We start from the raw sequence: 244823 nt of genomic DNA, 5'->3' as shown, positions 1-244823 counted from the left end.
GATGTCATCTCCAGATATATGGAGGATAAGAGGGTGATCAGGAGTAGTCATCTTGGACTCATCACGGGGAAATCCTGCTTAACCAATCTGATAATGTTCTGTGATGGAATGACTGGCTGGGTAGATGAGGGGAGAGCAGTGGACGTTGTGTACCTTGACTTCTGCAAGGCTTTGGACACTGTCTCCCATAACATCCTCCTACATAAGCTCAGGAAGTGTGGATTGGACGAGTGGACAGTGAGGTAGATTGAGGACTGGCTGAAAGGCAGAGCTCAGAGGGTTGCCATCAGTGGCATGGAGTCTAGCTGGAGGCCCGTGGCTAGTGGCGTCCCCCAGGGCTCAATACTGCGTCCCATCCTGTTCAACTTCTTTATCAGTGACGTGGAAAAAGGGACAGAGTGCCTCCTCAGCAAGTTTGCTGATGATACCAAGCTGGGAGGAGTGGCTGACACATGTGAGGGCTGTGCTGCCATTCAGAGAGACCTGGACAGGCTGGAGAGTTGGGTGGAGAGGAAAATCATGAGGTTCAACAAGGGCAAGTACGGAGTCCTACACCTAGGGAAAAATAACCCGAGGCACAAGTACAAGCTGGGGGCTGACCTTCTGGAGAGTAGCTCTGCAGAGAAAGACTTGGAAGTTATGGTGGATGACAGGTTGACCATGAGGCAGCAATGTGCCCTTGTGGCCAGGAAGGCCAATGATATCCTGGGGTACATTGGGAAGAGTGTTGCCAGCAGGTTGAGGGAGGTGATCCTGCCCCTCTACTAAGCCCTGGGGAGGCCTCATCTCGAGTCCTGCATCCAGTTCTGGGCTCCGCAGTCCAAGAGAGACATGGAGCTACTGGAGAGAGTCCAGCGTAGGGCTACAAAGACGATCAGAGGGCTTGGAGCATCTGCCCTCTGAGGAACTGCTGCAAGAACTGGGCCTGTTTAGCCTGGAGAAGAGAGAACTCAGGAGGGGATCTTATCAATGTGTATAAGTAACTGAAGGGAGGGTATCAAGGGGACAGGGACAAACTCTTTTGAGTTCTCCCATCTGACAGGACAAGAAGCAATAGGCAGGAAATAGAAGAAAGAGGAAGTACCTGTGAATCCGGTCTTGGAAACTAGAGTGCACAGAAGCGAGACCATTGATCTCATCGAAGAAAATAATCGAAGGCCGCATCTCATAGGCCTGGAAGGGAAGTACAGGTGCAGGCGTATTGCCGTATGTGAAACACGGCACTAATCAGCGAGAACAGGCTGCGTAAACATTATGGCTGCAAAGGCACAGACACTGTGCTGGACCCAGCACCTGCAAGATTTCCTGCCCCTCAGGCAAAGCAGGACAGCAAGGGAAAAGGAAACACTGATGTTCCCTTTTCAACAGGAGACCCTGCCAAACTGCCCAAGAGGCCAAGTTCTCCTGGAAGACATCCTCCGCGGAAAAGTAGAGGTCCAACTCTGACCCAGCCTGTTGCGCATTGCTTCCATACCTGCTGAAATAATGAGCGCAGCTGTCGCTCGGATTCTCCTACCCATTGACTGAGGCAGTCGGCACCTTTTCTCATGAAGAACGCTATTTGCTTGTCTCCCTGCCTACATTCGTTTGCGAGCGCTCGAGCCACCAGTGTCTTTCCAGTGCCTGGTGGGCCATAGAACAGACAGCCTCTGCAACATGAAGAAGAGAGATTTATGTAGCCCCAACAGAAACATGGAAAAGTGCCTGTGACAACCGCCGTAGCGGAAGCAAAGCAGCCTTCCCTCCTAAGCAAAACGCTTCCCATGTTCGACAGCAGCAAGAGCTGCAGTGCGAGGAAAGTCCAAAGAGGTGCAAGTGTTCCTAAGAGGCAAGATTTGAGAGGAAAGCCTGTCTTTCTCCTTGCAAAAGCTTGAAGCTCTTAGACTGTGCCTCCCAGAACCTGTGGGCAACTGCTGCGGAGGAAGCCTGAAGCTGGGAGACCAGAAAAGGTCTTCTGTGTCTCCACACCCTGCTGAAAACATCAGCTGGAAAAGAGAATTCCTATGAACAAAGAAGCCAAACATCTGAAGATCTGCAATGCCTTTAAAGGTGTGGAAGGGGAAGGATTAAAAGTCACGTTTCAGCATCCTGCGAGTTAAGCTTTGTTGGCCAAGAACACATAAAGCTAACTATTACGTCGTGAGATACTGCCCCTCCGAAAGAAAGCCCCCCCAAAACAAAAACAAAAGAGAAAGAAGAAGAATACTTTTTATGTTAGAAAGCATATCGTAACAGTTAGCTCTGCAGTTGCAGTGCACTCTCTGTTACCTGGGGGGCCGGATTTGGAATCTCTCAAAGAATTCTGGGTAAAGCAGTGGAAACAGGACCATCTCCTTCAAGGCTGAAATGTGGTGAGAGAGACCACCCACACCATCAAAGCGTACCTAAAGAGACAGGCAAAAGAAGACATGTCAGAGGTGAGAGAAAGCTGTGTGCTAGGACAAAAGGCTTCCTTTTGAATTTATCCTATGCCAGCAAAAAGGAAAGGTTGAGGACGATCTGGAAGTTCCCTGAGAGAAGACCGTAAAGCCCAGGAGCTGTCGACAGCACAGGAGGGGAGCTTTTTCCTGACCCCTGGAAAAGTCCCCACCGGCACCATGAGTTACCACTCCTTACCGAACTCTCAGTGTGCACTGGATCAGCTTCCGGCGGGGTGGTTCCAGTCTTCCTTCCATCCACGTGCTTTCCCTTGAATTCATCTTTCCCAGAGTTTAGGGGAAGACACCTGATGTGAACGGAGGAGAAACAGAAAGGGGCTTTCCACCTGAACATGCAGTTAGCAGGACTGCTGTGGTTTTCATATTGGCAAGTGAGTGTGGAAGCACTTAGACACTGGCATAAGCTTCCCAAACTGTCAAATATTGGCGTTCACTATCCAAGCATGAAGAAGGGCAGGTGGACAGTTTTGTACTTCACGATGAAACTGTCTAATGACAGTTTGTGGAAGGGGATTCTGGCTTCAAGTGTAGAACAGAGGAATTGCAGATACCCAATCGCAGCCGGGACATCCTCAATCATCTCATCGCTGGCCCCCAAATCCTGCCTTTTTAAAAGCTGTTGGCTCATGAAAGTTATCTTTCCTCCCAAAGGAAAAGCCTTGCTCCCTCTAGACTCTCCAGCTGTCACAGCTACAGTGCTGCGATTTTCTCTTCATGACCATGAATCAGAAAATCTTTTGGGGCATTACTCAGTGATGGGAGTGGCACCACTATGGATCCCTGAGAACTGTCACTATCCATACACCAACCGGTTTGTTCTTTTGCAGCACAGGCTTCGTGACCAAGCACGGTAGATGCAGCCCTTTGCTTGACAGGAGAAGATGGGCCTGAAGAAATGAAAAGCAGCAGTGAGCACGCACACCGGCCAAGAACTGCAAGGTGCACAGGCTACAGGCATCTCAATCACAAAGGGAGAGTTTTCCCTGCAGAATGAAGGCAAGGAATTTAAATGAAAGTGCGCTCTCTCTCTCTCTCTCTCTCTGTGTGTGTGTGTGTGTGCGCGCGCGCTGGGGCAGGGGGATATGTCTTTTCGTTCAGCAGCTTCTAGCCCACTATACACAAGAAATCAGCTCTTCCGAAAAACTGTGCATGGAACCTACTTCCCAGTGGATCCTGGAAGTATACGACAGTCTTCCTGCGTCGAAGGTTATACCTCTTGCAGGGATCTTTGCCATCTTCCCCTTCTCGGCCTTCACCTTCTTGTGTTGCCCCTATAATTAAAGGACCTAGATAGAACTTCTTATTTGTCTGTGTGCGTACAGCTTTTCATTCCACAACCTCTATCCCACTTGCACACAAGAAATTAGCCCTTCAGAGAGGCTCCGCATATAGCCTACCTTCCAGTGGGGCTTGAGTGTCTTCAGCTGTTTGCCTGAGGTCAGATGGCTTTGGAGTATCCTTGCCATCATCCTCTTCTGGCTCTTCATCGTCTTCTGAGGACACTAGAATTATAGTACCAAGGCATAATTTCTTGTTTGTCTCTGCGTATGCACATCTCATTCAAGAGCATGTACCCCCCCCCCCCCCGAAGCACAAGGAATCAGCCCTTCTGACAAACGGTGCACGTAACCCACGTTGCAAAGGCTCTTGATACTGAACAGCAGTGTTCCTGGGCCGAAGGTCATACTCCCGGTGAGCATCTTGGCCAGCTTCCCCTTCTTGGTGTCCACTGGCCTGTGATGGCCCTACAATTACAGAACCGAGATACAAATTCTGATTGCGCTGTGCGTACCTACATTTTCCTTTAACATCTTCTATCCCCATTGTGCACGAGCAACTAGCAACTAGAAGAACTAGGAAGTTCTTTGAGCTGAGTGAAAAGTGCAATGGCATCATCGTGCTGTGTGGAATACATTACTTACTGAAAAAGAGTACGGTAAAGACGTTTTGACTTCTTGTGCAAGCATTCCCTTAGCCTGCCTGAAGTCCCTTCTTCCGCGGGACCTGAGATCAAACAGCAATATGAAGCCCGTGTCAACTTCTGTAAGCATGCAAGAGAAGTTCTTTGCTTGAGAAGACATTTCTCAGGCAAAGAAAACTGCTGAAGAGGAGAAGGGAAACCTCCTGAAATTGAAGCAGGCATTCGGGTCGCAAGACAATACGGAAATTACTGAACCCATAGGCAGGCTGGGCAGTAGTTAGAAGGTCTAGTTGGAATTAGAATCCAAAACCGAAGACTGCAGGAACAGGGAATTACACAGGAGCTGTCTGCAAGTTCTTTAGACATGAAGCACCTTTACAATTCCTCCTCTTCTCAGTCCTCAAAGACTTCCATAGCCGTGGCTGTCTACCTCCAAAACACTCCTGTCAGACCAGGTTGACTCTGCAACACCAAAGAGCACATATCTCCAGGCACTGCCAAGTTTGGCCTTGCAAGGGGAAGCGGTACTGCCTCGGGCACTTAAGGGAGCTGCTCCCACCTGACTGCCAACTGTCCAGGAACATCAGGGTGCATTGGGAGCTGCAGGACAGGTTACTCAGGCTGCGGCTCACCTCAGGTATGCCACTTTCGTGATGTCCCCAAATTGAGGTTGCGAGGCTACAGCTGCTGGCAAACAGAGGCTCTGCTGAGGAAGGAAAGCCTAAATAATGAACTAAATGAATAAAGAGTAGGCCTGGGATTGCACTCACTCAGCCTCTAGGGAGGAAGGGCTGAGACTTAGCTGTTGGTTGCTTCACTAGGCCACAGGCATGAAGACGGCCGGGCCTAATGAAGAAGCAGAAGGGTTTGCGCTCTCACTCTGAAAACTGTGTTAATGCAAATCCACCATGAATGTCTCCAAATGGTGTCAAAGCCTGGCGGAATAAAAAAATCTTTTCAGACACACCATTTTTTTCCTTTGGCACTAAATTTTCTCTGCCTTAGAGACAAACTTTGGTAATCCTGGTCTTGGGATGGGTTCCAATTTGGGAGTTTTTAAAGATGTGATTCTAATAGGGCAGAACAAAATTAAGGGTGGCACCAGGCTGAGATTATCGCTGGATATCTTTAACATGCCAAGAAGGCAGTCCCCTAACTGATAGCCACAGCTTGTCTCAAGAGCTCTGCTACCCATGCCAGGGGCAAGAGGTGCCTGAGGCCTTCTCTCTGAATTTCCTCCAGCACAGTCTGCACTCAGGAAACTCTGTCTGCTTCCCTGCAAAGTACAATTATGGTCAGTCATGGGGCAAGGCCTCTTCCTCACTCTCAGGCCTGCCATCATCTGTGTGCCAGTGCCCAGTCAGCCTTGATCCCTTCCTCAGACCTACTGAGCGTCTCCTTACCTGAGTCATCTCTGCCAGCTCACATTTGCAGCAACAAGCCAGCTCTCACACCATGGAATGAGTGCTGGTGGCTCTGCAGAGGGTGCATATGGAGGCTCCTGTCCTTGCCCAGCAGTGCTCACTCACCTCTCTGCCACAGCTGGGGCACACACACTTTATAGGGCTTCAGTTGGAAGCTGCACTCCTGAGAGGCTCCATCCTCCTCCTTCTAGGCCACCCTGGTGTGGCTGGGTGCTCTCTCACCATTCTGAGAAATGGAGGACCCCACAGCCAGGCCTCACCCCATTTCTGCATTGTCAGAGCAAGAAGCAAGGCGGGCTTAGGTAGCACGTGCAACAACACAGGGGAACAAACATGGGCAGTGGCTTTCCCAAGAGCAAAAAAAACCCTGGAAACAGCAGTTTCATGGCAGCCTAGAAACATTCATAACATCCAGCAAAGAATCATACTGGAGAAATCAGAGTTGTGCTTTCTCAAAAAAAAAAAAAAAAAAAAAAAAAAAAAAGGAGAGGTTCATTTGGGAAACACGCAAATATTTTGCCAGAACAGTTCTGAAGGAAAATCTGTGAAAATTCTGCTGCTAGAGAGTCCTGGCAAGCAGTGCTGGCATTACACTGCCCACCTTAGCCATGCTGGCTCCTGGTGTCAGTTCAACCTGGGTTTCCTGCTGGCAGTGCCCAGCACTGCTGGCAGTGGGGTTCCCAGCCACTTCTAGCACATTTTGCAGTATATCACACATTCTTCAGTACACTGTAGCATGTTACCTTTACAATGCCTCCTCCCTTTCGAAGTGCATGAGCAATGCTGCCTGTCAAAGCAGAGTAGCCATCACTGGAGTAGAATGCAATGCCTCCCCTGCACTTTTCCAGCCACATCACAGAAATGTTCTAGATTGCTTCGCAGCTTTCAACTTCATTCCCTAAACCACTTGGCACTAAGGCTGAGATCTCATTACAAGAGGCTGACACCTTGCAAAGGGTCAGCAAATATCTTAACTACAGGCCTCTACAAATAAATTTTATTATGCTTTGGAAGTTCTCATTACACAGGTGATCAAGTTCTAGACAGTTTCCTTAGAGCAAGGTGCTTTATTGCCTGTTAAGCCATCATATAAGTTGTTAGCAAAAGCAGAAAGTTAGTTATCAGTCACCTAGTACCACTTTAAACAGGTATCCTTACTGCTACCTACTGCCTATATTCAAAGGCTCATAGCTGTCTCCTCAAATCAAGTCCTCATTTATCCCAAGCATGCACTGCAAGCTGAGCACTGCTTTAGCTGTGTTAATGAGGGGAAAAGCTCACGTGCCCTCCAGATCTCTCAGATTACCCTCTAATTGTTCAGGACACCACCTGTTTTGGCTGAAAGTTCACTAGGATTCTTCCTACCTGGCAAACTACTTCTATTTTTCCATTTTCTTTGCTACTCATGAGGGATGTGATCATTTCTACTTGCAGGGAAGATGATGGCGTAAGGTATGGTACTCTTTCAGGCCAAACATATCATGGCTTTCCCTGAAAAGTAAACAAGTACTATAGTCAATGGTAAATACCCAAGGGTACCCACCCTTAGCTATCACACAAGATGTCCCTCAGCACCTTCTACCAGAAACCCACCCCAAGGGCTATCTGCAAGGACCCTGCTGTCTACCATGTCACTGAGATATTTGCTTGCAGTAGAAGCCTGCAAAATGCTTTGTGGAGTACCTGTTCCACCAGAAAGCTCTGCTCATCCTTGACTTCTGGATTTGGAAAACGGCAATAGGACAGTATGTCTGTCTTAAGAGAGATTCACACAACTGGTGAATCTTCAGCACCATGGCTGAAACTTCCAGGTCCATTAGCAACTCCAGTAACAGCAGCTGGAATTACAGTCTGCTCTATACATCTCTGAAAGCTGTGTGCAGTGACTAACATGTGGCTAGAATGCAGTGTATTGGAAGTTGTCTTATGCATGCTCAGAAGAGGGTGGAGCTGAGTAAGAAATAGGTTTTGTCTGTAGCATACAATTGAGCTGCTCAATCACCTGCCAAGCTGCTCCTTCTGCTTTTCCTAATGCTTTTTGAGTGAGCTGGTTACTTTTTGCCTTAAAAAAAAAAAAAAAAAAAAAAAAAAAAAAAAGAATAAAGAAGTGGCATTGCCACTGATTTGTTTCCTTATCATTTTAATATGTTCTTGCCCACTCAGAAAGTGAGAAAGTGCTTTCTGCCCAGGCAGAAAGTGAGAGAATACACTGACAGGCATCTCTTGCTTTCTCAAACAGATCTTTAGCACTCTGCTGTCTAAATGTCATCCAACACTAACCTGACAACCCAGCCAACTCCAATGCTTTTGTAAGAAGCATGACAAAAGGAAGCCTCATTAGAACCTGCATCAAAATAGCTTTGTATTCAAGGAAATCCACTTCCCATACTAGATATATATAACTTTTTGTCTGAAATCAAGTTTCAGGTGTCAGAACTAGGATTGTGGTCACAACAAGGCCTGACTGAGGGGACAAGACTCTTCCATGAGCATTTCAGCAATTAGACATTTGCATGTGGTTTAAAACCACACGGTCTCATACTTGGAAAAGCCTGATGATTCTCCTGTGAGAATACAGTCTGTATTATTCATCAATGTCCTTAACAAGCCACAGGAATTGCAGAACAACAGCCTCATTCATCCCAGCCCACACAATATAGCACATCAGCTGCTCCAGAGGACACTCAAACAATGTGCCCACATATGCACTGCAGCAGCACAGAAATATTTATTCCAGATGTTTCTGCCTAGCACTAGTTCAGTCCCTGGAAGTCTCAGATAAATACTGATATTTATTAATTCTTTTTTCCTCAATTTCCTCAGTCTTTCCTCCTGCCGTCTGTTCTTCGGCACAACAGGAAGGCCCTCTCCTCTCCCCTTTGGCAATCAGGCTTCCTTGTGCATCACCTCTCAGATGAAAAGGGGTTGTGGGAGACACCAAAGGCAGCGCTGGCAGTAGAAGTCCCTGTTGCAGCCATGGCAGCACAAATTGCCATCTTCATTACACATAGAGCAATCAGGGTAGCTGCTTCTCATCACTGTCATCTGCCTTGGCAATAACTGTGGTAGTTGCAATCTGGCTTTAATTAAAGACGAAAACAGAGACATACAGCCCAGTTAGGAGCAGAGATATGCAGGACTTTTACTGTGATCCATGCTGACACCAGTAACATTGCACTGTCCAAAGGTATTCACTTGATTGGTTCTAAAGTCTGTGTGATGAAATTGCCTGGAGCCCAAGGGTAGGTTGCATATTTATGTATCTAGATTGCTCAAGAAGAACCTAAGGCACCCACTTGCTGTTGTTCATGAATCAGTACTGTCTGAAAGGTATCCTACTTGTCCAGTATTTTCAGCGATACCCACCAAAACTGTCTGTACTGTGACAAGAGCTGGAGCCCAACCTCTCCTTCTGGCAGACAGTACAGCAATATCCAGTGGTAGGAAGTAAAGGGATGCAAGCCAAGCAGTTTTACTGCAAGAGGTTGTGTATGCAAGAAAAGGAAGAGGAGGAGAATATCACTTTCTCCATATTATAAAAAGGAAACTGAGGTACAAAGGAACTGATTTGTCATAGGCCCCTATGACTGATTTACACCTGAGATTGGGCTTCAAAAGCTCTTCCAAAGTCATGGACTATCCTTAAAGCCATCCATTTCTGCTTTACAGGTCCTTTACAGAAATAAAACAGCCATATGCATGCTAGGCAACAGTGCCAGAACAGTTTTGTGGTACTAGTACTCATAACAGTGATCCCAAAACACAAGGGGAATACCTTCAAGATGGATTTTTAATAATACTTCCAATTAAATGATTTCTTCCATTGAAGACAGGCCTGTTAGCTATCTTTGAATCACAGATCCATTTAATTTGCATGATACACATTAGAGAAGGTGTACACATCTCCATAATAAGCTGGAATCCATTCTGAATGTACTCTATCTTGTTACTAATTCCCTTCACTGATGTTACAAGAAAACCCAGGCACCCAATTACTACCTAGAGATTCTACTCTCACCCACTCAAAGCACTGGCAAACCTCTCACTTATCCTGGATTAGACTCTGTGGTACTAGACCATGGCTTCTTTGGTCTAATTTCACTGCTGGGTTAGAAATCCCATCTCTAACATCTACCTTGCTAGATTTTCATTCATCAGCTTCTTTGGGCTTAGAGGACATGAAACGATCTAGCAGAAAACCAGTCTGTAAGGAGCTAGGTTCCAAACAGAGAAAGAGTACATTTTTTTGCATGCTTACCAGGTTAAAAAACAAAAAACAAAAACCAGAATTTTGGAAATAATCCAGAGGAAGGTAAATAAGGCCTCAGTCAAAGCTGTCTTTTAAACACCTGAACAGTGAATAAATCCTCAAAACACATTGCATAGTCTGTATATTTTCACAAACTTCTACACACTCTTGTCACACCTTGTGCCCATGTATGCTCTAGGGGACAATACTCTGCAGGGTGAGCTCGTTCAGACAGTGTCTAAGTCCCTCCCCAGTGCTGGCTCTGGGCGCAGATGGGATAAAACACATGAAGACAGCTCCTTTTCACATTGGAACTCTTAGAAAAGAGCTATACATTTAGAAAGCCTCACTGACACTGTCAGAGCACACTAGAATTATCTGAAGGGAACATACAACAGCTTGCCCTAACAGCTCCAGTCTTGAGCACCAACTAAGATCTATCAGCTTGACTTCATGCCGGACCATCCCGTACCGCTTTACAGATGAAACCCAAATCCCTGTCTGTTTCTTGCAGAACCTGAAGGAATTACATGAACAAAGTGAAGAGAAGAGCCACCACTCTGTCACAAAAAGATAGTCCCTCTGTTGGTGCTGTATTATTCTTGCAAATTCTAGGACCTTTTCCTTCCTTGTGTTCTTTTCCTGCAGTTCAGCGGCAACCCCTTCCAGAAGTTTATTCTCCTCTCCCTCTATCTGTTTTGAGTCCAGGCAATCTCTACCTTTGTTCTTCTGATTGAGCTCATTCAAGGTCTGGCAAAAAACAAACACAACATGCTGGTGACTCAGTGGCAGCCTTCCTGGGGCACAGCCAACATCAATAATGCAATGGTGCAGAAACAGCTTGTGGCTCTCCATTAATTGGCATAATAAAAAGAGAAGGCATGCCACAACAGGATTTGAACTGTATATGGACAGAAGCAAGTGTACTAGTCTGTACTTTCCAGTGAGATAGCAGTACAATGGTATCCCAGGTCCTACTATGTAATAACAGACCACAGAACAGCAAGGAGTAGCAAAAGCTGCCTGGGGAAGGAACACCTTTCAGAACTGGTGAGGAGCAATCCAAACAATTTAAACTTGAAAGGAAGGAATCACCTCCCAAGCAGAGATAACAACACCCAATCTGGAGTTCAGTGGCTCTCTTGTTCAATTTGAGAGCCATAAGGTGAAGAGAAAGACAAACAGGACACCTAGCCCTTCTATTAGCTAGACAGGGAAGTATAAGCTCCCTTCCGCTATAACACATACCCACCAGTAGACACAAATAGATCTTTGGAAGCCAGAACAGGTACCTTGAGGCTGAACTCCCAGATTGTAACACTCCTCAATGGCAATGCCCTCAGCCAGCTGAGTTAACAGGACACCCATTTGCCAGCATTCCGTTATCAAGAGATTGGTGTACCTAGGAAACAGGAAGAGGGCATAGGAGGAATGCAATGAGAAGAAAGGGGAAAAATTAACTCAAAGCAAAATTTGGGTAACTAAGACTGTCTTAGTGGGAACTAATATATAAAGATGCATCTACTCATCTTGGAAATCTTGACTTCCGAGTAGCTACTATGAGACTTCCAGGGCTTGATTCTCAGAGATGTCAAATGCCAACAACTCCAACTGCAGTTGCAAAGAGGGGGAAAGAGATGCTGAAAGTAGAGGACTGGGCATTGCTCAGGCCCAACCACAGATCTGTCACTGTCTCCAATGTGAATAAACAGTCATTTTCACAGAATCAGACTGCTCTTCCCACTGCTCTTCCCTCATCTAGCAGTCATGCTATCATAGAAGGCTATCGGACTGGTTAAGCATATCTTAAAATTGCTACCACATCCTTGGACAGAATTCTGTTAATTATTCTAGAAATGGAAACGAAGATAGCTTAAGTGGACAGCCTGAGACTGCAAAAGAAGGAGCTGCATCTGTGCCTTCAAAGCCATGGTGGATGACCTAACCCCTGAGAAATTCTCTCCTCATTCTCCTTTTCCAGCAGTGCTGCATACCCAGCTGTTTCCATAGACTTTGGTGGGAGCTGCTGGCTGGTGCTTCTTCAGCTCTTCAGAGAAGGACCTGGGAGTGCTGGTGGATGACAAGTTGACCATGAGGCAGCAATGTGCCCTTGTGGCCAGGAAGGCCAATGGTATCCTGGGCTGCATTGGGAAGAGTGTTGCCAGCAGGTCGAGGGAGGTGATCCTGCCCCTCTACTCAGCCCTGGGGAGGCCTCATCTCGAGTCCTGTGTCCAGTTCTGGGCTCCCCAGTACAAGGGAGACATGGAACTACTGCAGAGAGTCCAGCGTAGTGGGACAAAGACGATCAGAGGGCTGGAGCATCTGCCCTCTGAGGAATGGCTGTGAGAGCTGGGCCTGTTTAGCCTGGGGAAGAGAAGACTGAGGGGGGATCTTATCAATGTCGGTAAGTATCTGAAGGGGGGGTGTCAAGGGGACAGGGACAAACTCTTTTCGGTTCTCCCATGCAATAGGACTAGAGGCAACGGGCACGAACCGAACCACAGGAAGTTCCGCCTGAACGTGAGGAGGAATTTCTTCACTGTGAGAGTGACGGAGCATTGGAACAGGTTGCCCAGAGAGGTTGTGGAGTCTCCTTCTCTGGAGATATTCAAAACTCGTGTGGACGCAACCCTGTCTAAAATGCTCTAGGTGACCCTGCTTGATCAGGGAGGTTGGACTAGATGATCTCCAGAGGTCCCTTCCAACCTTACCCATTCTGTGACTCTGTGATACGACTAGAAGCCAAGGCTATATTTGCCCCAAATATAAATGAACAGCTTTGAAAAATACCAAGCCCTTTAAGTATACAAATGCATCGAGGACAATAAACTTAGCATCAATTGTAACAAACAAATCACCATAGACATAAAACATAAAGCAACCCACTACATTCACATTCAAGCAGCTTGAGTGGCTAAGGCTGCTTATTTGCTTCCGAAGAACACTGACATGAAGAGGAAGCCGAGAGATTTCTGAAGGAAGCCACATGAACACACACACACACACACACAAAAAGATGAAGAACGGAAGACCGAAACACTTCAGAAAACTCTGCCTACTCCACAGCTACTTTTTGGCTCATAACACATTGCTGGCCAAAGGGCCAGCAGGGCTCATTAATTTGGGAACCTGGGAAGGAGGGTCTCTCCCCTGCAGGATAGCCAGGCATTCATTCATTTCCTGGGTGAATGCAGTAGGTGCCTGGCAGTCTTCCTTTAGCACAGGCAGCCTTGCTCTGATCTCAGCCTGAGAAGGGATAGACTCTGCAATTCAGTCCAATCCACAAGAGGGGTTTATTCTTATATTATTGAATTTTATAATGACATACATTAATTATTTATTAGTTATATATATTAATTTTATATATTGAATTATATGGTTATTGGATACAAAAGGGTTCGTGTTTTAATTTTCTTAAATTGCACTTCTCTTCCTGGAATCAGAGCCCTGAACACCTGAGAAGAAACCTCCCTCAGCCCCTTATCTGAGCGTCGTGCTGCAGCGATGAATAGATTATGGCACTAACAGCCACCATTTTCTTCTGAGTCACCACCTCTTCCACCACCTCCTCTACAGGAGCACTGGGGTAGCCTCATTTGGCAGTCACCTTACTGGAGATATTAGAGACAGAGAGTGAAATACATGTGCCATTTAAGTAGCAGAATCCATTGCTCCCACTCTGCATCCTAGACATATTGGCCTGAGAAAGGCCTGCTAGGGCAGAGTCCAGTCCCCTACACTCTCAGGTAAATGCATCACTTAGTATTTTTCTCTTTCAGGGATCAAATGCCATTTTTAAGAGTTTGTTCTCCCACAGGCACCACAAGGTTCTCCCAGAACCTGAGAACTGCTGACTGAAATCAAGAGTCCTTTTTCTCTCATGAGGCAAGACTGGCTAGGGCAGAATCCCACAGAGACCACCATTGCCGTGGCCCAGCATGCCAGTCACAGTGACATAATAGACACCTTCTGCACAATAGTTGGGCCAAAGTCCCTCATTTTGCCCTGTTCCTGCTCTGCTTGACACTGGCTTTTATCCAAGGCAATGGAAAAACAGGACTCAATTTCATGGGTAAAACACTGCTCCAAAATGGAGAGGTAGTTTAAAGAGAAATCAGGAGGAGCACAAAGACAATAGAATGTTAATCTTAAATCACTCTAGAATCTACTCCAGGACCTGGCTGCTCTAACCAATTCATCCCTCCAGTTCCCCTGAAAAGTCCAGCTCCAAAAGTCCACCACTCCCCTTCTTTCCTCGAGTTCTGTTGTCTCACAAGTAGCAGTATTGTCTCACAAGTACCCACATAGGGTGCCTCTGCTGTCCTCTGAAACATAAGGGTCTCTATTCTTCCCTGTGATCTCCAGTCTCTCTGAAAGTGCTCTCTCCTCTTCTGAGAGCCCCTGATATCTGGACCTGCTTAACCTTGGGGTTTCACAGATGCTTGCTACTGCGCAGTTTGAGGCTTTGCATAGCCTCAAAAGCTGCTACGTACCTGTGACAAGAATGGAAAAAGACACAGTGCAACTGAGAAAAGTAGTTAAAATCATAAAATATGAAAATCCTCTCTGAAACCCTCACATTATTTGAAGAAACAGTGTGACAGAGAACAGGGACAACCTGCACCAAACTCTGGTATACAGCAGTACAAAGTACTCCTGAGGAGTAAGGATTAAGGCCCTCAAAAGCAGCATAGCTGATACAGCTTCAGAGGAGATGCAGAGTGTTTCACCACAACACCTCTGGCTCCAAGCCAGTCATAGTCAGTCAGAGCCAAATATAATCATATGGCTTATTCAGATAACTTATGTTTGCAAAAGTTTAAAAAAAATCCAAACAACAAATCTAATTCCGAAGAAGAGCTCTGCTGTGGTATACCTATTGCAGAGGTAACATCAGGAACATCCGGTTGCCAGGCTGTACTATATTACACAAAACACTGACAGTGTTTTTAATTAACACTATGGAGCTTAACTTTTCCAGTAATGATACACACAGGCATCCAGGGGTCCATCTATGAAGTTTTAAACCTGGCTTTCTCAAAATGCAGTATGGTGTAAGAGAACAGCGTCACAAGCCCTGATTCGTATCTTCTCTCTGAATGTTCTATGAAGCAGGAGTTCAGCAAGGGCTTAGCTGGAAACTAAGTGTGCCTCCACCGGTGCAAAGCACAGTTCTCATGAAGAAAACCACACTGCAGTACTGGGATACAAAGAGAAGAGCTAAAGCAGGACACAGTCTTTAGGTGAATATATACATATATATACAAAGTTGTAGAAAAAATGAACGTATCTTCAAAGAGCAGTAAACAAATACAGAGAAGGAGATTAGTGCCCCAGGCACTGCGTCTTGCCTAAGGCACACAGAGCAGCCCAACTACAGAACACAGACAGCTTCGGCGCTTTCCGGCACTGTTTACAGCACCCTATATGCTGACTGTACTTCTGGCCTCACCCGCCTGCGGCGCAAGGCACAAAGGGAGTTGTAGTCCTTCGGCCGCCCAGCCCTATTTCCCGGCGCCATGCACTGTTCCACGAACAAACTACACCGCTCAGCACACCGCGCGAACCTCTCCCGACCGCCCGATGCCTGCCGGGAGCGACCACTGCGCATTGGCGCCGAGGGCTTCCCGGCCTGCCGCAGGCCGTGCGGTGCATTGTGGGACTTGTGGTCGAGCTACACACCCTTTCGTCCGCCACCTCGTGCCACTACTGCAGCAACTTGGGGGGGGGGGACCGGAAAGACTCAATTTCCCATCAGGCAGCGCGCGGAGCGGGCCGCGGTGCTCGGCAGCAGCAGGGAGAGAAGGCAGTCAGCGTGGAGATGGCGGTCGATAAGGATGTGCTGGAGCTGGACCTGTACGGCCTGCTGGGGGTCGGGGAGAAGGCGTCGGAAAAGGAGGTCAGGACCAGGGGTTTTGCGGTCCGGGACTCCTAACAGGGCCGCAGGAGGCTCGGCACGGAACCCCTCTCTTCCCCGTGCTCCCCTCTCCTCGGCGGCTCCGGCTTTTCCGTTTTTCGCGCAGTAACGGAAGTTGCTGCCGCTTTAGTAAGAGAAGGAGAGTGGGATGTGGCGCTGTATGCTTGCACTGCGCTGCTGGTATCCGCCTAGCCAGTTCAGCGGTTGCCTCGAGAGCTGTTTTAATACAGTGTCTCTGCCGTGGACATTGCTGCCTGTGTAGCAGGGCTGCGTTGTCGCCCGATAGCTGCTGGCGACTGTGTTTGTTAATAAGACGAAAAGCTCATTTTTCTAATGTTGACTTGGCTGCACTCAACTTATCCTTCTGTTTTCTTGCCTTAAACCTGTGGAGTGAGACCTTGTTTTGGAACAGGATGAAATCAGTTGAAATGAGCTGCAAAATTTCAGTTAACCTCAGCCAATATTTCTCCCGTGTTGTTTGCTTATATGCATTTAGAAGGAAGTCTCTTCTGATGTTTACCAAAAAAGAAAAAAAATAGTTACTAGATATCATTTTTAGGTACTGTAGGTTCCCATGATATCTTCTGTCTCTCTCTCAGCAGTAAAAGAAACTCAATTGATAATTGAGTAAAACTTGAGTAAAACAGTCTGGGCATGTCCAGCAATTGTATTAGAGGCTGCCTGGAAATTCCAGGTACCATAAGAATGAAATGGGGAAACAAGCCAAATATAAAACACAGGATTGAATGAGGTGAAAGATTTTAGTTGACTTCAGTTTCACTGCTGAGCTGCTCAGTGAGGAAAAAAGAAATTACAATTTGAATGTTACAGTACAACTTAAAAATGGCAAGTGTAGTTTAGAGTTCTTCTCCTTGATATAAAATACTTTAAATAACCTAGAGAACATTTATATTCAGAAAAGCATTACCAAAAGAGCTGAACAAAGCAGAGCAAAGCTTACTAAGTTTTACCTAAAGAAATCTAACTTAACTGATCAGAGAAATGTTAGCTAAACTTGTTCTATAGAACAGTTATTCAGGTAGTTAGGAATGATGCATACTTTGCAAAGACTTCCTTCTCTCTCTCTACTGGAGCTTTGCTTGTGGAGGAGACAGAATTAAGCCTATAGTGGCCTAATTCAGCTGCACATCTACTTTCCCTCAGTTTTGTCCACCAGGTGGTTTCCAGCCATCACGTATTTCTTCTAGTCGAATTAAGACAGCTTGGCAGTTGAACAGAGCAGCTTTTTTTCCTTTTCCTTTCTTGCATGGAGATGTCCCCCCTGATAAATAGAAATTATTAAAAACATCTGTAGTGGCTTAGCCTGTAAAGTTGTTAATTTTTCTTTGAAGTGTAGGGGTGATTAAGTAGTCTTTGGCAAAATTTCTTCATCTGACAAATTAAGTTGTTGTGCACTAAATTGTACATACTCTGTCCCAAATAGCCATAGCTGTAAAGAACACTATCCCTCCAACCAGATAGAAGACTGTGCTTCAGTGTATTAGACTTGGCCTCGATGATTGTGATTGCTGTAACGCAATGCAGCTAAAAGTAGAACTTCTGTCCTTGAAAAGTTTAAATTGATTCAAAATGTAGCTCTCTGCCTTATAAATGTCTTGGGCTGAAATAGTTATCCTTTCAGTACAGCGTGATAAAAAAGGTAGGTCACTGCGCTGAGGTTGAAAATTGAGTTTCAGTAGTCTCTTGCTATTACAGTAGGCTGCTCCTTTTTTTATATTTAAGGGACCGATGGCGCTCCAGAAATGGCTTTTATTTTCTGTCAGGCCCAAGGGACTTCTAGTCAAGCAAATGAATGTTGGCTCAACTACAGTCTTCAACTGACAGATCGCTGTTCTGGCTCTTACAGGTTAAAAAAGCATACCGACAGAAGGCCTTGACTTGTCACCCAGATAAGAACCTGGACAATCCCAAAGCAGGTAAGATTGGAGTGTATGGACACAAACCACTGTTTTTGTCTGATCCATGTGTGCAGACTCCTGGAGGTGGCTGTGTTAAACCTCAGGTCTGTCTTTGCATGCAATTAAGAGAATATCACATGACACAAAACCAAATATATACACATGCAGGATTAAGAGTTATTTTCATTGCTGGCTTCCTCTGGCTTTTAGGATTAAATGCATACATACTGGCTTTCAAAACCCTAAGCATTAAGTGAATGCTGAATTTTTATTTGCACCTCCCAAAATCTTCTTGTCTGGTACTTGAATCTTGGACCTTCGGCTATATTGTCACTGATGATAATTGGCTAGTTGTTCTTTTAATTCATACTTCTCAGAATTGAAATTTTAATAGTACGTTTATAAATCGTTATTCTATATGGGTAATGCGCATTATTGTCTGTTAGACAGTAGACCCTGACTTTGTGCTGCTGAGTACACATTAACTGTTGTCAAGGTCTGTGGATTCTACAGTTTCTCAATTTGTTTTGCAACTACCTGTGGGTGAAAATAAACAGCAACAGTAACTGGAAGGATGCCATTCATCAAAACACCTCAAAATAAACATAGCTTGGTATTTTGCATTTGCAAGTTTGGTAGACCACAGATTTATAGACTGATAATGTGGAGACTTCCAGCAGGAGGCCAAAGATTTTACAGTAATGAGTGGAAAGCTGGGAGTTTTGAGTATCTGCAGAAAGTTTGGAGGTGGTTTGAAGTCAGTGGCCTCCAGCTAATAAGCATATCCTTTCAGGAAAGGGGTCAGCAATACTGAATGTAAAACAGAATGTTTGGATCTTGGGCTGAAAAGTTATCAATATGAAAAGGAGAATATATTTGTAACACACTGTTTCAGTCTGACTGCAGGTTCAGGAATGCATTTCTATATGGATTCTGTTGAATTCATGTTTTTGAGATACTTTGTAATGCAATGGTCCCAGTTTTTATTTCTTGATTTACACTGAAGTTTAGATAACAATGTTCTTTGAATTGGGGAGATCCTGGCTATGGCTTAAAGTTAAGTTAAATACTTTTGAAAGGTTATTCTTCTTCCTGACATTCTGCGGGTCCCTTCCATAAGAGATTATCTTTTCTGTTTTATCTCCAGACCACTAGCATGCTTTTCTGCATCTTACACTTTTTTTCTTCCAATTCCCAGCGGAAGTCTTCCACCAACTATCTCAGGCCTTAGCAGTGCTAACAGATGCAGCAGCAAGGGTAAGGATGCCTATCTTTTGTCCATGGTGGGAGTGTGTGGTGTTACTCTTTGCAAACCTGATGAGGAAGTAGTGAAAACTCTCCTCTTGTCATATTCCCTATTCTCTTCTCCGTTTAAGCCTTCATGAATGCAGGTCTCATTTGTTATGCCCTGTAGTTCACTGTGAGATCAAATCACAGAGTCACAGAATGAGTAATGTTGGAAGGGACCTCTGGAGATCATCTAGTCCAACCTCCCTGATCAAGCAGGGTCACCTAGAGCATTTTAGACAGGGTTGCGTCCACACGAGTTTTGAATATCTCCAGAGAAGGAGACTCCACAACCTCTCTGGGCAACCTGTTCCAATGCTCCGTCACTCTCACAGTGAAGAAATTCCTCCTCACGTTCAGGCGGAACTTCCTGTGGTTCGGTTCGTGCCCGTTGCCTCTAGTCCTATTGCATGGGAGAACCGAAAAGAGTTTGTCCCTGTCCCCTTGACACCCCCCCTTCAGATACTTACCAACATTGATAAGATCCCCCCTCAGTCTTCTCTTCCCCAGGCTAAACAGGCCCAGCTCTCACGGCCGTTCCTCAGAGGGCAGATGCTCCAGCCCTCTGATCGTCTTTGTAGCACTACGCTGGACTCTCTGCAGTAGTTCCATGTCTCCCTTGTACTGGGGAGCCCAGAACTGGACACAGGACTCGAGATGAGGCCTCCCCAGGGCTGAGTAGAGGGGCAGGATCACCTCCCTCGACCTGCTGGCAACACTCTTCCCAATGCAGCCCAGGATACCATTGGCCTTCCTGGCCACAAGGGCACATTGCTCCCTCATAGTCAACTTGTTGTCCACCAGTAGTATGTACCAGGTAAAAATTTAGACAAAATGTTTTTAGTCCAATCCAACATTCTCTGTGTGGTTCTGTCCATTTACTGAGTGAGATATTGTGTTTAATAATGTGTTAAACTGAGACTTGTCCCACTTTTAAAATAAAGAAATAAAATAATCACCACTGATTGATTCAGAGACATATTAAATTCCTGTGGTATTGTTGCATTTACAGTTCCCTTGAAGTCAGTTTAAAAAAAAAATAATATCTAGGCTTATGATCATTAGGGCTCGAAGTCTTTCTTTCCATGAGGCACAGAGACTTTTAAACAGAAAGGCCAAATCATAATCTTAATCTCTATCCTCTTCTTCAAGAACTTTGTAGCTGCAACTTGTATTTTGGACTCTGTTCTTGCTGAAATAGTGGTTGAGTGCCTACTACTCAAGCCCTGAAAGTAGTTCAGATATGTGAAGGGAAAGAGTAAAAACAAAAAGTTCAGCATGAGCAGATAATTGTGTCTAGATAAACTCATGAGAGAATGCATGTTAAAATTCCAGATGGTAAGATTTAAAAACATGATACAACTCTCCTCTTTCAAAGCACTGGCAAAAATTGTAATCTCACTTCCAATGCGCGATGAAGCTCTTTGCTTCCAAAAACGTATTGACTTCTATATTTAAAAGGGAAAAGAGTATTTAGCAAACCTTTCACATGCAGAAAGGAAAAAACATCAACTTCTCTAGCTTATAAAATGAGAAGAGTGCTTGCATGTGTGACTATTTAAAAGTAATGTTTAAGCACTTGAGAAGGTCTGTGCTTTACCTACTATGGAAGGATTTTGTGAAGGTTGGTGAACAGATTATCAGCTATGTTAAACAAATGTCAGTGAAACCAAGAGTTTACTCCAGCTCTTGAGTCTGTATGGCGCAAAATGAACAATGATGTGCTATTACTACTGAAGAGTTCTGGTGTTCTTTGATCTGGTACTTTTTTCCCCCATCAAATTAAACATGCAGTTTATGAATAAACCTTGCATGTAAAGTAAACCTTGTTTATTTAAAAACTTTGCTCTAAGCCAGAACTGACCCATCATGAACAAGTAAAAAAGAAATAATTATTCCATGCCTTTCAGAATATGACATTTCTTTGCCAATATTACGAGTACCCCCTATTCACAAGCCTATTCAAGAACCCAAAATGTTCTTCCTACCTGTAAAAATGGGTTAGGCTTTCTCTCAAATATACTTTGTGATTTTTCCTGGACTTTTTGATTTTCCTTTCAGGTTCAGTCTGGAGAGCCTTGGACCTGTTTTAGTGTTTTTAGGATGTTTGTGTTAATTGCCAACATTTTCAGGAGGAATGCTAAAAAGAGACAGAAAATGCTTCACCTCTGGTTTCAATATCTGATTTCTCCTTTATTCATCGCTTTGCATTTTATCGCTTTTGCTTTATATGGTTTCACACTATTCTGTTGGTTCTTTGACAGGCAGCATATGACAAAGTGAGAAAAGCCAAGAAGCAAGCAGCAGAAAGGACACAAAAGCTTGATGAGAGACGAAAGAAAGTAAAGCTTGGTAATGAAATCAAAACTTCATTTTGACTTGAAGTGTTCCTTAGCTGGATATTTGCATTTCTTCTACCACTGGAACATACTACTGGTCAGTAGTCTCTACTGCTATGTTCTTTTATGCCCAGTACAATGTAGTAGCTGAAATATTTTCCCGTAATCATACCTGGGGATGATCCTACTCTGGGAAGATTTTGAGGTTTTTGAGGACCACTAGGATTGCTAGTACATTGCTGTCTCTGGACAGAAGAGAGGTGGCATAGCTATCAGGACTCTTGCTTTGAATTTCAGTCTAGCTCTGTAGACAACAATGGCAACAGTGAAAATTCTGTTGATTGTAATTTTTTTTTTCTCTGCAGATCTTGAAGCCAGAGAACGGGAAGCCCAGACCCATGAGAGTGAAGAGGAGGAGATCCGGATGACAAGAACACTAGAACAAGAAGTAATGATGAATTCTTGGATATGTTGCTTTTGAGAAAAATTGTTGGAAGTCTTCATGTTCATCATGAGAACCATGTCATGAGATGCAGCAAACCTAAGTGTAGCGGTTCTTCAGCCTTTCAGAACATGGGTTCTGTGAGCCAGAGAGAGAGGCTTCTCTGTGGAGGGGTCTTGTAGCAGTCTGGCAAATATGTCACTCAGATTTTTTTTTTTAATTTAATTTAATTTAATTTATTTTTTTAATTTATTTTTTAAGCATGCCCTTTCTTTCTGCAAAGCAGAAATAGCAACAGCTAATTGCTTGTATGCTAGCTGGTAGGGACTCTGTCCATAGGCAACATGAGCGGTCCAATCAGTATATGAGCAGTGGGCTGGCACAGGGAAAGTAGCAGGAATTTGCCTCAGGAGATGAATGTAAGTCAAGCTCTTTGTGTAAGTAGAGCGGTTTTAGGCTAGTGTGAGCCAACCGTGCCCTGAGATATTCATGCTGTCTTACCTGTCCTGTAGATAATACGCCTGCGTGAAGAAGGCTCCCGTCAGCTTGAGGAGCAGCAGAGGCTCATTCGAGAACAGATCCGACTTGAGAGAGAGCAGTGCATTCAAGGTGAGGACAGATGAGACTGAAGCCCTTATACAAACTGCATGCCTCTTGGACTCAACTCACCTGCAGGCAGAGCCCGCTTGTGGATGCAGCTTCTGACCTAGTCACATTGCTGCATATAAGACTCCTACTTAGCACGTTATTTTTAGGGACAAGTCAAAAGTCTAGTATTTCTGGTAAGTTTCTTCTTATATGTGGCATGTTGCTTTTTTACATGTTGCCTGTGGCTGCTGCACTGCAATGAATATAGGTGGTCATCTTCTAAAGCATTGAACCTAGATAGTGTGATGTAGAGCCCTGCAGTTGTGCTGGGAAAGAAGCCTGAAGTCATACTCATGTGGTTGTCATAATCACAGCAGTCAGCCTTGCATACTTAAAATAAGGATGAGTTCAAGTTTGCAAATTGTGACAGTTGTCATTGGGCTTACTACTTCTGCATTCTCTTGAAAGACATTAGTCTCTATCATTCAAAGGAGGCTCAGTAAGGAGAATAAAGTTTTGTACAATCTATGGTTGTTGAGTCTTACTTCTGGAACTTGTTTCTCATGTTTTTTGAGCATACATAGTTATCCTTCCAAGTTTGTACAGGGACCAACATCAAATTCTTCAGGAAATGAACCATGTTTTGAACTGGAAAACATCTGCATTCTGTGCTGTGATGTGAAAATAGAAAGTTACTATGTGTGCGGTTGTCTCTCTCTAATTCTCGTGGGCTCTTTGGGAGCTCTTATTAGTCCTCTTCATACAAGAGGGAATGAGCTTTTCCAAAATCCCTGCATTTCATCCTTTGGTATTCCTGAACCTCACTCCCACCCCCAGATTTCTGTAGTGACCTGCCTTTTTTCCTATTGTGTCTATAGCCTTAAAATAATTGTATGCGTCGTAAAAATTCTGTTCTACTTTTCAAAACAAGTTAGAGTCCTTGTTGCAGGAGTTCAGCTTAATGGGAAGACTTACTGTCTTTTGCTTCCTATACCTTTCATTCTGGCAGAGGTCATACCATAAAATTTCCCGCTTTCCCACAAGGAAGAATGTTGATCTAATGGATAAAGAAGTAAATAAAATAACACCAGAGGTCAAGATGTGGAACCTCTCTTTTGGGGTCACCATGAATTTCCTGTGTGATTGTACAGAAATCATTCAGCCCACCCTAGCCTTTCTTAACTTGATTTCACATATGAGGAATTGGGAAGGATGTTGAGCATTTACTTACTGTAAAACTCCTAGATCTTTGGATGAAGAAAAAGTCATTATAATGTATTTATGTTATAGGTCCAGATTAAATTCTCAGCTTATGCTAGCCTTATTTTTGTCTTTGCTTAATTTTTCCGTGTTTGTTCCTAGCAGTGCAGCCCCCCCTTGCAGGGAGAAGTGATACAGAACCTAACATACACAGGGCTCCCACCTGTATTTTTGCTTATGCATTTTCTGTGCTTGATTACAGTGAGTCTGGACATCAAAGAAAGGAGAAGTGTTGGCATCCAATCTTCTGTCTATATTGGGGCTTCTGATGTATTGTGCAAGACTCTTGGGGCTGAAATAGTCTAGTACAAAAGTAATTCAGAAGTGCAGTTGCTATTGTCATATGTACATTCTCACGGTAAATTTTGTGCTAATGTTCTTTAGGTGAGAAAGCTTTTACTTATGTCATTTTTATCTTTTTTTTCTTTCATTCTCTTTAGGCAAACATGAAGGCAATAGAGCAGAAGGCAAAGTAACCCCCAAACTCAAAGTAAGGTACCCTGTAAAGCTGGGTTTTGGTGAAAACTGACAGAATATTTACTGCTTCAGAAACCAGAAGGGGCATCTTAACTCTGTTGCTGAGCTGGCATGGCTCTTTGTACAGTGGAGATTCCTATCTAGACTCTAGCACTCATCATGCATGCCAGCAGCTCCTGTCACTGCCTATAAAATATTCTTCCTCCTTCCCCCTTCTTTCTTCCTTTACTGTTCAATCTAGACTTTTGAGCCTGAATTTGAATTGTCTCTGCTTTAGGCCCTGGGGAACTTACTGCCTCAACTTACTACCTTAATATAGCCATTAATATGCTTTCAGGTATAAGCTTTTTTTATTCCAATGAGCAGTGTTTCTCCTTGTTGCCCAGATAGTGTATTCCCTTTGCATGTTTTAATGGTGAAAACATTGTCTTTGCAATATTGGGATTGTAAGCTGTAAACAGCCAACTTGATTATTCTGCAGGTGGCAGGAGCTGCATTCAGCATGGCAACATGTATTGGAGTAGACAAAATTAAGTTGTCACATTTATTTCCCAGCTAAAATGGAAATGCAGGAAAGAAGATGAGACAAAAGGGGGATACTCAAAAGATGTTCTGCTACAGATCCTACAAAAGGTCCTGTCTGTCCCTCTTCTTTATTACTTGATCTGTCTCTGCTCTTATGCTGTAAGAAGGGATAGTAAATCCTAGTAAACTGTATAGAAACCAGAGTAACTCATATTCTTCGTTGTTGTCCGGCTTTCTCACTCATGCCATTTTCAGAGATCAGCTGTGAACTGTTCCGCAGTTGGCATCCCTGTCTCGCCCCCAGCAGCAATTCCTGCTGTGGAAACAGAGCTGTCACAAACTCTCTTTCCCATGAATTGTTCATGCCCTGCATAAAGATTAGACTGGCTGCATGGTTATGATGCATTTTCACCCTCACTTAAAGCACTGTACATTAGCTGCTGTGAAGAGATAGGAGACAGGAATAGATGAGAGCCTATTCTCTGATTAATCTCAGCATATGTTTTTTATTTTCCTTTTATGAGAGTATCTGCTGTAGCTAGGACTCTGAGCAGAGCAGCCATTCTGCACTATAGCATGCCAGAAACCAGGTGTGTAGCCACATACCTCCCCAAAATCATTTCCTTGAGGGGCAGAAATTAGGTCAGGTCAGAATCTGTGGAAGCATTATGTAATACAGAAAGGATGGCAGCTTCCACAGCTTAGGTCTGTGGAAACTGTTTTCTCCATGTGTTCCATAGATATACTTTGCTTCTCATCTTTATGTGTAATTGACTTTTCTTTCTTGTTTTGTTCTTACAGTATGGCGATGTGCTCAATTTGTTGATCTCAAGTAGGAAGACAGGGAGCGCGGTTGTAGAATTTGCTACGGTTAAGGCTGCTGTAAGTCTGGTGCAGACCACAAATATGCTCGGTGGAGAGTGGAGAAAAGGTGTAGCACAAGGGAGTGGTTAGCAGACTGGCAGCCTAGAGCCACTGCTTTGTCATTAAGGCAATGGAGAAGAGTAATGAAAGTCCAAAGGTACAGATGCATGAAAAGTTACAAGTGGCTCAAGACATAAACCAAGAGCAGATCATGCACGTAAACAAACAGGCTGCACATGCAAATGGCTGAGGAAAGCTGCTGCTTTAAAGAGCAGGCACTGAGCTATTGAACCAGCTCTGACTGAGGGTTAATTACCCTTTGGGGGGGGTGGACTTAATGAGTTCTAGAGGTTATATCAGGCATCTGCAGATTTGAGAGGGAGGAAAAAAACAAACCCCAAAATATCTTGACTCACTGTAAGTTATAGTCATTCATGTAGCAGTGGAAACAATCATCAGTTCCCTTAATTTTGCTAGTTCCATCAACTTAAAATTATACAATGCAAGAGTCTTTCTATTTCTTGTCACCTGCTCTTTCATTTGTATACCCACATAATCAAAGTATATAAAAATAAGTATCTGTGTTCTTTTTATTAAAAGTACTGGCAGTGATATGTCCGTTCTGTGCTTGATGCAGGTATGGGCCTTAAGAAAAGAATCCTTTCTATGTAGGGCAGCTGTGAAACTTGTATTGCTTGTGCCCTGCTTGGCCTTGACTTAGGGCTGAGATGGATAAACTCTTATAATTGTTAGTGAGCTGCAACATAGTATGTTCCAAAATTCAGATGGTAATGAAAGAATATTTTCATTGGTAGGAAATGGCTGTGAAGAATGAAGTTGGCCTGATAAATAATCCTCTAAAGATTTCCTGGCTGGAGGGCCAGCCCCAGAATAATCTGAGCAGCGTCTCTTCTGACAGCACTAGTCAGCCGAGGACTTCACAGGTAAGGGGAACATAGACTGCTGTTACTTAAATCTATTTCTGTAGCAACCTAAATTTAACAGTGTGCTGTGTACTTTAGGTGAAATATATTGATTCCCAGCAGAGCTGGAAAAGAAGCTGTTAGTGAAGGGCCTGGCTTTCTGATAAGCCTTTTCTATGCTGAACCAGCAGCCTTTTTTAGTGACCTTTTGCTTGAGTAGCAGCATGCTGAGACACAAGCTACCTGGATGAGTGGTTCTTTCCACAATCTCTATTCCAAGTGAAAAAAATGTTCCTTGCTCAGCCTGAAGCCTCTAGTACCCCTTTTCTGTGGGTTTACTTTAACACCCTTTGACTGTGGAAATCTTCTGGCTGATAGCTAGTTGGAATGAGTCTCTTAGAAGGCTTGTTTAAAGAGGTTGGTTTACTCACTGAGGATGAGATTTTAATGCTGAAAGAAGTAAATGTGTATTCTTAGGGTCTGTGGAAGGGAAAAGAAAATAGTAATCAAACTAAATGTCCTAGTAAAGAGATCTTACTGTCCATTTTAGGTAGCTTTTGACAATGTTATTAACAAGTTTGGTAGACACTTTGAGTGCAAGGTGATTGTTAATTTGCCTGGAGCTGTTGCTCTCAGATAGCAAAATGTATTCCAAACAACAGAGATGAAAGGAAATAACATCTCTAGTGGTTAAAACATAGAAAACAGGTTTCTCCAGGCTCTGAGGCCATGCTGGAACAAATTGCTGGCTCTCAGTTGCAATCTGCTCCCATTCACCCTTTGGAGTGGAAATTGTATTCACTTACTTGAAGCATGTTAAATTCAGTGCTGTAGAACAAAGTGTGATGTATTTTGTGTTCTGCATGCTTTCTGACCTATTTAGTGATAACTTGGCTGTCTACGAGGAAAGGTGTGAAGGAGCCTGAGTTCCTCTGCTGGTCTTTTTGGTTCTAGTTCAAACTTTATGTGACAATCCTTCCCCTCCCCTTCTTTTCCTGTGATATAAAGATCAACTCAGATCTGATTGTTGCTGAGAGGAATCTTGCCTCTTGCTCCGCAGGTGTCCTTTGTGTGTATACACACACATTTAGCTCAGCATTCTGTGTTCAATACCTAAATATTTTTGGCAGCCTCTGAGGTTGTTTGATAAATTTGATGTCTCACCTTTTTGCTAAGTGCTTTAGATGCCTTTACACATCAGGATTCCGTGTTGCTGTCCCAGTTTTGTTTGCGGCTGGTATGTTTTCACTTAGGATGCACATTCTCTGAAGAGCCTGGTCTTGAACAGCATTGTTTCCTCGAAATACCAGGCAAAAGCAGTATTAACAGCATAGCCCAGTAGCCACAAGAAGCAATGCTGAGTCAATCTTTATGCACAGTGTAGAACCAATGAGAGCCCTGCAGACTCTCCAGATTCACTGAGGTGGCCAGAGTGTTAGAAAACAAATTGTAAAAATAATAATAAAAAGCAGAATTCAGTCCAATGAGCCTCACTAGTAGAGAACAAGAACTGGCTCTGATGAGCTCATTCATACCTAAGGGGGTTGCTGGTGCAGTTGGAGCTTCATTGTGGATTCTTGCCTCTGAAGGTTTGACTGAAAACCCTGGCTTGTGACTGAGTTTATCTTGGCTTGTTTCTGTGACCAAAGCTTGTTTGTGTGAAACTGCAGCATCTGCCTGCTGTGATGGATTAGCTTGATGGAGCAGCAAGGGAGAGCAGGCTAAAGTTACCAATGGTGTTCGTGCTGTGTGGAGGTGGAGAGTCACTTCTGTCCAGCACAGCTCCATAATTCTCATGTTGGCTCTTACAATGGTGAGAACTTACAACCACAGATTTATATCCTTTCCCAGGAATCACACTTCTGTCCTTTCTACTGCTTTTATGTTTATCATGTAATCAAAGAAACAGCAGCTGCTTAGTCTTGCTGTCCAGGCTAAAATCTCCAGGCTACTCTGATTCCATCCTTCCTTACTCCTTTCCTACCCACAGCCTCTTCCTCTTCCTGCTTCCCCTAGGATGTTTCCAGAATTGCTTCTCTTAAGAATCGCTTAATTTGGTAATCGCTTTTCTTGGCTATACTTCTAACTAACCCTCTGTCCTCAGCTCTTCACTTCCATACTATCCAAAATGAAGTCTTTCAGAGATCTTCCTTTTGCCACTGCCCTGATTCACTCCCCACCTTCTCCTTTCATATCCAGTCTGGCTTCCCATCTATCAAGGCCACATTCTCACTTTTAAGTTCTCCTTCAGCTCTGCACATATCTCATTCTCTTTTAAGCTGCCCTTACTTCCTATTTGCCGCTTCCTCTGGATATCTCCTATTTCTGTCTGATTCCACCTGCTGTTTGTTCCCACTCTGTGCAAATGCAGCTCCTTCCCCACTTCCCTTCAAAAAACAGCAGTAGCGCTGCAGTGTTCTCATGGCAACACAGTCACTACTTGTCCATTTCAGAGCTGCATGTACTCCCTGCCTGGGGTAGTCAGCAAGGAGCTGTGCTCCACAGTCCTCAGATAACTGAGAGCTACACACACACTCAAGCCAGGCAAGCTTTGGAAGCAGTTCCCAGGTGAAATTAAGGCTGACTCCTGAAGAGCCCCGCTGTGAGAAGACAATGTTTGCCCCCACAGCCTTTACTGGCTTGTTTCATCACAAAACCAAGTATATACACTGTCCAACAGCTCCTGGGGAGCTGCCAGAGCTCAACAGGGGAGTTACGTTTGAACTATGAGACCTGTGGATTGGCCATGGTAACTCTAGGCTATCTGACAGCAATGATTGTTTGAGTGCCATGCTGCAGCTTTAGATGGTTCAGGGCACACCACTGCTGTATAATGCTGCGAAGAGCATAGTTTGCCACTACAACAGCATGAAGTACTCATTCTTAAGAAGGTCATCCTTGCATTTTTAGTATTGGTATCTCCATACCAGTGCTCCCCCCTCATTTTGAGCTATCTGTTCTGCCATGTTGAAGCGGTGAGAAAAGCTTTTGGTCTGGCACTATCTTGTATCTTTTCTAAGCTCCTTTGCAGCTGCAGCAAGCTCGGTTCATATTATCTGTCTTTACGATCTGGTGTGAATTTGGCAGGTTAAGGGCTGTCTGTACCTTCTTGGAATGTCTCTGTACACATTGCTGTTACTTCTTTCCAAAGCTTATAATTATCTGTCGGTTTTTGTTTTTTTTGGGGGGGAGGGCTTTGGTGGGAGAGAGAGGAATGTGGGAACTGTTTTTTTTTTTTTTTTTTTTTAATGGCCCTGGTATCTAATTCAGTTGTGTGAAAAGGTAAGACCTGGTGACCCAGTAGCTTCTGCAGTTTCATTTTAATAGCTAACCTCAACACCATCTGAAGTGTTCTCAGCCTGTCAGAGCTCTTTTTGCTGTCCTGCTTACAGGTGAAGAACTGTGTTCAATTCAGTACTAGGTCTTTATTCTGAGCTGTGTGTGTTCCTTCCTCCTCAGGAGAGGACAGCAGCATGCCAGCAGCACTAGCCTTCTCCCAGTCCAGAAAAACAGAGCTGCACCCCCTCATAAAAACCTGAGGGACCAGAGAGGACAGGCTTTGGTCATTACAGATCAAGGGATCTCTGATCTTGATGCCAGGCTTTTTTCTTTGGCTTGCTACCAATGAAATGAGGCAACAAGACATTTCCAGTCACAAATACATTTATTTATTTATATCTGTACAGCTGATAGATCAGCGCATGCTTCAAGCAGCAGTATCTAGAGAAATTTCTTCTCTGGATTGTAGATAGATAAAGTGCTGTTGCTGTTTTTTGAGCTTTTATGGCTTAACCTGCTTACCTGTTTCCAGGCTGGGAGTGCCTACTGCACTTGAATTAGGGGAAGAGAAAGCCACAAGGGAAAAAGGGAGGAGTATCTTTGACCTTTGCATCCAAATGTGATGAGAGGAAAAAAACACCAATTTCTGTCTCTTGACCCTTGCTATAGCTGTGGCTTTGAGATAGCAGTACTGCTGTCTCCTTCCAGGCTGCCTGGTTATCCAGAAATAATGTACACCATATCCATTTCTGTCCATGCTCCATACAGTCACCGCCACATTCCCAAAATAAGTCCTTTGCCAAACAAAGCCATTCTTCTGTGAGGAGAAAGGAATTCCCCAGTCTTGACTGTGCACTATTGCGGAGAATGGAAACTCGCTTGTGAGGTTCCAGCAGACAGTGCTCTCATCTAGGCATGCAGCCTGACAGCTCTGTTCCAAAGAACTCCTTAGCAAGGACAAGAACAGTCTGTGATGGGTTGGGCAAGAGCAACAAAACAGGCCACTCAGAACAGGGATACTGCAGTATCCTTCCTCGTGTCAGGACTAGAGAAACTGACAATGTCAGTAGGTAAATGTGATACATTAAATGGTAAATACCTTCAAATGGCATAATCTCTTGGATTCTGTTTTCTGAGGGTCTGCAGAACATCCTCAAGAAGTGATAGCCCCAAATCCACTTTGAAGGACAGGAAGGGATCAGACAGATCAGAAAGAGGTGTGCCATTCTGGGAACCTGTTTCTGAGGTCCTGTAGTCTGTAGCCTGGTCCTTGTGGAAGTGAGTTTGAGTGGCTTTATGATATTGATGAGTAGCACCAGAAAAGGAGACGTCAGAGTGAGAATCTGTGTGATCAATGATGTTAGGGCAGCTAGAACTGTCCAGGTACAGCCGGGGAGGCTTGGGAGGTGCTTGTGCCTTGGCTAGGTTTTGCTCACTCTGACATGACAGGTAATCAGACTTGTCCTTCAGATCCCTTAAGCATTCCCTCTTCTGGCACTGTCCATCACTGTCAAGTGTGTGGCTGTTCTGATTCAAGATGATGACTTGATTGCCCAGTTTTTTGTGTCTCCTGAGTGAGAAACGCCTGAAGAACGTTGTGGATTTAATGGACCCTCTCCGCCAGGTATCCATGCTGAAGAAAGGCAATGAAAAGAAGGGAACTGCTGACTGCTCAGCAGTCAGATGCTGAACTTCAGTCGCAGGATCAGCAACAAGTCACACCGAACAGGAACAACCTCTTCCTTCCTTATTCCTGTAGTTGGAAGGAAAACAAAGAGGCTCGTATTGCAGGAAATGCAAACTTCTTCATACTGCATCCCTGTGTTAGGGAGCAATTGCCATGTCAAGTCTTTCTATTCAGTAGAGAAGGAATGGCGATTTCTGAGCTTACTGAATCTGCAGTGCAGAAATGAGCTGAAGAATAGCAATAGCACACAGTCACCATGAGAACAGATTTAAACTAGCATCTAGAACAGAAGGGTACTTTCGTACCATGGTAACCAGCCACCTTCATGATGAACTACATAGTATAAAAATCTCAGTAGGTGGTTAGGAAGGAAGGAAGGTTAGGAATGACTCAAGTCACACTGAAAGAAACCAAAGAAATACAGACAAATGGAAATTCAAAAACCAACATAATGAACATGTAACTAGCGTTAGGAGAATCAAATGCAAAATAAAGACTTACTCTATGTGGAAGCAGCACCTGAGTCCAACAGAGGAGAAACTGCTGAAGTACTTGGAGAGAGCTGTGGCCACCACGTTCACCAATACAAAGAGATGTTGGGAGAAGCAAGTTGAGGGACAGTTCAGCTGGGTTGGACCCAGAATACTAAAAATTCCATGATGCCTCTTTCTCTTCATTTGCCTCCTGTCACTGCTTCCCAGGCTGCAGTTCCTTGTGTGTATGCATTTGTTTTGAGCCAAGCCCTTGCTGCGTCAGCCACGTCAGAAACTGGGTTTTACACTATTGGTAATTGCCAGGATTGCAGGAAGTAGGTGTGTAGAGTGGCAAAGCATCAGCCCACGCTCTGCCTGAGGAGAAGGCAAGCTCCATCAGAGACATACAGACTGCTTGAACACGAATATCAGTTTGTAGCCAATTTTGAATCAGATTGTGATTCTTCCCTTGGTACTCTTCCTACTGTCACTTCTGATGGTTTATTGTATCAGCAGGGCTCACAAAAGACACAGGAGGTGATCTCTTGTCTGTTTTAAATTTAAATCCAGAGTGTGAAGTAGTGATTCAGGTTTGTATGGGTGACTCATCTGCATGAATCTCATGTAGACTAATTCATTCAGCCAGGCAGATGACAGTAAATATCTGTGGTTAATGGATGGGAACTCTGAAGAAACCTAGTTGTGCCACGAATACAATCTGGCTTTTTCTCAGACACGATGAAAATCCATGCTGCATAATACCTAAAGGTTATTTCATTCATGCAGGTGCTAAGATATCAGTTATGGTGCAATAGTCTTAGTTTCTCAGCCTGAGCCTTCAATTTATTGTGGGCTTCTACTTTGTCCTCGCAACTAGTCTCTCTGCAGCTGGAGGAACTGCTTTGCTGGGATATAATAGCGATTTTGCACTTGCCCCACTTTCCTGCAGGATCTTATTTTGCTATTCTATTGGCTTTTCATCTCTTATATTTTCTATTTAAGAGGTCCTTAGATCACTATTAAACTAGTTCCTAGAAAAATGAATGTGAAATTTTTGTTTATCTTTTTGTCAAGATGCTTTTATTTCTACCTTGAAGTGTCAAACAAATGAGACTGATGTTTTCAAGCACTGCAGTGCTTTGAGTACTTCCGAAATTGGTAAGGCCACCTACTAATGCTAAATTGTTTTTGAGAGCAGAATGCCAAAACCACCACTTTGCTCTGAGATAGCAGCTGTCATCTGCAGCCTACATTTATTGGATAGTCTACAATCACCACTTAGCTGACGTGACAGTTGCTACTGCACACAGCAGTAAGCTGCAAAAGCTTTTGAGAGCTAAAACATTCTTGCCTTAATAAGGCTTGGGAATGTACTTGGTGGTCTTTGTACAGTAACTTCCATGACTACACTGGGGAAAGGTTTGATTTTTGTGGTGTTAGCCTTTATAATGGATTAGTTTTAAACTGAATTTGTGCACTAGTGTTGTACTCGCAAAGCAAGCTTGTTGTCCAAAGTAACCAACCACAGCAAGGCAAGCCATGCTTCCTCATCCAACTTTATTGACTGCTAGTGGGAGTAGCTCCAGCAATGAAATGGTAATTCAGGCTTCCTGTCTATCCCATTCTCTGTCTCATTGCTGACACTGTAAAAGGGTCAATAATACAGTTCATTAGGATGCTGGCTGCTTCCTGCAGAGTAGGCATCTTTCACACCTTATTGATTTCCCTGGGATCATATTGCTATGAACCACCTCCCTGAATGGAACATGCATGTTGTCAGTGTGATTAATGAAGTGGGAAACTGTAGCAAGTCAGGGCCTGGGCTATGTACTGTCCTTTACAGGTCATATTTGTTTTCTGCTCCTAGAGATCAGTGGTCTCAGAGCGAGACTATGAGAGCTTGGTGATGATGCGGATGCGCCAAGCGGCAGAAAGACAGCAGCTGATTGAACAGCTCAAGCGGGAAGATGAGGAAGAGTCTCACACTTAGGATAAGAGAGTACGGATTTCCCCCACCCCATCATTCTTCATTTAAAAAGCTATTTTCTTAAATTAAGTCAATAAACCTGCTTTTTAAAAACTGTTTTAGGACTGCAGACTGCCATCGACTGCAGCCTGTATCTGTTTCCCTCAAGGGAAAAAATGATTGCACAGGCTTCTGAGCAAGCACGCTACTTCGTCAGCCTGTGTACTTAAGAGTAACAGCCCAGTCACATGATTTGAGAGGTGCAGTCAGAATGAACTCCAGACTCTTCAAAAGTTGAAGCTTCTTTGTTCCTGAAAGCTTGTTCAGGAGCTGTGGATTCAGAAGGTTTCAGCAACAATGGTTCAGAACACCCCACAGAAAGATGTCAGTCTCTTTAGATAAATGTTTTATTAGTATTACCCCTACAGCAGGATCAATACACACAGTCCAAAACAATCCAGCATTGCAACTGCTGCTGTTAAGATTATGCAGCCCAAACCCTGAAATGTTCACTACACCTTTCTGTGCTGCTCTAAGGCTATTTCAGGAACCAGGTGTTATGCTTGAATGGCAGTCTTGGGACTAAAGGTCTGACACTGCTAATCACAATTCCATTTGGGAGAGAAATTGGCTTTGCTGCCAAGTGAAGGGATTCTCAAAAGGGCAACATGCAGGTTTAGCCGCCACCACTTCAGTTTCAAGAGATTAGAGTATATGCCATTTGTGCTTGGCCTCCCCTCCCCGTCACCCTCTCTGTTCTCCCTCCCATGGACTGGATGGTGGTATGCTCTGAACTCTCAGCTCAGCACATACCTCTCTGGGGCAGCCCTAAGGAAGAGACAGATAAATCTGTTTGAGTTCTCTCTCCATGCTAAATAGAGGATGATTAAAATGTAAATGGATAGTATTTGCCAGACTATCATTTGGATGAATGCATAGTTAGACCCCTCTGCTCTCTGTTTATGATTTACCTTTAGTCTGGACTGGGCATGTGTTCCTCCCCTAAGGCCTTGTACAATGGCAGAGATGGCAAGCTTCCATTAAGTGAAGTTTTGTCTCCATGGCACTCCCCCCTGACTCACCCACACGAGTGCCTGGAATCTGGGACAGAAAGGAACTACTCAAGAGGAGAAGTTTGCTGTCAGTCCTGTGTGAGATGATACACAGCAGGGTCTTGTCCAGGTAGAATGCAGAAGTCTTCCTTGCTATTCCTTGTGGAGGCACCACACCAACGTCTGGCCCACGCCTGTCATGCTGACCACTCGGTAACCACAGCTCTCTAGCTTGTCCAAGACTATCCGGGGTGCATCATTCACATAGTACTCCCAGCTGCAAGCAGGCAAGAGGGGAAGAAGTAAGATGAGGTGGAAAAGAAAGAGACAAGGATTTCCTTGTGGAAGTGACCCTGTCTCGGGCATCACTAATAAACCAGTATAAGATATTGCAGTGAACACACCCGGCATACAGCCTGCATGATGCAATGTCTTGGTTGACTAGGTGGTGGAGGCCAAAATCCACAGCTTCCAAACCAAGGGGGAGAAAGGCTGTCAAGAATAAAGTAGTCACCTAAAATTCAAGGGTGGTTTGGGAACTGGTTGACCAAAGCCACGTGCTGACTGGTTAACTGGACTGAAACTGCAACTGAGGGAGTTTACAAGTATGTGGTAGGGAATCCATGGAAAAAGAGGATACTCTCTGCAAACCAAGGAGGAAGACAGGGCAGAGGCTTCAAAAACAGCACCTTTGGCAACTGCAGCACAGGAACAGCCTGAGCTTTTCCTTGAGTTTTGCTGTAACTGGGAAGTCGCAGATCTGAGAGCTCACAGGGCCTCATAGCTCCCTGTTATCACACTACGTTGTTACTGCTTACACCTAGGCCCTAGTTTACCTGGCTGGACTATTTTGGAAATGAAAAAAAAAATCCAACAATTCAAATGTTTCTAAGGAATTAAAAAAAAAGTTTGCCTACATCAGAGCATGTGTGCGAGTCAAGTGGTGTTTTTCTGAGCCTGTGCTTGAAATCTGGGAGTTGGGAAAAAAATGCTGCCTTCAGCCAAGTACTAAGCCTTTGAAAAACCAGAAGTCATCTGTGCTCAACAAACAGCTACCAAATAAGCACCGGCTCATCTCTACCCAGGCATTTCAGAGCAGTCGCACACTGTGAACATCTAAGAATTGACAGGTGGGGTTTCTGTTCAGCTTTTATTTCTCTAAAGTTTCTGACAAGCTCTGTGAATGTTCGAGCAAAAACTTTTCCTTTCTTCCATCTGATCCTGGAGGTTGTTTCTCCACTGAAGACCTGAGGGCTGCAAGACTGCTTCCACTGTAAAGAAAATAGCTGGTGATTGTAGAATGGAAGATTTGCACAATGCAGACACAAAATAGGCTGAATTAGATTGGGAAACAGCGGACCCAAAATGGCAAGCATATCCCTGAGTGCTGGATTTGGCAGCCTTATTGTTCTTTTAACACAGTCTTTTTGGATACAACATTTATTCAAACAGATGGGATAGGCTTCATAATTGTTGAGCTCTTAGATGACTCACAGCACCAGATAAGCTGATAATGATGGGATACAGGATCATTAGTGATGTTTGGGCATCATAACAATGACTCTTCTGATTTTGATATGAATAACACGAAAAAAGGACCCCAAAACATTTCCAGACAAAGTTGCTATCTAAGATTGCAAAATATTCATGTATTGGTGAGTACTTTTAAAGCATGAAATAATGCTAAGATGTAAAAGCTTTTTTTTTTGTTTCTTAAGACAGACTATACTTTGCTATAATTATAGATGTGGTGTAAAGATAATACGTATTATTACAAGTGACTTTGAACTTAATGCTTTCTTAAGAGGCTTTTCACATGCGCTTCAGATTCACGTGTTGAAATTGGTAAATATTATTCCCATTATGCAGAGAAAGGAACTGAGGCAGGGATTATTTGTTACTTGTGGGAACCTAAAAAAACTGAGTGGCTGAGCTAAAATCAGAAGGAAGGTTGGTTTGCCCAGGGCCTTAAACACAACTCCATATTCAGCTAAACAAAAGATTACATACACGTATCAAATACACCACCATCTCTGCAACCAGTCTGAAACAATATGGTGTGGCCATGAAAATTTGCAAAGTCTTTCCTCCCAGCTAAAAGCCAACAGGAACATAAAAGTCACCTGAGATTAGACTGTGCACCTGCACATCGTAAGGTGGCCCCAACTGCCCTGCCTTCCAGATACACAAGAACCAGAGGGCCCAAATAAAAGAGCTCATGCTGTGCATGGGGAGGGGACTGAATTAGAATAGGAGTATTTTCCAAATGCAGCTATTTTTAGTGATGAGCCAGTTTCCTCATAATCTGCACAGCTGCTCTTTCAGCTTCCTTAGTATGCAGTTTGGCTGTGTTCTGGGGAATAGCTAAATTAAAGTATTGGCAGGTGCCTTGGACCTCAACTCCCAGAATGAGATAAAGAGGCAGCATCCATTTTCATTTAAAATCAATCAGTTTTGATAGACTTCATAATAACAAGAGATGCCTGGGACAGGGCCCAACAGTCATCCATCCATCCATCCATCCATCCATGTCTACCCAAGTGTACAGACTGCCCCTAGAAGAGTTTCCTTTTCTGCAGCAGGACAGCAGCCAAGAATCAGGTTTGCAATCTTTACCACCACGCCGGCTCCTGGAAAAGAGCAGGCTAGTGCAGAACCTGGCTCTTTCCTTCTTAAAACTCCCATGCCTCTGGGGTTCTACTTCTATACGTCAGATAAGGGGGCAACAATGCATTTCTGCATGCCAGCAGTTGATTGAATTTAATGAAGTGACATTTGCAGTAGCTAGTGCACAGCTGCATAACAGGATTGTGTCTCTCCTTTATTACAGGGGATTAAGTAGTTCTTTTGCATATTATAGTGCCCCAGCTGGTTCACATTACTTAGACCTTTTCTTTCAGGCTCCCTCAGAGCTTAAGTTTTTCAGACCCACAATGCTATGGGAGGGGCGATATTTGTGGCATCACATAGCTGAGTTTACTGTTGCTAATAAAGCCTTGCTTCCAGTTAGATGGAGGGAAACCCTGCTAGGCAGTTGTGCAAATAGAGGACCACTCATTCCTCTTGGGGAAAAGCTTTGGGTTTCTGGCGGTGAGGCTGTGCTGTGCCAGGAAAGGTGACTCAGGGCTCACCCCTGGCATGCAACACTGCCTCTCCGGGCGTGAGTGGCCACATCCCTCTGAAATTATTTTCTCCACCTCCTGTTGCTCAAGTGAAAATGGGGAAGACATGCCACAGAGATACAGGAGAATTACCCTAGATATAATACAAGCCATATTAAGAAATAGGTGGGCCCAAACCAAGCTGAAAATATTTGTCAGGCACTTAGCCACAGACTAGTGAGGGAGTGCAGAAAGGTGGTGAATCCATGAGCCAGGCTCTAGCAGCAGATCCTATAGAAAAAGCTCAGATCCCTTCTCCCAATCAGAAGTAAAATCTGGCACTTTGATACTTTACAACTCTGCACCTCCTCCCTGACTATTGGGACAGAGAATATGGAGGCATTTTATTTATCTTTTCATTGCCTTCTCTTTCCTCCTGAATCCTAGAGTTCCCTCAGGAGCCAGCCACACTTTTTTCTTCCTCAAGCCTCCTCTTCCCCCCTCCCGCCCCCAGGTCTCTTTTCTGTCATTGCATAACTCCCTGCCTGCTTCTGGGCTCGGCTTTACAAGCAGCTGCCTTAAGCTGACACTCCTGCCAATCTCATTGCCGCCCACAGAGTTCGAAATAGCAGCGCGGAGACTGCTCTGCTGGCAAATCCACCCTCGTGCTGCTAGGCAGAGAACTGAGCGAGAGAAGGGGTACGAGATCAGTTTTCCTGCAGATGCAGGTGATGGCCTGAGTTTGCACTTGGAAGGGTTTCTCTTCATCAGGGGCCTAAAACTTTTTTTTCCTCTTCTTCCCTTACTCTCCCACCTTATTCAGTTTATTAATTCACCAAGAATTGAGGACTTAGACCTTGATGTTTGCCAGACTGGTACTGTTTAGGTGGGTTTTCCTGGCCGAGCTGATAGAAATTGCAGAACAGAGTGGGAAGGAGAGATCCCCTTCTGTTTAATGCCTGGTTTTCCTCCTACTCCTCCTCTGTGCCATAGGGCAAGTGGGCAAGATTCAGCAGAAGTCTGTCTGCTCCCCTCTGTTGTTTCAATATACATTTGGGGTTTTGTTCTGCTTTGTTTTTCCTACAGAAAAGTAAGAATCTGAAATACCAAGTGGTAAAAAAAAAGTGGAACAAGATGTAAAGAACATGTCGGTAACATTTACAAGTTGCGCTGTGATGAAGGATGCTGTCAAACTCTGAGCAGAGAGATGCACAGAGACATGGAGAAGTGTAAAATATATACGACTTGGAGACAAACAGACTAACGAGTTGCTGACAGAGAGGGGAACAGGGGGTAGCTGTGATTCTGCATCCCAAGGAGAGGCTTGCAGCAGCTTTGAGTGGGGCTGGCTCAGGCACTCAGTAAAAGGGAGAAACCTCAGCTGAACCGCAATAGAGAGTATGATGTGGTTGGACAGGCTGGAGATCAGCTTGTCAGGTTGCATGACAGCAAATGAGGCTACAGCTAGACCAAGGCTGCGAGAGGAGGGATGCATGCCCTTGACCAGAAGGTATTGGCTTCTCAGTGTTTCAGGACTGGAAATGGTAACAAGAGGGAGGCAGTTTGGCTACAAGGAGTAAGGACAGGATAAAGGCAGCAAGTGATGAAGAAAGATTGAAAGGCTCATAGTGCCTATTCTGGTTCAGCTAAGGCATGCATCAGGTAACAGCTAGGAGATATTCCAAACATGTAAAAGGGAAGAGGAAGATCTGGTGCTAAAATGGAGTCAAAACAAGAAAAAGAAAAAACTAACTGAAATATCAGGAAATGTTTCCTGCAGGTGAGCATTAGCAGGTGAGGTAAAGGACACTTGGATACCCCTTCAATGTCTTGATTTACACCACCTAGAATCATAGAATTGGTAAGGTTGGAAGGGACCTCTGGAGATCATCTAGTCCAACCCCCCTGATCAAGCAGGGTCATCTAGAGCATGTTAGGGTTGCATCCAAGCGGGCTTTGAATATCTCCAGGGAAGGAGACTCCACAACCTCTCTGGGCAACCTGTTCCAGGGCTCTGTCACTCTCACAGTGAAGAAATTCCCACTCATGTTCAGGCGGAACTTCCTGTGGTTCAGCTTTTGCCCATTGCCTCTTGTCCTGTCGCATGGGACAACTGAAAAAAGAGTTTAGTCCCATCCCCTTGACACTCTCCCTTCAGGTACTTATACACATTCATAAGATTCCACCCTCCTCAGTCTTCTCCTCTCGAGGCTGAACAGGCCCAGCTCTCACAGTTGTTGCTCATAGGAGAGATGCTCCAGCCCTCTGATCATCTTTGTAGCCCTACGCTGGACTCTCTGCAGTAGCTCCATGTCTCTCTTGGACTGGGGAGCCCAGAACTGGACACAGGACTCGAGATGAGGCCTCCCCAAGGGCTGAATAGAGGAGCAGGATCACCTCCCTCGACCTGCTGGCAACAGTCTTCCCAATGCACCCCAGGATACCGCTGGCCTTCCTGGCCACAAGGGCACATTGCTGCCTCATGGTCAACTTGTCATCCACCAGCACTCCCAGGTCCTTCTCTGCAGAGCTACTCTCCAGAAGGTCAGCCCCCAGCTTGTACTGGTGCATGGAGTTACTCCTTCCTCAGTGCAGGACTCTGCACTTGCCTTTATTGTACCTCATGATGTTCCTCTCCACCCAACTCTCCAGCCTGTCCAGGTCTCTCTGAATGGCAGCACAGCCCTCACGTGTGTCAGCCACTCCTCCCAGCTTGGTATCATCAGCAAACTTGCTGAGGAGGCACTCCGTCCCCTCATCCAGGTCACTGATGAAGAAGTTGAACAGGATGGGACGCAGTACTGAGCCCTGGGGGATGCCACTAGCCACAGGCCTCCAACTAGACTCCACACCACTGATGACGACCCTCTGAGCTCCCCCTTTCAGCCAGTTCTCAATCCACCTCACTGTCCACTCATCTAACCCACACTTCCGGAGCTTATCTAGGAGGATGTTATGGGAGACAGTGTCCAAAGCCTTGCAGAAGTCAAGGTACACAACGTCCACTGCTCTCCCCTCATCTACCCAGCCAGTCATGCCATCACAGAAGGCTAGCAGATTGGTTAAGTGGGATTTCCCCTTCGTGAATCCATCCTGACTACTCCTGATCACCGTCTTATCCTCCATATGCCTGGAGATGACATCCAGAATGAGTGGTTCCATCACCTTTCCAGGGATGAAGGGGAGGCTGACTGGCCTATAGTTACCTGGGTCCTCCCTCTTGCCCTTTTTGAAGACTGGAGTGATATTGGCTTTCTTCCAGTCCTCAGGCACCTCTCCAGTTCTCCAGGACCTTTCAAAGATGATGGAGAGCGGCTTGGCGACAACATCCACCAGCTCCCTCCGTACCCGTGGGTACATCCCATCAGGGCCCATGGATTTGTGAATATGAGGCTTGCCCAGAAGGTCTCTAATCCTATTCTCCTCAACCAAAGGAAAGGCTTCCTTTCTCCAGACTTTTCCTCTCATCTCCATGCTCTGGGATTCCTGAGGGCTGCCCTTAGCAGTGAAGACTGAAGCAAAGAAGGCATTCAGTAATTCTGCCTTCTCTGTATCCTTTGTCACCAGGGCCCCTGCCCCATTCAGCAGCAGGCCCACATTCTCCCCAGTCTTTTTCTTGCTACTGATGTGTTTGAAGAAGCCCTTCTTGTTGTCCTTAACATCCCTTGTCAGACTCAATTCCAACTGGGCCTTAGCCTTCCTCACTGCATCTCTACATACTCTGACTGCATTCCTATAATTCTCCCAAGTAGCCTTGTGGAATGAGGTGGCTTTCAGAAAGCACTGTGAACCACAGGAGTTGTTTTAAAAGGCAAACTGAACATTCACTGCATGTTCAATTTAAGGAGCAGCTGCTGAATGTACAAAACCCACATCACTTTTTAAGGGCACTACTGGTATACCAGCTTCCTGCACTCCAGGGTATGAGGATGAATCTATAGTTTGAGACTGGTTTGTACAGACACCTCAAAAGGGTCACTCCTCCATGCAGTTTGTGTTTATTTGTGAAGAACATTTCAACTCAGATTATATGAAATGCTTTGAAAATTGCAAACAAAGTCTATTAAAAGGATCATCAACATAACCCATTCCCAGAGGAGGCATGTGGACAAAGGGCTGTTCTCCATCTCTGTTGCAAGGATGCAAGACACAGCTGAGAAAACTAACCAGGTATTTCAGGCCTATCAAGGTGTTACCTAGGTTTTTTTCACTAGCAACCTAATCCTGAGCTTAAAGGTGGACATGCAGTTGGAATCTGCTATGATGGGCATGAGGGAAGGTCTGGGGACAATGAGGAAAGGCAAAAGCATGAGTCATAATACAGGAACACTTACAAGTGGTTACCCAACATGTTCCTCTTTGTGGCCCCCAGGTAGTTCATCAAGTTGGGATCCGAATGTTCATCTCCCACCATGGTTGGGCCGACTTCCTGCAGGAAAATGCAGCAGAGCAGCTGAGTGATGTACTGTATCATGTCCACCACCTCCCCTTCCCCAGGATGGCTTTGGTAAAAGGTTGTTCCTGTACCACAGGGACCAGGTTTGCTTCATGCCCACCTCTGTCCAGGAAACAAACAGTGGAGTATGAGGGACATTTGCAGCTCTCGAAAGTCCCAGTCCTAAAGCCATGCACTGGCCTCAGGCACAACCAAGAAAAAATGCCTTAGGAAGGGAAGGTTTCCAGTGCTATACTTCAGCTCCCACTGCTATTTGATGCAGGTTACTTTGCTTGGCACTGGGGAGCAGCATTGATGTGTCCAGCTCAGGACAGAGTCACCTACGTGGTCCCCAGAGAAGATCTTTGTGGTTTGCTCCCAGAGGGCCACCTGCTGGCTGAGCCCATGTTCTCCCTGTCCTGGGGTCGACCACAGGGGATCTCTGCAGGACAGCATTGAGGAAGTGACAGCCTCCTCACCCAAAACTGACGAGTCTGTAAGTTTTACCACGTAATGATGTTTCCTGTGACCATTCACCTTGGCCTGGCAGAACCCAGCTTTGGGAATGGCTGCACTAGCAGGGAAAAGTTGGAAGAAAGGGGAGAGAAGGCATAGGGAATGATTAGGTAGAGGAACATCAGTGGGGTGACAAGGGACCACCACTGTCCCTTGAAACTGAAAGGACAGCAGAAAAGCTGAGGCTAGATAACCAGAAACATGGGTCATCTTGCCATCTAAACCATCAGACAGACTTCCCACATGTCATATGGAGTGTATATGTGCAAAAACACTTTTGCAGAGTGCTCAAAAAGTGCTATTTTGGGGGACTTTCCTGATCTGAAGGAAGTCCAAAACTAAGAATCAGGGCTTATCAGATAATCATAGCTCAAATATGATCTCCTTTCAACTGAGCCACAACAACCACCTGCAGGACAGTTGTCAACCCTGCCAGCAGGCAGCACACAGCCTCCCTGGGACAGTAAAGCTGAAAGATCAGGAAAACACTGGATCTGACTGCTGGTTTTTACAAGAGGAACATTGCACCCCCAAAATAACATGTAAGTTAGGACTGCAAAAACAGAGAAAGAAGGCCCTGAAGTGTTGACACAAGTGTCTCACCTTGAAGTGGGGGGAATAATTCCAGAATCTCTGAATATGGGCCATGAACGCAAGAGCTGGCTGCATTGGTGAGCAGGATGGAGACAAGCACATAAGATCACATGTGCCTGCATCTTGGGACACACAACTCGCCCTCCTTTCTTGGTGTTGATCTGAGTGCTAGGATCTTCAACCCTCCAATCCCACTCCTGCAGACTCCAGACTATTCCTCTGTTGAAGACAACAGCAAGTGTCTAATTTATTTTAAGTCCTATCTACGCTACACAAAGAAAGTCTGTGAGCGAAAGCCGTTTCTCTAGGGGATGTCAGCTATCCACTGACACCAGCAAACCTACCATTAACAACACTATAACATGAAAAAAATTGCTTGACCCTAAGTAATGGCATACCTTTTTGAGCATACCCCAGATCCTCTATTCTCTATCACCTCTTAAAGAAACCGAAGTCAGGAAACAGACCAAGGGCCTTGCAGCTTTGAGCAGTGATTGCAAAACCCAGTCTGTTTGTGCTCTGCACACTCCATGCAGTGGTCCACCCTTATGCAACAGAGTGACCCTTTCAGTTCCAGAAGCAAACACAGCAGAACAGGAAGTTGTACACTTTAACTTCATGGTTAGTTTAGCAGTGAAACAGATGAGGGAGAGACAACAATGTGGCTCAGTTCTGTGACTGCACAGCACAGAGAGCAGAGAGTTTGCACTGGCCTAGAAAAGCCATGGTATGCATGTTTTCAGGAAAGCAGAAGAGCAAGAACTGAATTTAGCAAAGAGGGCAAAATCCTTTTCTCACTGCACTGATTAGCCAACAGACTCTGACAAACTGCAGGTAAATCAAAGTCTTAGGAAGAGCCCAGATCAAAGCGCAACAAACAGCTCAACTAATCAAATGTGTTTTAGTTAGCTGTATAAGAGTCAGGTACATTCCTACAATTAGCTATCTGGAGAGCTGGAAAAGATATAAATGACATAAAGGAACAGCCTTTTCCATTAGAGTTTTTCCCCCTGCAGCATTCACACCTGCAGCCTGTCTCAAGTCTGAGCCACTCATTCTAGCTAGACACACACCATGCAAAAGAAAACAATCTGTCCAACTCACAACCTTCCTCTGCCTCAGTTGTTGCCTGGAAAAAGCAGGAATTTCAATCATTCCCTGCTAGGATGGGCTGTTCTCAGCTGTGGCTCAACACCAAGTTTAAGGTCAGAAGTGTTTGCTCTGCCCCAGAGAGTCCAAAGTCTTTGGGGACCTGTCAGGGAGCCATGTTCCCACCAGGGCTTCCTGTCCATACGAGGGGCTTCTGCATCTCTCGTAAGTCCCAGTCCTAAAGCCATGCACAGGCTTCAGGCACAACCAGGGGAAAAACACACTGGGCACATCCCTGCCCCTCCAGGGCTCATCCCACAGAGGGTTGAGGGACATGCTGGAAACGCACCTGCATCATGGCAAAGCCATCTAGCTTTGATCTAGCAGCAACATTATATACTTCAGACTTACTAGCTGCTTAATGAAATGCTTTTCTCCACCCGACACCACCATGGTCTCCCTGTGTCATTAACTCTGCTAGCCAAATAAAAGCTAACCTGCATTGCCTGCTTATTCTCTCATTGGATAATTTCAAGCTGTTCACCAGGTCAGTGCAGTGGTTTGCCCACACAGACCTAATTTCAACCAATATTTTGAAGTAGCACTGTGGATAGGAGATATTAAACTAGAATATTTAAGTACCCTGTAGGTCCCCACTGGGTTCCAGAAGTGTGTAATGGAAGACGTTCTTCAACTATGGTAGGCTGCATCTTTCACCAAAGTCCTGCCAGCTTGTTGATTTTTTTTTTATATATATAACCACATTCTTCCTATTGCAAAACTACATCTTCATATTTTGGCCTTCACACAGATTTTGGCCCCCTTGGGAGGGAGAAAAAACAAACAAATACATATCTATCTGCCTTGAAGTCCCGGCACTGCAAGGCAGCAGCAACTGGAATGGCAATAACTGTACTGAAATACTGCAGGCTGCAGATTCCCCAGTCGATAAGAACTAACGTTTCCTTTATCTCATTATATCAGAGCAAGAGGCTACAGCTCTCAGTGTGGTACTCTGAGAGAGATCCCTGCCACTGACCAGGGGCTGCATGGTAACCTTAGCACCAATAATGCACTTCCTTTCAAACGCAGCTCAGTTTTCAACGGGCACAGCACAGCCTGCAGAACCACAAGCAGGGCTATCCAGGGATGAGAGACAACCTACAGTGAGGATGCATGGTCAGACATTAATTTCCCCGACGTACCCAGGAGCCTATGACTACTTTTTACAGGTTATGTTACTCACTATTTGAGACTTGCAGGTTTTACTGTTTGGATGGAGTGGCCAATAATGGGCACTAGAAGCCCTCTTCTCCTCCCAAGCTGATGTTGCACCAGACGGCACTAAGGGGATGGGGTGAAGGAAGGCTGTGATCACAGCAGTGCAAAGCCCTGTTTGTCGTCCCTGTATGTCTTGTCTGCTTCTGACACCTGTGGCTGACTGAAGCGACCTGGCACGTTGTCTGGCCATGCTGGGGCTGGTGCTGCCGTGCACGGCCACAGAGGTGGGCCCTGGTCCGGGCAGCAGTGCCACCGACCTCCAGCACACCCGGAGATGAAGCACGGGCGGCGGAGGCAGGGGGGGCCCGCGGCAGCCGGCAACCCATCTGTGCGGTGCAGAGCTGGGCGGGCCGCGTCGCAGCCCCGGGGCCGGCTTCGCTCGCCTCGGACCCTAGGCAACGGCCCCTCCGCGGCACCGGCGGCGGAATGGACTCACCATGCGGATCTGCGTGCTGATGAGCAGGTAGGGCATGGTCCCGGCGCCGCCGCCGCCCCAGTGCAACCTCCACCGCCGCGGGGCAGCGCCCGCTCCGGCCCCACGCCTCCTCCACGCCCGCCCCGTCTGCGCGGGCTCCGCGGGCTCCCCCGCAGCGGCGCGTCCGCCCCGGTTGGGCGGGATCTGTCCCCGCCCCGCCTTGGGCACCGCGGCGGCCGCCAAAGCCCCAAGCGGCAGCAGGGTCTTCCCCATGGCCGGGTGTCAGGTTGTTTGGAGTCACCAGCCCATCCTTTCCTACGGGTTTTTACCCTGCAGTGTGGGGGGTTATCTCTCTTCAAAAACTGGGGGCGAGTGGGGTTCTTTTTGAAAGTAGGATACAAAGTATCTGTCAATCAAAAGGAAATATATATATATATATATATATATATTGTGTGTGTGTGTGTGTGTGTGTGTGTGTGTGTGAAATAGGCATAGCGTAAGCCATTACTACCAATAGAAGTTTGCCCTTAGAGACCAAGGTAAAAACCTGGAAGAGCTGGTCAATAAAAATCTAGAAACCCTTAAGTAAAGACACAGTATGTTTTATATGTCCAAATGTACAAAATACTTTCTCTGCTTGGCACCAATTACTGCTTCATTTACCACTTACACAAGGAACTGTGATAGCTGAAGGAGAAAAGCCACTTTTCTGTCATTTCCCTGTACCTTCCACACGTCTTTTTGTAACTTCAGATGAGACCAGACTTAATCTGTTTGCAAAGTAATGCACAGGAACAAATCCCAGCAGAGCTCCCAGGAGTGCCCACGTGCTACTGCTGTACAACACAAGGGAGAGCAGACATTTTCTTCTCCTTTGCTTAGAAAGCTACTCAGAGCTTCACAACTGAGCTAATTTCTCCATTTCTCCACTGCTCAGAGCTGCTAGCTTTCCTAGGACTTTGCCTGGTCCAATCTTATACCCACATTTTTTTCTGTTATTGGAAATTTAAATGAAAATATTTACAAGTGAAAAGAAAAAGCTGTGTATGTCTTTATTTTAGAGGTGATTCTCTGTTAAAAAGAAATGGCACTCTTTGATACAAGCCCCAAAAGCTGTGCAGGTTTTCATTTTAGAGGTGATTCTCTGTTAAAAAGTGATGGTATTCTTTGATACAAGCCGATTTGCCAACTGGGTGTTACGGCACCAACCTTAAAATGTGTTAGTGGTAGTCTGGATCTGAGGAGAGAATGAAGGTGATGAGAAAACTGCTTGAAAACCAGCTCACCTATGCTTTGGCCATTGTGCTTGGACATTTACACCAGAGGGCTGTGCTGCCATTCAGAGAGACCTGGACGGGCTGGAGAGTTGGGTGGAGAGGAACCTCATGAGGTTCAACAAGGGCAAATACAGGGTCCTACACCTAGGGAAAAATAACCATAGGTACCAGTACAAGCTGGGGGCAGTACAACTGGAGAGCAGCTCTGCAGAGAAGGACCTGGGAGTGCTGGTGGATGACAAGTTGACCATGAGGCAGCAATGTGCCCTTGTGGCCAGGAAGGCCAGCGGTATCCTGGGGTGCATTGGGAAGAGTGTTGCCAGCAGGTCGAGGGAGGTGATCCTGCTCCTCTACTCAGCCCTTGGGGAGGCCTCATCTCGAGTCCTGTGTCCAGTTCTGGGCTCCCCAGTCCAAGAGAGACATGGGGCTACTGGAGAGAGTCCAACGTAGGGCTACAAAGATGATCAGAGGGCTGGAGCATCTCTCCTATGAGCAACAGCTGTGAGAGCTGGGCCTGTTCAGCCTCGAGAGGAGAAGACTAAGGGGGGATCTTGTCAATGTCTGTAAGTACCTGAAGGGAGGATGTCAGAGGGACAGGGACAAACTCTTTTTTCAGTTGTCCCATGCGACAGGACGAAAGGCAATGGGCACAAATTGAACCACAGGAAGTTCTGCCTGAACATGAGGGGGAATTTCTTCACTGTGAGAGTGACGGAGCACTGGAACAGGTTGCCCAGAGAAGTTATGGAGTCTCCTTCCCTGGAGATATTCAAAGCCTGCCTGGATGCAACCCTGTTTAACATGCTCTAGGTGACCCTGCTGAGCAGGCAGGTTGGACTAGATGATTTCCAGAGGTCCCTTCCAACCTCACTGATTCTATGATTCTGTGATTTCATATCACTTCAGATAACTTCTGTCACTTCTCCATCCTTCTGATCTTTTCAGAAAATTAATTAAGTCAGTAAAATTTACTAACTTCAGAAGAATAACATGGAGTTTTGTGCTTCATAAAGTAGTTTGTAACATTCAGAGGAAATAAACTGATGAAATCGCTAAATGCCTACCACAAAGTCATTACTTTGATCTGTTGGAGAGACTCAAGTATCTGAGTTCCCAAAACAATGGAAATGGCATGTAGTTTTTACACGTTTCCTGAACTAGGAGGAGCACACAAGTAGTGCCCCAGCTGCTGGCAAAGGGACATTGCATGCAATTTAAAAGCAGGCTTCAGTCACTTGCAGCCATTGGCAGCTTCTCTGCCTGGCTCACCAGACACAGGTTGAAAGCTGTAATCAGTTTCTAGCTTTGTTAATAATATTCAGAAATAAAGGACTCAAGTTGAAACCAGAAGAAGGATGTTCCTATGACAGCCTAGGCTGGGCTGTGTTATATTACATTCTTCCTATTTGACCTGGGGGTTGGTTTCTCTATCCTGCCCCCCAAAGTTACTGATTAACACCAACAGGGGTCAAGAGAGATCATTAACATTCCTTCTTAGTAATCTCAAGGAAACACTCTGACAAAACAAAACCATGCTAGCCATTTACTATTCCTAGCATGTTTGTTGTCTTTAGCCTGAAAAAGAAAATAATCACCAGATGTTGATGTTCCTGAAATATGCTCTTATAAAGCCACAAATATCCCCCTGAATATATTCATTTCAAGCTGTATGTGGGGTACAGTATCCCATGGGTTAAACATTCACTTGTTTAGATTATTTCCACACTAAGGACAATCTTCACCAAACTCCTGGTGTTAGAACAGCTCAACCTGGCAAATGTCTGTTCAAAACACACTTATTGTCCAGCCTAAACACACATTTGGCTTCTAGTCGTACAAGTTAACGCATGCTATTGCCTTTATTACCCCATTAATGAAAAGCAAATGCTGTCTTCCATGTTAGAGGCAAGTCATTGCATGTATCACAGTAATTGCAAAAAAAAAAAAAAAAAAAAAAAAAAAAGCCCTTAATGCAGTCAAGGACTCATGTCAGTACTGAAGGACAGATCCTGATTTCCTGACTGCAGCTGAAGGAGAGAGGCTGAGCAGCAGCTGTGTGAAGGGGAAAGCAGGAGGGAGAGATTGCGTATGCCAGCTGGATCCGTGTCCATAGAGATCTATTGAGAGATGTTCTCCTCAGATGAAACCCTGCACTACAGCCCATGACCAATTATTTAACCTGCAGTGTCTGGGCATGTGGCAGGAAAGGCTCCTGTTTCATGTCCAATATATGTCTTGCACAGAGGTAAAAGACATTTGGTAAGCTTTCCTCGTATGCATCATTTGTTCAAAGTTCTGGGATCCCTTTGCAAACAAAATGGTTCATAAATGTGAATTTCACCTCTGTTGTGTTTGATTGCTATAGGAGTGCCAAAATTCATATAATCTTTGACCTCGGTTAGGCAGTCTCTGCAGTTACCTTACCTCCATCTCTCAGTCACAGAAAGTAATACAGACATGAAATCCAACTTCCAACATTAGATCCTTTTGCAAATAAAAGGAATCAAGGATTCTTACTGTGCAGCAGCCTGCCAAGCCCTCACTAGTAGGTTGAGCTCTTTTGTGGGGGAGAGAAAAAAAAAAGAGAGCAAAAAGAAAACAGAACCTGCACATAATGTTTTGCTATTGAATTTCCTGTTCAGATACCAGCTTGAGACAGCTTAAGCTATCTGCACAAAAGTAGCATGAGAGTGAGCTGTAAAATTCAGTGCAGTATATCTCAGAGGTACCATTCATCATCAGAAAGCAACTTATTACCATTTGGCACTGGCTCCAACAAGTCTACTTGAAGTCATTGTCAGACATGGCTTCACCTGCTTAGGACACAAATGGAGCCCAGTGGGGGCTGTTTGCTTTGAATCTGTTCATGTAATTCACATAAAAAAAAGATGAAGAGTTATTTGGCTCCATAACAGACCATAGCCTTATTACTCACAATACAAGACGCAAGTGGTATATGAGTAGCTTTATTTTTCTTCTTCCAACAGCAGCAGCTTTTTCTAATTAATGCTTTCATCTTTCTGTAGCATCCAATTAAATTTCTTGCGCAGAATATTACTAATTGGATGGAAGGCAGCACCTTACAATAAGCATCTCCTGAATCTAGGTTATGTTTTTGCTTCTTAAAAGTAAACTGCACAGATCAAAATTCTAATCATGATGTCTGATTGCAAAGAGCCATCCCAAAAAGCTTGTATCGTAAAACTTATTAAAAAGCATATATATAAATAAAAGATAACTTAGCAAAACAGTGTACTGCTGTATGACAAAATGCAGAAGAATTTCAAGGAGACAGGCGATGGAAGCTAGCCAGACCATTCTGTGGGAAAAGGAGCATCAATAGGGCATGTTGACCCATAGCCATGGTCACATGACTGGGCCTATGCCAGGGTGGTGCTACACCTGGGCTTTGAATTGAAATTAGTGACAAGCTCAATACGAGTAATATACATGTGTATAGTACATAAAAACCTCTTATAGTGCCCCCCCCAGTGTTCCTCACCATGGACCAATGCTCAGCCGTGCCTTGGATTCTCCCCCGCCTTTATTGCCTTGATCAGTAAACTTCTGGGGAACCCTCAGTTAGATGCAGAGGTAACAAACGCTCAGTATCAACCACAGTGTGCCTTGTATTTGCATATCCGTTCTTGCTGAGGGGCCAGGTGGTGTCCCCACCTCACCCTTACAACTGCCAACTATGGAAACGCTGGAGGTACATGGGAGGCACAGGTCTCTGACTGTATGGAAAATGGGAAAGAGTTCATATGCTAGTTCAGCAGTCTGTAAGTTAGCAGTAATGCAGGGTCCTTTACCTCTCTACTAGATAAGAGTAATGTTCACTTTCTCGATCGTCAGATGAGGCTGTTACTGAGAGGCTGTGTACTTGGAACGCAATAAAGAACATGTTTAATTTGTCTTTTTAGCTAGTAATCAATACACTCTGTAAGCTATTAGAGGAATTACTAGTTTTCCTTTTGCTGTCCCAGGAAAATACATCTCTAGTTTCAAGCTTGGCATATGCAACTGATTACAGACCACTGCTTTTTAGGATCTCACCAGAAATTAAACTGATCCACAAGTTCACTGCATTTACTGTAGAATGAAAAGCCACAAACCAAAAATACTCTGGCTCATTATTTTTCCATTAATCATTTTTGCCTTACACAGAGTCGATTTTAACTCAAAATACCACAGTCTAAACACAGCAGCCAGCTGCTCTTTACATTCACTACACAAGGTCCTTGACCAATGACAAGTAGGTCATTATGAATGGCAGGCTCTCTAAAATAACCAGTGCCTACTCACATTAGAAGGCTAATTGATGGGATGTGGGAGATCTTGTGGCCTCTCCTGAGCTAGCTCGGACACATCAGGTCAGCGGGGAAGTCTGCATCTGCTAGGCAGGCTCTGACACAAGCCCTGTTTTAGCGCTGTCCTATTGGTGCCTGTTGAGCACTGTACCATGCCACAGGGCATGTTTCTTGCCCCAGAGGTTCCAGCAGAGGTAATGGAAATAACTTTTGGGGGGCAGCAGCCCAAGCCATCTGTAACAAGCCATTTGTAAGCACCTCTGCTTGAGGGGATAATTTGCCTTTCCCACATTAAAAGGTTTTATATTTCAAAAGCATCACACTTTGTGAAAACTTGATGTATGTTAAAGTAATTGCACTTCTTTTTAATAGTATTCCTAATTACTAAAGAAGTCTTTCACCAACAACATTAGGTCTTTGCAACCTATCCTCTCTGATCCCACTCCAGGTAATGAAGCCTGGAAGCACTGTTTTGATGATGAAGCAGTGATTTTCATACATGCACATTTTCATAACATTCATAGCATGTCACATGTGCGAAATGAAAGACATTGCCCCATGGAGCTGAAGATAAAACTGTCTGGGGAGCTAAGTTAGCATTAATAACGCTTGCATTATAAATACCATTTATAAACAATAATGTAGTTATCTTTGCAGTACTTTTGTGAATCAGATACTACTATCCATATTTTCACAGACAGGAAGATTGAACTACACAAAGTTAAAGTGATTTGCCCAAAACTACATGGTGAATCAGCAGGAGGGTGATTTTTTTTCTTTCCAGAATCAGAGTTCCTTATGTCTCAGTCAAGAGGAAAGGACAAATGTGCATCCATCAAGTTGTGATACCATCAGGCTGTGATGACTATGCAGGAAGAAGCCAAAGAGAACAGAGACACAAGTGGCCTTGGTGCTTGTTGATTATCTTTGATCAGTGTATCAGACGTCATGCCACATGTCACTCACTGCTCTCAGTATCAGCATTCATACCCAGCAAGTCCATCTTCAGTAGTGAGCAGGCCCCAAGAGTCATTGTAAAACCAAATTACAAGATTATTTTAAAAGTAAAGCACTTAGAGAGAAAAAAAATCTTAAACTGGTCTACATCTCTGTTTGTTTTACCCAGGGCCTCACCATGCTCCAATAATATACTAGGCAGGCCTGAGAGTAGATGCTCTGAGAAGTATAAAGCTTCCCCTCCAGCGCTGGTAACTTACGCAGCTACCTCCAAACTGATCAAAAAGTTGGTCACAGAACCCTTAAAGATTCTGCTTACTATACAGAAAGAGAGGCTGTAACTATAAAGTGTCAGTATTTGATAGTGAGTCAGTGAATTAAGAGAAATGGAGTGCTCACTCATTTTTTGAGGACAGGAAATGAAAGAAGATGTAAATGTTTCTTACTTGCATGAAGGCTGCTCTCAGCAGTCCGAACAGGAACACTCGCTAAGTGTGTGAACAACCCAGTCCTTACTCCAACTAGCAATTTCATCTATGGTTTATAATTTAAATCCTCACATACAATCTTAGAAGAAGAATTAATGATTAAATGAGAATGGACATTGTTCTCTCTTTATCCCCGGTAGTCATTCCTTCAGGACACAGTGCTTCAGAACAGTTTGACAACGATGACAAAAAAGCCAGTGCAATTCTGGGGTTTACTTCTGAGGTATATATGTAACAGAGCAAAGAGATAACTGTGTCTAGCACGGCTCTGGCAAGGTAGCATGTGAAAGATTATGTGAGAATCTGAAACCCAATGAGTAGTGGATAAATTGAAAGGAGCTCACAAAACCCAAAAGGAACTAATTTATCTGGGAAGAATGAAAGAAGGAATATATGTATGTTTCCCACCAAACTACGTTTGTTTGTATTTACCATCTCCTAAATGTTCCTTCTTTCTAGCCGCTTTAGGGTGACTAAGAGGTACACAGATTATCTACGCCTTTATCAGTCACAGGTATATAACACGGACTAATAAAGCAAAAGAACAGTTTAAGCTTAACATCAGGAAAATTGCCAAGAGTAAAAGCTGCTGAAATACATAATAGAGTTACAAGAGAAATGGTGGAGGTTTATCTGCTAAGATCTTTTAAACAGGTTTGACAGACAACAGCACAGCATAAGACAAGAGCACATTCTGCAGTGACAAAAAAGAAGGAAAATGAAATCCAGTGGGACTTTTAAATCTTTAGGACACTACACCTACCTACCAAAATGCAGTTGTTTTCTGTTAATATAAGGGATTTAACGGGAAAGAACAAAGGGGTGCTGAACAAAGGTGCTGTTGAAACAGCACCTATCATTTTTTGAAATTATTTCTTTCAAAAAGACTCTTTTTATTACTTTCACAAGACTGCTATCTGCAATGCAAGACAAGGAAAGAGTACAATAAGGCTTCGGTGTGCTATTACTCAGATATCATCTTTAATATCCATGGGGCTACAAATTCTTGCTGCCATGAGCTGCTGTCATTGTTCTACTGAGGTCCATAGGGTTGGAAGTAATATATCAAGGTTTTATCACAGTAAATATGTTCCAGTGGCTTTCACCGAAAGCATCTATGTCAGCGAAGCAATCTGAAAGGCCAGGAGTAGATTCTTAGTGCACAATAATGGGAGGCCAACAGCCAGAGGCAGCTATGTCTTTTTTCCCCAATATCACCAGAATAAAGCTTAACACCCAACACAGTTTTCAGCGATCCAAGACAAGAGCCCCGAGACTCCTCGCCTCTGCAGTGTGCTGGGGAAGCAGCTGTGCTGGCACAGCAGCTGTGTTGGTGCAGAAGCTGTGTGGAGGCAGTAGCTGTAGCAGTGTGACAGTTACAGCTATAAGGGGTGTGCTGGTGTAGTGGTGCTGCTATAGCTGGAATGCTGGCGGGGTGAGGTGGTTGTGTAGCTGCAAGAGCTGTGCTGATACAGTGATGGTGGAGCTCTAGTGATTGTGTGGTAGTGTAGCAGTAGTAGCTGTGCTGCTGTTGTGGGAGTGTAGCTGTAGTGCTTCTGGTGGTGACATAGCTGTACTACCCATGCTGGTGTGATGCAGTTCTGGTGGTTGTGTTGTGACACTGGTGTAACTGGTGTAGCAGTGGTACAGGTACAGCAGTGGTGTAGATGTTGCAGCTGCAGCCATGTGGTGGTGGTGTAGCTGTAGCTGCTCAGCTTGTGTGTCAGTAGTGCACCTGTATTGGTCATGCTGGTGGAGTGGTGGTGGTGGTATAGCTGCAGTGACTGTGATGTGTTAGGGTTGTGTTAGCTGTATTAGCTGTGGTGCTGTGATGGTGCTGTAGCAGTTGTGGTGTAGCAGTGATGCAGCTGTAGTGGCTGTGGTGTTTGTGGTGATGGTGCAGTGGTGCACCTGTACTGTTTGTAGTGGTGTGGCATTTGTGGTGGTGTGGCTGTGGCACAGCTGAACTAGTTGAGGTGGTGTGGCATTTGTGGCAGTGGTACAGCTGCACTGGTTGTGGTGGAGTGGTAGTATGGTGGTGGTATGGCTGTAGCAGCTGTTCTGTGGAGGTGGTGCAGCTCTAGTAACTGCGGAAATGTGGCAGTTGTGGTGAGGCTATGGTATAGCTGTACTGGTTGTGGTGGCGTGATTGTACTGTGTGGTAATGTGGTTGTGGTGATGGGACTGTACTGGTTGTGACAATGTAGCAGCTGTGTTATGGCAGTGATGGTTGTGTGGCAGTTGTGGTCGTGTGGTGATGGGGTGGCTGCAGTGGCTGTGATGGTTGTGTTGGTGTGGCAGTGGTGTGGCTGTAGCAGCTGTGGTTGTGTGGCTGTGGTGGTGTGGCTATATTGGTTGTAGGGTTGCAGCAGTTGCAGTGGTGTGGTGGTACTGCTGTATTGGTTGTGGCAGAATGCAGGTGGGGGCGATGTGTCAGTGGTGCAGCTGTAGTTTGTGATGGTGTGGTGCCTGCAGTGGTGCAGCTGTACTGGTTGTGGCAGTGTGCCAGTGCTGCAACTGTCCTGGTTGTGGAGGTGTGACAGTGGTGCAGCTGTTTGGTTGCAGCAGTGTGGTGATTGTGGCAGTGTGGCAGTGGTGCAGCTGTACTGATTGTGGTTGTGTAGCAGTTGCAGTGGTGTGGGAGTAGTGCAGCTGCACCAGTTGTGGTGGTGTGGTGGTTGCAGTGGTGCAGCTGTACTGGTCGCGGTGGTGTGGTGGTTGCAGCAGCGTGGCAGTGGTGCAGCTGTATCGGTGGTGGCAGTGTGGTGGCGACAGTGGCTGTGAGGGGGCGGCAGTGACAACAACAGGCCCCTGGCGGACCCCTCCCGCTCACGTGCCCCACCACGCCGAGCCTACTCCTGCTGCGCGGGCGCTTTTGATCACGTCATCCGACTCCTTCGCGCCGGAACGGGGGCGGCGAAAGGAGAAAGCGTACGCCACTCGCCATCTCTGTGCGCCACCCGGAAGGGAAGGGAAGTGGGTGTGGCGGAGCACGTGAACGGTGGCCGCGCAGGGACAGGCCAAGCAGGAGGTGCCGGGTCCGCGGCGTGAGTAGCGCGCGGCTCCCTCCCTCCCCGCCGCCGCCGCCGCCGCGCGCTCCGCCCCCTCCGGCACCAACGGCTTCTGAGAGCGGCGCGCGGTTGCCCCGGCAACTAGGCCGCACGCCGTGGGGGGCGGCGGGCGCTGACGCTTGTTGCCCATGGCCCGGCTGGGCGCCGGCCGCCTCGCGCTCGGACTGGCGCTGGGAGCGGTGGCGGCGGGCGGCGGCCTGCTCTGGGTGCTGCGGTGGCGGCGAGGCGGGCGGCCCTGGCGGCGGGGGAACGGCCAGGACTCGGCGAGTGAAGGCGCCCCCAACGCCGCGGCTGCGGCGGAGGCCCCACGGCACCGGAGCCAGGGTAGGGTACTGCGAAGGCGGAGCCCTGCCACGCCCCCCACCCGCTGCATCGGGCCAGGGCGGGGCCCGCCCTTCCCGAGGTCGAGGCGGGGCGGCGGCGTGCGGGAGCCGCGGCTCCGCTCTCCCGTGAGCGTCCTGTGCCTGGTTTTAACAGCCTCGGGGCCGCTACATTAAAATTTGCCGCGAGGCTATGTGTGCGTTTATGTGTATCCATGTTTTATCAGCTGACTTGGCCTGGTTATGTACATCTTTTTTTGCCTTTGTGCTGGTCATCCCACCAATACGCTTCCGCTAGCCCCCTCCAAACAAAAAGAAGTGTCCTAACATGTTAGGAAAAGTTAGGTGCATGTGGCAATTGTGAACCTTTAAAAATACTAAAATGGACGTTTGAGCTCTTATCTTCTCGTTTCTGAGCCCATTCAAAACTGAAGTATCAGAAAGTGAAACTGCATTTGTTAATAGTGATTAATTCCGGTTTTGAAATGATGCCTGTAGCACCAATGACTATGCAAGTGGGAGTTTTAAGTGTTTCATTTTATCTAGGCTACTCAGATCTACATGTTAATAAAAAGATTTCTTCCAGTTGCAAGTTTTTACTTGAATATCTTTATAGAGATGTATGAAGCTTTGTCACTGTTACTATGTCATGTGGAGGGAAGCAATTTGTAAATAGAATCCTTCCATTTGCCATGTTTCAGAAGCAGGTATTATGTACGTATTGCTTCATGTGCTGCATGTAGCATATTCTGTACAAGAACTATAATGGTTAGTGATAACAGGAGAGTGGGGACTTACCTATATAACTTTAAATGACTTTAGTGGATGAGAACTGACAAATATTGCTGCAAAAAATGTCTGCCTGGTTCATCTGCCACTGGTTACTGACCATATGTCTTAGAAGAAATCCTTTCAACCAGTTTCATGTGACTTCACTCAGTCCGTGAAATGGCTAAGACAGAAGTATCTGCCTTTGCTGGTAATGAGAGTGGTGACGGCTGGCACAAGGGTAGGGTAGATGCTTAGAGGCAGTCTGCTTTAAAATAGCACATCAAGATTGTCTACTGCCCCTTCCTGAGTAACAGCAAAGACAACAGCATGCATTATATGAAGAAGAGTAAGAATGAATAAGATGTTATAATATGTAATTTCCTATTTAATAAAATTTAGATTTTAGAGTGGAATTTAGATATTTTAACACAATGTACTTGGGAAGATAATCCCTTTGTTTCTGAGAATCTGACAGCCTTTGTGAGTGTGATTTAATGGTGTTTAAAAAATACTTGAGTGCTCTTAAATTGTCTTAAGTGGTAGTAACTTGTGTTCTTTTAATAATGAAATTTAGTATGAGCTTTAAGAAAACATAATTAAAGTCCACTCATCTAAACTTATTCTTCTGTGCTGGATGATGATGCGAAATCTTTAAGAAATAATGATCAGAGAGATCAACGAAGGTCTTAGATGTTCAATACAAAGCAATGACATATTTTGATGCCTAAACTGCTGGTTTTTTTCCTAAAAAAAAAATAAAGCCTTTTTTTGGTCTTTTTTGGCCAAAGGTGGCTTGCATTATCTTGGTTCATTGTCACACGTTATCCTGTAAACTAATTGCTTTCCTGAGTAATGGCCTCCAGAGTTGATTGTAAAGTGAAGTAGATTGTAGTATTTAAGTGTGACGTTAATACAGTCACCCGTAGAATAGAATTCATGTACAGTGCAGGCTTCAAAAAAAAGCTGTTTCCTCATCTGCAGTGGTTTTGTCATATTCGGTAACATTTTTGGATTTTTTTACATTGGGACCTTTATAGTAAGGTTGTTGAAAGAACTCTATTTGCCCCTAATAAACATTGAAAGTATGTTCAGTGTGGCTGTGTGTTGACATCAGAGAATGGAATGGTAAAACAATTGAAGAAACAAAAGCCTTACGACAGGTCCATTCTCCTTCATTTTCTGGAAACAAAAATTTCACAGGATATCCTATTTTGAATCCTTTCCCATTTGTGCTTTTTTTTCTTCTTCTTTTTTATTTTTTTAAGCCCTTCCCAGAAAGCAGCTTCCTGTAGAGGCAGGAGATGGTGCTATGTACACATCTCTTCTAACACATGAAGAGCAGGTGGATGTGCTGAATCGCCTTGACTTTGTGTTGAGGAACATTACAGAGCTACGACAAGAAGTGGAAGAGCTGCGAAACAGCTTGCAGCACTTAGCTGCAGAAATTGTTTTTGAAGTCAAGTTAGTATCATTCCTTCCCCTTTCAATGTTTTTCTACTGTTGCATATTTTTACACATAGAAAATGTTTATACACACAGAAACACAACTACTATTGATCAAGAGTGTATTAAATCTGGAACTAAAAAGTAGAAAAACATTTTTTTTAATTTCCACTGGCATTACATCTTGATCCCCAGTGAAATTAATATAAAAGATTGTATATTTAGATAGGCTTGCATCTTTTCTTTTGAAATATTAAGTGCTGACACTTGTTTCGGATATATTCTATACCAGAAAGGTTATTTGTTCTGTAAATTTTTGTCTCTTTTTACTGCTGTTTTCGCTCATGTTGCTGCCAACTGTAGACAACTTTTGGTAGAGACTGAAAGGTCCTGTACACTGCAAGATGTGTCAGGATTCCTTTGTCTTTCTCTTTTGAGGAAATCATAGGAATGCATACAATGTGATTGTCAGTTTTTATATGGATTGCTGTGGTCATTCTTGTTTTAACTGTAGGATACATCATTTGTTGTCTGGTAATGAGATATCTCTGTAAGCAAGAGCAACTAACCTTGTGAATTCCTTTGGTATTGAAAAAATTGGATAGAATGTACTAGAGAGGAGATAGGACAATAGCAGACGTTTCACTATCAAATGTTTGTTTCTTTTCTTTTCTTTTTTTTTTTTTTTTTTTTTTTTGCCTTTCTTAAAGATCTCATCTGGAAGAAACCCAGAAAGTAACTCGGCGAAGGCGGTTCCCATTTGCCAGAGAAAGAAGTGATTCCACGGGATCGAGTTCAATTTATTTCACGGCCAGCTCAGGAACAGCCAATACAGATGATGGTGAAAGTGAAGGAGGGTAAGCACAACATGAGGTTAGAAGTTGCTTTTATGGGCTCTGATGACCAATTACTTACGTATGAGCCATATATAACATAAAGGAAGGTTCATTTGCTTTTCTTGTAGTAAGTCTACTTGTTGTACCTCGTAAGGAAAAGTCTATTTTCTCTCTGAAGCCCTTGAGATAAAGCCTACTCTTTAAAAATGAAAGTTGAAGCCTTACAGTGGCATTTCATCAGCAGTCTGGGTGCCATGTGACAGTTTCTACTACTGTGTGCACCCTGACAAGAAAGTTAACAGTTCAGCAGAGGGAAATCAGCAATGCTTTAGTCAACCTAACTGATACCTGTGGGATACAGATGTTCTCTTGAATTACAGCTTGGAGATAGTTTTAAAGTAGGTATGGTTCCCTGAGAATCTGAGCAACTGGGCGTAGTTCAAAACGAACGCTCATAAAAAGCTGCCAAAGGTTAGGACCAAAACAAGATTTGGAAGTTGGGAGCATCAGGAATCTGTTGCTAATCACAGAATGGGTAAGGTTGGAAGGGGCCTCTGGAGATCATCTAGTCCAACCGCCCTGCTCAAGCAGGGTCACCTAGAGCATGTTAGACAGGGTTGCATCCGGGCGGCTTTTGAATATCTCCAGAGAAGGAGACTCCACAGCCTCTCTGGGCAACCTGTTCCAGTACTATGTCAGTCTCCCAGGAAAGAAATTCCTCCTCATATTCAGGCGGAACTTCCTGTGGTCAGTTTGTGCCTGTTGCCTCTAGTCCTGTTGCATGGGACTATTATAATATACTATGGGTGTTGTGGAGCTTTTGCTGGGGCTAGATATGCAGAGATAAATGCTGTGTTTCCAAACATGACTTTTAGAGAGAGGGAAAAAGACTGTTTTTTTTTTTTAAACAATAATTTGATTAGGGCACCTTGTTGGAAAAAGTGTAGAAGAAGCCCAGCCTGGGATTCATGTGAGAGAGCAATCATATTTTGAATAAAATGTATATACAGTAATATATTTTAGAGCTTCTGGAAAATTTGAGAAAGTTGAAGTATATTCTGACCAAACAAAAATTTCTTTCATTAGGGTATTTCCTGTGGATTTTTCAGTATGTCACAGCAATAATTGCATTCTTTAGGTTATCTGTAGAATTTGCATGTGTTAAACTATCCAGGTGAGATCTACAGTATAGAAGCAAGTATCTTGTGGTATTTGATGGAGAGCAAGAAGTCTGCTGGGTATATGTATCTGCCTGCCAGCTTCTCTTCTGTGCCTTAATCCAGTTGAGTTCTCTACCTTCTGAAGTATGTAAATATCCTCAAAAGCATGCAGTGCTGGCAATAAGCATTTTTTTTCCTAAGGAAGTTGAAATGAAATATAATTTAAAGAGAGAAATAAATGATATCATTGAGAGCAAGGCAGGCAGAATTCTGATGTAACATTCTGCTGGTCAGCAGCTAGATGACTAGACCGCTGGTGCGAACTGACACCCTGTAACAGGGGTTAGCAATCACAGGACAAAGCTGCAGTTATTGTAGCAGGCTTCCGGAACAAAGGGCACAGATCTACCAGAATGCAGTCTTTGCGAGTTCCGTAAAAACATGTCATTTTAGAGTTCTATCTCCAGTAACTGGAATAGGAGTAGGAAGGAGTTGATAGAGTCTCATCTAGGTTATCGAGCTGCTTCATTGCTTTGAAGTACATAGGCTTTAGAAATGTTCATATGACAGGAAATTTAGAGAGCAAGTGATTCACGATGGAGTGTTATGCAAGATTATCAGAATAACAATGTGCAGAGTGAAGGTGTATTTTAAAAATGTAATCTGTAGTTGGTTCTGAAGACAAGACCTGTGCTGTTTAGGTAATAACAGGTCTATTGACTTGTCAGGGTGCCAGCAGATATTTTGTGAAGCATGCCAAAAAGGATGATATTTTTCAACAGATACCAGACCCAAGTATCATCTGATCATAAAAAAATAATGCATTTTAAGTCATGATACAGGCCAACAAGCATCTTGGTATTTACTCAGTCTATCTCCTCAGATGACCTCAGTGAACTGTGGAGCAGGGATATATTTTACAGCAAACTTTGTTGTGAACCTGGTGATAGTTGGTGGAGTTCTCACCTTTTATTTAACATCTGTAGATAGCTTTAAGAACTAGTGTGGAGAATTAGTGAATAAGCAGCTCTCACCTGCTTTCAAAAAATATTTGAATAGTAATCATTTCTGACTCTGGTATTCATCCTATACAAATAGATATAACATTAGTCTGTTCAGGAACAACTGCCTTTAGCATGCAGTGTTGCCTTTTAGACATTAAAAGCTAAACTTTTTAAATAGAAAATCAGGGTAGGAAATGCACTTTTTGGAAAAGACTACTTAAGTTTCTTAAGTTTCTTAGCAGCAGCTGAGAGGAAGAATAAAACTATCCTCACTAGATAAATTTCAGCAATGCATTCATTTCTGGCAATTGCCTTATTTTAATTAGTTTTAGGAAAATGAAGTCCTGTTTCAGCAATCTCCCTGTATTGCTTTGGCACTGCATTGGTCTTTTGGGCTTCTTTGTCTCCTCTTTCCATGTGCTTTTTAATTCCAGGTAGTGTGTTTTCATTTTCATTCAGGATGTGTGCTAGCCACAGGCCTTAAAATACTAAAACATTTAAGAACTTTCTATCATCACAAGCTTGAGAAAACAGGCTGACAACATCCAAATCCCTTAATCTTTCTGGAAATTTTGCATTTATGAAGTTATGTTCATTATTACTGCTCTTTTTAAACTGATAGCATCTTGTATGAACTGTCTTGGAGAAAATGCATTTTTGTGGTAGAGAAAAAAGTGTATAGGACTCATTCATTGCTGCTTGTTTTTAAAAGACCACATTATGTTTCAGGATTATTCAATGTGGCAATTTTTTTTCAACTGAAGTGCTAAAAATCTTTGCAGCCACCACTAAAATGCTGTAATGAAACAGTATTGCAACTGTGTAGTCCACAACTACACTGTGCAGCGGTGGAAAATAGTAAATCATATTTAATTTGAACTGCAGTGAGAATTTTAAGAGATGATGTTTAAATATAGAAAAAGAAGTAGCCAAAGGAGCTGACACTAGTGTCATCTAGCCCCATGTGGTTATGTTATCCATTAAATGCAGTGCTGCTTACATAGTCTTCAGCATATTTTCTTATAATGGTTAGTTTCCTGTCTTTGCAGTGATAAGACTGACTGTTGCTTTATTTCTTGTCTTAAAATTTTATACTATTAAAAGGTGTGTGTTTTAAATTACAGATAAGGTCTGGAGGTTGTGGTGAGTGAGGATATTTGTTTACTCTGTAGCAGAGAGGGTAAATGGTTTATCATAATTAATGGTTCTTGGAAAACTGAAGCTAGGCCAAATGTGTCGTTATCTGTGTGCGGCCAAACTGCTGTTACTGCTTTCTATAGATACGGACCTTGGTCACATATCTTTGTCTCCAGATGAAGACTGCTTTGCACACAGAGCACTAGAATTTCCCTTAGAGAACAGTGAGAAATTTGGACAGTACAAATGAGATGATCTAGCATTTTCTCTAGCTACCTGAATGGAGTACAGCATCCAATGTCCTCTCTCTGTCCAGATTGCAATGACTTCAAATGGTAACAGAGAACCTTTAAAGTTCAACATGAGGCTTGGGCACATCTTACTGAGATGGCAACTACAAAGAGCATCTAGAATTAAACATTTATGGGGTTCAAGTAATCTACTTCAGGAAGAGAGACTTCTATTTAGATAGTCCAACAAAAACTGAATATAGATTTGCATATTATTAGATTATTGGCTAATGTTGGCTTCTTTAGTTAAGGTAAACAGATAAATGTGAGGAGGCAAAATAGATCATGAATGTTTTTCAAAAAAAAAAAAAAAAGTAGTTGTTTGAAGCAATATTTTTAAACCCAGGCCTAGTTCTGTAAATAGACACTTCATTGCAACAGCGTCAGTCAATATAGAAGGCTTTTCAAATTTCCAACCTAAGTGGAAAGTGCCTTCTGAAGTGCCTATATATGATTTGGGAAATCCCAATTTTAACCATTTTCAGAAAGTTTGATCTAAATTCTGTTTTATTTGACTTAGCAGCTAGTCATTGTCTGGATTTTTGTGCTTGTGGTGTCTTTGTGTGGCTCTACTGTCTCCTTGCTAGACTTTTCATGTGAAATAGTTTTGATCACTCTCTTACTGTTTTATACCTTTTCATATGTTGGTATGAACAAGCTCTTTCATACTTAATGCTCAGATGGAGGTGCTAGATTTTGCCAAAACAGCTATTGTGTCTGAAATTTCCAGGATCAGATTAAAACCCTCAAGTTACATCTTCCACATGGGTGAGTGAGTGTGTTAGATCTTCTGCTGAAATTCTTTTCTATAATCCATAAGTTGATATGTCCTAGGTCAATTTTTAGTATTTTTCATTCTTATATTAGAACTAAAAGGCCTAAGAGAAGCTGTTACAATTTGTAACTATATAGTATTTGAAAAAGATATGGGCACTTGTCACTGAGTGACAAGTTCCTTTCTTCAATTTTCTGTGATTGTCTATGCTACATGAGAGGTATTGAAAAGTGTGTCATTTGAGAGATTTGGATTTTATAGAATTCTCTGGGATAAACTCCAAGGTATATTCCTCTTCCTCTATTAGGAGGATTTGGTTTTTGCATACCATATGTACACAACTGTGTCATAGATAGCCAGTATCTGCCTCAGGCTAATTTTGCATTTTGTGTTTCTGAAAGGTACACCACAGCCAATGCTGAGTCTGATTATGACCAGGGGTCAGAGCGAGAGAGTGAGGAAGGGGAAGATGAAGTGAGCTGTGAAACAGTGAGGACTGCACGAAAGGATTCCTTGGACCTAGTCAATGAGGATGAAACGCATTTAATCTTAGATTCCTCAGTAGAGGATGGACTGGGTCAGCTACTGCAGCAGGCTGACCAGTTGCATAATGGAGATGATCAGGAGAAGAGAGAAGGATTCCAGCTGCTACTGAATAACAAACTGGCGGTAAAGGTTGACTTTTTATATTTCCAGCAATGATTTTTTTTTTCTTTCAACTAAATGGCCAGGAGAGAGGGAGTTGCATATTTTAGCAGGATCTAGATCCTGCACAACAACTAGGCCTGCTTCCAGTTCCCCCTTTCTCAGGAGCAGCTTGGGAGTGGGCTGCAGGCCAGAGCTGTTTAGGCTACAGCCGCAACCAATTCCCTACCACTCTCTGTCTTGAAGCGGCATGTCTTACAATGTCATTGCTTTCCCTGAATGAATACACTGCACTTATGCAGGATAGCAGTACTATGCCTCTGCAATAAACTCTGCAAACTTTTTGAGAATGTGTTTACCTCATTGCATATGCCCAATACAGTTGTGTCATTTATATTCAGGAATTTTTTATAGTATTCCATTTACATTCAGGCAACATTCTTTCCAAGGACTGTCCATTGCACATGCCTGATAGGTTCATGAGGGCAATAATGAGGAGGCCTTGCTATGCAATGCTATTATGGTTAGATCTATACAGATAATGTAGCATTGTATCTTTCCTATTTGTTATTATGTGGTTCTGCTCAGTTTTTATAGATTTGGAACCTTTTAATGTTTCAAAATATGTCTGTGACTTCTGTTGTAAATACCATCACTTGAGTTTTCTTTTTCATGTCCTTTGTTAATGGTGGAATGGGTCTCCCACACAACTGATAAATTACATTTATGCTTTTACTGCAGTATGCAGACCAGAAAGATTTTCTTTGGCGCCTGGCCCGGGCACATAGCGATATGTATGAAATCACAGAAGACATAGAGGAGAAGAAATCGTATGCATCTGATGGTAAGTAAATGTGTATTTAGGGTGGGGGGCTGGTCGTGTTTGAAGCTGACTTTATACTTCAGATTTATAATTCTGCTTTGTAAACAGTGTTTTAGTTTTTTTTTTCCCCTGTTTTTTGTTTGTTTGTTTTTAAGGGGAATGACTAACAGTAGTATTGTGGTATGTGTTGAAATTTTGCTTTCTGAAAGACAGTGTAGGTAGACCCAGGGCTGTCTACCCTGTAAAGGTCTGTATTCTCACATTTATCACATCTGTATTCTGTGTGGTATTAAGATAAAAAAAATAAATAGGTTATAGCAAAAATTTATTTGTTACTAACACATTCAGATATAAAAAAGAATTAAGTTTTGAAATATGTCTGTTTACTTAGTGAAGTCTGTTCAATTTCATTTCCTGGTTCTCCTTCAGTGTCTCAAATGTGTGTATTTGCAACACTGTAGGTGATGCAGAATAAAAAAAATCAACTTTGTTACACTTAACATACACAACAAAGACTATTATGAATAACTTGTTGCCCCTTTTATTATCCAAGTAATTAAACATGATTATATAAATTGTCCTTTTCTAGAAACCAGTATAACCATTTAAAACACGAAATTTAAGTTCTATTTTGATAACAATTTAATTAAATTTTATTTTGATAGTCCTTGCCTTTAATACACGCTTAATTTCAGCTCTTGAGATTGTAGGTTCTTGGGGGAGGGAGGGGAAATAGGGCAAACCCTAGATATAAGGATGTGAAATGAATCAGAGCAAAGCCACTGCAAATTCTCATTAACTTTTGGCATATTTGTGAAGATCTTTTTGTTATGCATAACTGTTCTTCCAAATATGGTGAAAACACATTGTCAGTCAAGACAGTTTGCTACTGTGCGTAAAATTGCATGATATCTTCTGAGTGGTCTTTACTGCAATTATATGGAACATCTACTGTGAAATTGTTCACAGAACACCTTCAAGCCAAATGCATTACAAAATTAACAAATGTACACAATGTTATGCCATTTTATTATTGTACTCTAACACTCTAGAGAAAGGAGGTAAGAGAGGTGATAACTGAATTTCTTACCTTTTGACAATTTATCTGCAGGAAAACAAGAAATAGAAGCTGCCTTACAGAAATGGGATCAAAGTGCTGAATGTCATCAGTGGTATGTAACTTCCTGTTCTTGTTCTTAAGAAGCATAGGAAAAGCCATAACAAATTATTGTGAGCTGAGCTGCATTAAAAATTTAAAAAGATTATTTGGTCTTACTTGAAGTACACTATACTGATGCTGTTTTCCTTAAAAAGACATTATAAACAGCTTTTCTTAATTAGCGTAAGTAATTGTTTGACAGGCAGTAGACAGTTACAAGGATAAACATTATTTTGCTTTGATCATACCAATTATGTTATAACAGCTCACTGAGAGCAGATGGCCAGAAGAGTTCTTGAATATAGATAACCAGAATTATCTGGTTAATAGATATTAACTAGAATAATGAATTTTTGTGGGTACTGAGGATAGATAGAGTCAAGGGTTTTGTGAGTCTGCACCTAACAATTCAATGTACCTTGCTGGTGGCAGTGAAAGGTCAGCTTTTTTTTCTCTCTTTAGTCTTCTTGCTTTCGCTTTCATCAAACACACATCTAGATAAATATAATTAACCATTTCTCTCATGGTGGTCAGGTGTCTTAAGGTTTCTCTATACTGTGTAGCAGACTGCAGTGCAAATATTTCCATCTGTACACCACAGTGCTGTGCAGGGATACTTGCTTTATGTCAAGAGGCAGTATATTTGCCTCATTCAGTTAGGCCTGTTACCTCAGGCTTAGTGCTATGCTGCTATTCTTATGTTTATCTCAGTTCTGCTGTATTCTGATCATGTATGATATTTGTCATTCTGCAAAGCGCCATGGCTTAGAAATGAATTGAGACAATAGTAGTGGCAGAATATGGCTTTCTATGTATGAAGACTTGTTTTTTTTCTACATGATAAAACAGTCCGTGATTTAAACAAGCAAGGTGTATGGGAAAGTGCAGAAGAATTTCAAGAAGATAAGTGATGGAAGCTAGCCAGATTGTTGATGCTCCTCTTCTCACGGAACAGGGCATGTTGACCCATAGCCATGGTCACCCGGCTTGGCCCGTGCCAGGGTGGCACTACATCTGGGCTTTGAATTGGGATTAGTGATGAGCTCAATACATGTACTGCGTATGTGTACAGTACATAAAAACCTCTTGTTAGTGCCCCTCCCTGACGTTCTCAACTGTTGACCAATGCTCAGTGGTGCCTTGGATTCCACCATGCCTTTATTGCCTCAGTCAGAAAACTTCTGGGGAACCCCTGCTTAGATGCAGAGGTAATAAATGCTCAGTATCGACCATAGCGTACATTGTGTTTGTGTATCTGTCCCTGCTGGGGGTCGAGGCGATGTCCTCAAGTGAACAGGCTTTTGTTGAAACTTGTATGTGAATTGTTGAACAGATTGTTTGTCCTACTGCAAAAATATACCACAAGAAAGTTTCTGTGGTGGTACAGAAGAAGCAGTGACAGGCGCTATGCTTTTCTGGTGTTTGGATACAGTGTTGATCAGCAGTTATAGTGAATGAGTGATCATCTGTAAAACAGAATAAAAGAGAACAGGGATTTTAGTGGAAATTATTATTATTTTTTTTTAATTATCAGAAAAATCAGAGTGCTGAATGTCTCTACCAAAGGAGACCAGTGCTCTTCTGAAGTCAGTAGTTGTGCTTGCAAGATCTATTTGGATTGCTGACTTCTGAATTAATGTATTTATGGTCTTGAAAAGACTGTATTTTAGCTTTTAGTAATGAATAGCATCTGTCAATTTAAATACTGATATGAAGCAAGGATACTGGGGGTCATTGACTAGTCTGTTTGGCAGAATCAAGTGTTTGGCTCTTTCTGCTGCTTTAACTTCTTGAAAAAATGTTTTTTAGTCACTATGTTGATTGTTAAAGTTTTAAGCCACTTTAGTTTTTGATACTTTCAGAGCAAAATTCCACTTCAGAGTATAATATTGATGGATTAACTTCATAATCCAGAGTGTTATTATGTACAGAAGTAGCTGACCCAAGGATTTCTGAAGAGCCCTGGAATCTGAAGTTGGGCTGAAATCTGAGTAGGTTTAGATTATTTGCGTGAACCTTTCAGTACTGTGGCTACATGTTATTAAAACTGATACCGCTTTTTTCTTTCTTCTGTATTTTGTGTTAGAATCTTGGTATGATTCCTTTATATGCATGTTTTCTAAAAGATATCTTGGCTGCAGTAGCTTTAATGTGATACTTAGTCATGCCATCAACAGCGAATGTTGAACCTTTTGAGCTGAGTGTTCTCCTATGACTCCATGTTATAGGAGGAGACAGGCTACTTGGGAAGATTATAAGAATGCTGTCAGAGTATGTAGAGATGCAGTGAGGAAGGCTAAGGCCCATTTAGAATTAAATCTGGCAAGGGAGGACAAGAAAGGCTTCTTCAAATACATCAGTAGCGAGAGGAGGACTGGGGAAAATGTGGGCCCGCTTCTGAATGGGGCAGGGGCCCTGGTGACAAGGGATACAGAGAAGGCAGAATTACTGAATGCCTCCTTTGCCTCAGTCTTCACTGCTAAAGGCAGCCCTCAGGAATCCCAGAGCATGGAGATGAGAGAGAAAGTCTGGAGAAAGGAAGCCTTTTCTTTGGTTGAGGAGGATAGGATTAGAGATCTTCTGGGCAAGCCTCACATTCACAAATCCATGGGCCCTGATGGGATGTACCCACGGATACTGAGGGAGCTGGTGGATGTTGTCGCCAAGCCGCTCTCCATCATCTTTGAAAGGTCCTGGAGAACTGGAGAGGTGCCCGAGGAGTGCAAGAAAGCCAATGTCACTCCAGTCTGGGCAAGAAGGAGGACCCAGGCAACTATAGGCTGGTCAGCCTCCCCTCCATCCCTGGAAAGGTGATGGAACCACTCATTCTGGATGTCATCTCCAAGCATATGGAGGATAAGAAGGTGATCAGGAGTAGTCAGGATGGATTCACGAAAGGGAAATCCTGCTTAACCAATCTGCTAGCCTTCTGTGATGGCATGACTGGCTGGGTAGATGAGGGGAGAGCAGTGGACGTTGTGTACCTTGACTTCAGCAAGGCTTTGGACACTGTCTCCCATAACATCCTCCTAGATAAGCTCCGGAAGTGTGGGTTAGATGAGTGGACAGTGAGGTGGATTGAGAACTGGCTGAAAGGGGGAGCTCAGAGGGTCGTCATCAGTGGTGTGTAGTCTAGTTGGAGGCCTGTGGCTAGTGGCACCCCTCAGGGCTCAGTACTGAGTCCCATCCTGTTCAACTTCTTCATCAGTGACCTGGATGAGGGGACGGAGTGCCCCCTCACCAAGTTTGCTGATGATACCAAGCTAGGGGGAGTGGCTGACACACGTGAGGGCTGTGCTGCCATTCAGAGAGACCTGGACAGGCTGGAGAGTTGGGTGGAGAGGAACGTCATGAGGTACAATAAAGGCAAGTGCAGAGTCCTGCACTGAGGAAGGAGTAACTCCATGCACCAGTACAAGCTGGGGGCTGACCTTCTGGAGAGCATCTCTGCAGAGAAGGACCTGGGAGTGCTGGTGGATGACAAATTGTCCGTGACCCAGCAATGTGCCCTTGTGGCCAGGAAGGCCAATGATATCCTGGGGTGCATTGGGAAGACTGTTGCCAGCAGGTCAAGGGAGGTGATCCTGCGCCTCATCTCGAGTCCTGTGTCCAGTTCTGGGCTCCCCAGTCCAAGAGAGACATGGAGCTACTGCAGAGAGTCCAGTGTAGTGCTACAGAGATGATCAGAGGGCTGGGAGGCCCTCTGAGGAACGGCTAGGAGAGCTGGGCCTCTTTAGCCTTGAGAAGAAAAGAGTTGGGGGGGGCAGTGGAATCTTATGAATGTGTATAAGTACCTGAAGCGGGGTGTCAAGGGGAAGGGGAGAAACTCTTTTCAGTAGTGCCACGCAAGAGGACAAGAGGCAATGGGCAGAAATTGAACCACAGGAAGTTCCACCTGAACGTGAGTGGGAATTTCTTCACTGTGAGAGTGACAGAGCACTGGAACAGGTTGCCCAGAGAGGCTGTGGAGTCTTCTTCCCTGGAGATATTCAAGGCCCACCTGGATACAACTCTGTCTAACATGCATTAGGTGACCCTGCTTGAGTGGGGGGGGGGGGCAGGGGAGGGGTGGACTAGATGATCTCCAGAGGTCCTTTCCAACCTTACCCATTCTATGATTATGTGATTCATACAAGTGTCTGGGTGTTTGGGAATTCTATGATTTGGCAATAGTGTAAAGTTTGTATTCCTGTAACTACGACGACTATGATAGAACTGTGCTTCTAAGAGGATCCTAATGAGTCAGGCTACCATGACAAGACTAGTGAGTCAGACTACCATGAGGTCTCCTGCAGTTGTGTAAATAGCACTGAATTAGTTCCCAAACTATCATCCAGAATAATCACAAAAATCCTACTGAGAGCAGTTGGTATACCTTTGCTTCCAGTTGCCATATCGCTTCAGACAAAATACCACATTCCATTACCTTTTCCACCAGTTTGTGGAACTGTGTGATAGAGGAGACCTGCTTCAAGATAAAAGATTCAGAGGAGGTCTGTGGGAATTTGAAAAGTTAAATTTCTTTTACCTCTCCAATGTACATGCATATGTACATACCTGCATACATGCTTTTCCAGTTAACAAAATGCTGATGTAGGACTAAAGTCACTAAAATTGTTCTACTTTAATTGTATGGCACAATAGCCTGCTGTGTGCTTTAATTATGTGACACTATAGCCTGCTTGTACTCTCTGGTGTGAGTGCATTTTATATTAAAAATAAAGTTTTGGTTATATGTTTGTGTGTACATACACTTAGGTTATACATGTATATACTTGGATGTGGCAATGCCTCTTCTGTAGTCAAATATACCGGTCTCTAGTATGGAGATGCACAGTTTTATTATTGCGTCTTGAGGAAAAAAACACACAGGCTTGTGGCTTAGGAAAGTGTATGTGCATGTATCTTTTTAAAGTAATATATTAGTTAATTTATGATGCAGTTTTAAAACTTGGTAAGAAGGATTAACATGCACAAAACAGCTGTCAGATTAGTTGCTCACAAAAGCTGATGGCCAGCAACTAAAATAAGTGTTTAAATAGTCTCAGCGTCATGTTTGAGTGATTAAAAACTTACTTAGATAACCATCACTTTAGTCTTTGCACCTAAAACTTAGGGTAGAAAGTGATAAACAGTTTTTCATTTAAAATCAGAGGAGAGTTATAGTCCTGTGTGAGGTGAATATGAAGTACTTCTATCTTGAAAACTGTGTGCAGCTGTATTACTCTAAAAAGTAAAACAGTTCTTGTAAATGGAATTACTGAATAAATTAAGACTTGTCAGACTGGAAGAAAGATAACTGAGAGGGATATAAAATATGTATGCGTTGAGTGGCATGGAACTGGACAGCATTAAATAAGGCTGTTAGGCATCATGCTCAAACCAAAATAAGACATGGGATATCTTTTTCAAAATCTATAATCTGACACCCTTCATCCTAAATTAATCCTGCAACATTTAACTGGAGAGAATAAGAATTGTCATTTTAATTTCTTTAAGTTGTTTTGACCTGCTGTAACTACATTGCTGGAGTAGACTGAAAGAACTACAGGTCAAGATTAAAGGAGACCTTGGATTTGTCTTATGTTAACACTGTTTGGAGCATGGTGGCCGAGGAAAGAAAGCCATGTTCCTTTTATATGCATGTTATACTTCAAACTAGATTGTTGCTAAAGCATGGAATTTGTTTGGGCCTACAGACAACTAATCCTACTACTGTTTTCATCTCTGTTTAAGTACCGAAGTGCAGCTCTGTTGCTTCAGTGATGCTTTTTCTTGCCTCTCTGCTGATGCCTTGGTAAAAGCACTAATCCATTTTGATGGATGAGCAGAAGGGTTTTTTTTTCTCTCTCTGTGTGTGTGTGTGTGTGTATGTGTGTGTGTGTGTGTGTTGCTTTTTTTTTTTTTTTTTTTTTTTATCTCAAGGATTAGAATGAGCTTAATTGCCACTAGTGAAATTCTTACCACTGAGGATAAAGTACATGATTGCCAGTTGTGAACCTGGGTCCAGGAAAAACATTTCAGATAAGATAAACAATGGTAGATTGTTCTGATGAAATGTAGATTCTTTTGATTATCTGGGCCCTTAAGGGATTTATCTACGAGCCAAAACTTATGCCATGTTTCTGATTGTTTCCATTTCTCCAAATGCCCATACACCTGCATGCATACCTTACCTGGAATAACCCTCTGGGTTTCCTCAGTTAGGGTAGAGGTAGGTTGATAGAGAAGTTTGAGAAAAGTTGTATGATGATCAAACCGTACTGATGACTGTCAGCCTGAAAGACAAGATCTTATACTGTGTAACTACTGCCAGACACCTAGAATTTACTTGTAGAAAAATGTGAATATCTTTTGGTTAAAACAGAAGAAACACAATGCCACAATGTTATTTTAACTTTTTCCATTTTATATGATTTTTTTTCATGGTTTGTTTTAACTTTATGAGATATTCCATGCCAGAAGATTCTTGGTAACCCATGGTAACCTTTTATGCCTCCTTTCCTGGAAAAGTGAACAGGAAAGCTCTGAATGTCAGCATTCAGTAATATAAGGAATACACTTCAATATAAGGAATAGACTTCAACTATATTGTTTCTGGTTGCAATTTTTGTAAATGGGCAACAAATCTGAAATTCATTGATGTCTTCCCAGTTCTAGGCTGAATATAATCCTTTACTTCAGAGCAGCACCCTTGCTGTACAATTTGAGCTGTCATTCTCTTCAGCCTTCATCTTGTGATACAGCTATACGGTATATTCTGGCAGCAGGCGGCAGTCTAGTCTACAAGAGGAAAGATACATTAACCTGACCATTGATAGTTTTTTTTTTTTTTTTTTTGTATTCTATTTCTCACCCCTTAGCTGGTTGATTCATTTTCCTGCCTTTAGTGATTCCCACTGTGCCTAGAGGAGCATGTGAACTTCCACTAAGTTGACACTGTTCCTATTCTAAGTCTAGTTTTACCTGACCAGTGCAGCAGCTAGAGAAGGAAAGAAAGAATATTCTCTTAACTGGAGCCAACTGGGATTGTAACCACTAATTACTAGTTATTTAAATTTTTTATTTGTGTTTTGGAGTATATCCAAATGGGGAATTAATGTATAGAATAGCTGGTGCTTTGTGAATATGCATCTCAATGTCCTCAATGAGTTCTCTGTACAGATAAGTCTTGAAGAGCACTGTGGCTTTCCTACGTAGCAAGTATTCATTTTTTTTTTAATTTATAATTAATTTTTTCTTGAATCTAGTCTCCCCTTCTTTTGAGCATAGAGAAGTTAAACTCTGACTACTTTTTTTTGAGCTCTTTATGACCAGCTGCTCATTAATTTCATGTTAAGTCATTGGGACTTCTGTTATCTCTCCCAAGGTATGGCTTCTCAGAATTATTTAGTTGATTGGAAAGGTATTTTTTCCTTTCTAGTGTTCATCTGACTCTGGTAACTGAAAATTGAGTTATGACTAGGATTTTTTTCTCTTTGTCAGTGTATGATAAAACCTCTCTCTTGATCTATGCTACTTATTACCAACGCTGCTTGAATAGCATTCAGTCGTTTTACAGGCTAACACTGATATTTTCAGTTTACAGATCATGCTGATTGAATACAAGTATGATCAATCTCATTAATTTTTGTGAAATTAAAATATAAAATTAGTTGACTGAGTATTTGAAGCTAATCTTTATTCCAATAAAATGAAAAGACTTTCACGTCTTCATGCCGTAGTCCGACGTTCCTATTTATTCATCTTTGACGATATAAAACGCATTTTTATTTTATCGATATGCTGGAATATAGCTAATTCTAAGCATTTCTTTCCCCTTCTCTTCCTCCCATTTTCCTGATCATTTCTTTTTAATTTAACATTTGTCTTATGCAGAAAGGAATATCAACAGACTTACTGTTTCAAAAACTCACTAATGGAAAGAGATAAGTGTATTTGGGTTGGCAAGCCACCCAAATCATGAAGTTGGAAGTTTTGGACTGGGAACAGCTGTATATTTTCTGTTTGGATGCCAGATGTTCTGCTCAAATGGGTGTCAGCGAGAGTGCAGCCTTGAAAACGAAGTTTCTTCAAAGCTGCATGTACTGAGCTCTGGGATTTAAGCAGGAAGAACAGTCAGTCTCTCATCTGATAGTGTCTGTGCTCTTGTTCTACAGAGTTCATTTTCTAATAAACAGGGAAATCCTTGTTGAGCTGAGATTCCAGTTGGAACTTGTGATTTGATCAAGGTCAGCAGCTTAATGAATAGTTCTGGTTAATAATTAATCCAGCAAATAGCATAATACAGGATTTCAGTAATTCGCTTAGACATATATCTGAATAGTGTCTCAAAGGTTACGTAATGTTTACGGAAGAATAAAGTCCCCTTTCCTACCTCATTACTTCTAGTCCATCCTATTATTGTTAGTTAATCTTCCTGCAACTCAGTAATGCCTCCCATGAAATCCATTCCAAGGCATTTCACAAAATGAATGGGAATAGATAGCTCAAATATTGAGGAGCAAGCCAAGCTAAACAAGTAGAATAGATAAATGCAGACACCATGTTGGTATGGCAAACAGCATGAGGGAAGGAATTCAGGATCTGAACACATCGACAGCCAGAAAGCTCAGAACTTCAGAGTCTTGCCTATAGGAACGACCAACAGGCCAGTGGCTCTGGGCCACAAGGCACCCATTGAAAAGGAAGGTTCATGCAAAGGGCTGAGACGAAACAGATCTGATCTGAGTTACTGTCTTTTACCCTGGGACTACAGTGAAAAAACTGTTCAGGAATCTCATACTGTTTTTTTGTTGTTTTTGTAAGTTTGTTTGGTGTCACAAACATAGGGTCACTATTTACTACCTAACATTTCACAGAGCTGTTAAAAATACATAAAAAGTATCTCCTATGATAATAATCTTAATAGCTGAATATTGCCCCAGCTGATATTTGTATGACTGTTGTAGCCATAGGCATGTCGTATAGAGGGATCAGATTGAGCTGGCTTGGTGTGCTTTTGGATGTATCGTTTGTTTGAAGGGGGTTGTGAGACATTTTTGGGGGAGGACAGGTGATACAAAGGGAGGCTATTCAATTTAAGTTGTCATTTTAGAAAGGAATATTGTTTCCAGAATTTACATTTTGGACCGTTACGTACGTTTTGTAAATGTATTTCATGCCTGCCCACATATTCAGAAATCTAAACAATATGATAATGGGAGCCATGTTCTGACAATTTACTATGCAATAACCAGGGTTACGGACTACAAGGTTTATTTTAAAAGAATATTTTATCTTGTGACCTTAGAAAATAGATCCTCTATACTTGTCTTATATTTATAAATCTCAGTCATGTTCTGCTTAAGTGTGTTTAGCATAGGCTGGTGCATGTTTGTTGTGAAATGAATGTGGAAAGAGCATAAAACCAATTATTTGATCGTTGGCAAATGAGATTATGGCAGTGCAGATGTGAGTTTTTTTCAATTCGGGGAAAAGGATCTATGCAATTAAGACATTGATCTGTTAATATTTTTTCCATTGATGTGGAAATAAGAATTTTAGAATTGAACCAAACTTTTTCAAAAGAAAATTAACATACTTTAGGAAAAAAATACAGTGATAAAACAGAAAATATTCAGGGAACAAAGCTTGGCCTTTTAAAGGAACCTTTGTGTAGTATATTGTCTGCTGTAGGAGGTAAAAGATCATGTGTAGTCTTTTTTTCTGCTTATTCTGCTGATATCCCTACAATAGTCTGTCTTACTGAGCTAGCAACAACATCACTGCTATGCTCTGGTTTTACTATTGCAGGAGAGAGTTTGAGAAAGAAAACTTCCTGTATTGTAACTTAACACCTTGAAAAGTTAGCTCAGGCATTATGAAGGCAAGACTAGTAAGGTATGAAGTGCTTTGTGGTGTTTGTTTGCTTGTTTCGTGTTCTATCAAAAAAGGGGTTCTGAATAATTTTTATGAAATTATGAAATGGAATTGTTGTGGTGCAGGGAGGTAAGATGAGTGTAAATCAACAGGTAATTAAGCTTAATTATGTTCATTGCTAGTGAAATAACTAGTTTTACTAGGTACTGTACCTCTCTTATGATCTCTTACTAGACAAAACTAAAGTGGTTTGACCTGCAACACTGAAAAAAAAAATATTATTTTGTTTCCTAAGTTTGGTGACAGTTTTGGGCTGCAGGGTATAGGTAGGTTTTAACAATATTTTCCCTCAAAGTAGACATTCAATGTGCTATAGGTTTGATATTGTGAGTGGATGATTGTTGTGTACATTAGTTAATTATAGCTTTTAGCAGTTATGGCTCTTGCTACAGTAGAATTTACTTTTCAGTGCTCTGTGTTTTGATACAGTTTCATTGCTGAGTAAAAAAAAACAGATTATAGAAGTGTGCCATGCTGTTCCTGTTTTATATTGAAATGAGGCTTTCTAGTGATTCATGAGCTTGACTTTCATATCAGGTCAAATGACTGCTTTTTGATTTGTTGATCTTCTTTGAGCTAATATCTTTTTGTGCACTGAATTTTTCCTAAGTATGTCTTTCCTATAAAAGATGTATGATATTCCCTGTTTTCCCCAGTAAGTTATGGAACTTATATGCAGTTTGATATATTCAGAGGGACGATACCTACAGAATGTAAAATGTGTTTTGAAACTGCTCACAGTATGCGATTTCTTAAAAATGTTTTGTGCGTAGGTATGCTATTCTTTGTGGACAGTTATCAGAACATGAGAGCATTCAGAAGCGCATTCAAGTTGGGTATGTTTTTAAGGTGAGTAAAAAAGGACACGCTGTTCTTGTGTTTAACAATATTTTTTTTCTGTAGCAGTAAGCTAAGAAAATAGATTTAAGCTCTGATTAGAGAAGTGATAGATAGGTCTCAAAGGGAGAGAGTGCTTGGTGGGTGATGTAGGCTGAGGAAGGTGATTCCAGTGATGCAATCAGCAGCTGTGGTGGGTCTGACTGGGTCTGACTGTGCGCTCGTGCACACTATAATCTCAGAAAAAGAAGAGGAACAAAGTTCTTGCAAATAAAATATAGGTATACCCATGGGAAAACTGAGAACTTTGAACATGAAATTAACACGTGCTAATTAGATAGTGCACCAACTTTTGCTTAATAATTGCCTATGAGGGTGCTTGTACCCTTTAGTAAATGCAAAGTAGTTAATCTTTCACAGAGTGCTAAGCTGCCTCAAATTCCTTTATTTACCTTTCATCCTCAACAAGGATATTATAGGATGAGAGGATGCACCTGAAACAGTTATTATCTGGTCAACTATTCACATGACATTTGGTTGTGTCAAAGCTCTGAAAAGGTAGTAGAGTAAAATGAAGCTTTTTTTTGGTATTAATTCTTGTTTCTAAGGCTGATAATGCTGATTTTCTATGATCTCTGAAACCACTTTTAGAATTTTTAATCCCTTTATAGCTGTGATTTTATTGATCACTGACATGTAAATTGTGGACTTTCTCCTTCCTTTCCTCCTCCACGTAAATTCATCTGTTCTTGTGGACTTTGTGTTTGCCTGTAACAAGTATTTAATATATGTTGGTCATGATTTTCCATAGGAACACATTGATAAAGCAATTTCACTGAAACCGGATGATCCAAAATCTTACTATCTTTTGGGCAGGTGGTGTTACCAGGTAAAATAGTCTGTTACTATTTTCTTACTGTTTTCTTCCTTCGAATTTGATGTTTGGATGAAAGATATGTGAATTCAAGCCACCAGCCATAAGCCTTGGGCATGTTCTGTGCAGTTACTGAATTCAGATATTGTATCAACAAGTATGGGTAGAATTGTGTGGAAATGTCTTGGTAGCTGGAAGAAATAGTTTAAAAGTTACACTTGCATGGAGTCTGGAAACTCTTCATTTCAGTCCTGAAACAATGCCAAGAAGAACACCTCAGTGATTATATGAATGCTGTAAGTATATTGCATTCAGAGATCTCTAACACTGTAAAGGCTAATGTTCACTATTATGAAGGTACTATGAAACATCTACCAGGACACAGTGTCTCATTCAGAATCTCTCTCATCTTCCATCTTGTTTAACTGTAATTGAGAAGTCTTAAGCAGTCCGTCTCCTTATCATCCTCCTGGTCAGCCTAAAATTAATACTTTCATACTGGGTTAACACTTAAAGTTCTAAGTTTGTAGAGGATTTTAATTAGAATTTATGTGAGCTCAGGTCCCACAGTATTAAGAGAGACTACTATAGAAATGCTTGGTTGATAATCAGAACAAATGCTTGATGAGTGCATTTTCCATGTGTTGTTCTGTGCTGATGATCAAAAGCTAGAAGGTAGAGAAAGGTTTGTGATACTGAAACCCTGCTGAAATGTTTTTAAGCTGTAGCATGAAGAGTACTTTTTCTTATTGGCAAGGTCCTTTGATCTTGCTGTTATAATACTTTTCTCCTTGAATCAACAAAAGACTTTTAAAGTATTTGCTGAACCTCAGTTGAACAGATTGAAAGTTACTGGGTTTTTTTTTGCTGTTTCATTTATTTATTTCCACCATTCTGCTCCTCATCTTCTCTTTTCTCCCCCCCCCCCCCCCCCCATTGCATTCCCAGGTGGCAGCAGTTTGCTAAAACTATTATTTCTGAAATTCCAGAAAAGTGGAGTTCTAGAGGGTTTGGGTCTCCCGACTTTGCTTGTTAGTCATTGCAGGGAACAAGGGAGGTGGAACAGCAAAAAATGATACAGGAAAAGCACTAGCTTCACACTAACTCATGTTTTTTACTGTTTCCCGTGCTTTGCTCAGTAGAAACAAACTACCTTCAGTCCTTTAAGCACATATGGATGTGATCAAGGATAAATCAGGGCTGGCAAGAGCTTCTGCATAAACTGTATCTGTATAATCCTTTGCATGTTTCCTCTGCCCTTGCTACAGAAAGTATTGGAGGTATTAGAAAAAGTATGCCAGCTGGTTTATAATTCTTGGCATTCTTGACAAGGAAAAGCTTGGAGTCAAATACCATAAATCAAGATTTAGTGCCTATAAAGAGAAATAAGAGTTTATAGTAACCATCTACTTTTCAGTTAATAAAATTTGAAAGTGTTTTGATGCTGTCAAAAATGAAGTCACATCGCAGAGACTGTGGCTGAGATAATTGACACAGATAATTAGTAGATAATCTAGTCAAAACTCCTGGCTCCTTATTCTATTGTTAACTTCCTGCTCAGCATTACTACTCTTATAGCTGCAGAAGGTATAATACTAAGGCAGATATTTGTAGAAATATGTTAGTACTTCTGGTGTTCTGCATATTATGAGAGTTATACAGTACTAAGTGAAGAAGGTATTATCAGAGGTTAAAATTGCATGCTTCCTTTCCTCCACTAGAATCTCAGAGGTTTTTTTTATGAGAGAAAAGCTGGTAACAGGACAGTAAGATTTTATGGAATGATTATAATAGCTGCCTACACAAAGTATGAATATGTGTTGGTAGGAAAGCCTGTCCCTCTTGAGGGATCTTTGGTGAGGACATGTTCTTGTGCAGGATTTAATCTGGGAGACAGGACGACTACATGTATGGATTTGCTCTGATGCATAGGTAAGAACTGCCAAGAATTTGCATGATTGCAATAAGGTGGGTTTGGATTTTAGACCACCCTCACTGTTGCACTGCGGCAACATCCAGCTGTAAAGACAAATCATATTTGGAGTGTTCTGCGTGGGGCTGCTGCTGTGTGCAAAATGTGCTTGTAGTATAAGCTAGGGACAAGAACAAGAAAATCAAGTTTAATTCTGTAGCTGCACTTGTATACTTGATCAGACGCTGCTGACCCTATTGTGATATTTTGCTTTCTCGTCCCCGTGAGACAGCTGTGTAAAACTGAATAGTTCATTGTCTTTATATCCTTTTGCATATGCTTTATGTGTATGGTAGGTTTGATAGTGTTGTCTCTTTTTTTGCAGATTTCCCATCTAGGATGGCTTGAAAAAAAGACTGCTGCTGCTTTGTTTGAAGCCCCTCCTACAGCCACTATACAAGATGCACTGCAAAACTTTTTAAGGGTACTGAAATCTGATAAGCAAGGGAACCAGTCAACTGACAAATATGATCACAAGGGTGGAATCTGAGTACCTATGTTCTATGAAAATGCAACAGTCTCCAAATGCCCCAGGATTTATCTCCATTGACTATAATCTGAGGAGGAAAAGCTGATGAAAGAAAAAATTTTGGATCCTATGTTTTAGAATAGGCTGATAGAAAAAAACATTTTATAGACCTCAGAACTGGATCCAAAATGTTCAGAGGATTTTGTCTTTCTATTTAAAAACTGCAAAAAGGAATGATACAGTGCTTAATATTAAATGCCTATGGTCTAGACTCCTTTCATGGTCTGTAAGAGCTGTTTGAACTCATCCATACCAAAACTGGCATAGATATTTTTAGCATTCTCCCTTTTTTATTTTTCTTAGAGTATTTTATAAGAAGACTGTCGTCTCAAGGTCAAGCTTCTTGTTTGGAACTTTTGAACCAGACTTCTTTAAACTTTCAGAGACATGTTGTTTATGTACTTCTACACAGTATTTCCTAAGATGTAGGAATCCTAATCCTATCCTCTAGATACTTTTTTTTTTTTCTTGTTGATGAAAATATATTTAAGACATGGCCTGAGTCACATTTGTGAGCATATAGCTCTTGTTGCTAGAGTCTACACAATGTGAATGAGTTAGAGTTAAACAGATAGTCTTTGGCTGTGTTTGTGAGAACTACTCTCGAGTACCTCTAATGAATTGTTACAGAAATAAATTACCCTATCCCTCTATAGATTGTAGATTGGGCCAACAGTTCTTCTAAGTGTCACTTCTGAGTGACACTTCTAAGTGTCAGTGTTCTCAATTGTTTATAATCTGCCAAAAATGTAATTGTTTGAGATGAAAGTTTGTGATAGATGTCTGCCTGAGGCTATATCCTTTTGAAAATTTCAGTCAAAATGATTAAATTGTTTCAGAGTAGGTTTCAGGCAGTGTTCCATTTCCGTCCATTGGAATAAAAAATAACGTGTCATTTTTGTTGATAAGTTATAGTGGTACTGTAATTTGAAATAGGAACTGGAATTTTTCTGAGATTTTGCTCTGGTCAAATATGGAGAGAATTTTAAAAATATACAAAAGCATCCCTCTAGAAGTTAGTTACACCCTTGAAAAGTGCAGTTCCCATATGCTCAGCAGAGTCCATCTAGGGTTTCACCCAGTCAGTGTGCTTAAGAGGAACAGAGATTTTCCTGAAAATTGCAGCTCTGGAGTGGTCACAGGCTGAACTAGATCTAAGTCCAGAAAACAGCACTCAAGAAAGGGACATTGTCTCTCTTGTGTTCTCAGTGCCCCTTCTGATGGGCTCAGGCCTCTTGGTAGAGGACGTTTAATTTGAATGCAGATGGGATAAGGTCAAGCCAAGGAGTGATAGTAGTAACGTACTGGAAAAGAGGTACTTGGAGAATGATGACTAAAACCGAGAAGAAGGAGAGAAAGCAGAAGGGTGTTAGTGATTAGAAACTGGTAAGTGAGAAGTAGAAAATAGAAAATTTGGGAAAGATTCCTGAGCTTTGGCACCAGTATGTTCAGGAGAAGGCAAAATGCATTAGACTGATTTGGCAAGGATATATACACACATGCTGGAGGAGGTAATGAAGGTTGCACAGGTGATCATGGTTCTGAGTTTCTGTTAGCCTCTGAATATTTGGCTTCATAACCTTGACATTCTGTTATGAATGTTGCTCAGTGAATCACAGACACTTTATGAGAATCTGAGGACTTTACTAATCAAGTCAGGCTCATCTATGTGCAATTCTTAAGTTGATTTGTACATTTAAATTGGATTTGCTGATCTAATTTAACAATTTTTGTTTTTTCTAAAGAGATGCAAAAAACTCAATATAGTCATTAAATGTTTAAACTGTTCTTTGTTTATCCTCATGTCTGCTTTTCTCTGTTCTGTCCCATCCTGCTCTCTGTTAATTGTAGGTTGAGGAGTTGAGCCCCGGATTTTCCAAAACAGGAAGAGTATACATTGCCAAGGTAACCACTCACCTCTCTCACTAGACTTGTTGCTTTATTTACTTCAGTCGTATGCTTCCAGGATAAGAAATACTTGTATTCAAATTTTATATATACAAGATTTTACATGTGTGTAGCACTTCTCATCTAAATACCTTAAATTACTCCATTCAGAAGCAACGTTTTGTATGTTAACAACATGCATATATTTAAAAAGAGCAAATCATCTCAGGCAGATATATTAAAAATCACTTTTGGGGAGGATTTTGCCATTAAGTAATCCTGTGGAGCGTCCTTCTTGTTTTTTTAACATAAAATTCTCTATTAAGTGGCAACAGAGACTTCTAAGCAACAAGTTAGAGGTTTAATCCCATCACCACCTTGAATTTCTAAGCTGTGTCCTAGAAGAGGATCATAGGAAAAAGTGAATTATGTCTCTATTTTGCCACCTCAGATGACAACCTTAAGAGGTGATTAAATTAACAGTGACTGTACTGGTCTGAAGCTGGAGCTCTGAAGATCTTTTTCTTTGCTTTGAGGGAATATGTAATATTTTAATGGTAATTACAAGCATGACTATCTTTTACTGCTGATCTTTTCTTAGCAACCATTTCCTGTTAATACGCTTATTTCACAGTCCCACAATGCCTCCATGACTCGCTAAGCAACAAAAACCATGGAGCTTTCCTGTAATAGAAGGATGACTGTTTCTGTACTGTTGGAGAAGAGTTCAAGCCAAAAAAGTGTTTCACATCTATTGTGAAACCTCAGACATCTGTAAATGATGTATGATACACTGCTTGCAATTGGACCTTGTTTTCAAAGGCCTATGGAAGAAAAGAGCATCGTTAAATGATGTGCTGATTGTATTGAGGTTTCATGATGAAAATGATGTAAGAAGTAATGACTGTATAATTGGAAATAAAAATGGACTAGGGGAAATGATGAAAAGCAGAGCAAGACCTTAAATTGTCCCACCAAAAAAGCAACCCCCTCACGCCAAAGAAAACTTAAAAAGAAAAAAAAAATCTAGCATTCCATGATATGATGGTGTTTATAGTGCTCTGTGAATGAAGATACTGCAAGAAATGTCAGAAGCCTGAAGCTGTGTAGTATGAATGCATAAAAGGTAGAAATAGCCCTTTTAATCAGTTGCTAGGTGCCTTCTACAATTGCTCAGTTACTACTTCTTGCCTGCTGTCTCCTGTTTAACTCCTCTCACATTGTCATTTTTTCTTTACAGTGTTACAGGGACCTGGGGAATAACTCTGCAGCTTTTCTGTGGATGAATCTTGCTTCAGAGCTCCCAGTTAGTACGAAAGAGGTAGCAATCATTACTGTTTATTTTACTGACACTAGAATTTGATTATTTACTGAGAAAATAAACTAAAGTTAATTGCATGTTGTATGCATTTGACCCATCCCATCAAATGAGATTATGTAAAATCTTCCATGTATGTGCTAAAGCAACAAAAATAATCATGAGGACATCTTAGAAATTTCAGATGAATAATTTGAAGTTGAGCATTTTCCTAGATATCTAATTATGAATGTGGGTTCTCTAGGCCATTCAACACAGTATGATCAATTTGAATTAAAATAGTATGTTAACTAATAAAAGTAAGCTGAATGATAGTCACTTTAAGACTTTCTCAGACTACCTTAGATACCCTGAATTAGGTTTAAACAATATAAAGATGTAGACTTCTCAAAACCCCAGTCTTTTAGCGGTTCTTATGTATCACTTTGAGTTGAAGCTAAAATTTCCTCCATTTATACTTCCTCTCTGCTCTTGGAAAATAGGAAGAGAATTCCCTTACAAATTTAAAAGTTAGTCAAATTATATTCTAAATTTATTTCACCAAAAGTAGAATGAGTCCAGAAATTTAAGGTATTTCTTTTGGAAAAAGTGCAGTAATTACAGGCTGATGATGAGCTGCTTTTGGTTTCAGAGAGAAAGAAGTTCTCTAAGAGAAGTTCCAGGCTGCAAGCCCAGGCTTTATTGGAATTTATTCCTTAGCATGGACTCTTTCCTTTGGATTTACTATCAGAATACCTAAAGTCAGTCAGCAAAATAATGAAAAATATTAAGTAGTTGAGAATATGTCCAATATGGATAGCTTAGCAGCTATAGCAAACTCAAAAGTAGAACGAAAGTTGGCCAAAAGCATACTAAAATACAGTGTAGTCACTTTATGTAAGGTATTATTTGCTAGCATTATAAAATTTAGAAAATGTTTTTTCTCAAACATAGTAAGACATTTTTCCCTTTCTACATGATTATTTTTCCTATTTGAAGTGTCACTACACTCTAAAATGCAACTATGCAAGAATGGTGTGATGACTTGACTTAGTTCATAAGCTTAAATGACCTCCTCTTTCCTCTACATGACTTTCAAATTCAACTTGGAATTTAAAGGCAAGTTATGGACTCTGTCTCACATTAACATGATAGCTGATCAGAAAATTTCCAATAAATAACTTCATAGAAATATGGGGAGCTTAAATTTTCTCTTACATTGAAATTCCCTGGTATCTTTTCCAATATAAACTATTGGAAAGTTCTGCTTTTTGAGTCTTTGACCCTAGACCACTCTATGATGTGATGTGCTCTACTTTAGGATTCCAGACTCCTTACTGTCACATCCTCACATCCATATTAGATCCCAATATTACAAAAGGAAGCCTGAAAACCCTGAAGTAGTCATGAGGCACTGCTGTGGATTTGGAAGTGCTGATTTAAGCTGAGGTTCAAAATTTAATTTCCTAATTTTGCCAAGCAGAAAGTGAAGAATACCCGGAATGGGCTTATGCCTCACAGATAGTTTGCTATTAGTCTATCCTGACATTGCGGATTCCAGGGCTTCTGAATTCATAAATAAGTTGTCCTGTGAATGACATGTCTGACAATGCAAGTTAACTGAGGCTATAGTAGTTGTTAGGATTCTCTTCAAAGGAGGCAGCAATGTTGCCTGTCCTGGCAACTGGCAGATAAATTTGATGCTGTTCTAAACTATGTCACTATTTCTCATTGCTGAATGGCCATGATGAAGCCAGCTCACTGCTGCTGCTCAGAATAGACACTGATAAAAATGTGTGAAGAATCATGTTGCTTTCACTCATTAGCTCCTGGAATTTCCAAAAAAATATATTTCACTGATGGCAGAGGGTTGATGAGTAGGGTGGTTTATCCGGGTTTCCAGACATGTAAACAGAGCCAGACTGACTTCCTCCAAACCAGATAGACTCTAACAGAGCTTAGAAGTCCAGCATAACACCGTGCAAGTACTCTGGTGCTTTTAGCGTCAGGTTGTAGACCTGACCTGAAGAAGGCTTATTAGTTCAGGTACTGTTGTGTGTAGCCAGCTTAATTCAGTTGGGTGTACTTAAGTTATGTGATTGTGTGATTGCCTTAGGACTGGAGTGGTGTGTTACTTGTTCTAATTACCTGAGTGGCTTTGGAGAAGCAATCTAGATTTAACTGTGCTGGTGCCAAGTCAGCTTTTCAGCTCCTTTAGGCTGGAACTGATGGTGTGGATGTTTCTGTGTGCTACCCACCATCTGTGGGTTTTTTTTTTTTTTTTTTTTTTTTTTTTTTTTTTTTTTTTTTTTTTTTTACCTAGGATATTCCAGCTCTTGCATTACTTTTACAGGGTTATGGAGAGTAAACAGTATTGTGTTTTGGAAAGTACTGTGTGACAGAATTTTTCACCTGGGAGTTCGTTTGCACTTTATATTTCCTGTTAGGCAAAAACTGTATAGAAGGTGCCATCAAATTACTGCCAGTTAGAAACTGACTAAAAACATGGCAGCTTTTGGTTTTAATCAGATGCTCTTTGCATTATGAAAAATGTAAGTGATGTAAACAGGTCCTCCAGAATTTACTCCTTCATCCTTAGTCTGATGGAACAGAACATTTTGGATCTAAGGCCACATTATAAATACATGCAGCATTTTCATGATACTCAGTTTTTAAGGCCATAATTAATCTTTGTGTTGCTACAGTGGAAGTATTGTGTTGAGATTCAAACCACAAGCATGCAGATCTTAGCCAGCCACCCGGCAGCATGCTGACTTGCCTGTGCTACCACCTTCAGGCTGCTACTCAGTACTACATAAATTACTTGGCTGCTGCATGCCGCCAAGTCTAGGGAAGCGAAGGTATCATCAAGCAGAATTCCATCTTTCCAGAAGGAAATATCCTAGCTCTGCCAAATAAGTAGCTTCCTCATCATAGACTGATTGGAGATCTCTCTAGACAGAGTTAGAATGGTATATCTGATAAATAGAAAAAGGACCCTTTTCCAAAAGAACAAGAGATACCTATATTGGAGGTATAAGTCTAGTAAGGAAGCCAATACTTAAGTGACTTTAATGGCTTAAGTTTTGCAAATGTTAGTTCTGTTCATTTCAAAGAGGCAGTCTAATAACATAAAGGAAAAATAAGAAAATCTCTCTTTAGTATTTGGGAGAATTTAAATAGATGTCAAAGACAGTAATGTTCAAAATACACAATAATGTTCAGTAACGTGCAGAAAAAGAACCATTCAGAAGAAACTGAGGGTGAAAGTTATTTAAAACCTGTTATGGAGTTGGAGAAGAAAAGGGAAATTGAGTAATCTTTTCTAATTAAGTTAGGCTGCATACTTATCACTTCTTTTATTGCATTTCCAGGATGCAGAAAGCAAGAGGGAACTTGAGGAGATGCAGTTAATCTGGGAAGAATAAGTGTTTAAGAGCTCGTTCCATTTGATACTACACAGACAGTAAAATTCCAGTTAAAGAGGTTTCGTGATTCTGACAAAGTTGATTGCACTTCATGGATAAGCCACAAGAATTTACAAAAATGCATGGCAGTCTCATCAGCAGTTCCAGGAAAACATCATGCTGGGATTTAATCAGATAAAAATTTTGATTATTTGTTTCCCTCCTTACAGCACTGGATATTTTTTATTTAAAAGTTAGATCCATTAATTATGTTCATCAGCTTCTGGTTATCTCCTTCATGATTCTGATTTTCACAATCACTTAATGTAAACTTCAAAAAAAAATTTATTGTAGAAGTTCTGCCTATGTAACAAACTTTCACAAGGATGTCATTTGGGAAATGCAATTGTTTTTTATAGAACAAGCTGAACTTCAGGTCTACTTACTGGTGAGCTCTATTTAACTGACTCCTGAGGGAGTCTTCAGCCAAAAATCTTTTCTGCTTAACTATTTTGACTTTTCCTTAATACATTATATTAATGTGATCAGTAGAAATAACTGATTACATGTTGTTTGCATAGATGTTTTGGTGAGATTAAATTCAGAGCCATGGTGATTAGATGGGACTATTGCTGTTTTTTTTTGTTTGTTTGTTTGTTTGTTTGTTTGTTTTTAATCAGTCTGATGTGCTGAAGGCAGTAGGATGTTCTTACTTCCCTCAGCATATTGACTCAGATGGACAGGGACACTATGATACTAGATAAAGGTAACTACAAAAAAAGACTACAATGCCTTAGAAAAGTGAATTGTCAGCTCTTCCTCCCTTGCTGTGAAAATGTTGACGATGATATCGAAAACACTCTTGTTTTTCATTTCAAAATATGCCTAACTGTCATCTTGTATTCCACCGAGCAGAAACCGGCACTGCTTATTGTAGTGAGTTACTATCAAGGGACCAATGAGATTTTCTTAACAATATGAAATCTATTTTTAAGAGAATCATTACTTTCAACAGAGAAATGAGTAATAAAATTTTAACTTTAGGACTTCCAGTGATGTTCCTTTTTCACTCAAATGAAAGTGGAAGCTTTGTGTGTTTCTCTGAATCATGCTGCTATGATTTAGATATAATAACTTCGATAAATAACTCCTTTTCAAACTATGACACATTTGCTACAGGAAAAGGAATATTCTATGACAGAACTGATAGTTTAATGTAATATTCTTCCACTGGTTCTTCCTGACTAACACAATGACACTGGTAAAAATAAAGCGGACAACTGACAGGTCTTCTGACAGGTTTGACGTACCAAAAGCTAAACTATGCTGTACACTGAAAACAATGTTGAAGTAAAAACTGTGTTCAGTAATTTCTCAAAGAATCTAACAAGGCTTTTTTTTATAGCCTTTTAAATTTCAGCTGGCAGGCAACTGGATGGTTATTTTTTAAGATTTCTTGCTTTTTGCAGTATTGTATCATGTTTAACTTTGCTGTAAAGTGTGATTGCAAGAGTAAAACATTTCTCAATTTCCTTTTAGGTTGGTTATATGTATGTATTAAGATGATAATTTTCTTTACTTCATGCAAATAAAATTGAAGGGAAATTGTGTAGCAAAGTCAAACTCAAAACTTCTCGTTTTCTAGATTTGGCAGTTTTAGTTAGGTTTTTGTCCAAACTAAACTCTTTAAAATTTTGAGGCTGAATTGTCTTATGAGATCCAAGCAAACTCAGAATTAGTTTTTTATTTGAAACTTTATTTGAAACGATGAAAATTGATACCTTAAATGGAGTGCTGAATTCTAAGAGACTCAACTTGATCACTGTTTTTTTGTGTGTGAGCAAAGCTCTCCTGATCAGCAGACACTGGATTTTTAATTGTGGATTAATTGTGAAATTAATTAATAACTTAATTTGAATACTTAATGTGTGCTGTTTTTTTCAGTTCATTCAATGGAATGATCAGGTGGTCTTTTTTTGCTTCATATGAGCACATTATATGAATCTGTCTTGTTTTGAGTATGAATGACGATAAAACACTAAACACCCAATCTTAAATACTTGCACAAAGTTTTAATTTTTTATTTCTCTTTGATTGATTTAAGCAATCTGTGAAATCTAGATTCTTAACACTGATTTCCAAAAGATGATGATCAGCTACTTGATCCTGTCATGGAAGGTTTGCAGGTGTTTATCTGGATGGAGTTAATAACAGCCCGCAGCAAAGCAATTGTTGAATGAGGGGTACTTGTGGGACTCCTAAAGGTATCAGGGCACCCAGATACCCTTCTGCAAGTTCTAGAGTGCTATTAATAAATCATGTTTGCTATTGTGTATTCTTTAAACATTGCCTTCTTCTAAAAGTTAATAGTTTCAGTATATGTAATAGAAAGAGTGGCAAAAAGAAATATTTCTAATACCAAGAGTTGGTAGCCTTACTTATTTTCAAACAAGTACAAGCCCTCAGCTGTTCTTTAACTTGTCAAAACATTAAACTGTTTTGAGAGTCTTTCAATTACATATTTTTCTGGAGGTAGTTTTCTCTCTATTTCCAAAAGCATATATTTTAGTTTGGCTTTCAGATACTTTATTTGATATCTATTTCAAAACAACTAAAATCGGAGACCATAAATCAGTGTTGATATAATAGGTTTGAGAAGAGTTGCTGATTTATTCTTCCTTTTGCTTATTGCTTTGGATTTTGTATTGGGTTAGGTTTGAATTTTTCATGTGGATGGATTCCATTTATGTTGGTTAGGATGATGGCACTACTCCCATTAACTTTAAAAGGAGTATGAATGAGGAGAGAATGTTATTAATCAATCTCTTGCCAAGGTGGCTTATCTTTCTGAAGCACCTCTCCAAACAAGCAGCCTTTGGCAAAAGTTCACAAGAAGAATGCTTTGGGTTACAGGCTAAGCAAAGCATATCCTGAAATTAGACCAAAATCTTGTTTTATTACTGACAGACAAGGCATTTTCTTCATGGGGAGAGAAAATATTTGGTGAAACATCTTAAAATATGTATGTAAGGCATATTAGACTATGACTAGAATTCTTTCTATCTTTGAGTAAAAGGTATGCTTCTGTAGAGGATAGGGTGATAGATAAATTGTGTTAATTCTTCTCAGTTGGTGCTACTTTTAACTCTCATTTATTCTTCTATTTCTGTCCTCCTGTGAATACTTAAAGGTTTATGCATTTGATTGCCTGATTCACTTTGTATTTTTCTAAAAAGAGACTTCAATTTTGGGTTAAAAGAATAAGGTCTGACATTCCACTCCAATTTGTCCTTAGTGTGTATGGTCTTTTCCTTAGGGAATCTGAAGTTTTGAGGTCTGTTATTCTCATGTTCATACAGGAGAGACTTCCTCTGGAGGCACAGCATCTGCCTAAATAGCTAGGGTGGAGATTCGCATTTAACAGATATTTTTCTGTTCTGATATATCTGCTGAAGCCTAATTCACAGATCTCTAAAAACATGAAAGGAGATGACAAAACTCCCAGACACTTTCAAGTATAGATAAAAGCTGTATTTTGTTGTTTTTATTCTGATCTCCAGGAAGTTACAACATAACGATCAAATGAACCTTTTTAGTTTCCTCTTTTCCTTGCTTGCTATGAATAAGAATATTGATTAATTAACGTAATTCTGATAGTATAGCTTTCAGGTTGCTGTGGAGGTAAGGCAAGGATGTATAATTAAATGCTTTCTGATCAACAATACTATTTTTCTTTTCTTTCTTTCTTTTTTTTCCCAAGCAATAAAATTTGAAGCCTCCTCTTGTTAAGCTCTTGGTGTGCAGTCTTTTAATGCATGTTAGGAAGGATGGCAACAAGGGAAGTCACTCCTGTTTGCAAGAGGAATGCACTTTGATAGCTTTCAGAGAACACAGAAATCAAGACTTCTTTTTAAATTTGCACATAATTTACAGTCCCAGAGTACAATGTGAATTACACAAAGATATATGTACTGTATACATTCTAGGGCCACAAGAAGTTATAAATTTGTATAGTACAATTTTGGTAGGAAGGCTCTTTGCTCTGCTTACTTTAGAAGCCATTCTTCAAGTCTTACTGGGGGATGAGAGATGATAGTTTTCTGGAGCTAGTCTTGTCTAATTTTTAAAATATACCTACCTGTGGTTAAATTATTATATTAAAGAGTAATTGAAGCTGCCTAAGTAACTTATTCTTACTGTGCTGTTCTGTTTGAAATAAAGTATTTATAATCTAAGGAGAAAGTGGGCCCATTTAAAGTTACTTTTGTTGATATCTTGCTCTTTATGTCAATGCATATGTAGATGATGAAATCCAACTACCAGGAGAAAATCTATCTATACTATGTCATTGTATTTGTATGCATGTATGGTATGACAAATACAATAGGAAATTATGGGGAAATAACTTACAACATTATTGTTTACATAACAGTGTTTTATATATAATAATGTGGGTTACACCTGTAGCAGATTTTGTATATAAATATATTGATTAGTACTTACAATTTTTAAAAGCACCAAAGTAATACAGCCACACTCACTGGTAAATGATGTACTGCAAGGGAAGTTGTTTTTAAATAAATGGGTAAATCAGTTGTGACTGGGTGTGAGTACTGTGTTCTGCCTTCATTATCCAAAAGGCCATATTTGTCTTCCCCAGACAGAAGACACGGAAAGGGAAATTCTCCCCCCGGAAGACAGCCTTCTGAGCATTATGCCTTAATGGCTTCATCTTTCTATGATGTATGATTAGGGCTGTATGTAGCCTTTAACTTGTTTGTAATTACTTTCCTTTTATTTCCTTCTAGAGCTGAAATTCTAGTAAGTCGATGTAGGGCTAGCAGTTGAGCGTGGTTAAAGCATGACAGCTGTCTTAGAGAGATGAAACTGGCCAGCCTGGGTGCCAGTTGCACTGGATCACCCTATAGAAAATTGTGATTTATCTAACAACAGGAACTGTAACTTATAAGGGTGGGCTTCCTCTCATCTGCTTTGGAGAGAGGAAGAGGACCCCAGAAGCAGAAGACAAAGCTAGACAGAATGAACCTTATGGCACAGACAGTTTGGTTTAGCCCCAAGAAAGGTGTGACCTACTGAGGACACCTGAGTCAGGAAAGTATGTGAGCTACCTATCCTTATCCTGGCCTGTTGTTTAACATAGATCTGTTTGTTTCTTGAACCATCAGGTGGTTTTGACTGGTGAAGGACTTCTAAATGTAACATTTTTGTAATGCTTGAGTGTTAAGAGCTTAGTGATCAAATGAATGACAGCATAAAGCATGCACAAGATAATAAGTCTGAGAAAGTGTTCTTCAGCAACTTAGACATCTTAGAGAAAAGAGAGGACATGAATAATGGCCCCCTGGCTTAGTACAATATAGCCTAGAAAGGAATTTGAAAGCAGATAAGTTCAGTAGTGTAGCTGGTTTCCAATAAAAAGAGCATACCACTGTTGTGACTATCTGATGTGCTGGGAAAGTTATTACTCAGTATTGGAATAAAAATGTCAGCATCACTTTCTACTAAGAAATGGGACAGTCGCCATTCTCACGCCCACCCAGGCTTTGAGATTTTCTTCTAAATCAAGATTTCTTTTGTTCAATGACATGTGCAGTTTCCTGATGTGCCTTAGAAATGCCCTAGCAAAAACTAACCTGATCAGATCCTGCTTGATTGGAGAGAGAACCTGAAGAAGAAAGATTGCATGCAATATCTGTATTCTTATGCTTTTACAGTAATTGTTGCTCCTATGTGACTATCTTTTCCTTTAGGCTGATGTGATGTGAGTGAACAGTCACTGCTTTATTCTGAGTTACTTTAGCATAAGCCTGTTTTGAAATCTCCTGAATATTACAATAAACTTTTTTTCCAGCTGAAAACACTGGTAAAACTAAAACGTACATAAGTTGACTTTGACATTATCCTTCATGCAAAGCACATTCTTAAAATCAGAAAAAGCTGACCTTAGGGAAACACTTTCACCATAGGGGGAAATTGATGCCAAAACTGGGGGAAGAAAGAGAAGGGGACAAGTCTGACAAAATCACTGTTTGCTATAGACTTGTGTTGGTCTGGACTTAGGAATTAGATTCAGGTTTTTGCACATACAGGCAGACATTGCAGTTTGACATGAAAACATGACCTTAATGGCTTATGTAGCTAGAGATTTAGTTTTCCTAATAAGATGTATTTAATTTTTACTTCCCAAAAGTAAAAATGAGAGTGGCTGCAGACCCTGAAGGAGGATGAGATAATACAGGATCCTTCACTGTTTAGGGAGAGTTCTCATCATTAGAATGTATAATACAAAGAAAGCTAGTTTCTTAATTACTGGGTTCATGTCAACTTGACTGTGAAAAGTTGCATACCTTTTGGATGAAGTTTTAATAATTTAATTGTTTCTAGAAAGCAAAAAACCTAAATTTCTGCAAATTTCATGTCTCAGTTGTTTGCATATCTACAGTGAATTTTCAGACGGAAAGATTAAAAATGGATTAATTGCTTTTCTTTTTAGTAAAAGTCTAGTTTTACAGCCAATTCTTTTGTGTGCCTTTTGCTAAAAAACAGAGAACATACTCTGGAGCTTCAGTGACTAAAACAGCTACAATGGAAGCTGTGCAATACCTGCCTGTTTGCAGAGACAACTGTAATCTTAGATGAAGAGCGGGAATGAGTTTGGACACAGGGGACTGTAAATACACAATGTTATTTCCCAGCATCGCGCTTCTACTGGAGGGGGAAAAAATCATATTTCCTGGCAGTGTCTCTTTCCATAAACTTGAAAAATGAGGTGGTCAAAGCATTGCACAATCGTCCAAGTAGTTACCGTAAGCAGATTTTCCCCTGCGGAAATAAAAACTGCAATCCTACGGTTTGCAAGGAAGGCATTGCTGTAAGCTAGTGTAATGGAATGATTTTTGTTACATATAAAGCACGTACATCTAAATCTTCAAGATTCAAGTTCGGAAAGCCTCAACTTTAAATGGCTTAGGATGGACTCAGAGTGATTTTTTTTCACTCCTCATTCAGGCTAGACTCTGGAGCTAAAAAGAAAACCCAGATGGAGAAGTACAGCTTTACAAGCAAGGGTGGGATAATCCTGTGGCCATTGACCTGTGCTGTGCGTGTGGTCCCAGCTTACACTGGGTATGTCTGTAGATGGCATGAAGGTCTCTGCAGCAGTTAAGGGTGATGCATGAAAGCGAGTAACTGTGCTCTCAACTTCAGCCAAGAGCGTTTTCCTCCTTGTTGGTATTCGTTATGTAAAGAGTATGAGAATGTTTAGATTTAATAATGCGAGGGCCTGCACAAGGGGGTGAATATAAGAGCAGCCTTATTGTTTCAGCCATCTTGGTATTCTGCTGCCAGCAGTGGCCAGCTGCACGTGTGTAGGGAAGAATATAGATGCGGTGCACAGAGCGATACTTTATCAGCATCTCCTCAGTCTCCAATGTCTTATGCTTTTAGTATTCTCAATGGGTGGTGGCATCTTTGTGTTTAATAAGCCTAGGTGGATTTTATTCCAAAATTTAGTTTAAATGCAGTCTTCCAGCAACTGGAGCATCAGCAACCAGAGAAACTTCTGGCAAGAAGTTTCATCATCTGCATCATACTTTGTGTGAGGAAGCATCTCCTTTGCACTGACCTTTTAACATGCTACAGGTTTTTTGGTGCCCCTAATTCTGATGCTGAAAGAGATGATTGCCTGCTTTCATTTTGCATTTGCCTCTCAGGATTTTACAGAGCAGTATTCCCCTATCGCTCTATCTTCCAGCATGATGAATGCTGATCTGTGCAGGCACTGCTTGTAAAGGACTATTCCACCCCTTTGGTTGTCTTCACCTTTTTGCAGAAGAGAAACAGGGAGCGAAACTGCACATAGTGTTCAACATGCAGGTGAACTACGGGTTAACAGTGTCATGGCATGAATCTCGCGTTGTAACTCAGACTCAAATTACTGCTGGTTTCTTTACATTGTAACAGTTCCCATTAGGTTACCGTAGCCACATTGGTTCTGTCAAGCTTGCAACCCTTGCAACTCTTATGAAATTCATTCCTTCAGTTTAGCTTAATTATAAAGTAAGCTTGCATAAATAACTAGCCTGCAGTCCTCATCTGTGCTCAGAGATTTTATCAGCCCATAGAGACTGCTGTCAGAAAGGCAGAGAAGTTTTGGAATTTTTATCCTTGGGAACAGTCAAAGCTGGGCTTGCACAGCCCTGAGCAAACAGCTTTACCTGTCCTTGCTTTGCACAAGAGAATGAATTAGAGACCTCCAGAGGTTCCCAGCCACCTACATCTGTGTGTAATTTCGACAGACAGAAAATTATTTCCTTCCCCCTCCTCCCCTCGCCCCCAAATAAAACAAAAAAAACCTCTAACCTTACCAATTGTGAATATCTCTGCAGGAAGTTTTCACTACTGGTAAATTATTGCCATTAGGAAATTATTTGTACCGTCCTCTGAAACTTCTGCTGGGTGGTCACAGTCTGGCTGCACTGAGATATGCATAGTTGTAGCTTCCTGTGGCTATTTCTGTCCTCTTTTTTGGAGACCATATAAATATGAAGATAATCTGGTGTAAAGCCATCTCTATTAACTTAGGTTAGATGTGTTTATCTGTGCTAGCAGTTCAACAATGCATTTTAAAGTGGTGGTAAGAAAGTGCAATAAAGTCAGTGGCATACAAGGTGGTAATAGTTACTGGGGAGTGATTATTTACTTAGTGGGTACTATGAGATATTTCAGTTCTTTGTGCCAAATGAAGGATGATTTCTTTACAATTTCAGTTTGTACCACCAGCTGTAATTCAAGAATTAAATTTGGGGGCAAGAACAAGATTTTGGAGACATACCATGTTCTGTTTCATCAAAGCAGCTCTATGTAAGCTATTGGCTGTCCAAAGCCTTTTCTCACTTCAAGCTGAGGCTTTCTTTGTCTGTTGTTTGTCCCCTGCATTGCTCTGGGAGAAATGGTAGAGGGACCTCAAAGGGCAGCTGCACCCTGGCCAGGGGTTTGAGGAACAGAGGCTAAAAGCTTTGGTTGCAGACTCTGGGCAGGGCCCATCTGTGTGTCCTGCATTTGACAGAATAGGCCAAGGCTAAGGCAGGTATACCTGAGCATGGTGATAAAACTGGTGCCAGATTGTGGAGGGGGTGTCTGTAGGTGCAAAATGCCACAGACCCCTCTTCTGCAGTGTGTGTCTTTTAGGCAGGTGAGATGAGCTTTTCTAGCTTACACATGGCCATTTCTCTATTCTAGAGAATGGGTAGGAAGCTGTTTAAGGACTCTGAATACTTTCGCAAGCCTCCTCCTGCACCTGGACAAGAAAAGGGAGATTTGTGCACTGCATGGGTTAAAAATGCTGAAATTGTGAGATTGGGAGAGGCCATGGGGCTGTCACCCCCACTCTAAAGCAAGATTAAGTCTACCTAGACTGTCCCTGGTAGCTGTTTTTTAAACTCCTCTTAAGCTTCAGTGACAAGACCTCTCCCCAGCCTCCCTTAGCTTTTACTTGGCTTCTCTGGACATTAATTAGCAAATGCATTTCCTCTGCATGTCCTTCCCCAGCCTTCTGTAGCAACAGATAAAGCAAATTACTCCTTGCTCCAGCCTGGGGCAACAGGAGAAGCCATTTAATAACCCTCCTGTGCATCCTGGGAGTGCTCCTGTCATGTTCCCCCATCTTTTCTAAACAAATGAGTCCCAGCTTCTCGTTGGCTCCCGTTTCACAATCCCCTGCTCTCCTGAGACTGACTGGCCCATCTCCCTGGGTGCCCTGGTCAAAACAGGGCTCAGTCCTAAGATGAGAACTCCCTTCCCCTGCCCTGCAGGCAGCACTCCCATTAGCACATCATGAGCAGGACATGGTTTGGTTTAGCACCACAGTACTGATTCAGCCAGAGGTCCTGGCCAGCTGGAAATGCCACTTTTTCAGTAGAGAGACCAGCAGCACAGAGTGAGCAGTACTGATACCTGGGGCAGCCGTGGCACTGGGAAACACCAGGAAAGCTGTGCTTGTCCCCATAGAAGGAGGGAAGCCGCAGGCCCCACGTGAATGATGCTTCCAGCTTCTACCTGAAGAAAACAAGCAGAGCCAGCTCCCATGTCAAAGGCTTTTATTGGTGAAGGGCTACAGGGAGTTGCTGATATCGCTGTGTGCCTTACAAATAGGCATGGGGAAGCATTACAGAAAAATGCACCTGAGTGCAAAGCAGGCTCTAGTGCAGACCTTGGGGCTGCCTGCTGCCAAGGGGATGCCCCCTCAGAGCCAAGGGAGCAGGCACCCACTGCCTCCTGCCCGCACCTTCCCCAGGGCACCCCATTGTGGGTGCATGTTGCTTGCGGCGGGAAGGGCAAGTGCTTGGCTGAGCTCTGCAGGAACCAGGCACGGGGAGTTCATGGCTCAGTCAGAGAGGGGTGCCTCTGCTTCACAGTGACAGTGAAGGGCAGTGGCTTGAGCGTGAGCCCATGGATACAGTCCATCGTGAGGTGCTCGGCTGGGTTGGCATAGAAGGAGCATTGGTGGAGAAGGATTGCGGTGAAGAGGAAGATCTGGAGTTTGGAGAGCTGGTCACCAATGCATCACCGTTGGCTGGCTGAGAAGATCATAACACTACAGGCGCGGTCATGGTCCAGGTGCTGCTGTGCATCCAGGAAGCATGAGGGGTCAAAGTGCTGGGGGTCATGCCACTTGTGACAGTTGTGGTTCATTGACCATTGGTTGATGAAGATCACAGTGTCTTTGGGGATGTGGAAGCCATCCAGCTCCACATCAGATGTGGTGGCATGTGGGATGGTGATGGGCACGAAGCTGCTGTAGCGCAGTGTCTCTTAGATAAAGGCCTCCAAGCAGGGCAGTCTGGGTCAGTCCTCAGCCGTAGGCAGCCAGGTGCGCCCCACCACACGGTCCAGCTCAGCCTGGAGGTCGTGTTGGAGCTGTGGATGCTTCAGCAGGAGCAGGAGGACCCAGGAGACTGCTGTGGATGTGGTGTCTTGCCCAGCACCGAAGATGTCGGTCATGACACCCTCCACATCGTCGGGGCCAAGGCTACTGAGGTGGCCATCGCCATGCTCCACTGCAGCGATCACGGCATCACTGATGTCACGGATGATGCCAGGCTTGAAGGTGTGGTGGTGCTGCATGACCTTCTCATGCACAAAACTGTGCAGCTCCTGGCTGAGGGCCTGGAAGTCACAGAAGATGCTGCGCATGGGGTTGGGGAAGCACTGGAGCCACGGCAGTATGTCCACCAGGCTGCCCGCACCCACCGTCTGCCCAAAGCGGTCGTTGCGGCCCAGCAGCGCCAGGAACTCACTGTCATCATGGCTGTAGCGGTTGCCAAAGCACAACGCGCAGATCACATTGGCATTGGCCACCACAAAGAGGGGGCAGGGCTGGAAGTAGGTGCCGCCTCGGCTGAGCTGCAGGAAGAGTCGGATGAGGTCCTGCGCCTCACCTGTAATGTGCTGCTCAACCGCTTGCTGGCCCTGGTCACCTGCTATGGAGCAGGCCCGCAGGGCAGCATGGGCCAGGCACCGGCGGGCCCGCCAGCGGGCTGTGACCTGCCCGAAGGCCACACTGCACCCGCCTGACACCAGCCTGAAGGAAGGGAAGTTGGGCCGCCCAGCGAAGCGAGCGCCCTGCCCCACCGGCAGATTGCCACCTCGCTGTTGAGTACCACCACATGCCGGTGGCCAAGGTGGAGCTGGAAGATGTCACCGTAGCGGCGGGCCATGCGGCCAAAGGCTAGGTGGGGCAGGCGGCCCAGCTGCAGAATGTTGCCTACCAGGGGCCAGGTGAAGGGGCCTGGGGGGCTGCGGCTGCCCGCCACAGCCCTCCGGGTGGTCCGGGCTCGGCGGAGGGCCTCGGCACACAGCAGCACGGCACACGACACCAGCAGCGCTGGCTGCACAGCTGCCCGCAGCACTGCCAGCATGGCTGCTGCCGCCCCGGGGCCGCTGGGGGCCTCCGGGGTGCTCATGGCTCGCGCTGTGCACCACTCTGCCTTGGGGGAAGGTGCATGTGCCGGGTGGGCTTTATAGCCACCTCCGAAGGGGCCGAGCCGCTCTCCTCCCCCCGCTGTGGTGGACCACAGTCCCCCGACAGCTCTGCGCCAAGCTGCGCCGTGTGTGTGTCCTGGGGAGGGAGGGACAGAGGAGGGAGGCTGCGTCGCCCCGAGCTCGCCCCGGCCCCGGGGGCACCGGCTGTCAGATCCCCACCTCGAGGGGCACACAGAGCCCCTCACACAGCTGGGCGGCAACGGGGCACCTTAAGCTGACCTGGAAAAGAAGGTAGAACATGAGGCACCCCGGGCTTGCTGCTGCGCTCAGGAGACCTGTGAGAGATCCAAAGCGTTAACAGAGCTGAAGCTGCCTGCTGGGATTGCAGCTGCTACCAACAGGGATGGCCCCGCGGGCAGCAGGCACATGGAGACCTGCCCCAGGCACCCCTGCCACCTGGGGCTGTCCCCCTGCAAGAAAGAGCGAGAAAGGTGGGGGGCTGCTTCCCAATGCACCTTTTCCCTCACAAGCTCTGTCCTTTTTTTATTTTTATTTTTTTATTTTTTTCCCCTCAGGACAGCAGGGGGCCCCACATTGCTCACATTTTTGGGAGCTCAGCTGCAGATTTTTGGAGGAGGATGGTCTCCAGGTGGTTCTGAGGATTTGGGAGCTGAAGGCGAGGCTACATGTGTGGACCAGGATGGGAGGCAGTGATAATGCCTGCTGTGATAAAATAGTTTGATACACATTCCTGAGAAGTGTTGTAATTACCTCACAATCCAGGTTATCTTGGGAAAATTGAGATATTCAGTAAGTTGCATGAGAACTTTTCTGTGCTGGAGAATAGGGCATTGTTAGGGTTATTTATCTATAAAGAGTGATTTTTTTTCCCCTAGGGCATTGCAATTAATTTGTTCTACAAAGTATAGCACCCAGGGTGCTAAATAAGAAGGTGCTTAAGGTACATTAGCCAAATAGGGGGGGGTAAACAGAATACCACAAGGATTTCTGTGATGACTACTAAACTAGGGACAAATTGCCTTCTTTTTTCCTGCAAAATATCTGTCTCTTGCCTCCCATCTCCAGAAGTCATTCTAATTCCTGCTCAGTTGTGTACTGACTGGGAGCAGCAGTTCCTGGTGCAGTGTCCTATTACATCTCCTCTGACCTGCTCAGCCGAGTAGGATGGGGTGAAGCTGAGTGCTAATGATGCCCCCAAAAGGAAAACAGGGTTTCTTCTTCTGAAAAAAAGAGACTCCGAAAGAACTTTGGTACTGAGTTATACAAGCTAGTGAGGAAAAAAGGAAGTTCTGCTGCAGCAGTAGGTCAGTGTCACAGATGAGGATACTTTTCTCAGTCTCAGTGACTGTACATTATTTTGGAGTGTGGCTGTAGTGGTATAAGCATTATTATTATGTGCTTGTTTTACCAGGGCACCTGTGGAGTGTAAACCAGGAAGTTGTTGAGTTCAGAGATGTGCAGAGAATAAAGAAAGATTGCCTACCCAAGCCAAGCAACCCCAGTTCTTGATGCTTGGGTCTTCTTGTGATTGGGTCCTTTCTACAGAGTAATGATTTATTGTTGCAACATTAGGTAGTAGCACACTTTTGTAGTTCCCAGAGGGGATTTTGTAATTACCTCACAATCCAGGTTATCTTGGGAAAACTGAGATATTCAGTAAGTTGCATGAGAACTTTGCTGTGCTGGAAAATAGGGCACCATGCACATTGCATAGGGGAGGGGTTTTTCCCTGGCAGATCCAAAGGATGTGCTAAGACAAAATCAAATCTCACATGCCTGCAAGCTGGACATTTTTGTGTGCTGGCAGTCTCATATACTGGAGAGGCCAGAAAATGTGTTGAGAGAAAATTACAGGTTATGGTGCCATGAACTGATTGCTAAGATGGTGATGGAGATCGCAGCAGAAATGACTGCTCATTCTTCTAATGACTGCTCTGGCAGAAGAGAGGGTATCACCACAGCAATGAATGTGCTCAATGGCCATTCTGATCACTGAAGCCAAGATTCAGAAATAAATGACTCTTCAGCAGCTCTAGGAAAACCGGACATTTATCAGAGCTCTTTTGGGGAAGGTCTTCCCCACCATAGAAGAAAGGCTGGGAATTAATGCATTTCATAAGCAGCGCAGATGGTCTGTATATGTCAGGTAAAGAGTGCTCTGGCTCATCGCATGCCAAACTTTTGCTTCAGTGTGCCCCTATTGTGAACAATAAATTCTTTGAGGTGAGACAACATTCAGAGCCAAAAAATCATGTATATATGGATTTCAAATGTCAGCGTTAGCCGTGGTGTGAAGCCAGTGGTTCCCACTGAGTAGCTCTTGTGCTTAACTCTTATGTGCAAAGACATGGAAATGCGTAGGTCTTTGGTTGAGGCATGAATGTGATCACTGTACTTAATAGTGCCGTTAAGTGGACTGCTCCAAGCAGCCAGTTAGTGGCCAGCAGAGTGAAAGGCCTATGCACTGTTCTTAGCTCTGGCTGCTTTTATACAGCCCTGAGACTGATGGTTCTGTCTTGGAAATCATGTGCAGTTTTACCTGTAACATTATAATGTTACAACCATCAGCACTTGTATTATCAATCCTAATTTTTCAGGAATTAAATTTCATTTCATATAAGGTTTCTGCTGGACTAACAGAGCCCAGTGCCAGCTTGTATACATGCTTAAGAAAAACCTTCTCAAGGAAAAAAAACTCATTTATTTTCTCGTATTTATATGAGTGCAAAATAATATTGCTATATTAGATTAAGCTGCATTTTTGGGGCTCCAGTAACACAAAACTAACTTTGTTTTCCAGCGTACAATGTTGCATGAATTTAGTCTGTAATTCCTGTTGGCATTTATTATTAAAAACATTTATTATTAAAAACACTGAAGTTACTAATTTTTGAGGACTGCCTGCTACACATGTGTAGTAACTTTTGAGATGTTTCTTAGTAGTTCTAGCTAGATGCTTTAGCTGAGATGTCTTGTTTTGTTCTAAGTAAAGTTGCTGGGTGTTGGCATTGCAAAGTCTAATTTAAAGGTGTGTTGGTTAAAGCAGAATACCAACTCCTATATGCCTGGGCTATAGAAAATAAATTCTGCACAAATGCTCTAGAGTGAAATGGGGTGTGTTCTATTCTTTATCATGGAACCTTTAAGTCCCTCTTCTTACTAAAAAAACCTCAGCTTAACCTTGAGGGCAGCAAACAGTGCTTCCATACTATTGTACACTGTGTTGCTTCAGATAGGTAGTTTGTAACCACATAGGGACAGCAGAGAAACAGAGCCATCACTGGAACCTCCTCTTTCCCGACTCAGTAGTCCCTGAGGCTGTGTCCATCCCAGCTTACCTAGAAAGACCCAAGAAGTGCTATGTTTTCTTCACCCATCCTCAGGTACAAAGCATAGCCACAACAGGTTCAGAGGGTCAGGTGCAGGGTGCCAGCAGAGAAGGAGTAGCCCTGCAATCTGCCTGCCTGTGGGGAGCAGCACCCTATGCATTTCCAACCCACCCCTGCTTGCGGGCAACTGAGCCTGACTCTCTGCAGCCAAGGGTATCAGGGCAGTGGAGTGAAATGCAATGCCTAGGCCAAAGTTAGCATGAAACTTGAAGTAATTTGGGGTTGATGGACAAGTTTAAGTGGAAATCCTATTTTCTTTCTACCCTCTTACAAGATGGCTCTTTTTGCTTCCTAACTTAGTTGCTCATGCAGTCTCATGCTTTGCCAGGCAGTGGCCACTGCTCTTGAGTGTCTGGGAGGCCATTATCAGGGCACAGAGCATGTTGGGGACTATTTGCGTGTGTAAACTTCGGTATAAATATATCCTTAAAAAGGAGGTTCTTGTTTCTACAGCCAGGCACAGGGTGCAGGTGTTCTTGTGAAGGCAGATGGTCTGGGCAAGGCATTGCTCCAGTATGGCTCTTGCAGGGCTGGTTTCACAGTCTGTTACCTGTCTTCAGTGAACAATTCAGTAAAGCAGTTTCTGCATATGAACAGTGATACTCCATTTATTGTGAGCTAGACGGTCCTGAGTTCTTCCATTGCTTCAAAACAGGGAAACAAAGCTATAATAGCAAACCTCTGGTACAAGCAAGGATGTTCTGGGGAGAGAACATGCACTGAGCTGCTCTGGAGTTTCACCAAGTACCCTTTTCGGACAGGTTTTCAAATCAATAAGCAGTGCTGGGCCAGCTATGAAAACGAAGGCAAAAGGACTGAGGCTTTTCACTGTATGTTCACTGTGGCTTATGGGGTGTATAGAGTTACACCATAATCTTTTTCAGAATAACATCAGTGATGATTCTGGTCTGTGTTACATTTCCACCGAAAACCTCATTCAGGAGAGTTCAGCAGTTTCTTTAGTTCTTTATTTTTCTAAGAGTTCTTGAGAAAAAAAGTCACGGTGGCCCAAATTCTTTGTGTTGCTTGGCCAGGACACTTGCAAACTTTGGAGGAAGTTTTGCTGAAAGAGGACATATGTTCACTGTTTTGGGGTCTCAAGGAGACTGAACAGCATGATGCCATGGTATTGGGCAAGTTCGTTCGTTATCTGCTTTGCCACGGAGGAGCTTTAATAAGTTAAAGCATGCTAAAAGATGGATGCAGTGTTTATTATGTAGACAAAGAAACCAGAAAGGCTGCAGAGTGTTCAGAGAAAGAGTATATTTGAGATGTTTACACCTGGTGGCTCAAGCTGATATTCCCGCTCAAAGGGGCACCCAAAATTGGGGAAATCTACATCATTCATCCTTGAAGAAAGCAGACAGCAGCATTCATTGGTCAGCACGAATGCACAAGAGCAGTATTAATATGACTGCTTCTTGTGTCTTAGTGATCAGAGAGGAGATTTTTAAGCTTTAGAGAAACATAATGCTTATCCACTCAGTACATCTGATGGCAAGTTCTTGGTTCCCTCTATACCCTACTGTCCCTCTGTGCCATAATATGAGGAGGGAGGGTGGTTAATTCCCAAATAATTGCCATGTAGCCCTGTTGCACAACATTAGCAATGTGAGCTTACTCATTCTGCCTTTCTGAAATAGGATTCTGGGGAGACTTTCCCAAACTGAGTTGTAAGGCTTTAGTTACCCTTTTTGTGCTCTTGTTCAGCCTTGAAAAAACCCAGGATCAGAGGCTTATAAGGACATCTCTGCAGTGAGTCCAGGCACCAGCAGCAATAACCCCCTTGCAGCCAGAAGCCACATCACCTTTCGGTGACCACAACCTTCGTGGCTAAGATGTAGTTTGAATGAACACTGCAAAACACAAGCTGTGCCCTGGCATGAAAGGAACCAACTCAAACAACTGCATTCCCACCAGCACAAGGGTGGAGGATGAAGGCTTATCATCTTGTTCCCTATATTCTATTACCCTTTTTGGGGCTGGCTGCCAGCTTTACTGGTGAAATTTTCCAAGGAATCAGCCTCACCGTTGCAGCTTTATGCAGTCAGTCCTCTGCCATTAGTATGAGCCTAGGTATTCTTGCTCTCTCCAATCCTCATGGCTTTATACTAGGCTATTTGGTCTCAGCTTTCAAAGACCTGGCCATTATGGTTGCTGGTAGAATCCCGTACAGAATCACCCTGAATTTAAGGACTCGTAAGAGTAACCCAAAACATCTAATCCTCAGTGAAGATAATTTCCCAGGGAGTAAAATGGAAATTAGTATTTAAATTCTATACAACTTGGCGAGGATTACTCTTTGGTTCCAGACTGTTCTTTAAGATTGTCCAGAGGCTGAGATAAATTAATCAAGTTTCCAAACTTAGGATTTTGGTAAGCATCTGATCTTGAGAATTTAAATACGTAATTGAGCTATTACAAAAGACAAAAATTTCTAGATAGTCTTTTATTAAATACTAAATTCATACGCCTCAGGTACATTTTAAGGTACATTTAAAGCAAGTATCCAGGTTGCCAAATCAACATTTGGGGTTGATAGATCCAGGCTGAGCATGAATGCTTTCCCATGCTCCTTGAAATCTATGCCATTTGGTAGGTTTTCCTAGATGTAGTCTGAAGAAGAAAATGCACACAGATGTCCAATATAATGTGGAAAATCATAGACTTAGAGAGAATGAGCCTGAGGAGCATTGACAAAGGAATGGGGAAAGTAGGTTTGGGGGAAGGATGGACTCTGGGGCTTTGGGGTTCTCAAAGCATGCCATTAAATGACAGACATGAACAGAGGCTGGTATCAGAGTGGGAGAAAGCCTCTGACCCAGTCAATGCTGGAAAGGCCCAGCAGGATCTGTGCTGTACCCAGACAGAAAAGTGGATTGGTCTTCTTCTTTTATTTTTCCCATTTGGCATTTGGTGAAGACTCTGTCCAGCTGGCAAAAACCTATCTCGTGATCCTGCTGAGATGCGTCGCACAGCATGTCTGCTCAGACTGGTGAAGGTTGTGTTGGCAGGGCAGGGACTAGTGCTGGGGCACGGGTGCCAGGTGGGCTCAGCCCTGAGGCTGGCTGGCTGGCTGACAGATGCATGGAGGATGGATGGGGAGATGGATGGACAGACAGGATGGATAGACAGAGGCATGTGCTGCTCCATCTCCCAGTGCCTTTCTGTTGCTTGCTTTCTGTGGACAGGGAGAGAGCCACCAAAACCTGTCAAAGCAAGTTAAGTGGAAGTGCCAGAAGACAAATGAGCAAGAGGGACAAACAGGGAAAACATAAGTGAGAAATAGGGGAGAAAGGTAGATCTTTTTTGGGAGAGGAGGTAAAGCAGGTTTTTGTGAGGGCAAAATCTCTTCCAGCCAAGCAACTTGCTGGCATATTGGAGCAAGAGGTGTTCTGGATTGCTGGTTTTTGTCCACTTTGTAGGTGTGGATTGGCGCTGCAGGACATGAGGCCCACACAGCAGGACCAAGCAGCACTGAGCACCTGCAAGCCTTCCTGCAGCCTTTGCAGTCTTTCTGGGAACAGCCAGAAACTGGTCTTAAACCACGTGGCAGAAAGGAGCTGGAAGCTTCAAGACAGCCTCAGTGAGTGAGTTGGGGCCACGTGAGCTGTTAGCCAGGTGGAAATGTCATGCCACAATCAAAGATAAATGCAGTTCACTTTTGCACCTTTTGTACCCTTGCTGTCATCACAAAATGAGGCAAATGACAGAGATCTTGAAGGACAGAGAACAGCTCATCTGTATCAATATTTTCCTCTCCTGCTCTTCTTCCCTTGAAGCCATTAAATTGAAGGAACCCACATGGGCCTGGTCAGGTTTGAACTAAACAGCTGGTTTGAGGAAGAAGAGCAAAACTGTCCTCTGGGTTTTTAGCGTCTTTTTACCAGTTGAGCTTGAGGCCCACAGACCAGGCAAAATCCTCTTCGCCAAGCCTTTTGTAAAGGCAGTTGTCAACCTGTGCGCATCAGATGTTCTTTTCTTTTCAGAGATGGTCTTGTGGCTTTATTGTTTTCACTGACCATGGAGGCATTTGTGATTAAAAAGAAATCTGAGGGTGCTTTGATATGGAGGAGACGGCAACATTGTTAAGTTGGGCTGCCACTCCATTGGGAAAGGTCTGTTGTGCAGTGTGTTGTAAAAACAATTTATCTTTGCTGTAACATCTAGGTGAGCCTAAGTTTTTCTTTTGTTCTACCCTAGTTAACTCTGCTTTGTAAAAAGTAGTCAAAAGGCTGAACAAAGGTTTGGCAAAATTTAAACCAGAGTGGTCTGGGGGTTCAGCATGGCAGCATATGCATGTTGCTCTGAAATTTAAACAAAGCTGTAGAAGCACAGTGTTTTCATTTAAGCAAAGCTAAACACAAAGGAATTGTACTAAATCTATAGGGAGTGAGAATGAAAAGAAACTAGTCTTAGTTCTATCACGCAGAGGAAACTGAAAACAAGGAACCAGAAAGGCAGATTAAATCGAAACTGGTTTTTTTTTCACTTTGAATGATCTATGGGATTATAAGGAAGACAGTAAGGATTGTTTTCCTTTGTCTATCCTTCTAATAATTTCAATGCTCTGGTTAAAATTTTCAATTGACTTCAAATCACAAATTCATCTTAAATTACCAAGACTTCTATATCACCTTGGAAATATTTGAAATATTCATTCCTGCATATTCAGGGGAATTTCTTTTTGCAAAAATAAAACATGAAATTTAAAGAAAACATTAAAATGATCAGAAGGACTGATCACTGATGTTTAAAGCTTAGGGTACGATGACTTCTGAAAGCCAGTTCAGGCCTGTGTAAGTGTTTTAAATGGTTTCAAGGAGACTAAATCGGGGCTTCCACCACTTGAAAATCTTATCTGGAGGAATAAAAAAAAGCGTGCAAGATACTGAAAAAGTATCAGTGAAGCAAGAGTTCTTGCCTGTGTCCTTTTTGAGCTGGATTGTGTTACGTCTGGCTTTAACGAGCCCCTTCCAAATCTTCAGGCAGGATTTGGGGAGGCTGAGAGTGTCAACTGGGTTCAAAAAAGGGATTAGTCATACTCCGTAAGCATCAGTCCAATAGTGGGCTGAGCAATGGCTGATTTGGGATGTGAAGAGAAGTTGGCTGAGCCACATCTGGCAATAACAGAAGAGCATTCAGGGCCTTCGGGCAACCAGAACCCTTTCCCGGCGAGTTTGTTGCTCTTGATGGTTTGCTGAATCTTGGCCACCTTCGGAGCACATTATTTACGTGTGTAGCAAGACATTTGGCTGGGTGTATATATATGCAAATGATGTGGGATTTTTCAGGTTGCAATGACAGGCAATGGATGAATATGGGAGCAGGTCACTGAAGTATTTTGGAGGGGAACGCTGAGATTATTTTAACTAAAAGGAAAGAGTCTGCTAGATGGGACATTTGGAAGCAAGATCTGAGCTGAAAGGCATCAGCAGTGGTACTTCAGACAGCTACAGATTTTGCATATCAGATCAGTTTTTGAACATCTCTTGTGGTATTTGTTATGTTTGGATCTGATCTAGTTCTTAAAAAATGAATTACTACAATTAATTGCATCTTAAGTCTGAGCTCTAACTCAGCCAGCTTTTTGTACAATAGCAAAAGCAAAGTGCAAATCTTGCTGTAAAGTACTATTTAAATCTGAAATCACAGGAATGTTACCATAGTTTCTTGTTATGACAGTCCATCAAATCAGATTTCTGAGGCTGTCCTGGAGATTTTTCTCCAAAGCAGAGTATTTTTTCTCCCTCTGCTCTAAATTTCCTTGGAAGAATTCCTGAAAAAGCATTTGGCCAAAAAGCATGCTACTAGCACTGAGGCATCACATATCTTCCAAAGATACTGTATCCTTTCCTGTTCTGTGAAGGCATAATCAAAAAGCCATAAAAATGAGCAGAAAAAATTGCATTATCCTTGGTGGGCTTTGAATCAAATATTTTGAGGTGAGGAATTGAGAAGCACAAAAAATTTTTCGCTGGTGTCAGACATCCAAAGAACCTTCCTTGTACACTCTGCTATACCTAATATATAAACCCAGAGCAGTGTCAATAATAATTTCGTAAGGACTGTTTGTAATCTCTATTTTGAAGTGAGGCTTGTTCAGCACTTGCTATTGCCTTTTTTCTTCTTGCTGAAGGTATTCATGTCAGAAGTCTCACTATGTGCTCATTGACTGTGTCAAGAAAAATGAAGATTCCTGACCCACACAAACATCTGGAGCTTGGCTGCTGGGAACATTTGCCAGCTAGGCAGGGACCTCCAGCCCCTTGCCAAATGTTGGCTTTTTGTCTTTTCCTGGAATTTAGCAGTAGAGGGCAAATCCTTCAGCCTTTAGTCCAGGCACCCTCCCTCCAAATTAAAAGACAATTGTCTGTCTAAAGGCTGCAGGATAGGGCAGAAAGTGGCTGGGAAAGCACATTAGCTCAATGAATGCCGAGTCTGGAATGGGGCCATTTCTTGAGTAGTTTAACTGCCGTAATCAACACAGTGTTACCTGCTCTTGATGCTTCATTAGCTGTTGTCCCTAGGACCCTGCCCCATTGCTTTTCTAACACTGTCTGCAAAGAAAAAGTCTGTATTTGCTCACCAGTGGAACAGAGCTCTCCAAAAATTGGTGACAGGGCTGGGAACAAGAATAATACTGTTAATACTAGTAACCCCATGTGGGAAAGTGCCTGTCAAGTGGTCTCCTAAAGTTTTGTAAAACAGTTCAGCTACAAGCAAGGCCTTAGAGGTACTAGCTGAAGGATGGCTAAGAGATATGGGTGTATTAACTAATGTGCTGAGAACATTAGCTTGGCACAACTGTTGGCATAAGCTGTATACAAGGACACTATTTATTTTAAATAAATATTAAGTGACGTTCAGCAAGCACCTCTGACTGCTGCATCCTGAGCTGGAGCCAAAATCAACTATTAATGGGCACCTTTTCCGTGACTGCAGCAGACCCTATTTCCCAGGCACCCAACACTGCTTTCATGGCATGCCAATCTCAACAGTTTGCAATACCAGGCATAGCATTCGTTAGCATCTGGTGGTGACATGCCACCCGCTCTTTGCATGGCTGGAGAATTTCAGTGTTTGTCCCTAAGTAAAAAGACTTTCTAAGAGCAGACAGTGGTGCAGCAGGCAGCAGTGCTGTGGTGACAGGGTGGCTCAGTGGATAGCCTGTTGGGATCCAATTCAGGAGATGGGGAGTCTGCACCTAGATAGGCTGCAGAACTCCTCTGGGGCTGCAGGCAAGTTCCAGCAGCTCTTCTTCATGGTTTCTATGCTGGTGTATTTGCTCATCCTGTATTTGTTCAGCACAATTGGCACCTGGTACAATGAAGTGCCATTTGGGGGTTTAGAAGTGCTGTTGTAATTAATCCATTACCGCCTACTTAAGCAACATGCATATGTATTACAATTTTGAAAATTTCTTATTTTCCACAAGAATTCAAACAGCTGGACTTTGTTACACTGTATTGATACTTGAGGCTGTTTTCTGATCTTTCCATATGTAAAACCAGTCACTTTTAAAACAATAGTCTTCCTTTTAACTTCCAGGAGTAATGGAAAGAAAGAAAGTCTCACTGCAGACTCCTGGCTCGACCACCTTGTTGACATGTTTTTGATAGAACATGAAGAAACGAGCCACGAAGGTGAATTTAGAGTAAATCTTGCACTACATGCGGCCAGCAGCAGCTTGGTCAGGCCCCAGTGGGGTCTCTCTGTCTGCCTGTGTAACTCAAGCCCTCCCAACCTGCAGAGTGATGTCACTCATAATTATTCCCAGGGTTGCTCGTGTGTGCCAGGGCGGGAGCCTGGGAGCAAGGATGTGTGCTGGAGTGTGGCCTCCCATGGCTGTGGGTTTGGCAGTGGTGCTGGGAGAGCTCTCCCCTTCCTGGCATGCCATTACCCACTGAGCAGGCTGGGAAAAAGGGATCTGACCCAGGAGCAGCTCCAGCTGGAGTGTGTGTGTCTAAGAACTTGGCCATCAAAGACCTGGGGGCCTCAGTCACGCAGACTGGGCTGTAAAGACTGGATCTGATCACTATTTACTGCTTTTGTTTCCTTCCTGGCTTCTGTCATGTACTTCCAAGGTGGCAGAGCAGGGTGAGAGAAAGAGGTGCAGTGAGGATTTTGGAGAGCAAAGGGAGCTGCACTGCATGTTTTTCTCATTGCCCTAGGGAAGCAATTAGGTATCATCAACTGATGCTGCACAAGAGCCGAGCATGGGTGTTGAGACGTGAGAGTGCACCCATGGAGCTATGCACATGCAGTAGATCAATGCCTGTTCCTGCAGTGAGTGTGTGAATGGAAAAGCCACCACAGGGTGAAGGTAAAGAACAGTGCTACATACAGTCTGTAAGAGAGTGGAGGGAAGGTCTTCAGCTGCCTGTGGCTGGGGTGATTTGCACAGTTAGTAATTAGAGGGAAATCAGCTGCCTGGATATCCTTTCTCATCAAGGAATCCCAACACAAAGGACCTAGCTCCTACTGTTTTTCTTATCAGCCCCTTTTTTGCCCTTGTCTAACTGAACTACCTCTTACCTTTTCTGTGCCTGCATCTTTCCCTGATTTGACCCTTCCAAAACACAGTAGCTGTTTGTTTATACAGGGATTATCAACAGGCACAGGAAAGGTATGTGTTGTTAAATGTTGTGTGTCTTTTTCTCTTAAACTGCAGGGAGGAAGAGGAAGGTGAGCAGCTGGTTTTATCTGTCAGATCTATCCGACCACAACCGATTTCATTCTTCCCAGGAACAGTCATACTGCAGTAGTGGATCATTTCCTGTGAAGAAGAAAAATGTGGATTTAGAAAGTTGCGTGTTCTGAATTTAAAGGCAAACAATAAAGACTTGCATTTTTGTGAACTTTGTAGCTATGAGGACTTGAAATAAGTAAAAGCTGAGATCCTATGGGCCACAAGCCTCCAGGAGCTGGGTCTCTGAGAAACCTTTGCTTAAATGTGGCAGGGGACAGAAATCACCAAAGGCTGGTGCTTGTTCCTGTGATGGGTGTGAGCTGCTTGGCCCTATTCAGTCCTTGGTGAAGCTGAGTTTAGTGAGGGAGTGTGGCGGGGACCCTGAGCTGAGCTGGTTGGTCTTCATGAAGGAGGTACTGAGTGATGGGACAGTGCTGGGCCATGTCTAGAAATAAATCCATCAACATCATATCTTTCCAGAGTTATCCAGATGGCCTTAATTTGGCCATCTGTACCTTGTACAAACCCCAGCTGTGTGCCTGTCCCACGCTGCTGAACTGTTCACAACAAAGCATAATTTTGGCCCAGCCTTCGCTCCTTGGTGGAGATTTAATATACCTCTCTCCAAAACTGTGGGATTTGGTTTAGCCTATACACAGAAAATGAAAGTGTCAAATTTAAGATATGTTTCAATTTATGTGACACATTGCTTACTAGTTGTCATCTTGTTTAAGGAATTTTTCTCAGCCTCGCTGTAAAACATATTATAAGGTTTTTTTCTAATTGTTTGCCCCCAAAATGCAAACCTTAGGCTCAATTCATCCTTGTTTCACCGGTGTAATTCTCTGTAACAAATTGGACTTAGAGTTTGATAACCCAGTGAGGATAGAAATGTTGCTCACCTTACTGAAAATCTTAATGAAAGCAATCATTTAAGAAGTAGTTAGTCCCATGCAGCACTGAAAACTTAAATAGAGGAAAAATGAAAAAGTGGCTCATGAAACTGGGTATGAAATGAGTCATCTCTGGAAGCTGAAAGCAACTCAGTCCACTGAGGCAGCTCTCACTGCCCAAGAAGGGATGTTTGAACCAATTGCATAGGTGGCAAGTGGCTTTGGTTTAAATTGAATCTCTTCCTGCTAATAGTACAGATAAATACTTGTGTTTGAACATATGCTATTTCTCTTGACTATGTGCTTTCCAAGGGAACTTAGCAAAAATGCCTTCAAGATTAGAGTATGGAAGACACTGTCTCCTGGGACGCATGTGAAAGTGGAGTCACAGCAGAAATGCAGCTGTCACCATCACTTTCCTCCATGTGATTCAGCTGAAGATCAGTACCAATGCCAGTGGTATCAGATGGAGCTGGGGAGTAGAACAGGAGAGATCTTGGACATGGCACTTGTTTCATCCTGGCTCCTACAGTACGTGTGCACTTTTCACCCTTGGGTCCCAGTTACAACCATCAAGAAGGAAACATGGTCTGTTCCAAGATGTTTCATGTTCTGAGATGTTTAATTGCTAGTTCGAATTTTTAAGCCAGTGTCTGCTTTTTATAGCATTCCTTTAAGGAACCTGAATGTAATTGTTATTTGGCTGGTGGCTGCTGCACATGAATCAGGCTCAAAACAAATTATATTTCCCAAGAAGGCTTGGATCATTTATTAGCTGCCAAAAGCCCCCAGCAATGTCTCTGCAGAACTGGATAGGATTTTCTTTAAAATGAGGAGCAGGAGGAAAGAGTCAACGGTTCTATGTGTTTTTCAGGCAAGACACGCATCTTTCTGGCTGCCTGTCCCTCTCGGGCTTTTGGATATGTTCCCCACTGTATGGAGAGGGTGCAAGGCCTCTTCTTCACCTGCTTTCAGCCATGCTGTTACATGCATGGGGATTTATTTCCCTCTGAGGAAAGGAGTTGATGATCGTGCCCAGATTTATGTCCAAGCATAACTCAGTGACCTGGACACACAGTCCTCACTGAGGAATTGCATCCCTAGTCCCAAAGGCTGCACAGGCTGCAGACTTGCATATAAACCGAACTGGACAGTAAGACCCCTCACTTATTTTTTGCTGGATCTTTGCCAGCCTGTGACAGCATGTTCCACACTTTATCCACTGTGTAATTGAAGCATCTCTTTTGGCTTAGTTTGAACTTGTTTCCCGATTACCTTAAGTGAAAGCTAAAGGTGAACACAAAGAATCAGGCTTGATGCGGAGGGTGGCAAAGGAATATACATAGGCTGTAACTAGTAAAGGATATTTCCTTCTTCAGTCAACAAATAGATATAAAGCACACCAGCAAAATGTGTCTTACTTTCCTCTTGTGGCTCGTTGACAAAGTGAATAAGAGCTTATTTCTGATAGCAGCTATGTTATTAACTGAAGTGTTGGAGGTCTATAGCAAGGATTCGAAGTCAAGTCCTGCTGATCTTACTTTCAGTATGAGGTTTCTTCGAGATAGAATTCTTTTTTGATGATTTTGTCTATGCTTTTTGCTTAGGAAGTATGCAATGTTGTGTACTCCTCTTCACCCCCAGTGGTCCTTCTTGAAGTTAAAAAAATGTGAAGGTTTGGGGGTGAATCACTAAAAATCTAACAGATTTTGGAACTGATTCATCTCCTTAGTTGCACTGAAACTGTCATGAAGCAAAAGACCATATGTTGTGTTTTCTTCACTGAATCCTGCCTTGCTTAGTGCACAGGGTAGATGTACTGTGGGATGGTTGACAGCTGTCTGAGTAAAGGATAGTTCATGTATTTCTGTCTGCTATTTTGCACAGTTTCAAAGGTATATAGTAACTGAGAAGGAGAATTGACAATCTGTGGTTCAGGCATTTAAACACTGCCCTGAAGAATAGAGTTACGTCCCTACCTTTGCCAGGGAGTCCCTTCTGTCACTTTTTTGCCGTCACTCACTGCATGCCACATTTTTTGAGTGTTCAGATTGTCCTTTCTGATGTGCAGAATTGTTTGTCACTACTAGGTAGCAGTGAAGTCAGAGAAGGACTTCAAATAACTATTATAACAAAGGCCACCAGGAGTTAATGATTCCTCAGTCAGTGCAAGATTAGTCTCTTAGGGTGCATGCTGCATGGGTCTGGCAAACAAATATCAAGAACAAAATGGAGAAGGGCCAGGTACCTGTTTGGGGATTACCATCTCTTTTGGACATAGCACCTGTGAGGGTATGTGAGGTGATCTTTACATGGGGGGCCATGGCAAGCTCAGTGACTCCTGACTGCTGAGAGATGCCCATAATGTTAACACTCCTTTGATGTATCAGCTTGTATACAAAGCACCAACCTGTGCAAATCTAATTTTAGACAAAAAGGGAAGTTGAAGATTGACAGGTTGTACAAATGCATATACTTGTTGTAGTCTGTGTATGATCTAATGTTTCAAAGTACACTCTAAGCACAGCACTTGAATGGCCAAAAAGGGGCATATAGTGCACATCTCAGCGAATTAGACTCGGCTAGCTTGTCCTATAAAGAGTGAAAAAAATGTGGTTATAACTCAGCCTGAACATACATTCCTCCAACTTATCCCTGGAAAATGAAGCCAAGTATTGGTCTCTAACAGCCTTGTTCCTAGCTTTTAGATGCATTTGAATTGTTAAAATTATGTGTCTAGCAAATATATAAGTCATTGCATATTTATAAATGTTTGCTTTGAGGGAGCATCACAGATGTTGTTTATTGTATGCAATGTTGCAATAAACCTGATAATATTTTGAACAAATACTGTCAACGGAGCAGATGCTATCAGGTAAATAGAAGAACAATGGCTGAGCTGGCAGAACAGCAGCTTGGTTTGCCCCAGTAGAGGCTCTGCCTCAAGGCATCACTTTAGGAGCATAACCTGCTCCAAAGAGCAACAAGAAATGTCATAGCCCCTTCTAAGGCCACCATCACTTCAGCTGCACTGAAGATGGGTTGGCATCTGCTCACTGAAGATCCCACTTGGCCAAATACAGTGCTTACTCCTCTGTAGCCACCTGATCCAGTGGTGGTGTGCCTGTGGGCACAGAGCTTCTGCCCAGGCATTGAGTGGTGGGGGATGCTCATCCATATGGGAAGCTGAGAATGATCTGGATGAGTAGGTCGGGCAATGCTGCCTCTATTTCTTCTATGTTAATTGGCATAATCGACAAGATCAGGAAAGGAACTGCAGGAAGAAGTTGCTGAAGGCTGAGAGATGGGTTTGATTAAAAAAAAAAAAAAAAAGCAAACAGTTTAATTCAGAAGAAGTGAATAAAAGAGATGAGTAAAGGAAGGTTGCACTTTACCAGCATTCCAAGACTGTTGACAGCTTATAAACAGCAATAGAGTAAAAGGTTGGTGAAATTAGATTCAGACTGGCTGCCCAATATGAAATGCAGTAAGTGAAATCATGGTCCAAGTTTACAGTCCACATTGTAGATGGAACTGTTTAAAATGATTGTTTTAAGAGGTAAATTCTGCAAGCTGCACTGACAGTCTTCTCCCACCGAAGACACCTCCTAACCCAACTGCACTTTTCTCCAGGTTGAAAGAAATTCTGATTGTCATATTAACTGCTGGGCAGAGCAGCAGTAGATTAAACTTTTTCTGAGCAGCATGGCATATTAGTAAGGCAACTGTATTCATGGACAGATCATGTGCTCCCATTTATATAGTTTCTCTAAAATCAGTCTCTGGGAATAGGCTGCAAATGAAAGAGGCTGGGAACAAGAGATCTGCAGCAGGTTTGCAGTGTTGCATCACCAGCATGTCCCAAGAGAAATCTCCTTGAGGAGATAGTGAGAGCTCTATTGTTTATTTAACAGTTATGTCCCCCAAAGCTCATGAAAGACTCCTGTCCTAGTCAGGAGAAAAGCTGATTGGACTCCGAGGACTTTGACAACAGCCCCAGAGGAGCCACTGTACTAGAAGAGGGATCAGAGTCCTGTTCCCACAGTGCCTGAAATCTCTCACTCTGACCTTTTTAAATTTTTCTTTTCCCTCAGGCAGTCTCCTCTTCCCTCTTGCCTTCTCTCCCACTGTATCCAGCCCTCTGTCACCCAGACACGATCATAACTGAACTGTATAATTGGATGTATAGGATTTCACAAGTCCTCCGGCCCCATCTTTTTCAGATTTTTTGCTCCTTCAGCAGCACAAAGAGCAACTGATATTTAGCAAGCTCTGAGCGCACAAGACTCAGCTAGATCTGAAGGATTTTCTTGACTTCTTTGCTGCTGGCTAATGCACAAATGCAAGGTGAGGAGAGCATTCCCAGCTATTCACAGGATAGGGATCATTACAGTGAGGATCCTGTATGGTTACTAAAAGAGAAAGTTACTGTCTCCATTGCTTGTCAGCCACTGCTTGCTTGAGTCAATCCTCATATCCCCTTTTGGTCTCAAATTTCAGCCCCTTCCTTGTTCCTGAACCCCTTTTCCCTCTTTCACATCTGTTGGGAGATAAATCCACAGATTAATAATCTTGCTGTGTGTTTCCGATAGCTGGCCTAAACTTCCTATTAATTGCAGCCCATTTGTCCAAGCTATAAATACTTAGATAATCCAAAATAACTCCTCCTATGCTCATGGGAAAGGCAGTCAAGGGCAGGGAAGATGAATCCAAGGTCCTCCATCCCACCAGCAGTCTTACTCTGCCTGAGGGTTACCAGAGCAAATAGATGTTAAGAAGGGAACATTGTATTTCTAGTTAGCTTGGGTTTATGCAAAGTTGCTATCAGCAAAGAATGAAAGAAGTCCTATTACCCTCTCTCTGGACTCAAGCTAATTTAGCCCAACACATTCATTAAAAAAACAATGCAGGGTATTCTTCCCTTCTAAAGGCAAGATCCTTCTACTACTCCAGAGTAGCCAAAAGCTGAAGTAAAGTATATACTGCAGAGAGGTGTAATCAAGGAAAATGAGCAATGCACAGGAACTCAGGGCATCATCCTCACCTTATTTTAAGCACCAATTTTCTTTAGCAAGCCTTTCCTGCTAGCTTGCCCTGTTGCAAGCGAAAGCTCTTTGGACACGTTAAGGGTATTTTTGGCAGGAGCAGTTCTCAGTGTGTGTGGTGGTGGTTTTACTTTCCTATATACTGCCAGTCATGCTACTAATTCATTAGCATTGTTCAAACCATGCTTGCATTATTTCAGTTCTCGGTGGACTACCTTCCTTGTCCTGCTTCTGTACGCTTATTTTTGTTGCTCTTGGATGGTGCCAGCTGCTACTGTCTAAGTGGCATTGTCTCAAATCTGTAATAAAATTGTGCTGAGGACCTCAAGATTTATTTAGTTTTCTCTGAGTTTTCTTTAGGGCATTTTTGAGTTTTTCTCAGGGGCTCTGTCAATTCACGTTCCTGTGAGTTCATGTAGTTTATACGAGGCTTGATAGGCTGCTGCTGGTGAGACTGGCATGCTCAGGTATGTTGAGATCAGATGCATGAACAGCTTGTGATGATCACACCTGCAGAAGGACAGGCAGTGAAGTCATCAGATGGTGGATATGAAATGAGTAAAAGGAAGTGATATTTCATACTGCAGATAATTACACCACTGAGCTCGTAACTTGGAAAATCTATTTAAACTCAATCTAAAGAGTTGTAATTGGGTAAAAGTATTTAATGAGAAATGTACTGTAACCTTACCAAATGCTACAATATTGATTGCAACCACATTCAGAACTGGCTTTGGCTTTGTAGGGTTTTAGGGCAACAGACTGTACAGTTGATTTCATGCCTCTCATACTTCCTGTTGGCTACAGCCCTCCAGCCACAGTGATTGCTGTAGTGTAAGTGGCTTCACACCACTCTGTGCTCTCTACCCCTCTCTTCCTTCCCTCCCTGCCTGCTGGGGCACTGAGTTGTTTTGCAAGAAGTGACTGTGCCACAAATGTAGCCAAAGAAAATGAAGCAAGGTGAATGTGACTTAGGCAGAGCAGTCAATGAAATGGGGAAGAACAGCAGGGAGACTGAGTGCAAAAACATGACACTGATCTGGGGAACTATGAACATTTGAAAGCTCCTTGGTGATTGACTTGGCCCCCATGGTCTCTTGAAACAATGCTGGGAGATGTATTTGGAGGCAGTGACCCAGACTGGGGAGGAATGCCTCTTCCACAAATGACCATGTATCTGACTTTTGGAAAAAGAAATGATGGAAAACTGGTTTCTGGGATTTGATTAAGAGCACCCCACAAGTGGGATTCGACTAAACTGAAACTGAGTAGACTATGGGTAAACGATCCCACACACATTAGTTGTTTAATCTGTCTGTGGCTTAGCTACAAATTAGCAGAAAGCCTGTGCTTCGCGGCCAGAAGTTATGTTGAGGTTGGAAAGGACCTCTGGAGATCATCTGGGCCAACCCTCTGCTCTCAAGGAGGGTGAGATAAAGCAGGTTGCCCAGGATCATGTCCAGTTGGGTTTTGAATAGCTCCAAGCATGGAGACTCCATATCCTCTCTGGGAAACCTGTTCCAGTGTTCAACGACCCTCACTATGAAAAAGTGTTTTCTGATATTCAGACAAAATAGTCAGCAGCTATTCCTTGCTCTGTTTAGTTCATTCCCCTGTAAACTCTCAACATTCCCCCTCTTCACCTTAAATATCCTTGTGCTTATCTTCCTGAAATATGGTCTCACACAAGCAGCTTTGAACTTTCTCTTTCCATGAGTCTGCTCTTCTACTCACAATAAGCTGCCACTCAGCTACTCTTTGCTGTACCTTACCACGATGCTTTTCCCTCTGATTATTTCAGATACCCCACACCTCTAAGCCTGTTACTTAAGAAAGTCACAGATCATTAACACACATAAGAAAGTGCAGTTATTTTTGCCTTCCGTCCCAGAATTTGTTTAAAATAAGGGACTAATTCTAGGAGACATTCAGTTTTTAAATGAGGAAGTAATGGGCTCCCATTGGATAAGTAACAGTAGGAAAAAAGCTCTTTAAGAGTGCAGCTAGCAGAGGCAGGGCTTCAGCAGTTCTGCAGAAGTTCAGCAAACTGCTTCAGCAGTTTGCATGGCAGTGCCTGGGCTCTACTTAGAACTTCTGAGACCTTTGTTGGAAGTTGTGGGAGGTTTCTAGGGACCCTCTGAGGGTGCTTGCTGCTGACAGGTAAGGAGAGCTAGATAAAGACAGCTACAGGAGGCTTCTCCTGGGAAGCTCTAGAAAGGTGTAGCAGCTGGTAATGAGCTCTGCTGGTTGCCCCTGTCAGAGGAAGTTGGGGCCTTTGTTCCAGCTGATCCATGATTAAGGTGGGTCAAGCACCCTGTTAGCCAGTGCTAGGGAGAGGCCTATATAAGAGCCAGGCCTAGATTGTAGCTCTTAGAGCACAGCTGATAGATGCAGCAATTTGTGCAGCAGGGTGAAAAGAAGGGGGTCCTTGTCTCTGTTCAGATCAGCATACAAGTCCTCAGGTATGGTTGTGACATACAGCAGAACACGTTTGCCAGGAGCTGCCGACCCCGCCTTATCAGAGGCTCTCACCCAGACAGATCTGATGGAGGATGCAGCTGGGCAGGTCTCAGGCTACAGGGAGTGCCTGGGACCTCTCTGTGAGGCTGGGGCTGACAGTCATCTTTCCTGCAGAAGGTGTACTGCTGTTGAAGAGCTGTGTTGCCAGGTAGTGGAGTTATGGGAGGAAGTCAACAGTTTGTATCCTATCAGAGATGATGAGTGAAAGATAGATAGGACATTCTCAGAGAACCTACAGCTTCAAGAGCCCCCAGTCCCCAAATGCAGTGAAGATGCAGGTGGAGTCTGTGTCTTGCAGGACAGTAAGTGGTAACTCCAAGGAAGGCAAAGGCTCTAGCCTTCAGCTGGTGACTTTTTTGTGCCAGGAGAAATGCTCCTCCTCCTCTTGAAGGCTTGCAGCTACTGGGCGGGTTCTCTGCCCTCAAAGCTGAGGAGCAGTTGGATGTTTTGAGTGAAGCATCTGGGCTGATGGACCAGAGCCATGTAGAAGCACCCGGAGGAAGTAGTGAGTTATAGTAATGAGTGACTCCCCATTGCAGGAGACAGAGGCACCCATTTGCCATTATGGAGACATAGTGGGATAGCTTGCGTGACTGGAATACTGCAGTGGCTGGCTATGGGCTCTGTAGGAAGGACAGATGGGGGGGGGAGTCACCCTTTATATTGGAGAGCAGCAGGAATGCATGGAGCTCTGCTTCAGGGTGGGCAATGGGCTGACTGAGAGTGTATGGGGCAGACTAATGTGGGTGGTACTTGCAGGTGTTTGCTACAGGTCACCTTATGAGAAAGAAGTAGTAGACGAGGCCTTCTACAGACAGCTAGAAGTAGCCTCACATTTGCAGGCCCTGGTAGATTTTAACGACCCCAGTATCTCCTCGTGGGACAACACGGCAAGGCACAATCAATCCATGAGGTTCCTGGGCAACGCTGATGATAACTTTCTGACACAAGTGCTAGAGGAGCAAATGAGGAGAGGTGCACTGTGGACCTCTGGACTATGCAGAAAGGATAACTTTCCCTTGGTGGAAGAGGTTTGGGTTAGGGATCACTTAAGCAACTGGACATACACAAGTCCATGGGCCCTGATGGGATGTACCTAAAAGCACTGAGGAAGCTGGTCAATGTCATTGCAAGGCCACTCTCAATAAAGTGTGAAATTGGGAGAGATGCCTGAGGACTGGAAGAAAGCAAATGTCACTCCAGTCTTCAAAGAGGGCAAGAAGGAGTAGCTGAGGAACTACAGGCCAGTCAGCCTCTCCTTGATCCCTGGGAAGGTGATGGAGCAGCTCATCCTGGATACCATTTCCAGATGCATGAAAGGTAAGGTAAGCCAAAGTAGTCAGCACAGATTCACAAAGGGGTAATCATGCTTAACTAACCTGACAGCCTTCTGTGATGGATGCCTTGCTGAGCAGATGAAGGGACTTCAGTGGGTGTTGTCTATCTTGACTTCAGCAAGGCTTTGGACACTGTCTCCTATAACATCATCATAGACAAGCTCAGGAAGTGGGAGATAGATGAGCGGATAGTGAGGTGGATTGAAAATTGGCTGGATGGCAGAGCTCAGAGGGTTGGGATGAGAACCAAAAAGTCTAGGTGGAGGCCTGTAGCTAGTGGTGTCCCCCAGGGATCAGTACTGGGTTTAGTCTTGTTCAATTTACTTATTCTTCAATGACCTGGATGAAGAGACAGAGCACCTCCTCAGCAAGTTTGCTGACAATCCCAAACTGGGAGGAGTGGCTGATACACCAGAGGGCTGTGCTGCCATTCAGAGGGACCTCGACAGGCAGAGAGGAACCTCAGGAAGTTCAGCAAAGGAAAGTGCAGTCCTGCACTTACTCAGCCCAGGCATCAGGACAGGCTGGGAGGCAGTAAGCTTTCCCTCCTTGGAGATACTCAAAAACTCATCTGGAAAAGGTCCTGGGTAACATGCTGTATCTCACCCTGTTTGAGAGTGGAGGAGAGGGTGGCCCAGATGATCTCCAGAGGTCCCTTCCAACCTGAAACATTCTGTGATGCTGTGAAGAACTCTTGTGTGGAGCCAAACATGGATGCTCCAAATCTGGATGATAGTAGCCAGAAGCAGCTACCAATAGCTCTTGCAGTGTGCCTTGCATTAACTGTAGTTTTGAGTAAAAATCCAATCCACTTCATTATGTCTTTGATTAAATCTGCAAGCAAGAAGTCAGGTCAATCAGCCTTTTAATTTCTGTGCTGTCTGGCCTGAGACGGGAATTATTTCTCTTCAAAAATATTAATTTCACTTGCATGTTCTAGGCATAGTGCAGAATTTGACCCCACAGTTAAGATGGATTTGATTGTCAGGCTAGTGAAATGCTCTATCACATTAACCCTTATCAGCCAGTCTCAAAGATTCACTTCCATTCCAGGGGTAAAAGCTTATGCACAAGCAAAGTCTTTCCTTGGGAAGTGGCGCTAGGATTTGCATACAATTGCATTTTTTTCTCTTTTTCCAGAAGGCACAAGATTTTTTTTTTTTTTTTTTTTTTTTTTTTTTGTCTTTTAAGATCTGATGAAACATCAGTGATTGAAGTATCACATTTCATATAACATATGGACAAAGAAACAAGTACAGTCAAGTTATCTTAGAGTCAATTTTCTGCCAAAGAAAGCTTCAGGAAAAAGAAATAAGAAGCAGTAGAACATATTGCTTAAAAAAAACAAAACAAAAAGGATTTAAGTGAAATGTGAAATCTCAAGGCTTATTTTCTGAAAAGATCCAGAGCTAAACTACTCTTTTTTTTCCCCCACTCCCACCCCAAAACATCCATTCAACACTCAAATACCCTCCTGTGTACCAACATACCAACTTGTTTTCACTTCCACTGCAGTAACACTGAGAATATTCCCTGTGATTTCAGACTGGTGATGGGCTACTGTGTTTTTTAAAAAAAAATGAAAGAAAAAAATCAAGCAGTACTTGCAGTGGGGTGAGATTTCATGTGTAGCAAGAACTCCCAGACATTAACTCACTAAGTAGATTAATAGCCACAGGTACTGCCACTTCTACAACCATTACCTCTTAGGCAGATAGAAAAGGAAGGGTTAGTAATGATGGTAAGACTCAGTTAAGCCAGTCTTTCCAACCAGCACAACAGTCTTCAAAGTAATGCCAGAAGCCTGCAGTAGACAAAAAAGGCTCACCTATGTGGTAGAAAACTCACCCATATCTAGATATCAGCACTTGTAAGGCTGTCAGTCATGACATACTGTATGGGATTTTGTGCAACAGAAATAATCTTTCAGAAGTTCATCCTTTCAATGGGGCATAGCATGATTAATGTAACTACAGAGAAACCTCTAGCGTAAGTGCCATGATGATGTTTTAACTAGTTACTCTGTTCCAAACTATTTACCTTTGAATTTATTGTTATGCTATTTTAAACATTCTGGATGTAACCTTAAGCTTCAGTTACAATGTTCCTTCCGTTGTATTTTTTCTTGGTTCTTCATTCATATGAAATCTCAAATATTAATTATTAAATATTAAAACTTTTGTGTCCTGTATTTAATGATCAGACAAACAAACACTGAATGCTCCAAAGTTTGTTTAAAGCTTCATATCATGGTTGTGTTATGTAGATATTTTGAGTTATGTGGATATTTTCTGCCTTTCCTGTAAAGGGGACACAGCCCACGTGAGTGAGACAAAGAATGACGAACCATGTACCTAGACAGCACAGATAAAGTAATTTATATTTAAAAGTTTCTCTTGGAAATGAAGGCTGAAACAGGCTGAATGGGAAACAAAAGATCATGCATGGTCTTTTTAGTTCTTGCAGGAGTCTACAGTTTGTCCTTTCAGCCCCTTTGATCAGCAACAGTGAAGTCTGTGCCAGCAGCTACGGACTATTGAAGTTGCATTTCAGTAGCACAGCGTAAACACATTGATTTACTACAAAAACTGCTACCACCAAGACTAATACTACTGACCAAAGTCAGCAGCACAGCAATAAACTGAAATACAAGTTTGTGTAGTTTAAGTAACTCAAGTTAGGCAGTAAAAACAACTATGTGTTATCTTAGTCTTTAGGCACTTCTATCTTCAATTATTATTCTCCTCCCCAGCCAAAGTAACATGGGTTATATAAGGTAACTCCTTTCCCTGCTCCTAAATGCTGCAGCCTCGGGTTTCAGTGGGGAAACCTAGACACTAATAGTATTGAACTGAGATAATATAAACCATATACAACAATCTGATTGTTTTCAGTCCAAGTTCTGACCTTTCACAAAAATCCCTCATCATAATTAAAAACACATCCCAGGGAAAGCTTTGTTGTGGCAAAGCTAACAGAAAGGGATAATGAGCTATTGAGTAGCTTTTTCTTTACACTTGTACCACCATGGCTGCATCTGGAAAAATTCAGCATATGCTCCCAAAACTGAGTAGTTGGGAAAACTTCACTGACCGCATACAATGGTATAAAGTCAGCCAGCTATCTGCCCACAAAGTAAGATGTAACAAGTTATGAGATGGGGCTTTTCTCTTATAAAGAAAACATGAGAGTATTTCTTAACATGACACTGTGCTTGTGTTTTTTCTGACAGTGAGCCTCACTTAGTTCCTCAGGCCTGTGGTTTTCGTATTTCACATTTGTATTGAGAGCTTTTAATTTGTGTATAAAATGCAAGTTGTATAGCTAATAGCATTGCCAACTTTTCTGGAAGTTGAAAACAGATGCATCATCCTTCAGAGGATGGGCAGAGCTTTTGTGACTGGTAACTAACTAGTGCTGAATGAACTACAACAATCCAAATGGCAAAATACTGACAGTTGTAACTCAAGAGAAACATGAAAAAACCAAAACACTCCAGGCTGCATCTGTGTAGTTTTAATTGATCAAATCATTCTGCATCTCTAGCATGCTCTAATTAGATCACTACTAGTCCAGAATTATGCATACATTTCTATACACTCAAGCTATTTCAATTCAGCAATAAATTGGTCTTCATATCTAGACATCAGTTCATACTTGGAAAAAATGTCTGGATGAATGTGAGCCAGCCTATTGCACATGCAAGCACACGCAAGCACTTTTAAGAATTTATAAATGAATATTATTTGTAATGACACTCTACTACCTTGAGAATAACTTTTAGATTTTTTGGAAACATAAAGAAAAAAAAAAACAAGGAAAATGAGAAAAATGTTTACTGAAAAAATACTTGTTGTGCCTCCTTGAGATCAAAATAATATTGACAATACCCTTATTTTAATTAACATTTCCTAGCACTGTCATAAGCAACTTAAACTCTCTACAGAGCTATTTCTCTGTGTAGTTGCTATAGGGATGTCATAGGATAACTTAGAAAAAAGATCTTTTAAAAAGGGTTCTCAAGTTTAAGAGAGAAAAACAAAAAAACAAAAATCTCACAGAGTTCAGAGCATAGGCCATACAGGAGCTTATAGAATAGAAACAAATACTTCCTATTCTCTTCCCCTTTGTTTCCCCAATCACAAAGTTACAAATCTTTTAGCTAGCTAATAGAAGTAGTCCAGGCTACTAGAGCATTATATGAACAGAAAGAAGAGCTTCAGAAGTAAATTTAGTTGTTCAAAGCCTCACGGAAATGAGCAAAATAATTGTTCCATTAGATTGAATATACAGCATTAGATTGAATATACAACATTAGCATACAAAGAGATACAAACAATGGACGACTATGATACAGACAGTCGACACTTCCCATTCAAAAATACATCGAAGAGAAGCAACAGCACAGAAACCAAATGTGATATTATGGCTTTCTGCTACACTGAAAGTCAAAAAAAAAAAAAAAAAAAAAAAAAAAAAAAAAAAAAAAACAAGCTGTGCCCTGGCCCTAGCCCAGGATGACATTTATATCTAAATGATACCAAATGATATTTTGTTTACTAAGTGAATTTTTAAGAAAACACAGTTGATTGCTGGAAATCATACCAAAGCTGCAAGTTGTGTACTGTTAAGCCTTTGTATTAAATAGCTGATTAGATCTGTAAAACCTAAGAGAAATGAACAATAGGTTATATAAATGTTCTCCAAATTGGAATGACTGTACTGCCTGGCAGCATTCAGAATTTAGTGTGCTAACCTAATGTTCTGTTAAACCAAAAGATAGTACTGGTGCCTCCTGAAATTTTTAAGCATATTGGAAGTCTGATTACTTAAACATTATGCTCGTATGCAGCTTGAAATACACAAAGGTCTAGATTAACATTCTAGTTTATACTAGGAGCAACTGCAAGTGTTACAGTTACATTAAAGAAAAAAAATGAAAAAGGGGAACATTTAGGAGTTTGGATCTCATTGCATACAAGCTGTGTAGTCTCAGTTGTCTTTCCCTAGTTCAACATCTGAGCTGACTAGTTCTCAACCTGTTCCCTTACCCCATCTAGGTGTCACCTTATCTCCGTCTCCTTTTTACAGTCCTTCTGCCCATAGGGTCAGTCCCATGTTCCTGTCCTCACATTTGTTTGACCTGTTTTTCCTCTCCCCACTTGCTCAATCCTATTCCTCATATAATTTTTCCAGCTTTCTATGGAACACAAATTATGGAAGAAACATCCTTGTGTTCTCTGTAGGTCCAGTGATTTTCCCCTTATGCATCTGAATCAAGCAAGCTATTGGAAACAACACAATCCCTCTTTTTCACTAGTACAGAATGACAACTGCTATTACAGTGTGATTCTTAAACTGGGTCCTGAGCAGGGCATACCCAACACACAAAAAGGAAAACTGCAAATGTTTAACAAGTATCTGGGCATATCAGAACTGACTGTAAGGTCCATGACTTCGTCACCTGTAAGCAAATGAGAAGGAGACATTTCATTGATGGCAGAGACCAGCTCCTGCCAAACTTCAGGTGGTAACTTTAAAAAAAACCAGAAAGACTAGAAATTCTCAAAAGAGAAATGGCTTGGACATTTTTTTGTTGGCAGAGGGCATAACATTTCCCCTTTCTCTAGCCTCACTTCTGAAGATAGTTGAAAGTCTCTGCCTTCCTCCTCCTCCTCCCGCCCCCCCCCCCCATAAGTACTGGCCTATTACAGACACAGGCCATGTCAGATTTCAGCCTGAGTAATTAACATCTAGCATGCCTTAGGCAATGACAGGATCTTCTAATCGACCATGTTAGACAGCAGCAAGCAAGTGCTGAACCTCTGTCACTAAAAACACTGAACTTCTCAGTTCCTTAATGATGGAGTTTAATGCCAGTTTAATCCCCTACTTAACATTTTAGCCTGAGTTTTGGTTCTTTAAACTCAGCTGCAGACGATGCTGACAGCAATGGCCAATGTAGCCCTTTGTGTACATCATCTGAACAGAAACTGCAGACACTCCACTAACTGCGCAGAATTTAAGAACAAAGGCATTTAGCTATGAATGAGTCAGTAAACAATTTAGCATTTTATAAGATTTAGTAGTCAGTGTAGTTTAACTATTTAGATCCCTGAATAAATTCAGCTTATGTCTGCTAGCCACAGTTGAGTCCTACTGTCATATTCTTCACTATTTGTCCCAGAAAAGAGAGTGCTGGTAAGGAAAAGATTTCTTACTGCCACTATAATACTATCATGTTGAATCAAGTTTATAGTAGTTCACAATAGAACAGCTTACATAAAAATACTGCATTATATAAAAGAACTTTTACTCTGCTAGGACCTCATCTCAGAAAACTCTTAAGAGATATTTACAGGGCACTTCCAACACAGCTGTACTGCACATCTCTCTCAAACTGAGGAGAAAATTGATTTTGTTAATGTGATTATGAAGATCAGCCTAGGAAAAAAATACTCCAGTTTGAAATTGAGAGGCCACCTATGAAGATTTATGGGTCTTCTACCTACTTGCACATCAGAAATGCCATAGTGTGAATTAACACCTGGCTGAATCCCAGAAACCTGTAATGTCATCAATACTTTTCACAGTCCTTTTATTAAAAACAGATTTCCACAGGGAACTGATGTGATACCAAAAATGCAATTCACATGTACATCAACAGTTCCCTCCTCCCTCCCACCCAATAGATGGTGCTACAGCACCCAAAACAAAATTAACCTAAGAAATATGGATTGTTATCACTCCGCACAATATTCTCAAATCCTTGTTGTAGAATATCATTCTGCTTTATTTTCTAATTAATCATTAAAACAATCCATTAAGTCACCACTTTTCATATTTGACAAATTCATCAATCTTACTTCAAATTCACCAAGTTATAAACTATTGCCACGTATTATCATTTTACTGCGCTATGTCCATGGGTAGAATCCAAAAGCAGCAACAGCTGTGAGGAAAAATAAAAAGGCTACGGTCCTCTGAAAATTTTCACAAGAAATCATGTTAATCTAACATGTGACTAAAGCCAAAGAGTGAAAATCTCTTCCAACCACACCTTCAGATGTGTCTCAGAATATATTCACTTGATGTACATGGATGTTGAAATGAACAGATTCCTCCACCAGCACTGAAGAGCAGCTGCAGTGGGAAAGCATCTGTAAGGTGCCACAAAGAAAGCAACCTTTTACAGCCACTAGTCTCAGATTACATAAGAAATGGAAAGGAGTCTTCAGTCTTTAGCATCTCCCACTCCATCAGTATTAATGGCAAACATGGCTTCAGCCTCAGGAAGACAAGGAGAGTCATAAATCTTACATATTCTGGTTTCACCTCGGCCTTTTCGCAGATACAGTCTAACAGGGAAGAGGAAACAAAACAGTTATGGATGTATAGCTTTAGTTTCAGTAAATCACCGCTATAATCATTTAAACGATAGGTTAGTACAACAACACAGCACACTGCTGTTAGAACTTTTATAAGTTTCATTTTACTGCAGAATAAATCATATGCTTGGAGAGGCTCTCATTTTTTGAAAAGCAGACTGGACATACTGTTGACAGACTTCATAGAAAAAAACCCACAGAATTTAAAGACACTTAATGTCATAAAATCCTCCAAACTAAAGCTGACAGAAGATGATAGTTATTCTCTTACCTGGTGGTGGAAGCATGTGCTATGATGTTTCCTCCAATAGGTTTTTTGGGATCTGCAGAAAACATAGCAGCTCCATCTACTTGTGCAACTACTTGGTTAGTGATCACAACTGCCACACCAAACTGTAAGGAGAGAAGCAAGAAATAGTATTCATTTATTTTCCACAATCTGAAGAAGGGGGGGGGGGAGAAAAGACACACATACATTCCTCCCATCCTAAGCACTGCTTTCCATAAATACTCTCTCATGCATCTCAAAACAAAATGGAGGCAGACACTGAGCAAGCAGAAAACCATCTGTACAAAACTGCTAAGAGAAAGAAATACAATAACCATTTCTGTAGGGAGCAGAGCATGCAGGACAGAGGGAGACTATTCATAGTTTACCTCATCTGCAAGTCGAAGAAGCATACGCAGAAATCTGGCCAGATGCATCTGTCTAGCTGACAGCTCACCTCTTCCAGAGTAATCTGTTCGGTAAAGCGCTGTGGCACTGTCCACTATCAGCAGTGCATAACTGGAGAAGATGAAGTACAAATTACTTATAAGTATTTCCAAGTAGGAACAATGATTTTGAACAATTCAGTTTGAATCTGATAGTGCCCAACTAATTGCAAGGCTGCATAAAGATTTCAATATAAGCTCTTCTCACCTGCTAGCTAGCAGAAATTACTTTTAAGAATACGGACTTGATCCGCAATGTAAAGAATACTGACTTATACAAAAAATCCCAGTAAACTCAGAGTTGCTGCATGATTAAAAACTTATCTCTATGCTTAAGTACTCTAATAAACTAGCCCAAAGTATAATGTTTTAACACCACAGGTATTCTCTGGACAGGTTCCTAAACACCTCATACTACCACCTCCTTCCTTCTAAAGGGTTTCATAAATCTTAATTTTAAACTAAAGCTGTCAGAACATGTTTCTTTAGCGCTTGGCATGCTCTAAATCAACTTTATACTATTCATGAAAGTCCTTATAAACTGGTGTTTGAAATAGTTTCTTAGGATGGCACTTGTTCTTTATAAAGCAACATCAGTTGTCACAGCTCAAGCCAGTCTCAGTCATACAATATTTCAACAGAAACAGGTATTAATTCATAACTGACTGTCCATACCAAAAGCTTATTATTTGGATTAACAAAAGCATAATCTAGTTTCAAAATAATAAAAACTGCTCTACTGGAGCTAAGAAGTGAAGATAGCAGATATATTTTTACAAAGTTAACTATAAAAGCATTTTGACATTTCATAATTACGTAATCTATGTTCTTGCACTTGCTTGTCACCTACAGGTAGCTTTATAATATGACTAAATAATAGCATAAAAATCACTCCATCCAAGTCAATCTTATTACCGTGATTCAGCCATCATTGCAGATGCTTGATACAACAGCTGGGTCTGATGATCTGTGTTAAAACCTCGAGCATATGCCACATTATCAAGGACATCACTGCCAGACAAGCCATACCTGTAGAATTCAGACAGAAAAATATTAAAGTACCAACTTCAATAATAGTACTTATCTCACATTCCTGGGAGAGCCCCAGAGGTTTTATTTTTTTTAAAAAATAAAAGCCACCACCACCAACACAACTTGGTTATGAAAAAAGTATCAACAGAGAATGATTGGAAATTGCTTTTAAAAAATATTTTACTGCCTGGGAATAGCAACAAAGTAGAACACAAAGCATGTTTTCCTCAAAATAAAACATGAGCAAGAAAACTCATCATCAAGAAATAGAATATTCTGAGTATTCCATTGTACCACTAATAAATCACTTTTAAATTCTAAGCAGATTTATGCACAGATTTGGAGTTCTGAATATGAAGTCAAAAGGTACTGAACAGTCACCCACCTGCAACTCCTCCGTAAGTGTTACACTACCAGAAATACTTACATTCAGCATCTTGCACTTAACTTATTTATATGGTCCTTTGACAGAGAGCCCTTGGGATCTGGAGAACCAGTTGATCTGAACAGTAGCAACATTTTTTCCATGAGAGAGAACATATCTAGCTTGTTCTCATTTTATGTTTCACAGTAGAGCATATTTTCCAGAATCAGAGACTTGTTGAGGTCGGAAGGGACCTCCGGAAATTGTCTAGTCCAATTCCCCTGCACAAAGCAGGATCATCTAGAGCAGGTTGCTCAGGACATTGCTCCAGTCAGATTTTGAACCTCTCCAAAGACAGACACTTCAGAACATGCCTGGGCAACCTGTTCCAATATTTGATCACCTTTAGAGTAAAAATAAACAAAACAAAGAAAACCCAAACCTTTTTCATATGCTGAAATGGAATTTCCTGTATCTCAATTTGTGCCCATTACCTCTTGTCCTGTCACTGAGCACCAACGAGAAGAGTCTAGTTCCATCTTCTTTACTCCCTCCAGGCTAAAAAACCTCAGCTCTCTCAACCTTTCTTCTATGCTCCAATCCTTCAGTTGTCTTTGTGGCCCTTCACTGGGATCATTCCAGTAGGTCTGTGTCTCTCTTGTACTGGGGGGCCCAGAACTGGCACAGCACTCCAGATGAGGTCTCACAAGAGGGAGAGCAGAGGGGAAGGATCACCTCCCTTGACCTGATGGTAACGGTCCTAATTCAGTCCGGAAAACCATTGACCTTCTTTGTCACAAGGACACATTGCTGATTCATAGTCAACTTGTTGTCCACCAAGATTTCCAGGTGCTTCTCTGCAGAGCTGCTTTCCAGCAGATTACCTTCCAGCCTGTACTGTGCCTGGTGCCATTCCTCCCCAGGTACAGGACTCTGCACTTCCCTTTATTCAGCTTCATGAGGTTCTCCTCTATCAATCTCTCCAGTCTATCTAGGTCCCTCTGAATGGCAGCACAGCCCTCTGTTGTATCAGCTACTCCCTCCAGTTTTGTATCACCTGCAAACCTGCTGAGAGAGCACTCCATCCCATTGTCCAGGTCACTGATAAAAATACTAAACACTGGATCCTATATTGACCCCTGAAGGATACTGCTAGCTACAGACCTCCAGTTACATTATGTGCCACTGATCACAACCCTCTGAGCTCTGTCATTCAGCCAACTTTCAAGTCACCTCACTGTCTGCTCATCTAAACCATACTTCCTCAGTGTGCCTATGGGAATGTTATAGAAGACAGTGTCAAAAGCCTTAATAAACAACATCCAGTGCTCTTCCCTCATCCTCCAAGCAGTATCATCATCATAAAAGGGTATCATGTTGATCAGGCATGATTTCTCTTTCATAAGTCCTATCCACTCATGCTAACTCTTGTCCTTCACATCTTTGGAAAGGATATCTAGGATTATTTGCTCCATTATATTCCCCATGACTGAGATGGGGCTGACTGCTTTGTAGTTCCCTAGATCCTCCTCCTTGCCTTTCTTGAAGATAGGAGTGCTTTCTTCCAGCACTCAGGAACCTTCACTGATTGTTGTGACTCTTCAAAAATATTTTTGAGAGCAGCTTAGCACTGACATTTGCCAGCTCCCTCAGCGCTCATGCAGGCATCTCATCAGGTCCCAGTGACTTGTTTATGCCCAGTCTGTTTAAATGCTCCCTAACCTGATCCTCCTCCAAGATAAGGTCCTCCTTTCTCCAGATAATCACAGTGGTTACAGGACCTGGAATTCCTGAAGGTTGATCTTGCCAGTAAAGAGCAGAGGTGAAAAGAGCATTGAGTACTTCTGCTTTTTCTGTCCTTTGTCACTAGGTTCCACATCCCATTCAACAACAGACCCATATTTTCCCCAATCTTCCTTTTGTTGCTGATAGATCTGTAGAATCCTTTCTTGTTGTCTTTCATATTCCACACCATATTCTACTCCAGATGGGCTTTGGCTCTCCTAATACCATCCTTACGCGCTTGAACAGAATTGCTGTATTCCTACCAGGTCATCTGGCCCTGATTCCATATCTTGTGTGCTACCTTTGCATACTTGAGTTTTATGAGAAGCTCCTTGTTCATCCACACAGGCCTCCTGCTGCTTTTGCTCGATTGCCTATTTGTTGAGATGGACCATTTTTGAGTCTGGAGGAGTCAATCCTTGAAAATCAACCAGTCTTTCTTGGACTCCCCCACTCCTCTCTCCAGGGCCACATCCCATCTGATTCTTCCTCATAGACCCCTGAATAGGAAAATGTAGATAGGATTTCTGGAAGTCTAGCATTGTGATCCTGCCTAATGCCTTGCTCCACCTCTTGGGATCCTGAACTCATCATTTCACAGTCATTGTTGACAAGGCTGCCTCCAATTTTCACATCCCTGATGAGTTCTTCCTTGTTTGTCAGGATCAGATCCAGCAGAGCATCACTGCCCCCTCATTTCTGCTTGATCACCTATGTCATGAAGTTATCATCAGCACACTCCAGAAACCTCCAGGATTTGCATCCTGCTGTGTTGCCTCACCAACAAATATCTGTGTGGTTCAAGTCCCAGGGCTGCAAACATGAGGCTTCTTCCAATTGTCTGAAAAAGGTCTCATCTACTTCTTCCTGGTCAGATGGTCACCCTGAACAGACACCCTCTCCAACGTCATCCTTGTTGGTCTGTCTGCTAATCCTGACCCATAAGGTCTCAGCTGGCTTATCACTCATCCCTATGCATTCCTACTGCTCTTTTACATAAAGGACAACTCCCCCTCCTCACCTTCCTGGCCTGTCCTTCCTAAAGAGCCTGTATCCATCCATGGCAGCACTTCAGTCTTGTGAACTGTCCCATTGCACCTCTGTGATCCCAATGAGACTGTAGTCCTGCAACTGCACGCAGGCCTCTAACTCTACTTATTTGTTCCCCATGCTACATACATTAGTGTACAAGCACTTTGGAGAGGCATATTTAAAATATCTACATAAAGCCAATTAAATAGAGAGCATTCATCAACAAGTACATTGAGCACAGAGGTATGCATCAATGGACATAAATGCATGTTCTGTTGAGAAGACTTTCCAGTACAAGAACACAAAACTTTTCTAAGTTGTCACAGTAAGATTCTACCTTAAGAGCATAGATCACAAGATTTTCCCAGTAAAGGACCACAACTATTTACAAGGAAGACTTTTACTTTATGTTATTCTTTTTTTCACAGCTGGACACCTAATTTCTCCCTTCCTAATTCCTGCAGAAATTAGACTCATTAGCTACGTACAGCTTTGAAAAGCACACTTTTAGAATCATAGCTCTCTATTACTAGCCTTACTAGCTAGTGACACCTCATGTTTGAAGGTGAACAATAACTAAACCTAAGGTTTTGAAACAAGACCACTTTGAAATACTATGTATTGGGGATAAAAGTCAAGGGTCCTAATCAAACACTTGGCAGGTGTTTGCTGCCATATATCAGTCAGTGAAAGGGAATTTGGGAGCATTCCTGTACTCACTCCAGGGAAAACCAGCAGGGGTTATATCAAACCTTTAGAATTTAATAGGATTCAGTTGGTACTGTCCCCAGCTGATTAGGAAGTGCACATTCCCTTCTAGCAGCAGAACACCGAGGGTAATGGCTTCCTGTAGAGGGACAATAACAAAATAGCTGGGGGAATGGAGAGGAAGGAAAGAGATGGGAATAGTAACACCAGATGTTTGCAGAGTGAACATCTGTAAATCAAATTAACTTCTAAATACTGCAGAAAAAGTCTCCTGATGAGACTGCCTTCCAGTAGCAGATGAAAATTCAGTATTGATACATGTCTTCAGATTACTATTTTTCAATGACTGGAACTTACTTCATTTAGGATAGCATATTGATTAGGTCATCTCCTTCTAGAAAGTAAAAGAGACTTCTCTTGTGGGTCAGCCGATGTCACATCAGTTTGATATCAAATCTTACTTGATTTTTCTAGTTATAGTCATGGAAAGGCCTACAAATACTGGCCTCACATCATATAACTGTACTACTGCTACAAAGCAGCAGTCCTACCCTTTTGCTCCCTCTGCTTTCTGCTGCTCACTCTTGTGTCCTCCTTTGCACTAGCACTAGATGCTGCCCTGCAGCGAACCACATTTTGGCTACTTGAAAGAAACTTGACAATTAAGTCTTATTCCTGTAAATGCTGGGACACAGTAAAAAAAAGGAGGAAAGCTGTTTGCTTTTCAAACTAGGAAATTTGAAATATGTATAAACATTTTTAAAACATATTTAAAAAGGGTATGCACACAGAACCTGTAAGAACTGTGAACCTGAAATCAGATCAGCAAGAGGAAAGTAGAAAAATAGTCAGTTGATTTTATTGTTGAAACTTTGCAGAACATCCCAGCCTCTGTATTCAAATCAGCTCAGCCTTTCTGCATAACTTTGGTTTGTAGCTTAGAAACAATTAATATTCACCATCATATTACTTCCAGAAGAAAGTACACAATTTACTCATACTCCAATTCTAATCAGTATTGAGGTGGAAATATTTTTAAAACTATCATATCACTGAAATTGTTAGTTTGATGCATAGGCCCAAAATCCAAACTGAGTAATTGCATTCTGCTTCCATGAAATTCCTATCCTACTTCAGTCAGGTATGATGTGTTTCACATACCATCCCAAACTGTCAGTCTAACATTGATGCACTTCAGTGATAACTTCTGTAAGACAAATAAATACTTCAATCCTAGTTCACTGAAGTTACATACACACCTTGATATTTCACCAAAACAATTATCACATAGAATTAAGTCCCAGGGAAGCAGCATTTTAATTATGAGAAATTCTAAAGACCAGAAATAACTTCTTTGCCTAATGAATGGAACCAGCACTTCAGGATTTTAAGTCTAATCAGAATCTCTATGAAGACAGCAGAATTTTTGTTGCTTTCAATAAATTTCAGTAATTAAGTTATACATTCCAATTAGCATACATAGCATTTAAGAACATTCTGAGGCAGAAGCAGGAGATGAGAAAACAGCTTTTCAATAGGACAGTGGATGCTCTCATACTTTTGAACAAAAATCAATTTCCAGCTGCTGCTGTGATGAGCTTTTTATACAGGAATCTTTGTTTCAAAGGTAATTCTATTGGCAGAATTTATGAAGAATCTTTGAACGTATTGCACTAACAATAAAACTGAATTGAAAAGGGACACTAAGAAGTGAAGACCTTATATTCCAGGGACAGTGATGCTAGGGGTTGTCACATTTAAGTACAATCCAGAAACTTTATCTATAAAATACAGCTAATGAAGTGTTCTAAAGTGCTTCTAGGTAGGCAGACTGCTAGAATGAGGAGAGCTTTTGTAGGAACAATGCTAACTGCAACAGTCCAATTAAATTAAGAGCCAGGCTGACATATACTGTGATCCTCATTAAGTAAGTAAGTTGTCCCATCATGAGTAAAGGCATTCGTTTTATCAGCTGGTGTCTATTTACTTCTAGCTGTAAATACAGACCTTTCAGCCACAGCAAGAAGACGCTCTGGACGGAAAGTGCCTTCTGTGTCAATATACATAGCTTTTCCTTCACCACCACCTCGGTCAATGGGGAGCTAAAATAAAGAGCAAATGAACAAACATGAAATAGAATAACAACAATTAACCCAGTTATTGTCTTGTAGATATTAATACAATAAATAACATACCAACTCTGCAGAGATTAAAGTTACATTTATCTGGAAAATGTGAGAAGTCAGAGACAGAAAGATTTACATTTTCAATCTCATATATCTACGTAAGGAGAACAGATGCTTTGAGCACTTCGAGCTGATAAGTTTAGGTGCCCAATGGTTTTAACTAAGTCACCAAATTGCACCCTCTAGAAATTAATATATAACCATTATTTTTTTTCAGACTAAGATTAGAAACAAGGTATATGACTCCAAACTGACTTGTCTGATAACAAGGATCAATGGAAGGCTTTTACAAAAATAAAGGAAAGTATGCTTAGGATACATTAGAAAAAAAGCAACTTGTCCAAAAAAATGGTTGGACCAGTAAGTTTCACCCCTCTTGGTGATGAGAAAGGTTCTCAGCAGTCTACAATGCCTGAACAGAAATCAAATACTTCTTTTATTTAAGATCTAGAACTAGGCTATGAGGCTGATGTGCATTAATTTTTGTTGTCAGAATATTAAGGAGAGAAAAAAAAAGCATACATCAAATACAGAAAAAAAAACAGAGAAATTTAATTGGTACTAAAGTAACCCTAGTACACAGATTAAACATGAAAGAAAAGATCTTAGCAAGTTGAAAATTCAGCTAATGGTGCTGCAAAGGCTTTTGAGGACATTTCCTGAACAGACAAAATACTCAGATTCTTTGCAACAGCTGTTTAGATACATCACATTTGTATTGCTAAAAAAAGCGTACAAATTAGCAAATAACCAAAATCTACGTTGTCTGAATTTATTAAAAGTCTGAATATGTGATTAATAAATTGGACTACTCACTTGACAGGTTACTGCCAGGGTATGACACAATTGCGTCTTTCCAGTACGAAACTCCCCAAATAGCTCTGTTATGGACCCTGTTTCTATTCCTCCTTAAAAAAGAAAAAAGAAAAGATGGCAGGGGAACAAAGATTATCATGTACTTTAGATAGACCAAGCATGGAGTATTACATTTACAGAGACTCAGCTGAACACATGCTTTGGCTAAAAGTGATCATTTAAGTTTTATGATTCTAATGGAGAAAACCGTTTTCATACTGACATCTGTTCATGTCGTAAGTAAGTTGTATTTCATGTTGCAGTTTAGGTAAGCATATTTTTGAACACGCTGAGGAGCTGAAATTACTTTTTTGTTTTTTTTTTTAATTACAACTAGGGATGGAGAGATGATGATACTCGTTTTTGTTTTCTTGAAACAGACTAGAGAATAGACTAAATAGGAAAGACATGAAGTGATCAGCTCTGGGTTTATGCATCATGACCAAAAGCTTTCAAAACTACTGCTGCAGCTTTTTAAGGAGAATTGATTGTGATACAGGAAAGAAGTACTAAGGAAGCTTTAGTTCAACCAGTAGATACAGTCTTACGTTTTTTTTTTGTACAAGTATCATGCCCTGTATAGGGGGGAAACAAAAGAAGAAGAAAAAAAAAGATAAGTAAGGATAATCAATACAGAAATAAAATTATTACCCTGAAGAAGTTTGTCAAGCTCTTTAGATCCAGTCGTGATCTGGATGATCTCTGACCTCCGCTGATGGAATTCCGTTGCTGTAGTAAAACCCATCGGAACCAGTTTAGCTGCTTCAGCCTAAAGAAAATCAAACTAAGCATTGTAAGGAATGTTCATCCCATTCATTTAACCACTCTAGTAATTAACACTGTAATTTTCTGTTTTGTGAAATGAAGAGGCAACTATAAAATTCAGTGCATACGCTTTGTTTTATAGACCACTGTGATTACTTGGTATATTTGAATAGAACTGAAATTCTGTTCAGAGAAAAGCTTACATGTCCATTTCGAACATCCCCACTCCTCCCTTTAATCCACCCTTGGGCTTAGTTCTGCATTAAAATGAAATACTCTCTAGTTGCATTCTCATGTGAAACTACAAATACTTAATATCATGCATGCCCATCCTAGGATTGCTATTTTCCTCATAGTAAACAAAAGTAAGTAAAATGTTAGAGCTAAATATTCTGCTAGCTCAGATTTATAAATCCACACAAGAACTAGTTCTGCAGAAACTTCACATTCCGAGTTAGAACACGCAAAGAAATTTCAACTCGGGGTTCACTCTCAATCCCCAAAAGTCAACTGCAGATGTCAAGATACCTGCTTATCTGAGGTACATAACTAACAAACTTGACCATAACAGAACAACAACTAGACTGGGTCACACCAGTGGTTCACCACCCAAAATCCGATACCTTGACAGCTGCCACCAGTGGAGGCTTAGGAAAAGAGCATAACAAACTAGGGAACAAGGGTCTGACTCTATCTAGTAACTCCTCTGGGTTCAGTTAGTGAGCTTCTTGACCTGAATGTTGCTCCTTTAACACTGTACTTAGCCTTCTCTGCATGCATCTTTTTTAATCAGTTCATGCTTCAGACGTCCACACTGTCTTATGACAGAGTTCCATGCCTTAACTATATCCTAGATCAAAAAGTACTTGCTTTGCTTTAGGCCTGCCTATCATAAGCCTCTTATCAAAAAAATCCTGAACTAGAAAATACAAGTCATCTTGGCTATATTCTCCAAATCTCCCACAGCTTTTACAGACCTTTTTAATAGTCCCCATCCCTTTACTATTTAAAGCTAGTCCAAGGCTATTTTGTCTTTCCTCATAAAAAAAGTCAGTTTGTATCTCTGATCCTCCTTACTGCCCATCCCAGGATATTGTTAATTGAGACCTTCCAAGATTACTGAAACAGTTTGAGCCAGCAGCCATAAGATTTCCTTAAATTTTGGGGTTAAAGCTTTTGCAAAACATCCTTACCAAGATTTTGTCAGCTTTGGCTTCACTGATACCTTTAATATTTAGTAATTCCTTCTTTGGTGCATAAGCAACAGCCTCAACTGTGTGAAATCCAGCTTCTTCTAACTTCTTCACGTCATTTGCATTTATACCACATTGCTGAAAGGGAGGTGGAGGGAGAGAAGAAAAAGACATATGAAACTCTCAGACACACACACTCTCATCTAACTTCTGCTGACTACGTTCAGCTGGCTTTGGCAGATTTGGATCAAGCTGTCATTACAAGGCATATAATGAATGTTACTTCCCTATTCACTTACACATAATGAACCATCAAAAAAATCCCTTTGCCAGTTACAGAATCAGTAAGGTTGGAAGGGACCTCTGGAAATCATCTAGTCCAACTCTCAAAAGAGTGGCCCATATGGGGATTGAACCCGCGACCTTGGCATTATTAGCACCACACTCTAACCAACTGAGTTAAACCATGCAATGCTTCTATGAGCCATTAACTAGATAGATGGCATAGAACAGGCAAATTATGTGGTTCTCTGTCTGGTTTAATAGATATGTCTGTCCTGTTCTCTGTCTAGTTTAATAGATGACCAATATAAGTTCAGGAAGGGATATGTAGCAAAGCAACATAGTACAAAACATATGTTTTTTTTTCAACAAAACACTAGTAAGAGTTTAGCAACACAATTTGCAGAAACTGCTTGTATTTAAGGAAAGAGATTAGTGACTTTCTTGAAAACTTACTCTCAAGCTAACTTTTGACATACCTCTAACCTAGATATGAGCTGTGGCCCAAAGCTCTCTTCTTCTGCAGATGTATCCACATTTGCTTCATATTGCATCTGCACAGCCATTGTATCAGATATTCAACACAGTCCTCTCTGAAAGAAAACCGAATAGCTTTGTGATGCAACATACACCATTCAAAAAATTATACATGTTCATTGTTCCAAAATATATTAACAGATCATCCAAAGCAATATGTGAGTTTTCTCCCCATCCTTATTCTCTTAGCTTGTGATACAAGTGCTATGAAAAATATCTTTTGTATGTGTTCCATTACAGTATAAATATTATATATATAAAAAAAAATCCAAACAACTCTTAGGGCATCTAATAAGAAATAATAAGAGGTTTAACAGAGAATTCTAGAATAATTTTAGGAGCAAAATATTGAAGATTTCTTCACAGGATTGCTTGTTAATAAGTTTATTACTATTAGCAGAATCTTGTTTTAGCATAATATTATGCAGTCACATAAAGTAATAGATCTGATCTTTTACTATTACTATTACTTTAGTAATATTACTTTAACCTGGCACTTGACATCATAGGCTGATTATTTCTTGAAGAGCGCCCTTGTGTTAACTACAAATGGTAGCACCTTGCAGAAGTCTGAAGCAAGCTTTAGATCCCCTCCTCCATACTCCTGCTGATATTGGAATGCAGCTGTACCACCCTTCTGAATACCAAGCTGAGGAACATGACACAAGCAGTTAAGGGTGCATCATCATATAGAAAGTTACATGCTCTTCAGGAATAACGTTCCTCATGCTGTATGGCGTTTACCTCATAGAGCTGGTAGAAGCCAGATATAGAAGTCACTGAACAGCATCTGACAGATACAAACTGCCTACATAGAGCAGACGGTGGCCTCAAGCAGCAACACAGCAGGAGCAATTATACAGTATCAGTGCAGAAGTCTACTTAGCCCAGTATCTCTTTACCAAGACCTCAAGAATAAGCAGCAGAAATCCACATGAAGCATATGGGCTCTAACCTGTCTCCCACAGCTCATCCTAATCTTTAGCGATCAGTCCCTCGAGGCATGCTATTTTATAATCCTCCTGGTCTGCCTGCCATTAAGGCAGCGCTGTGTATGCTTATATGGGGCACTCTCAGCCTTTGGGGAGCTGCCCACGCCCTTGTCCTTAACAAGGCAGCTGGTGGCGGGGGAAGGGGATAACAACGAGCTCCGCAGCGGCAGCACTTTCCTCCCAACTTTATTTTTTAGTTCGTTTCAACGGACCACGCTTTCCCCTCAGATTTGCCTCACGTAGCGCCCCTCCCCCGCCCAAGGCCTCCCTCTGAGCGGGGCTGGGCTGGACCGGGCCGGGCTATCCGGGCCCTGCTGGCCCCTCGCGCACCGCCGGAGGAGCAGAGGAGCAGGAGGAGGACGCGGTGCGGCAGCACCCCCTGCTCAGCAAGGCGAGGGGGGCGCGGCAGGGCTCCCCCCCTTCACTCACCCGCGGCGGGGCCCGGCAGAGCCCGGCCCGGCACCGCCCCCGGCCGTTACGCGCGCGGCGCTGGCCGGTTCGGAGGAGCCCGCCACCACGTCACGTGACGATGCGCGCAGCACGCCCCGCCCCCTCACGCACAGGCGCGCAGCTTGGCGGGAGCAGGGCCGGCGCGTCCAGAGATGCCTTAAAGGGGCAGCTGCCTTTAACGTTGGCTGAAAGGAAATGCTACAAGGAACCTATTTTTAAAATAATTTCTTCTCTTTGTTTATTAGTATCAAACACTAGGACAAAGTGGATCAGTACCCTGTTGTTACAGATGTTGACAGAAAACGATTCAGATGCTAGACTATGCAGCACAGTGAAAATAGCTCCAGGACAGGCTAGTTATAAATACTGGCAAAGTACTAAAGCATTTCATTAAAATGTTTATTTAACCAGTCTTAGGACTGGCAGACTCACAGGTGTGTAGACAGCATAGGCATGCAAAGGTAAAGGACACAAGATTTTAAGCAGATATGGGATAAGGATTAAATATATGAGAACACTTACAAAACTGGATTCAGGAAGGCCTGCTGGAGTCAGGATTTCAAGACTTTCCAGTTGCTTTTCAGCTACCACTGAACACTGAAAACATGGACAAGGGGGTCAGGACACACATCAGGTTCAGCCAGGGTTTCACCTCACTGCTGAAGCAAGGCATGAAAAGAACATGCACTTGTTCTGGGCTTCCATATTTTTAGAAAATCTGTTGCTTATCTATATAGATTTTTAGAGAATCTATTGCCTATCTGTAGCTATCTAATCCATCCTGGATGGTGAAGGGATAACTAACCATATGTCTGTCATGTTTGAAAGAGAAGTCTGCAGCCATAGAGGACCCCATCCCAGCAGGGCACTTAAGATCATAATTGCTGAGTGTGACAGAAGGCAAAAAAAAACCAAACCAAACCAAACCAAAACAAAACAAAACAAAAAAAAAAAACAAAAAGACCCCTCACTGTTACAAACATTACAGAAGAAAAAAAGGTTTCCTGTCCTTAAGTATTAGGGTGTTTGTGCCTATAGTATGAAAACACATGTAAAGAAACACTCAAAATACATATTGAGACTTATAAACAGAAGAAACCCCCAGATCAAGATGTCAACCTGATTATATGATGTTCCTACTGACCTTTGCTAACCCAGAAGCAAAAGCCAAGAGAACAGCACACAATTGGCATTTGTGCTGCAAATTGACTATAAGCCAGCAAAGTGCCCTTGCGGCCAGGAAGGCCAATGGTATCCTGGGGTGCACTAGGAAGAGTGTTGCCAGCAGGTCGAGGGAGGTGATCCTGCCCCTCTACTCCGCCCTGGTGAGGCCTCATCTGGAGTCCTGCATCCAGTTCTGGGCTCCCCAGTCCAAGAGAGACATGGAGCTACTGCAGAGAGTCCAGCGAAGGGCTACAAAGATGATCAGAGAACTGGAGCATCTGCCCTCTGAGGAATGGCTGCGAGAGCTGGGCCTGTTTAGCCTGGGGAAAAGAAGACGGAGGGGGGATCTTACCAGTAAGTACCTGAAGGGAGGGTGTCAAGGGGATGGGGCGAAACTCTTTTCAGTTGTCCTATGTGACAAGACAAGAGGCAATGGGCACAAACTGAACCACAGGACGTTCAGCCTGAATGTGAGTGGGAATTTCTTCGCTGTGAGAGTGTCAGAGCCCTGGAACAGGTTGCCCAGAGAGGTTGTGGAGTCTCCTTCTCTGGAGATATTAAAGCCCGCCTGGATGCAACCCTGTCTAACATGCTGTAGGTGACCCTGCTTGAGCAGGGAGGTTGGACTAGATGATCTCTGGAGGTCCCTTCCAACCTTACCCATTCCGTGATTCTGTAATTGAAATCCTGTAGCTGGCTGTGTTATGAACAGGCAGTAGGTCAAAAAGGCTAAAGGGAGTTTACAACTGATGGCAGAAAATGGCTTTTTTATTCTAGAATCTCAGAGAGACCTGAAGAGAGCTTCAGGTGACTTAACAAGTCAACAAAACCAACTCTTGATTAAAAATATTGAAATAAACTTTTATAGATTTCAACAGAAATATACACGTAGTTAGATATCAAAGTACACAGTATGGACTAAAATACATGGAGCACTTCAGAGTCTCACACCCAAGGAAATACTTTTTATTGCCCGTCTCCAACTGTAATGTAGTCATTGAGTAGGTATCTTAAGATTTCATGCATAAAAGTTATAGTAATAAAACAAACGAGCTTATGCCATAAGTACAAAAGTCTAAGCTATTAATAGGTAATTAAATCTTCCACATCTAATAGGGGACCTGAATATACCTGCCCCACCTTCAGAGTGACATGCCTGATGTAAAGGCCCTCTTTAGAGATCCCTTTCCCACTCAGAAGTCTTTTTCCCGTGGTACTTAACAGCAATAGGATATCAAATTTAGCTGTCTCCTTGCAGTAGGACTGCAAGGAGAGAAGTTACGATATATTTTGCAGAGTTCGCATGTAGAAATATTAAGGTATTTTAACAGTGTGAAGCAATGATGCCCTTTAAAGAATTGGGTTTGCAAATGGTAGATGCCCTGGACTTGGAGAGACAGGTACATCAAAAAGGTTGATTCAATGTCTGAATTTTCCTTTGGTTTCTAAACTAATACTTGCTTTAGTGCTAGATTATAATTTCCTCTTATTCTAAATTGTAAAATTAATCAATCACTCATTTTACTTCTAGACAGTCCTTAAAACATTGCTGTATGCTGTCTAAACAAATATGTTCTCTCACTAGTGTTTCAGTCCACTATCCAGACTTTAGGATATTTCCCATGAAAATTAAGATTGGGAACATAAAAGCAGAATATTACTAATCATGCACAGTAACTGCATCCTCATTTTTTCACCTTTTCACAGAATGGTTGAAGTTGAAAGGGACCTCTGGAGATCATTGAGTCCAACCCCCCAGCTCAAGCAGGGTCACCTAGAGCACATTCACGATTGCATCCAGGCAGATTTTGAATGTCTCCAGAGAAGGAGACTCCACCACGCCTCTGGGCAACCTGTTCCAGTGCTCTGTCACTCCCCTAGAAAAGTTATTCCTTGTATTGAGGTGGAACTTCCTGTGTTTCAGTTTGTGCTCATCACTGCTTGTCCTGTAAGCTTGGCACCACCGAAGAGTCCAGCCCCATCCTCTTGATACCCTACCTTCAGATACTTACAGACATTGATCAGATTCTCTCTTAGTCTTCTCTAGGCTAAACAGGCCCAGCTCTCACAGCATTTCCTCATAGGAGACATACTCCAGCCCTCTGATCATCTTCGTAGCCCTCTGCTGGACTCTCTCCAGTAGCCCCATGTCTCTCTTGGACTGGGGAGCCCAGAACTGGATGCAGGACTCCAGATGAGGCCTCCCCAGGGCTGAGTAGAGGGGCAGGATCACCTCCCTCGACCTGCTGGCAACAGTCTTCCCAATGCACCCCAGGATACCATTGGTCTTCCTGGCCACAAGGGCACACTGCTGGCTCATGGTTAGCTTGTTGTCCACCAAGACTCCCAGGTCCTTCTCTGCAGAGCTGCTTTCCAGCAGGTCAGACCCAGCCTGTACTGGTATATAGAGTTATTTCTCCATAGGTGCAAGACTCTGCACTTGGCATTGTTGAACTTCATGGTGTTCTTCTCCACCTGCTTTCTCCAGCCTGTGCAGATCTCTCTGAATGGCAGCACAACCTTCTGATGCCACTCCTCTCAGCTTGGTATCATCAGCATACTTGCTGAGGAGGCACTCTGTCCCCTCATCCAAGTCACTGATAAATTGAACAGGATTGGCCCCAGTACTGAGCCCTGAGGGACACCGCTACCTAAAGGCCTCCAACTAGACTCTGCACCACTGACCACAGCTCCCTGGCCTTTAAGCCAGTTCTCAGTGCACCTCACTGTCTGCTCATCTAACCCACACTTCCTGTGAGGATGTTATGAGAGATAGTGCCAAAAGCCTTGGTCAAGGTCAAGTCAAGGTACACAATGTCCACTGCTTTCCCCTCATCTACCCAGCCAGTCATTCTATTATAGGTAGCTAGCAGATTGGTGAAGCAGGATTTCCCCTTGGTGAATCCATGCTGGCTACTCCTGATCACCTTCTTTTCCTCCATATGCATAGAGATGACATCCAGAATGAGCTGTTCCATCACCTTTGCAAGGATGGAGGTGAGGCTGACTGGCCTCTAGTTCCCTGGGTCCTCCTTCTTGCCCTTTTTGAAGACTGGAGTGACACTGGCTTTCTACCAGTCCTCAACCACTTCTTCTGTTCTCCCTGACCTTTCAAAGATGATGGAGAGTGGCCTAGCAATAACATCTGCCAGCTCCCTCAGCACTTCTGGGTGCATCCCATCAGGGCCAATGGATTTGTGGATGTCAAGTTTCCCTAAATGATCTCTAACCAGATCCTCAACCAAGGGGAAGTCTTCCCTTTTACCAATCAAGCAATTTAATATGCACTTCCATATGTATTTAATAAGACAAAACAAAGACCACAAGCGAATAAAAGCTTTTGCATTTATACATACAGAAAGATATAAGCCCCAAGTCAGCAATACTTGGCCATAAAAGATCATTTTCCGTTTTTCCATAACATACTAAAACTTGGATAGAGTTGACATTCTCTTGGCATTCACACTTACTAATTCTTTAAAAGTAATTCAATTCTTCTTTTCCCCCATATCCTTAAAGAGGTACAACCATAACTTGGGATGTAATCTCATTTTTACACCTTGAATCGCAGTGGATTGCTGCAAGAAATAAGAATTATATAAGATCTCCAGATTTCTGATTGAGCACTGGTTATAATAAGCACCATGTGTGAAAAGGTTTAAGAAATTGAGTTCTCATCAAAATTTGACCTGCAATATAATATAATTTTTGTAAATATATTACCTCTAGAAATTTTAACAGTAATACATCCAGTCTGAGGCACTACAAAGGTATGGGAAGTTAGCCTATAGATTGAGTCAGGCTGTAGGCTTTAACTGCTAAAGCCCTAGGAGGAGTTTAAAGAAGTCTGTACAGTAAAAATTGAACATAAAATTGTGGCAGCACTTAATTTTAATCATTTAATGCTGCATATGCATGGCTTTTTCATTTGTTTTATCTGGTAGACTAGGAAACATGCTGAAAGAAAACTTATAACATAAAAACAGGATAATGCTTGTGAAGTACTACTGGAGCACCCTCTACTGGTGCTTAAGAAACTTGAAAGTTATTTTAGGTATAGCATTCAAGTCATTTGAGACTTTGGTGCTATATTCAAAAATAAAAATCTCCTGCAAGAGTCAGGTCATAAAAGACTAACACTAGGAAATGAGAGAAAAAAAAAGAAAGCAAGTTCATATTACAAAAAGTCCTCTCAAAGAGCTATCAAAGGTATTTCAGTAGTAGTAGGCAAGTTTTCCATCAATTAATTTTCACAATTGGAAAGAAAAAAGAAGAAGAAATAGTGATAATTCAAATTTTTAATGAACTTCCACCTTCCAAATAGAAGGAAAATCAAAGAGACAAAAATATATAAACACACACATGAAAATATTTTAAAATCAATATATGTTGCAGAGATACAAAAAATCGCCAGTTACCTACACTGAATGGAGAGTTAAGAATTGCTAGGCACTGCAACACCAAAAATTCAGTAAAGGTTAGCTCAGTACCAGCTGCTCAGCCTACATTACAGACTATAAAAAGGTAACCTGGACTGCACTGAATCTCACAGATACCTCTTAACTTTAAATAGCTCGGTCTCCTCACTACAGTTCTAACTCATTACAAACTCAGTCAGTGTACCAGAAACAAGGAACAGATCAGCACTGGACACAGAGCTATACACAGAAGATCTGAACATAGTTCTAACTGGAAGGACTTACACAGCTTCAACTCAATGTCTTTGAGTCTGCTGTACTGCAAAGTCTCTAGTTAGGTACAGGGGGACTGTCTTCATGACAAGTCCAATTCTGACAGGCTAACTGGTTAGTTATTCTACATTAGTCTGGCTTCTGATTAATCAAATATAATTTTTGAATTTTTGGGGAGAAGTTCCAGGAAACTGATTTAAAAAAAAAAGTAGTATTGGTATGTTAGAATGTTAAGTAGTAGTGGAGTGATAAGAGTGAAAATAGTAAATTCCAGTCACATAAATTTGGAAAAAATGATCATTGCTTTATACAAGAGCTTTGTAAATCCATCCAGAACAAAACTGACATGCTACTTCAGAAGAATATCTGTACTAGGGAAGACTATAGAAGGAGGCCAAAATCAGCAGACTGGATTAATAAGACAAAAGAAGCTGTTCCTCCTACAATTTAGAGACATCTGCATTTATCCTTTGGTCTAAAAGGGAAGCTTGGGGCTTATACTGAGCGTCATGGATATCAACAAATTATTAGCTTCACAACATTTTACAAATCTCGTCTAACAGCATTCCTATTTCAGTGAGACAGCTGTAAATTCTTGTAAGAGTAGAGCCAAGGGATATCCAATTTGATATTGACCTTCAGTCCTGCATGTGAATCATCTGGAATCTCGGAGGAGATTATGATGAATCAAGCTGACCATTCTCCGCAAATAGTGGTAACCAAGTGGTACCTTGGACAGAACAGCAGAAATTTCCTCATCTCTGGAAAAGATAAAATTACACATGAGTTTGAGAGGATATAGAATATTTAATTCACTATCCCTGCACTTTGAAACTTAAGTTATATGGAGTGGTCCTTTTCGCTGAACTCACCCAATATTCCCGATTTGGTTTTGGACAGTAAAAGGCAGTGAAGCAGATGGGTAGTTAGCAGACAAAGACAGGGTCAATTCAAACTTGGCAAAAGCTGCAGAAGTGGAGAACAAAAGCTTCACTCTGTATGAGAAATAAAAACAAACAAAACAAAAAAAAATCAATACAAAATGTTCAAATGTACTGCTAACCCCTTAGAATTAGGTTCCAGATGTGAAAACACATGATGTAACAGATGCAGCAACCTCACTAATTTCTAAAGAATTCCTACATAGCCTAAGACTAATTTTATAGATAAGCTTAAAAGTACCTTTCCACCCTGAATTAGAATACAAAACCACAACCTTCCTGACAGATTGTTTCATGCATAAATCACAGCAGAACTTTTAAAAATTACAAAAAGGAGAATATAGACTAGTAATCAACAATGATTTGTGGTTAACATAAAACATACTGGAAGCAGGACTAATTCACTTTCGGTTCCATATTTCTAAGTTTGTTTCATAAATCAGGAAAATCAATTTGAAAATATTTCAAAGTTTTGTCTGTGATTCTCTACAGACACTTTTTGAAGGACTGGTGCAAATGATATATCAAGTTACTCACTTTGTGTCATTGATGTCTGTCTTTAGAAGATTAAATTTTCCACCCCATCTCTCCAGAAATTCAATCTCCTCTCCTAAGACCTTACAACGACTCACAACCAAAGAGATGTCATGAAGCACCTAAGTGGGCAATTAGAAAAGCAATCACACTGGAAATCAGGTCAGGAAACTTTATGACATTTGAAAATGCAGTTTATGCTGGAAAGTATACAAAAAATGTAGTTTACCTGCTATCCCAGTTTGAATGTGGAAATGAAATTGCACAAGCATAACAACAAAAACATTTGTTGGCCTAAGTTTCTCCCTCTAGCACTGTCAGCAGGGTACACAGGTATGCAAGAATGCCAACTTTGTTTTGCCAATTTAAACCACTAATTCTTTAGGGAGCAGGATGGTATTCAACTCAATTCTTTAGTTCTACTTGTACCAGTCACAAAAAATGATTAAAAAAAATCACTAAGGCAGGCAGACATCAATACAACAAGCAGTGAAGAAAACATAGTTTAGAATCAATGTTCATGTATAATCAAATTTTCTCAATGACTAGCAAAAGCATACTTAAATTACAGCTTTTAGGACTCTTGTCTTCTGGAACAGGTTCTTCCCCTCATATCTCAGAATATTTATTCAGTTATAAAGCTGATTTTGGTTTGCATTGATGAAGCTTTCAACAAAATGTATTTTTCTTCTTCAACATCAGCCTTATTCTCTGTGACAGAAAAAAACTCCCCACCTTTCCAAAGTGCTATAGGCTTTCCTAGAACATTACCTGGGGCAAGTAGTGTAGAGTGGGGCACCTTTCCTGCCAGCATCCCTGACTTTCAATAAATTGGAAGATGAGTCTTTGGACTAAACGTGAGGAAAGCGGGGCTTTTTCTTCTGTAACATAAAAAACGAATATGTTGCTAGCAGTCTTTTCAAAACCAGATAGTAATGCACTGGCAGATAAAACACAAATCTACAGATATCATCCCAAGAACAGTTAACCAGAGGAGCTATTTTCAAGCTACTTGAAAAAAAATCTTACCATCCAAGAGAGATTCAAAGCTCATGCTAACTATTTTTCTGCAGGGATTTTCACCAAAAACATCACCATCTGAGAAAAAGATAAATAAATAGCATTTAACAAGTAGTTATTTCCATACTTAGTTTTGGAACCCTTTCAATTATTCAAAGCCTCACAAGCTCTTCCTCTTCAGCAACAGGTAATAATGTATACATTTTGAAACATTTTGAATTTTATAGAAAGCACTGAAACCCATATCCTAAGTCCCAGTTGATCATATCTCTCAGTTTACAAGCTATAATTTTGTTCTATTTCCCCTTAGTGTCTTCATAGACTAAGAGCCTTTGTGTTTTTATTATGTAACTATTTAAACTTTCAAATTTGTAAAGCAAAAACTTACAAATTTTGCAACTTACCTATTGGTGATCCAAAGACTACTGTGAATTCAATAGAATCATAAAGAAAAGTAAAGATGGCCTGCTGATCACTCCATTCACTAATTTCCCATTCAGTGAAGCTAAAAAGGGGGAAAAAAAGAAAAAAAAAAAAAAAGGAAAAAAAGAAAAAAAAGCTAAGTTTCAACCAACCAACCAAAATTAACTGAAAGATGAAGGTGAGTATTAAGTACATTTACAACTATTACATAATATACCAACTATCCTCTCGTTTCCCAATGGAACATAAAAACTGTGGAAAATATAAACATAAAACTGTGGGAAGACCTGAAATCCATCATCTTAAAATGTTCATTTTGGAATGGGAAGATAGTTGAATGTAGAAAGACTATATATACGAGTATCATTACAAAATCCTTAATTAAAGTGTGTCACATTGAAGTTCACTGAATCTTTATTGCTCATCCTGGGCATCCAAAGATGTGCCAAATTAAATAAAAAGTAAAAACAAAATAAAAATGTTAATATACAAATATGAGGACTCAGAACAACAACAACAAAAAAACTAGATAGCTAAGGTCCTTTTCTTACTTGTATGCCTCCAGGAGTTCCTGGTAGCTTTTTTCTTTCTTCTGTAGATGGTTTATCTCAGCAAGCACTTGCTCATTCTGAGTCTCCAGATCTGACAGATCTCTGCAAAGATATAATAATTACATCAGGTGCTCCTGAGAAAGCAAAGCACACTGATTAAAAAAGAAAAAGAAATCTCTAGAACCTGAATATGCAGTGATTTTTTAAAGCTCCTTGGATCCTCTTTAGGTCTTACCTTTGAAGTTCCTCTTCTTGGGCTCTGAGGGTTTTCAATTCTAAGAATAAATAAATAAATAAATAAAATACTATGACAGACCAGAGCAGCAGAGAAAATCCTAACTTGCTGTGCTGTCGTTGATCTTAACAACATGAAAGAACCCAACTTGATGGCTGTTAATCTTACTTGGATATAGATATGTGATCAACAAAGGTTAGTAATCGTTGAACAGTCTAAATGCTGGGTGTGTGCCAGCACACACTCTTCAAGTTACCCTGTTCCAGGTCCTAAATTCTATTTCTCTCAGGGGTGGGGGCTGGGGGATATGATTCCTTTTCATACTTTAATGTCTGTGTGCTTTGCTGTACCCAATGAGATTTTTGTATTCATATCAAATTTAAAGATGGGGGGGGGAAGCAGGGGAAGCAGTGTGGAGCATCATCATCTCTGAAATTTCTAAACAAAATGTAGTTCAGCAGGTACCATTACCTTCCTCTAAATTTCTCCCTTCGGACTCCCATTCTGCCATTTCATCATTGCAGTCTGCTTCACATTCTTCCCAGCCAGAATCTGTAGTAAAAAAATGTCAGAACTCCCAGATCTAATATTTAGATTCCATTTTGTTTGTCTCTGGGTTCTGTAATAGTCAGAATTTGAAAATAAGCTAAGGAAAAAAAATGTAAAAGAAGCCAAGAAGGGTATCTATCAAAAACCTCAGAAACTCTAGCACTAATAATTACTAGAATTCATTTTATTATACAGTTTCAAAGCTGATACAGTGCAATTTGATTTCCACTTAAGGCATCAAAATTAAATTCATTAGAAACAAAAGAAAAAATACACAGGGCATCGCTATGCTGTAGTCCCAACTATTGCCTATAAACTTGCATGAACATAGCTGAACAAGTTTGAATCACCCAGCTTTGATACTGAAAACAGTACAGTCCAGGAGCACAATGCTTAGCCTTGACTCTCTGCCAGGGTCACTGGCAGGTTTTGCAGCTGTTTCAAACTGTGTGCTGTCACAGCAGCTGCACTAGCAGATTTAGCCAACCTGGTTACATGTTCATAGACTACAATTACAATTCTATATTTCACTCAGCACAGATATACTCCTAATCTTTGCATGGTTTGTAAGAAATTCCCATAAGACATGTCAGCAGTCATGAATGAAGCTGATTAAGCCCAACAGATTACTTGTAACACAAGAATTTTAAAATTCCAAGCAACTACCAAACACAGGATCTTGAAGTGATCATTTAAACTTCAGCTCTACAGAAAAATAAAGGGACTAGTTGAGAAAGCAGCATATCAGTCACTGGTTTGGAAATACTTACCTGCTTCCAGAGCAGCAAGACAGCTCTCTGCCTCCTTGAGAATTTCATCCATTTTTGCTATTCTTGACTGTAGTTTCTCCCATTGTTCCTGAGATGCAAAAATTGGACTCTTTTGCAATGTGTTTTTACACATCTCAATGGCATTTTTTTTAAAAAAGCTGCACATCATCTGGGACCACCTCATGAATCTTTGCTAAGAGACTAATTAAAGGAGTTGATGCAATCTGTCATTAGAATGAAGAGGCAGACTGACAGACATTAAGGCAGTAACATAAGAAAGTAATAGGAAAGCACAGGATGTTTATCTTCCCTCTTTTATTACAAAGGGATGAGATGTAGTTAAATACATTTCTCAAGCTTTTAGCACATACAAATTCCTATCACCTACCCCAATGCATTATTCTACATTCCCTTGTTAGTTACTAATACACATTACTACAGTTTAAAGAGATTGTTTCTTATAGCATTTCCAGTAACACTCCTTTTTCTCCTCCTCTGTAACTTCACTTGACAAAACCCTTAGGTAGAAGGTTCCTATAGCATAAGTGCAAGAAAAGAGTCATTGTCCCAATGTGTTTTACATTTTTGCATATAAATAAAAGGGAAACACATTTAATAAGAAGGAAACTGTCAAAGAGAATCTACACATACATAATGCTTCTGAACTTGATGGCCCTAGTTTATACTCTATTAAACATGGATGAAATATGGTAGAAATTCTTCTTAAAAACCTAACCCTCTACTGTCACCTGGCACATTACCTGTGAGCTCTGCAACAATTTGCTATACAATGTCACTTTTCCATTGTGAGCCAGGATTTTACTTTCCTTTGTGAAATAGGATTTCATTTTGTTCAATTCTGTTCCAAAGCTCTTCAGCTGTAATGAGTGGAAAATACAGAATAGAAAGCAAACAAGAATGTGAATCAAAGTGTTCAATCAACCTTTTAGACTATTGCTCCCTTCTCTGCCACTACACTCCTCCTGCCCCCATGTCCCATTTCTCCAGTAGCAGAATTACATGACAGTTGCAAGTGAAATAAAATTGCAATTTGGACAATCTCTAATAAGTCAAATACAGTCAACTACTAAAGCAATAGATTTTCTTAGCGAAGATCCAACAGGATGAATTCCCTTTATTAAAATAGAGTGTGGCACAGAGAAACAGCACCAGATTTTAACAGTTCAAACAACTAAAGATGCTTTCACCATAAGACAGAGCAGCTTCATTATGTCAGATGTCTCTCATCCCAGTTATTCAAGACATTCAGAAGACTCTCCCCATTACAGTTAAGGAGGCTCACTGAAATTCTTACAAAAGTCCAGACACTAACCAAACCATGTGAAATAAACTGAAAAAAAAAGTCACCTGTCTTTACAGAACATAGCTATGTATTAGGTCATTCAATTTTTTTTCTGACAATCATCAATCCGGAGGCTGCAGAGGAAGATACAAAAACCTTTTTCTAGATTATTTTAGATCTGTCCATTTCTAATACGTAGTACCATTCTAATTTGAATACGTAGACATCTGTTTCATAATCGTTCAAATTTTTTATCCTTAGCCAAGGGTTCTGGGTGCTTTTATTGTTCATAACTACATTCTTCCTGAATCCAATTAATATCCCAGTCTCAGTGATATCGTGTAACACAAAGGTCTGCCATCTAATTTTGAACTATGAAAATTAATATCTTTTAACAATTTTGACTTTTTATTTTCATTGAATGGGCCTTTATTCTTGCAATTAAATCCAAAGAGAACAAAATTTTTTGATTTACCTTTGCAATAATGTTTAGGATATTTTTACAATGTTTCTTGGTTTTAGATGCAAATGTTTTTTGGAGTGCTTTCATGTGCCAGTTAGCATTCTTCTTTAAATACCCTCTGGTATCATCACCTTCTGTTCTGGTATGTAGCATCATTGTTGAACCTCAAATTCTACATGCAGAGCAGCTTTACGTAATGACCTGTATTTTCTGTTCATTATATGTCTTACAATGTTGCATACCTTTCTGAATTAAGAAATTCAAGTTTCAGTTAATGGACAATTCTGCTCCAATGATGAATGTAAGAGTAAGAGTAGCTCTTTTTTTTTTTTTCCTTGCAATATTGCATTGGTTGCCTAGGGCCCTCTGAAGTTCCTCTCCTCTTCTCTGCCCCCAACTAAATTAAATAGTCAATTTCAAGTTTTTCTATTTTATAGCAACATATTCCCTCTACTATGTTAGAAAGGGCGCACGTCCCTTCACTCAAATCTTCTGCTATATTAGAAAGTAATACTTTATTCTAGTTCTCATGGAGGTCTTTCATCCACAAAATACTTTGCCTTCGTTTCCTAAATGCCTGCTGTTAGTCAGTGACCATTCTGGTTCTTATTTTATCTGAATGCCTAAATTAACTTTACTTCATTATGTAAAAGGCAATATTATCTCTTCATACGATATTACCTCTTCATCAGAGCAGGTTCTCATCACTTCCCACAGACTCTTATTCACATTCACCAGGAGCTGATCCTGAACACTTGCATAAGGTTTTAATCTAGGAAGTGGAAAAAAGAGGGGGGAGAGGAGGGGAGAGGGAGAGAAGAAAGAAAAAGAGAGAAAAAAAGCTTGTTGCAACTGCACTATACACATAAATAAGCACATTGGTATTTGTACACCTTGTTCCCCTGTTCTAATTAAAACATGGAAATATAAATATTTTTATTTAGTAGGCTCTTACATCTTAGAGAGACCCTCAAAAGTCTTGATTATATGGGGGCTATGCTTGTTAAAATGCAGTGCATGATGTAATGTTCCTTCTATAGTCCTTTTGCTAAGGGTAGCTCTGAACACAAAGTGGAGGGTTAGAAGGATGACAAAATAGAAAACGAGTGTAGTAAGATTTTTTTCCAGCCCCATTTCTATTGATTTTGCATTTTATCATAAATTTTGATTTAGCACTTAAATTGTAGCAGGCATAAGGAACCAGACTAGAAGTATCCCCAGATAAGAAAATAAATCATGAAAACTGTTTCAATCTAATAAATAATAAAAAATTAGAGCAAACAACAACAGACTAATTTATGATTCTGCTTCCTGTATTTGATCATTTTTTGATCAAATAAAAGTTTAACTCATCTGATGTGCAACTGAAAGATAATAAAAGATTAATTATTTGAGGAAAATTGAACTTTAATTATCTCCATGAAAAAAACAACTCTTAAAGATTTTACCCAGTGTCATATAACTACATAACAAACTGTGTGCTAGCATTAAGGAGGATACCTATCATTCTCTGTTTTTCCCCATATATAATGTATTAACTTTCTTCAGGCCATTCTTCATGCACCCTGAGCTGAAAAAATAAAATTACTAATATATCTAGTGAATGAAAAAAATAGACTTACTCATCTATCATCTGAGAAAGGACCTGGCAATCTTCTTCATAAATACGCAGCTTGGGGCGATATATATATTGGCTAAAAATCAGGTCTTCTGGAGTAGGTGGTGTGCTCACTGCATACTGGGGGAAAACAAAGAAGGATAAAATAGGAGGAGGGGAAGAAAGAGAGAAAAAGATGCATACTTTTCAGAAACACAAGCTTCCAATCATTTATGCACAGAAGCCAGCAAGAAACTTGGAATTTTTATTGTGCAGAACAGAAAAAAATAATGGAGGCAGTTTGACCTATTGAAACCATTTTCTTCATTTTAGATTTGTCTCATTTCAATGAGTCAAGTAATAACATAGCCTTAGATAATTCATTTCACTTTTATGCCTCATGTTTCCTCACATTTAGATGTGGCCTTCTTGCTGGGACATATGCCTCATCACTATTGCTCAAAAAACTAAATTGAGTGTGATTTATTTTCTAAAATGGAGACCTAAGAAATATGTGCACGTTACCCAGCTAACAAGAATGCTCTAGAATAGAAGAAGATACTTTCATTAGCTATCTTTTTATCAGCTTTTATTCTTTTATATCAGAATTTTAAAGAATTTAAAAATAGACAGACTTTTCACATGAAGAAAGTCAACTCATCTGATCCCCACAGTCTCTGTCTCCCCTTAGCTTTTTAACCTTTCTCTTTACACCTTGACATGGAACAAGTAATGCTCTTCCCAAGAAGACAGAAGACCATATCTTAAAGACCTCACAACCACAGTGTAGCTGTGCATAGCTTGCTTTGGAGGCATATTCACCATTAATAACAGTTTGGTCCATAACTTAAGAACTTTTGATTTCCTTGTTCTTGCTAAGCTGACTCACAAATATTTGCTTCAGTCAGCAATGAAGGAAACGAACAAGGGCAGCACACATACTATACACATCAAATCCATCCTCAGCTCCGTGCATTGGCTTTCTGAGCACTAGCAAAACAAGGTCCACAGTTTCAGGCCTTACTTCCAATCCAAGAAGATATCTAAACTTCTAACCCAAATATTCCACTGACACCTTTACCCCAACAACATGATACGTTACCAGAATATGACTTAGTTATACCGGAGCCAGTTTTCTAAGGAGTTAATCTGAAGCACTAGAATAAACTTCACAGATAGAAAATTGTCACAAATAAACCACTAACCATGGGAAAGTTATGTTCTTAGCCATGTCTTTTCATACACAGTAACTATTTTACTATTACACTTGTAACATAGAAACATACTGAAAATCCCTACTAAAAGATTAAGTCATACCATGCATTGGTTCTTCTCAGAGAAGGAAGAACAAACATCATTAGGACCTATTTAACATTGAACACACTACTGGAAAGTTTTCCAGTACTGTAGAATAACTACTGCCATAGAAGAACCTGACAAACTACTTCTAAATTATGCAGGCACTGCTTAGTTTTTTCCACTTTCCAGGATAGCTTATCTACAGTCCCTGGTACACCATTTGCTGTGCCAGCAGTGATTGTACTAAGTAGCAGGAAATTGAAATATTTGAGATAATTTCCCATATACTTTATTAAATAAATGCTAAGCATTGCTGTTTCACAAATCAAATATTCTCTATTCATAAAACTTGAAAGTTTTCCACCCCAGTATAACACCCATGTGTGGAAAACAAAACAGCTAATTCACTTTATTACATAATCTTTTAAGGAATGCTACCTATTTGGAAAAACCAGATGGATTAGAGAGAACAATTCCAGCACCCAGTTAGAAATTCAATTGGCTGCACAAATGTGTACAAATAAGCTCTCTGAAGACTAGCATTTCAGACATGCTTACAGGAGAAGGAAAAAAAGGTACCTTTACTCAAAACAAATACTGGCATAATAACTGTAAAATGTAAAAATCAAGTTGATAGGAAACATACTAGCTATTAAAATAGTGTCCTAGGGCAGTTTTCTTCTCAAAATGGAGGAAAAAATAAAAGAATGTCTTTTAGCAATTTTTAAAAGTAAAAGTGTTACAACTCAAGTCTGTGCAAAAATTTGTACTTTGAATACTTTCAAATTTGCAGTACAACATACAGGTTATAATGCCTATCCAAAGTCAAGGAGAGACTAAAAAGAAAAAAAAATCCCACCACTCCTCCTCCACCACCCCCCCCCCCCCAAAAAAACCCCAACCCTCCCCCCCCCGAAAAAAACCCAACTTCTGTAACTTGTTACTTGTTTAAGAATTTACATAGCAAAACTGATTGTCCCTGAAAATTCTTCTACCACACTGCTGGAAGTGACATGGAAAGCCTAAACCAGATACGGTAATAGGGAAGTCTTAATTGGAGTTGCTAGAAGAAATACTGGAAAGCTGATACGCTCTAAAATTAAGCACAGTTCTTTAGATTTGGACAGTTTTTCCCAATGCTTCCTCTTCCTCCTCACCATGAAAAATGGGAGAACTTAAATCCAGGTATAGAGTAAACTTAGCTTGAAGAAAGAGTCCTTTTAATTGTGTGCAGACTGAAGCAATCCAGATGCTAAATGAACAAAACCATGTTACAACTAAAAGTAAGTAAAGTTTTTGCGCAGATCTCAACATTCTTTTAGATACCATGGAGCAAAAGAGATATCAGAGCTAAGTGTGGTAAGAAGTACCAGAACTACTAAGGTAAAAAGGAAAACAAATCCCTTCTTGTCTTTGCCAGTTATAGCTGTTACACTGTGAAGAACAGAACTCAAAAGTTACTGTTTTAACAAGAACAACATGAATATAAACCTTACATTCCATTTACAGAATAGGAATGGGATAAGTTATGGGTAAGGGGTTAAAGACAGCCTTAAGACAGATTTATATAAGAAATTCTGCTTTAAGAATTAAGCTGCATGAGATAGATCAATAAAAGGCATCCCTCTGTCCCAAAACTGCCTCTTAAGACAATTTCAACCTTCACTTCAGAATCACCTCTTGCCCTGTTTTCAGGATCATTTCAAAGTAAAAAAGATTACTGCCTTATGCAGCATCAAGTTACTACCATCATGTTACTTGTCTGCATGCAAAAAAAAAGTTGTTCCTATGCCTGCAAGAATTTAATGGAAACTCAGGCAAAGCAGTCGTAAGAGGTAGGAATAAAGAGCACAGTAATATGATGGTAAAGCACTTATAAAGAAGACTGTAGAACACGGAATAGAAGTGTAGGGTAGCATTTCAGAATTCCAACTTTAGCGGCTGATGGTGACAGTAAGAAGGTAAAGTGAAGGACTGAGTTTCCAATTGCCACACTTAAAACAATCTCAAAAAACCCAAGACTTATTCTTGTATAAATATATAGGGCAAACATGAATATGAGGTACTTCATAAAGAGATTGAATGAAATCTGTTCTATTTTTCAATAGTGAGGAGGTAAAAAAAAAAAAAAAAACCACATCAAATGTGAAGAGCAGAGATAAAAGAGGAAGCATTTGGTTGTTTAACAGGTTTGCTAAGGTGGTACTGATTTATCTCTTGACTAATTTAATGGTCTTTAATCCAGATCAATTAAAAAAGAATAAAACAACATAAAGAGGAATAAAATTTAAGGTCAACGGTATTATGCATTTCAGAGGACAGATACTCACATTGACTGGAAGATGGCTCTGCCGGGGCTTCTGAATTGGAATATGGACTTGAAGAAGTGTAAAAAACTCCCCAACTGTGATAACACCATTCTGTAATTTCTGCAAAAGTCAGTACAAATATAAATACATTCTTTAAACAAGAATGCTTACTTGCATACACTCATACAAATATTGTTCCTGTTATGACAAGAAGTTAGTATCTTTCAGCTATTTACATACCTCCCATAAATTATCTTCGCAAATACTATCTGTGAGAAGCTGGGATTCCATCTGACTGCTTCGCTGAACTAGACAGAAAGGATATTGCTGTAGTTAGAAATATTTATATGGAAATACAAACATAAGCTCACTTGTCTGGGAAAAACAGCAATTTTAACGTAGCATTTGACATTTATGTCTGTTTCTGGTGCTGAACAAAGTTACTGAGGGAACAACTACTTGGGATTCACTTGTCAAATAAGAAGGACTAGATCAAAAATGTAATGCTGGAATATAAATTTGTGTCAGATTAGAAAAGTGAACTCTTATTTCATTACTAAGAATGAAAAGCCACGATTAATAAACTAAACAATAATAAATCTGAGAAATAGACTCCAACCAATTCACGTAAGGCATCTTAGGTAGACAGAGACCAAACAGCAGCTGAGCTGCCAGAACCCTTCAAGGTAAGAACAAGGCTTTCAGGTTCTGAGCCAGCAAGAGCTAGTTTTTCATTAAAAGGAAAAAAAAAAATCCAGCCTCCACTGGGTAAGATGGAAGTTTCCATGGCTGCAGGAGCAAAATTGAAAATGGTTTTGTAAAACCATTGTAAAATGGAGATGAGATATCATTGACCAGGTGAGTGGCAGAATTCTGCCTCACTGTGAGGTATCAGCTAACTGGCAAGAGCTAAAACATGCAAGCTGAATCCACTTAAAGCCAGATGGATGCCCCTGCAGTGTACTCTCAGGACTCTTTCTAAGAACACAGTATTGATATTTGGATATATGTGGACTAATTCTGCATGGAACCAGCTTAAGATCATCCCTGGACCACTACAGTTTGAACTGGGGCTTTAACTGTTCTAAAGTATCTAAATTGCCTCCCCCCCCACCCTTTGCAAACAAAGCTGTACTTCAGTTCTGCTACTTACTTTTCCCCCATCTCAGCTTTCCTAGAGCAGCTTGGCTTCTTGCACAGCCAGAATGTAAAAGCATGTGAACTAGCTGGGCAGGAAGCCAGGACACTATATATAGTTAAGTCTGACAAAAAAAATTATTCCACAGTAGCACAACTGTGTTAACTTTCCCAGATGAAATACATGCTACAAGGAGGCTCTGACTTGAATAAACCAAAAGAACTGAAGAGTTTTGAGGCAATTACTATGAATAAGTCTTACTAGTTAATTCTGTGTCAGCCTTAACAGAATCCAGAGAGCTGCTGGTGTTGGCCTGAGTGCAGTCAGGGCTTTTAGCTGATTGATTTGGAGGATCTTCACCCTCATGAATTTCTACTTGGCTTTTAGAGACAGTGCCAGAGGTAACCTAAAATTAAGCAAGTTAAAAAACACCAAAACAAAAATAAATTGGCATGGTTATATAAAAAATACCAGAATACCAACAGTAGTTTATATAGTTGTTTTTTGATTTTTAGAATTATTTCATTTTTAGCATTTAACATTTAAATCAGCATGACAAACCAGCATATGGCTACTCAAGCCATTTCTTAACCTGACTTACAGGAAGTGAAGCTTCAGAATCCTCCACTTCTCAATCAGAGCAGTAGCCATCACAGCACATTTTCCCAGCTTTTGGAACTTGAATTTTGATCAACATCAGTAGAAACTTTATTTTTAAAGCTAGATTAATTATCTAAACTTGCACAGATTTTCTTGTTCCCGTGGCTATTTGTGCCACCTATAATAAGTCTAGTTTAAACTAAACTAAATATCTGTATTTGGACTTTAAATAATTGCTTATGGTCATTCTCACTCTTTATACCTAAGCAATAATTAGCAAACAGTTTAGTTCAGAAGACTATGAATATTTATTCCTGAAAGGATTTACAGGGTACTATGGAGAAAATAATGTAAAATTAATACATCCCTTATTCTGCCCATTTTTAATGGTTCAGGAAATTTTCACACATTCGTGTAGTTCTTTCATTTTGTGATGGCAAAACAAGAGAAATATTGAGGAAGACATAACAAACAGATGGTTAAGACAAACAAGACAACCTATCCATGTGTGCATTGAATTTAAGTGTGCACCCCAAAATTTAAACAGAAGTCCTATCACTACCTCCTGATAATAAGGCATTAGGCTCACCTGCAAGTCTTGGGAGGCCTCACCATCCAAACATTCATCCTTTTTGAGCTTCTTTAGTTGTGGAAGATACTTTTCATCGTGTTCCAAAACTCTTTTTGGACTGTTACAGGCTTTTGTCTTTTCAGATTGAGTCCTTTCACTGTGAGAGATTTCTTTGTTTATCTCATTACAGTCTCCTTCCAGTTCAGAGCTTACAGATTCATTTGAATCCATTTCCTCTGGGCAGAGAGGAAGAAATTCTTCTGCTATAAACTGAGAAAGGCTTAGGTTCTGCCCACTAGAATTGTTGTCATCTGGGGTTTCACTGTTGTCTGGGCCTACTTCTGAAACTGGTGCTTCTGCTTTGCCTGAAGATTTTGCATTTATGTCTTGCACACTAGAAACAGAAAGATTCCGTCTTTTTGGTAATTTAGGCAGAAAGATACCTAGAGGGACTTTTATTCCTTGGTATTTATCCTTAAGGGCCATGCCTAAATTTGCATGTAAGGGAGCAGCTCCAGGTTCAAGACACATGTTCTGCTCTTCAGCAGTACTTTTTCCTAACCTCAGAGTATCCTCTGACTGAGCTGATAATTTAGGCCAGTGGTTAATAGAAGTAGTTTCAGGAACACAGACAACTGCAGATTTCCTTCTAATATTTTTCAGTTTTGAACAAACATTTAAAATACCTGATAATTCAGGTGCAAGAGTGGGATCTATTTGATCTCTTGGAATGTCACTGACCGAAAGTTGCCTGGTTTGTTCAGAGTTTATTTGGAAGTCTTTTAGAAGTTTCTCCTCTTCAGGTGATAGCCCCTCATTTTCATTTACTTTGTTGTTAGAAACTGGAACAATTCTTGATCCATCCATGGCTAAATCTGCAGCTAGATATTCATGTCTAGACGAATCATCTTTCAAAACTCTGTTTCCTTGAGTATTAAGTGCATCAGGAGCACTCTTCAAAAAATCTGGCTGCTGGATGGAACATGAAACATGAGATACCAGATCTCTACTTCCTTCACTGCAATCCATGACACCATTACCTGGAAGCTTGAAAGACACACTCTTTGATTTCAGTTTTTCTAGATGTACTAGATCTTGATCATTTATAGAAACAGAATTATCCATGGGACAGTCAAGACTTTGTGGTGCATGGACATCCAAAGCATCTTCTGGAAGCAAGATAGTACAAACAGAATCTGGTATTGCATCACTGTGGCCTTTAATATTTTCTTTTTCACTAGGAAATATGGAGGCTGATGAAGTGGAACAGTCAGGCTTATCCTTAGATTTTATATGATAGTCACTATTCAAGTCTTTTGTAAAAGGGGAAGACATTCCATCTCTGCAAGAGGCTGATGATGCACTATGCAAATCTGGTTGCTGAGTGCTTTTGCATGACACTTCTTCGTTCTCAGATTCTTTAATATTTTTATGAGATGCAGTTATTTCAGTATCCCTTTGGCTGTGCGTAAGCACAACGGTCTTATCAGCAGGAACTGAAGAAGTGGCCGGAATGGACCATCTCTCCTGTAGATCAATGTCATCACTTAATACAGCTGTATGAGTTTTAGAGATCTCCATATCCTCAGGCAAAGTAAAGATAACTGTTTTGCTATTTGAAACAGCATCCTGTACAACCTGCTTCGCTAGGTTTAATCTGTCCTGATGTAAGACTCCTTCAATACTGTTATCAACAGTCATTTCCATGTCATTCTGGTTACTTGTAAACATAATTGTTTTATCAATGGAAGTTAAAGGAACAGACTGACTGTGCTGCCTACCTTGCAGAGAAATTTTCTGTAAAGCTGCATTATGAGTTTTAGTGATTTCCATATCATCCATAACAAACATAGTAGCTTTGCTATTTGAAAGAGTCTTCTGTCCAATCTCCTTATTCAAGTTCAGTTTATCATCACACAGAACATCTGGGATAATTTTATCAGCAGAACAAGACTCTGTCATTTCTATGTCAGCCTGGTTACTTGTGAACATAACTGTTTTATCAGGATGGAATGAAAACAGGGGAAAATGTGCTACCTTATCTCGTGAGACAATTTCGTGGCCTATTTCAGCTGTATGGTTCTGTATGAGCTCCATGTCATTCTTCTCATCACTCAGTGAAAATAAAATAGTCTTTTCACCTATTGCTCCCTTCAAGCTTTTTCTTCCAGTCCTGTTAGCTATGTTTAGCATTCCTTGAGATGCAGCCTTTTCCATAGATTTATCAATTACAACAGTATCAAGTCTAGCTATTTCCATATCATCACTGTACGTAAAAATGCAAGTTTTATCTTCAGGAATCAAGGTTATGTCACTGTTTGAGGTTTTAGGCTGTAAAATTATTTTATTGTCTGCTGCAACTGTATGACTTCTAGTGATGTCCATATCAGCATCATCTGATAATATAATAGTTTTTTCACCCAAACGAGACAAATGCTGTGAGCCAGTCACGGTTAATATTTTTTTGACAGATACCAAGGCGTACATGTTGTATTCAGACTGCTCCTGACTATCTGCATTCATCATGTCCTCTTTTTTTAAGGATAATGTTTCATTTTCATCTGGAATCACATGTCTGGATACTGCTTTTCTTTCTGGTAGAACATTATCGATGCTTTGATCAAGAACCCTTACTGAACTGTTTTCAGTCAAGTCCATGTTTTCACCAGAGGGAAATACAGTTGATTTTTCCCAAAACAAAGGCAACTGGGAATTTCCCTTAGATGGTTCAGTTGTATTGGCCAGTACTGGCTCTTCAGTACATGTCAAGTGCAGCCTATCAACTGATTGAGGACTTTTAAAATCCTCTTTTGAAGAAACTGTTTTACTGGTTGAAAAATCTCTCAGAGAATCTACTTCATTTGGCAGTATTTTATTTACTCCCTGCATAGTATTGGCTTTCTCTTGCCTGTCAGAGATTTCGTAATTTGTATTCATTCCTAATATTTTTCCAGGTTGTTCATTTTCTCTAATTCCAGATGGAAGAGGCTCATTACTGGAAATAAAAGAACCATTTGGAGCAAAAGGAACAACATGTGGTTTACTTGAATTCATTTCAAAGTTCTCAGATTCTGTTGCTGCAGTCTGACTTCTATCTACATTAGAACCACCAGAGAAAAAGGTCTTGGTTTGCAGCTGTTTAGATACTACATTACTTTGATTATGATTATTCTCATAGTCTAGCACTGTATTAACAGGAGCAACATCAAGGGCAGCAGTATGAGTTTCCGTTATGTCCATGTTTTGATCATCTGAAAGTATGGCTGTTTTGTCACTTGTGCAGGGAAGTGCAGTTTCCGTTATGTCCATGTTTTGATCATCTGAAAGTATGGCTGTTTTGTCACTTGTGCAGGGAAGTGAAGCATTCAAACAAGTTTTTTGGAAAGACTGAGATACATTAAGGTTTGGCCTTTGCAGAGACACGAATGTAAAGCTGTTAGCAGCAACATTCTTGGGGACTTCCTTCTTTTGCTCTTGTAATGAACATACATTCTTTGCACTAGAACTCAGACCATTTGCCTGAAAGTTTGTTTGTCCAAGCTTCTTATTGACTACTGTCACCTCAAAATCTTTAGAATTCGTTTCTGCAGAATGGCAAGTTTTAAAATCACTATCCATCCTCTCAAGATTTTCCTTGTCCATATCTAAAGAACTTGCAATGTCACTGACATTTTTGTTCTCATCTTTACTTGGAATTCTTTTACAATGCATTTGTTTTGCATCCGCTGTTATCCCAGTGCTTTGATCATCGATAACAGCCTGGCATTTAGTTATTTCCATTTCTTCCTCGTCATTTAAATTGGGAGAGGTAGATCTGCTAACAAGACAGTGAGGTTTGCAGGCAACAGAGGTGGACATATCAGCAGGAAATACATTTTCTATGTTCTTTCTTTCAACCTTGACAACACAGTTTTTAGTCAAGTCCATATATTCTCCTGAAAATATTATTGTCTTCTCACCTGGCAAAGAAGCAAGTAGAGAGTTTGCTAGTCTGTGCTGAAGTCTACTCTTACAAATACCATTAGAAACTGAATTTGCATGTGAATCAAAATCAACACTCATAGAAGCATTCCTGTGATCTTGGGTCACTTTTTCAGTTCTTCCATCTGAGACAGAAGATAGTACAAGTGCACTGTTTTTATATGACATAGAAGATCGACTTTTTGTAATGCCCCTATCATTATCATGAGTTGGATGTAAGTTTTCTGCTAGTGAAGAGTTTGTATTAAGTGTTTTTTCAATAGCTTTACTACACAAACTGCCAGTTTCCTCAGAACTCTCATTATCAATTACACCCGTATAATTCCCAGTGATTTCCATATCATCACACATGCTAAACCCAACAGTTTTATTACCTTGGAAGGCAGTATCAGAAGAAATAGATCCTGGAATCACAGACATTGTTCTGGCCTGTTGTTCAACAGTTTGCAGCGCTGTATGATCTAGCCTGTTTTCAACATTTACCATTTTCTTGTCTGTACAAAGTTGGGGGTTCTCCTGAACAATTAATTGCCAACTAGATGCTCTCTTGAATACAGAATTATCATCTGATTCTGTGCCTGGAAAATCCTTTTTGAAGTTCAGACTTTGATTTTCAACACTGGAGAAGGGAAAAGACATTTTTGCAGTATGACTAATGGTCATATCCATACCATCATCTACAAATGCCTCAGTAACATCTGCACACACCAGTTGCTCTGGTGGAGCCTCACAAATACCAGATAACATAGTCTTAACATCAGATGCCTGACATTTTGTAATTTCCATCCCATCATCTTGTCCTCTGAAGATTTTTGTTACATTGCAGGTGGCCTCTGGTTCATGGGAATATCCATATCTGACTGATGATCTTGTCATGTCTTCCGAAACTTGTGAAGAAACAAAAAAAAGGTTCTCTTTTTCAGGTCCTTCAGTAGGATTAAGCACCTTTCCATTTGACTTCAAGCTCATCATAAATTCATTGAAATTTATCTTCTTCACTGTTGTAGCATCTGGTTTCTCTTCAGAAGATGGGCATGAATGATTTGTAGGATCGCAGAAAAGATGAAATTCTTTGTTCTTTTCTGACTTTCCATTGTTAGACTTTAAACTAGCCAGAAATGCTGTGATATCTATCTTCTCAGCTTTGTCAGCCTGATTGTTTTTCAGATCATGTGTAATCACTGCAGTGTGACTAGTTGTCATATCCATTTGATTTTCATCTGAAAAGATAACTGTTGTGTCATGCCCATTTGTTCTTTGAATGATGTTGTCTGCATCGTGCCACTAAAAAAAAAAAAGACGAAAAATGACAGTTACTGACACTTATCACAAGTAGATACAATAGTATATTCCATTTAAAACAAAGGTCAACTACTGTAGCCCTAAAGTTACAGCTCTATCTTCTTTGAGGAAAAGAAAAACTTACGGCTTTGATTCCTCCTGGACAAGCAATAGTAAACACATTCAAGGAAAGAGGGAAGATTTAATTACAGCACATTGTATTTAAATGGGATATTTTTCTAAAAAAAAGAATTTGCCTCAGTTTTACTGTTAGGCAAAGACTTACGTCCAGACATATCTTCAAAAGCATGTATCTGGACCACTCAATCTTATGAATCAGTATTTTCCATTTTCCTATAATATGGTTTGTGCCTTTTCTTCCTCACTGCTGGAGAAAATCCTGCTTAATTTAAAATGCATGCTATCCAGAGTAGCAATGCAAAATGGAAATTAAAAAAAAAATAAACAAAATCTTTCCCTTCCCTGGACTAAGAAGATTTTAGTCTCCTTATCAAACGTCATGAACATATTGATCAGGACCAACTTCATGCTTACTTCAAGTTACATATGATATTTTCTAATGCATGAAATAAAGTACATTAGAAAAAGCACAACTATATTACGTAAAACAAGGAGAGCTAAATCATTATAGTCTTGTAGTATGCATGTTCTGAACTACACTAAAATCTTTAACTGCTTTTTAACAGGCTTTTTAAAACATGCTTTAATAAGGGCTAAATACTTTTATAACCTATCCCCTTAAACTCAACATGGCCAGAAGCTATTGGGAGACTGTTTTGGCAAGGACTTCTTTGAGAAAGTACTGCCAAAACATCATGGTTGAAGTGTAAAATAGTGCAGAAATCTGGTGCAACTATGTCTACAAGAGTCTTATCACTTGAGTCAACTGAAGAACTTCAGTTGCATTCTAGTATCAGTCATTGTGATTTTTCTAAATCTTAAACAATAGGGACAGAGAATACATTTGTGGATATCTATTCTATACTATGGAATAAAAAGTACCTGAGCTTTAATAACCAGACCTATTTGAAACATAAGCTCCTTTGCATATTCTTAGATAAGATTTAGAAAGAATGGAGAAACTAACTTTGCATACAAATTAGTATGCACTTTTAGAAATAAAAGTTCACATTATCACAGTATAATGCTTATCAGACTGAGAACCTACTCAGAAAACCCCCCACCCTTGAAAATATAGAAGATTCCCCTTCAGAGGAATTTTACATGATTACAATGATTTATCTTTTTAGGTACAGTACAGAGAGAAAAAAAATGCCTTCATATACCTCAGTCTGCTGCACCAATGCCTGGATAGGGGCATGAAGCAAAGTTTCCATCCCTGTTGGGAAAAAACAAACAAACAAACAAACAAAACAATCAAAAAAACAAAAAAGAAAAAACAAACAAAAAAACAAAATTCCATTTGTCGAGCTCATTTTATTATTATTCTACACCCTAAAGATCTATACACTGATTTTTAAATGTCACTTTCTGAGTAAGCACAATTAAAACCAATATATCCTGAGACATATTTTCAGTAATCCTTTGAGCGTGCAGAGAAGCTGCCCATACTTAAACCCATACAATACAACACTTGTAAACAGCTTTATGGGACAAACTGTGTTCATGTAACAGTTGTCTCAGTGAGGACACTGTTCTGGGATTATTAAAAATACGCGAAGAGAATCAGTACTTTGGAATAAAAACCATCATTTTGTTATTTTAAAACTCACCAGTGATCTCACACTGAACAGCTTCAGGTTCTTCATTTCTGCAAAAGGTGGTTCAGATAAACAGCTTGTTAAAAGATTTCAAATCAGAGGGCTTCAACAGTGTATTGAAAGGCAGAAAATTCAGTTGCATAGTTGGTAAGGGACTAGGCAATAGATGAACACTGCAAATAGGTCTGCAATATATTCCAGCTGAAGTTACAATCTTACTGACTCAAGATCCTGCCATCTTACCATGCCATAAGCCATCAATCAATCAATACAATATAGCTGACATTTTTTTTCTTCAATAGCAAGAAAGAGAAAAGATGAATTATTTATTTTTAACTCCACTGTCAGTTATTCCTTTCTCTTTGAGGAATTGAAGCTGTGTTCCTAATTCTCAACTTTGTTTCTTTGTAAAACAAAAAGCCATGTATACTGACCAACTTGGATGGCTTTCAGTCTGATTTTTAATACCTTCTGCTCTTCACTCTTTTCTTTACTTTTACTCTTTCAAGACCAAGAAACCTTAGCTAGAGTACTGATTTTTTTCAGCATATGCTATTGTGTAAGTTCGAAACATTTGAAAACATAAGTTAACTATAGCTGTACCCAAGCTGTTTCCTTGCTATACATTTTAGATACAAGAAAATCTCTTTCAAACATAGAAACTGCCTAAATCCATTACTTTACTCACCAGCTCATTTTAACTTTAAAAATTCCATCATTTTGTTTTATCTAGACATCCTCTAGAACTTTGAGGACGGACTAGCACTTTATCTTTAGGAGAGAAAGTTACATTAAATAAATATCTAAGACTATGTCTATCAGATATGGAATCTGGTAAGTCTTTCCTGGCAGACATTCACAAGGAATCAAACTTGGAAGGCGGGAGTTTCAAGCCATAAATAATAATAATAAAATCTGACAATTATTATTATTATTATTTTTAGGAAATCCTTATCTTTTTCTGAGTGACCAACATGGTTATATATATGGGGGGGTTGTTTGCAGAATCCCCTCTCTCACCAATTAAAAGCACTCAGCAATTTTATATCTAAGATAAATATTATATGGCATTTGTCTGTTTCTCTGAGGAAAAGCATTTTAACAGTTGGATGCCATAAAAAGAAATGTATGTGCAGGACAGAGCTCTAGAATCATGGGAATTTTTTTCTCAAACTTACTGATTAAGCAGGATTTGTTTCCTTGTATCTGCTGCACACTCTAAAAACAATAAAAATTAGACATTGGAATGTGAGAAATGGCATCAAAACATTCAAAGATTAGAACTTTTTTTTTCTGTATAGCTTACTTTTGAGTTCTCACTCTTGACATGCCTTCCCATCAAGACAACAGCCCTTAGAAGCAGAGCAGTTGAAATTGCATTGGCCTTTCAGATCTCTCCTAAGGAATCTTTGATAGAGGGACCATGCCACTCCGCCTAGCTTTTGTTTGATGCAAAACCCCGAATAATTTTTTTCTAGGTGTAGTTTGCCTAAAATATAATTCCTGCGCTGAGCTACAAGCTCCAGGGTTCTAAGAAGTAATAGTTTCTCAGCCAGTCCATCGTAAACAGCTGACCATATCATCCCCATTAGTGACTGACAAGCCTACTTATTAAATTCTGAAACCTTGTTGCTAATAGTCTATGAACACTATCAAGAGAAGAGAAAGGAATTTTACCTATATTTTCTTTCTCTGTCACATTAGTCTTAAGATCTCTCTGGAAGACTCTGCAGCTAAAAACAAACAAAACCAGTTCTTGAAAATACAAGAAAGTAAAGTTAAAAATAAAACAAAACAGAAAACGACACAGCCCTGGTTTCAGTCTTTTCCCCACATGGTCTGTTCTGAAATCAGAATATCAAAAGCCAGAAGCTTACAGAACCCAATCATACTCTCCAGTAGGAAGATGCAATTTATCATATTTAGGATGAAAAATCACTAAAAAGGTCAATGGGAAGCAATAACACTTAATTATAGAAAATTCCTTCTTAACCATTTTTTTCTGGCTAGGAAAAAAAATAAATTATGGCCTTCTTGGAACTCACAATCTGTGAATCTCAATATAAAATTTATAAACTGTTTATTTATTTGTGAATAAATATGAATATTTAATAAATATGACTAATATTTAAAATTTAAATATGAATAATATAATATTTAATAAATATGAATATTTGTGGATATTCATATCCACACATTTCTGTGAACAGCAGTTTTAGAGGATACCAGATTATTACCAACAGACTGCCTTTTATATTTAAATATAGGATGTAAATCTGCATCCTTCAGAACAAACTTACTTTATGGTGTCCGCAAAGCTGACACGGCGAGAGTTTTTCCGACGTTTCTCCGTATTCACATGCTGACAATAAAGAATACAGCAGTGTGATATACAGAGTACAGTTCCTCTTCCATAAGCCACAACAGGCATAACTTTTCATTAAAAACAAACAAACAAAAAAGCACACACACATCAAGTGTAACCCAACAAGTACATATATTTATTTACCAACTTCCTTAAACTACTTTATAGTTCTCTAGTGCCTCTCCTCCTGACCTATAGATTCCCCTCTCAGAAGAAGTAGGATCTAGAGAAGATCATCTTATAAGAACTACCTGGTTTCAGATACAAGAAGCAAAACTTCAGTTATAAAGATTTTTACTCGTATCACCTTATATACTAGGGAAAAAATAGGTAGCTGCTTAGCAAGGGAGCTGCAGGATTTTTCTTTAGCTTTCCATGACAAGAATTGGAAGAAAAAAAAATGTCATGTTTTTTTTTTTGAGCGAGAAAACAAAGCAAAGAATGCATGAAAGAATCAAAGTTACCATAGATAATTTTGCTATTGAAAGATGGTGTTACTGACTACATGATCCTACTAATGCAGCATTATGAAGTATGTGACAATGCAGTATTACATATACTGGAAAGATAACCCATCATATCACCACAGCACAGTTCTTTGCTATAACCTTCCCTAACTAAGTAGCTCCATCTCAGGACAACTAAGCACTCATTTAAAAAAATAGGCAAAGTATTCAGGGACCAGGCCTGATACGTGCATAAGACTAACAAGGCCTGTAATAGACTTCAAACATGTTTTTTTTAATAATGCGAGCAAACAAGCAGTTATGAACAATGTCAAACTATCTGTGATAGCATTACATTGCTAATCAGCAATATTGTCCATCATTGCTAACAGATTATAGGAGCGAAGACTTGCAACTGAGAAGATCCTCCAAAGAGTAAGTTATTCTCTTTTAATACTCAATCCAGTTCTGAAACAGGTATTGTGCCCAAATATTTCAGGGTCATATTTCATATTCTGAAGAAATTATTGGAGAGTTTTTCACTGTTTTCAATTTCCGTGATGAGCAACAGATACATGCAATATGTGATGTAACTAGAACATTAATCCATAGAACAAATCTTAAGTAGAAATAACATTTAAAAAAAAAGTTCAAACTGAACAGTTCTATAGTCACAAGTTCTAAGAAGCAACAGGCACCGTAAACATGGAATATATTCTGTATGTAATTCTGGAAGAAAATGCCTATATTTAATTTTTATGTTTAGCTTTATGTTAAGTTTGCAAGGTAATATTTTAAGATGTAAAGCTATCTTAATTACTTTATCAGTTTGAACAGAAGCAAGTCAAACTTCAAGTAAAATGGACTATAGCAGAGTCTGTTAATCTCTGGCTATTCTTTTCTTAACAGAAGAAACATTCTGATATAAAACGAAAGTATTAAATAAACTCAACATATTATAACATTTAATACTTCAAATATTGTTCTCTCTAAACAGTCATTACTACAAGTATTTTTATTCTTGTCCTGTTCCAAATACACAATTTACAGAACAATGAGTTAGAAGCAAGCTGAAAACATTACAAGCATCAGCAAGGAAGGATGTAACAGACCTACCTGAATGAATTCATTCCCATTTCCAAGATCATGAAGAGGACTTCGTGGAGCCTTTAAAATCTAAAAGAAAATACAATAGCTGAGAAGATGAACCATAACTAAAACCAAACAAAGTATCAAGCAGGAAACAAATGGAGTAATAAACTGTGGTTTACTCACAGCTAGTGTACAAGCACTTCAAAATATCACTTGTGCAGAAAAAAAAATTACCATGAATCACCTGGCATGACTTAGAATTTGATTTTGCATTGAGCACTTGTCCCAGACTCTGATCTTGCTTTACACCAAAACACCATACGCAGGAATTCAGTTGAAATTACACTATTTTCTGAACTTGTACGAGCAGTCAAAGATTAGAGATACCAGATTTGGCATCTTGTATAAAATGAGGAGGCTTTGTCATAAAAGAATGAGTAGCAGTCTCAAGCAAGGTTTTGCAGAAAAATCTTTTCTACCACAAAGATTTTGACCGAAAAGCAAGGGAGATAGATGCATGATGTTGGGTCTTAGTTTGGGAGGTAAACTGCAGTGGGACAGAGAAAAAGGAAAGGAGTATAGGCAGCCAGCCTATTCTCTGCCTTAAAAAATAATGCATCACAAAGTTAATATCTTGCGTCTTCTTTGAGAATTAATTTAGGAATGATAGCCTTAAATAAACAAAATTTCAAACAAGTAAGATAAAGCAAAGATAGTAGGATAAAGCTATGTGAACAGCAAAGTTTTCAGGCTTGAATATATCAGCCAACCTATATGCACAGCAAACTTATTTCAAGAAAACTCAAAAACCAATTACATCGCCAGACAGAGAAAATTTATAAGATCCACCAGTCTCACAATCAAAAACTCCCATAAATCTAATAGGTTCTTGCTTTGCTTTTGAAATGCTTTTCTTTAGACAATGATAAGACAAATGAGTCTGCCTTTACAGTTTCCCTTTCTTTTCTTCACACACCCGTACGGTTTTATTTTGGGAAATGCCTCAAGTTACTCACGGAGGAAAGCCTTTTCCCTCTGATGCGCTCTGTATTATCACTAGAGGGAGGGAAAAAAAAAATGGATATTAGTCTATAACCTTGCACCAAGATGTATTTCTTGAACAATACTGGCACGCTTTTAAAGTTAAACTGATTGCTCCATTATTTAAAAAAATGTGAAATTACTTAATCAAGCTTTCCCAGAATAGTTAAATTTCAGCCCTACCACCCAAAAATAAGATTTGGAATATTCAGCTGGTTCCCTCAATCCCTTTTGGTCAGTTATTCTCCAGAAAATCCACTGCTATGAAATTTCCTCTGAGCTTTCCTATGTACAGTAAGAGCAACTCCCGGCTCTGCCTCTTCACAACAGAGAATGCATTTCATTCCAGAGATGCTGAAGAATACATTTGGATTAAGCCACAGTTCACCTCTAAAAGACAGCAATATTTATACCACAATAAGAACCTTATGAGCTTTCAACTTACTTTTCCATGTTAGGGTCTGAATAAATCTTGTCCATTTCTGAAGGATGTGTCTTTCTTATAAAATATAGTACTGAAATGCAAAAACATTAATGAATTTCAGTAAGAAAATTGCACGCAATTACAAATACATTTGAGCCTTGGTTAGATACCATAACCTTTCCCTCTACTTTTCTTTAGTCACAGAAATGCACCGAAGTTTGACGGGGGGCTCTCAAGCTCAAGTTTTCTACAGAGTATCATGGTACTAAACAGCAGTGCTAGGCAGTTAGAGTCTTAACTTTAAACAGAAGAATGCCTAATGAGTAAGAATCAAACTGTTAGAGATAACATGATCAAAGTTTATACAATGCAAAGTTTGCTGTGGCACACAAGACAGTTCTTCATTCACTACCACTTCCCTCACACATCATATTTAGATCAGTCCAAACAACTGTATTTCCATATTCCCACTAGCAGGGAGAACGAGAACACTTCAAAAAAGTTGCATAGGCTAGTGAAATAACATGCACTGAGAGGATGTCTGTTAACAAAGGCTTAATATTGTCTATAGTTTTGTGTAAACCACAAAAAATTAAAACCTTTGAATACCAAGAACATCAGTCTCCTTTGGATCTGCCTTAGGCCACGCACATAAAATTAACACGTGCAATTTTAGGTGCTTTTCCTAGATTTCAGTCATGGTATTTATCTACATGCATCCCCTTCTATCACTGTGTAAAGTATAAGAACAACTTAACTATGTAAAGGCTATAAACAATCTGATAGCATATATCATACTACTTTATTTTACCCTTTCTAAATCTCAGCAAGCAGCATTATAAAAACCCTTGCCTTAGGCAAGGGTCAAGTGGATTGTTAAACTGCAGAAACAAAGAGCTCTAAAAATTGCTCAGCTTTTGCCTTTCACAGAATAGCTGAGATTGGAAGGGACCTTTGAAGGTCATCTAGTCCAATCCCCCTACTCAAAGCAGGATAAACTAGAGCAGCTTGCTCAGCACATTGTTCCAGTCAGATTTTTAATATCTCCAAACATGGAGACTCCAAAACTTGCCTGGGCAACCTGTTCCAGTGCTTCACTACCCTCACTGTAAAAATTCTATGTTTAAATCAAATTCCCTGGATTTCAATTTGTGGCCATTGCCTCTCATCCATTCCCTATATACCACTGACAATAGTTGGGCTTCATCTTCTTCACACTCTCCAAGAGATTTATACTCACAAATAAAATACTCCTTGAGCTTTCTCTTCTGTAGGCTAAACAGCCCCAGCTCTCCAAGCCTTTCCTCTTATGTCTGATGCTCCACTCAATTATGATTGTGGCCCTTTCCTGGACTCTCTCCAGTAGCTCCATGTCTCTCTCCTACTGGGGAGCCCAGAACTTGGCACAGTCCTCTAGATACGGCCTTACCAGGGCAGAGTAGAAGGAAAAAATCACGTCCATTGACCTACTGGCAATACTCTTCCTGATGCAGCCCAGGATACAGTGGGCCTTATTGGCCACCAGGACACGTTGCTGGCTCACTGTCACCTTGTTGTCCACCAGGATCCCCATGTGCTTCTCTGTAGAGCTGCTCTCCAGCTGGTTGGCCCCTAGCCTATACTGGTGCATGGGGTTATTCCTCTCCGAGAGCAGAACTTTGCGCTTCCCTTTGTTGACCTTCATGAAATTCCTCTCTGCCCATCTCTCCAGCCTGAGAGAAAGGGCCATCTGAATGGTAGCACAGCCCTCTGGTGTATCAGCCATTCACCCGAGCTTGTATCATCAGCAAACTTGCTGAGGGTGCACTCTGCTCCATCATTCAGGTCATTGATGAATAAGTTGAACAGGACTGGACCCAGTATTAGTCTCTGGAGTGCAGCACTAGGGACTAACCTCTAACTGGACTTCGCATTGCTGATCACAGCCCTTTGAGCTCAGCAGTTCAGCCCATTTCAGTCCATCTCCAATTTCAGCTCATCTAACTGTCCACTTGTCCAGTCTGTGCTTCATCAATTTGTCATTGAGGATGTTAGGGCATAGAGCCAAAAGTCTTTCTTAATTCAAGATATATAACGTACACTGCCCTTCCCTCAACCACCAAGCCAGTATAAAAAACTTGTACCTCATCATACAAGACATTTAAATCACAAATTCATAGCTCATTTTTCACACTAAAATTAAGCCTTATCTAGGGAATAATAGGCTCTAGAGTTACTTAAAATGCAAAATTATATTAAATGCGATCATATATTATTGGAGTATTAATCATAAGGCAGAGTAGAGTTTGAATTGGGGGAGCAGATGAAGGGAAGGAACAATCTTTTCTTCATTCACTGCTTTTCAGAAACACCAGTTTGCTAAAATACAATGTTTTGGCAGGGCAAGAAGGCACAGTGAAAAAAACTTAACTAATGGATTTTTTCCAGTAAATTTCTATTCACTTAAACAGGAAAAAAAAAAGTAGTATTTTGAAGGCAGTATTAAGCATAAAGGTATAATAGCTAGAGCCAGAGAAAAATTTCCAGACTGACACTTTACTTGTAAACAAAAAATCTAATTTGCTAAAAGCAAGTTTAATATTTCTTGGTTTATTTTTGCAAAATATTTCCCCACACCATAAACCACCAAGAGATGCAGCAGGTTCACACTAGAAATTCAGATCAGTAAAAATAGTATCCTGAGAGGCCTTGGCTTTCAGAGTCTGCAGCTCTGGGGCTAGAAAAACAGGAAAAGGCTTTTTAGGCAGGCATTTCCAAAACTAGCTCCCCAGCCAGCAGGGTAAAATTTTTGAATACAAAAACTGCTGTGCTGGATCAGACTAAACACAAAAGCTGTTTGCCCAGACATGAACTCCTTCACATTGGCCTATACTGGATTTTATCAGCCAGTTTATCCAGAGATCCACCTCCCTCTGAGAAGACAACATCACAGAATCATAGACTGGGTAAGGTTGGAAAGGACCTCTGGGGATCACCTAGTTCAACCTCCCTGCTCAAGCAGGGTCACCTAGAGCATGTTAGACAGGGTTGCATCCAGGCAGGCTTTGAATATTTCCAGAGAAGGAGACCCCACAACATCTCTGGACAACCTGTTCCAGGGCTCTGTCACTCTCACAGTGAAGAAATTCCTCCTCAGCACGCTGAAATCTCCTCAGGCCGCCTGGACACCGGCCTGCAGGCAAGGTCTCTACATCTCCAGAGCCCGCTTTCTGTTCCAGCCCTTTGTCTCCCCACCCATCACCAGGCGTTAACCCGCAGGAACCGTCTGGGCGACAAGCAACCGCGCTGTCGCCACAGCAGGGCCCGCGCGTCCCCAGCACGACCTCTTCTCACCCCGGAGCCCCTCCGCGGCTGCCCTCCAGGCATCTCACCCGCTACTCTGGCCGCGGCCCTCACGACTGCAGCCGACAGAGCGCCGCCGCCGCCGCCGCCTCCTCACCGTCACTGCCCTCCGACCCCCTACCTCCCATTGGCCGCCGCCGCCTCACGATTCAAACCTAACCGCCGCTTCTCGCGCATGCGCCCTGCGCCAACCAACCGTCGTGACGACAGTGGAGTAGCGCCCTACGGTAGTCGCCGTACAACATGGCGCCTCCCAGCATGCCGTTCAATATGGTGGCCTCCATGGAATTAGCCCCGTGCCTGCCATTTCAGTATTTCCGCTCGTCAGCACCTGGTGCGCCCAAAGGCTTAAGGCCGTCGGCACAGTGATCAGCCTCGGAAGGGTCGCTTGGTTTCCGCACGGTAACTTCAGTCTGCTTTATGCCTACAGAAAACCGGGCTGCCGACGCCCCCTTACAGAGCAAGGGAAAGTAGAGCGTGACACAGGAGCCGTTGTCAAAGTTTCTTATAGGCTAAGCGAGAAGAAAGGTTTTCATGACGAGGTGGCCGAGTGGTTAAGGCGATGGACTGCTAATCCATTGTGCTCTGCACGCGTGGGTTCGAATCCCATCCTCGTCGAGTGTTTTTTTTTTTTTTTTTTTTTTGTTTCTTTCTCTCTTCCCTCCCTCCTCCTGCAGGGTCGCTGAGGTACTCACTGCCGCTGCAGGCACCGCATAGCCGGCTCATGGTGCCGCCAAAACCACGGCAAGCTCTGCCCCAGCCCCACCAGGCTGCTGGGGCTGCTCCGGGGCTGCCGTGTCCCGTGGGAGCAGCCCTCTGGGCTTGTGCCCCAAACGGGCCTGTGGCCCTCTGCCAAACCCATCCTGCCTCATTCCTGCAGCCTCTAGGCTTCAGACCTGGAGCAAGAAGTCCTTTGTGTTTAAAGCCTCTAACTTACCCTTCCCTTCCTACCCAGATTAAAAAGATTGGATGAGTTGATGCCCTAGTCTCACTCAGGAAAATATTACCTCAGGAATAGAGGGGAATGGGTATTTAATTAAAGAACTTAGTGTTTCAGACAAGGGTTTTCTTTGCTAAGCAGATCTCACTATAAAAAGGAAAGACACATTGTCCTTTGAGCAACAGAGCTAACGGAGCCAGGTCTCTTAGTGTGTTGCAGCAGAGCACACATCTATCTCGCTCCATCCCTCTCACATTTTCCCTCTCCCCACCTGCAAATGAACCACACCACAGCACTTTCCTTTCTCTTCCACATTCCCTAGAAGTCAGGGTGGTCTTCTGGCCCCTCTAGCTGCACTGGAGGGCTCCCTCTGTGCAGAAGGTTCTTCCAGGTGGGAAGAAGAGCATTTCTTCTGCTTATTATTTGGACTCTTGGGCCCTGCGAGCTGTCCAGGCTCTTAAACCCATTTCTTCTCTTGGGTCTGGTCCAAAGACCCTCAGAAACCTATCACGCTCTGAAGCTGGAAGTAGGGAAACCTCCGGGAACAATTTATGAGTCTCTTTTGCAGCCCAAACAACTTGTTTTATATAGACTAATTTAGTTCTTAGTAGGACCTCAGGGTAAATAATGTGTGCAAGATTAGGAGTTGAGGGGACTCCAGCCAAATTAATCCCAACTCCTCACTGAAAATTACATCAAGGCTTGCTTTAGAAAAATAATTACTGCAACTGGCCTCACTTTTACTGAAGTTAAGAAGATTTAAAAAGTATAAATGATTGCCTCTCAAAGACCAGAGCAACTCTTCCTCTTCATATAATCCATCAATAGTTAGTTTTTAAAAATCCAAAACAAGAAGTTAATGGAACAGAAGAGCTTCCATGAGACCGTTATGCTCAACAGGTTAAACACATTAATTACAGCTATTTAAAAGGGTCTTCCACATAATTTACTGGAAGAGTTCTGCAAGCCCTCCAGGCAAATTTAATTACACTTAAATCTTTGTGGAAATTAATTATACTAAAACCTATGAGGAGTATAGCCAAATCATGACTCTTTATTCTAGCAAATGTCCCCCAAAATGGGCTGGTTAAGACAAGACTGCCAAGTGTTACCCCAAGGAAGATTAAGTCTCTTGGCCATGTTTTGTGGGTTAATTCTGATTCAGTCCTACATGTTAGGTTTCTAGCACAACAGCTGGGTAAGGCATAGTAAAGTTTCAAGGCAGAATGCAGTATTTACCACAGAACTAATCTTAAACAGTTAAATCACAAGACATTTCTAATAGCAAAACTTCACCTCTTAGCAAAATACAAAACACTGACTTACTGTGCATGTTCACAAAGGCAAGCCATAGCACATACCAGTTGGATTCTGCAGAAACCTGGCTACTGTGCCATGTGAAACCACCAGCTTTGAATTCAAATGAAATGAAATATGACGCAACTACCAGCAGGATCCTTGTGAAATCAATCTTAAACTTTCATACTTAGAAGTGTCTTAAAAACAGCACTCACAGCATTTCTTGACCAGCAGGATGCATCACAATAATTTAAAAGCAGCAATTATGCATTGCCAGAAAGAGTAAGACAACAGCAACAAGCTGTAGTTCCTTAATAGGCTCTTCAGTCATCCAGTCTTTATTGGTACAAGCACTGGTACATCCTTTTCAGATGGCTGTTCTTTACAGAGAGAATATAATTTAGGCTGCATCATCGTATACCTCAAGGCCCAATTTAAGACTAAGTTACCTCAAAACTCCCTATCTTCTCCTGGTGCCTAAAACTAGTAGCAGCTGCACACAGACTTGTATTCTGAATGTGCCCAAGTTTCATTTACACTATTACATGAAGTTGTATTTCAATGTATGAAAAAATTAGGCACTGACTTTTTAGTGTCATCTCTCAAATGCAGGAAAGCTTTTACCTCCCTTGTTCAACAAGCTGCCTACAATTAACATTAGACTAGACCTCAATACATGTCAGTAAAACATCTGTGGTTAAACTGAAATCACTAACCCTGGCAAGACGTGAGAGATTCTGAATGACTCTTATATTCAACCCATCAGCAGGACGATATGGGACAAAAATAAATCACTTGGTTACTTTGGGCTTTTAGAAAAGCAAGCACTGGTTTACTCTATGTCTGTGCACAGGACCTGATCCTGGTAACATCTGTGGATATTGACAAATGAGTTTCAGGGCCTCGCCAAGGAGGAAGATAGTCCTGCAGGCCTGGCAAACAGGCCTGGAGCATTTGCTGTCCCAGGTACCCCATTCAGGGACACCTGTGAAGCAAAGGTTTCACAGAATCATAGAATGGCTGAGGTTGGAAGGGTCCTCTGGAGATCATCTAGTCCAACCCCCCTGCTTAGCAGGGTCACCTAGAGCATGCTAGACAGGGTTGCATCCAGGCGGGCTTTGAGTATCTCCAGAGAAGGAGACTCCACAACCTCCCTGGGCAACCTGTTCCAGTGCTCTGTCACTCTCACAGTGAAGAAATTCCCCTTCACATTCAGGTGGAACTTCCAGTGGTTCAGTTTTAGCCCATGGCCTCTTGGTCCTGTTGCTGGGCACCACTGAAAAGAGTTTGGCCCCATTCCCTTGACACCCTCCCTTCAGGTACTTAGACATTGATAAGATTCCCCCTCAGGCTAAACAGGCCCAGCTCTCAGGCAGATGCTCCAGTCCTCTGACCATCTTTGTATGCCTATGCTGGACTCTCCAGTAGCTCCATGTCTCTCTTGTACTGGGGAGCCCAGAACTGGACACAGGATTCAAGATGTACCCACAGCAGGGCTAAGTAGAGGGGGAGGATCACCTCCCTCCACCTGCTGGCAACACTCTTCCTAATGCAGCCCAGGATTAGGATTGTTTCTTCCAACAATTTGTAGGAGATAAGACTATAAACTAGTAATAGAATAGGTGTATAAAAATCATGTTTGGCTGACTTGAGAGATGGTTATTGCTTCTTAGCACACAGTATGACAAGGATGAAGCATCTGAGCCTGGACCACACCCTGACAAGGTTATTTGTCTTCTGGACTCTTTCCTACATCTTTAAAAGTGCTTCTTCAGCATTTTAGAAATGCATAACCCTCCACAAGTCCACATGTGGACATGGGTGTGGAGAGCTGTGGATACAGAACAGGTAGAGAGATGCCACTGTCTATAGATAGACTTGAAGTAACATGATTCTTCCCAGGTTCTGATTGTCTCCTGCAGTCACTGTAGCTAGTCATTACTACTAACAAATAAAGAAAGAGAAAGGAACCTAAAACAGAATTATTATTCTGGCCTTGTCAGAGGCCAAGAAATGACTATACAAATACAGACAAATAGTGAAATTTAACACATTTTTAGTTAGGTTTCCAAGATGATTATATATATAAAAAAAAAGTGGCTCGGGGTTTGTAAAACTGTTTTTCTTTAAAACCAATTATCACACCGAAGCACAGATGAAGCAACCCTTCCGCAATTTAAGAATCTTAAATCAAGCAATTATTTGAAGGAACTCTGCAAGAATAATTTCCAAAAAAGAAAAGTCTATCAAAAATGGAAACCTTAATAGAAGAATGAAAGCATGAACAACGAAGACAATAACCAGACACGGTAAACCACATAATGCTCTGTACAATGCAACAAGAATTATCTTGCCAGGAACAGATCAGCTTCACATTGCTTTGAGTTTACCTTATTTTGTTTTCAGTTTTAATGTTTTGTTTTAAACTAACCTGACAAATCAAAGCAGAAGTACTCTTTTGTATGACATGCTATCCAGCATGTTGAGTAACATTCCAGCAGTTCTTATACTAAGATAGAAGAACATCACATATAAGGATGGAAGGAAATCAGCTGTTGAATTTAAGTGTATGCACTTTGTGTGGGTAACTGAAAACAGAACATATGTTGAGGCAAAAGATGATGAAACTTGTTTCAAGCTGCCTGTGCCAAGTCATGTTGCACAAAAGTTTTAATAAACTAAACAGAAACATAACTCTAGTCTTGTAGCCCTGACTTCATGCCAGCGGTCAGGATAGTTCTCAGGTCTCAACAAGTTTTCCAATCCCATCTCAAGTCACATGCAGTTTGTTAACCACACTGAAAAGTAAACCTAAACAAAGCTGTCACTTTTACCACAAAGCATGCTTAGGTCTCTACAAGACAGTCCTTTCTGGCCATGCTACAAGTGTCCATAGATATCAAAGTTCTTTTGTCATTCCTCCCAGTCTTCCATTGCCCACTCAGGCATCTTGGAGCAATACTCAAACTCTGTTCCCTTATAGCGCAAGGCATGCAGGTACATCACCAGCTCCTTAGGAGATGGGTCTCGCCTTGTAATTTTACACTCCACACACAGAGGGTCCTTCTCTTCTGAACCTGTCTCTCCCATTGGCCCATCCCAATTCTCACATGAACTAGTTTCTTTATTTTTTTCAAGTGTTTCCAGGTTGGTATCAGAGTTCTGTAGACAAACTGGTATTTTGCCTCTCTCTGAATCTTTAGTGTCCTCAGAAGGGCAGGAGTTCCCATTTACAGGATCAACCTGCACAGATTCCATCCAGTCACTTGAATTACCACACTCTTTATTTTCCGCACTGAGGTTCAAGTCCTCCTCTGAAATATTCAAGACATCCAAGCTCTGTTTGGAACGATGTTCTTCTACCAGTGCTTTCAAGAGTTCTTCATCTGTTTTATCAATCTTGCCACCTTTGCCCCTTTCAGGACCCCAAGCTTTCATATTATAGATAGGGTCATTGACAATAGGATATCCCAAGTACTGCAAATGTACCCGAATCTGGTGAGTGCGGCCAGTTTGTGGAAGACACTGGACCACGCTGGTCTTGCCATTGTAACTGAGTCTCTGGAACACCGTTTTGCAGGATTTCCCTTTGGGGTCCACACGACACACTCCCACTTTGTAAGAAACAACCAGTATGGGCTCTTCACAGACCACTTCGTGTTCTGGGAACTCCCCCACCACACGACAGACATACTCCTTTTCCAGCTATAGGGAGAGAAAAGAAAGAGTAAATGTTAGAAAAACTCCTTAGAACAGAAAACTGTCTCTGTTCTGATTACATAGTCTCATCCTAGTTAGTTGTCTCTTCCTCTTCACTGAAATACATCTGCAGGCAAGCTACTCCCAGAGTCTTATTACAGCTAAACAGAAGGAAAAAAAACCACAGCTATTTAAACACAAATTTTTCTTGCTCCTTCTTTGTTCTGCAACCAAATAGAACTTGAAAACTAAGAGCCTGGCCTATTTTTGTCACTTTCAACTCAAGAGTCACCTCTATGTGTTTTATTGTGATCTTTCTTTTACTGAAGTAAATCCTAGAAGATAGCTCCCCACAGCTATGGTTCTTTTGCACTGAGAACCATTGTGAAGTGAAAAAAACTTCTAAGTCTTAAAAATTGAAGAAAGTATTAAGTGACTGACACTTCTAATAAGTAAAACTGCTCTGTAACTACTATAACACAGAGAATGCTCCCTCCCAAAGGGAGAGATATCACATTCAGTTTTGTATTATCAAAATCAAGCAAGTTTTTGCTCAGTCTTTCCCTCTTGAGGCCTCCCACACCTTGTACAGTAAGAATATGAAGACAACTACAGACTGTTCTGGGAACTTGGGCTTGTTCAGACCAAAGTTTTAACTGACTTTTTACCAAATCTGTTTCAATGTATCATGAAAGAGACCCCAAAAGCCTTTCGTTCTCACCTGTCTCTGCCGAACCTGCTCATCAATCCTCTTGGATACCTCTGCAGTCTTGGCAAACATCAGTACTCCTGAGGTCATGCGATCGAGTCGGTGAATTGTATGCAATTCTTTCAGATTATGCTCTTTGCCTAGGATGAAGATGACTGTGTTGTGACGAAATCTGCCACAAGGATGTACTGGTAAAGAGGATGGTTTGTCTACAACTACCACCTCATCATCCTCCACTAAGATTTGGATAGGCTGGGCAGTGACTGGAGGCTCATGGCGATGCACTGTATTCCTGAGGAAATCATTATTCTGCAAGAAATATGTGATTAGAGTGAATCTGGCCAATCTAACCACCCTGTATAGCTATGCACAACTGAAAGCTGATCTTGTGGAGCAAATGAAAGCTCTGATCATCCTAGAAACCATGATTTAATACAACAATTCATTGCATTAACTCATTTAAGTTCACTAATCTGCCTCAAGCAACAGCCCCATGCCTAGCACATCCTCAAGGGGCTGAGCAGGAAGCTATAAGGCACTCTGCATCTGCAGAGCTGGCCAAGAGAGCAGGGCTGCAGGGAACAGATGTGCACATTCCCGATCCCCTGGGAAACCTGATTCCCTTTAAACATTTACAGTCTTCAGTACCATCATGCGGTTATCACAAGGTGGTGGTCGAGGCAATGCTTACTGCTATAACTGAGCTGCGGTTTCCTGTTTCAGCTTACCGGCAGCTCCCCGCGATGCCGGCAGCCAGGAAGCACCTGACTCTCAGGGCGCGCCAGCTCGGCGGTTTCCAGCCCCAGGAGGAAGGCTGTTAGGGAAGGATGCCCACCTTCAGCACGATGTCCAGGTCGTGGACGGGCTGCTCATTGAGGCGGAGGCGGCCAGCGCGGGCGGCAGCGCGGTAGCAGGTGAGGGGCTGGGCGCGGAACTCTGTGCTAAAGACATGCGCGAGGGTTCGGCCCACCCAGCGGCCCTTGCAGTAGGTGCGGAAGTCGAAGTAGTAGGGCCGCACTTTGCGCAGTCCGCCCTCGAAGTAGTAGCTCGTCTCGGCGAAGTGCGCCGCTCCGAAGCTCACCCCTGAGCTCAGTTTCCGCGGGGGCGGCACGTAGCGCTCGCCTGCCGCCACCCGCCGCTTCTTGGGGGGCGGCGATGCCGCTGCCTCCTCGCCGCCGCCGCCATCTGGATCGGGGCCCGGCCGCGGCTCCGTCATTCCGCCGCGAGCCCAGCGGCGCAGCGCGCAGCGCAGTACCGCCGCCCGCAGCCTCGCGCCGGGCCCCGCGCGGCGCCGCCCGGGACGCCCCGCGCGACAGCCAATGGCCTCGGCCCAGCATAGCGACGCGCTATGGCGTCGCCGGAAGGCTCCCCCCCTCCCCCCCCCAATTACCCGGCGTTCGGCCGGGAAGGAGGAAGCCACACCAGGGCGAGTTCACCGACTGGGCTTGCTCCGGGGCCCCCTTCCGTCCCGCTAAGCCCCCTCGCCGCCCCAAACCTCCCCAACGCTGGTGGGAGAGGGAAAGGGCACGGAGGAGAAGAGCTGTGAGCCGCACCAGAGAAGGGGCTTTTTCTTAACCCAGCCATTTTGGAGGAATTCAGTGTTACAACCATCAATTAAAGTAGTTAAGAAAACGTGCTCTTGTAATTAAACATTGACAAATCGGTTGTCTTCCCCCCCCCCCCCCCAAGCATTAGGTGAAGCAGTCAGTATTAAAGGGTATTTTTAGTTAGGTACAAATTATGAAGTTTTAAGTATTTGTCTGGTTTGGAAGTTCTCTGTAAATAGATATTATTGATAGTTTATCAAAGAGGATAACAACTTCCCTGAATCAACTCACTGTCTGGAACCAGACATGGGCTTCTAGAGCCTCCAGGTCCTTGGGAGAAATACCCTTTCTTCAGCCTTCTGTAACAAGCTCTTTAAAAGGAGAACTTGTGCTTGCAAGCGTGTCCACTGATAAAGTTTCCATTAAAAAAAAAAAAAACAAAAAAACACACAAAAAACCCACACCACCACCAACATACACATGTACAGTCAAAAGTCCCTTTCATGAGCTTTCTGAGGTCACTCTAGAGATATCCATCCATCAGATTTCATCCCTGAGGCAAAGAAAAACCAACAGTTACTATCACACATTTGCCTTCAGCTCAGTGACAAAAATGAGCACAGATAAAGTGTTTACGAAAGCAGGCAGATTCCAAAAAAAGGCCTGAGTACTCAGTCTGCAATCCCTGTCTATCAGGAGATGCATACTACTCTCCTGCTGTACCTTACCAGCTAAGCCTCTTTCTTCTTCTTCTTCTCTCTCTCTCTCTTTTTTTTTTCCTCCTGTCTTTCAGTAATGTCAGGAGTCAAAGAAAGCAGGGTCACAGGGATAGCTGTGAGGAGAAATGTTCCTCAAGGGAGAGCAAATTTTTACCGAGGCCACTGCTTTTCCTTATCTGTCAGAGGAACATAGATCACACCCATCAGTTGTGTTTCAAGGATCTGCCCATCGCTGGTTTTGTCATATTGCATCAGAACTTGGTTTGCACCTTCAGAACCAACAGGCAATATTAACCGACCTCCTGGCTTCAGTTCATTCAGCAACTGCCAAGCAGAGAAATCAGTATCAGCAGAGCCAACACAAAACCAACCTTCCTCCCTACCCCCAGAACAAAGAAAAGAGAATAGAAATAATAACAGAAGTAAGCCAAGTTGCAAGTTGTAAAGATCATGACTGTACCTTCAGAGGCACAAGATTGCCTGCTGGCACACACACAGAAAAAGATTCCTGTGGTTCCCTAATTCAGTTTTAATCACGGCTACTGATAAAGGCAGCCAACAGCAAGAGACATCTGGCACGATCATCTTACCTCCTTTGGTACAGTCGCTGCTGCTGCTCCAACATGAATGGCATCATAAGGAGCATCTTCAGGGTATCCCTGTCTGCCATCTCCAACTACAGGTGTGAAAAAAGCATGCAGAATCAGGCAAGATCAGATAATGTTCACATAAAAACTCTACCCCCAAATAAGTCTTCATATATCCTTTCATTTGAAAGCTAGATGAGGAACGCTTTGTAGCAAGATTGTGGTGACAACATGAAATCTAAAATCACTACACTGACATCTCTGCTAGAAATGTGGTGTTGGGTTACTTTCTAGAAAAGGAGGAAGAGATTTCTGGAACCTGATTACACTAGAGAAAGGAACTGTGAAAGCCAGGAAGGCCTTTAAATAACACAGTGGCTTTGTGCAGACTTGAGATTCCAGGTACAGAAAGAATAGACTCAAGTTGCCCAGGAAAGAGTATGTGCAGTCCTGTTTAAACACACCAAAAGCCGCATGTAGGACAACTGATCTCCTCTGAAGAGGATCTCTTCCCGAATTAATAGTCACTACGCATTCTGAAATAAGATACACAGCAAGTCTACCTCTAACATTAAACAGTTCTTGTTCGTATTACAGTTTATCAGTACTACACAGTGCTTAGCCAGTGCTTTCAAACAACATTGTGGCAGGCAGCTCAGACTTAATACAAATTAGAACAACTGCTTTCAGTAGTAGTGTTCTGCAGACAGCAAGAGCTAATGAACGTTTACAGAAGGGAAAACACATGAAGATCCTAAACAGCTCACCCACAAATTTTACACGGCCAGAGCTAAGCAAAGTTGGATCATCTTCTTGGACATTTCTGATGGATTCCTGTACCAGCTCCTTAATGTGTTCTACACCCACAGCTTTTCCTGTTGGGCCCATCTAAAACCAAAAAACAGCAGATAATCACATTATCCTATATGTACAGAGATGCATTTTATAGGGCAATCTACCATGAGTATTGGACAATTTCAGGAATAAACTTAAAAGGCAGAGTTTCTGTCCAACGTGCAAATCCCGTGCCACTTTGGTTTTAAAGCTGAGTAGTCCAACTTATATTAGCTACTTGAGGAATACACACGGATTTCCTATGGGGATTTCTAGTAATTATTTCTTTGGAAATGAAGGATTATTTGGTAGAACTGACAGCTTGGCAGGGCTAGTTCTTGATTAAGTAAGCAGTCTCCTAAGAAGAATAACTTGATCTGCTTTAAAGCACATTACAGAAATGCATGGAGGAGTTTAGAAAACAGACTACAACTACTTAGGAAACAAAGTAAGAAACAGAATCTGCAATGGACTTGCACGGTACACACTCCTCTTGATCTAGACTGAGTTAATATATATCCTTTTGCAGATATGACATCCATTTAGATTCCAAAATGACTATTTGTTTCTAGTGCAAGCTGGTGAGAGAAGAGAATAGCTTCCTCTGAGACGCACACGCACACACACGGAAGAAAGAGAAAAAAAAAAGGGAGGAGGATGGGTGGAATTAACAGCCTGTACAAGTCACCTATCTCCCAATATACATTACTACTTAGTAATAGTGTCCTGTATTCAGCTTACCATCCTGGCAAAGCAAGCTGTAAGATACCCGCTTCCAGATCCAACATCTAATGCCTTGGCACCTTCCACAAGCTGATCCTTCAGCAGTTCCAGTGCATGGGCATGCTGCGTGGACAACAGTTACAAGAAGGTGTGTAGCATCGCATTTGCACAAAGCTATTCATTTCTCATATACCTCTGCCATTTACACAGTTATTAGTTTCCTCCAAAATTTATTAGTTTCTTAGATAATTAGAACACTAAGCATTACCTACTCTGATTTAAAAACAGCATGCCTGTATTTTGTCTGACACAGAGTGAAGTCCAAGCATTTGATCAGAAACACCTTTTGCAGAACAGCATTTGGGAAGTATTCCAGTAATAAGATAGGAAATAGGAAAAAGATGTTGTGGAAAAACAGGACAACACTACTGGTTAGCCAGTAATACCAAATTCCTGCCTGAGCAGGGAAATAAAATAAAATCCCTCATACATACAGTGTGTAAAGAAACAAGCACAATAATCATGCACAGGCAACCTGTTTCACCTTCCTACTCTAGTATTTAAGTTAAATCAAACAAATAAAAAAAAATCTATTTCCATTAAAAGTAGAAAGATTCATCTCACCATATGTGGTGCACTGATTGTAGCTTTGTATCCTAAAAGGAAACCAGTGACAAAGTTACATGCTGGTGAGAAATGAATGTGATAATATCCAATTAATTATTATCACCTCCAATGTGAACAATTCCTTATTCTTTCCCCCCAGACCCATAAAAATATCACAAAGCTCTTCTCTTTTACCTCACTAAAGCACTTCACTGAGCAATCCCACAGGCTGAAATTTTAAGTAACAAGAGCAAGATAGCTTTACAAAGCTTAGTACCCAACTGTTGCAACCTACAAAGCTCTCCTGGCTCATTCACCAAAATGCTCTTCAATTGTCATAACCTAATTTTATTTCTGCTCCACAAGCACAATTTACAGCAATCAATGAAGATTTTGAATATGGAAAAGCTATATAGATTTTTTCCTTTATCAATGAAATGAAATCTGAGTTGTAAGGGTTATCAGCTGCTTTTTCTGTGGATCACATACATAGAAAGATTGCTCATTTGTGCAGACACATTCAACAGGAAACTAAGATTTCTCTATTGATAGCTAACTGGGGAAGTTTTCCAAGCCTGAGGGCCTTAGAGTTTCAACAGATGGGTATAGCAGCCAGCCTTGACATCCTGACCGCATACTATAAAGAAATTTAATTTTAGTTCTGAAAATGTTTGTGCCTTATTTAGCTGAAATATTATTAGGTACTTGCACTATTTTCACTGAAGTAATCTACAATTAACATCAGCTTATGACAGTAATTCTTGACTCACCCTCCCCTGAAAAGGACTCCAACCAACCAACAAAAAAAAATTTCTAAAATCAAAACTCTGAAGTCTGATGCAGTACTCTGTGTGGTTTTACCTTGTTTTAGGACTTTTCATCTCCATTACTAGCTATATTAGAAGAATGGTTCTGAGAGAAAGTCCAGGATTTCAAGTTTTGGATCTAAAAATCATTACCATGTTTTTGAGGATACCTAGGATTTTGCATCAGGTAGGGAAACACAGAATTTTTTGGTGTTTTTGAAAGCATGGAAAAGGGAAAACAAAAATAGGGCAGGAAAACAGTGCATTTACCACACTTTTAAAGATTTCTTTCTTAGATAAAACGTGATGTTTTTATTGGTGGAGTTAAGGAAAACCCTTGGGTGCAAAGGGTTGACATACCCATTCAGGGACAGAAGCCAAGTTACTAAAAGGAACCACTCTCCTCCACTTTCCAAATAACTATTTTTGTCTTGTCCTCCATTTTGCCTTCCAGCTTACAGACTGCTGTTCAGTTGTTCCGAATATCCATATTTAATCCTACTAAAGCCAGTAAGATTAGAGTATCCAATGCTCCTATAATTCAAATAAATAGCTTTCTCAGGCCTGCAAGGAAGAACATACCAGCAAAGGCTGGACAGAAAAAAAGTATTTCACTCATCCTTATTCTTCAAAAGACGCTTTCTTTTGCAGGATAGTGGGAAGAATACTGTATAGGTGCATATTCATTTCTGCTGGAATTCATAAGTAGATCCAAGGCAGTTCAACTGCACAATGGATCCCACAGTTGAAATACCGATAGAAGTTGATCTACTTGACTCATCCAGAAACTCAGACACTGCTTTGAGGATCTAATGTGGAGTATGGGAAACTCGGTCCAGCCAATTCATCTCAGGCATCTCTGTTACTGTGACTAGCACAGTCAGTACAGACACCATAAAAGTAATGATACCTTGCCTTAAGTTACTCACCAATAGACTGAGGAGAATCCATATATGGGAAATATTTGATGTAGTGACCTCTGTCAGTAGCCAATAACACATCAAAGACCCGCTGGGATTTAATTATTCCTTTTTCTGGGAGAAAGAAGAATAAATAGAAGAGAAAGTCCTCAGGATTATAGCAAGAACAGATTTAGAAGGAAACACAGTTCATGGAATTAGCAGTAAAACTGAAAGAGTCCTTAAATGAGTGATCTGAGAACAGACAAAAAACAAAAATGCAAATGAAAGTACATGCTTTTCAGTTTCTGGTATACAGAATGAAATTGTGTGATAATCCTAACTATCAGCTCAGTCTCCCACAAAGGATGGTTAGTTACAACCACAATATTTCTGCAACTGTTAAATGTAATGAAAGATAAATAGAGTCATACTTTCACTCCTGAAAGTGGAAATTTCAGTCCAGGTTAAGGGAACATTAGCAGGATAAATGAACTGAAGTTAAGAGCAATGACTGCAGAAACATTCATCATTTCTTTATTCCTCATCTCTGAGAGAACTCTTGCAGGGAGAAAACCAGCATGGCTTTAGCAGTAGAGGGAATTCTAAGCTACTTGCTCCAGACTGTTGTCCAGAACATTGTAGTAACACCAAGCACTATTGTAATGTCAAGGCATCTATCTGGAGGTGACACAGACCACAGAGGTCAGGAGGCTGACAGTGATGTCATCCTCTGCAGCATTTTAAAGAATTGCCACTCATTTATCATTTCAGGGGGAGTAGAAGGAAGGCCATGGATAGTCTTTCCTGCTACTTCTAGTATAACATCTTGTTTATAATTATAAATAGAATAAGTTCAAACCGGGACAAATACTGATGTTCATGTGACATCAGCTCAGACATTTCTGAATGAACAGCATTACAGTCTGTCACTTTATGACATTAAATATCTTTATACTGAAGTACCAACAAACCATCAGCAGCTTTAAACATTTACCCTGATCAGAACCTCACATCACTACTCACTGTACAGATTGTTGACTAGCTCAGGGTGCGTCTTTCCACTTGAAGTCCAGGCCATCGTTCTTGCAAACAGCAGTCCCATGAGTGTAAATATAGCACAGGGCAGCAGATAGCTCATCCCACAGAAATGCACAGCAGCCTCCCAGGCCTGGCCTGCCTATGAGAGAGAGGCACTTCAAAACTCACTGCTTGACGGACACCCCAAAACCTTGTCTTCTCTCACTGTAACTTGAACTTCCACCTATTATGTTATTCCAAACACAACAAAGCTTACATGTTACAAAGGACAAGTTATCAGCCCCAGAGAATCAGCACCTCTACCTTGATTATATGCAAGAACCTGAAGTAAGTGATTACTAGCTAGCTGCAGCTTTCTTTGTTTAAAGCCAAACAGCACACTATACCTAAAGCGGTTGCTTCGTGCAAAGTCAAAGCCCTCTGAAAGCACCCCAGCAATCCTAAGTGGGGAAGCTGCGGCCTTGCTACGTAAAGCAGGGCCAAGAAAGCACGGCTTGGGCCCAGGGCAGGCGCCGGTGGGGGGAAGGCGCTGGCCGGGTCGCAGGCGCCGCGCCGCGCCGCCCCCTCCTCCCCGCAGCGGGAGCGCCGCTGACACCGGCCCCTCTAGCCTGGGCACGTAACGCTAACGCCCGCCCGCGCGCCCCCGCCTCCTCCCACTCACCTGCGCAGCCGCACTAGAGCGGAGCAGAGGCGAACCCCACCCCGTTCACCCTCTTCCAACCCCTTGTTACGAGCAACTGCGGCAACCACCTCCCTGAAGCTGAACTACTCCCACCCTTTTCCAAGATGGCACCATAACGGAACAACGATCTCTCCCGCCCACTGCCGCGCCCTGCCCCCGCTAGGCGGCGGGGCGTGGCGATTGGCTGCGCCTGAGCGTCAATTGGCGCTCGGGGAGGAGCCGTGGCAGCTTCCTATGTTGACAGTGTGGGTCGGCGGTGCGGGTGCGGCGCCTCGGCCCTGGGGGTGGGGGTGGGCCGGAGCCGGCTCCCATGGAGGAGGGCCCTAGCGCCGAGCCGAGGCTTGGCGGCCGCGGGGGGGGCGGCCTGCGGGGGACGGGGCGGAGGGAGGCGACCTGAGAGTTAAGAGGCACTGCGGTGACATGAAGGATCCCTTAAGGAACCGAGAGAATAAAAGGGGGGTGGGGGGGAAGAGATGAGTCTTCTTGGTCCTCAGTGTGCATAATTTATTTCTTCCTTCAGGGCTTCATGATGAGAATGCTTGAGAGTATCGACTGTGTGGTCACCAGGTCTGGGGAAGACCTCTGGGCTGAAATTTGCTCGTGTCTGCCCCATCCAGACCAGAAGGATGCTGGTGATGCTTTTACAGATTCATTCACAGATGCTTACACTGACGGGGGAAGCCCAGAGAATGCATCAGCTGGCTCTTCCCAAGCAAATCCGAAGCCCTGGGCACCTCTGAATGATTCAGAGATATATTTAGCATCCTTAGGTGAGTGTCTGATAAGGCTCTGGTTTCTCCATTTGCTTAGGTGCCTCCTGTCAGCTGTGACCCTGTTCATGTGCCTGTTGTGATGGTGTTCACACCTCTGGTTGGAAAGACATCAGCCTTAGACTCAGTTACTGCAAGTGCATTAGTAGAAACAAGAATGATTATTGCTGATCTTCAGCAGAGGCACAGAAACGAACTCTTTACCAAGTATAAAATTTATGACTTCTATCCCCCCAAATAAGTGTGTGTGTGTGTTGGGGGAGGGGAACAAAACTGCTGTCTTCGAACAGCCTGTAATTCTACTGTAGTTGACTGGGAGGAAAGATGTGTTTGGAACTCATTGCAGGGCCTATGTGTTTTGGTGTTACCAGTATTTGTCTCATTGTTCTATGGAGTCTCAGGAGGTGTTTCTGAGCGAAAGCTCTGATGCTTTCCCCAGTTATGCGTGCTGGATTCCCTATTTTAAGAGGACAGATTATGCAGGTGATCTTCCTGTGACTGATTCTGGTAATTCTTGTATGATTGTTAACAGTGTAACAACTGATTGAAACACTTGATATGAGGGATGATAATATTACCATTATTGGAGCCAATCTCCTAGCAGCAGTCTCTAGCTCTAAGGCCATGGATTCAGGTACCCTAATTTAAGGATTTCCTGCTTCCTTCAGAGGCCTCATTATCTAACCATATTCAGCTCCAGGAAGGATGTTCCTATTACTTGTTAGGAAGAGCCTTTGAGGACCCCCCCTGCTTTTAGGAGTATTGGGCTGCTACTCCCTCCAGTCTAGGAAAATACTCTTTGCCTCTTTTATTTCCTCCTTTTCTTCCCTCTGCAGAGCTGTTTTTATCCTGGGTCAGTTCATAATCTAGTTTGCAGTGCAGCCACACAAATAATTGTGTTGACTTGTGTAGGGAGTCATACATGCCCAGGATAATGGAGACAGAATGGCAGAAGTGATCTTTTAAGTTTTTATTTCTGCCAGAGCTTCCATTTTGCCTCAGTTACTGTTTTAGACTATTATTTCACTGTACAGTAAATAGAGCTCTTAATACCAGATCAAAGGTGCCACAGCGATGAGACACAAATTGCTCTTCTTTTATTACTTGATGTTGCAGTTCCAACCGGTTCAGAAAATGTTGATGGTTAATTTTTACCAGCAGGCTTCTGATCAGATCAGCTCTAGGTCAGACCTTGCACAGCCAGGATGAAAGCATAAAGCTAGCCTGACGTTTCTCCTGTATGTGCTGGCTAAGTCAACAAAAATATACTCTTGTTCTGGGTTTAAACATAGCCAGGATTAGTGGTTGTGGTATCATAACTATGTATCAGTATGCTAGGGCACACCTGATGTTTCAAATCTTAGGAATTTTTAGGGCCTGAGTTTCTATTTTCAGTGAAAGCTCAATTAGGTTACACAAGACAACCTCTGAAAAGAGTAACAGATTGGCCACAGCATTGTGAATTAGCCCAGTTTAGTTTATGATGATGTGCTTCTGGGAAAAAAAACTGAGCGCAAGTCAATACCTGACCTGATTTGAGAAGAAAGGTATTATAATGGGATTTTATGACTAGAGGAGCTCATGCAGTTTACTTTTTTTGTATTTTTGTATTTGTGTATTTGTGTATTTTTGTATTTGTGTATTGTAGTTGAATTACCCTCTGTCTGGTAAGAAGTCAGTTCTCATTGTCCTGTGTGGCTGGGAAACTCACAATATCAGATTCTTTTATGGGATAGCTAATTAATAATACTACTGTATTCACTGCAGGTTTTTTCCTCAGTGTGGACATTATTTGGATTTCTCACTACTATTAGTGTCATTTATATTTCATGACAATTTGCATGGAAATCTGGGGACTTAATACCTCTGAGTTCTGTACCTTTCTATGTGTTTTCACTAAAACAGAATTTTAAGGACAAAAGTTGTTAAGAAGCAATATTGGGGAGAATTAACTGCATAAGCCTTAATTCCTCAGATGTGTCCCTAAAAATACAGATATCTATATACAAGAAATATAGTCATGCAGACCTAAAATACTGGAAAAGTATTTTAAATCAAAAAGATTAAATATAAATTTATCTGGAAGAGTTTATTTAAAAGTGCTGACTTTCCCTCTGACAAACAGAAAAAAGACTTTCTTTGCCTCTTTGCAGAGAGAAGGCTGATGAGAATTAAAGGCTTGTCTCAAGAGGTGACCTCCAAGGATATGCTGCGTACTCTTTCCCAGGCTAAGAAGGAATGCTGGGACAGGTTCCTGCAGGAGAAGTTTGAGTCTGAATTTTATATAGAGGGACATGAATCTGATGAGAGGTAATAAGCAAGTTAATATGTAAGGATTACCACTTCAGGCATAATTGTCTGTATTGGCAAATAGATTAGATTTTTATTTCTGGCCAGGAATTGTTTTAGGGTATTATGACAGAAATTATACTTCATTGCAACTTTGCTAAGATTATCATAGCCTTTCTGAAACAGGTTAATAATTACCGTTTGCCACTCACATGGAGGAAAATACATAGAACATTTTCAGTTTGAACTTCCAGAGCTGTTCACTGGCTGAGTCCCTCAGACTGGGATGATCCAGCATCAGAAACCTATTTAATGATTTCCCTTGTTGTGTTTGGAGTAGGGAATGTTTAAAGCATCTCAGATTACTCCCCCCTCCCCCCCAAAAAAGCTTAATTTTATAAATGAATTCTAGGCTATTCCCTGCATCTTTCTAAGATCCCACCTAAGCACGGCTTCAGATACAAGGGGGACCTTTTCTTTTGAGGTTTTTTTTACCAGGTTGGTACCAGTCCTGAGATCAGCTCTGCAGAGTAGCTGGCTTTCAGTTCTGTGCCTGTCTTATAATTCTTTTGCTCTCTCCTCTATTACCATTTTATAGATGATGTATGAATTAATATGAAAGTCTTTATCTTTAGCAGTCTCAGATTCTCAATCACTTAAAATATTCTCAATGTTTTTCCTTCTGAGCTGACATTTTTCATGATGGCTTCTTGCTGAAAAGAAGATCATTTTTCTCCTTTGAAAAAAATCTGCTTAAGTTAGTTCTGGAGCCTAAGTATGAAAAATAATGTTGAGATATAAGTAAGAAATAAGTATGAATATTATTATTTAAGTAATTTTTAGGTTTTTTGTTCAACCGTTTAACTTGGATATGATTTATATTTTTAAAAATATATCACAATATAAATATATACATAATATATAAAAATATTAAAATATAAAATACCATAAATATCAATGATTTTTAAAAAATCAAAATTTTGCAGACCTCTGTGCTTTCTATTCTGTAAATGTTTTTAAAGGCTGGGGACGTTATCCGTGGAAAAACTTTCCTCCCTAGAATTTGACTAAATGAGGATAGAGGTTATCTCTGAGAGGTACTGAACTATTTAATTCGCATCCAGCAAAGAAGTTAAACAAGTCCCTAACTTTTAAGCACACAAATAATTGCAAGGACATTACAATATGAAATTCTGCTGCTGTAAAAGAGCAAGAAAAAGTTAATTTCACTGAGGAAGGATTGAATGACTTGAATCATGCTTCCTGGGGTGTGAGCATCTGCATATATATGCATGCACAGAGAGGTACAGATACCTACATACCTCTTTAAAACCTACATACCTCTTTAAAATGCATGTATACAGATACATACATGTATACAGATAAATACATACCTCTTTAAAATGCATGTATACCAATGCACGCAGCAAGGGGAACAAACAGGAGGAGCTGGAGATCCTGTGTGCGATCTCAGGGCCATGATCTCATTGCAATCACGGAGACAGGGTGTGATAGCTCACATGACTAGAATGCTGCCATGGGTGGCTATGTGCTTTTTAGGAAAGGCAGGCCAGGAAGGCGAGGTGGTGGAGGATCCAGCAGGAAAGAACTAAGGCAACAAGTAGGATTGCAACCCTGGACTTCAGGAGAGCGGACTCTGGGCTCTTCAGAGACCTAATTGGTGGAGTCTCATGGGTTAAGGCCCTAGAAGGAAGGGGGGTCCAGGAGAGCTGGCTAATATTCAAACATCACTTCCTCCAACTTCAAGAGCAGTGCATCCCTATGAGTAAGAAGTGCAGCAAAAGGGGCAGGAGACCTGCATGGGTGAGCAAGGAGCTGGTGGCCAAATTCAGGCAGAAGAAGAAAGTACACAGAATGGATGAGGGGATGGAGTGCCTCCTCAGAAAGTTTGTGGATGATACCAAGCTGGGAGGAGTGGCTGACATACCTGAGGGCTGTGCTGCTATTCAGAGAGACCTGGACAGGCTGGAGAGTTGGGTGGAGAAGAACCTCATGAGGTTCAACAAGGGCAAGTGCAGAGTCCTGCACCTAGGGAGAAATAACCCGAGGCACCAGTACAAGCTGGGGGCTGATCTGCTGGAGACCAGCCCTTCAGAGAAAGACCTGAGAGTGCTGGTGGATGACAAACTGACCATGAGCCAGCAATGTGCCCTTGTGGCCAAGAAGGCCAATGGTATCCTGGGGTGCATTAGGAAGAGTGTTGCCAGCAGGTCGAGGGAGGTGATCCTGCCCCTCTACTCAGCCCTGGGGAGACCTCATCTGGAGTCCTGCATCCAGTTCTGGGCTCCCCAGTACAAGAGAGACATGGAACTACTGGAGAGAGTCCAGTGTAGGGCTACAAAGATGATCAGAGGGCTGGAGCATCTGCCCTACATGAGGAAATGCTGTGAGAGCTGGGCCTGTTTAGCCTGGGGAAGAGAAGACTGAGGGGGGGGGGGAATCTTATCAATGTGTGTAAGTACCTGAAGGGAGGATGTCAGGGGGACAGGGACAAACTCTTTTTCAGTAGTCCTGTGTGAAAGGACAAGAGGCAACAGGCAGAAATTGAAGCACAGGAAGTTCTGCCTGAATTTGAGGAAGAATTTCTTTCCTGTGAGAGTGAGAGAGCACTGGAACAGGTTGCCCAGAGAGGCTGTGGAGTCTCCTTCCCTAGAGATATTCAAAGCCTGCCTGGATGCAACCCTGTCTAACATGCTCTAGGTGACCCTGCTGAGCAGGGGGGTTGGACTAGATGATCTCTGAAGGTCCCTTCCAACCTTACTGATTCTATGATTCTGCATTTCAGAATTATAATATTAAACTTTTAGAGTTACAGACTGCATTCAGACCCCCACCCCCCCCCAAAAAAAAAAGGTTAGGTCTATTCCTGTGAGACCAGTCATTATGAAATAGGCTATAAGATAGTAAATATATAAAAATATATGTATGTGTATATATAGTATCCATAGTATGGTTAGCATTCTAGGAAGTATACATTATCATTCATACCACTTTGTTTTCTTAACCTTGTGGTATTAGTTTTACTAGCAAAGATGAGTGGTCACGCTTTGTGTATATACTTCCTAGGAGATTTTTTGTTTGATTGTATGTTTCTGTTTCTTAATCATCATCATCATTAGCCAGATTTTGTGTTTCTTTATTTTTTTAATGCTAGCTTTTTACATCCAGCAGAGAAAGCTGAAACTCCCATTTTGGTTTTTGACTAGAGTGACTTTAGAAATGCAGAACTTTATGTACCTGCTAAGGATTATCTTCATCAAGAAAACCAATAAGAGAGAATAAAACCTTTCCAACCATAACTGAAAAAGCCTAGCTACAACAAAACAATTAGAGTTCTGTTTCAAGATGTCTCTTATACTTCAAAATGTATCCTTTGTGGGTGGTATCCTGACTTTTAAAGACATTGCTGGAGATATTGCAGGGGAGTGTCAAGGACCATGCTTTTTTTTGCCTACAGTGAAACATCCTCCTTGCTCTTCCAGCACACAGATCAGTTTTGTGATAGACCTAATCTGTGGCAATAGAAATGCCTACAAAGTTGAAAGAAATATATTTGGAGCATTCTTCTAATATATATTTTTTAATGTTCCTGTGAGGTTTTATTGGTATTTCATGTTTAACTTTCATGTCTTTGCTTTCTCTTAGCACACTGGAACATCTAAAGCGATGGCTGCAACCTGATAAAGTGGCAATCAATACTGAAGAGGTGCAGTACCTCATCCCTCCAGAATCACAGCCAGAGAAGCAGGAGACTGAGGAAGAACTTCCAGCTGCAGAGCAGTGAGATGCATGCCAGCTGTGCACACGGCTTCCTCTGGTCCACACCCTGATGAAGTTGTAGGCAGTTAGAGTAATAACAGGATGGGGTTGAGGGAAAGTGCCGATTACTGGTCAGTTATAAAAACAAAACAAAAAACCTCCAGAGATAGTGACTGGTGGTGGTTATTTACAGAAGTGAAAGGTCTGTGACAGAGTTTATGCTGAGCTGAAATCCTACTTTGATCTACTCCCAGCCTGTAGCAACCTAATCATTCCAGTCTGAATGTGAATTGTTTGTAATTCATCAAGAGAAATACTGAACAAAAAAGCAGTTGTTGAGAAGCATCAGAAAATATTATGGTCTAGAATAGAATAGATAGAACTCAAACTGCTGAATTAGTTCTTCTTCCTGTTTTGTACCCTTTTGTTATGAAATTGAGCATATTTTTCCTTCCTGCAAAGTGCACAGTGGTGTTTCCTGTTAATCCTCAGTATTTATGTTTGGGCTGGCTCTGAGCTATTCCTTGGAGTAGGTCAGATATTTTTCACCTAACTGAATTTGGAACCCTAAAGGAAGCTATCACTGTAATAACTTCAATAATAACATCTATTCAATTTTCACTGAAGTGATAGCTACAGAAGGCTATTTAACGTTCCTGTCTTTGTAATGTACCCTTTTGGAATATCCCAGTTTATTGCTCATCCAAACTCTCTATTACAGAATAGATGGGAGGGGGAGTAATTTTGCATTGTTTGTCACTTTGTGTCCATTTCTCTTCTCTCCTTCAGTTTCCCCAAGAAAGTGACAGATGAGATTCCATATCAGGAAAATAAGTGTTTACCAGGGAGGTTACAAGTGACTTGTTTTCATCAGACTTGCACAGAATTGTCTGACTTTAAATGTGTTGTAATGTATATTTCTTTTTCATCCTGTTTTACTCTACAGGGAGTTGTTTCCCATTATTAATCAAAGGATCTGTAATCATAACTTGTGTAAGATTGACTTTTTTATGTGCATTCCCTCTTAACATTGACACTAACGGTCAATAGAGGAAAGCAGCCTACATCTTCTGTTGGATAAAGCTCTTCACGCAGAAACTGTAGGGGTAATTCTAGTAGTTTATGCAAACTAATATCTCATTTAATATGTAACCATATGAAAATACATTTTAAAACTAGCTCCTTGATATAGCTTCATTGTTTTCCATCTCTGTACAATCATAAATGGTGCTATTGTCTCATTCCCTCACAGCTATTACTCTATTGCTACTTCTGCATATGACTTTTAGTGTTGTGACTTGAGACTTGTCCCTACCATCAGCTTTATCAGTGTAACTGCCTATCTCAACCTTACCATTTACAAAAGAAGTTACAGTCATACAGTTCTACAAGTATCTTTCTCCGCTAGGACAAACATATTTTTTGAGACTTGAAAAATATGGTGAATCATCTGAATATCAATCTTTCTGTTGTGTTGGAGGTGTTTTTTTTTTTTTTTTTTTTTTTTTTGGTGAACATACTACTTCTGGTAAATACTCACAAGTATGTGCAAAGGGAGAAAAAGCAATTTATTTCTCTGTTGCTAGGCTATCTTCTAGTCAATACATTTCCCTTTTGTGATTATAAATGGCTGTGAAGATGCTTTATGCTGTTTTATCCCTTTCCCCTTAAAGTTGAGAAAAAAACGTACCATATAGAAACATGTAAGGTTTTAGGTCCCCATAACCTTTGCTTCCTTTGGAAAAAGGAGCTTAGAAAAAGCAGTCCTTGCTATTTCATTTACAAACAGCTCTGAAAGCCCAAGAAGAGGAGTTTGGAAGAATTGTCCAAAACTTTGTCCAAAATCAAAACTTTGAATTTGCATTGATACTCTGTCAAGACATATGTAGGTTATTTGTGAATCAGATTTCTGCTCTTCATGTACAGATATTTGAAAAATGGGAAAACCAACTGCCTTGATTTGTCTAAAATATCAGGCTTTCTTGACTGTTCTCTGTGTATGTTCTTGTGCAGTAGGCTCTGTTTAGACAGAGGGACACTACCTATCTCTACCCTTTTGTACTTGTAAAGCACCTTCTTCCAGGCTGACAGAGAGTTAACCTATTGCTGCTACATGTGCAGAGGAGGCACTGAGAATTATCATCAGATTCAGGGGTTTCAGTATAAATCAATATTGAGCAGACTGATGCCAGAAAGTCAAACAGGGTGCTATGCGATAGAGAAAGAGTAAAATACTATTGCTGGCCATTTCAATGCATAGCGAACATACCTTTGCAAATTGCTTCATTCGGTTCCAACAGGGAGTCCACGTCCATGAGAGGAAGGCTTGGAGCAGCCCTGTGTGTTGGCTTCCAGTGGTATATTATCAGCTCCACCTACTGGCTTCAATAACAGCCTGGAAAGCTGAACTAGTCTAAGACAGTGTAGCGTGTTTTTGCTAAGCTGTCATGCTAGGCATGAGGTAGATAGAAATGTCGATTTTGTCTGTTCGTGACTTTTGAGTGGTAATGTCGGTGTGAGACAGTAAATTAGGCCCTGAAGCACTGCAGAATAGTTTTATTTTTTAGTAGAGAATTAAACCTTCCAGAACCTGAGTGCCTAGAGATTGGTATTTAATTGGAGACTGCACTTGAATCAAGCAGTACATCAAACCCTATCAATTTGCAGTCTTGCTCTGAAAGCTGTCCGACTCAGATCTCAGTTAAGGTGTAAACAGTAGGAGTGAAAGAACTGATCTATCTAAGAACAAGCAAAAGATTTTTAAAGACCCATTTTATAAATGTATTTTATGTGCTTTGTGCTGGTGGACAAGTTGACTATGAGCCAGCAATGTGCCCTTGTGGCCAGGAAGGCCAATGGTATCCTGGGGTGCATTAGGAAGAGTGTTGCCAGCAGGTCGAGGGAGGTGATCCTGCCCCTCTACTCAGCCCTGGAGAGGCCACATCTCGAGTACTCGAGTTTGTGGATGATACCAAGCTGGGAGGAGTGGCTGACATACCTGAGGGCTGTGCTGCTATTCAGAGAGACCTGGACAGGCTGGAGAGTTGGGTGGAGAAGAACCTTCATGAGGTTCAACAAGGGCAAGTGCAGAGTCCTGCAGCTAGGGAGAAATAACCTGAGGCACCAGTACAAGCTGGGGGCTGATCTGCTGGAGACCAGCCCTTCAGAGAAAGACCTGAGAGTGCTGGTGGATGACAAATTGACCATGAGCCAGCAATGTGCCCTTGTGGCCAAGAAGGCCAATGGTATCCTGGGGTGCATTAGGAAGAGTGTTGCCAGCAGGTCGAGGGAGGTGATCCTGCCCCTCTACTCAGCCCTGGGGAGACCTCATCTGGAGTCCTGCATCCAGTTCTGGGCTCCCCAGTACAAGAGAGACATGGAACTACTGGAGAGAGTCCAGTGTAGGGCTACAAAGACGATCAGAGGGCTGGAGCATCTGCCCTACATGAGGAAATACTGTGAGAGCTGGGCCTGTTTAGCCTGGGGAAGAGAAGACTGAGGGGGGGGGGATCTTATCAATGTGTATAAGTACCTGAAGGGAGGGTGTCAAGGGTATGGGGACAAACTCTTTTTTCAGTTGTCCCATGCAACAGGACAAGAGGCAACAGGCAGAAATTGAAGCACAGGAAGTTCTGCCTGAATTTGAGGAAGAATTTCTTTCCTGTGAGAGTGAGAGAGCACTGGAAGAGAAATTTATATTTTAATATTTTAATACTATATATTATATTATTATATATATTATATATTACATTATTATATATATTTTATGATATTTTATATTTTTAAAATCATGATAAAAAACATGATTTTTTTAAAAATATAAATCATATCCAAGTTAAATGGTTGAACAAAAAATCACTTAAACATTATTATTGCCCAGAGAGGTTGTGGAGTCTCCTTCTCTGGAGATATTCAAAACTCACCTGGGTGCAACCTTGTCTAACATGCTCTAGGTGACCTTGCTTGAGCAGGGGGGTTGGACTAGATGATCTCCAGAGGTCCCTTCTGATCTTAGCCATTCTGTGATTCTGAGATTTTAGCTAGTTATGCTTGTATTATGTAGAAATATTTGCACAGGAGTAGCCTAATCCTGTGTTATTCAAGGAAAGAGACAAAATCCATCGAATGCACTACAATAGAGTAAAAATTCTTACGTGTGATAATTAACCACAGAAATTTTTGTCCACAGAAGTAAACAAGAGGGCAAAATCAAAACCATTACATGCATTTGTGTACAAGTGAGACAACATACCTGCTGTCTGAAAATAAAGGACAATAGTAACCACTTAATAGGAAACCTAAGTTTGAACAATTTCAGCAGTCCTAGCTGTACAAAAAAAAGGTCAAAATGTGCAGAATATCATGTCATGAAATACATTATTTTTATAATGTGACATATTTGCACTGTTGCACTGGGGTTAGTATAATTCTTGGACTCTGAAGGAGAAATCTGTGTGAGAACAAGTTTGAATCTAATAAGACAGACTGAGGAAGACCAAAGCAGAGATGACTAATCTGTACTCTGTAGGTCAGATCCAGAATATTGCAACACTTAATGTGGTTCCTATTCCATTCCCTGCTAATTTCTTCCCTGAAATCTCTAAAATCCCATTGGCCATAGTGTGGGAGCAGACTGCATGCTCATTACATTTATGGCTGGTTAGATCCTGGGCCTGACATCTTACCTTTTCATGTTATAACTGGCCCATCTGACACAGGATGGGATGTGCATGTGTGTATCTGAATGTAGGACTAAGGCAATGACATATTAGCTAGGAGCTTTCATATAATTCACCCTTTGGATGCATTGACCTAGAAGAAATTAGACTTGGGATTGCTCTATACTTAAACCATCATAAAAGTAATGAAAATTCATCTGTTAACACCCTTAAAAACTTTGATGAGATAGCTTCATCTGTGAATATAGAGAAAGGATGTGATGCAGGCAGTGTTGTGCTTGGTGTAAGACTAGTATATATGGTAGTCCATTTTGGTGTAAAGAGTGCTAGATGTAGTTCTACCAGCAAGGAAATTATTTTAAGCTATTATAATTTATTCTAGGGAAAGAAAGAGCTGCCTAGTTTCTGTTAATCAAAAGAGCTCTTGCTGGTATAAGCAGCATATCCACTGGGGGTTTTTGCTTGCGCCGCAACACCAGACTTTCTATATGTGGAAATAATATGCATACTGGGAGAAGTGCCAATCTAAACAACAACAACGAAGAGGAACAGTTGATAACTGGATAACAATAGAGAAAAACAAACTATCAGTAGGCACAGCCTGGTCCACAGTTGCACTGGCTGAAAACATCATGTTCAGATTGTTACACAAAGGCAAAGACCCTGCTGTGAAATTCTGAAGGATGATTTTTAGAGTATGAGAAACTAATCATGACAAATGAAATATTAGCCAGCTTGGCTTACATCTTTTTACTGACAATACTTTTGTTTTACCTCCACATGAAACAGCATTTCCCCACCCTATTAAAAACTGCCCAGAAATATGGATGGCAGTATAGCACACCATCATCATCAGGCTTACAATAAATTACCTTTAAGGTGATGTGGAATAAAATAGAAAAGGAGTCCTAAGACAATAAGGCCACTGTCTCTTCACATTAAAGTAAGAGCCATTTCTGTGGCTGTTACTGTCCAGAACAACAGAAAGGCTAAAGAAGCAAAATCAGGCAACATGCAGAAAGGAGAGAAATGCATGGAAGGAGGAAAAGGAAAAGGAGATTGCTGGGCTTGTTGTATGCTGATAAAGGTACTGGCCATGTGTTCTGTGACGCTTCTCAATAACTTCTATCAATCAGTTAATGGAAAGGAGGTAGTTCACTGTGTACTTAAACAGATGAAAGTAATCTGATTAGAGAGTGAGTTTGCAGCACTGTGTAATGATGCTAATAATATTCCACACTTCCATCCTGCTTTTAAATCGACAGGCTGTCTGTGCTGAAGAAACCATTAGAAATAAAAAATTATGACCTATGGGAGGAAGGTCTGCACTGTGATTGCCATTTTGCACAGAAGGTAACCAAACCTCAGGCTGGCATTTGCAGAAGTGGCTTTTGGTGGTCTTTCTTTGGTTGCTCTCTGCAGAGATCCTTTTCAGGTGCTGAGCCCTGTCAGCTCCTAGAACCAGCAGCTGTTTCTTAAAAATGACCTGTTACATGACTAATGCATACAGAAACCAATCATAAGAATGATTTATCCCACAGCTCTTTGGAAGTAGTAAATATTAAGTCAGAAAAAGGCTTACCAAATTCTTCTGCTGTTTAAAATAAAAAAAAAAAGCTCTTGGCCAGAATGCAATATAGCACCCATGTGTTTTTTCTTCCTGCTCATTATTTAGTGGGTATGAATGTGTTTCTTTAAACCCAACTCTTAGACAGTTCAAATAACGTGGACCCAGAGGCATCAACCTGAGACAAATTAGCAGACTGCTTTTGCCAAAAGTCATAATTTTGCAGAACTCCTTATAGTACTGGTCTGAGAATTTCCCTTCTTGTTGCAAAAAAATTTCAGACTGGTGATGATAACTGTTTTTAACTTTCCTTCATTTAAATAAGCTATGATGGAAAAGATTACAAGGGCTTTCATGTGGAATCTAGAGACTTCTAAAGCAAATGGAGCTGGTGGGAAATGGTCTGCTTTGGAGCTAGCATCCAGATACCTGGGCCCCATTAAATAAAAAGTTACTGGGCTATAAAGTAATTAATGTGCTGGACTTCAAAGTGATGCCTGTGGAGAAACAAAGATTTGTTTTCCCTTCTATCTAAAGGAAGATCAAAATGACAAAACTGCAATCTTTTCATGATGGGGGAACAACTGGTCCCAAGTAGTAACCAGGCAGTTCTGTGACAGCATACATGGGAAGAGCTTTGAGCTTGAAAACTGGACTGCTTACCCTGGCAGCTTTTACTACAAAACTTCATACAGTATTTTAGCCAAAACATGGTGTTTGGGATTGTGAGGACAGGGCTGCTTGTTTTTTAAAGCCCAAATTTGCAAGCCCAATGTGGCTTTCAAGATACTTGTTGGCCTCCTAGGGCCATTGTTCAGGGTCAGGTAACCAAAAGAAAGAAGTACTCATATTTGCAGGGGATCTCCTGTGGCTCAGAGGTCCCAAGGACCTGTCAGAGCTGATGTCTGCTCATTCTCCTGTGTCTTTGCGTGCTCACTTGGACGGAGACTTGGAAAGCTTACAGGGTGTGTGGTGAAAATGTAAAAGTCCACATTAATTCCTCAAAAGGTGCGTGCTATTCATAATCCATTGACCTATAGTAAATGATCAAAGCTGTTAGAGAGACCACAGAGAACTCAGCTATGTGTGTTGGCCAGAGACTTTTTTTTTTCCTTCCTGCACTTCCTAATGTTTCCATCTTTGCTTTAACTCTTTTTCCAATCCAGCATTCTGGGTATTCAGTGACATATTACTCTCATGGACACATAAAGGCAGAAAAGGTCCTAAACAACTGGAAGGTCCTAAAATCTCCATGGTGGTCACAGGGCTGAATTGTACTTCTGCTCAAGATCTTAAGTTGTGCAGGAAGAGCTGCTTTTGCAGTTGGGGATTTAGATTGAAAATATCTCAGTAAAATCATTTTCCTGTAGGAAGTTAATGGTCAAAGTCTTCACTGTCCACAGGGCTTAGAATTTAACTCCTGCCCTCCTGGAAAATATAAATCCCACTAGTCAACTCTTCCCACCATTCCTCTGAGGCAAATTAGCCAAGTCACTTCAATTTGTGGACTTGTCTGCTGTGCAACTTGATCTTTAAAATCATCCGTGAAATTGTCTTCTTTGCTGCCAGGGCTGAGCGTGCACACCAGAGCTTGGCCACCGAAGAGCATGTGAGCTAACCTGCACTCCTCTGAGCAGTGGTTGAATTGCTGCTGAGAAGAAAGAGCTGGCTCTTTCTGGAAGACCTGTTCCTGCAAGATCCTGTCTCTGTGAAGGGCCTCTAGAGTGATCTTTGGAACCTGTCTGGCCTGGTAAAGAGAAGATTTCCACAAGCTTGGTTGCTGAAATCTTTAATCAGGAACAATATGCTTTATCTTAACATTGGCTAGTCATTCAGGTCACCAGGCCAGTTATCCCTGGGTGTAATTTTGGCTTTCATTGTCACCAAACTTGTCATAACAATCTTGCATAAAGTAATGGAAAATAAGTAATTGCTATAGGCAGTGGGCACTAATATTTTTGTTTGCCATTCAGCAGCTACTCAAATCTTGTTAGAAGTAACTTCACCTTGCTACTGGAGTCAATATGGAAGTAGTGTTTGATTTCTCTCCTTTTAATCATCTGACATAACTAAATTGTAGAAATAAATGTCCATTAAGGACATTCAGGCCTAATTTCTCCCAAACTCCTGTTTCTAAAAGTCAATCATCAGTCAATCATGCGGTGATTCACTCTTCTAACTAGAAATGATATGGGAAAGCTTTTCATAAATGAAAATCAGAGTGAAAAACCTCTCTGTTACCTGGCAGAGGGGACAAAGATTTTGGCAAAAGTAAAAGTGAGCCAGAAGACTGGGAGAAAGGATGAAAAAGAAGCAGAAGTTTGTGTACTCTCTAAACAGATACAACAGAAGAAAGGGTGACCAGCAAGCAACATGGCTAGCATAATTTGTTCTGCCATTTCAATCTTCAGCATATCAATAGCATTTTGGGAATGCCAGACATTGTTTCATGCATACTGCTCTATTTTAGCTGTGCATCCATGGGTGGGCTCTGCAAGTTATGCTTCACAGAAGCCTCAGATGCCACCTGTAACACTGGCAGGAATGGCACTTCTAGCCCTGTTAATCTCACTGTGTTGTAGGAATTACATCAGTTATCAATGCTCACATAAAAAGCCCCAGGCCCTAGTTAGCCAGCTGTAAGGCAGAAAAGCAAGGCACTCTGTTTCAGAGGCATAACCCTTCTTTAAAGGAAGGTATTCAAACAGGTTCTCAGAACAACGTGGAATAAAATTTCCTTCATACAACAATATCTATCTCATAAAAATGTGTATAAACAGATCTGCAGTGCCTCACCACCACTAAGCTCAGGAAGAAAGTAGAAAGCCAGTCTGGTAGAAGTTTATGCCTTGCTCTTTGTTCTACTCCTTTCTTGTTGTTAAGTGCTTGTCTGTTTATTTGAATTGGCTGCAAATATTTCTCTATTCATTTAATAAATAGAATTTTTGGGGGTGTCTGTTGGCTAACTGGTGAGTAATCTGATGTTTATGAAGCAGAGCCTTAGCAGTAGGCATTGCATGAGGCTACACAATCCATTCCTTTTTTCTCATCTTTCAAGCACTGACAATTCATCCCATGTTTTGTAGCTATTTTCAATGCTGATCCCATCGGGTGGGCTATTTTGCACTGCTTCTGTTCCCCTCCGCAGGGCAAGGAAGGGGATGGGTGTCCATCTCATGAGATGGGGTTCTGCTGTTCTGCAAGAGCCTGGGAACGTGCCTGGGAAAGAGGGAAGGGGGAGGGAGGACAAAGGAGGGGGGAGTGAAAAAATTCACTTTTTTTTTTTCTTTCCTCGGCACAAACCTTCTGACATACTCTGGTTGACTTTTTTTTGCTCTTGGGAGGAGGACAGCCAGAATGGCAACTCCAGGACTCACTCCTTTGGTTTTCTTGCAACCCAGCGAGCCTCTCCGTGCTTCCATGTACTGTACATTGCAGGACCCACTCGATCATGTTCCTCCATTAGCTCAACATCAGCCATAGGATCAAAATTACATTTATAACTGTAACGCAGAGCCTATGAAGTCTTGGCATCACCAAACACAGGTGTTTTGTCTTAGAGTGCATTCCCCCCCCATCTCAGTGGTGCAGGATGCAGGATTCACCAGCCTCGCTTCTCAGCACACCGAGCGCCGCCTCTGCTTGGTCACCCTAGACCAAAACCCTGGGAGGGTGACAGGGGACATAGGGCACCATTGCTTTCTTTTGAAACGTACTGTTTTGATTGCTATTTCTAGGTTTTGAAAACTGCTTTGGTGTTACCAGCCAGCTGGGCTCCCCAGATAACAGAGCCAACAGCCACAGGAGTGTTTGATTTGAATAATCCTTTGCAAAAGAAACCCTCAAATGCATGGTCTGCCCCTTCATATCCAGTTGGGGAGTTAATTTCACTTCTCCCGGCATTTACCAATAGATTTAGGTGCAGCTGCAACATCAGCTGTGCTCTCTCCAGGGCTCCAGTGATTTTAATTCAAGTGTTTTCTTACAGCATTTTAATCTGGTAGCTTCAAACAATGATGACAGGACAGGACAAGAAAGTCATATGAGAAATACATATCTGTCATTTTAAATCCTAACAGCTTCAGAGAATATTTTGAACTTAAAATAATCCCCCACCCCCACAAAAACACAAAAAAAAGCAGAAGCAAGTGACAAAAGACATTTTTTTAGAGTGACCGATGGCCAAATAATTATGGTGAGGCCCTGACTAGTGAGAAAACAGCTCTGGAGGGGCTATGGGAAACAGACTGTCTTGCAAAAAATGAGTGAACTCAAGTCCTACCCATTGAAGGAAGGGGGAAGGAAAAACTCAGTTTTCCAAAACTATAGTTTTGGAAAAACTAGCAATATTCATTGCAAGAATGAATAATGTATTAATGGCTTTGTTTCATTTTGTTTTAAAAGATATTTACATTACTTGTAATGAGGTGCACAGTCAAGAATAAAAATCTAATCCTGCTGTCTGTGTCCTAAACACTCAAGTAAATTGCATAAGCTTTTTTCAATAAAAAGCATCCATACAAAGAGTGTTTTAGTGATAAAGCTTTTCTCCTAGACTCTTAAAAATAGCAATAATTAAGTTACCTTGAATGTAAAAGATTCATTGATTGAGAGAGTCCTATAATTCTGCTGCTCTTCTGTATAAATCTTCTTGAAAATATTGAGTTTCTTTAGCACATCTGAGACAAAATGTGACCTGAGATGTTTTGGGGAAAATGGGGGGGAGGGGGCTGGGGGAAAAGGTACTTTGGCAGAAAGAAGCAAATCACTGGTGACATTATGAATAGACATAGTTCCTGCTTGCCCTGACACAAACCGAATCTGGAATAATTCAGTTTAAGCACCTCTTCCTCTGTCCTTCTGTCCCAGTGTAAAGCAGAATGGAGAGCCAGGGATGTCCAGCTACCCAGCACTGCCAGGTGCGATCACTCCTCTCTCCTGGGGACACCCCACAGCTCAGGGGGTAGCAAATTCAGCTGGCGAGGGCGCCCCAAAGCTCCCGCAAAAAGGCACGATATGCCTCCCCCTCGCCCCGAGGCAGCAGGATTCAGGTCTGCAATGCAAGTGCTGTCCACAGCAGGGTGGACTCCTTGCCCGACTTGATATTTTATATATTTATTTATTTATCCTTCTCCACCAGAGAATAAAACGCAAAAACGCTGTTTCTTCAGTGGTTGTCACCAGGCTGCAGTTCCCCGCACGCACCTCGGTGCGGCCGCGCTCCTCGAAGACCCCTTGCTCAGGGCGGGCAGCCGCGGCCGGCGACCCACCGCCTCGCCCCCGTTCCTCGCTGCCTGCGGTCGCCTCGGCGCCCCGCAGCCGGCGCGGAGCCGCCGCGGCGCGCCGGTAAGGCGGGCGCGGCCGCGGCCCCGGGCGCGCAGCTCCGCGCGGTCGCTTGCCCGCCGCGCTCGTGCGGGCCCGTGCGGGCTGTTGGCACAACCGACACGCCCGTAAGCGCGGAGTGGGGAACGCGAACGCTCTGTTCCCGTCATTGCTTTCAAAGTCGCGGCTCCGACATCAGCGCTAGGTGCGTCGGGAGTGCAAGTACGTCGAGAGTTGCGGCTTCAAGAGATCTTCCCGTGAATAACAAACACCCTGCGAATGAAATAGTCTTAGTCATCTCCGCTGAAGCAATTTGCAAGCCAGACTGCTTTTTAAGCGCAGTGCTGCTCACCCAGGTCACCAGGAGCCACAGCAAACTCTCCTTCCCAGTTTGATTTAATGAAAAGGTAAGTTTGCTAACGGGAGCCCCTGCAGCCTCCTCCAAGCCCGGGCAGATCTGCACGCAGCCAGAGCAGCTCAGCCTGACTACTTCTGATTCACATCAGCATGAGAGAAGGATCTTTGTGCTGTGCAAAAGGGCTGGCTTGACTCCTGTCTCCTTAAGAGAATTTTCTAACGAAAAGCTGAGTATTTGTACTTAAGCCTAATGATCCAATTTGCTCATTGGCTGCAAGTGTTCTTCCAGCTTTCCTTTTCCTAATCAAGGCAGGGCATGTAGACTATCTGTTCTAAAGCTACGTTACTTGTAATGCATCACTTGTGCATGCTTGGAGAAGTGTAGCTGTTATACAGGTGCGGTTGTAAAGCAGTATAATCCCTCTCAGTAAATTTTAGGATTTGTTAATTAAAGCTGTTTTCACTGTCCACTAGAGGTATGAAGAGAACTGTTCGGGTCCTGGTGGGGTGGACAGAAAGCTAAATTTGACAGTAACAATTAAGAGAGGAGTGTCCTGGAGTACAAGTTCTCATTTCCTTGTGGCTTTTGCCAGAATATATTTGGCATCTCCCTTCTACCAGTGTAAGTAGTTTTGTGGACATCTCCAGTATTGCCAAAGTACTCCCTATTGTGGCTGTTGCTACAAGGAAAGGTGGCAGAAACCATCTGTGGAAGGGAAAGAGCAAGCTTCATGGGCAATTAGGCAGAGAGATCTGGAGAGCAGAAAAAGGTGGATCCTGAGCATAACACAAGCTGAAGCAACCTGAAATCCTCTGCGCTGGAGCTCTCTTAGCCCAGCAGCTGAGCATGCTGGTGTGAAATCAATGGGTAAAATGCAGGGCACGGAAGGGCTGGGCTTTGTGAGGTGGAAAGGATAGCAGGGGGGCTGGCTGGTGGCCCTAGAGCAGCAATGGAGTGGAGAGTGCTCTGGGATGAGAGGGGAAGCATGGAGTAGGGAACAGAGTTGGCAGGTGAAAAGCTAAAAGCAAAGACACAAATGCCTTTGGGTGCCGTGTGTCAGAAGAGCCCAGAGATTACTTTCTGTTAGGTATCCCAAGCTGCTCAAGGTGACCCACAGCTCCAAAATGGTAGCTTCATGTGGAGTTGCAACCAGATGATTAACCATTTCTTAGCCAAGTTTCAATTTTTCTCTGTACCAACATTCAGCTCTGCATCTGCCATTGAGGATGTTCTTTTTTCTTTTACTTATTAAAAAAATAGCCTCTTTTAAGTCAGCCAGTGTGTCACTACAGGCAACACAGGGCTCTTTGGCCATGATCCTTCCCACCTTTGGGGGATGCATGGGTGCTGCTCCCTTAGTCCCTCTGGCAGAGCTAGGGATGGAGAGGTTCTAGTGATGTCACCAGCTGTATTCCAAGGACTGAGGAGAAGGATACCAGCCCCCTGTTCAGTTGAGGAGACTTTCCTGATCTTCCCAAGCACTGCAGTGGCCACCTCAGTGCTCTCCATGCAGGTGAGGGCTAGCAGTACTGCCTCCAAGTATGAGCCATACAATCCCCCAAAGCTAGGAGGTGGTGGCACTGGTACTCTCGTGACATCTCTGTGCCCACATTCCATCAGGCTGGAGGGATGAGAGTGCACCTGGGGTTTGACCTGGCTGCCAGGACAGTCCTACTGTAGGCCATTGAAGATACTTAATGGACAGTAATCTCTGGGCTGTTCTGATATATGACAGAAAATCATAGCCATTGCTAAATCAGGACCAGCTGAAGACAGCTCAGCATCACCTTTGCTAGCCCAGGATAGTATCTGGCAACCAAAGGGGACCTTGACTCTGGAAGTGGGTTCCTCCACCCAAAAGAACAAACAGAACACATTTCTTTTCTCTTCAGGGCTAACAAACTTGTCTCTGTTTGGCTTTAAGGTGTGGAGAAGCAGCATCTGTTACAGGAAAGACCTAGCATGGCTTACAGTCACCTCCCAAATGATTCCTGGCAGAATAGCTCAGTGCCTCTGTTCACTGGCCTGGACCTCCTCTTGGAGCTGAAACCACTCTTCATCCCTCTCTATGCCATCCTAGTGACAGTGGCATGCACAGGGAACCTCTTCCTCATCCTTCTCATTGCACTCACCAAGAAGCTGCACTGCACCACTAATTTCCTGATAGGGAACCTGGCTGTGGCTGACTTCATCATGTGTCTCACTTGTGTACCGCTGACTGTGTCCTATGCCTTTGAGATCCAGGGCTGGCTCTTTGGGATGTTCATGTGCTACTTTGTCACTTTGATGCAGGCTGCGACTGTGTTTGTGTCAGTGCTGTCTCTCACTGCTATTGCAGTGGACCGGTATGTCGTTGTTGCTTATCCTATTCGCAGAAGGATAAGCTGCAAATCCTGCATCTACCTCGTGGCCTTCATTTGGTTACTCTCCATTACAGCCGCTGTTCCCACTACGCTGCACACCCACTACCTGGATCTCAACAAGATTGGCCATGACATGATCATCTGTGAAGAGTTCTGGAAACATGAAGAGAGAGAGAGGCTGCTGTACTCATGCTTGATGCTCCTCTTGTCCTACATGCTTCCGCTTTTGGCAGTATCAGTCTCTTTCGGTGCCATTTCTTACCATCTCAGGAAGAGAAATATCCCAGGTGCTGCCTACTTCTGCCAAGACAAACAGACCAAGATGAAGCAGAAGACCTTCCGGGTGCTCACCATATCAGTGGTATGCTTCGCTGTCTGCTGGCTACCTCTCCAGGTGGTAAACTTCATCAGAGACATCGATGAGGAATTCACCATCCTGGACAAGAGGTATGTGAATGTCATCCAAATCTCATGTCACTTGATTGCCATGAGCTCTGCCTGCTACAACCCTTTCATCTATGCCTCCCTCCATGACAAATTCCGATTCCACCTTAGCAAGTACTTTTACCACAAGAAGAAGAGCTCCAGCATTATGTCTTGCAAGGCATCTCGATTCAATACCTGCTCCACCCTGGCAGATGCTGCTATGGGGTTCTCAGATAAGACAGCTTTGCAAACTAGACTCTCTCAAATGACATATTCAAGTTCAGTTATTGCTCTTGGACCTGATCTGCACCTATTTGCTTTAGATGGGTCACAGAAACCCATTGCTCAAACCTGGTAATTCTCCCCAAAAGAGGACTTTTGTGCCTGACAGATGAAAAATATGGGATTTATGTTTTCAAGGAGCTTCTCTTCTGAGCAACTCAAGTGTATTTTGTTTTTTATGAAAAACGAACAAGTGCCACAACAAACACAGCAATCACACAAATGCAGATTCTGAGCCAGATTTACTTGCTCTTCTTCTATGTATAGAAATGTGAAAGGAGTGGTAGGTTTTCTAACTGACTTAATTCAAGGCACAGATGTGTCCGAAAAGAAGCGTGTATCTGTGAAACAACAGCTGCTTGCCCTGTCAAAATAGAACGAGTATATATCCAGATTAATGACAGGACACTTAACTATTCTCATATTTTTTTTATGAGCCTCAGTTTTTAGAAATGGCCTGTGCATCTGCGTGGTCAGAGTTCTGCCTGAGCTTCTGTGCTTGCTCGGTAGTGCCAGCTCAAGTGTGAGAGAGAAAATGCCATTTCAGCATCCACTTACAAATCCTTAAAAATTGCTCAGTTTTGCATGCCTCAAAGATATGATCAAGCATTAGGGATGAATAATCTGAACTGTATCCACCAGAGAGGCTATAGGTGCATGCATGCACATAGGCCCCTTCCTCTGAAATTCCATGGCCACTTTTGTGGCTCCTCTGACAATTCGGCAAATTTGGCCAAAATCTTAAATTTTCTCCAAATGTCCTAAATCACGTAGCTTTCTAATACAGCCACGGGACTAGTATTTGGAGGCAAAACATTGCTGTACAACACAAACATTTCCCACAGGAAGGAGACTGGTGATGTGGTGACAAGCACCTTTGACTTCATATGGCTCCTGCAGCAGTATTCAGGATGTTGGGTGAACACTGAGAACGTCAGCAAGCTGAAAAAGGCTACAGAAAAGGTTTGTCTGGATGCAAGCCCAGATGCGATTGTGGTTGGAGGTCACTCTGAAAGGAGCAAAAAGCTAAGGGGAAATGCTTAAGCCCCATCCCTGTGAGCCCCGGGCCATGCAGCAAGGGACACGTGCCAGCTGCCAGGGCAGAGAAAGCAGGGGCTTGCTGAGACAAGCAAGTCTCCCATTGGGCTTTGGTAGACAGCATCCAGCTTTCCAGTTACAACTGGGTTGAAGCAGGTGGCCAAGGCTCTATTCAGAGCACAGAAAGACTTCTGCCCGTAGCTTATTTAGGAGGTGTTTTTCTTGCTTAGAAAAGCAAGAAAAACACATATTTAAGTACATTTAAGAAAGTCTTCAGTTCATGGATTAATTTTGTAGGATAAAGATTGTTTCTAAGCAACAGATAGCATATTCTGCCTCCTGTAAGAACACCAGCTCTCACAGATAACAGTGAAATTGCTGTATTTGTTTTGTTTTAATTGAAAAACAATATAGGACAATATACATTCAGCAATATTCATTCTTCTGTCGGAAACTGGGGGAGGAGGGCATGTGGCTGCTGAAAACAGATGGCTCATTTTGAGAGATGCAGGGAGGGGGGAGACTTTCATAATCTATTTAACTTTCTAAAGCAGCCATTTGCGTAACAAGACTGGACGGTCCCAATTTTTCTGGCCATTAATGTGAGACAGCAAGCATGTAGAACATCCAACTAATGGAGAAGTATCCAGGAAGCATTAGTGAAATTCTAGTATTTCTTCATAGCAAAATTGTCTTCAACGAGGATAGGGGGGTGACATTATAGTGGGCATCTGATGTTGGCCTTTTCCCGAGGAAGAAGTCTCAACCTCTGCTCTGAGGACAGTTTAAGAACAACAGACAAAGTTCAGACTCCTTGGGCAGAGGTGAGAACTCTGGTAAAGGACTGCTCTAACCCAGAAACGGCTAGCTGAGGGGTGGTTTTGCTGCTCGGACCCTGCTTAGTTGCTCTAGATCGCTGGCATATTTGCAGTCCATCAGCCTGGTGTATATAAGCAACACGAGGAGAAGGCAGCATCTCCTTGCACTGGCTTCGTACCTCAGATTTTACCTTACAGTTGCCCACGAGGAACACTCTGGGGACAGGCTTCAGCCATAGCCTAAGCCTTGAGTTTCAGGGTCATCATTCCCTACAAAGCGCTGCTCCGAGCCATGGACCCATCACTGCTCTCCCCAACAGGTGCAAGGACTTGAAAGTCTGCAGACTGCATTTCCTCACTGTCGGATGAAAACTTTCCAATGCGTTGGACATCACTCATGTCACTCTGCTTTGAGAGAGCAGCTTGGCATCCTTCAGCACAAACACAGGTGGTTGGACCATAACAGCCTCAGCAGGTTTCCTCATCTGCTCTCATTATGCCTGGGGATGAGCTGCTGCATGCTAGTGTTCCTGCCAAGACCTGTAAAGACAGTATTATTGCCTGCGATATGACCAGCTGCATCTGGGCCCTACCAAATGCAAAGTATTGTAGGTGCTTGTGAGCTCTGTTCCACACCTATAAAGCAGCTAATTCTGTTCGTTTTTCACAGCTGTCAAATTATCATGCAGGACTGTGCTCAGGGGAAGAGGTCAGCTCACTTGTCCCAAAGGAGAGCAAACCAGAGGAGTGATGCTTGTCCTTTCTTCTAATAAAGGCTTGAAAAACTCAGACTGTGTGCCTGAATTTATTCTGCTCTAAAAATATGAGGCCTACTGTTGATGTCTTTGAGTGCAACTTCATCTCTTTCCAGGAAAACAATAAATTTAGACACATTTATCTGTGTTGCTGTCACTAGAAGCAGAAGCCACTTGGTGGTCAGTCAATCTGAGATCATGGATGAAGAAATTAGACTAGCTGATGCATTAGAATGGCTCTGCAAAAAACCCAGCTCTGGCTGGAGAGAAAAGGTTGAGTATGCAACTTTTAGTGAAGTAATGAATCATTTGCTCTAATTGACTTTGTTTTTCTCACTACAATGCTATAAATGCTCTGTCTACTGGAATTTTGCAACAGAAACTAATTGGTCTCTGGGAAAGAAGGAGGGCAGAGCACAGTATCTCCCTGGCACAACAGTGCCATTCAATCCTTGGTCAGCAGAAACATTTTGGGCACCTTTTTATGTATTATTGGGCTGTGCTCTACCCAGCATATAATTATCAGCTAGCATGGAGTTGCTAGTGCCCTCTTCTGCTGGTGGTGCTGTGCATGCTCAGGCAACTTGCACCTCCAGTGCAATGCGTACTAAAATTAGAGTTGTTTTCTTTCTTTCTTTCTTTCTTTCTTTATTTTTTAATAGCAACACAGGATTCAGTAATAGGGATATCCTGATTCCCAGCTCTGGGTTTTAACAACATCATTCTCCTATTTAGGCTAGTAGACTCAAGCCTCAGTGTCCTTACTGCCATGCAATTCCTGCTAAAGGACTTATTTTCAAAAGCTTCAAGCAGCAGCTATTTCAACTTCTAAATCTTAGCTTACAAATCTTTGCTGACAGACAATATTAACATTCATCTATCCAAAGGCAATGATCAGACACAGAGGTCAGGATAGTTTCCTTGCCACCACTAGCAGCAAGCCAGAACAAGTTACATAGCTGCCCAGCAAAGCCAGAAGTCCCAGCATTATAGGAAAGTGTGTGACCTGTGCACATTTTGAACTTGAAATACACTTTTCTTAATGAAGCAACAGGAGAAATATGCATTGATTCCCCATGTGTTCTTCTAGGAGAGGTAGATGCTTTTCCTTTTTTTTCCTTTTATTTTTATTATTTTTTTTTTGTGATCTCTCTCTAGATATCATCTATTGCTTGGTGGGCCTGCTTGGACCGCTCTTCCCTCCTAGACAGGCTCATCCCCATTTCAACCTGCCCCACAGAGAAATATAAAAATATCATGTTTCTTGGAGGTGCCAGTTTTCTTCAGCTGAGGTTTTGCTTAAAAAAAAGGGGGGGGGCAGGGACTTGTTATCAGCAGTGACAATTTTTGTGCCGGTTGAAAGTTATTTCCTTCTCCCATCAAAAGTAACTACAGCCATCATTGCTGACATGTACCATCCCAGCTGTTGGCTTTAGTTTACAGCGCTGCCAGGGGGAGGCTTTTATTTGTCTCAATTCTGCGCAGAAATTCTCCAGTCCCCATTTTACTTGTCTAATGAGTAAGGGCTTCTCCCTCTTTAGCTGTCTTTCATCTGCCTGGAGAGAAAAAGTGAGAGCACAAGCTAGCTGAGACAGGCTGTAGCTGCTGCTGTCACCACTGCCTCCAGAGATATTTTCTTGAAGGAAAAACTTGAGAAACACAAGAAGAGAGAAGAGCAACATGGGCAGAAGATGCAGCTCCTCCTCCTGCTGTGGACCTTGCTGCTGGAGAATGACTTGCAATCTTCTAGGTGATTTTTCTTAGCCTCATGTGGATCTAGCAGAGGTGCTAAGGGGATTGTGAGCCCCCCCCCCCACACACACATCCCCTCTGCTGCAGCACAAGTTTGGTCTGGTCGAGATCACATTTAAGATCTGGGGCTCAACCAACCAGCTATGGCCCCTGGGATCCCAAGTGGTAGCTGCAATGGGAAGCACATCCCAGCCCATTAGTGGCCTGCTGCTGCTGGGCCAGGGGTGACATGCCCCTTCTTACATGCTCTTGTCCGTTAAAATGGTGACTGGTTTGTGGTCCCTTGCTCCTCATCTTTGCCCAACTTGATCCCAATACAGCCATAGGGTGGCAGTGCTTGGCTTGAATACCCTTTAATAGTTCCTGGCATTTGGGAAATAGATACAGACACCCTGGATACCCCTGTACACAAGCAGGGCTGAGGATTAAACTGCCACTGTCCAATTTAATGCTACTGCAGCAGAGAAGCCCCCCTCCTGCTACTGCAGCAGAGAAGCTCCCCTCCTTGTGAGCCACCCAGGCTGGCTCCAAGAGCCATGCAAAACCTTGCAGAAGAGCCTATAGGCAGCTTAACAACCTTCGGTGTCCTCACAGGGCTGCCAGAGACTCCTTTTTGGGTCTCCCATGGGCTCAGCACAGCAGTAGGGGGCTGCACCTCAACAGTCACAAGGCAGTGTCCCATTCTCAGGGATACACACCTCCATTTCTCACTCAGGAGTCAGGCCACTGCATGGGCTTGAAAACACACAAATCTTACTTGAGCATGTTCTTTGCCCAGGAGACCACAGAAAGAGGCTCATGGACTGTTTTGTGACAGCAATAGCCATACTGGCAAATTGCTGGGCATGTTTTGGAGTCAAATTCATATGTTTTTGAGAGACTGTACAAGCTTTTCTGTTCTGTATGCTCACATCTTAAAGTGATCAGGAGATGGCCTGAGATGTGGACTGATTTCCTTCTGAAGAGTGCTGTGCTTGGGTGGAAACGCAGGGTTATTCTTTTCAAGTTTCTTAGAGGAGAGCACTATCCCACTGTTTTTTCATGATTAGACAAAACAGCAAATCAAAGCTGGAATCCAAGCTACAACAGGGTATTTTCACTGTGATAGCCACTGCTGTGTATGAAGAAATATATCCTGAGAATTCTGCTGAAATTTTCAACGCAATTCTCTTTTCTTCATCAATAAAAGTTACTTTTTTGCTTAATTTCACTGACTGATAAAAATCCCTGTAGTTTCAAAGTCAAATCAAGCCTCTTCTAAATTCCAGATTGTATTAGAGGCATTTACTGAATGAGCAGAGTTCGTGGATTCAGTATTTTATAGCCACGTACAGAAAAAAAATCAGTTTTGTGTTTCTGATAGTATACATCAGAGTCTAGAAAAGAGAAGGACTACGGACTAAGATCCCAGCCCTTCCCTCATACAAGGATTCTTCCACTGTTCCTAGTATTTTGTCCCACTTAGTTTTAATTGACCTGAAATGATGGCATTTTTACTCCTTGCCTTGGGCAACTAATTCTCCTTCTAACTGATGGCACAGTAGGAAAGCAAGAGCCTGTTATCCACTGTCAATTCTTTCCTTCTTAATTTCCTCCTATCACAAGCTCTATTATTTCAGCCTTAATTAAAACCCCTTGAATTGCCCTATATAGTGCTTCTTGTCTTTTTTTTTTTCTTTCTTTCTTTTTCTTTTCCTGATGCATGTTCAGAAGCACAAACACAGTGAACGGGGCAGCTTTGAAAGAATGGACCCACCACCCATTCGGAGGCAGAAGGCTTGCTGTCTGCATTTTCTCCTGCTCTCTTCCTTTCATATCTCTGTTATATATTCCTATAATCTGAAACCACACACATTTGCCTACATTATTGCCCTGCCAAGCACTGAGACTGGAACAAATGATCATGCAGCAAGAGCAGATGAGCCAGCTCTAACTTTTAAAAAACTGTATGGACTTTTGTTCCCCGGAGTATTTGCTCCCTCAGTCTTCACAGCAGTGATGATGACAGCGATCCCCCTCCTCAAACTTCTACAGTCAACATTTTTGCTTGCCTGCCAAAATTATGTACAGCAAATGGGAAAATACTATTTTGCAAGGGTAAGCTGGAAAAAAAAAAGTGTCATCTGAGAATAAATTCAGAACCACCTTCACAAATTCAGTATCCACAGTCTCTGATTCAAAGAAATTAATAAAATGAAGATGATTTGTTCATTTAATGAAATGAAAATTTATAGGCCTTTTTCCTTGAAAAGAGCCCTAAGTCCCCATAGTTCATAAAAGCTTGCTAAAACTGATATGGATGGGTGGCCATGATCTCCTTCTGAAGATCTCTCTTAGTGTCTCACAGTGACATGTTTGCACACATCCAACATTTCCAAGGTAAGGTGAGAGCTGCTGACCATACGACCGATAATGATACTAGACTGGGTAGAAAAGATCTAGGCTCCTGCAAGGACAAACTGATTGGGAAAGCCTGGGAATTGAATTGACTTATCTTGAACCAATAAATAAATAAATAATCTTTCTATTAATTATGTAAAAAGAAAGTGGGAGGCTATGTTGATTTGGTGGACTGCAATGGGTTAAGACTGAGAGTTGAAGATATTTGACAAAGTATCCATGAGTTATCAGGGGTTTTGGAAGCTTCTACTTAGATTGCATGCTTCTTGCTCACGTGATCCTCCTTAAATACTGATTTTAATAGTCTAGGCATGCAACTTCAGTCAGCCTATTTTGAGCTAGTCTGTCTTCACCATTCGCACTTCTTATGTACGCACGCTCATTGCTTGCTGCACCTCATCAGCCTTCAGCTTTGCATGATATTCCCTCCCTGCAGGTTTGGCAAGTGGAGCACTCGGACCTTCCCTCTGTTTCCAGTGACTTGACAGCTTGTTCCTTACCTTTAAGTAACCTTAGGGATGCTAATACTTCCCAAATTAAGTTGCCGGAGGGTACTTCCAAGAACCACCTGACCAAATTACAAATCTTTTCCTTTACTGCAGTCCCCAGCTTGAGCTTCAGGCAGGAATTACTCCCTAGTTTTGGGATCTTCTTGTTTGGAATTGCTGCATGATCTTGGCCATGGTGGCCATGCCCTCAGTGATCCCAGTGTTGAGTGCAGGTGCAGGTACTCAGTCAACCTGAAGACATGGGGTTCTGCCACTGGGGTACCTGTTATCAGAGATGCCCTAAAATGGAAAATACAAAGGACAGTTATAGTGGAAGTTAACAAGAGCAGCTTCTCCTAACCTGAGGGCCCAGGTCATTTAGCTTTAGCCTGTTTAGATGTCTATAGCTCTAAGAGGAAGATAGTATTTATTTATTACAGTACCATTCTTTAGAAGGCACTTGTGAGATTATCATTTGAAAGAGTTTACATATGTGCAAGGTATTATTATCATTATTTGGTTATCAGTCAGGTTTCTCCCACAGCTGCAAATGATGAAATCCTTTGTCCTTCTTTTGAGACTAAATTGAGATGTAGCATTAGTTATAAATGTACATGAAGGATCACTGTTTTTTTTTTTTTTTTTTTTTTTTCCCCCCACATGTACTGACTCGCCTCTCCGCAATTTCCTCCTTTGTTTTCTAATCAGGCACGGCATGCAAAATTAGCCTGGTAATTTTCCACTGGTCAAGGCCCCTTTACTTTGTTTGCTCTGTCATAATGTCATCAGTGATGAATGCTATTGCAGTTGACAAAACAGTCATTAAAAGAGAACCTCCTTTGTCAAATTGGAATCATTAGACATATTTTGTTCATGAAGAATCTCAGTTGAAAAATGCTCAGAAAATTTTGATTTTTTAAAAATTGTTTCCTAATTCATTATGAATAGTATTTTGAATTTAGCTAGGAATCCTCCAATTTCTGATTTCCTTGACAGGTCTTGCAAAATAGCTTTCACATTTCAAACCACAAACTTTTAGTTATAAATAGAGGTTATATGGGCTGTAAACAGTGTGCTTCAGTATAGGCCCATCACTTTCTTTTCTAGTCTTGGCTCCAGCTGAAGACAAAGGTTTGTAACATGTAGCTGGAGAAAACAAAACTTATTTTTATCTCTTTTGAGTAAAACCACAATTACTTCATCTCAGGTTTCCAGCAATTACTATTTCTTTGACAGAAATGCAGTTGCTCTTCTCCCCAGTCACTTTTCTGAGGGGTCACCTTTTTATTCACAAGCCCATTTAGCTATTTTGAAATCAAAAGGGATAGAAAAGACAAGTAGGTGAAAAAGAAAAATTCATATTTACCTCTAAGAAAAGAATAGGAAAGAGCTTCTAGCACAGTTCAAGTACTGCAAACACTGACTGTTCCTACCTCATGCTGCCTCACAGTCAGAGACAATAAATAATGTGAATTCAAGGCTTGCAGAGGGATTTTTCCAGCTGAGCTCAGAATGTTTTTAGGCCAGACAGACCTGAAGTTTCCTCATCTAGCTGAGTTCTGCTTCAAGCTCAAGATCTACTGCTGTATATCCTTAAGGGCGAAAAGAGAAAAGGGTAATCCAGATTACAATTAAGATTGTCCAGACGTGGGTATGAATGAAGCGGGGAAGAGGAACACCTGCTGAAAAGCAGCTGGAAGCCCAGGTGGGACAGGAGTGATGACCAAGAGGGTAAACATTTGGAACAAAATTCTTCGTGCAACACCTTGTGATTTCCATGCTCTTTGTGCAGGGTGAGTCCATGTCTCATGGACTTCCTCTAGCAAACTTCTTGAAAACAGTTTATTTTGCCTAATGTGCCTTAAAACTAGGCAGGGGCTGGCAGAGCAATTCTCCATGCATGTGTGCTCTGTAAGGCTGCAACTGTAAGACCAGCAAGACCGCCTGTCATCAACAAGACCCCAGCCTGCTGACTGAAGTAACAGCAGATGCAGGATCTTAGTTTGCCATTCCAGGGACCAAGAATCAAGTCTAGAGAAAGCCAAACCACAAACAGAAAGCTGCACTCTTGGTTTCAACCTGCTAACTGTCCAGGGTGCAAAGGTTGAAGTGCTGTGGCCGGTTAACATGCACGCCAAGCTCTGCTGCTTCTAGCTCTCCTAGTGTAGCAGAGGCTTTGGATCATCCAAAATATGAGTTATAGGAATACCTGGGAAGCAAAAGCCTGTTCCACCCCTAAGTCAGTGGCTGCAGCAACCTTACTTGTGGCAGAGTAATGCAGGAGTGCATCTGGAGGGCAGCTGGCTGGCAGCTTCTGCACTGCAGGGCTGGAGCTGGCAGGCATTTGGACCTTTCTAAATCCAGTTTAAACTCCCCTCTCCCTCCCCAGAAATTGTGTAGCTCTATCAATGTGTTAACAGCTTGACTGAGATAAATAAAAACACACTGAGCCTGTTCTCTCCTGCTTAAGTTTTCTCCTTTGACATTTGTTTGTTTAGCTGTTGTCTTATATTAAAGATTCCTCATTGTTATGAGCTCCAGTTTGATTTTCTCATTAATCACGAGTGAAGATCAGTGCAGAAATAGCTCCTATACTCTTCCTCACGCTGGGACTGGATAGGCAATGACTCCTTGCCAAGCCAAACCCCCAAGGAGATCTGGGGCACACTGCCAGGCTTTTCTAGCTGTGTGCCAGGCAGCAGATTTAACACTTCTTTAATGTCATGCTCTTTGATAATGCTCTTACTGCTGATCACTATTTGTCTTGGTCTGTTCTCAATTACAACAGTGGAAGAATGAGATTGTGGCAGGCTGTAAAAAGGTCAGAAGACACAGTGGAGCACTGTAGTGCTCACCTGGCCCCCAAGCTGGCAAGCTGAAAGGTCAGCCGAAGCAGAATGTACACATTTGAGGTGACAGAGCTTCCCTAGGAGACCCCCAGGGCATTTCTGCCTGGGACAGAGGACCCTTACTGGCTGCCCAGACACAGCCTCCACTTCTGCCCACTAAGAAATAACCTTCTCAGTTTGAGCTGAAGCTTAAAGCCACAACTGAGCCCAGATGTGAATGCCATCTTTTCCCCAGCAATACTAAATTACCTGGGCTCAGCGGAAGTAAATGGAAAAGTCTAACTGCAAAATCCCTTGGAGACAAGGTTCAGATTAGTGCTGTGCTGTCAGACTTCCTGGCGTTTGCTCACTCCCAGAGCCCCTGGGCATAGCAGAGATGAGCAATTTCTGGCTTCTTTCTAAAGACGAATCACCTTCTGTGCATGAAGCTGGTTATGCTTCATATGAAGCAGGATGCAGGTGGGTGCATGTGGGTGACCTACCCTCTGCATTTTTATCTCATTTCTAGCTGCTCCTCATCACTGGCAGTGGTCTGGTCCTGTAGAGCTGGGTCACCTGGCTGGGCCCACGAGATGACTGTGTATGGAGTCATCTCATGTGTGGTCCTTTCTTCTGCTGCTTTGTTCCGGCTGGCTCCCACCCATTGGTTTTGGGACAGTGTTCTCTTTGCACCCCTGGTCATGGAGAGCCTCAAGAAGCCTGCAGATGGGAGAAGTCTGAGAAAGGGTTCATCATGATGATAGTGATTTCTCACTGGGGCTCCACTGGAGGAGAAAGACTGCCCCTTGTTGCATGAACCTTTAATTTTGCTCCATGAAAGTAGAACCTTTGCGGCCCTGTGTGTTTTAACCTTGACCTAGGGAGGTCACAGCTTCAGGTCTTGTCTTTGCTCCTCCTGCAGCTCCAGCTGGGGAACTGACTCCTCTGCCACAGGCAATTGCTTCTTTGGGTTGTTTCTCCCCATGTAAGTTCTTATGGGCAGAAAAGCTCTCAGGCACAATTAAGTAAAGGTAGGGAGAGAGGGATTACATGTGTACAAAAGGACTTAGCTTCTCTTCACAGCCATACTGAAGGTTGTTGGTGTCCTAAGCAAGACGCTTAGGCAATAAAAGGTCTGGAATTTCCAGGAAATCACCCCTAAAGAAGCCAGCTGGCTCTGTTTCTTCTTGGTTGACACCATTGGCCAAACTGGCTTTGAACTGTTTCACACTGTCAAGCTCTTCTTCCAGCAGTTCACACCCTGCCAGAGCCTGTAGGAGTTGGCAGGCCTGAGTGCTTCCACTTTTACAGAAATAGGAAGTAATTTATTCAGTGGAAAAATAAGTCATTCTTTTTGGTGCAGAACAGTGGCCAGGTCAGGTGGTGCACAGACTGTGTTACCCACTGCTGCCAGCTCTGATCTCTTTCAGATTACTCATCCTAGCTTGCCTTGTGCCTGGAGAAAGCTGCTGGGCGAGTGGCTGAGCTCACTGACAGCTCTGAAGTGCACTGAGTTGGTTCTTTGTCTCCCACCTACCTGGCCTGGGCCTAGTTTTTCCCCTTCTGTCACCAGGCCTTGGTTAATTGAATTACGAAGTCTTGGAGGAATTACTGCTATGAAGGGTACAGCTGCAGAATAGGGATGCACAGGGATGAACCTGCTCTAATGAGCAGGATAATGGTTTATCTAGTGCCCTTAGAGCATTCAGAGCTGTCAGTGAGCTCAGCCACTTGCCCAACAGCTTTCTCCAGGCACAAGGCAAGCTAGGATGCGTGATCTGAAAGAGATCTGCTCTTAACAGAGCAAAATGAAGCATAGTTTTAATTTGCCCTTCCTTGTCTTGAGATGGTGATTTCTAGGTAGCTTGCCAGTCCCAGAGCATTGCACAGCTCCTGAGCAGTCAGCTGCAGGGTGGCCCTGGCAGCCAATATGCTCTAGGACACCTGCAAGGTGACATGGTGCATCTCCCCATGGCGGAAAAGATAATTTGAGAAGGAGTAATGCATGAGTCTGAGAAACAGTGTTGTCTTACAGCCATCTCAAGCCAGAAGGATCCCCTAGTATTCTGAAGGGTAGCAAAGCACATATCTGCAAAGGTGTCCATAAGAGTGTGACTACAAAAACACTTGAGCTGGCAGAGGTGATACCTTGCTGGCAAAATCCTGTTGCATAAACCAAGTCTGCTGCTATGTGTGTTATCCGGCATTCTAGGAGAATATTGAAGCTTAGATCAAATGTAACTCATTTTTTCTAGCTCAGTTACTTCTGGTCTCAGCAGAGTCAAAGACACAGTCCACTCACTGCATCCTGTGTAGTCACCTACAGAAACATGATTGCTGCTGGATGTTCCATTTGCAGCTTGTCTGGGCCTAAACATCTCTGGGGGGAGCAGTCATGCTAGACTCCAGAACTATACCACATAGCACTGGGGTGCAACAATAAGACATTAAAACATTACAACTGCATTACAAAATGTCTTTTTCTGAGCCACAGTGGAATTGTATGTATTCTTGCACGCTCCAGGTACTCATGTGGACAGACTGAGGTAGGGACAGACAAGGAAAGCAAGGAAAGACTAGAGCAACTGGAGAGGTGGTGATATATGGTGCTTTGGTTAAACCTTGTGGTAGAGCTGGTGAGATTTGGAAGGCTTGGAATCACAGGCTTTGAATGAGGGGTTGCTACAGGTGGCAGGAAGTAGTCAGGTGACATTTTTCTTCATAAGAAATCAGAAAAAGGACCTTAAATAATTATACTTTGGAGAAGTAGTTACTGCCTTGTATTTATTGCCTTGCTTTGTACTCTCTTTTGTTTCCCCTATCCAATAAAGTACTGTTTGTGAAGCTATTTGGCTAACAGGTTTGTGAGGGGATAGTGAAAGCATTCCATTTAATTTCCTCAGCTTTCTGGATAGGGGAATGAACTAGGGTTCATGAATGATTCCTAACAGTTGAATCCAGCCCTTGTGGCTGCCAACCGAAGGCTGGCAGAGAGATTTCACTCCCCTTGGGCAAGCATAAATGATTGCATCAGATCCAAGACACTGAGCCATCAAGCCTGTGAGGAGGAGGCAGACCAGCACATTCTCCTATGGCTTGCAGAGAGATGCTGTCATTAGGCTAGAGCTAGGGTAAGACACGTCGTTCAACAGTGAGCAAACTGGATCCAGGCTATGTGACCACATTGGGGAAAGGCCAAATAACTTCTCCTGGACTTCTGAATGATACAACAACCACAACGCTGGCTGTTGCTACATCCCCTTGGCATTCCCTGGATGTCTCATGCAGACTCAACACCAAGGTAGGCTCTGTTCTGGCCTCTGATTGTGGTCCCAGTGATGTAGCACCTGGGATGTTGCAGGTTTAACTGTGGTCTGCAGAGCCCCAGAGGTGCTGGAGTGGCAATCTCTGCTATGACTGTACAGGTGATTATGGGGATCATTCGAATCCCAGCAATGCACAGTCTAATGAGACCCTAGAGAAGCAGAAACAGTCCTTACAGTGATGAAGATGAGGTACAGTTGTCTTCCCCCGTTTTTGTGGTTGATTAGCATTAAAGGATTGGACCCTTCCTCCCTTGTGCTGTATCCGCAGCAATATGACTTTGGGCAGAGGAGCATCTCTACTCCAGTTGAAGGAGCTGTCTCTCAAGAGACACAAGACCACAGTTTTCAGACAGGACTACAAAGAAGATACAAGCTAGCACAGGAGAAAGGCTGCCCAGAGGTGAAGAAAATCTGTTAAGCAAGTTGGAGAAGGTGGCTCTCCTTCATACAGAGCTCAGTGGCATGAAGTTTTTGAAAAAAAACAAGAGTTTGGCCAAGCATTCACAAGAGAAAGAAGAAGAGCCAAGTTTATTGCTGCTGGTTTGGCCAAATTTGTGGATCTGAAACTAAACCACATCCTTCTGCACCACTGATATTTCACTGCTCCCGATGTTTAATCTTTAGTAATATTATTGCCCATACAAAATTATCAGTGACACTTCATGTTGCACAGCTCTATCACTAGGCTGGTCTTCCCTGAGTTACGGGCACTGGTATAGCAACATGCTGAGCCACGCAGGTGCCAAAAACAGAAGGGCAAACACTGATGGACAGGGCTCCTGCTCAAGACATAAATCACAGTGCACAGAGACAGCACCAGGGCAGCCACAAGGATAGCCCTCAGGGGCGCAGATCTCCCAACAGCTCCCTATGACCAAGGCACAGGGATGGCAATTATTAAATAGCAATGGCTTTTAGTGGTATTAAAAGGCTCCAGGTGGGAGCCAGAAGCCAGCCTGAGAGGGGCAGGAGATCTCCCATTTCTAATACTGGAAATGTCAAGGTAGGAATTTACAGGCCTTTTTTCTTCCTCCTGGAATGGAGCATTTAGCAACCAAACAGATAACAGGGCAGCACAGCAGAGAAACGTTGCACTGTTTAACAACACCATCTATTTCTTTCTAATGGAAACAATTGGCAAGTCTATTTTTGGCAAAAGATAATAACACTGAAAGCAGAGGTTGCAACAACAATGTGCGGGTTAGTGGACAAGAAGCAATAATGCAGTACTTGTCTCATTAAGCTCTGCTATTTTCATTTATTGCTAAGAGTTTTGTATTGTGTTCCAAGGACTAAGCAAAATAAATAGTTATTATGTGTTCTTTTTTCATTATTTATTAGCTAAAACAGCTGAGTCATTCCTGCTCTGGTGTTTTCACCTGCAATGGTCTCTGTGGAGCTGTTGGCCAGGTCTGGTCTCAGCATATTGTTGTAGTTTGTAAAACTCTGTTTTTTTCACCTCCAGATGTGCAAGTGCTTTGGTTTCACTGGTCATTTGGCCTCTGGGGTTCAGAAGGATGTTTAGTATCATGAGTATATTCATAGGATAGTGAGTTTATTCATTGGGTGTACAGCAGTGTTTTCAGCGAGTAGGGTGGCTTTGCACCTGCGGTCCCTTTGCACCTGGCCCCTGAGCCGGAAGAACAGATGCTGAACCCAAGCTCTGATGCATCTTCTGTCCCTCACTCTCACTGTTGCTTTTTGTGGGGTCTTTTACAGATTCAGAGCCTGTTTTACCCCCTCTTTCTTTAGAAATCATTGTTTCATATGTCTCTTTCAAGTAGCAGATCACTTCTGAAGCTGTTCCACTAGTACTGTTCAGACTAGATTAGGTTTATGTTTGGGGTAAGGACATTTTTCTATTTATGAAAGATATCTATGGGTATGGAGATGCCTCTTTATAAAGAAAAGAAAAAAATCTCATGAGCTCTCGCAGTGATTAGATTAGTGAAAGACTATTACCAAAAGCATCTCATGTTTAAAAAAGAAAAAGAAAAGAATTTCTCAGCTGTTTAAGAAGTCAAATACCTAAAAGGCACATTGAATCTAACAAAAGTAGTCTGGCCTTCCCACATCAACAGATCTTTAACATTTAGTTTAATCCACTGGTGTTACTGCACCTTAGCTGTAATGCTGACCTTCCACTGCAGTATTACCAAATAGATCAACGGCAGTCATCTTGAAATTATGATCTTGGCATTTCCACACACTATTATGCATAAAAAGCTGTATCTAATACATGCTCTATAGCACTTACATAGTGCAAAGTGCTCTTGGCATCATCAAAAATCTTCAGGTGTCTGTCTTCTGAAACCACTAGAGTTTCTTCCAGTAAGCAGCTGTCTGAAGAGAGGGAGACAGTTTTTCAGAGACAGTACATCCATTTTTGTTAAATGGATTTTCCTACCGACAGTTAATACTGTTTATGCAGTGCTTGAGTTTGGCTTCTCATTATTTCATATAGAAGATTTTCTTCTTCCTGCTTCATGAAACATTAAAAGCCGAGTTCAAGCAAACTGTATCTTCAGGGATGATAAAAACAAAATGTCTCCTTAGAAGAATAGCTAGGTCTGTGCAAGGCCTTTTCCGTAACCTAATTAAAAGTGCAATTGTTTTTCTTGTCTTGCACAGCTCAGATGTTCTTGAGAACGCTCTGTTAAAACTCATGTTGCTCTGGGAGCATAGAGCTAATGGAGTCAGGTTTCCTTCAGATTTGGCTCTGTCTCCACCAAGCCTTGTGTACCCAGCCGATTCACCTGCTGCTGCAACACCCTCCTCTCACCTCTGCATCGTTTCAACCCCCTGCTATACTTGTGCTTCCTCTCTTAAGTTTTAGCAAGGAACTCAGTGGAGCCAGTAGTGGCCGCTTAACCTCACACCATCTATGGGGCTTAGTCAACCTGCATGGTCCTTTGGATCTCCATCGAGAGGTATGAGCTGAGTTTGCACCCTGCCCTCAGGACAGCTCTCCCTGGTCTCTTCTCCTCAGCCACTAATTTTGTGTAAAATACCAGAATGCTTTTGCATGAAACCTCATTTTCTTCATTGGACGTGGTTGAAAAAGACCACTGTTCAAAATTTCCAAGGCAAAGATGAGGAACAGACTCGCAAGCAGAATAATCATATATACTCCTTTTTAAAAGAAACAGGGTTAAAGAGCTGACATGCAGAAATGAATTACTGCTTTCTTCTAACAGCAGCAAGTTAGATCTCAGGAGAGAGCTAATGCTACATAGAGAGACTTCCTATACATTATATACACTATAAATGTACATGTATATAATATTTGTACATAAATACATTAAAAATGCAGATTGTATAAATGTATGCCATATCTCTTACTCTTTAAGGAAAACTAAAACTATAGATTATGCAAAAAAGTAATAAAAAGCAGCCTTATAACAAGCCATTTTACACAACACCTTCTCTTTCTTCTGAATTTTGCCTAGTGAATTTAGTGTTTGGGAACCACTCTGGGAACCACCACAGCCCTAGCTGCAGGACTTATGTGATAGGTTTGCTCATTAATTTCTTCTCACTCAGAAGCTGGACTAGCAAAGGGAATACCTTGACCACACATTCCCCACGAGCTTACTGAATTTGTGGCCTGCTTTAAAAACGCCCAGAATTCGCTCACCCACTCCACTTTCTTGTCCCAGCCATTGAGCTAACACACCTGGGTCTGAGTAAGTTCTTAGCATTGAGAAGTGAGCTTCAGAAGGCAAGATCTAATAAGCACAAGCCTTTATTGCCTAAGACATTAACATCATTCTTATAAACATTGTAGGAAAGTTTTAAGCCTCTGGAGATTATACAGGGGGACAAAATATTGCAAAACAGCGGATTATATATACCACCAGGCATGAAAGCACTTCACTCTGACATGTGGCATCTTTGCCTTGCAAGATTTTGTAGGATCTCAAATTCTTTAATTCAGGACTGCTTCCAGTTTTTCTCTTTTCTCTTTATAGGTACGTTTTCTTCCAGATCCAGCTGCATGCCCACAAGGTCTTTCTGGACCAAAAGAAAAGCAACTTCTGCTCTACATATACCTAAAAACCAGTGTAAGCCCTTCTTCCCCACATTGCACACTCAGGAATTACCGCTCTTTATGCAAACCAGTGATCCAGGAGCCAATTTCCTGGCTGGTGAACAGGCAGTGCACTGCAGGATACTCGTCCCTTCCCATCCTGCCACTCCAAGTCGGTCTCATGCTGTGCACCATCCACCTCACACCAGGAACAAGGTTATGCCACTGCATGGTCCTCCCTCCCCTTCCTGGTCCACAGTATAGCTCCCTCCAGTTTACCAGACCAACTCCTAAGTTCATGAAGCCATTTGCAGTGCTATTAAAATGGTAATTTCTTTACAGCTTAATCGATTCTTTCCAAACACAACTCCTACCTAGCATCATAGCATCCATACATTTGCCTTATTTTATAGCTTATAAAATAATATATGCAAGAGCCTATTTTTATTCCTAGAACTTTTTCTGCTGCCTTTTGAAAATGGACTTTCTTCACCCCGTGCACACAAATGCCCACTCTTTCCTATCCCTGCTGTTTCTGCTAAGGATTTAAAATCTCATTCCAAAGAGCTAAGACAATTATTTTAATTCAAATGGTTTATTTTGTTTAACTCAAAGCTGTCTATGATGCAAAACCCTCTGAGAGCTGAAATCAAATACACTGCTGGTAACTCAGTAGGTGGCAATCTCCAGTGGGCACATGGCAGACCATACTATATCAGCAATTACCATTTGTTTTATTACCCTGATTAGACCAGCTGAATCCTATTTTCCCTCTGCAATGTTAGCTGAGGAAAAGGGCAGTAGAAAAGTATTACTGGATCAGGCAAACTTAGCATCTTCACCTGGACTTTTCTGCGCCATGAACAGCCAAATTCTTTAGTAGTGGTAAGTTATTGAAATGGCTGTAGCAGATTTATGAACGTACTTGTTTCCATCTTATTACATACTCCATATGATATCTGCTACTCCTTAGCTCATTGCAAGATGATTTTGAGAGCTAACATTTTAATTTCATGATATATAGCAAGATCTTGCTGCAGCAAATTAATAAAGATTTCTTAAACCCCAGTTTACCTTTTATTCACTTAGCTTACCCTTCATTCAGTTCCCACAGTAGATAGTGAAAAGCTCTTTAATTATACACAAAAGTTGTAGAACACTTTCTCAGAGAAAGGCATGGCATTTGCTGTGCTTCCTTCTTCATTTTCAACAAGCTAGCAAGTAACGATGGAGTGCCTTGTGCCAGTCTGTAAAGACGTATGTGTACATTTTCCAAAGCATGCCCAGCTTGGTGCTGCTGCATGGGGCTCTCCCAGAAGCTGAGGACTGCGAAGAACTGAACATTCACTGCAGATTTTGCATACCCTGCCAGATAACTCCCCATTTCACGTGCTCATCAACAGCTTTGCTCGACCTGCAGCATTAACAAGCTGTGGGCTCTGGATGAGGTTCACGACGGGCAGGATGTGTTAGGGGTGCCACACCTCCTCTGGTGGCTTCATCTACTCAGACTTCCCAGAAGCTTCGGTAAAGCTGAAGTTGGGCATCCCAGTGCTGCACTACTCCTGCCAGGGAACGGCAGGAACAAGTCAGGCTTTGGCTGGGCAAAGAAGGCACCAGGGATAGGGTGGTTCTGCAGCTCCCATTCTTCTGTCTCTGGCAGCAACCAGCTTTGGCTGTTCCTAAAGCAATCAGGCAGAAATCCCTCTGTGGGGCTCCACAAGGTAAGTCTGAGGTGCCCGGGTAGAGGGTAATCACCTCAGCCTCTGCTTTACTTCAGCCAATGTACCGAATGCTGATTAGTATAATCATGTTGACAATATGCAAGTGGCAACACAAAATGCAGGGTGACTGGCACTAATTTCAGAAAATGAGCGTAAGTGCTCTTTTATTGTTGTAAAGGTAAAAGCTGCCATGAACATTCCTCTGTTGCTATAGAAACAGATAAACCAAGGGGAAATGCCAAACTGTTGGACTGACGTGGCTCTTTCTGAGGTGGAACTGGAAATTTGTGGTATCTTTCCAACGACTTCCATTAACACCTCTTATTTCCAAGAACAGCACTACAGTACCTTTGAGAGGCAAAACGCAATGACGTGGAAGTTTTCTACCCGTGCTCTCCTCAGTACTGCTCACCCCGATGCTGTTATATGGCAATAACCACACTAACCATAATGCCTTTGTCCAAAATTAGGCATCTGTAGTGTAAGTGTAAAGTGTAAAAGTAAAAAAAAAAAAAAAAAAAAAGGCGTAAAGCTCGGAGCTTTGTCATGTGTGGGTGGAAATGGCTCACTTACAGAAGGGTGGAAATGGCAACTGTGATGGCTTGGCTAAGCTCTGTTAGCCTCTAACCCTGGCCAGATATTGTACTCTGGAGGTGCCTATTTCTTCTGTTGTCTGTAAAGAGAACCTGTAGAGCTGGTTATGATGTACCTGCCTCTATTTCAATCACCTAAAATTAGGTCAAATCCATTTCTGTTCTCTGAGGGGTAGTCCCTGTTCCCCTACAGACTTGCAGACACAGTAGAGAAGACAAACAGGAACAGAGGCAGGCATCTAAACTGAAGAGATGTTCCCATGATGGAGGCACAGGATGGAACTCAGCTCTCCAGATTCCACCTTTTCCCTGCCCCAGGTCTTTCATTTCCACCCCTGTACACATGGAAATGCAGACAGCTCTGTTGCCTCCCAGGCTTGGCCCCCAACCTTTCCAGTGATCCTGCAAACTTGCTGGGACCTGCCTCTTTTGGTGTTTTAAGTCCCATTCCTTTCATGTAAAGCTGCAGCATGAATAAGCCACAATGCTTTTTTTTCTTTTTTTTTAAGCAAATATATAGCATAATGTTTATGTACCGAACAAAAGTAGGTATAAGGATGAATTTTAACAGCTGCACTGTGAAATCTCACTAGTTACTTGCTAGCCAGCCACACTGCTAGGCTGAGCTCATGATGAGCAAAATCAAAATCCAAAGGAAGAGATTAAAGGAGAAGAGGCAAATGGATGAAATGGTCTATATCATCATATATTCAAATATCCACCATCTTCTCATTGCCATGAGAAGAGCTGGGAAGAGATGGCTGGGAATCCCTCGGAGGCTGGGTCACTTGTGCAGAGGCTCCATTTGTGGGGCATTCTCTAGAAACACCTGGTCTCCCAAGAAGGCAGAGCAAAATTCTTCCCTACTGGCCCCAGAAAATTGAATTCACTAATTGATTTGGAACAATTCAGGTTTGGTTCAGGCAAGTGAGATTTCTGTGACTTCATGTCCAGAGACTCATCTCTGCTATTGCTGTGCATGAAGGTCCCCCTGGCTGCCCTGAGGGGCATCAAGACCCCAGCAGCATTGCACCAGCTCTCCTAGAGGTTGTGGGCTTGCAGAGGATGCTCTAAGAGCTCTCATCATGTAATTGCCTGTTTTGTTGCTCGCTTCTTTGAAACAACAGTGCTCCAGTTGTGGCCACCATGCTCAAAGGAAGGCATTAAAATGAACAAGACAGCAGATGAGATGCAAGCTGTGAAGCACAAGTGGCCCCATTCAGTCACAGCACCTCCTAGTCTTTTGCCTGTTTCTGAATCTGAAGTAATTTGCTCTACTATCATTATCAGAAGTGACAAAGAAGAAATTGTTCTTCTTGCCAAGACAGGTGTGGAGCAGAAAGGGAGAGAAACTCGAAAAGGAAGAAGGCAAAGAGAGCAAGAGCAAGGTGACTTAGCTTCCCCACATATCCCATGTGTGCTGCCAAAGGCCTGGGAGTTATACCACTGGAGATGCACTGGTCTAACTCAGGCTTTTATTTCAGACACTGAAATAATGCCAGGTGTAAACTGAAAGAGGAGCAAGTGCTCCAGGTTAGCTCCCCTGCACACTGGCTTTCTCATCCCCAGGATATGAAGCTGTCAAAGTGAGGATGGTTTTACAACTGTGTTTGAGAGCAGCTTCTCCATTTCACCTATGTATGTGATTTGCGGATACTGAGCCTATCCCGCAAATATTTCTGGGGTCAGGAGCTCTGTTGAAGCCTCTGGCATTGCTAATGCTAGTGAGCTTTCTGTTCCGTGCTGAAAGCCTTACTGCAGGTAACTTGCTGAAGTGCAGAGACAATGCTACGACACCTCTCTCCAGCCCTTTGGCACCACTCTAGCCCACTAAAATAAAATTATCTGTCACCTCCCTGCAAGTACTCAGTTTGGAAAATCTCTCTTGGAAGCTAGGGAGTGAGATAAATCCTCTTCTCATCATTTGTTTTTCTCTGCCACTGGGATGGAGAAAAACAAACAAGCCACTGGGGTTCTCGGGCACTAGTCAGAAACGAGAGTTATGATCCTCTCGTGAAAGACGCAGATAAGGGGGGAAAAAGAAACTCCTCCTATCACCAAAGCTTGTGGACCAAATTTAAGTTGGTAACTAAAAGGCACATGAGGCCAATGCCCCAAGCAGCAACAGAACACACCAGTGCCAGTTTCTCACCCTTGCGCACGCCACTTGTTCCTCCTGCGTTAACAAGAAAGCTTCATATACACACTGGCTACAGGGAGTTTGCAGGCTGCCAGCTCATTCCTTTTGCAGAAGACAACACAGTTTCTGGGTCTCCATAATTATTTACCTGTGGGCTGCATTTATTGGCAATTCAGTGACTCCAAGACATTGGTCACTTCCAAATACTTTGGCTGCCAGATTGCTTCCTGCCTGCAATCCTTGTGGGCTCGGAAAATTTGTCAAGCCAGCCATGGCTGTGTGCATCTTGGAGCGAGCAGCTGGCAGAGGCCCCTCCCACTGTGCTAGCTTGGAGAAATAATGATGTAACGCAGACACGAATTCAGCAATTCAGAGCCCATGGTAGGGGATCACTGTTGTTTCAAACTTGCGGTCAGGCGGAGCTGAGCCCTGGAGGAGTGGAGAGGTTTCCACAGCTGGTGGATGCAGAGAGCTGCTGCAGGGCACCCACATGTGGCCCTCCTCCTCTGGGAAACAGCCCTGCAAAACATGCGGTGACCTAGTAAAACATGCTGCAACCTTGCTAAAACATGCTGTGGCCCTGGTGAAGCACGCAGCAACTCTGGCAAAGCATGCAGCAGCCCTGGAAAGACATGCAGTGCTCTGCTGAAACAGGTAGCAATCCCACTAAAACCAGCTATTACCTGGCAAAATATGCAGGAGCTCTGGTAAAACATACAGTGACCCTGGTAAACTGTGCAGTGATGCCAGTTAAACATACAGTGACTGAGTAAAAACATGCAGTACTCCAGTAAAATATATTGCAACCATAGCAAAATATGCAGCAGCCCAGGTAAAACATGCAATGATGTGGTAAAACACGTGGTGATCTAGTAAAACATGTAGCAATCCTGGCAAAAGCTGCAATCACTCCAGTAAAAAATGCCGTGACACCAGTAAAACATAGCAGCCCCACTAAAATATGCAGCAGCCCTGGTAAAACATGCAATGACCCAGCAGCATCCCTTAACAATCCTGCTCCGCAAAGCTGCAGGACAAGCCCACACAAACTTGCTGCTGCAATGTAATAGTGGGTTGCCAGCTCAGCTCCTTGCATTGACATAAGGAAAATGTGCTGCAAAATGGGTGCAGAGGAAGGGGCTCCGCATTGAGAAAGGAGATGCTCTTGCCAGCAGTGTGGGGCTAGCACCCAGCGAGGTGCTACCAGCCCCGGGATACTGGAGAGGGTTTGCATCCAGCAGTGTTGCTTTAGGGCAGGGGGTTGAGTGGAAATGCTGCTCCTTTAGTGGCGTTGCCTGCCGGCCTGGCAAAGGCTTTTGTAGAAAAGTAGCAGGGAAGAGAAACCAAATGTGTGCTCCCAGCAAGGGAAAAGAGGACTTTCCCCCCCTCAGTAAACCAGATGTTTTTGTGTCTGCCACCCCAAAAGCCTTCTCCCTCTGCCTTGGTGCTTTCAGCAGCTGCAGCTCCTTACAGAGCAAGGTTCATTAAAAGCCTGGCAGACCAGAAGTACCTCCTGAGCTGTGATCTCCGATAATGCCAAACCACTTTGTTCTCGTCAAAGGTCAGGCTTTCTAGTAGCTGGTCTTGCTAATCAGCTTAAGACCCACTTGGGCTTGGTAACAAAGACCAGAAAGCAGGATAAAAGCTGTGGGATGAGCAAGGGTTGAGGGGGAGCTGTACATGTCAGTGTGCTCATTGTTTTGCAGGTATTGGACATCAGCCTTTCCTTTGCAGTTTTCCTCATGCCTGTCCTTTTTCCTGGGCCGGCCTGCTATTTTGCAGATGAATTGTTGAAATTCAGCTCCTTATTTGAGAGGGAAGTAGAGTCCATACCCAGCCTCGGTATTTAGCTATTTATGCTTTGTGGCTCACTTCATTATTTGGTCGGCTTAAAAAAGTCTATTAAATGGGGGCTTCAGTTCCATAGGTGTTATTGTCACGGGCTTGTGTATCATTCCCCTATTTAGCATCTTTATTTCCCTCCTTGGTTTGCACCTGCAGCTCCCATATAGAGGTACAGCAAAAAAAGATGATTTTTAATGTTGTGAGTGTATTTCCATGCTGCTGATCCCCATGTGTCTTACTTAGGGGGAATACAACCCCAGCAGTCCTTGCATAGCAGGAGGACATGATTTGGGCCAGGAGTGCACTGTTATTTCATGTTTCAAAGAATTTTCTTTCCCAGCTAGGAAGATGAATTACTTTGGTGGGATACAAGCAATTCGCTTTTGAAATTCGCTTTCGAATCAGGAGAGTTAAAGAACCCAAGCAAGAAATGTGGCAACTGCTAAGCTCAAGCATTCAGAAATATGCAGAAGCGGTGAGTTCTTTCCAACTCCACCGCTTTCCAAATCTTGTATATCAGGGGTTTTAAAGAAAGGTCATTTGGTTTTGGCTGGTTTCTAGGCTGGCTCCTGAAAAAGCATGGCTTAGCCAGTCCCGCTGTGAGATTTGGACAGCCTCTTCCCCCGCCTCCCTCCTATCTAAGCTAACTGATTGGCTCTGTTTGGGCAATTTAGCAGAAAATCAACAGCCCCTCCTTTACTATGTCACTTCAAGGCAACACTTCTTCCCTGACAGCTACAGGGAGTCACGACACTGAGGTACTTTCTAGGCCTCAGGAACCGTTTCTTCCAAGGAAAGCCAAAAATTGAAGTCTTGGCATCAAGCTGCAAGAGCTGACAACGCTGTGAGTTTTGGGGTCAATTAAAAATTCTTTGTGCAAATTATGTCCCAAATTCTTACGAACAAATACAGCTGGGGAAAAAAAAAAGGTATCAATCTATGAATTTTCATTTCTAGAGAAGGGATTAAGTCCATACAAAGAGTAAAGCTTTATTCTGGCATAAATAAAAAGAAAAGGTCTGTGGGCATCATAACCCAGTTTTATTGACCCAATGGTAGGGTGTGGGAGGGGCACTCCAAGATCTCCCATGGGCAAATGTTATTTACCAAAGCTGTTCAGCATGTTTGCGATTCTGCTCATAGGAGCTGCCAAAAGGTACAGCTCCCTACACTGGTCTCCTGCAGCTCTTGTGAGTTCTGCTGAGGCTAAAGATGCTCGGTGCCTTGCTGGAAACATTCCACAGCTTGTGGATAAACCCCACGATTGCTTTCCTTTAGGTCACCCTCATACCACAGCATGGTTTCTGTGGCTCCTGTTAGCACTTCCAAGCAGCTTAAAGTGAATTCATCAAGCTTCTCAGTTTGCAGAAGAGAAATTGCATCAAGCTGTGCTAAAAGCAAATGAAGATGCAATTTATAATTCTGTGTTTGGAGAGTATGTAGGAAAAGGCTCTTTGTAAGTTTAAAAAATAAAGATATTTTTCCAGAAGTAAAGGAAGCCAAATCATACATTTTTTAAAGGCAAACACGGAACAGATCCAGCAAATTCACTGACATAGAAAGGAGGTAGGATGTAGCTATAAGCCAGGAGCTTGCTCTCTATCACATGACACAGAACTTCAGTTTTGAGTACCAGGTCCACTAATGACCACCTTTGAGGTCCCAGACACCAAATACATCATGGTTCTTCCTTACTGCTTTGAGACACATGGACCTGTTTGCACAAGAGGTTCAAATATTCACAGAGGCGATGCAGAAATCACTTTGGGTGTTATTCCATACCCAACATTTGGTGGGAGCTGAGCTTTCAGCTGCAAGAGCTACAGCTTCTTCAGGAATGTCCATCTAGGGGCTGTTTTGTGGGTTAAGCCTTCACAGGGAGAGTGGGAAATCCCTGCTCTGCACAGGTGGAGGGGCCCAGAAGCTATTTGATAATAGCATTTATTTTGTTGTAAATGTGATAAGCACCATCTACAAATGATTAACTGAGGGCTTTTCTTAGAAGGGCCCAGCCTAGGAAAGCCGTGCTGTCTGGGTGGCGAGTCTCCAGTGGCATCAAACACATTGGCCAAGATGCCCAATGTCCATATAAGAAATGATTTTAAAGGTTTACCTACCAAGGTGTTAAGGAACCCCAGCCCACGAGGAGTGTTTAGTATCTCATAGAATGGGGCCTTCAATTTTGGAGACGTGAGATTTTTCATTTTGGATGATATGGCTGATGAGTGCAGTGATTATCTTCAGCCTTATTGACTCTAACACACAGTATGTTAGGAACCAGTAGACAAAGAAGGAAAAGAGAACAAGACACAAAATGTCATTATGCCCGGGCAAAAAGCCAGAGAGCCTACAACCAGGACACTGTGTGCCTTTTCAATTCCCTTCATCTCAAGAAGGATATAGTAGAACTGGAAAAGATATAGAAAAGGGTGGTCAAATGTGTGGAGCAGTAGCACAGAGAGGGTAGATTTGGGCAGCTCATCCTTCCTGATGGTAGGCAGATGGCTTAAACTTAGGACAAATTTTAAAAAATCCCACTCCTCATAGCAGTCATCCTGGGATGCTGGCCAGTGCAGGGCAAGACTCTATCAAACTGACCACAGAGACATAAGCTAACCTGGATCAGGCCCTGACCTGGGTGTCAGTGGGGCATGGCACAACCCAGGGGGGGAGGAGGCCAGGCAAAAGTGCTCAGAGAGTAGAGAGGCTCTGTCAACCAGATCTGCTACCAAAACACATCTTCGTCAAATGACACCAGCTGTCTAGTTTTTCCCTGCATAGGGGTTTGTATCTGGATTGGAAGAAAAGTTGCCTTGCCACAGCTTGGTTTGTCCCTAGAGCTCTGCACTGCCTCACAAGCACCAAGTCCTTTGTTTGGCTTCAGCTCAAGTCATCAGGGAGACAGAAGGTGTTAAGCTTGCAAGGTTAAAGGAAGGAAAATAGAAGCCAGAGCAAAGAGAGATACAAATGAATGCCTTCATTAAGGGCAGAGTGCTGGTCTCAGCTTGGTGGCTGTGCTGGCGTGGCTGGGAGCACCTCAAAGCTCTGCCCCAGGCTGGGGATGGGACAGGCAGGACAGAGGTGGGAGGTCCTGGAGGAAGCAGGACCTCCCACTAAACCAGAAGAAATTCCCTCTACTGCTGCAGAGTTCCTTCTGAATTGAAGGATTTGGTTTAGGTTCATGTCAGATGAGACCATTCAATTAGGAGCAATTAACAACAAGGAAGGAAAATGTGGCAGTCACTGCCCTGCTGCTCAGCATCCCTTCCAAGGGCTCTGGAAAGTTGCTGTATGGTCTTTAGTCTTTAATCATCTCCTAAATCAAAAGCTGTTAATCTAGCAACAACTAATTAAGCTTTTATGTCAGCAGAGCACATCCCCTCTTCCTGCACAAGTTGGTTGCCCTTGAGTCACTCATTTATCTAAAAATGATCCTAGCAAAGCAGCTCAGACACATGGAAGTGCCCAAAGAGCATGGAAGTGCAGAAACAGTGACATGTGTTGGGTTTGGAAATCCCTCAATCAAGAGCTGAAGGATTTTGACCAGCCTTCTCGGGCCACATGCAGTCCAGGATTTGCCTCTGATGGGAGAGGCTTAGGAGTCCACCACCAGCTCCTGGGACACAGTCAGGGAGATAGAGGCTGCTGTGATGTCCCCCTGCAGGTCCTGATCTCAATATTTAGGTTCCTTTAGTTTTTAACCTCCTCCTTTGTTTCATTCACTGTACCCAGGCTCAGCTGGATCCTTGATGCTACCTTTTCCCCTCCAGAGTCTCCCCTATGCCTCAGTATGCTTCCTGTTTTTTGCATGATTTGCAAATGTTACTTTTCCCTGATGCCTGTGTCTGGTATAAGAGCATAGAAAAGCTCCAGGTGTCACAGCCAACTTGAGCACTGATTTGGGAAATTTTAGTCTTGTTCCAAGCCAGAGTAGTTTGTCCTTGGGGAAAGAGTTTCTTCATGGGCACGAAAAGCCTCAAGGTCTCCTATCTGTGTTTGTCTAACTGTGGCATTATGGAGCAGGGTGCAAACAGGGCCAGCATCAGCACAGGCAGTGGCAACAGGCATTCCTCCAGTCCCTGGGATGTCTCTTGAAACACAGCAGCCATTTGCACTCATATAATGTGAAAAATACTCTTTAGGAGAATTTTATGGTGCTTTTAAACAGAGCTTTTTGCACAGAGAAGATACGATTGCAAAAATAAGAGCAGTCTCAGATGGTCAAATGCGTGGGCATCCTTTTGCTCCCACAGGCTAGAGCTCATGTGCACAAATTGCTTGATTTTCCTAATTACCATTGCTAAGGTAGAATGGAAGTTGTCATTTTGCTCTTGAGGTCTGAAACAAGCTCCTCAGCCACAAATCCCAGGCAGACAAATGTCCTGCGCTCTGAACTCCATTGCCGTAGCAGTAGGGCTCTTACTTGCTGTGACTGCAGGGTGGGCAAGAGGGGGTCAGATACTGGCAGAGATACACTCAAGGTTCATAAGGGGTTAAACAGGATAGGTTTAACAAAGGACTTACAGTACAAACTGCACGGGGAGCCTGGGAACCACGAGGAGGGGTCGCTGATGGGAGGCTGCTGGAGGTGTGGGTCAAATGCATGGGTCAGACGTCCAGGCAGGACTTGACTCATTGTTCATAAGAGCCCTAAAATCTTCTAGAACTATTTCCTAATCTCAGTTGTGCTAACCTTGAGCAGCCACTGCCCAGGAAGCAGCTAGATGTTGTTGACAATACAGAATATTCATGCCTGGCCTTGATGGGAATTTGGTCAATGTGTAGTTTCACATGCTGGGCCTGCTATCATGTACTCTGCCAGTGACTGCCTCCTCGCCAGGTCTTCCGCAGGTGTTCTCACTACACCTGCTAAAAGTCCTCAAAAGGCACACGTCATGGGCCAAACAGGATCTGTTGGCTATGCCTCTGCGTTTCTGCATGAAGGTTGCAACTGGTCTCTTGCATCACCCTTGGAGCTTAATGAACTCTTTGTGGTATGAAAGTGGCTTAGCTGATCCCATGAAGATTCCTCTGATAGAAAGGGATATGGGTTCCCACTAATGTCCTTGATGGCACCAGTGACTAGGGCATGGGTGAGCTGACCCCAGCACCCTAAATTCAGAGTTGCTTTGTACGCGGTACAGGGAAGAGACGTTGAACTGCACAAGCATAGGAAGGGTTCATTCAGAATATATGGAGCACACTCTTAGCTGGAAGCGAATAGCTCTAAGCACTGTTTCTGCTTTATTTGCCAAACACTTTTTCTGGTATCTGAATTAACTTTTTTTTTTTTTTTTTTTTTCATCAGAGTGCAGTCAAAACATACACTTATAAGCACCGGCAACCAGATGTCATAATCCCATAGCTTTCTGGGACCTTGTTGGAACAGACTTGTTTAAAGCAGAAATAACAACAACTGCCTTAAATTTCTACTAATGCTCTAGCAAAACTATTTGTGAAAACTTTGGGTGGTGTCCCAGCTTTCAAGAGCTTCACTTTCAGATCCCATCAGATATATTTGAGGCATAAGCTCTGCAGACTCAGTGTGCAGTTGATGGGGCGAAAAAAATTTGTTTGGCTCAAGCATCACTGGTGGTGCTTGGCCAGCAGCTGATGATTAAGCAGAAAAATCTTAATGGCAAAGGGAAGAGGCACTGGATGTGGCAATCGAACAGTAGTGATTTAGGGGCTTTATTTTAGGGAGCAAGGCAGAGTCAGGTATGAGCGAGCTGGGGGCTCTTGGAGGCTGTTTCTCCCAGGGTCTTGACTTGCATTACCCCATACCGAGCTGCATGTCCCTTCCCCATAACTCTGGATATCTCCACACACCACTGCAGCGTCCACATCTCTCCATGTAGAGGAAACATGCGGCAGGATAACTTGCTTTTCCTGCTCAGGAAAAGGGGCAAGTGTCCCAGTGTGCCCTGCTGCTACAGACACACAGCTCACAGCATTGAATAATGCCATGCCTGCCCAGATAGCCAAATCTGCACTGACTAAAGAGCTAGAAAAATAATCACCACAGCACCCCAAAGCATCTACCATTCTATGAAGCCCTAAAGCCTATAACCCCCCCCCCCTTATAGCATTAATCAGTTTTTTTCTCGTTGCAGTGAAAAAGGAGGAAAGATCAGCAAAGCAGCCTGGACTTGGGCTTAGGCAATGGGGCCTAAGCACTAAAACCAGACAGTGGAGAGGAACTTTATGTCAAAAAAGCATCAAGCTCACAGCTCTCTACAGCCTGGCTCACCACTCATCCAGACTGTGATCTCACCAGGAGACTCAAAAATATTATAGCTCTTTTCCCACGACTGCTTCCCTATTATTCTCTTTAACAGCCTGTGAAGTGATGGCTGCATACTGAAGTGATTTGGTGAATAGGGCTCAAACATAAAGCATGAACTGGTAGTGCTGAGGAAACCTGAAGGGCGGAAAAAGATCACCATGCTGTCT

The 244823-nt window shown here is 42.1% G+C and overlaps 10 protein-coding genes, 1 non-coding gene and 1 pseudogene across 21 annotated transcripts; 5 read left to right on the top strand and 7 right to left on the bottom strand.

Annotated features, from left to right (window-relative positions):
- Positions 1-15796: 15796 nt before the first annotated feature.
- On the top strand, positions 15797-34095 carry DNAJC17 (DnaJ heat shock protein family (Hsp40) member C17). Its single transcript, XM_062576383.1, has 11 exons — positions 15797-15931; positions 17817-17886; positions 19067-19125; positions 21420-21507; positions 21860-21942; positions 22449-22545; positions 24225-24274; positions 24817-24894; positions 25588-25668; positions 26466-26594; positions 33880-34095. Exons 1-11 carry the CDS (start codon positions 15854-15856, stop codon positions 34000-34002), a joined length of 936 nt encoding a protein of 311 aa, XP_062432367.1. The 5' UTR covers positions 15797-15853; the 3' UTR covers positions 34003-34095.
- Positions 30260-32329, bottom strand: C5H15orf62 (chromosome 5 C15orf62 homolog). The gene is made up of 2 exons (XM_062576384.1): positions 32041-32329; positions 30260-31605 (listed from the first exon to the last, which is right to left on the bottom strand). Exon 2 carries the CDS (start codon positions 31482-31484, stop codon positions 30954-30956), a length of 531 nt encoding a protein of 176 aa, XP_062432368.1. The 5' UTR covers positions 31485-31605; positions 32041-32329; the 3' UTR covers positions 30260-30953.
- A 271-nt stretch (positions 34096-34366) lies between the features above and the next one.
- GCHFR (GTP cyclohydrolase I feedback regulator) lies at positions 34367-46641 on the bottom strand. Of its 4 annotated transcripts, none has more exons than XM_062576387.1 (3): positions 46483-46641; positions 42466-42584; positions 34367-35307 (listed from the first exon to the last, which is right to left on the bottom strand). In XM_062576387.1, exons 1-3 carry the CDS (start codon positions 46516-46518, stop codon positions 35184-35186), a joined length of 279 nt encoding a protein of 92 aa, XP_062432371.1. In that variant the 5' UTR covers positions 46519-46641; the 3' UTR covers positions 34367-35183. The 4 variants fall into 4 exon arrangements, with proteins under 4 accessions (XP_062432371.1, XP_062432372.1, XP_062432369.1 ...); XM_062576388.1 differs by having other exon boundaries at positions 42466-42560; XM_062576385.1 differs by lacking the exon at positions 46483-46641 and adding an exon at positions 43686-43867 and having other exon boundaries at positions 42466-42560.
- A 9727-nt stretch (positions 46642-56368) lies between these two features.
- Positions 56369-92251, top strand: RMDN3 (regulator of microtubule dynamics 3). 3 transcript variants are annotated; one of them, XM_062576970.1, is made up of 12 exons: positions 56369-56888; positions 58921-59116; positions 59809-59955; positions 64702-64969; positions 65687-65789; positions 66880-66940; positions 77622-77697; positions 78497-78574; positions 80857-80955; positions 82912-82965; positions 84188-84268; positions 87619-92251. In XM_062576970.1, exons 1-12 carry the CDS (start codon positions 56693-56695, stop codon positions 87670-87672), a joined length of 1413 nt encoding a protein of 470 aa, XP_062432954.1. In that variant the 5' UTR covers positions 56369-56692; the 3' UTR covers positions 87673-92251. The 3 variants fall into 3 exon arrangements, with proteins under 3 accessions (XP_062432954.1, XP_062432953.1, XP_062432955.1); XM_062576969.1 differs by having other exon boundaries at positions 64702-64975; XM_062576971.1 differs by lacking the exons at positions 84188-84268; positions 87619-92251 and adding an exon at positions 83582-83637 and having other exon boundaries at positions 64702-64975.
- Positions 92252-98049: 5798 nt separating this feature from the next.
- On the bottom strand, positions 98050-99635 carry LOC134141436 (cytochrome P450 1B1-like; annotated as a pseudogene).
- A 28674-nt stretch (positions 99636-128309) lies between these two features.
- Positions 128310-141891, bottom strand: RAD51 (RAD51 recombinase). Its single transcript, XM_062576783.1, has 10 exons — positions 141814-141891; positions 140335-140448; positions 139574-139711; positions 138267-138384; positions 137577-137668; positions 136582-136676; positions 130569-130682; positions 129597-129726; positions 129211-129332; positions 128310-128909 (listed from the first exon to the last, which is right to left on the bottom strand). The coding sequence occupies exons 2-10, from the start codon at positions 140419-140421 to the stop codon at positions 128786-128788; spliced, it is 1020 nt and encodes a 339-aa protein (XP_062432767.1). The 5' UTR covers positions 140422-140448; positions 141814-141891; the 3' UTR covers positions 128310-128785.
- Positions 141892-147996: 6105 nt separating this feature from the next.
- KNL1 (kinetochore scaffold 1) lies at positions 147997-177951 on the bottom strand. The gene is made up of 29 exons (XM_062577670.1): positions 177933-177951; positions 177828-177888; positions 175835-176076; positions 174386-174455; positions 173916-173955; positions 172924-172983; positions 171297-171358; positions 170674-170729; positions 170175-170205; positions 169009-169046; positions 168562-168614; positions 165302-167257; positions 162011-165232; positions 161083-161227; positions 159924-159991; positions 159705-159803; positions 156101-156216; positions 155160-155250; positions 153474-153590; positions 152713-152800; positions 151865-151945; positions 151394-151433; positions 151159-151260; positions 150589-150689; positions 150194-150262; positions 149936-150045; positions 149168-149286; positions 148562-148684; positions 147997-148450 (listed from the first exon to the last, which is right to left on the bottom strand). Exons 1-29 carry the CDS (start codon positions 177949-177951, stop codon positions 148345-148347), a joined length of 7485 nt encoding a protein of 2494 aa, XP_062433654.1. The 3' UTR covers positions 147997-148344.
- A 291-nt stretch (positions 177952-178242) lies between these two features.
- TRNAS-GCU (transfer RNA serine (anticodon GCU)) lies at positions 178243-178324 on the top strand. Its single transcript has one exon. It is a non-coding gene; the product is annotated as a tRNA-Ser (tRNA).
- A 1928-nt stretch (positions 178325-180252) lies between these two features.
- RPUSD2 (RNA pseudouridine synthase domain containing 2) lies at positions 180253-185624 on the bottom strand. Its single transcript, XM_062577927.1, has 3 exons — positions 185189-185624; positions 184366-184662; positions 180253-183650 (listed from the first exon to the last, which is right to left on the bottom strand). The coding sequence occupies exons 1-3, from the start codon at positions 185567-185569 to the stop codon at positions 182859-182861; spliced, it is 1470 nt and encodes a 489-aa protein (XP_062433911.1). The 5' UTR covers positions 185570-185624; the 3' UTR covers positions 180253-182858.
- Positions 185625-186030: 406 nt separating this feature from the next.
- On the bottom strand, positions 186031-192895 carry LOC134140604 (protein-L-isoaspartate(D-aspartate) O-methyltransferase-like). 4 transcript variants are annotated; one of them, XM_062576001.1, is made up of 9 exons: positions 192866-192895; positions 192101-192254; positions 191105-191209; positions 189388-189419; positions 188782-188886; positions 187974-188094; positions 187210-187295; positions 186774-186943; positions 186031-186453 (listed from the first exon to the last, which is right to left on the bottom strand). In XM_062576001.1, the coding sequence occupies exons 2-9, from the start codon at positions 192213-192215 to the stop codon at positions 186441-186443; spliced, it is 747 nt and encodes a 248-aa protein (XP_062431985.1). In that variant the 5' UTR covers positions 192216-192254; positions 192866-192895; the 3' UTR covers positions 186031-186440. The 4 variants fall into 4 exon arrangements, with proteins under 4 accessions (XP_062431985.1, XP_062431982.1, XP_062431986.1 ...); XM_062575998.1 differs by lacking the exon at positions 192866-192895 and adding an exon at positions 192777-192859; XM_062576002.1 differs by lacking the exon at positions 192866-192895 and adding an exon at positions 192777-192858 and having other exon boundaries at positions 192101-192250.
- A 117-nt stretch (positions 192896-193012) lies between these two features.
- Positions 193013-200874, top strand: CCDC32 (coiled-coil domain containing 32). 3 transcript variants are annotated; one of them, XM_062576004.1, is made up of 4 exons: positions 193013-193059; positions 193318-193567; positions 195721-195877; positions 199523-200874. In XM_062576004.1, the coding sequence occupies exons 2-4, from the start codon at positions 193324-193326 to the stop codon at positions 199659-199661; spliced, it is 540 nt and encodes a 179-aa protein (XP_062431988.1). In that variant the 5' UTR covers positions 193013-193059; positions 193318-193323; the 3' UTR covers positions 199662-200874. The 3 variants fall into 3 exon arrangements, with proteins under 3 accessions (XP_062431988.1, XP_062431987.1, XP_062431989.1); XM_062576003.1 differs by having other exon boundaries at positions 193023-193040; XM_062576005.1 differs by lacking the exon at positions 193013-193059 and adding an exon at positions 193070-193081.
- A 12650-nt stretch (positions 200875-213524) lies between these two features.
- Positions 213525-214709, top strand: LOC134141434 (prolactin-releasing peptide receptor-like). Its single transcript, XM_062577669.1, has one exon. It carries the CDS (start codon positions 213525-213527, stop codon positions 214707-214709), a length of 1185 nt encoding a protein of 394 aa, XP_062433653.1.
- Positions 214710-244823: the final 30114 nt, after the last annotated feature.

The sequence above is a fragment of the Rhea pennata genome, chromosome 5, assembly GCF_028389875.1.
Source record: "Rhea pennata isolate bPtePen1 chromosome 5, bPtePen1.pri, whole genome shotgun sequence".
Taxonomy (NCBI): Eukaryota; Metazoa; Chordata; class Aves; order Rheiformes; family Rheidae; genus Rhea; species Rhea pennata.
Note: the sequence above shows the minus strand (reverse complement) of the source record. Positions and strands in the feature narration are given on the sequence as shown.

What these genes read in the sequence shown, in the direction of transcription:
- LOC134140604 (XM_062576001.1), bottom strand. Translation starts at nt 192,215, where the DNA reads ATGAGCTATCTGCTGCCCTGTGCTATATTTACACTCATGGGACTGCTG. An exon ending in GCTAGTCAACAATCTGTACA is followed by an intron (nt 191,210 to 192,100) that starts GTGAGTAGTGAT and finishes TCTTTCTCCCAG; the next exon opens with AAAAAGGAATAATTAAATCC. An exon ending in CAATCAGTGCACCACATATG is followed by an intron (nt 188,887 to 189,387) that starts GTGAGATGAATC and finishes TTGTCCACGCAG; the next exon opens with CATGCCCATGCACTGGAACT.
- LOC134141434 (XM_062577669.1), top strand. Translation starts at nt 213,525, where the DNA reads ATGGCTTACAGTCACCTCCCAAATGATTCCTGGCAGAATAGCTCAGTG.
- GCHFR (XM_062576385.1), bottom strand. Translation starts at nt 43,778, where the DNA reads ATGTGCTTGTCTCCATCCTGCTCACCAATGCAGCCAGCTCTTGCGTTC. An exon ending in ATTATTCCCCCCACTTCAAG is followed by an intron (nt 42,561 to 43,685) that starts GTGAGACACTTG and finishes ATTTTCCTGCAG; the next exon opens with GAAGTCGGCCCAACCATGGT. An exon ending in AACATGTTGGGTAACCACTT is followed by an intron (nt 35,308 to 42,465) that starts GTAAGTGTTCCT and finishes GCCTGCTTGCAG; the next exon opens with CTGGGAGTACTATGTGAATG.
- RAD51 (XM_062576783.1), bottom strand. Translation starts at nt 140,421, where the DNA reads ATGGCTGTGCAGATGCAATATGAAGCAAATGTGGATACATCTGCAGAA. An exon ending in CCCTGGCAGTAACCTGTCAA is followed by an intron (nt 136,677 to 137,576) that starts GTGAGTAGTCCA and finishes TCTTTATTTTAG; the next exon opens with CTCCCCATTGACCGAGGTGG. An exon ending in GCACATGCTTCCACCACCAG is followed by an intron (nt 128,910 to 129,210) that starts GTAAGAGAATAA and finishes CTTCCCTGTTAG; the next exon opens with ACTGTATCTGCGAAAAGGCC.
- C5H15orf62 (XM_062576384.1), bottom strand. Translation starts at nt 31,484, where the DNA reads ATGGATACCTGGCGGAGAGGGTCCATTAAATCCACAACGTTCTTCAGG.
- RMDN3 (XM_062576969.1), top strand. Translation starts at nt 56,693, where the DNA reads ATGGCCCGGCTGGGCGCCGGCCGCCTCGCGCTCGGACTGGCGCTGGGA. An exon ending in GAAATCGTATGCATCTGATG is followed by an intron (nt 65,790 to 66,879) that starts GTAAGTAAATGT and finishes ATTTATCTGCAG; the next exon opens with GAAAACAAGAAATAGAAGCT. An exon ending in AAGTTGGGTATGTTTTTAAG is followed by an intron (nt 77,698 to 78,496) that starts GTGAGTAAAAAA and finishes GATTTTCCATAG; the next exon opens with GAACACATTGATAAAGCAAT.
- RPUSD2 (XM_062577927.1), bottom strand. Translation starts at nt 185,569, where the DNA reads ATGACGGAGCCGCGGCCGGGCCCCGATCCAGATGGCGGCGGCGGCGAG. An exon ending in ACCTGGACATCGTGCTGAAG is followed by an intron (nt 184,663 to 185,188) that starts GTGGGCATCCTT and finishes TATTTCTTGCAG; the next exon opens with AATAATGATTTCCTCAGGAA. An exon ending in AGCAGGTTCGGCAGAGACAG is followed by an intron (nt 183,651 to 184,365) that starts GTGAGAACGAAA and finishes CTCTCCCTATAG; the next exon opens with CTGGAAAAGGAGTATGTCTG.
- KNL1 (XM_062577670.1), bottom strand. An exon ending in GCGAAGATAATTTATGGGAG is followed by an intron (nt 159,804 to 159,923) that starts GTATGTAAATAG and finishes TGACTTTTGCAG; the next exon opens with AAATTACAGAATGGTGTTAT. An exon ending in AGGGAGAAATTTAGAGGAAG is followed by an intron (nt 151,434 to 151,864) that starts GTAATGGTACCT and finishes ATTTATTCTTAG; the next exon opens with AATTGAAAACCCTCAGAGCC.
- CCDC32 (XM_062576003.1), top strand. An exon ending in GATATATTTAGCATCCTTAG is followed by an intron (nt 193,568 to 195,720) that starts GTGAGTGTCTGA and finishes GCCTCTTTGCAG; the next exon opens with AGAGAAGGCTGATGAGAATT. An exon ending in GGACATGAATCTGATGAGAG is followed by an intron (nt 195,878 to 199,522) that starts GTAATAAGCAAG and finishes GCTTTCTCTTAG; the next exon opens with CACACTGGAACATCTAAAGC.
- DNAJC17 (XM_062576383.1), top strand. Translation starts at nt 15,854, where the DNA reads ATGGCGGTCGATAAGGATGTGCTGGAGCTGGACCTGTACGGCCTGCTG. An exon ending in AGAAGGCGTCGGAAAAGGAG is followed by an intron (nt 15,932 to 17,816) that starts GTCAGGACCAGG and finishes TGGCTCTTACAG; the next exon opens with GTTAAAAAAGCATACCGACA. An exon ending in GTCAGCCGAGGACTTCACAG is followed by an intron (nt 26,595 to 33,879) that starts GTAAGGGGAACA and finishes TTCTGCTCCTAG; the next exon opens with AGATCAGTGGTCTCAGAGCG.